At 54.8% G+C, this 284,404-nt stretch overlaps 2 protein-coding genes across 3 annotated transcripts; one reads left to right on the top strand and one right to left on the bottom strand.

Moving 5' to 3' along the window:
• The first annotated feature begins 147,138 nt into the window (after window positions 1-147,138).
• Window positions 147,139-257,940, top strand: LOC123374974 (semaphorin-3F-like). 2 transcript variants are annotated; one of them, XM_045025434.1, is made up of 19 exons: window positions 147,139-147,527; window positions 157,434-157,585; window positions 224,847-225,007; window positions 228,686-228,748; window positions 230,582-230,701; window positions 233,717-233,806; window positions 240,831-240,924; window positions 243,400-243,519; window positions 248,496-248,635; window positions 249,256-249,370; window positions 250,130-250,199; window positions 250,483-250,627; window positions 251,615-251,837; window positions 253,672-253,760; window positions 254,838-254,879; window positions 255,396-255,553; window positions 255,913-255,980; window positions 257,004-257,137; window positions 257,380-257,940. In XM_045025434.1, the coding sequence occupies exons 2-19, from the start codon at window positions 157,474-157,476 to the stop codon at window positions 257,836-257,838; spliced, it is 2,403 nt and encodes an 800-aa protein (XP_044881369.1). In that variant the 5' UTR covers window positions 147,139-147,527; window positions 157,434-157,473; the 3' UTR covers window positions 257,839-257,940. The 2 variants fall into 2 exon arrangements, with proteins under 2 accessions (XP_044881369.1, XP_044881370.1); XM_045025435.1 differs by lacking the exon at window positions 233,717-233,806.
• An 8,671-nt stretch (window positions 257,941-266,611) lies between these two features.
• Window positions 266,612-270,495, bottom strand: LOC123374087 (semaphorin-3F-like). Its single transcript, XM_045023548.1, has 4 exons — window positions 270,434-270,495; window positions 269,273-269,417; window positions 267,735-267,957; window positions 266,612-266,709 (listed from the first exon to the last, which is right to left on the bottom strand). The coding sequence occupies exons 1-4, from the start codon at window positions 270,493-270,495 to the stop codon at window positions 266,612-266,614; spliced, it is 528 nt and encodes a 175-aa protein (XP_044879483.1).
• Between the last annotated feature and the right edge of the window lie 13,909 nt (window positions 270,496-284,404).

Raw genomic sequence — 284,404 nt, 5'->3', positions numbered from 1 at the left:
TACACAGTGTAAAACTCAGCTGAGAGCGGGAGGAATCCATGCACGCTCTGTTCGACACCCACTCTGTCTGCGCTGTACACACACACAAACCCGCTGCCAGGCACCTACTGTGCGGTAGCCACCCATACACCCCTCCTCTGTGGCCCCCAGCCAAATGCAGCCCATCTGAAATGGGCCAGATTCAGCTCTGAGACGCTGGCACAAGCCCATTGATGTCGGTAGAGCTGCTCTAGATTTGCACTGAGCAGAATCAGGCTCAGTGGGTGAGTGTCATTCCTGCCCGGGGCCAAATTCAGGAGTGACGTGAGCTGATCAGATATCAGGCATAAGTGGCAACATTGTGGCTTGGTGTTTGACAGGCGTGCAAAGCGAGTGTAACTGACGTGCCCAAGGATTGGCGGGGTGGAGGGCTGACAGTGCGGCTACTGACTGGGTACTGAACTGGCACACAAGGCCTGGGTTATTGGCCTGGCTGTGCCACTGACCGTGGCCAAGTCACCTTCCTGTGCCTCAATTTCCCCATCTGTGAAGTGCTTTGAGAGCCTCAGAGGGGAAGTGCGAGATAAGAGCTAAAGTATTTTTATTAGCCAGAGAGGGGTAAGACAAAATGTCCTGATTTCACTCACATCAGCACCATCCCCACCACTTTGGGGGCCAAAGCCTACTATGGTGTAAGCAGGCATGGCTTCAGTGGGCTCCAGAAGGTGTTGCCCCACTTGACTTGGTCCCCACAGAATCCCAGAGAGTGAAAGTTACTCTGTTCAGCCCCTTCTTGTTCTACACGATGCACCTGCTGCGTAACTTACCTCATTAGAATCAGAGCCGCCAGACTGGTGCCCGCCCCCATTCACATCGGTGTCAGTCTGGAACAGCCGTCTGCCTCTGCTGCCTGCTAAAGACGTGCCCCAGCCCCGCTCAGAGCATTCGCCACCCTGGCCGGCATCAGGCAGCTGGCCTGGTCCCGTACGAGCCCCGCCAGCACAGGCTGTCCCGGGGTGCCCAGAGTCATTGGGCTGCCTTGGCAGTGCCCTGTCCCCAGCCAGAACCAGCCACTTGTGGGCTGCACCAGCCAGCTACAGACCCCTGGGCAGAATGGAGGTGTGTGTGGGAGGGAGCCCCCTGCAGGTCCCTGCATGATACTAGCAGAGGTTATGGTCATCTTGACCTGAATCTAGCCCCATTTCACTCACACACACACACACACACACACACACACACAGCTGTGCCATCACACCCAGCAGGGGGCAGCACCCCTCCCCCCCACACTTTCACAGGGCTCTGCCATCACACCCAGTGGGGGCAGTGCTACACACACACACACACGTTTGTGCCATCACACCCAGCAGGGGCAGCACCCCCCCACACACATATACAGGGCTGTGCCATCACACCCAGCAGGGGGAGTGCTAATCACACACACATACACAGCTGTGCCATCACACCCAGCAGGGGGCAGTGCTACACATACAGCAAGGGGCAGTGCCCCACACACACACACAAACACAGGGTTGTGCCATCACACCCAGCGAGGTGCAGCACTACACACACACACACACACACACAGGGCTGTGCCACCACACCCAGCAGGGGGCAGCGCCACACACACACACACACCCAGCAGGGGGCAGCACTACACACATGCTCTGGCTGAACAGGTGAATGCCATTTGTCAGGCAGTGACTGGCAGCTGCGGGCTATACTGGTGGATGCGCTTGCTGTTTCCCTCAGGGTCCCTCCGTGCTGGGCCAAAGCCTCCCTCCAGTTTCATTCTTTTAGGTACAGCTCATGTTGCAAGAAATGGACAGTCGCATCTGAATAAACAAAACCCCTCGGAGCTGGACTCCAACCCGGCCAGCTCCAGGGCCGAGCTCTGATCCGCCCCGACCGCTTGGAAAACAAGGACTCATTATTTGCTTCTATAATCTGTTCTGAAGGGGCTTTTGTTCCTCAGCCCCCTGGAAATGATCCTCGATACCCAACCCGGGCTTGGACAGGTGCTCCTGACACAGACGCTGGGCCGCAGGTTTATGTTTCCAGCTGTTTTCCTGGCAGCCCTGCAAGGCTGCCTCGGTCCAGAGCTGTGAGAGCAGGCCGCTGTGTGATGGTGGCACTGAGACATCCAAGGCTAGTTGGAGCCCTCATGGGAGCTCTCAGGCTGGCAGGGTGACAGCTTGCCCCATCATCAGTGGCCATGAGAGTCAGTGATGGTGGCACCTGGAAGTTGCTCAAGTCCCAAGCTGACCACTGCTCTAGTGGTGGTGGAGGCGTGTGATGGCAGTTCCCTACGGGTGTCCAGCTCTCAGGCTGGTGTTGAGACCTTTGAGAGGGCAGCATCCAGGCTGCATTCCCCTGCAAGGTGCTGGAGGTGCCCGGAGCCAGACTTTCAGAGGAAGCAGGAAACGGGGAAAACCCAGTGAACTGAACGACACTCGGTACATCTGCATCGCCAGTGTGTCCTCACATCTCAGTGTCCCACGGGAGAAGAGAGAAGATGCAGAGGTAGCTGGACTGGCGAGGACACAGGGAGTTAGACACAAAGCCGGGATGAGCCAAACCAGCTGGATGAGTCTAGGCCGTGGGCTGGGTGCATCTCTAGGTCCCCACCAAACCATCATGCATGTTCAATGAGCAAAGGCTGCACTGGGACACGTGACCCCAGGGCTGTGGGATCTCCATCACTGGAGGGTTCTAAGAACAGATTGGACAATCACCTGTCGGGATCGGGCTGGATAATTCTTGGGCCTGCATCAGTGCAGGGGACTGGACTAGATACTTATTGACATACCTTCCAGTCCTGCATTTCTTTGATTCTTCAAAGTGGCTTCTCATCCTGGCTGCCCCATGTCTGCAGGCCCAGCTGGAGAGCCTGAGAGATCTTTTCTTGTGTGATGCTCATTAGAGTCACAGCTGCAGCCCAAACCTCCTATGTGCTCCAGCCAACCAACATCCTTCCCCCTGGTTTCTGAGCCCCGTTATGGAGACGCTGCTCGTGTGTCTGCGATGAAGGGTGAGCAGAGCTGTGCACATCAAGCAGGGATTTCAGCTCTTTGCTGTGCAGAACATGGTGCAGCCTACGCCCCACCCCTGCCCACACACTTACTGCACTTGCTCATTGGGGACAGGGTGAATTTTCTGAGTATTTGCCAGTGAATCTGTTCATTAGTTTGAGTTCAAATTAATCAGCGTCGGCGTCAGTCTTTGTCTCCGGTAAGCTTAACGGCAGAAAAACAGACTCATCAAACTGCCCGTCCAGTGAATTGAAATCTGGGGCACCGGTTTTCATTGAAGAAACTGGGTTGTAATTATGCTAAGTCACTGACAACTGTAACCAGCTGGTCCCCATTTCACCCAACTCTTGACTGTGTTCAACACCAACTCCCTCTTCTATTCTAAACAGGCATCTTTGGTCCCCACCTCCACCTTACACTCCCCCACCAGGTCCTCTGCCCTTTGGGCCGTTCTGCCTGTGGGGTCATCTCCTCCTCCGTGTCTGCCTTGGCTCTGTAGAATGTGAACTCCTCAGGGCAGGGGGCATGTTGGGGCCCAGTTCTCAGGGTGCTGTCCACAAATCTTCCTGCTCCAGGGTACCCTGAGTCGCTGTCTGCATGGAAAGCTGTTCCCTGAGCCCCTGTGCAGTAGGCATCCCGCAGAGGTTGCCAGGTGTGCTGAGAGCCCAGATGGGTTCTGGAGAAGGCGGAAGATCAAGCAAAGCAGAAGGTGGGTGGGATCTTGTTGCAACTTATTCCAAACCAAACAGGTTTTCAGCCCCAGTCTTCGTTTTGCCGAACACCGATGCCCAACTCTGCAGCCTCCCAGCAGCATGCAACACTTCCTGGGAGCGTGTGGACGGGATCAGGTGCAGCAGGCGCTGTTACCATTTCATTAGGGACTGAGAAAGCAAAGCTTCCCCGTGGGAGCCGTTGTCCAACACAGCCAGTTCTCAAAGCAAGGCTCTGGCAGTGTTCCGAGTGCAGGAGGGTGTGCAGTCAGGGCCGATGTCTCTCCCCTCTCTGTGCTCCCCCATCGTGCGGGCTGAGGACTGTATGGGACGGAGATTTATTCTTCTGGGCAGACAGCGGGGAGCTGGGGGTGATTCCTGGTCCCAACTGCGTTGGTTAACTAGCACGGAGCGCGGTGCGTGTCTGAGGGCGCCCTGTGTGGTGCGCAGGCTTGTTAAGGTGATTTCTCAGAGGAAATGTTGTCAATTGCTTTGCCCTGAACTGATTCAAACTGCCCCAGCTCCTCTGATGGGGACTTAGCATCAATCACTGATAAGAACAGATGGAACAAGCTGTTCTAAACAGAACTGGAGGCTCTTGTTAACTTGCTTTGATGACAGTTTTGCTTGTCTTAATTAGCCTCTTGTATTTTTTTTCTCTATACTGTATATACACACACACACATTTCCCTTCCCTATTAACACACATGCGTGCACTCACACACACACACACACACACACACACACCAGATTGGACCATTTTATGGCATTATGGCAAGCTGGCATTGTCCCCTACTAGCTTCCATCTTGTGCCACATAACCTAACTTTCATTGAAAACAAAATGTGTTTTTTTCTCACTGTTATGGCTGCAAAGGAAAGCATCAAAATGTGACCTGAATGTAACTGACACAGTTACAGCTGTCTGAGTCTGCCGAGGGCCTGAAATAATAGCTCAGAGAGTTGTGAAATGTCCCTATTCAGTCCAATGGGTTGTTGATTCTGAAACCTAACAAAGGAGATCCCAATGAACACTGGTAACTATGTCCATGCTGACCAAAGCATGTCAGAAAGGAGAGGGGTGAGTGTATTGTGAAGGGTTGCACAACTTGCTGGGAGTAGCGTCTCATTTTGGAATCTGGTTTGTTGCACAAGTGGGCACAGCTCATGTCGTTTTGGGTTTGGGGCAGAGCTTGATTGCAGGCCAGAACTTGGGTGAGTAGCAGCATCATCCCAGACTGACATCAGCATGCTTACACTGATGTGCACACGCACAAATCCCCTCTCACACTCACACCCTACAGATGCATGCTGGGTCTCACATCCAAACCTATGCTTACATTGTCTCTGCAATTCCCAGTTTGGGCTAGGACTGGAAACACCAAAATACCAGTGGGTCTGGCCCCACTAAATCCAACCAGGTGCCAGAGACCTCGCTAAAAATGTCACCCGATTCCCAGCCTGGGATCTGGCCCAAAGAGGTTTAGTTACATTCACATGCAGCGGGATGGACCTGCTTAGGGACTCTCCATGTCTTGGTGTCTCCCTGATATGACTCTGAAATGAAACTGGGAGGTGGGGAAAGCAGCCAAGTCCCTCACTTCAAACACTGCTAGATCTTTCAAGCATTGCAGCTGGTCCCGAGTGGCAGGAAGGTGACATGAAAATGAGACACAGGCTGGCCGGGGTTGAAAGGAAATGCCACAGCTCAAGCCATCAAACCCCACCTGCTCTGCCCTTTAAGCTGGGTCAGGTGTCCACTAGCTGGAGGTGGCAGCCACAAACCCAAGCCGGTGCCAGCAGCAGGGAATCCTGTCACCCCATTCATAATGGGTCACTCAGGGATTGGCAGAAGGAATGGGTGTCTCTTACCCCAGAGGAGCTGGCATGGCTGATCATGATGGGGACAGACAGCTGATGGCAGCGCTGATTGCTCTTTGTCCATCCAGCCTCCACGCAGTGTGTAACCGCAGCATACACATGAGCCCAGAGTAAGGCCGCCTGTGGGACACAAGGCTCTCAGGGGGACTGGTGTAACGGTGGCCACCAAGGCCACTAAAGAGTTAACGCACCACCCAGGGGCCTTCGACAGAGTCAGAAGCTAGTAGAGTGGATACAGAGATGAGGCACTGACTCTTGGGACCAGGCACAACTCAGAGCAGCCCTGAGGTTGCCTTAAATTGTACCAGAGGCTGAACTGCCCACCAGCTGGCCACAGTATCAGGACTTCAGTTGGCCCAGTTGAGGAGGATGATACTTCAGGAACAGGAAGAATCAATTCCTGGTCCACATGTGAACAGCTGCATAGCAGAAGTAATGCCCACCCACTGTATGACCTCATCAACACCCCGGCTTTGGGTATCCAAGTGAATGTGTCCCAGTGCCTGGAGAGAGGATAACAGACTTACTACTGCCATCTGAAGGAGTTCTGCTGTAGCCATAAAGGAGCAGTGCACTGGCCCTTGGGATTTGGACAGCAGTTGTGGCTGTCGGGTGCAGCTCGGGGAGGATTTGTCATACGGCCTGAGCTGGTAGTGCTCGCCTGAGCACAGTGCGGCCAAAGACAATGCCAGCCTATTAAAGGGACCTTCCACACTCCACCAGCCTCTCTGCTAACAGTCCCGGAGCTTTTCCAGCCCCATCACTATGAACAGCTGACATGTACATGCCCAACTCCTGACAGAAGCTGGATCTTGGCAGTGGATGGAAATTCCTCCACAGGCTGCCCGAGGATTAGCCCAGTGAAAGGAGCTGTCCTGTAAAGCTGTCACTTGGAAGGTTACTGTTGATTTAGGGCCACTAAGTCTTGAACCCTTGACCTTGGCTAAGCCCATCAATAACAGCTCGAGAGTAGCCTCTCGACACTGCAGGGGAGAGCTGAAGGCCTGGCGGCTAAAGCGCATGTGCAGAATAGCAGGTAGCAAGGGTTGAGTTCTGTTCCTGGCTCTCCCTCCTGAGTGTGAGTGGGTCACGTCACCCCGTGCCTCAGTTTCCCTTTCTAAAAAATGGCTCTATAGTCACCTCCTTCGACGAGTCACTGCTTTTGGCTCCAGAGAAGGAAGTGGCTGGTTGGGGATAACATGCACATACACCTCGGGGTCACCCTGATGGTCTCTGGTGTCTGGGTAGCTCAGCGACTGCAGGGTCCAGAATGCAGGGAGGAGAGAGCCCCACCCCTGCGATGCCCCCAAACGACTGCTTTCCAGGGGGTTTCTTGGCTCCCAAGTGCAGCCTGTAAGGGAGATTTGGAGCCAGACTCAATTCTCTCCCCGCCTAGGGAGCTATGGAGAAAAAAGTCTTGATAGCAAATAGAGAACCCTGAAGTATCTCTAAGCCAGCTCTCCGCACACACACACACAAGCATACACACACGTGCAAACACATGCACATGCACCCTCTGACTCAGCTGCATGTGTTCTTGTAGGTTCCTGACACTGTGTAATCATCACTGTGCTGCACAGGCTCCTACACCTGCTTCCTTCCCCATCAAAGCCCTGGAGAAGGGGCTCTGCGGGGATCAGAAGTGACCCAAGACAAGGGAGAACAGCACCTGGGCGGGCTAGCCTGACCTTACCTTACCCCAGCTACACAAGGACATAATCCCTGCCCCCCACATACCCAATCCAGCCAGAGCTACCCCATCTCCTGCCCTCTATATCCCGCATACTCAGCCCAGCCAGAGCTACACCATTCCCTGCCGCCTATATCCAGCCCAGCCAGAGCTACCCCATCCCCTGCCCCCCATCCCCAGTCTAGCCAAAGCTACCCCATCCCCTGCCCCCCATCCCCAGTCTAGCCAAAGCTACCCCATCCCCTGCCCTCCATACCCCCCATACCCAGCCAGAGCTACCCCATCCCCTGCCCCCCTTATCCCCTCATACACAGCCCAGCCAGAGCTACCCCATCCCCTGCCTCCCATCCCCATCCCAGCCAGAGCTACCCCATCCCCTGCCCTCCATACCCCTCATACCCAGCCAGAGCTACCCATCCCCTGCCCCCCATATCCCCCTATATCCAGCCCAGCCAGAGCTACCCCATCCCCTGCCCCCATATACACAGCTCAGCCAGAGCTACTCCATTACATGCCCCCATACCCCCCGTATCCAACCCAGACAGAGCTACCCCATTCCTTGCCCCCCAAATCACCCCATATCCAGCCCAACCAGAGCTATCCCATCCCCTGCCCTCCATACCCAGCCCTTCCAGAGCTACCCTTACATCCCCTGCCCACACACCCACTCCTCCACACGCAGAACTCTCACCAGGTTTTCCCAGCCATCTCCCCCCACCACACGTCTGCCCCCATCTCTCTACCCCAACACACTAACAGACACATGTCCCCGTCATGTACCCCAGGGCACCCCATTGTCTACTCGCACTCGCTCCCATGCATATAGGCACCCACAAGAGTCACTGCACCCCACCCCCTAGGTACCTCTCTATGCTGCCTTTTCACACCATCCCACACTTGCTGCCCCCCAGCGTCCTGGCCAGGTAGGAAAGCAGGGCTTTGCCTAGGCGATGGCATCATCAAAGGGCTGCCCATTCAGGCCTACAACAGAGTCCTGCAGCATGGTGACAAACACGACTCAGCCTAGCCTCCTACAGAGTTCAGCCAAGGGATCTGGCCATACTGGGCAGCCATGCCCTAGGGGAGGAGAGAGGGAAAGGAGCAAGGTGACAGCTTGCCACTATGCCTCCTCTCCATTGACCAACTGATCCCATCTGCCCAGCTCCCCCACACATCCCCATGGACAAGACCCCGTCTGCCCAGCTCCCCCTGCACCTTCATGAACCAGACCTGTCAGCCCAGCTCCCTCCCACATCCCCATGGACCAGACCCATCTGCCCAGCTCCCCTCTATATCCCCATGGACTATACCCATCTGACCAGCTCCCCCTGCATCTCTATGGAGCAGACCCATCTACTTAGCTCCCCCCCGCGAATCCCCATGGACCAGACCCCAGCTGCCAAGCTCTGCCTGACCCCCCCTCCCCGTATCCCCACAGACCAGACCTATCTGCCCAACTTCCTCCTACATCCCAATGGTGTAGACCCGCCTGCCCAGTACCCCCTCTCCCAAGCATCCCCATTGACCAGACCTGTCTGCCCAGCCTCGCCCCCCGCCCACATACCCATGGACAGACCAGATCTGTATGCCCAGTTCCCCCTGCATCCCCGTGGACCAGACCTGTTTGCCCAGCTCCCTCCCCTCCCCCTCATCCCCATGGACCAGACCCATGTGGCCAACGCCCTCTGCATCCCCACGGACCAGACCCGTCTGCCAAACCCCCTCTGCATTGCCATGGATTAGACCCATCTCTCCCTTTATCCTCATACAAACCCATGATCTATCAATCTATCTAATCTAACTATCTATCTCTCCCCATACACCCCATCTATCTATCTATCTATCACCACCATACACCACATCTATCTAATCTCTCTAATCTATCCATCCATCCATCCATTTACAGGGCAGTATCTATCCATCCACATTATGACAGCACCATCTCTGTCTTAACCAGCCAGCCAGCCATGACCAGTATCTACAGTGCTGTTTCGACCTTGCCAGGGACTCCATAGACCAGTATCTAAGTGAGCATGAAGGCACCTGGGATGTTTTGAAAGGGTCAGGATCTGAGGCCCTTACTCACAGTGTGAGCACTCCCTCACCTGAGTAGCCCCACTAGAACCTATGGCACTACTTGTGGGAGTAACTGCTCCCATTGTAAAGGATTTACTTTATTGCCAGCTCCCAAGGAAAGGAGGGAAAGCCCGAAGAGTTCCCACTGACTGCGGACGTCACATGATCTCCCTCCCTCCTCCCATCCCTCACTTTCTCCCCCGCCATGAGGGACATACTGATATGTTCCTTGTGTCAGCGCAGCTCCCAGGTTGCCATATCCCCTCACCCTGTGTCTGAGCTGGTATAATCCACATGCGGAGGAGACAGAAGGAGAGTTAAACTAATTGGGGGGGGTGGGGGGGATTTAATTTACACTCCCAGGCACTCTCTGGTTAATTGCTTCCATTGCAGGATTTCTCTCGCCCTTGGCCAGAGTTACACTAAGCAGCGCTACCCAGCAGACAGGGCCGGTGCAACCATTTAGGTGACCTAGGCGGTCGCCAAGGGCACTAGGATTTGGGGGGCGCCATTTTCTTCGGCAGTGACCATAGCAGCCGGATCTTCAGCCGCCCCGGTCGCAGCCGGCATTTGGGCGGAGGGAGCTAGGGCAGGGGGGCGCGGGGAGGGCCGCCTGCAGCAAGTGTGGGCGGGGGCGGCACGCAGGAGAACTTCCCGCCCCAGCTCACCCCTGCCCCGCCTCCTCCCTGAGCACGCCGTGGCTGCTTCACTTCTCCCACCTCCCAGGCTTGTGGCGCCTAAGCTGATTGGCACCGCAATCCTGGGAGGCAGGAGAAGTGAAGCAGCCACGGCGTGCTCAGGGAGGAGGCGGAGCAGGGATGAGCTGGGGCGGGGGGAGAGGTGCCTCAGGGCGGAGGGTGGGGGGTGGGGAGCTGCTGCGGGGGGGGGCGCCTCAGGGCGGAGGGGGGGAGCTGCCGTGGGGGGGGAAAGGCGCCTCAGGGTGGGGGCTCGGGGACGGGAGAGGGCGCAAGGTGGAAGTTTCGCCTGGGGTGCGAAACATCCTTGCACCGGCCCTGCCAGCAGACCCTGGCCTGGGACACCGATATAACTGAATGTCATCAGTAAACATTGCCACTTCCCTTGTCCCCCGGAGCCCCCGTCCCAGGTCATTCCTAATGCTGCTGAACAACAGCAGATCTAGTTCTGAACCCTGGGGCATCTCTTTGCACACTGGAAATTTAGTCCTACTGTTTGTTTCCTGCCTCCTCACTGGTTTATAATCCATGGTAGGCTCTGATTTCTTTCCTCATGGCAACCAGGTTTCCTTAACAGCCTCTTGGGAGAGCCCTGGACAAGTCTAAATCCATCCAGCCATTGGCTCTCTGCTCCTTGCTGCATTGTTAATGATCACGCCTTTCTGCTGGATTGGCAAGTCCTGAGTCACCATAGGAGAGCTGGGCTGGCTTGTCCCTCAGCCTGGCCACTTACAGGCATCCATGTGCAATCAGCACCTAAATACCTTTGGGGCCTAGGCACTTTTGAAAATCCCACTAGGCAGCTCTCTGCTTCATTAGGTGCCTAAATCCCTTTAGCACTCCAGGTCTGGTCCTGTAGCTTGAGCTAGCAAGACTCGTGATTTTCACTCCAGAGGTCCCAGGTTCAGTTCCTACAGCTGGCCTGTCTGGGGACATCACCTGAATTACTCCAGTGCTGCCTTGTCTCACCACATCCACAAGGTCCTGAGACTCACCTAGAAAGCCTCTGTGATCCTCCACCACGCCTCAGACCCCTGCTCTCAGTATGTGACTCTTCCTCCCACTCTCCCTTATGTGCCTTCTACCACCCTGTCCTCTCTGCCTGCGACAGTCTCTCTGGGCTCATCCCGCAGCCTCTCAAGAGGAAAGATGGGCTGGTGGTCACCTGGGGCCAACTCCCTGCTCTGGCACGGATTCCTGGAATGAGCCACATATGCTAGCTGTGCCCCATCTCCACAGTGGGGCTAACACCGAGTCACAGATTTAGGTGCCAGGAGGGATCATTCAGCTCACTTTGTCTGACTTCATGCATGGCCCAGGCCAGAAGATTTCACCCCCCACTTCCTGCCCCCAGCCAATATCTTGTGGTCGAGCTAGAGCTGCTCCTTTAGAAGGCATCCAACCTTGTTTTAAATGTCAAGTGCTGGAGAATCTACCCCATCCCTAGGAAGCTAGTCACTGCTTGATGACCCTCCCTGTTAAAACCCTGTGCTTCTAGCTGAATAAATCTACCATCAGCTTTCAGCAATCTGATCTTGTTATACCTTCGTCTGCTAGACTGAGGAGCCCTCGGCTTTGTCTTGTCTATTTCAGTTGCAAATGCCTCAGGAAAAGGGCTGTCTCCTGCTATGTGTTGTGCAGCGTTTGACACAGTGGGACTCTGATCTCAGCTGGGGTTAGGGACTGAGCTGTTGCACATGATAATGACCATCTTTCAAATCCATGCTCCTAGCAATCCCACTCATAAACAAACCCCACACCCTCCTTCTTCTGAACTGTTGCTCCTTTAGACTGTCCATTTTCTAGGGCAAAGACAACACCTCTATGTGTGCATTATGCCCTGCACTCATTTCCACAGTGATCACTATCTGTTCCACAAATACTCTGCCCCCCTCCCACAATGACTGCCATCAAAATCCATCACGTGGGATGGTGAATTCTCTCGATCCTAGTACTGTGGTGATTAAGAATATCAATGAATATTGAATAACCCCCTGCGTCTCTGCTCTGTAATTCTTAGGATTACCTGTAGCAGTTTTTTAATGGGGCGTGCTGGCATTGCTCCGGCTCCCTAGAGCAGCATCTGTCTCACATGATATATTGCATGTTTGTATTAGCAGCACAGCTGCCTCATCCTCGAGTGCCTTCCCCAACTCTCAGGTGAACGCTGTCTGCTTCGGGTGATTCACGGCAATTTAATTTCTCGAACAGCGCCGGTCGGTGCCTTTAGCTTTCTGACAACGTGCGTAACCCCAGGCTAGGTATTTCGCCAGCCACTTCTGTGGGGGAACCTGATGCAAATAAATCACTGGGTTCCTTTGCTATCTCCTAGGCCCCTCTGCCTGCTTCCTTTATGCTCAGCCAAGATTGCAGACCCACTGGGATTGCTTAATAATTGTCTGGATACCTTTGGCTATTAGTTCTTCACATTTCCTCTTAAACCCCCACTGAGCCACCCACCGTTCTAGTCAATTCTACTCACCCTACCTGGGCTGCCTTGCTATTTTTGCTGGAAGGGTCAATATTCGGCTTGCACCTTGCCACTTCAACCCACCTGCAGCGAATCTGCGCTGGTATTAATGCAGGTATTAATGCCTGTGGGTGTCAAAGGCTCCCAGATCAGAAGGGGTGGCTTCAATGGCTGCAGGGGGATGGGGAATTAATCTTTGTCCTTACACCTTGGATCTGGTCTTTGCCTTTTGTTCTGGATTCTCCATGCCGCCTATGATGCCAGTCTCCTGTTGACTCTTTGGGGCCTCGCGTGGGGGACAGAGCGCCAGCAGGGACCCGTGATTCCTGTCAGGGGTTCTGCAGTACACAGGAGAAGCTTTGTTGCTCTGGATCATGGAGCCTGCTCCTCCACTGCACCTGGCCAGCACCACAGGCCAATGAGGAGGGAGAAGGGCGGTGGCCCTGCCCCTTTTGGGTGTTTAGTGCCTGGGTGTGCAATGATTGAGTGCTTCCTGGGCTCAGGGGCTGCCATTCTTCCTCCATGGGGCACACAGAGTGGGGACAATCTAGCCCATCAGGTGCTGTGCAGCGCCATCTCTAGCTGCAGCATAGTCACTTCACTGATTGTCCTGAGCTGCCAGTGTGGGCCTCTGTGCCCCTGCGATGGCAGTGCGAGAGGATCATGCTGCAGGCCTGGAACCCTAACAACTGGCTGGGTGTGCAGGACCCTGGCCACAGGCCGGGTATGCAGAAACCTGTCCATGATCAGAGTATCCAGCTCACCAGGTGTAACCTGGGGAAAGACTTTTGCTTTTTAGAGAAACAGTGGTGAGATGGTCATTTCAGCGCAAGGCCTGCCATAGTGGGACCCTCCCTCCCTGCTCCCCACATCACGCATGGGGGCAGGAATCTGATCCTTACCCATACTCATAGCAGACCTCAGCCCTGCTCTGCTCCCTGCATCTGCTCAGCTGTGCTGACTGGCATGCCAGGGAGATGGAGCCCAGCCAGCCCCTCTTGCTGGGGTGGGGGGAGTAGTGGGCACGCAGTCGTGCTCTCCCCTATGTGCCCAGGCCGATGGCCTCACCCCCCTTATGTCCCTGCATGGGCACATGGACCTGGCAGCGAAGGAAGGAGTTGAGCAGTAAACAGGGAGGAATGATACCAGTTTGGAGCAGATTGGGAAGGAAGGCAAGCTTCAGCCATGACCCTAACCCTAGCCTTGCTGCGGAGCCAGAACAACAGTGCCCCATGGGTGCTTCTTCAGGTCTCTCTGCAATTCAGGAACACTGCTTATGGCCAGGGTCCAGCCGGCAGCAGGTGCCTGGTCCATGGCATGCTGTAGGCTTGCTCTGAAGTACCCAGTCTGGCTATGGCCCCCGTGGGCCATACGCCAGCTAGGGATAACTGCAGGGGTGAGCTGGAGCCGGTTCGCACCGGTTCGCATGAACCTGTTGTTAAATTTAGAAGCGGTTTTAGAACCGCTTGTTAACTAGCTTCCCTGCGAGGGAAGCTTTGATGGGCTCTGCCTGGGAAGCCTGTAATTCCTCCTCCCGGCCACCGGGGGGCGCTGCGCTGTGCTGCGAGAGCCATGTGAGCTGCCTCCTGGCCCTGTTGCTGCTCCTGCTCTTTGGACCTCTGGCCCTGGGGCTCCTGCTGCTGCCTGGTGAGTCCCCGGCTGCGTCCTGCTGCTCCCAGCCGCTCCCCCCGTGTGAGTATCTGCGCCCCTCCCCCGCCTTCCCTGCCCGCAGCCAGCCCCTGCCCCCAGCCACAGCCACCCCCCTGCCCGCAGCCAGCCGCAGCCACCCCCTGCCCACAGCCAGCCCCCTGCCCGCAGCCGCCCCCAGCCAGCCCCTGCCCCCCCTGCCCGCAGCCGCCCTCTGCCCCACCCCCTGCCCACAGCCACCCGCAGCCAGCCCCTGCCCCAGCCGCCCTCTGCCCGCAGCCACCCCCTGCCTGCAGCCCCTGCCACAGCCACCCCCTGCCTGCAGCCCCTGCCACAGCCACCCCCTGCCCACAGCCACCCCCTGCCCACAGCCACCCGCAGCCCGCCCGTCTGCATCACCTGCCCACAGCCAGCCCGTGTCACTCCCTGCCTCCAGCTAGCCCTGCCCCACGCCCCTATCTGCAGCCAGCCCCACATCCACTGGTGCCCTGCAGTTCCCAGGGCAGTAACCCTGCACACCTGCTTTAATGAGGTGGGGGCAGGGAGCAGCTGGGACCCACACATGTGCACACCCTAGAGTGACCAGACAGCAAGTGTGAAAAATCGGGACGGGGGTGAGGGGTAATAGGAACCTATATAAGAAAAAGACCCAAAAATTGAGACTGTCCCTGATCACCACCCACACATGTGAAACGGAGCTCATTTCTAGTTCAGCCCCATCTTTTTAAAAAAAAACTTTAGGTAGGGTTAAAATACATCTGTATTTTCCTGGACATGTCAGGCTTTTCGGTTCTTAATCACCTCCTGGGAAAATATGGACGTATGGTAACCCTATTGGTACAAAAAATACATGCTGTCGCACATCCCTTAAATCAGAACTTTTTATAGGGAACACGTTGTTAAATCAGAACTTTTTATAGGGAACCCGTTGTTAAGATTTTGGCAGCTCATCACTGGATAACTGGAGCAAAGCAGCTGGTAGCCATACCCCCTCTGACTCCTTACGAGGTCCCCTTACTAAAACTCAGTGGGGGTGTTTTGGTTTGCTAGCTCCCCGTACCATAAGAAAGGGGAAGGGTCGATGGGAAATAAGGACCCTGAGACTGACAGTCCAGTAGTTTCCCCAGGAATTGAAATTAGGGGGGAGTGTTCAAATTTACACGGGGGGTGTCAGGGCCGATGAGATATATAAAAGAGATATGAATAAAGTAAATGTTTTGTTAGGATAATGCAAATTTAACATGAGGATAATGCAAGTTACACCAAAACACATAACAGGTCTAGATTTCTAAAAAAATATAATTTTTTAAAAAACATTTAATTTAAATTGACTTTTGAAAAGTAAGCCATCATGGGATAAGAGGGAAGTCCTCTCATGGATCAGTAACTGGTTAAAATATGGGAAACAAAGGGTAGGAATAAATTATCAGTTTTCAGAATGGAGAGAGAAAAATAGTGGTATCCCAGAGGGGTCGGTACTGGGACTATTACTGTTCAATATACTCATAAATGATCTGGAAAAATGGGTACACAGTGAGGTGGCAAAATTTTCAGATGATACAAAACTATTCAAGTTAAGTCCCAGAAAGACTGCGAAGAGTTACAAAGGGATCTCACAAAACTGGGTGACTGGGCAACAAAATGGCAGATGAAATTCAATGTTGACAAATGCAAAGTGATGCACATTGGAAAACAATCTCAACTATACATACAAAATGAAGGAGTCTGAATTAGCTGTTAACACTCAAGAAAGAGTCGTTGTGGATAGTTCTCTGAAAACATCCACTCAATGTGCAGCGGCAGTCAAAAAAGCAAACAGAAGGTCGGGAATCATTAAGAAAGGGATAGATAATAAGACAGAAAATATCATATTGCCTCTATATAAATCCATGGTATGTATAAACCTTGAATACTGTGTGCAGATCTGGTCACCCCATCCCAAAAGAGATATACTGGAAATGGAAAAGGTACAGAGATGGGCAACTAAAATGTTTAGGGGTATGAAACAGGAGGAGAAATTAAAATGACTGGGAATTTTCAGCTTAGAAAAGAGATGACTAAGGGGGGGATACGATAGAGGTCTATAAAATCTTGACTGGTGTGAAGAAAGTGAATAAGGAAATATTATTTAATCCTTCACATAACACAAGAACTAGGGGTCACCCAATGAAATTAATAGGCAGCAGGTTTTAAAAAAAACAAAAGGAAGTACTTCTTCACACAACATAAAGTCAACCTGTGGAACTCTTTGCCGGGGGATGCTGTGAAGACCAAAACTATAACAGGATTAAAAAAAGAACTAGATAAATTCCTGGAGAATAGGTCCATCAGTGGCTATTAGCCAGGATGGAGAGGGATGCAACACCATGCTCTGAGTGTCCCTAGCCTGTTTGCCAGAAGCTGGGAATGGGCAACAGGGGATGGATCATTTGATGATTCCCTGTTCTGTTCATTCCCTCTGAAGCACCTGGCCTTGACCACTGTCAGAAGACAGGATAATGGGCTATATGGACCATTGGTCTGACCCAGTATGACCATTCTTATGTAAAAATTAATTATAATAATAAAAATGTTTAGTACAGAAACTCCCCAACATAATGACCTCTCAAGATAGCAACAATGTGAGGTAACAACCTTGGCAAATACTGCATTTTAAAAATCTTGGCCTACTAGGAAACATATTTATATAAGTTTCCATTCCCAGTCACAAATCTAGCATTCTGGAGCAAAGTCACTAAAATATAGTCCAATAAACAAATGTTTATTTAACGTGCCCCTCACTTTTCCCTTCATCGCACCCCACTCACCTGTCTTGTCCTTGGTCAGTGGAGACTCAGAGTTCAGAGGTGCTTTCACGTGAGTACACCTCCCAGGTTGGGGGCAAGAAGGCACCTTGCTCGTTCCTCCAGATGCTCACTGTTCGCTCTGGCCATGGCTGTTTGTTGTGCCACCGTTCATTCCACCACTCTGTTGCCAATGGTCCTGCGCAGTCACCTTCTGCTGCCACCTGCCACTGTGATCTCTCTGAGTTGGTCTCGAGGTTCCACCAGCTCTCAGTGATTTCAGCTGAGCTCTCAGCTCGCTGCTAGTGCAGACTGGGCTGTCCCTTACACAAAAACACTCTACTCAGAGGAACACTGTCCCCACAGCAGGACTAAGCACTTAGACCTGATTATCTGTGATTTCAGCTGCAGTGGTCACTTAACAGAACAAAAGACTATCTATGGAGCTTAATCATCTCTGTCTTAAACAGTGGAGAGGGACAGGTCCCCACCCTCTCTCTTGATGCCCTCAATCAGCACAGGCTAAGTACAGTTCTACTGACCTTTACTCATACAATAAGAACAACATTTCATTTCCCACCCCCACCCCCCGCATTCAAGTGATTTGTAACCCAACCCCAGCCAAAATCTATCACTTGGGCAACACAGCTCTGATTGCTGGATACCTAGGTAGATTAGGTGTGAATGGAAATACAATCTGGTCCTGAAGCCTTTCCCCCCAGCCCCCAGCTCATCACTAGCTGTCAGGGAGAGCTCATTTAGACTTTGCTTACAAATCATCATTTGAAATTGTTAGGTTGGCCAACATCACCGAAATGAATGCACTGACATTGTCATAAAAAACAACAGCTGTATAAGGAAGCTAGTCTATGTTCATACTTTTGAAATCTATTATACTTTTTCAGATACATGTATTTTATCATACACTGTATATGCTTTTAAAGTGTGTATTGTTTCAATTTCAATTCAAATTTCCAAACAGTCACTAAATTGGCATATTTCAGAGTAGCAGCCGTATTAGTCTGTATCCGCAAAAAGAACAGGAGTACTTGTAGCACCTTAGAGACTAACAAATTTATTTGAGCATAAGCTTTCGTGGGCTACAGCCCACTTCATCGGATGCATAGACTGTGAGGAGATATATATACATACAGAGAACATGAAAAGGTGGGAGTTGCCCAACCAACTCTAAGAGGCTAATTAATTAGGATGAGCTATTGTCAGCAGGAGAAAAAAAACTGTTGTAGTGATAATCAAGATGACCCATTTAAGACAGTTTGACAAGAAGGTGTGAGAATACTTAACATGGGGAAATAGATTCAATGTGTGTAATGGCTCAGCCATTCCCAGTCTCTATTTAAGCCTAAATTGATTGTATCTAGTTTGCATATTAATTCAAGTTCAGCAGTTTCTCATTGGAGTCTGTTTTTGAAGCTTTTCTGTTGCAAAATTGCCACCTTTAAATCTGTTACTGAATGGCCAGAGAGGTTGAAGTGTTCTCCTACTGGTTTTTTAATGTTATAATTCTTGATGTCTGATTTGTGTCCATTTATTCTTTTGCTTAGAGACTGTCGGGTTTGGCCAATGTACATGGCAGAGGGGCATTGCTGGTTCATGATGGCATATATCACATTGGTGAACGAGCCCCTGATGGTGTGGCTGATGTGATTAGGTCCTATTATGGTGTCCCCTGAATAGATGTGGACAGAGGGCTTTGTTGCAAGGATAGGTTCCTGGGTTAGTGTTTTTGTTCTGTGGTGTGTGGTTGCTGGTGAGTATTTGCTTCAGGTTGGGGGGGGGCTGTCTCCCAAGATCTGTGGGGAGATCATCCTTCAGGATAGGTTGTAGATCTTTGATGATGCGCTGGAGAGGTTTTAGTTGGGGGCTGAAGGTGACGGCTAGTGGCGTTCTGTTATTTTCTATGTTGGGCCTGTCCTGTAATAGGTGGCTTCTGGGTACTCTTCTGGCTCTGTCAATCTGTTTTTTCACTTCAGCAGGTGGGTATTGTAGTTTTTAAAATGCTTGATAGAGATCTTGTAGGTGTTTGTCTCTGTCTGAGGGTTTGGTGCAAATGGCGTTGTACCTTAGAGCTTGGCTGAAGACAGTGGATCATGTGGTGTGTCCTGGATGGAAGCTGGAGGCATGTAGGTGAGTATAGCGGTCAGTAGGTTTCCGGTATAGGATGATGTTTATGTGACCATCGCTTATTAGCACAGTAGTGTCAAGGAAATGGACTGCTTGTGTTGATTGGTCTAAGCTGAGGTTGATGGTGGGATGGAAATTGTTGAAATCATGGTGGAATTCCTCAAGGGCTTCTTTTCCATGGGTCTGGATGATGAAGATGTCATCAGTGTAGAGGCATTAGGAGGCGAGAGCTAAGGAAGTGTTGTTCTAAGTCAGCCATAAAAATGTTGGCATACTATGGGGCCATGCGGGTACGCATAGCAGTGCCGCTGACTTGAAGGTATATATTGTCCCCAAATGTGAAATGGTTGTGGGTGAGGACAAAGTCGCAAAGTTCAGCCACCACGTTTGGCATGTAACTAGTTCACAAAACTGGGGGTGGGTGGGTGGGGGGAAATTCAGGGGGGCATAGGGAAATCACTGGACAGTCCCCAGGAACAATGGGGAGAAGCCAATGCTCAGGTCAGCCTGATTGACAGGGTGGGCAGGCTAATCAGGGAGTCAGGAGGCCAGCATCGCTCCTTTGGAGTGAATGGGCCGGCTCCCCCACGGGTGTAAATCAGCATGGCTCCATTGGAGTCAATGGTCTGGTTCCCCAGCGGCTGTAAATCAGCATGGCTCCATTGGAGTCAATGGGCCAGCTCCCCAGCGGGTGTAAATCAACATGGCTCCATTGGAGTCAATGGAACCTGTGACGGGTTCAGTCACAGAGACTCCCTTGGGACTCTGACCTGATGTGCTGGAACTACCTCTGAGCCTGTTTTCTTTGATAGCTTGGTAGTCCAGAACTCTGTCTTGTTGAGCCAGACCCACTAGCGTGCTGAAACACAGACCCAGTGTCTGAACCACGCCCCCAAAGCTGCAGACTTAACTGAAAACAGCTCAGCAAGTGCTCCTGTCTCCAGCACCCAGACACCCAGCTCCCAAGGGATCAAAACCCCCAATAAATCCATTTTACTCTGTATAAAGCTTATACAGGGTAAACTCATGAATTGGCTGTCCTCTATAACACTGATAGAGAGATATGGACAGCTGTTTGCTCCCCCAGGTATTAATCACTTACTCTGGGTTAATTAAGAAACAAAAGTGATTTTATTATGTATAAAAAGTAGGATTTAAGTGGTTTTAAGTAATAACAGACAGAACAAAGTAAGTTACCAAGCAAAATAAAACAAAACACGCAAGTCTAAACCTAATACATTAAGAAACTGAATACAGGTAAATCTCACCCTCAGAGATGTTCCAATAAGCTTCTTATACAGACTAGACTCCTTCCTAGTCTGGGCCCAATCCTTTCCCTGGTACAGTTCTTGTTAGTTCCAGCTCAGGTGGTAAGTAGGGGATTTCCCTTGACTGGCAACCCTCTTTGTTCTGTTCCACCCGCTTTTATAGCTTTGGCCCAAGGCAGAAATCCTTTGTCTCTCTGGGTTCCTGTCCCTCCTTCTACACCCAGTTTAAAATGGATGCCAGTATCATGGTCACATAGAATACCAGGGTTGGAAGGGACCTCAGGAGGTTATCTAGTCCAACCCACTGCTCAAAGAGGACCAATCCCCAGACATATTTTTACTCTAGATCCCTAAATGGCTCCCTCAAGGATTGAGCTCACAACCCTAGATTTAGCAGGCCAATGCTCAAACCACTGAGCTATCCCTCTCCTTGTCTCCATTCTTCCAGGGCTGGTCAGCACTGTACCCGGGAAGGTTTGCAAGTAAACAGAGCCATTTACAGGTGATTGATTCTGAAGCACCCTTAATGGCTTCCACTTAACATGTTTACATCAGAAATACAAGTTTATATCTTATTCTCCTACCTCCAGACATAGAAATAATACATGCAAACAAATGGGATAAACACATTCAATAGATCATAAGCTTTGTAATTATACCTTACAAGAGACCTTTTGCATAGTCCAGTTACATTATATTCACACTCATAAGCATATTTCCATAAACATATGGAGTGCAACATCACAGGCCGGCTCCCCAGTGGGTGTAAATCAGCATGGCTCCAATGGAGCCAATGGGCCAGCTCCCTAGCTGGTGTAAATCACTATGGCTCCATTGGAGTCAATGGGCTGTCTCCCCAGCTGAGTAACTCCATTGGCTTCCACAGGAATTGACTGCATGACTCCATGGAGCTGCGCAGATTCATCCCAGTCATGATCTGGTCCTGTAGGCTCCCCACCAGGATGAGTACAGGGCCTGGGGACATTATATTTGCACACCCACTGGCCCCTCCCAGATCAGCCTGGCTGTCGGGGGGCTGAATCCCATGGGACTCAATAGCCAATAAGCAATTCCGACACCACTGCTTTCCCAGGAAGTTCTCCAGGCCCACCAGTGAGTCTCTGCTCACGCTGGGTGCAGTCTGGCCTCTGGCTCCGGTGGGAGATTTGGCAAGCTGGGGTAGATGCAGGCAGATTACCTGGCAGGGCAGGTGGGACCTTGTCACTGAGGGAGCTCGCAGAAAATCCAGCGTGAGTCCCCTGACTGCTGCTGAGAAGGCGCGTGCCACGTTGTCTCCCAGACATGGAACTTCTGCTCGGAGGATTCACTAGCAGGCAGCATGGAAGGGAGAAAAGTGCTACACATCAGGTCAATGTTCCCAGATCTCATGATTTTATCCTGAGTCTGGTGATATTTGGTGTTTTTCTTAAAGCTCTAGCTCCTGCAGTCAGGGGACTATGGGGAAATCTCAGATTCCACTGTGGGGAGGGGGAGAGGAGGAAATACGTTTTTATCCCCTGTGGTTGCTGAGAAAGGCCTGAAGCCAGGGCAATGGAGAAGAACTCTACCTGGTTTAGTTTTACATTGCATGGTTTTTAAGCCAGCCAGGGGGATCCTGTCCTTCACGTGAGCCAGAATTGCCTGAGTCAGACAGAGTGGGACTGAGCTAAGGAGAAAGCAGGGGCCCAAGCTGAGATGGGGAGCAGAACTGTGCCAGATCCAGAGGGGCCAGAAAAGCAGCCCAGGAAGCAGGTCAGTGCTGGGAGCAGAGTCACAGAAGCAGCCCAGTCTTGGGAGCAGAGCTGCAGCAACCAGAGCCAGAGGGGCCAGAGAAACAGCCCAGAGAGCTTTGCGAACAGGGGCTGCTAACAGGGAGTTTTGCAAGGGAGTTCTCCAGATGAAGGAGGAGCAAATACAGCACCCTTGGGGTAAGTGGCTATCTGTAGTGTGTGTGTTTGGGGGTTACTTGCTGTGTGCTGAGCTTGTGTTTGTCTGTTTGGTTGTTTGAAGGACCGTGTGCTGTGGCTGGCAGTTGGAAACTGTAAGCTTCAAAGTAAGGTTTGAAAGCTAGAAGCCTCTGTTAATTGGCTGAGCCTTAGTCAGTGGGCAGGGCTATCAAGAAGGCCAGGGGTTTATAAAGCAGTGCACAAGCGACCAGGGGCTGCTAACAGGGAGTTTGGAAGGGGAGTGGGAAGTGGGCCAGGTTCACTTGCTGTTCTTTAAAACCTGTAAACTAAACTACATTCAAAACTTCTTGATTTAAACAAAACCCTTTCATTAACTAGGTAGCTGCAGGACACAATGCAGGCAGAAGCCCAGCAGCAGAGTCGGGGCTATCCAGTTTATTGTGCCAAGTGCAGCATGTAAGATTACCTGCCCTGTGGGCAGGTGGCATATGCAGGGGCGGCTCTAGGCACCAGCAAAGCAAGCCTGTGCTTGGGGTGGCCCATTTGCAGGGATCCAGCATGGGAGCTGAGAACCAACAGGGGGCCCTAGGAACTGTAGTTCCTTGGTTAGCTCCCTGCCTATAGAGCCAGCCCTGGATCAGGGAAAGAACTACATTTCCCAGAATTTCCTTGGCCACTGCCAACAGGAAAGGAAGGGGGAGGAAGTGAGGTAGCTGAGACCTCATGCTGCAGCTTGCTGTGAATGGAGAGCTGCACTGTGAAGGGTAGGGATACCATATTTTAACATTCAAAAAATAGGACACTCCACGGGGAGGGGGGGTAGCCCCACCCTGCCACCATCCACTCCCTCCGACTGCCCCCCACAGAAACCTCAACCCATCCAAACCGCCCCCGCTCCCTGTCCCTTGATCACCCCCTCCCGGGACCCCTGCCCCTACTGCCCCCCAGGAGCCCACCCCCTGTCGGAGCCTCCCTTCTCCTTATCCCCAACTGTCCCCTCCTGAGATTCCCACCCCCCCAACTTCCCCCCTAGGACCCCACCCCCTATCTGTCCCCTGACAAACCCCTGGGACTCCCATGCCTATCCAACTGCTGCCTGTCCCCTGACTGCCCCCCTGAGCCCCCGCCCCATCCAACCTCCCCTGCTCCCTGTCCCTTGACTGCCCCCCCGGAACTCCCTACCCCTTCTCCAATCCCCCAGCCCCCTTACCGTGCCACTCAGACCAGCGTGTCTGGCTCCACGCAGCGCCAGACACGCTGCTGCATACATGCTGCTGTGCTCCCCCACCCCGCACCTGCCTTCCATATTTGAACACCTCAAAATTCAGGTGTGCTCAAGCTCAGTTTGGGCAGCTGTTACTTCATTTCTCCCAAATCAAATATACTGATCCACTGTAACTTGCTGTAGAAAAAGGATAAAATTGAGCAAGAACTGCTTCCCAGTGGTTATTAGGACTGGAATTGCTATTTTCAACAGCCATTGCCTTTTTTTTGTTTGTTTGTTTAAAAGGAAGACAGTGATATTGCATTGGCAAATTCCCCATAGAAAGAAAGAGTGGAACAAAAGAATAATAAAGGCACCTCAACTTTTCCTCATTTATGGAGGACAGTCTTATAATATGCATCTAGATATCCTCCAATCACACAAGCTGAAAATTGTTCCACTTTACTGCAGTTCTGTAACCATATGGGAACCAATCCTGTCTGTGTTCTGTGCATATCTAAATTTCCTGCTGAATGACCTGCCCTGGGAGCGAGTTACCAGTGACCCAGGGCTGCGGCGGAAGGAGGGTGCAGGTGGGGGCAGGGAGAGCCCAGGGCTGGGGCAGCAGGAGGTGTGTGTGGGGGGGCAATGGTGGGGGGGGAGGAGAGCCCAGGGCTGGGGCAGCAGGGGGTGCGGCGAGGAGCCCGGGGCTGGGACGGGGAGCAGCTAAACATTTTTTTGCTTGGGGCGGCAAAAAACCTAGAGCCGGCCCTGGGCGTATGTGTGCATTCGGTACAAGGAGCTCCTGGCCCTCAGAGAGCGTGTACGGGCTTTGGAGGCCAGGGTAGTGGAACTGGAGGTGCTAAGGGAGGCAGAGAGTTATGTTGATGAGGCTCTCTGGGACACTGTAAAATTGTCCCACCTCCGGTCAGACAGCTCCTATGCTGTTGAGGAGGATGAAAGGCCCACGGAAGCAGAGCAGTCAATGGGAGCAGAGGGAAACCTTCCCGTAGTTGGGACCCTCCTTCCAGATGGTGTTAGGGTATCCTCTCGCACTGAGGTTACCTCTCTGGGGGAGGGAACTCCAGTCACTAGGAAAAGGCAGGTGTCAGTAATGGGAGAGTTGGTGATTAGAAACACAGATAGCTGGGTTTGTGATGACCGGGAGAACCGTATGGTCACTTGCCTGCCTGGTGCGAAGATTGCGGATCTCTCAAGGCATCTGAATAGACTTATGTGTAGTGCTGGGGAGGAGCCAGTGGTCGTGGTACATGTAGGTACCAATGACATAGGGAAGGGTAGGAGAGACGTCCTGGAGGCCAAATTTAGGCTGCTAGGGAAGAGACTGAACTCCAGGACCTCTATGGTAGCATTCTCAGAAATGATCCCAGTGCCACGTGCAGGGCCAGGTAGGCAGGCAGAGCTTCAGAGTCTCAATGCGTGGATGAGACGATGGTGTAGAGAGGAGGGGTTTAGATTCATTAGGAACTGGGAAACTTTTGGGATGTGGGGAGTCTATACAGGAGAGATGGGCTCCACCTAAACCAAAGTGGAACCAGACTGCTAGCACTTAACATTAAAAAGGTTGTAGAGCAGTTTTTAAACAAGGAGATGGGGGAAAGCCGACTGCTGCAGAGGAGCATGTGGATCGGACACAGACTTCTCTTAGGGGAGAGTCTAATGATAGAGAATCTCTAGGTTATAGTCAGGAGCAGAGGATGGAAGAAGATAATGTAAGGGCCAGATCAGACAAGAAACATTCACATAAAGAATCAGACACATCAGAAAAGAGCAGACAAATAAACAGGGACAAGTTTTTAAAGTGCTTGTACACAAATGCTAGAAGTCTAAATAATAAGATGAGTGAACTAGAGGGCCTCGTGATAAAGGAGGATATTGATATCATAGGCATCACAGAAACCTGGTGGACTGAGGACAATCAATGGGACACAATCATTCTGGGGTACAAAATATATCAGAAGGACAGAACAGGTGGGGAGTGGCACTATATGTGAAAGAAAATGTAGAATCAAATGAAGTAAAATCTTAAGCGAATCCACATGTTCCATAGCATCTCTATGGATAGTAATTTGATGCTCTTATAAGAATATAACATTAGGGAACTATTATCAAACACATGACCAGGACAGTGATAGTGACTGTAGTGAGGCGGCCTGGCTCCCAGCCCGCACCTGAGAGGGACGAGCCAGAACAGCCACCTCAGTGGGCAGAGCCACCGCCACCCGTCCCTCCCCCCCCCCCCGAAGTCAAGGGGCGGGACAGGAAGTATAAAGGCCCGGGCCCAGCGCTCAGTTGCTGCCCGGCCGCCGGAGACGACAGATGCTACTGACCGAGCTTCTGTTAGACTGAGCCTTCCCCGAGCCCGGTACCCTGAGGAGGACTGGCCGAGCCTTCCCCGAGCCCGGTATCCCGAGGAGCTGCCTGAGCATCCCCTCGCTCCGTGTCCTGCGGAGCAGCCTGACCAATCCAGCGCTCAGCACCCCGAGGAGCCCATGGTGTGGGACCCGGCGGAGGACGCTAGAGATGAGCAGGTACCAATGGAGGGGGAGATTGGAAGTAGCCCGGGGGTAGCCGACCCCAGTCTGGCTACAGCAGACTTCGAGCCAATGTTGGTGCGTTGCGGTCAGGACCCCACCAACACAGCAGCAGACTAACTGCCGCTGTTAGGGCCCCGGGCTGGGACACAGTGGAGTGGGTGGGCCTGTGTCCCCCCTGCCATCCCACTCACGGGTGGCAGTCTCCCCCTTTCACCCATGATCAGGCATAGAAGCCTGGACTTACTGTTGTTTGCTCAGCTCCTGCTTGAGGACCTGAGCCCCTAGACTGCTGTGTGTCTGCTCAGCTCCTGCTTGAGGACCTGAGCCCTAAAGTACTGACTTTGTTTGCTCAGCCCCTGCCTGAGGACCTGAGCCTCTGAACTATTGCTTGTTGCCCCGCCCTGACCTAGGACTTGGGCTTTACTGACTTTGTTTGCTCCGCCCCTGCCTGAGGGTCTGAGCCCTTGAACTGCTGTGTGTTTGATCAGCTCCTGCCTGAGGACCTGAACCCTAAAAGTACTGACTTTGTTTGCTCAGCCCCTGCCTGAGGGTCTGAGCCTCTGAACTACTGCTTGTTGCCCCACCCTGGCCTAGGACTTGGCTTAAGAGACTGTTTGGTTGCTCGGCCCCTGCCTGGGGTCTGAGCCTACAAACTACTGTTTGTTGCCCCGCCCTGACCTAGGGCTGGGCCTTAACTACTGTTGGTTTTGCTCAGCCCTGCCTGAGGGCCTGAGCCCGGGTACTACTATTTACTGTCCCGCCCTGACCTAACTTGCCTCTGGAGACTGAACTGCTTACTAGCCTCGCGTAGTGAGGCGGCCTGGCTCCCAGCCACACCTGGAGTGATGATGAAATGCTAAGGGAGATTAGAGAGGCTATCAAAATTAAGAACTCAGTAATAGTGGGGGATTTCAATAATCCCCATATTGACTGGGAACATGTCACCTCAGGAAGAAATGCAGAGACAAAATTTCTCGATACTTTAAATGACTGCTTCTTGGAGCAGCTGGTACGGGAACCCACAAGGGGAGAAGCAACTCTCAATTTAGTCCTGAGTGGAGTGCAGGAGCTGGTCCAAGAGGTAACTATAACAGAACCACATGGAAATAGTGACCATAATATAATAACATTTAACATCCCTGTGGTGGGAAGAACATCTCAACAGCCCAACACTGTGGCATTTAATTTCAAAAAGGGGAATTATGCAAAAATAAGGGGGTTAGTTAAACAGAAATTAAAATGTACAATGACTAAAGTGAAATCCCTGCAAGCTGCATGGGCGCTTTTTAAAGACACCGTAATAGAGGCCCAACTTAAATGTATACCCCAAATTAAGAAACACAGCAAAAGAACTAAAAAAGAGCCACCGTGGCTTAACAGCCATGTAAAAGAAGCAGTGAGAGATAAAAAAGCATCTTTTAAAAAGTGGAAGTCAAATCCTAGTGAGGTAAATAGAAAGGAGCATAAACACTGCCAAATTAAGTGTAAAAATGTAATAAGAAAAGCCAAAGAGGAGTTTGAAGAATGGCTAGCCAAAAACTCAAAAGGTAATAACAAAATGTTTTTTAAGTACATCAGAAGCAGGAAGCCTGCTAAACAACCAGTGGGGCCCCTGGATGATCGAGATACAAAAGGAGCGCTTAAAGATGATAAAGTCATTGCGGAGAAACTAAATGGATTCTTTGCTTCAGTCTTCACGGCTGAGGATGTTAGGAAGATTCCCAAACCTGAGCCAACTTTTGTAGGTGACAGATCTGAGGAACTGTCACAGATTAAAGTGTCACTACAGGAGGTTTTGGAATTAACTGATAAACTTAACGTTAACAAGTCACCGGGACCAGATGGCATTCACCCAAGCATTCTGAAAGAACTCAAATGTGAAGTGGCGGAACTATTAACTATGGTTTGTAACCTGTCCTTTAAATTGGCTTCTGTACCCAATGACTGGAAGATAGCTAATGTAACGCCAATATTTAAAAAGGGCTCTAGAGGTGATCCCGGAAATTACAGACCGGTAAGTCTAACGTCAGTACCAGGCAAATTAGTTGAAACAATAGTAAAGAATAAAATTGTCAGACACATAGAAAAACATAAATTGTTGGGCAAAAGTCAACATGGTTTCTGTAAAGGGAAATCGTGTATTATTAATCTTTCTTTGAAGGGGTCAACAAACGTGGACAAGGGGGATCCAGTGGACATAGTGTACTTAGATTTCCAGAAAGCCTTTGACAAGGTCCCTCACCAAAGGCTCTTACGTAAATTAAGCTGTCATGGGATAAAAGGGAAGGTCCTTTCATGGATTGAGAACTGGTTAAAAGACAGGGAACAAAGGGTAGGAATTAATGGTAAATTCTCAGAATGGAGAGGAGTAACTAGTGGTGTTCCTCAAGGGTCAGTCCTAGGACCAATCCTATTCAACTTATTCATAAATGATCTGGAGAAAGGGGTAAAAAGTGAGGCGGCAAAGTTTGCAGATGATACTAAACTGCTCAAGATAGTTAAGTCAAAAGCAGACTGTGAAGAACTTCAAAAAGATCTCACAAAACTAAGTGATTGGGCAGCAAAATGGCAAATGAAATTTAATGTGGATAAATGTAAAGTAATGCACATTGGAAAAAATAACCCCAACTATACATACAATATGATGGGGGCTAATTTAGCTACAGCAAATCAGGAAAAAGATCTTGGAGTCATCGTGGATAGTTCTCTGAAGACGTCCATGCAGTGTGCAGAGGCAGTCAAAAAAGCAAACAGGATGTTAGGAATCATTAAAAAGGGGATAGAGAATAAGACTGAGAATATATTATTGCCCTTATATAAATCGATGGTACGCCCACATCTTGAATACTGTGTACAGATGTGGTCTCCTCATCTCAAAAAAGATATACTGGCACTAGAAAAGGTTCAGAAAAGGGCAACTAAAATGATTAGGGGTTTGGAATGGGTCCCATATGAGGAGAGATTAAAGAGGCTAGGACTTTTCAGCTTGGAAAAGAGGAGACTAAGGGGGGATATGATATAGGTATATAAAATCATGAGTGATGTTGAGAAAGTAAATAAGGAAAAGTTATTTACTTATTCCCATAATCCAAGAACTAGGGGTCACCAAATGAAATTAATGGGCAGCAGGTTTAAAACAAATAAAAGGAAGTTCTTCTTCACACAGCACACAGTCAACTTGTGGAACTCCTTGCCTGAGGAGGTTGTGAAGGCTAGGACTATAACAGCGTTTAAAAGAGGACTGGATAAATTCGTAGAGGTTAAGTTCATTAATGGCTATTAGCCAGGATGGGTAAGGAATGGTGTCCCTAGCCTCTGTTTGTCAGAGGGTGGAGATGGATGACAGGAGAGCGATCACTTGATCATTGCCTGTTAGATTCACTCCCTCTGGGGCACCTGGCATTGGCCTCTGTCGGGAGATAGGATACTGGGCTGGATGGACCTTTGGTCTGACCCAGTACGGCCATTCTTATGAGGCAGAGCGGCAGCAGCTGTGCTGAGGCCAGTGTTGGAGCTGGTGCTGAGACAGAGTAGAGCTGGAGCTGGGGCTGGAGCAGTCCGGAGCCAGGTGTGGTGAGCAGCTGGTGAGAGGGACCCTGAGCAGCGGGCCCAGCACAGGGCGATACCCCCAGCCAAGACGTCTTGCAGGCCAGACTTGGAGGGGGATTGTAACCCTGACAGGGATGGGGTGATTCTGGGAAGAAGGGTCCTGCCACCTAGAGCCTGAGAGCGTGTGGCCACTGCCAGAGTAAGTGTCCGACCCACAGCATCCCTGCAGCACAGCCAAGGCCTGAGAAGGAGGCCTGAGACTTGGAACAGACTGAACTTCCCTTACATTCCAGAGATGCTGTTTGTGATGTCCCCGTGCCACAGAGCAGGCTGATGTGTTTTCCTTCAACCGTTCCTATTTTTTCCTTATTTTTTAAAATCGATTGCTGTTTAATGACTTGTATTTGCTTTGAACCGTATGTAATGATCAGTGGGTCAGGGAAGCATCGAGTGCAGAGAGAGCACCCCGGAGTGGGAATGCCCTAGCCCCTGCTCTAAGTGACCACAACAAGGTTGGGGGTGAAGCACCCCAGGATCCTGGGTCCAGCCTTGTTGGAGTTACAAGGACTCTGCCACACAGGAGAGTGGAAGGGGAGCCATTGAGATCAGGCAGGCCTCTGGGTAAAGGAAGTGGGAGCAAGTACTCAGATCCTTTTGCTAGCCCACTTCACTGGAATAGTGTATAAGCCAGGAAAGTTTCCTATAATAGCGGGACCATTCCCCGCTTACACCTGGCAAATCGCCCCAGATCACCTGTGTCCCACTTTGGACCTATATTAACCTTCAGCGCAGCAGCTTCTCCCTCAGCTTCCCCTCCCCCCGCCCCAGCTGATCAGAAAGTTTTAGCTGACAAAGGGTGGGGGGAAGAGAGAAACAAAGCAAAAATCCTTCTTTTGGTGTGTTTTGGAAATGGAAATTCCCCAGCAGAGGAGGGGGAAGAGAGGGGGGTTTTCAAAGCATCTTCTCTGCCCTGGAAGCAATTCAGAGAACAAAAACTGCAGGTTAGGCTTTGAAGTTCAGAAGAAGGCTGTTAAGAATTTTTGTCAAGGGCAAAGGGAGGGGGAGTACTGTTTTAGAGGTTGAGATGCAAGGAAATGCGCAGGGTGGTGGTGGGGAGGTGTTACTAAGGATTGCTAAAGGACAAGCTGATCTCAAGTGCTGATACACCCTGAAATAAATCCCATCTCTGGACATAAAATGGCAGAAATGCCACCCAGGGTCTTCACGCGAAACCCTCCGGGCCTAATTTCCTCAAGCCAACACCAGCGTAATGTGGGGTCTGACCCTCTTCCTGCCCAGCGCATAGCTCCAGCCTTGCTCCACTGGTGGTTCTGGCACTGGGAGTCTGTGATGCTGTCCAGGAGTAGTGGAGAGGAGAACCAGAGCTGGAGCGAGAAGCTGGAGTCCTCAGAATTGTGAGCTGGAATTTCACCCCATGGAGCTCAGGGAACGGGGAGGAGAAGGTTATTCTATGGGACATGCAGGTCCGGACTGAGGTTTGTTTTCTTGCTAGCACGTGGTACAGGACCAGTGGAGGTGGTGAAACCCCCATGGGTAAGATTGCTAGGAAGGTGTTAAATAACAATATCCCAAGGATCAGTTTTGAAACAGGATGAAGAAATCAGGCGGCCTGACCATGCGTTAATTTCCCAGTGCACCACATCGAAGCCACTGGAGCAAGTTAGATTGGGACATTTTGGCAAGATTCTCCGCTCTGCCCCAGTATCTTCTGGTCGCAGCATGGGGGCAGACCAAGGAGCTGTCTTATCCTGCGGCCAACTCTAGGGCATGCTTTAGAGTAACCTACAACCAATGGTGAGCTCCAGCCGGTTCGCAGCGGTTCGCGCGAACCGGTTGTTAAATTTAGAAGCCTTTTTAGAACCGGTTGTTCCAGGACAGCTGATTCTAAAAAGCTTTTAAATTTAACAAAGGCTCGGGCAGCTGTCTGCCCGGCCCCGGCCCCAGCCCCAGCTCACCTTCCCCTCTCCCCTGAACGCTCCGCCCTCCTCCTCCCCTTTCCCTGCTTCCCGCGAATCAAATGTTCGCGGGAAGCCTGAAAAAAGGAGCAGGCAGGTAAGCCGGGCGTGTGGGGGAGGGGGCGGGACGGCTCCTCCTGGCCCTGGCCGAGCGCCCCAGCCCGGTCCCAGCCAAGCACCCCCGGCTCGGGCTGGTCCCGCCTGCGTGGCTCGGACCCGGCCCAGCTCGGGCACCGCGGCTGCGGCTGCGGCTCCGGTCCTGGTGCCGGGCCGGGGAGTCGGGCCCCGCGGCTGCGGCTCCGGTCCCGGTGTCAGCCCGGCCCGGGGAGTCGGGCCCCGCGGCTGCGGCTCCGGTCCCGGTGCCGGCCCGGGGAGTCGGGCCCCGCGGCTGCGGCTCCGGTCCCGGTGCCGGCCTGGGGAGTCGGGCCCCGCGGCTGCGGCTCCAGTCCCGGTGCCGGCCCGGGGAGTTGGGCCCCGCGGCTCTGGCGCCGGTCCCGGTGCCGGCCGGGCCCGGGGAGTCGGGCCCCGCGGCTGCAGCTCCGGTGCCGGTCCTGGTCTCAGCCGGGCCTGCGGAGTTGGGCCCCGCGGCTGCGGCTGCGGCTCCGGCGCCGGTCCCGACCCCGGCAGGGGTAAGAGGCCAGGGCCGGGACTGGGGCGGGGGAGGAGGGGTTGGATCGGGCAGAGGTTCTGGGGGGGCAGACAGGGGATGGGGAAGGGGGGGTTGGGTAGGCGCCGCGTGGGAGTTCCTGGGGTCTGTTGGGATGGTGGTGGATGGAGTCGGGGCAGTCAGGGGACAGGGAGCGGGGCAAGTTTGGCAGGGGGTGGGGTCCTGGGGGGGAGTTAGGGTTGGGGGTCTTGGGAAGGAGTGGTCAGGGGACAAGGAGCAGGGCAGGGGGGGTTATGGGTTGTGGTTTCTGAGGGGGGGCAGGACGTGGGTGGGGGGTGTACCGGGTCTTCGGTGGTGGGTCCTTCAGCCGCCGGAGCCGTGCCGCCAAAGACCCAGTAGGGAACCGGTTCCTAAGATTTTGGCAGCTCATCACTGCCTACAACCTGCTCCGAATTACCCAAACTGGCTATGTGATGGCCACATCCTCTCCCACTCCGATCCCTGACACGTCCCTAAACACAGGTAGAAGGTGTAGCAGGCAGCTCTTGGTCCATTGCCCTTTGGTGGGCGCTAGCCAGAGGTTACAGCAGGGCATGAAGCATCTGCTGGTGGTTTGCATTGCCAGCGAGTCTGGGTGGCAAAAGTGTGAGAGCAGCTACTATATTAAAAGTGACTCCTAGCAAAACCCTTCTAGAGGGCTGTAAAATCCCAGCCTGGTATGGCAAACAACGGCAAGGGGAGATAAGCCGTCTCTGTCACAGTTAATGGCGTGGAGTCCCTGCAGCCCATGCAGGTGTCACTTCAAGATACCAAGACACAGTTTCTCTTCCTCCCGCCAGTCTGGTAATGGATGAGCTGAGCAGAGATGGGGGGTGATGAAAGAACAGCTCCAAGGCTCTCTGCAATAACACAGCTCAGGTATGGAGTGATTCCAGCAGGCCCACGGGAGTCCCAGCAGGAAACTCTGCTTAGAAGAAGAAGGAGAAAAAAGTAAATCATATCATCATATTTAACCTGTTTAATGAGCCGCTCTGGGAAGAAAATCCTTTAGCCATCCCCTGAAAACACACAGCGAAAGCCAGCGAGCTTGTGATGAAATATAGTCCCGGTTGGAGAGGCCTGAGCATGGGATTTCTGAGTTTTAGAAATTTAGAGTTTTCCAGTTTTGCATCTAAAAATTTAAAAAAATCAAATGCTTCCTCCTCAGACACTAGTTGACAGAGTTGTTTGTAATCAGTGTTTACTTTGACAATAATTTCATTACTCTTCATAACAGTCATTAAGAAAGGAAATTTCTGTCTAATTCACACTCTCTCTCTCTCTCTGCCTCTCATTTTCCTGGATCCCTGTACAGCAAGGAAATCGTCCTTGGGACACGGAGATGGACACACCAAGGAGAATGCATTGCTTGGTCTGGCTCCTTGCCGTCCCTTCTCCCTGCCTCCCCCCGCTCCTGACCCACTCACACTGTGACCTGGTTTAGGATTACCTGAGGCGGATGGCCTAAAGTTACACTAATGGATGTGAATTCGGTGACACTTGTCCCTTTGCCGGGAGCTGCCTCCTCTCGTTACCGCTGGCGCTGGCCATGGTTGCCACGGCGACCCACCTCCGTTGGGAGTGGGAGTGTAATTTAGGCAGATTTTTGTAGGTTAAGATGGGAAAGCTGAGATGGAGCCGGAGGGAACCTGTGCAGAGGAGAGTCGGGGAGAGGGATGGAGAGGGAGGGTCTGATTCAGATCTCGCCTGCCCCAGTATAAATCAGGAGTAACTCACTGAAGTCAATGGGTTTCACCGATCAGAATCGGGCCCAGGGAGTTTAAACTCTGCATTGATTTGGGGGAGATCAAGGTAATTTCCTCAGGTTCCTTTGCCCCACCCCCTGGCTTCCCCAGTCTGAGAGAGCAAGGGCTCTGGTCCCAGTCCCCTTGGAAGTGAATCAAACCTCACTGTCATGCCAGAAGTGCCACAATTCATCTCCAAATGCCACACACCTGACCAGCGCTGTGGGGCCTCTGGCCCCTCCATCCTTACTGGCCCACTAGCGCCTCGCAGCTCTCTGTGTAGCAGCCACGGCTTATTAATGACCTGTTTCCATGTCTGAGACACTTTCTGACACGTGGCCAAGTGCCTGATTAGTTCTTGGGGCCACTGAGCAGCTCGCGGTTGGTTCATGAGTGTTCGCTAACAAATCCAAGAGCCCCTTGCTCAGGGGACCGCGTCAGACCTTGAATCATAGGTGGAAAAGCATGGATTCTGGAATTTGCCCATTGCCATGGGGAAAGCACTGCTCTCTACAACAACAGCACCATATCGGCACACGGGGTCAAAGGGCCGGGCAGAACCCCTGACTTCAGAACAAAGAGCCGGGGAGGCTGTTTGCACCATCCCAGGTACAGACAGGTAGCACAGCTGTGCGGCAAGCCTCACAAATGAAAGAGCTGCCATGTGCACCTGCTGGGGGCCTTGTTCCCCAGTCAGTCTTGAAACTGATTCAGCTCCTCCTCCTCGGAGCCTGCCTCAAGGGTCTTTCCCCAAAATAAACACAGGTGCACAAGGAACAAAATACAGAGAAAACCAAAATGGCTTCCTTGCACCTAATCTCTTGGAGAAACCACTCCAGGTCACTCCTTGTTCCCTGAAAAGGAATCTCTCTATATACCTGTGACGCTCTGTACCTCGGGGGAACACCCAGTACCCCATGTTCATCCTTGTAAAAGGATTGTATGGTATCCAATGCAAAGTTTGTCATGTTGAGTGTCTTTGGAAGGCTCATGATGCACTGAGCATTGTTGTTACAGTAATGTTATAGGTTATAATTTCATGTATATAGTTATGAGGCTGAAAATGTGTCTTCATGGCTTAAAATAAGCCCAGAAAAAAACTCTCCAAGAGCAGAGAGGCGGTTCACATCTCATCAGGGCAGGTATGGGATAAACCCAGCCCAGTCTCACAGGAACAAAGGGCGCTGGCCTAGACAGCAACAAAAGGATCTGTTGGACTCTCGAGTTAGTCACCCCCCTTCCTTTGGTCAGTTTGGGACTGCGATGAGGTAATGCTCACCTGACTCCGAAGTGAGGGGGGCAAAGCCAAGAGCAAAGAAAGGACATGATAAAAGGGAGAGACATTTGCCATGCTCTGCCTCTCTCTTCCACCTACATCTACAGACACCACACCAAGTGACTGAAGTGCTGATCAAAGGGGAGAGCCTGGCTGAAGTGCAACCAGCCAGCCTGTGGTGAGAAGCATCTAAGTTTGTAAGGGCATTGAAAGTGTTAAGATCAGTTTAGAATGTGTTTTGCTTTTATTTCATTGACCAAATCTGACTTGATATGCTTTGACTTATAATCACTTAAAATCTATTTGTTTATTCTACCTGAAGCAGTGTGTTTGGTTTGAAGTGTGTCAGAGACTCCCCTCGGGATAACAAGCCTGGTACATATCAATTTCTTTGGTAAATTGACAAACTCATATAAGCTTGCAGGGTCCGTCACGCACAACTGGACATTGCAAGACAGAGGTTCCTAGGATTGTGCCTGGGACCGGAGATATTGGCTAGTGTCATTCGGTTGTACAATCCAAGGAGCAGCTTACATGCCAGAGGCTGTGCATGAACAGCCCAGGAGTGGGGTTTCTCACAGAGCAGGATAAAGCCGGCTCCCAGAGTCAAGGATTGGAGTGACCTAGCAGATCACTGGTCCAGATAACACCAGAGGGGGAACATCCTCTTTATTTCCCAGCAGGCCTTGCCAGAACACTGAACTACAGACTTGTCTGCCTGGGGGATACTGCTCCCAGCCTGGCCCCATGAGAAAGAAGTGGGCTGAAATGGCAAAAAGCCAGCTCTACCCTCACCGCTGAGGGGCGATCTATTCCATTCTACTCTTGGGACTCTGCAGTGGGGCCTTTCCAAACCTGATACCGGTTCCTTTCTGCCAGTCCCTGCCTTGGCTGTCAAACAGCTATTGTTCCTGGAATGGGGTATTTCTCCTCGTAACCCTTCAACCCTTGAAAAACCTTGTTGAATGAATTTTAAGTATTTTTGGGGTCCATTGTATTAAATGCCAAGTTTGTGCATTATTGTGGGAGGATTGTATGTTGCATCTCTAGGGGGGCAGATGGGATGTCCCTGGATAATCAAAAGAATCTATTGAACAATACACCCGAGAAGAATGGACTTTTGAGACAATATGTGTGAAGTGGATTTCCTGGGAAATAACTAAGGAGAAGTGAATGGAAATTCCCCACCTCCGGTTTTGCAAAAAACCCTGCCTTTTGAAGCTATGCCCTGAGGAGAGGGTCTTTGTGTGCTGATTACCTGTTCTCAGAGACTGGAGATAAAAGGTCAAAGCTGTATAAAGACACCAGTGAACTGTTCAGCTGGTTGTTCTGGTTCTGAATCTGTGACTGTGACCTTGTAACCATGGGGAAAACCCAGTTGTGGGTTTTGAAGGACTGACACCTAACAGAGTCCGAGATTGCAGTTGGGATGACCTCTGGTAAGCCTTTTGGCATGCATATAGGTTCTTTATTGTTTTTAATATATTTTCGCTGCAATGCTTTCACCTTAAGAACAAATGTGCTTGCTTACAAAGAACTGTGTGGTAACTTCTAACCACTTGCAATTACAGCTGTTCACAGCCTTCAGAGAGAAAGCAAAGTGCAGACAGTGGCCTGGTTAGGTAGTCTGGCTTGCTGGGGATATCACAATGTAGACAGGGAATTGTGCAGCCTGGAAAAACTCCGGTCAAGAGGGTGGAAGACATGGGTCTCTACCCAAGAGAGGTGATGGCTGAGGAGCCATAGTGGGTGCTCTTGGTGGATCACTAGGGGGAAATACAGCTGCAGTTGCCCTCAACTGTGACACATCCCATTACAGTCTCGGTGACCAATGATGAATAGGAAGACACTGTACATTAGAAGAAGACCACACCTACTCATGCCCTTAAAGTCCAGGAGCTACAAATCTAGAAAGATGATCTCCCTCTCAATCACATAGTTTTTAAGTGTAACTCTAGTGACTTCAATGGAGCTACTCCTGATTTACACCAGTGTAAAACGAGAACAGATTCAGGTGTCATGTCCTCTCCATCTACTTCAAATAAACTCCTGGATTCTGAGCATCCTCCACAGGTTTGTTCCGTGAGCTGATGTTCATCACTTATGAGAGACTGGAGACCCAGTGATGGTAATTAAGTGCTATAAAGAAAGCCACCAGGATTACAGTTGGAGACATTAGCCTATAGAGAGCCTAGGTTGTCCCATGCGGGTCAGAAGAGGGATGTCTTGCTATGCTGGTGTGATTAGAATGTGACTGTGATAATGAGTTACTTATGTATGTATGATCATTGCACTGCATCAGCTCCTTTGGGATATACAAACCATATAGAATTCTTCCTGCTGTGGGAATGAATGCTGGTTAATACCACGTTGGAAGTTGCTCAGATACTGCAGTGATACATGAGGTGCAACAACCTGGAGAGAACAGAATTAAATAGAAAATACAAGAGGCTAAATAAGGTCCATCTAATTAGCTTATCAAAAAGAAAGTTAAGAAGTGACTCTATCAGACTCGATAATTACCTACACAGGGAGTAAGTAGCTGATAGGAGAGGCCTCTTTAATCGAGCTGACACAGGCATAATGAGATCCAGTGACTGGAAATTGAGGCTAGACAGATTCAAACTGGGAATAAGATGCATATATTTAATTCTCTGTCATGTGGGAGTCATTGCATTGAGACTGGATGTCTTTCTAAAAGAGATGCTGTAGCTCCACTGCAAGTTGTTGGTCTAGATCAGGTGTCAGTGAGTGACGTCTACAGCTTGTGCTATGTAGGAGGTCAGACTAGATCATCATAATGGTGCCTCCTGGTGCTTAGAATCTAAGGACACTGCAAAAAAAAAAACCCTGCGGCAGTGAGTCTCAGAGCCTGGGCCCACTCTACATGGCTAAAAATAACCGTGTAGACATTCTCACTCAGGCTGGAGCCTAGGCTCTCCAAACCCAGCGAGAAGGAAGGATCTCAGAGTCCAGGTTCCAGTCTGAGTGGGAATGTCTACACTGCTAGTTTTAGTCCCATAGCACAAGTCCCACAAGCCCAAGTCAGTTGACCTGGACTCTGAGATTCACTGCCGTGAGATTTTTTTGCAGTGTAGATGTACCCTATGGGTCTGTAATACAGGGGGGTTTTGAGATGACCAAAGCAATTTCATCTTTTGGGCTTTAGAAATGTGATTGTGTTTCACACTGGAATAAAACCAAAACCTTCTGAACATTTTTGATAACATGGACTTGGGTAAAAATGTCCATTTTCAGATCAAAACCAGGCCAGTTTGGAAGAGGTACGTGGGTGGGTGTGGCACAGGATACAGGTTCAAGTCCGTGTGTTGGGGTGTTCACCCCTCACCAGCCTGGAAGGGGTTAATTAGGTGGAGACGGGGCCAATTAACCAGATAGGCTCACTGAGTGGAATTAGGTAGTTTAAGTAATCCCCTGAATGGTGATGATGCCCCAGCTGAGAAGGAACCAGCGGGCTAGGATAAAGCCAGGAAGCTGACAACAGAAAGGGGCTACAGGGAAGCAGTCTGCAGTCACACCCTGGGAGCAGGGATGTATGTTTGAGGTGATGGAGTTCAGTAGTCTGCAGTTACTCCCTGAGAGGAGGGAGTTTGAGTTGGTACACCAGAGATGTGGGGAGCCAGAAGCTGTAGGAAGGAGAAACAGGGTCTTGAGAGAGAGCACCACAGTTGCCAGGTATAGGGTCCTTGAACTAGATCCTGGAGTACTGGGCAGGCCCGGGTTCCCCTTCTGGTCCCTGGGGAAGTGGCACCATCAGGGCAGTGCATGAAAAGACTTCTTGAGACCATTGGTATGGACAGACTTTGATACCCTAGAAGGGGAAACCACTTAGGCCTGGTCTACACTTCGAGTTTATCTTGAATTTAGCAGCGTTAAACCAAATTAACCCTGCACCCATACATGCAATGAAGCCCTTTACTTTGATATAAAGGGCTCTTAATATTGATATCTGTACTCCTCCCCGACGAGGGGAGTAGCGCTGAAATCGGTATTGCCATTTCGAATTAGGGTTAGTGTGGCCGCAATTTGATGGTATTGGCCTCCAGGAGCCAGGGCTGGCTCCAGGCTTTTTGCTGCCCCAAGTGGCGGAGGAAAAAAAAAAGTCGCAATCGGCGGTACTTCAGCGGCAGCTCCACTGCGCCACTTTCTTCTTCAGCGGCAGGTCCTTCCCTCTGAGAGGGTCCGAAGGACCCGCCACTTAATTGCCGCTGAAGAGCCCGATGTGCCGTCCCTTCCCCTTGGTCGCCCCAAGCACCTGCTTGCTGAGCTGGTGCCTGGAGCCGGCCCTGCCGGGAGCTATCCCACAGTGCACCATTGTGACCGCTCTGGACAGCAATCTGAACTCGGATGCACTGGCCAGGTAGACAGGAAAAGCCCCGCGAACTTTTGAATTTCATTTCCTGTTTGCCCAGCGTGGAGAGCACAGGTGACCACCCAGAGCTCATCAGCACAGGTAACCATGCAGTCCGAGAATTTAAAAAGAGCACCAGCATGAACTATGGGAGGTACTGGATCTGATCGCTATATGGGGTGAGGATTCCGTGCTAGCAGAACTACGTTCCAAAAGACGAAATGCCAAAACATTTGAAAAAATCTCCAAGGGCATGATGGAGAGAGGCCACAATAGGGACTCACTACAGTGCCGCGTGAAAGTTAAGGAGCTCAGACAAGCCTACCAGAAAACCAAAGAAGCAAACAGAAGGTCCAGGGCAGAGCCACAGAAATGCCGCTTCTACGCTGAGCTGCATGCAATTCTAGGGGGGGCCGCCACCACTACTCCACCCCTGACTGTGGATTCCGAGGAGGGGGTAATCTCAGCCATGCCTGAGGATTCTGCAGAGGGGGAAGATGAGGAGGAGGAGGACGATGAGCGTGCGGAGAGCACACAGCACTCCGTTCTCCCCAACAGCCAGGATCTTTTTCTCAGCCTGACTGAAGTACCCTCCCAACCCTCCCAAGGCATTATCCCAGACCATGAGGCCATGGAAGAGACATCTGGTGAGTGTACCTTTGTAAATATAAAACATGGTTTAAAAGCAAGCATTTTTTAATGATTAATTTGCCCTGAGGACTCGGGATGCATTCGCGGCCAGTACAGCTACTGGAAAAGTCTGTTAACATGTCTGGGGATGGAGCGGAAATCCTCCAGGGACATCTCCATGAAGCTCTCCTGGAGGTACTCCAAAAGCCTTTGCAGAAGGTTTCTGGGCAGTGCAGCCTTATTCCGTCCTCCATGGTAGGACACTTGACCACACCATGCTAGTAGCAAGTAATCTGGTATCATTGAATGACAAAGCCTGGCAGTGTATGGTCCTGGTGTTTGCTGGCATTCAAGCAACAGCCGTTCTTTATCTCATTGTGTTATCCTCAGGAGAGTGATATCGTTCATGGTAACCTGGTTGAAATACAGGAATTTAATTAAGGGGACAGAGGTGGCTGTTCCTACTGGGCTGTTTGCCTGTGGCTGAAAAGAAATCCTTCCCTGCAGTTAGCCAAGCGGTTGGGGGGGCATTGACGCTGAGCTTTTTGTGTTTGACTAGCAAGGATCTTCCCTGATACCAGCCATACGGTGGGAGGGGGGTAAAGCGATCATCCCAGAGAATTGGATGGGGGGTGGGGGTTAGTTTGGTTTCTGCTGCTGCACACGAACAGGAGAGCTGCAGCACTCAACGGGCTTTGCTTGGTATGTGGGAAAGGAGGGCGCTGGTTTTATGAAGGCTGCAGAAGCCAAAAGACAATGGCTTACCATGGCCACATGCAAGCCGAATTCTGTTGCCCGGACCTGCGTCTGTGATCTCTAACACCAAAGCAGCAGGCACTCAATATTAAGATGCAAAATGCGACCTTGTACTGAAATCACATGGTGCTATGTAATGTGAATAGTGTTTTTCACCGTGAAAGAGTATAAGCATTGTTCTGTAAAATGTATCTTTTTAAATACTTCTCTCCCTTTTTTTCCCTCCCTCCTGCAGCTGCAAATTTTTCAAGCCTTCCTCCTCCGTCCCGAAGGCTATCTCAGATAAGGGTGGTGGAAAAACAGGACGTGAAACTAAATGTTCTCTGAAATCATGGAATCGACCCGCAATGAAAGAGCTCATCTGAATGAGTGGAAGGACGCGGTATCAATGTACAGGAAAGATGTCAGTGAACGTGAGGACAGGAGGGACGAACGTGAAGAGAGGACGGACGCTCGAGATCAGAGGTGTCGGCAGGAAGATCAGAGGTGGCGGGATGCAACGCTGGGGCTGCGGGATGCAATGCTGGGGCTGCTGCATGATCAAACTGACATGCTCCAGCATTTAGTGGAGCTTCAGAAACGGCAGCAGGATCACATAGTGCTGCTGCAGCCCCTGTATAACCGCCCTCCCACCTCCCCAAGTTCCATAGCCTCCTCACCCAGAAGTGTAAGAACGCGGGGAGGCTCCGTGCACCCCCTCACTCCACACCAGTGGACAGCCCAAGCAAAAGGCTGTCATTATTTTGAACTTCTGAAGTGGCCTTTTCCTTCCCTCCTATCCTCCTCCCAAACCCCACCCAGGCTACCTTGTCAGTTCTCTCCCTCTTTTTATAATCAGTTAATAAAGACTACATGATTTTTAAACAATAGTGACTTTATTTCCTTAGAAAGCAAGCTGTAATCGAAGGGGGAGGGTGGGTTGCTTTCAGGGAATGAGTCAATCAAGGGGGCGGGTTTTCATCAAGGAGAAACAAACAGAACTTTCACACCATAGCCTGGCCAGTCATGAAACTGGTTTTCAAAGCTTCTCTGATGTGCAGCACTTCCTGATATGCTCTTCTAATTGCCCTGGTGTCTGGCTGCACGTAATGAGCGGCCAGGTGATTTGCCTCAGCCTCCCGCACCGCCATAAAGGTCTCCCCCGTACTCTCACAGAGATTGTGGAGCACACAGCAAGCAGCAATAACAATGGGGATATTGGTTTGGCTGAGGTCTGAGCAAGTCAGTAACGTGCGCCAGCGTCCCTTTAAACGTCCAAATGCACATTCTACCACCATTCTGCACTTGTTCAGCCTGTAGTTGAACAGCTCCTGACTACTGTCCAGGCTGCCTGTGTATGGCTTCATGAGCCATGGCATTAAGGGGTAGGCTGGGTCCCCAAGGATAACTATAGGCATTTCAACATCCCCAACTGTTGTTTTCTGGTCTGGGAAGTAAATCCCTTGCTGCAACCGTTTAAACAGATTAGTGTTCCTAGAGCGTCATGAACCCTTTCCGGCCATCCCGCATTGATGTTGGTGAAACATCCCTTGTGATCCACCAGTGCTTGCAGCACCATTGAAAAGTACCCCTTGCGGTTTATGTACTGGCTGCCCTGGTGCTCCGGTGCCAAGATAGGGATATGGGTTCCATCTATCGCCACACCACAGTTAGGGAATCCCATTGCAGCAAAGCCATCCACTATGGCCTGCACATTTCCCAGAGTCACTACCTTTGATAGCAGCAGCTCAGTGATTGCTTTGGCTACTTGCATCACAGCAGCCCCCACAGTAGATTTGCCCACTCGGAATTGATTCCTGACTGACCGGTAGCTGTCTGGCATTGCAAGCTTCCACAGGGCTATTGCCACTTGCTTCTCAACTGTGAGGGCTGCTCTCATCTTGGTATTCTGGCGCTTCAGGGCAGGGGAAAGCAAGTCACAAAGTTCCATGAAAGTGCCCTTACACATGCAAAAGTTTCACAGCCACTGGGAATCGTCCCACACCTGCAACATTATGCGGTCCCACCAGTCTGTGCTTGTTTCCCGGGCCCAAAATCGTCACTCCATGGCTAGAACCTGCCCCATTAACAGCATGATCTCCAAAGCGCTGGGGCCCGCGGTTTGAGAGAATTCTGTGTCCATGTCCTCATCACTCTCGTCGCCGTGCTGCCGTAGCCGCCTCCTCCTCGCCTGGTTTTTCAGGTCCTGGTTCAGCATAGACTGCACGAGAATGTGCGAGGTGTTTACAATGTTCATGACTGCTGTCTTGAGCTGAGCGGGCTCCATGCTTGCTGTGGTATGGCGTCTGCACAGTTCACCCAGGAAAAAAGGTGCAAAACGGTTGTCTGCCGTTGCTTTCATGGAGGGAGGGGTGAGGCTGTACCCAGAACCACCTGCGACAATGTTTTTTTGCCCCATCAGGCACTGGGATCTCAACCCAGAATTCCAATGGGCAGGGGAGAAGCGGGAACTATGGGATAGCTACCCACAATGTAACGCTCCGGAAGTCAACGCTAGCCTCAGTACATGGACGCACACCGGCGAATTAATGTGCTTAGTGTGGCCGCGTGCACTCAACTTTATACAATCTGTTTCCAAAAATCGGTTTCTGTAAAATCGGAATAATCCTGTAGTATAGACATACCGCAAGTGACCTGGTCAGAGGGCCAAGTCACGGAGAGGAAGCTGGAGCAAGAGAGGGGCTGCATAGTGAGAGAGAGAGAGAGAGAGATGGAGTGCAACTGTTGGAAGGGGTGTTGGCCTGGTTGAGCTAATCCTCAGAACAAACACTAGGAGGCACTGCCAAGTGGTAATTAAGACACCAGTGACAATTGGTGGAGGACACAGGCATTCAGCCACCCCTGACACAAAGGGACCATGGGAGACTAGAGATAAGTTGATCCTGACACAAGGGGGAGTGAAGAGACTAAAGTAGTGAACAAGGCAGGGGACAATGGAGCCACTGCATGTGGAAGCCTTTTTTGCTGAAAGCAAGTGTACTTTCCTAAGCTGGACCTCAGAGCTGCTGCTCCCATCTAAGGGGGCTGAGAACCAACTAAAGGGGATCCCGGCACAGATTATACAGGTCTTAGAGATGCAATGGAGACAGTGGGAAATGCAGTTATACCTGAAGAGTTATTGGGCAACAGTGGCTGAGTCAGCACTCTGGTCACTGCAGCTCTAATTAATTACTCCAGAGCAGACCTCATTAAGAAGAGCTGTGCCTAACTGATGGGCTGAGGAGAACTAAGAGACTAATTAGGCCAGTAGGCAGATGATACAAAAGGCACAGGAAGGAAGGAGGCAGATAAGAGCAATCGATCTCTCTCTGCTTGCCTCAGGCTCCCTAGACTGCCGGCATGATGCTATATGGAGTATATGGGTGGTGGGAACTAACACTGTAAATAAACTGCACTGGGTGTTTTACCAGCAACAGGGTCTACGAGCTGTTTGTGGACTTGAGTAGAGGCAGGAGCGAGCAGGCCCTGCCACACTCCAGAACAGTTTTTCCATCCTAGATAACCCTGAATCAGGGAGAGTCAGGACTTGAACCTAGGTCTCCTACTTCCTTTCCCAATGTCCTACTCACCAGGCTATAGCACATGACAAGCTCCCACTTCTGGAGCAAAAAAAACCCCAATTAGTCAAAATTGCTATATCTCTATGAAATATTTTGGCTTCAAAAATGTTCTGACCAGATCTAATCGAAACCCTGTTTGGCCGTTTGTTCACTGACAAAATACATCTACATATCTGCGGCTACATATATAGGGGCTACTCATTTAGACCTTTACTTTGGGGACAGAAATGTCCCAGATCTGGAGGCCTACTGGCAATTCCATAAAGTGGAAGTATTGATGGACTTTCCTTGGACTATCTCTTTCTCCAGCTACAGCCCTTCAGAGCCAGCACTGTACCCTATCTACTGCTGCATCTTCTGCAACACTGACCAGGACATGTCAGCAGACACTGAGGATACTGATCTATGATGAGAGGCAAGGTGGGTGAGGTAATGGCTTGTATTGGACCAACTTCTGTTGGGGAGAGAGAGAGAGACACTTTCAAGCTGCACAGAGCTCTTCTTCGGGTCTGAAGATTACAAAAGATCATCTCTCTCCCCAACAGAAACTGGTCCAATGGAAGATATTACCTCACTCACCTTGGGTCTGTAATGATCTGGTGTCATTTAATCCTGCTCTCCTCCACCCTGGCTACTTAGCAGAAGGTCACATTGTCACAGAAAAGCCTTCACCTGATTTCAAAATAAGCGTTTAGCTAACGTTTGCAGCTATGACTATTTGGTTTCATGGGGCCATGATATCATCTAGAGGGACCTCCTGTTTTGAGCCTTGTGTTTGACTAAAGCATCTCTTCCAGATCTGAAGACACTAAGCGATGGAGAATCCACCAATGCTCTTGGTAATTTGTTCCAGTGGTTAATCACCTTCACCATTAAAAGTTTGTGCCAAATTTCTCATTTGAATTTGTTGGGCTTCAGCTTCCAGCCATTGGTTCTTGTTCTGCTGTTCTCTGGTAGATCACAGAGCCCTTCAGTACTCAGTAGTTTCTCCCCATGAAGGTGGTTGAATGCTGTAATCAAGTCACCTCTGAATCTTCTTTTGACAAGCTAAACAGATTGAGCTCTGTCAGTCTCTCACTGTGAGGTATTTTCTCCAACCTCAAACCATTTTGCCATAGGCACCAACTCCGTGGGTGCTCCAGGGTTGGAGCACACATGGAAAAAAAATAGTGGGTGCTCAGCCGCTGGCGGGCCCCGACAATCAGCTCCTCCCCCTCCCTCCCAGCTCTTCCCACCCGCTGCGATTAGCTATGTAGAGGCATGCAGGAGGAACTGCGGGGGAGGGAGAGGAGCAAGGGCAGAGTGCGCTCGTGGGAGGGGGTGGAATAAGGCAAAGCGGGGCAGGGTGAGGCGGGCGCAGGAAGAAGCGGGGTGGGGGCAGGGCCTGGAGTGGAGTGGGGGTCAAGCCCCCACCACCACCCGAGCAACTTATAAAAATGGCGCTTCTGCATTTTGTGGCTCTTTTCTGCACCATGTCTCATTTTTCAATTTCCTTTTTAAAATGTGGGCACCTGAACTGGACGCAGTATCCAGGGTCTATTTCACCACTGCCGTATATAGAGGTAAAATCACCTCCGAGGGCCACTTACTACTTCCCTGTTTATACATCCAAGACTCCTGGTAGCCCTCCTTGCCACAGCATCACATGGGAGTGAGTGTTGAGCTGGAGGTTCTGTTTGGAGAGTTTTTGGTTTCATGGGGGAGGTGATTGGTGACAAAAAAACAGTCAGGCACTGGAAAATGTGGAGAGGGAAAATGAATCTGACCACATGGGGCTATAAGCAGGACACTGGCTTATCAGAGGTGGATGAGAATTAATGTATAGTTTCCTTTCCCCCTCTTTTGTATAAGGCTGACATAGTATTGCCAATGCCAAGCGTTCAAAAATCATGAGTTAGACCCCAGAAAATCATGGGATCAGCTTCATCCTCATTATATAATTGTTAGTCATCATTATAACGTTTCATGTTTTCCTCTGCAACTTCCGGGACTGTTGAAGCAGGGTGAGCTCAAGCCTGGCACAATTTTGGAGGAAAGAAGAAAAAGAAAGAAACAGGAGAGAGAACAGGTGGCAGCACGCCCCAGGAGCAGGCCAAACAAGCAGTGGTGGCATGGAACCAATCTGGAGGGAGGGTGCCCTGAACTGGGAGAGAGAGAGAGAAGACAGAAGTGAGCAAGGCAGCAACTGGCACCAGAAAAGCCAGGAGGCAGTGCGTGGGGAGCCAGTGGATAGAGCCACAGTGGCCAAGTCACACTATCTTCAGGGCTCCAGGAATACAGCAGATGGGGAGGAAGCCCAGTTGAGGACAGGAATGCCAGCGATAGTAGGACAAGATGGGGAAGGTAACAGCTTGGATTGGACCAATTTACCTCACCCAGCTTGTCTCTCTCATATCCTGGGACCAACCCGGCTGCAACAACACTGCCTATAGTGATAGTAGGGATAGCCACAAAAATAACCAGTCTCTAAGTAATCGAAGAAATTAGTAGAAAAGCATTGTTAGAAAACTGAGAAAGGTACAACGTGAAGGAAATAAGCTGTCACAAGAGAAACAGACTTAAGAAATAAGGAGGAAGGGAAGTAGCCAAAGTAAGAAAATAGTAAGGACTCTAACACGAGATGTCCACGCAGCCTCTCAAGGTAGGCAAGGTGAGGTAACAGGAATAGAGGAATCGTCACAGAGCAAAGGGAGTGTACACCAGAAAAGAACTGAGGGATCGTTGTTCAGTCAGGAAGCCAACACAGTGCATCAAGGCATACTGTCTAGGGCTGTCAAGCAATTACAAAAATTAATTGCAATTAAACGTGCGATTAAAAAAATTAATCACGATTAATCGTGAGGTTAATCACACTGTTAAATAATAATGGAATACCTTTTATTTAAATATTTTTGCATGTGTTCTAAATTTTCAAATATATTGATTAAATTACAACACAGAATACAAAGTGTACAGTGCTCACTTTATATTTATTTTGATTACAAGTATTTGCACTGTAAAAAAACAAAATAAATAGTATTTTTCAATTCACCTAATGAAAATACTGTAGTGCAATCTCTTTATCATGAAAGTTGAACTTAAAAATGTAGAATTATGTACAAAAAACTGCATTCAAAAATAAAACCGTATAAAATTGTAGAACCTGCAAGTCCACTCAGTCCTACTTCTTGTTCAGACAATTGCTCAGACAAACAGGCTTGTTTACATTTGCAGGAGACAATGCTGCCCACTTTTTGTTTACAATGTGATCTGAAAGTGAAAACAGGCTTTTGCATGGCACTGTTGTAGCTGGTGTTGCAAGATATTTATGTGCCAGATGCGCTAAAGATTTGTATGTCCCTTCATGCTTCAAGCACCATTCCAGGGGACATGCGTGCATGCTGATGACGGGTTCTGCTCGATAACAATCCAAAGCAGTGTAGACTGATGCATGTTTATTTTAATTATCTGAGTCAGATGCCACTAGCAGAAGGTTGATTTTCTTTTTTTGGTGGTTCGGATTCTGTATTTTCCACATTAGAGTGTTGCTCTTTTAAAACTTCTGAAAGCATTCTCCACACCTTGTCCCTCTCAGATTTTGGAAGGCACGTCAGATTCTTAAACCTTGGGTTGAGTGCTGTAGCTATCTTTAGAAATCTCACATTGGTACCTTCTTTGCATTTTGTGAAATCTGCAGTGAAAGTGTTCTTAAAATGAACAACATGCTGGGTCATCATCCGAGACTGCTATAACAAGAAATATATGGCAGAATGCGGATAAAACAGCAGGGGACATACAATTCTTCCCCAAGGAGTTCAGTCACAAATTTAATTAATGCATTATTTTTTTAATGAGTGTCATCAGCATGGAAGCATGTCCTCTGGAATGGTGACCGAAGCATGAAGGGGCATACGAATGTTTAGCATATCTGACATGTAAATACCTTACAATGCCAGCTACAAAAGTGCCATGGAAATGCCTGTTCTCACTTTCTGGTGACATTGTAAATAAGAAGTGGGCAGCATTATCTCTTGTAAATGTAAACAAACTTGTTTGTCTTAGCAATTGGCTGAACGAGAAGTAGAACTGAGTGGACTTATAGGCTCTGAAGTTTTACATTGTTTTGTTTTTGAGTGCAGTTATGTAACAAAAAAAATCTACATTTGTAAGTTGCACTCTCACAACAAAGAGATTGCACTACAGTACTTGAATGAGGTGAATTGAAAAATACTATTTCTTTTGTTAATCACAGTGGTGACGAGCCACTGAGGACCGTAGCCAGCGAACAAGCATCCACTGAAATGCCACCGATAAGCAGCAACGTCAAGAGGCATCGCCGCCGAAATGCTGCTTAAAATCAGCAGCATTTCGGTGGCGACGCCTCTTGGTGACACCGCTTTTCGGTGGCATTTCAGTGGATGCTTGTCCACCGGCCAGTACGCGGGCAAACATAGATGCCCCAGCGGGGCCATGGCGCCCACGGGGACCACTGGTTTATCATTTTTAGTGCAAATATTAGTAATAAAAATATATATACACTTTGATTTCAGTTACAACACAGACTACAATATATATGAAAATGTAGAAAAACATCCAAAATATTTAATAAATTTCAATTGATATTCTATTAACAGTGTGATTAAAACTGCGATTAATCACAATTAATTTTTTTCAGTTAATCGCATGAGTTAACTGTGATTAATTGACAGCTCTAATACTGTCTTTATTTAAGTTGGAACTCAAAAGAGTAAACAAAGATTGCATAACAGCCGTGAACAAGAGATAACTTCACATCCTAAGAACTTGTCTTCCAAACTCTGGGCTTCCAGAGGCTGAAAACTGAGAAACTGGAAAGGGAAGATAACAATGGGTTTCATGTTCTAGTGCATTACATTTCTAATTCCAATTCTCTTATTTCCAACACGTAAAGTGTTACCTATAAAGTGAGTTTAATTAAGATAATAGTAGTTAATATACAGGAGATAACAGTAATAGTTTACAGCGTAAGCCTAAGTAGTAGTTCCTGCTAAAACAACTCTGCTTTACTTGTGATTATTCCCCACCTAATTGATTTCTCCTTTACTCCAGCTAATTGAGATAAAACATAATCTGGCCTCTAGATTGCCTCTGCCTCTCCTTATTGCTCTGGTTCAGAACACCCCTCCAGCAGGCTCCTTACACTGCCACGCCTGTAAATCACTCCGCACTTTTGAGCACGTATATTCAAACAAAAGTAGGTTTATTTAACAAAGAACAGAGTCAACTGGAAACAAGAGACAGTGGCAGAAACAAACGGTTACCACACAAAGCAAAATCATAACACGTGAAACTTGGTCTGCACTTACAAATAGTTACTTTTCCTAGCTAATATGGTAGGTGTTCCCCCTGTCTATTGCTTCACAGGAATCAGGATCCAATTTTTCATGGGAACTCCTCGCTACTTAAGATGTCTTCTCAGTGAAAGGATTCAGAGGATCTGTCCCACTTCTCATGGGCGCCAGGTTTGTATAATTTTTGGTGGTGCTGAGAATGGGTCCAAGCAGAGATGTCCTGTCCATAAGATGGACTGGGGCAACCACCCCGGGGCCTTTGCTTTGGGGGGCCCCACGGTTCAGGGGAACATGGGGTCCAGGGCGGCCTGGGGGGCTAGCAGGGGGCCTGGTGCTGGCAGCACTGCTGACTTGGGGGAGGGGGTGAAAGCTGGAAAGAGGCAGGGTTGGGGCTTGGGGGAAGGGGTGGAATGGGAGCAGAGAGGGGGTGGAGCAGGGGTGGGAAGAGGTGGGGCAGGGTGGGGACTTGGGGGAAGGGGTGGAGTGGGGGTGGGGCAGGGGTGGGCTGGGGCTGGGTTGCTTGCTACTGCTGGCACCAGGCCACCCTGGACCCCGCATCCCCCTGAAGCGCAGGGCCCTCCAAATCACGGGGCCTGGGGCGGTTGCCTATGGACAGGACAGCTCTGAAAATATAAGCCCAGACATTGGTGGAGCCAGGCCCACCATCCTTAATATTGATGGAGCACAGGCACCACGGGCCCATATAACTCGCCACCTATGCCACCTCTGTGTTATACAGAAAAAGGCTTTTTTCTTTATTCATGGGCAGAGCGAGTCTCTTTCTCTTGTAATGTTCCATTTTTTACCTCCTTTGGTTTCAGTTATTTGCAGTTGTCTCTGATGGTTTTCCAGTGAAAGCCTTGCATTGAGCAAGGTTAAACAACCAAGCCTGGCATTGCATCAATGGCTAAACAAGGTGGGGTAACAACTCCCTCTTCCCTGAACGGACCATACTGAGACATATTATCCCTTGGTGACTAATTTTTCCTCCAAGTCACACAGCATGCTTTCAATATACATATATTATTATTCCTTAAATATTACTGATACTTACGTCTCACAATGATTATAAATTTCAACAAATTATGAGCTTTCTAGACACCTGTGATAAGTGAAGGGGGGGATAGCTCCCTTTTATGGACACCCACCCAGCCAGTTAGCTATAAAATCCCTCTTCATGACTTGCTTTACCTGTAAAGGGTTAACAAAGCCCCCCAGGTAAAGGAAAGGGAGTGGGCACCTGACCAAAAGAGCCAATGGGAGGGCTAGAACTTTTTAAAATTGGGAAAAAACTTTCCCTTTGTCTGTCTGTTGTTTTCCAGAGAGAGGAGACACAGAGCAGTAATGCTGTAAGAAGCTTTAAACCAGATATGAAAAATCATCAAATCATACCTCGAAACCAGTTATCTGAAACCCCAGATATGTAAGTAGATCAGGGAATGTCTAGGAAGATGCAATTAGGTTTATCTCTTTTATTTCTTTATGGCTTGTGGTGTCCTCTGTGCTAACTTCAAGTGCTTTTGTTTTGCTTGTAACCTTTAAGTGGATCTCAAGAAAACCATTCTTGATGCTTAATTATTATATTTGCTCTTTTTAAAATCTAGTAATAGCCTACATTCCAGATGTATTTTCTTTCTTTTTGTTTTTTTAATAAAATTTACCCTTTTTTAAGAACAGGATTGGGTTTTTGTGTCCAAAGAGGTTTGTTGCTTTCTTTCTCAGCTCTTCCCCAGAGTGGGGAGGGGTGAAAGGGCTTGAGGTACTCCACAGGGAGGAATTCCCAAGTGTGCCTTCCTGGGTTCAAAGGGGTTTTTTGCATTTGAGTGATGGCAGCATCTACCCATCCAAGGCAGAGAGAAGCTGTAACCTTGGAAGTTTAATACCAGCCTGGAGTAGCCAGTATTTTAGAATCCTTCCGGGCTCCCACCTTCTGCACTCAAAGTGCCAGAGTGGAGAATCAGCCTTGACAGCACCTTACTTGTTACTCTTGATGGATAAATATCCTGCAAGATACGTGTTTGGTGCAGTGAATTTGTCAGGTTTGCACACAGGGAACCCTTTGCCCAAGAGCCTTGGAGTCACACAAGCAGTTCCTTTGAGCCTCCTCAGTGCACAAGTTACTCTGACTGAGACTCAGTGAGACACCCTTTGATTCAGAGGGCCAAATTCAGGAGTGATGTGGTGCAAATTAGCCTCCTGTAAACTCACTCAAACTCCCTTACTCCTCAGGAAATGAGGCTAAGAAAATCCAAGTACAAAGGAGTGAACAGGGCTATTCTCCATTGTCCTAAGGTTGCTCTGGTCACACAAGAGGAACTTAAAAGCAAGAAATCTATCCCCTGAAGGGGCAGGGAGGAAGGGACTTGGCCAGCATGCAGTGTTCTTGGGCTAGTCTCAGATTCCTACAGTCCCTTGGGTGTTATGAGCAGCCCCAACATAAATTCAAGCAGCTCAGTGACTGCTGTAATTTCCAGAGGAGGGCAGGGCAGGCCCGGACAGGCTCAGAAGGTGGAAGGAGCAAAGATGGGTTAAGGCCAATGTTGTCCCACTCTCAACTCATGCATCAAGTGTAGGAAACAGTGTGACACAGAATCAGGCCACGGATGCCTGAATTCCACCACCTTAGGTGACCTGTTGTTGGGGAGGGTTTTACAGGGCCCCTCAGTGCCTGCTGCACAGCAGTTGGCAGACTATCAGTGCTACAAGCAGAGTGCTTTCACCACAGCTGCACCAGCTTGTGGTTTCTGGCTCTGGAGGCCCCTGGTTCAAGCCCAGCTGCATTGGCCAAGCTGGTGACAATCACACTTACAAACTAGCTCCAGAAAAGAGGGAACAGCTCCTCAGATGGTGTCTGGGAGTGGAGGGAGCTGTGCTGATTTACATGGGCTGAGGATCACACCCTGACACTCCAGGTCAGTGCAGTTTACACACTGAGAGGGGTGGAATTTACTTTAGATTCACTTAACCCACCAGTTTTCACAATGGAAAGTGGTAAATAGCAGGACCCCCCAGGGATCTGTACTGGGCCCAGAGCTGTTCAACAGATTCATCAGTGATCTGGAAAAGGGGTAAACAACGAGGTGGCAAAGTCTGCAGATGACACTGAATTACTCAAGATAGTTAAATCCAACACTGACTGCAAAGAGTTTCTAAAGGATCTCACAAAACTGGGTGACAGGGCAACAAAATGGCAGACAAATTTCATTGTTGAAAAGTAAAGCACATTGGAAAACATAATCCCAACTACACACACAAAATGATAGGGTCTAAATTAGCTGTTCCCACTCAAGAAAGAGATCTTGGAGTCATTGTGGATAGTTCTCTGAAAACATCTGGTCAATGTGCAGCGGCAGTCAAAAAAGCTAACCAGAATGTTGGGAATCCTTAGGAAAGGGACAGATAATAAGACAGTAAATATCATAATGCCACTATATAAATCCATGGTATACCCACAATTTGAATGAGTGCAGTTGAGGTTTCCCCATCTCAAAAAAATACATATTAGAATTAGAGAAGGGTATCAAAAATTATTAGAGGTATGGGACAGATTCCATATGAGGAGAGATTAAAAAAACTGGGACTGTCGTTCTTAGAAAAGAGATGATTAAGGAGGGATATGACAGAGGTCTATAAGATCATGAATGTTGTGGAGAAAGTGAACAAGGAAGTATTATTTACCCCTTCACATAAAGCACACAAACCAGGGGTCACCCAATGAAATTAATATGCAGCAAGTTTAAAATAAACGAAAGGAAGGACTTCTTCACACAATGCACAGTCTGCCCATGGAACTTGTTGCCAGGGGATATTGTGAAGACCAGAACTATAATGGGGTTCAGAAAAGAATTAGATAAGTTCCCGGAGGACAGGTCCATCAATGATCAATAGCCAAGTTGGGCAGGGACACAACCCCATGCTCTGGGCGTCCCTAGCCTCTGACAGCCAGTACCTAGGACTGGTTGACAATGGATCACTCCATAACTTCTCTCTGAAGCACCTGGCATTGGCCACTGTCAGAAGACAGGATATTGGGCTAGATGGACCTTTGGTCTGACCCAGTACGGCCGTTCTTATGTTCTATGAACTTGGCCAGTTGTCTGTAATCACAGCCCTCCATACTACCAGTGATGATCTATGTCTGAGCCATCCTTCTTAATCATTGCTGAAGGTGTCTTTCCATGGCTCCCTCTAAGGTCAACAAAGTAGCGCCAAGGGTCTGGCCAGCCTCTTTCTTCTTTCAGATGGCCTTATTGTCAGCCTCAGGCAGGCTGGGGTAGTAGGTAGAGCAAAGCAGGCAAGACCAGCAGGCTCCCAAAGTTTGACACATGGGGGGAGGGATAGCTCAGTGGTTTGAGCATTGGTCTGCTAAACCCAGGGTTGTGAGTTCAATCCTTGAGGGGGCCATTTGGGGATTGGTCCTGCTTTGAGCAGGGGGTTGAACTAGATGAACTCTTGAGGTCCCTTCCGACCCTAATAATCTATGATTCTATGAATCCTGCCACAGCCTCTTGTGCATTGTGGGTGATATCAGGTACCATAAACTGCTTGAGCTCCTCACACCAGCTCAGATGTGTAAAAGCAGGTCTTGGAAACCAGCTGTTGTATCCAAGGTGGCTTCCCATGGCAGATGTGTCTTTTGCACAGTGAGCCACTGATTTGAATGGAAAGGCATTTCAGAGGAGTGTTTATGAGGCTCTGAAGATTTCCATCAGTGCAGGGCTGAGCAGGATGCATGTGTGAGGGCTCTACAGAAGCGTCTGATCTTTGGGATCCCTCCCTGTGTGTCTTTAAATGACATAATAAGGAACAGTTGGCAGGTCTAAAGGCCTGGCTCAGCCTGTGTCCACTGAGATGCACCAACGGTAAGTCTGCATCAGGGGCCAGGCCCAGGTCAGGTGACTCATAGAATCGTAGGCCTAGAAGGGACCTCAAGAGGCCATCTAGTCCAGTCCCCTGCACTCATGGCAGCACTGAGTACTATCTAGACCATCCTTGACAGGTGTTTGTAAGCTTGTAAACAGATTATAACCTCGCCAGGTCATTAACTTCAGACCTGCCAGGATTTGGATTCGTTGCTACTCCTTGTGTGTGTATTGGCAGGGGAAAGAACTCCAGCCAGTCTGTCAAGTTGCCTCTGACAGGACAGAGAGGGAAAGAGAGCAGGAGTGGAGGCCGGTAATCCCAGATCTGGTTTTCATTATCATGACTACTGCATGGTTACCATGGCAACACGCAAGGACGTTATCTTTCATTACCATGCAACACGTCTCTGTGCGTGTGTCCAGGAAGCGGGGGGCCAGAGGAGCTCGGAGATACAAATCCAAATTTCAGGTGGGACTGGGGGGAGAGTTTCCTCCCCCCTCAGTTTGGATTAGTTTCCAGCTTGATGGAAAACACAGATTCTCAGTCAGTTTTGTTAGGGAGAGATTGTATTTTTATCCCTTAAAAAGCAAACCTAATTCCAAGTCGACAATTGTGTGATCGCAGTCCAGAAACCAGAGCTGGATGTTGGAAAAGCAGAACTGTGGTGAGGGTCCTGAGAGATACACCTTCCCCCCACCATTCACCGCAGCAACCCACCTCTGAAATTACAACCAACTCCCGCTGTCCCCTCTCAGAAAGGCCTTAAACAGCAACAAAATTAGAAAAGGTGACACAGAGTGGGACTTGTTTGAGAGGAAAGCATTCTAGTTAGCAGAGCCTGGCTCTGATTTTCATCCAGCTGAGACTGCCGTGGAAGCCTGTGGAACTCAAAAATAGAAAAGGCATTAAATTGGTGCAAGGACCTTCTTCTGGGTAGGTGTTTGTATGGTGCCTAGCACAATGGGGCCCTGATCGCAGCTTGGGGCCCTTAGGTGCTAGCAAAATACTAATAACAGGGATCCTATAGGAAAAAGGGTATGTGAGTGGGTAATTAAAGACTGTACCATAAATCTGCTTGGAAGGATTTGTTATCAATAAATGTCAATCTCACTGTACATGCACAAACTGACAAACAGTTAATAATCAAAATTTACAGATAGGCGAAATAAGTAAAATGCTGCTTGAGAAATTATTAGAGTTTGATTTACGAATATCTGCCTTGTATATTTTGCTATGTGATGTTGAATCACCCTTCCCCCAGTAATTTTGCATAACTGTGAACATGTAAATTGATAAAAATCTAAAGAAATGCTTAAAAATGAACTGATATTATCTGCCAGAATTATACAATAATAAAACCGAATTCTGCCAGGACAAATCATAATGCACATGCTCAATAAAGGTTGCATGGACAGTCTTAATTCTGGCATTTCCTAATATCTGAGTGCTTGACTTTAGGACATTAATTGTACTTTATTTTGTACTTTAAATGTACTTTATTCAGTATATAATATTAGGCCAGTTAGTTCATCTCCTCCCTCTGCCAGCGCAGGAATGTTCCCTGCAAGATAGTCTCCAGTGCTTTTTTCCATCTCAGTGTGATCAACTTCATTTTCTTCCCTTGGGATATGCTTCCCCAAACAAATAGATCTCACTGTTAGGACACTTTGGCAGAAATAAAACAGAAAGGTGGAGATGGTGAGCTTTACTGGTAAAGATGTGACTGTGGAGGCCTGGGGGAATTTATAGAGAGGCTGTCAAAGATGAAAGGCCTAAAAGTAGATTTAGGATGGTGCATGTGTGGTAACCACATAGATGGATTGAACCAGAGACCTCTAGAGCAGAAGGCCCCAGGGCCAGCTCTAGGTTTTTTGCTGCCCCAAGCAAACAAAATTTTGGCTCCCCCCCCACCCCAGCCCTGGGCTCTCACCCCCCCACACACCAGTGCCCTCCCCCACCTGCACCCCCTGCCGCCCCAGCCCTGGGCTTCCCCCCACCAGTGCTGACTCTGCCTGCTCCCCCCTCGCCTCCAGTCGGTCCAGCGCTGGCCGAGTTGGGGTAAGCAGCGGGGCTCCCGGGTCCCTCCAACCCAGGGTCCCTCCAGCCAGGGCTCCCACCTCCAGAACCAGCCGGGACCCGGGAGGGCAGAGCCAGGGGACCGCCCTGGCAGGGGGCTGAGGAGCCGGGGCAGGGTAGCCCCAGAGGGAACGGAGCCCCGGAGAGCGGGATGCGGGCCCTGCACGGCAGTGCCCCACCCTCTATGGCCCTGCTGCTTCTGGCCACGCTGCCGCAGTCCCTGGGCAGCTCGGGTTGCTTCGCTCAGCCCCGGCTGCGGTGTTGGGGGGCAGCTGCCCTGTGGCACCTGCAGGTGGCTCCATGTGCCCCGCTGGGTGGCCAGCAGCCTGAATGTACCGCGCTTGGAGCCTGCCCGGCCCAGCCACAAGGTGCGGGCGCTGCTCCCCCAAGGCGCGAACTGCAGCGGCCCCAGGGCCAGGGGCGGCTCTAGGTATTTTGCTGCCCCAAGCACGGCAGGCAGGCTGCCTTCGGCGGCTTGTCTGCGGGAGGTTCCTGGTCCCGCGGATTCAGCGGACCTCCTGCAGGCATGCCGCTGAAGCCGCGGGACCAGCAGACCCTCCGCAGGCATGCTGCCGAAGGCAACCTGCCTGCCGCCCTCGCGATGACCGGCAGAGCGCCCCCCTTGGCTTGCCGCCCCAGACACGCGCTTGGCGTGCTGGTGCCTGGAGCTGCTCCTGCCCAGGGCGCCCCTGCACACAACACGCTGCTGGTGCCGCCAGGGCCAGCTCTAGGCTTTTGCCTCCCGAAGCAAAAAAAAAAAAAAAAAAGATGGGCAGAATGCCGCCCCTGAAAATGTGCTGCCCCAAGCACGTGCTTGGTTTGCTGGTGCCTAGAGCCAGCCCTGGAAGGCCCCAAACTTTTTGCCAGAATGACCCCATTTTAATTAATTAGTTCCTCTCAGGACCTCAGACAGCCTGGAGCATGCCATTTCATAGCGCAAAATGGCTTCCTCGGCACAGCACGACCTCATATCTACGGTACGTGCAAAGTCATGCTGTGCGTAGGATGCCATTTTGTAGAGAAAATGGCATCCTCTGTGCATCGAGACCTTGCACACACCAAACATGCAAGGTCATGATGGAGCAAAATGGCATCCTCCACACACTGGGGATCACCACAACCCCATTTATCTGCTGGTGGCGCAACCCCATTTGGAGACGCGACCCATGGTTAGAATTCAAAGCATGAGCTGCTATAGTTTGAGCTGAATTCCTAAGACCCTTTAATTGCTGCTGTAGAAGACTCCTACACTCTGCAGACTGAGCACACATTCGATTGTAATGCATACTCCCTAGTGAGTTGTTATATGTGCAGTTGTGAAATTGCAATGCCTTTGTTTTGTGTGCTGCCCCTTTAAATTGCTAATAACTCTGCCTGCATGCAGAGGAGCAGCCATGTTGCTCTCAGAGTTGCTGTAACCTGTTACATAAGAATTGCACAGTCTGTGCTCTCTCTCTGAGACTTTAGTTTGGTTCTTTCTTTCGGCTGCTTTTCATCACTGAAAACAGGTGACTGCTCTTTGTGTGGGAAAAAACAGCAGCTCCTGGAGAGGCTCACCATCTGGCTTATCTTCTGGGGAGTAGCTTGCAAGGTTTGGAGCCAATTTCAAGTGTTCAAAAATCCCAAGTCAGATCCCCCCCCCCAAAATCATAAGATTTTAAAGATACCAAATATAGCCTTCTTTTGATTTCTCTTCTGGTTTCAGAGACATTAGTGGCAATGTTTTCAAACTTTTCTCTGCAGCCCTGAGGGCCAGAAACTTACCTTAAAAAAAAATAGAAGCCAAAATTTCTGACAATAACATGATTCTAGAAGTTGGATCCTTTAGGAAAACCTCTGAAGTTTTGAGACTCATGAGAGTTAGCTACATGGAACTGGATTCCCACCAAAGGCTAGTCCCCGCTCCCTCGTGAGAGTAGAATGGGGGATGACACAGCCTGAAACCCAGCCCTCGAGGGCCTGATCCTTGTATTACACACACAGATGGACATGGGTGTGACAGTAGAACAAATGCAGCCACTGGTGAGAGTGAGTTATATGTAACCCTCTGTGCCTGATCCACAGAGGCCAGGAGTCTATTACAGCTCCCAGCTAAAGAGCCTGGCTCTTAGCTCAAGCTATAAATACGTGTGCTTTTAGCTCTGAGCCCCCTGGGTATTGTACCTGTTCCTTTCCACTCTGCTTTGGAGCTCATTATCTTTTCCTGTGTCTCTTTCAGTCTATTTTCCCTTCAGTATCATTATTCTATACTGTGTAATCATTGTTTGCCTGCACGGGTTCAAATCCTGACAGCTAAGAGCTGGTTAATTCCCATCTCATTCTAAGAAACACCCACAGAGTCCAATTCTTCCAAACATGGCAGCTGCATGAGGCAGCAACCTTGCAGGCTCTTGTATCATGAAGAAGGGAGGCTGAGAGCTTCTGTCTTCCACACATCTGTCCTCCACAAAAACAAAGAAACAGTCGCTGAAATGGAATGATGAAAAATTTAATACTGAGCACAGGAAATACTTTATCAAACAATATAACATTAGACTGTGGAACTTATGGCCACAGGAAGACATGGAGGCTAAGAATTTAGCAAGATTTGAAGTGAAGGACTGGATGTTTCTATGGCTCACAAGAATATCCAGAGTTAGAATAGCCAGTGCTAATGAGTTTTGTCAAAGGAAAATTCATGCTTTGGGGTTTAAACCAATCACTAATTTGATGAGACTTAATGTAGGGGGCAGATAATCCCATCTCTGTTACTGTGGGATTCTGACACCGTCCTCTGCAGTTCCTGGTGCCAGCACTGTCAGAGACATGATATGGGCTGAGTGGACATTGGTCCTGAACCAGGCTAGCAAGTCTTATGTTCTTAACCCTCCCTGCTGCAGACTGTGTGAGTGTGTATGTACATAGAATCATAGAAGGCCTTAGCTACACTTGCGCGTTATAGCGCAATAAAGCCACCAAGAGCGCTCACTCCCCATCCACACTGGCAAGGCACATAGAGCACTGTGACTCCGCGGCTGGAGCGCTCCTGGTACTCCACCTCCCCGAGAGGAATAACGCTTGTTGCGCTCTCGCTGGAGCGCCGCAACACCAGTGCAGACACCTAATGTGCTCTGATTGGCTCTGATTGGCCTCTGGAAATGTCCCACAATGCCTGTTCTAGCCACTTTGGTCATCACTTTTGAACTCTGCTGCCCTGTCCTCAGGTGACCAAGTGTCAGACCCACCCTTTAAATTCCCTGGGAATTTTGAAAATCCCCTTCCTGTTTGCTCAGCCAGGTGTGGAGTGCTCTCAGCGCATCTTTCCAGGTGGCCATGCCTCCACGCCCCAGGCATGGGGGCACCAGCAATATTCAGAGCCTAGGGGCTGGGCTCCACGAATATTTAGGGCCAGAGCGGGAGACCTGGCCCCACCTGTGCCCCCCCCCCAATGCCTTCCCCGAGTGTCCCCGGGCCCCGACTTGCTGCCCCCACCCCCTGCTCATCTTTCCCGGGCTCCAGAGCAGAGAGGCACTGACACACTATCTCTTCAGGACAGTTCCATGTTGCCTTCCTGAAGCAACTGCTGCTGCAGGGTCCTAGTGCCCCTCATCTCACTGCCAGGGCAGACTGACTCTGAGCCTGCCCTTCCCCCTCAAACCCTTCCCTTTTCCAGCAGGACCCTCCAGCAGCACAGCCGCCCCCCCCACCCCGGCCCACAGTCACTGATTCTGCCCCATGCTGGGCAAGGAGGCAGCCCCCTCCCTCAGCCCCAGTGAGGCTACAGTCAGGGGCAACAGCAGGGGAGGAGGCACACACAACACCCCCTGGCACCCACCACGGGGGAGGTGGGGGAGATTCCTGGACCTGAGAGGGGCCCTAGAAGCACATGCAGTGACAGTGGTGGGGGTGAGTGTGCTGCTGGGGGGGCAGGAAAGGGCGGCTCCTCCCCCAGAGCTTGCTGCTGCCGGCAGGGAAAGGGCTGGGGGGAGTCCTTCTCTCTGGCCCCTGTTCCGGAGAAGCCTGCCTGCACCCCAAACTCATCCCCAGCCCTGCCCCTCCCCAGAGCCCACACCCCAGCCAAAGCTTTCACCTCCCCTCCACACCCTCAACCATCTGTCCAAGCCCTGAGCCCCTCCAGCACCCCAAACACCTTATCCCCAGTCCCAGCCAGAGCCCTCAACCCCTACACCCCTACTCTTGCCCTGAGCCCCTTCCACACTCCAAACCCCTCATCTGTAGCCACACCCCACAGCCCTCACCCCTGCACCCCATCCCTCTGCACCCCTCCCTCACCCAAACTCCCTCCCAGAGCCTTGGGCAGGTGGGGGGCAGAGTTGCAGGGGACGGAGTTTGGGCACCACCAAAATTTCTACAAACCTGCCACCCCTGGTATGGAGCATCAGTGTTTGGGGGGAGGAAGCTGTGCAGTCCCAACTGCACTCCAGCTGTAGGAATTACAATACCTTTGGGCACATATCAAGGGTCATGATGGACAGGGGCCATGACCAGAATGCGGTGCAGTGTCGTGTTAAAGTAAAGGAGCTGCGGAATGCCTACTGCAAAGCCCGCGAGGCAAACGGCCGCTCCGGTGCTGCCCCCGTGACCTGCAAATTCTACAAAGAGCTGGACGCAATACTTGGGGGCGATCCGACCTCCACTGCAACGACCACCATGGACACTTCTGAGCCCAGCACAGCAAGGGGTGGGGGAGAGGAAGAGGAGGAGGAGGAAAGTGCGAGCGATGGTGCTGAGGTGGGGGGAGACACCCCAGAATCTCTAGATGCAGCCAGGAGCTCTTCTCGAGCCAGGAAAACAGCAGCCAGTCGCGGCATCCGGTGCTTGGGGAAGGACAAACAACAGAGGAGGTTCCTGGTAAGCGGATTTCTTTTCGGGAAGGAAGTTTTTAGGTATGGGCTCTTTGGGCAAGGAGGGGGGACCATTGCTGCACACAGACAAGCTGCGTATGGGCCGGGGCAGAAGCCGCATTGTAGGAGAAGACCCTCCTTTGCTTCCCTGGTCACCCTCAGGAGTGAGATATCTTCCAGGACAAACTCCTGTGGAGAATGTTGGGACAGTGTTCAGTGTAGGTGCCCCCTGCAGCTGTTGGCTCTCCCCCAGGCACAGAAACCCAGAGGACAGTACAGCCATGAAACAATCAGTCCCCATGGATTCTGTGCTTACTCACCATTTCTGGGGCTTCCGTGGGTTATGTACGCTCACTTTGGGACAGGCAAAGTATGTTTTTTGTGATTGCCCTCCTTAAGTGCAGGGGAATCATTGCTCTGTCTGGTGTGTACAGTGCTGCCTCTGTTAAGTGTTGCATTTTGCCTGTATAGGTGCAACCTTGAGATCTCAGCCGTTATTCTTATCACTGGCCGACAGACTGAGAAGACTCAGGAAGAGGCCGTGTAAAAGCAAAGAAGACATGCTACATGAAGTCATGTAGCAGTCCGTAAACGAGAATCGAAAGGCACAGAAGTGGAGGGGAAGCGAAAGGAGGATCCGCCAGGAAAACGCGACGCACTGGCGGAAAATCACGTTACAGCTGATTAGCATAATGGAGCACCAAGGGGACTGTATCCAGGCGCTCGTCGCCATGCAGGCGGAACACTACCATGCTCGCCCCCCCTGCAGCCCTTATCCCAAAACTCTTCCCCTGGTGCCCCCCATGTCCCCTCCAACCCACTTTCTCCAACATCCAGGTTCTTACCGCCCCTGAGCTGCCTCCACACCCGTAGCTTCACCACCCACCCACGAAAACTACGACCCTTACCCACTGCACTCAACCCCCCTCAACATGCCTTATAGCCATCCTGAAGTGCAGCAGTCAGTGCACAGCACTCCAGACAGGATTTGAGAGTATGAAATCAGGACATACTCAAGCCTATGGGTGAACCGGTCCCCACCCCACCCCCTTGCCCTTTTGGTATTTCTGTGTTACTTTGTTTTGTTTTTTTCTTCAATAAATGAATTTTCTTTTCAATAAATGGAGTTTATTACTTTGAAAGCATACTTTATTAGTGCACAAAGCAAATATACCTTAGCCCAAGAAAGCAACAAGCACTACAAGTCAGTGTACCAAACACAGCCACTGCACTTAACTCCCGTACAGAGCACCAGACATTACTGGTGGCTTTCAGCCTCAAATTGCTCCCTCAAGGCATCCCTAATCCTTGCAGCCGCATGCTGGAACCCTCTAATAGCCCTGCTCTCTGGCTGTGCAAATTCAGCCTCCAGGTGTTGAACCTCTGAGGCCCATGCCTGAGTGAAGCTTTCACCCTTCCCTTCATAAATATTATGCAGGGTACATCACGCAGATATAACCGCAGGGATGCTGTCTTCGGTCAAGTCCAGCTTCCCATAAAGAGAGCGCCAGCGGCCCTTGAAACAGCCAAAAGCACACTCCACAGTCATTCGGCATGAGCTCAGTCTGTAGTTGAACAGTTCCCCTGTGTATGGGAGGGTTTCATGAGCCACGGCATTAAAAGGTAAGCGGGGTCTCCAAGGATCACAATGGGCATTTCAACTTCCCCTATGATGATCCTCTGGTCTGGGAAAAAAGTCCCAGGTTGCAGCTTCTTGAACAGGCCAGTGTTCCAAAAGATGCGTGTGTCATGCACCCTTCTGGGCCAGCCTGCGTTAATGTCAATGAAACACAGTGATCCACAAGCGCCTGGAGAACCATAGAGAAATACCCCTTTTGGTTAACATACTTGGAGGCTAGGTGGGCTGGTACCAGAATAGGAATATGCGTCCCATCTATCGCCCCCTCTGCAGTTAGGGAAACCCATTTGTTCAAAGCCAGCCAAAATGTCATGCACGTTACCCGGAGTCACGGTTCTTCTGAGCAGGATGTGATTAATGGCCCTGAAAACTTGCATCAACACAATTCCAACCGTTGACTTTCCCACTCCAAACTGGTTGGCAACCAATTGGTAGCTGTCTGGAGTTGCCAGCTTCCAGACTGCAATAGACACCCACTTCTCCACCAGCAGGGAAGCTCTCAATCTCATGTCCTTGCGACGCAGGGTCGGGGCTAGCTCAGCACACAGTCCCATGAAACTGGCTTTTCTCATCCGAAAGTTCTGCAGCCACTGCTCGTCATCCCAGACTTGCAGGACGATGTGATCCCACCACTCAGTGCTTGTTTCCTGAGCCCAAAAGTGGCGTTCCACGGTGGAGAGCATGTCCGTGAATGAGACAAGCAGTACCATGTTGTATGTGTTACGCGACTCAATATCATCATCGGACTCCTCACTGTCACTTTGGATCTTAAGCAGTAAGTCAATTGCCAAATGAGACATGTTGGCGAGACTCATCAGCATGTTCTGCAGCAGTTCGGGCTCCATTCCCGCAGACCGAAAGGGAAGACAAAGCGCCCTCTGCACAGAAACCATTGAAAGATGGCGCCAAATGTGGACGAAAACACAGGGATTGCTGGGATGCAAAGTGATGCATCACGGGGCGTTGGGACAGGATCCAGAATGACCTGCATCCCCTGCCCCCTTCCCACAAGCCACAGCTCCAGAATGGGAAGAGGTGCTCTGTGGGATAGCTGCCCATAATGCACCGCTCCAAATGCCGCTTCAAGTGCTGCGAATGTGGCTGTCAGTGTGGACAGACTGGAGCGCTTTCCCTGGTGCGCTCTCCAAAGGCTGGTTTAACCCAAAGCACTCTACATCTGCAAGTGTAGCCATGGCCCCAAAGGTTAGGGTTGGAAGAGACCTCAGGAGGTCATCTAGTCCAACCCCCTGCTCAAAGTAGGACCAACACCAACTAAATCATCCCAGCCAGGGCTTTGTCAAGTCCAGCCTTAAAAGCCTCTAAGGAAGAAGATTCCACCACCTCCCTAGTGCTTCCAGTGCTTCACCACCCTCCTAGAGAAATAGTGTTTCCTAATATCCAACCTAGACCTCCCGCACTGCAACTTGAGACCATTGCTCCTTGTTCTGTCATCTGCCACCACTGAGAACAGCCTAGCTCCATCCTCTTTGGAACCCTCCTTCAGGGGCTATCAAATCCCCTCTCACCCTTCTCTTCTGCAGACTAAGCAAGTCCAGTTCCCTCAGCATCTCCTCGTAAGTCATGTGCCCCAGCCCCCTCACCATTTTCATTGCCCTCCACTGGACTCTCCAATTTGTCCACATCCTTTCTGTAGTGGGGGGCCCAAAACTGGATGCAATACTCCAGATGTGGCCTCACCAGTGCCGAATAGAGGGGAATAATCACTTCCCTCGATCTGCTGGAAATGCTCCTACTAATGCAGCCCAATATGCTGTTAGCCTTCTTGGCAACAAGGGCACACTGCTGACTCATATCCAGCTTCTCATCCACTGTAATCCCCAGGTCCTTTTCTGCAGAACTGCTGCTGAGCCAGTCAGTCCCCAATCTGTAGCAGTGCATGGGATTCTTCCATCCTAAGTGCAGGTCTCTGCACTTGTCCTTGTTGAACCTCATCAGATTTCTTTTGGCCCAATCCTCCAATTTGTCTAGGTCACTCTGGACCCTATCCCTACCCTCCATCGTATCTACCACTCCCCCTAGCTTAGTGTCATCTGCGAACTTGCTGAGGGTGCAATCCATCCCATCATCCAGATCATTAATAATGATTTTAAACAAAACTGGCCCCAGGACCGACCCCTGGAGCACTCCACTTGATACCACGTGGATGAGGGAGAATGGCCACGTGGTTAAGTGGAAGCCATGTGGTTAATCTGTTTGGGGCAGCGACTGTCCTTTAGTACTCTGTCTGTAACAGCGCCTAGCACAGAGGGAACTGGTCCATGACTGGGGCACTATGGTAAAACAAGTAATAAATAGTAATACGTCCTATCTCTGTACAGCTCTGCTCCAACACTCAGCCCAGTCAGAGGGTGGCTCTTGCTGAAGTTTTCCCGGTACGTGTGAATGCAGGTGCTCTTGTGAGACCCCAGCTGGGCGCATGCACATACTGGTTTGTATGGGTCTCTTACTCAATATAATTGTGGCTGAGAGGTCACAACACTGGATTTGAAATCTCTAAGCATTTCCCTGACTCCAAGCTGTCTAATTCTTCCACTTCCTTTTCGTCCAAGATGTCACGTGTGCTCACCTCTGCAAAACAGACACAAGTGGCCCCTGCCATGCAGCACCAGAGGGGTTTGGCTGGGAACTTGTAGACATGCGTGACCAAACCCTTCCTCCTGCAGCCATCAGGGGATGTGGGTTCAGCTCTGTTGCAGACTTCCTGTGCAACCTTGATAATGGTTAGGCACTGGCGTGCTGAAACCACTGCCCAACATGCTCACTGCTCCCAGTAGTCTCTTGTCCTATACTTAGCTTGTCAGATCTCTGAGGCGGGAGCCATCGCTTGGTTCTGTGTTTGTACAGCACCCAGCGCAGTGGGATCCTGGCCACGACTGGGGCTTTTGGGCACTATCATAATATAAATACTTAATAATCGTCATCATAAATAACAGCCTGAAACTCTCCTCTCCTCCTCTAAATAGGGTTAGCGCCGGGCAATCTCACTGAGCATTGTGCGGAGAAGATCACTGATGCGTATGAGGCGGTAGGACACTGGTGACGGCAGCAATAGGAGCTATATGGGGAACAGTCGTGTCACAGAGGCCTGCCAGCTTTGGCTCAGGCCAGCCACGTGCCTGGAAAAGGCAGCACACACTTCAATCTGCCCTGCTGCTGATCTTCGTGGGGAGAGGAGAGTGTTATCTGGAGGGAACTTTGTTTTTCAAGTGCAGATTTGTTCCCAAGAGGGCATTCAAGGGAAGCAGATGGAGCTAGCGGGTAGGGCATGGAAACTGGCCGTGAGTTTTAGACCCCATTTGATTGCCAGGTAGTGTTGGGCAAGTTGCTTCACTTGCGTGCACCTAATTTATAATTGTGGGAAGCAATCCTTACTGGTCTTGGTGACACCACCTCAAGGGCTATGCCCAGTGGGAGCCTGGTCTACAAGGGGGTGCTAATGCCATACAAACTAACAACTATGGAGCCGCTCCGAGGGCCCTTTGCCCAGGGGTTCATTTCAGCCCCAGATTAATTAATTCAAAACTGCCTAGGGGCCTGATTCTCCTCTTGCTTAAACTGGTGTAAGTCAGGAGTAGACCCACTGGTGTCAATGAGGTTATCCCGGTGCTAGGCAGGGGGTGAGTCACGAGCCCTGTGTGTGTGTGGTGTCCTGCTGTAGGTAGGGCCTCAGGCGCATGGATCTGATGTCTCCAGGTCAGGCCGGCCAGTGACCTTTTATTCTTAATTTGCCTCCACATGGACACAGGACACCCTATTTCCCACACACAGCTCATCCAGAGTGAAATTCACTTTGCGCAGCAGGCTCTCAGCCTAGCACTTCGGTGGTGTTTGGGCTCTGTGCTGGCTCTTTGCACTGAGGTGAATTTCAGCCCAACTCTGCAACTGGCGTCGTCCCATCCTGTGATTGCATGCACACAATTTGCATTACACACCTCTGCAACTGATTCCTCCTGGCACAGCTTCTGCAGGCCTGCTCACAGCCCTGGCATTTATTTCTGGGGTGTTTAGTACCACATCCTTCCCTGCCCCTCCTTTTACCTACAGCTTATTGGTTCTTTTCATTTTCCATGCCCTGCATTCTTCTTAGCAACCACTTTATAAATGACACTTACCCCACCTACTTCTTATTGGATGTTATGGATGAGCCAGTAACTCCTGCAGCTCTTTAGCCGTATCTTGCGTTAGTTAATATCAAGCCTGGATCTATCATCGCTGCTTCCAGATGAGGTTATCAACCCTCCACCCCTAAACAATCCCCTCCATTATCAGTGACTCAGCTCTTCAGATGCACAGGTTTTACTTTCAAGCAATGTTCCATGCGGATCTGCTCTCTGTGGGGCTGGGCGCAAATGAGGAGTTGATATCCTTCGGATGTTATCGTCTTTCCCGGTGTTTTTCAGATTCCTGTACAAACACACCCATCTCGTCTCTTTCAGCCTCCTCTGCAGAGGTGATTTCATGGCTTCTTCCCCCACCACAGTCAGGAAGAGGATGAAGGCTTATGCTTCCGTGGCTTTTCTTTGACTCTGCGGCCATTAAATCGATCAGGACTTCCTCCAGTGCAAAGCAACATTTTCCCATGGGATTCATCTTCAAAGGGGTTCACGCCTCCCCACATTTTGTTCCATGTTTAATCCCAGCCTGAAACCAGAGGCAGCCAAGTTGGGCTACTTACAGTCATAAAGTTGAAGCCCAGAAGATATCACCAGATCATCTAGTCTGACCTTCTCTAGCCAACTGGCCATGAAACACTGCCCCCCCATCCCCACCCCACACTTGGTTATGCAGCGATTGAGTTGCACAGCAAATAAAGTAGCACTGTTGCTGCTGGACGGGCTTCTGTACAAACACAATAAAGCCTTATTTTTGGATACTGGGTCCACCTAGGCCAGTCCAGCACCAGACACTTCAGAGGAAGGGGCAAGAAACCTTGCAGTGGGTACTTATGGCATATCCTGGCCCCAGGAAAAGTTCCTTCCTAGTTCCCCGTTAGTTACAGGTTGATTTATGCTTTGAAGCTGGAGAGTTTATATCCAGCCTAAAACTCGTTGAACATCCCCCTTACTTTTGACTTGTGAGACAGGCAGTGTGGTCTAGTGGATGGAACCATCCCTGTAACTTGGGAGACCTGGATTCTAGTCCCAGCTCTACTGCTAGCTTTTTGATTGACCATGAGCAAGTCATGTTGCCTCAGATTCCGCATTGGTGAAATGGGGACGTTAACCTCCTTGGTGAAGCACTCTGAGAAGTGCTAGATAAGAGCTAGGGATTATTATTCTGTATTTCTTCAGCATGCCCATCTCCTTGTGAAGGGAACAGCCTCAGCCACAGTTTAATACAAACAATGCCCGCTGCTCTCCATGATCCCAAGGAAGTCCCTGCACACTCTGCAAACATCTGGATCCGGTCTGTAGCTGAATGCAAACGCTAAATGCCTGGACAAGAGTATCTCAAACCTTGAAACATGCAAGAGATGAGCAACATATAGTGAGGTGGGCAAACGGGTTCTTGGAGATTGCAATGGGGTTGGAGTTTGTTTTAATAGGGTAAAAATTTTCATCATGTGCTCTTGAAAATCCCACGCAACAGGCTCAAGGACAAAGTACCTGGACCAGCACCTGTAACAGGCTGATTAAACTCTTCTATGGCCCAGGCACTAGTGGGGACAGACACCGACACTCTTCTAGCGCAGGCTACACAAACTAGTCTAATGAGTTGCTGCTGATGCCAACACAAGCTTATTACTGTTTAATATTTATAGTACTGCAAAGTCACAGGGTGGGATGCTGATGTGAAAGCAACACAGTCAGCACCCAAAGACCATGCAGACTATGCCAGGTGTGCGTACAAATGCAGTAGAGGAGACAAAGGCAGTGGCAGGCAGGACAAGGGTGAAGACAAGTGAAATTAACCAGCACAAGAGTTAGGCATTGCTGATGTGCCACTTACACACTTAGCTAAGCGGTGCCTAGGTCTCGGGCTGTCTCTGCACGGGGAGATTTTGCCTCAAATTCAGAAAACCCAGCAAGAGCCACAGGGCAGCCCAGTGGTTTGGGTACTGGCCTGGAATGCAGGAGGTCCCTGCTCCACCAACAACTCCATGCGTGAATGGGGGCCAGTTACTTAGCCGGTCTGTGTACGTCTACACAGCCAAACAGAAAAAGGCTCCTAGCAGCAAGTCTGGCTAGCTCCGGTTTATGCTGCAGGGTTAAAAGCAAATGCTTGGGCTGGAGACCAGACTCTGAAACCCAGGGAGGGGCTCAGTGCTGGGACTCCGGCCCAAGTGGCTACTCTGCCTAGCCCTGCAAGCCAGTTGACCCACACGGTGAGATTTGCCATCCTGGGGGTATTTTTGCTGCATATCTATACCCCTGTGCCTCAGCCCATTAGGGAATAGGAGGCAGTGAAACACTTTAGCAGGGGGGAGGTACCTGTTCCAGGGAGCTGCATGTCTCTAGTCTGCACTAGTGGTGGGGAAACTTATTACAAGGGACTGAATATTTGTTTGCTCATAAGGGAATTAACAGGTTAAAGGTTGCAGGGGTGGCTTTGCCCTGAGCAAGGGGCGCCATGCTGCCCCAGGCGGAGCAGAGAGGTAATACCCTGTACTCACTCTACTCTGGCATGGTCTGCTCCCCCCAGAGCAGCAATGTTGGCTCATGCATTGGGATGGGGTGGATCCGCCCATAGGTGCATGGGGGGCGAGGGGTGTGATGGCCCCATGCAGGCTGTGTCCTTCTGCGTGGCTAGTCACAGTATTGGTAGCTGGCCTAAGGGGTGGCCTTTTGCCCCTCACTCCCACTGCATGGCAGCACAAGGCCAGGAGCACCCAGGACACTCTACTCATTTCCAGACTTAGTATTAGTGACTGACGTCATGCCAGCCTCTGCTGTTAAATCACCACAGAGAGGCTGGCGCACACTGACTGTGGGAACATTGCTTATGCAGCGCGGGGATTAGCATAATGTGGATTTTACCATTGTTCCATAAAGCCAGCTACTCAAGAGAGCAGCGAGGGACCTGCCCGGGGCCACACCAGCGACACGGTGTAGCGATCCTGGCAGGCCGGAGCAGTCACATGCCTCATAAAACACCGCAGCTTATGCTGCTAGAAGGGCGGCTCTGCTCTGCAAAGTTGCTGCTCGGCCACGGTCCCTTTTCTGTGTCCTGCAGGTCAGAATCAGAGCTACTGACGGTCTGGACTCAGAGGAGGTTTTGTACCTGGGTTAGCTCCCCACTGCTACAGCACAGCAAGCTGCAGTCTGTCCTGCCAGCGCCTTGGATTGCTTACTCCATTCCAGTACATCGCACCTGGGAAAACCCACCAGCAATGGAGGATCACAGAGGGAAGACCCCCGAGGAAGCAGAGCGCTTGCAGATACTTATGTGTTTTTCATCTCTTTGCCCACTAAATGCCTAGGTCTGACAGGTCCCCAGACTGTACCGAGCAATTAGTGCACTTCTCACACAGCTAAAACCTTTCATGTTCCACCCCCCTGTGAGATGTGCTGGCTGTAATGGCCGCAATTGCTCTGCTGGGGTGTCTGACTTCTTGGGTGATGCAGCTGAGTGCAGTGAACAGGAAAGGAGGGGAGCTGTGGCAGTGGCATTCAGCGGGAGGAGCCCTCCGCTTCACCTGGGTGCTGTCGAGCCTGCAAAGTGCTGCTTGGGCTGCCTCAGCCAGAGGCTGTCTTTAGTTCAGCCACTGGAACTGCTGCTTAACAAACAGCTGGGCACGTGTGGGAGTTCTCTGGGCTGTGTTACACAGGAGGACGGACTAGATCAAGGGTCTCAAACAAGCAGCCCATGTGGCCCAAGGAGCTATTTCCTGCAGCCCCCCATAGGTGCCGACTCCCAACCCCGCCCAACCTCCCCCCGCCCCCAACGCGCCACGTTCCCACTCCTCCGCCTACCTCCCAGTGCTTCCCACCACCAAACAGCTGTTTGGTGGCACTTAGGACTTTCCAGGAGGGAGGGGGGAGGCAGGGACGCGGCACACTCAGGAGAGAAGGCAGAGAAGAGGCGGGGCTGGGGCAGGGATTTGGAGAAGGGCTTGGATTAGGGGAAGGGAGGGGCAGAGTTGGGGTGGGGACTTTGAGGAAGGGGTTGGAATGGGGGCATGAAAGAGGTGGGAAGAGGTGGGGCAGGGGCAGGGCCTCATGGAAGGGGTGGAGTGGGGCCGGGGGCAGGGCTTTAACCAAAGTAATTCTAAAAGTAAATGCATGTTTTGTCCTTTGAGTGAGGTGCATTACTGAGGGCTGGTCCACACTAGCTCTTTAAATCGAATTTAGCAGCGTTAAATCGAATTAAGCGTGCACCCGTCCACACCAGGAAGCCATTTAATTTGACATAGAGGGCTCCTTAGTTCGACTTCGGTACTCCACCTCGACAAGGGGAGTAGCGCTAAATTCGACATGGCTATGTCGAATTAGGCTAGGTGTGGATGCTAATCGATCTTAGTAGCTCCGGGAGCTATCCCACAGTGCAACACTCTGTTGACGCTCTGGACGCCAGTCGGAGCTTGAATGCTCTGACCAGCCACACAGGAAATGCCCCGGGAAAATTTGAATTCCTTTTCCTGTCTGGACAGTTTGAATCCCATTTCCTGGTTGCTCATCGGGGCGAGCTCAGCAGCACCGGCAACGATGCAGAGCTCTCCAGTAGAGGAGTCCAGGCAATCTCAGACTAGAAAGAGGTCCCCAGCATGGACTGACCGGGAAGTCTCAGATCTGATTGCTGTGTGGGGCGATGTGTCTGTGCTTTCGGAGCTGTGCTCCAGCAAACGGAATGCAAAGACCTTCGAGAAGGTCTCCAAAGCCATGAGAGACAGAGGATACAGCCGGGATACAACGCAGTGCCGCGTGAAAGTCAAGGAGCTGAGACAAGGCTACCAGAAACTCAGAGCGGCAAACGGACGCTCCGGAGCCCAGCCCCAGACATGCCGCTTCTACGAGGCACTGCATGCCATTCTCGGTGGGTCTGCCACCACTGCCCCACCAGTGTGCGTGGACTCTGAGGATGGGATAGTGTCGACGGACTGTTCCTCGGAGATGTTCGCGGACGGGGAAGATGAGGAGGACGAGGCAGTCGACGGCGCTTTCCCCGACAGCCAGGATCTCTTCCTCACCCTCACTGAGATCCCCTACCAACCCTCCCCAGCCGTTACCACGGACCCTGAATCGGGAGAAGGATCAGTCCGTAAGTGCTTTAAACAAGTTAACATTTATTTATTAAAAGCAGCTAAGACCAACGAGTTAACATTTTTTTAGTAACTAAACAGGGAGAGACATTAGGAGAACAGAAGCTCTACATACAGGGGGATGGAACTTTTATCTTCATAAGAGATCTCCAGGAAACTCTCCTGGAGGTAATCTGAAAGTCTATGCAGGAGGTTCCTTGGCAGAGCTAGCTTATCGTGTGCCCCGAGGTAGCACACTTTGCTGTGCCATGCTATAAGCTGGAACTCCGGGACCATTGCCCTCACGAGCATGGCAGAGTAGGCTCCTGGGTTGTGGTGGCTTTCTTCAAGCATGCGCGCTCTCTCTGCCCGTGAGACTCTCCTCAGGGTGATCTCTCTTGCACACTCCTGCATGAAATTAGAGTAATTGGGGTACTATTAGTAATGGGAGCACTTAACTGTTCCTTTGCATAACAAGAAGCCTCACTTAACAGCCACGTGCTGCAGTCTACAGAGTGGCAGCATACAGGGATCTTTCCCAGTGAACAGCCGCGAGGGGGTGCAACAGGGGCCGAGTTTATGCTTTCAGGATTGCCTGCATCAAGAGGACAGAGCTGTACATTCACTTCTATGAATCCAAAAGTGTTTGGCTTACCATGCCTTGCTGCTACACGAATTTTTCTTTCCTGCAAAGGTTCTCTGATCTGCAGCCCAATACCCCAGGCAATGAAAGCGCATTCAGAGAACTCGAACTTTCCATTAGTGAGTGCGCATGAGACAGGTGCTGTGCATACTCTTGTTCACAGACACTGAGTAGACTATGTTTCTTTGTTTAAAAAATGTATCATTGTAAGAAATTCACTACCTTTTTGACATCACACAAGTGCAACTGTATCACGACCTGATCCACCATGCCCCTCACAGATGATGGCGCAAACTAGAAGGCGTAAGAAAAAGACAAGGGACGAGATGTTTGCTGAACTTATGGGCTGCTCCAGAGCCGAGGCGGACCAGCAGAGCCAGTGGAGGGAGAACCTCACTCAGCAGCACCGCTCACTCTGCGAACGGGAGGACAGGTGGCGTCAGGAGGACCAGCAGGCGACTCAAATGCTGCTTGGACTAATGAGGGAGCAAACGGACACGCTCAGGCGCCTTGTCGATGTTCTGCAGGACTGCAGGCAGGAAGACAGAGCCCCCCTGCACTGTATCTGCAACCGCCCACCCCCGCCTCAAACTCCAATCCCCCCCTCATCAAAAATAACAAGAAGGAGGGTCACCAGGGGCCGTGAAAACTGTCACTGCACCACAGGACAGTGTTAAATTACCCAAAAGCTATCAGTCACTACATTTTGAAAAGTCCTTCCCTTACTGTGTTGTTGATTATTAAAAGTAGTTTTCTGTTACTTACTTTTTCCGTCATGGTTTTTTACACAACGCTGTATTAGATGTCTTGGGTGGGTCGTTGGGTGGTTGAGGGGGTAGTGTAATGGATAGGACAGTCACCTTTAGCAGGGTACAGAGACGGGGGCTGGATCAGCAGCATGTCACACACACAGTGCAGTCAGTAGGCGGTTAGCTGGTATGGGAGGTGGTTTGCAGGTTTTCTGTCGTTGGGGGTGGTACGTGCATTTGTAGCGGGGGAGGGGGGTTACAGATGTCATGCAACGGTCCCTGTAATGGACCGCAGAGCCACGCAGCAGAGGAATCTGTATCCGTCCTCCCCCGCAACAAGGCCACATAGCCCCCGCACACAGAGTCCAAAAAAGGAGGGATGGCAGGATCCGTTGAAACAACCAGTCCGGCACTGCTGACCGGTCTGGGAGCGGGAGCATGTCAAACCTCGACTTTAGAGGCGGTCTTTACATGACCACACACCCTACCCAGCACAGTGTGCGTCCCACTTTCAACCCTTTAACGCAAAGTCATCAATAAAGACACCGTTGTAAAGCTACAGTGGAGCACATACTTTAATTTTTAAATGTGTGTTAGAAGTTGGGGAAGCGGGGTGGACGGGGTATGTAACTGCAGAGGCTAGTCAACAGTAACTTGGTAAAGAAACAGGGGCAGGTTCAGCTTCTCTGTGAAGAAACTGAACAGTCACAGTTCACGCTGCTCGCTGCTCGCTGGTACTTGAAGACTTCCTTGTCGCTGTGCAAGGTGCCTGCATAGGGTGTGACGAGCCAGGGCATTAGCGGGTAGGCTGGGTCCCCTAAGATCAGTATGGGCATCTGCACATCCCAAGCGTTATTTTGTGGTCCGGGAAGAAACTACCTTCCTGCAGGCGTCTAAGCAGACCAGAGTTCCTGAAAACACGCGTGTCATGAACTTTGCCTGGCCACCCGACGTTGATGTTGGTAAAACGTCCCCCATGGTCCACCACTGCTCGCAGCACCATTGAAAATTAGCCAAATTTCTCAGCAGCTGACTGCGGAAGAGGTGGACGATAAGTTGCGAGGAGCTGACAGTGGCCACAACTGCAGCAGGATCCGTGCTCGCAGTGCTGTGGCGCCCGCGCTGTCACTGAGAAGAAAAGTGCACAAACAGATTGCCAGCTGGCGCTTTCAGGGAGGGATGCTGGGCGTGATTGACGGTTCAATGATGACAGTTACCCAAAACCACCCTCCACACAATTCCCCCCCCCCCCCAGCATGCATTGGTGGGAAATCCCAGCATTCCAATGGGTGGCGGGGAGTGCGGGAACTGTGGGATAGCTTCCCACAGTGCACCGCTTCAAAAGTCGACGCTTTGCCCGTTACTGTGGACTCACACAGTCGAATTAGTGTATTTATTGTGGATACACAACTTCGACTTCATTAGGTCGATTCCAGAAATTCGAATTAAGATGAATCGAAATAGTCTTGTAGTGTAGACGTAGACTGAGTGTTGATATTTTACCCCTAAGAAATGACTTCGGTGTCGAAAAAATAACACTCATGGAAGAAAAGAGTTTTCCAAGACAAATGGGAGAATTTATATTTTTTCACAGAAGTAAAAGACAAAATTCAATGACTTATTTGTCAACAAACGCTTGCTGTTCCCAAGGAGTATAACGTGCGTTGGCACTACAACACAATGCACCGTGAAAAATATGATGCATTCACCAGAAAAATCAGAGAGGAAAAAGTTCGGCAAATTAAAGCAGCATTTGCCAAGCAAAGAAATTTATTTTTGGAGATTAACAAGTCTAGCGAAGATTTGGTAAGAGCAAGTTTTGTGATAAGCTAAATGATAGCTAAATCATCGTGACCTTTTATAGAAGGCTTATTCGTAAAATAATGTCTTGTGAAGGCCAGTGAAACTTTATGTCCTGATAGGAAGAAAGTTTTTGAAGGCATAAGCTTGTCTGCCAATACAGTTGCCTGCAGGATAACGGATTTAGCAGATAATGTGCAAAAACCAATTGATTCAAATGGCAAAAGACTTTGAAGCATTTTCAATTGCTCTTGATGAGAGTACAGATGTATCAGATACTGCACAGTGTGCAGTGTTCATTAGAGGTGTGGATTGTAATTTGAATATAACTGAAGAATTGCCACTGAAGGGTACCACAACGGGATGTGACATATTTCAAGGACTGGAAGAGTGCATTGAAAAAGCTGTGCTGCCATGGAACAAACTCGTATCTTTGGCTATGGACAGTGTGCCATCAATGTGCTCTGAAAACATCGGTGTGGTTGGATTACTGAAGACCAAACTGAACAGCCTCAATATACCGGGAATTAGCTTCACCAGTATACATTGCATTTTGCACCAAGAAGCCCTGTGTAGTAAAAGTCTACAGATGAAGGAAGTTATGAATGTAGTTATTAAAACCGTTAATTTTATACGTGCATGAGGGCTGAATCACAGACAGTTCACTTATTTTCTAGCAAGTATGGACAACGAATATGGGGAACTTCTGTATCACACTCAAATTAGATGGCTGAGTTGTGGAAATGTTTTTAAGCATATTTTTGCTCTTAGAGAGGAGATTGATTCCTTCATGAAAATGAAAAACAAGGAGGCTCCACACCTTGCTCATTCCACTTTTATCTGCAACCTTGCTTTTCTAACAGATGTAACTGATCACCTGAATGCACTGAACTTGAAGCTTTAGGGTAGAAAACAGGTGATAACACAGATGTATGACAGTGTTAAGCTTCCATTCAAAGTCAAGCTTAATTTGTGGGGGAAACAGCTGACTGCTGGCAATTTGGTCAATTTCTGAACTCTGAATTCCTTAGGAAAAGTTGAACCCAAATCCTTGAAAGAATATGCAAAGATCATTTCTAACTTACACAAACAGTTTGATGTGCAGTTTAAAGATTTCAAGGCACTTGAACCATATTTTCAACTTTTTTCCACACCATTTGCTGTGGAAATTGACAATGTTGCAGAAGAAATGCAGATGGAGTTAGTGGAGCTTCAGTGGGATGCCATTTTGAAGCAGAAGTATACAGATGTTGGAATTCCAGAACTCTACCAGTTTCTTTCACAGGAAAGATTTCCCATGTTATTCTCTGCTTCCTCAAGGGTAATGGCAATATTTGGAAGTACATATATATGTGAACAGTTTTTCTCTTCCATGAAGATTAACTGTGTTAAGATCAAGGCTCACTGATGAACATTTACAAGCAACATTGATATTGGTTTCATCTCAGGATATCAAACCTAATATTGATGCTCTGGTTGATGCAAAACGCTGCCATCTGATGAAATGGGTTCTAGCCCACGAAAGCTTATGCCCAAATAAATTTGTTAGTCTCTAAGGACTCCACAAGGACTCCTTGTTGTTTTTGCTGCCAGCTAAATTACCAAAAAGGAAATGATGGTCAAAAATTAGCACTGACTTTTCACATTATAGTTTTTAAAAAGTTAATACATTGACTTTTAATATCATACTATATTACTCTTCATTTTTTTCATTTTTGACTATAAGTTTGTATCGTTGTATGAAAAGGTTTCAGTGATGCAGTCCTCAGGCAAATGTACTAGTCCTCATGTGGCCCTCATAGTGATTTGAGTTTGAGATCCCTGGACTAGATGGTCCCCGTGGTCCCTGCTGGCCTCAGAATCTCTGAGACTGTGGTCAGCATCTCAGTGCAGGACTACAGAGGGTGCCAACCAGGGGTGAAAGTAACTTAAAGGACTTAACAGTACTCCGGAGTCCTGAGGAGGAGTGGGGCCTCAACCGGAAGAGGTAGGGCCTTTAAATCCCCGGGCCTTTTAAATCAGGATGTAAAGGGCTTGAGGCTCTGGCTGAAGCTGGGAGCCCCGGGCCCTTTAAATCACCCCTGGAGCTACCAGCTGCAGAGGCAGCTGGGAGCCCTGTGGTTTGGGGGTGATTTAAAGGGCCCGGGGGCTCCAGCTGCTGCTACTACAGTGGAGCCCTAGGCACTTTAAATCACCGCCAGAGCCCCGGGGGCTCCCGGCTACCACCGCTACCCCAGGACCCCAGGATCTGGTGGAGCTTTAAAGGGCTGGGGGCTCCATAGATTCATAGATTCATAGACTCTAGGACTGGAAGGGACCTCGAGAGGTCATCGAGTCCAGTCCCCTGCCCTCCCGCGGCAGCCGGGAGCCCCTGGCCCTTTAAGTCACTGCCAGAGCCCTGCTGCCACTACCCCAGGGATTCTCAGACTTTTGTACTGGTGACCCCTGTAGCGCCCCTCTCCACCTGATTACCTCCTTTAATGGCAATCCGCTTACAGGTTCTGATGGACAGGTCTGGGTTCTTTTGGATCCCGCCACCCACTCAGTAGGGTGAATCTTTTTTCTTTTTTGTTATGAAATTAGTTGGCGGTGCCTCCACCCCCCTCGCTCCTTCCTGCCAGGGTCACCAGGGCAGCTTGGGCGGAAAATTCTAACTACAGAGGAATCCCCACTTACTTGCCAGATAGTTGGAGACTTCCAAGAAATAACACAACACTTAAAAATATATTCAACACAACAATTATATTAAACAGGCAACAAATACAACATAACAGGGGAAACACCATTTTTAGGATCACCGGTGCCCACACTTAAAATACCCGTGTCTGGAGTAACAAATGTAAAATTAGTGTCCTGTTGGTACGCTTACTTTGCTGGGGCCCTTGATGACCTATACAATTCTCTGCAGAGGTGTAGCAGTGTGGCTGACTGGGTTCAGTATAGCCAAAAGACCCACAAGTGGGAGGAGGTGGTGAATCCCTCCACAGGTGTAATAAGCGGTAGATTATAAAATCCTCAAACCCTCACTCCCTGGCTTGAGGACACAGTTCAGGGAGTAGAGGGTCCCCAAAACAAATTCCCTGACTAACTAACTAAAGACAAGGCACTCACGAACTCCACAAATGATCTTCAGGGTTGAGGATGACGCTGGACGATTCCAGGGGCTGCTGTCCGCTGGCAGGGATTCTCCTCAGGCAGGAATCAGCCCTGGACTAGCAGCGCTGACCATGTGGGGACTGGTCTCACCAGGGGAGCTGGAGGCGAACCCAGCCTGGCTGGGGAAATTTCTCAGCAAATGTAACAATTGGGAATCATCAGTGGGGGAGGAAAACCCAGCTGGGGGATCTGGTGTCAGGTCCCTAGAGGCCAGTTCTCAGGGGGAACCCTGCTTGCAGGCCTGGGACTCACCAGCTCCCCACACAGCCAGTTTGGCCTTTTTTCTGGCTCGCCCCAGCCTCTCCTCAAAATGGCTTCTCCCTCTCCTCAACTCCCTGGGAGGGGCATCTCACTCCCTATTGGTTGCTGGGCAGACTCTGAGTTTGCCTTGGCTCCTCCTCCCTGAGCTGCCAGCAGACAGAGCTCCAGGAAAAGACGGTTACTCACCATAGTAACTGTTGTTCTTCGAGATGTGTTGCTCCTATCCATTCCAGTTAGGTGAGTGCGCCGCGCGTGCACGGCTCTCCGGAACATTTTTACCCTAGCAACTCCGGCGGGCCGGCTGGGCACCCCCTGGAGTGGCGCCGCCATGGCGCTGGATATATACCCCAGCCGGCCCGTCCGCTCCTCAGTTCCTTCTTGCCGGCTACTCCGACAGTGGGGAAGGAGGGCGGGTCTGGAATGGATAGGAGCAACACATCTCGAAGAACAACAGTTACTACGGTGAGTAACCATCTTTTCTTCTTCGAGTGATTGCTCCTATGCATTCCAGTTAGGTGATTCCCAAGCCTTACCTAGGCGGTGGGGTCGGAGTGAGACGTGGCAGAGTGTAAGACTGCTGAGCCGAAGGCTGCATCGTCTCGAGATTGTTGCACCAACGTGTAGTGGGAAGCGAAGGTGTGGACAGAAGACCAGGTGGCCGCTCTACAGATGTCCTGGATGGGGACATGGGCCAGGAAGGTGGCCGACGAGACTTGCGCTCTCGTCGAGTGAGCGGTGAGGCGGCATGGTGGCACGCGAGCAAGCTCGTAGCATGTCCGGATACATGCCGTCACCCAGGAGGAAATCCTTTGAGAGGAGACCGGCTCGCCTTTCATGCGATCGGCAACCGCTACGAACAGCTGGGTCGAACGCCGGAAGGGCTTCGTCCGCTCGATATAAAAAGCGAGAGCCCTGGGGACGTCCAGGGTATGAAGCTTTTGCTCCCGAGGGGAGGCGTGCGGCTTCGGGAAGAAGACCGGAAGGAAGATCTCCTGGTTGAGGTGGAAAGCCGACACCACCTTAGGGAGGAAGGCCGGGTGTGGTCGAAGCTGCACCTTGTCTGCATGGAAGACAGTATACGGTGGACCAACCGTGAGGGCACGGAGCTCGGACACCCGTCTTGCCGATGTAATTGCGACTAGGAAGGCTGTCTTCCAGGAGAGGTAGAGCAGAGAGCACGTGGCCAGAGGCTCGAAGGGCGGTCCCATAAGCTTGGCCAGCACGAGATTTAAATCCCAGGTCGGGGTAGAACGCCGCACCGGCGGGTACAAGCGGTCCAGGCCTTTAAGGAAGCGGGAAACCATCTGGTTCGAGAAGATGGTCCGACCTCCCATGGGTGGACGAAAGGCGGACACTGCTGCCAGGTGCACCTTCAAGGAGGAGACCGCAAGACCTTGCTCCTTAAGGTACCAGAGGTAGTCCAGGATGGTAGGGACAGGGACTACGAAGGGATTGAGGCCTCGTTGATCACACCAGAGCGCGAAACGCTTCCATTTCGCAAGGTAGGTGGAGCGAGTGGAAGGCTTTCTGCTCTCTAGCAGGACTTGCTGCACTGCCGCCGAACAGTCCCTCTCTGCGTGGGTCAGCCACGCAGGTACCAAGCTGTAAGATGGAGGGACTGTAGGTCCGGGTGGCGGAGTCTGCCGAAGTCCTGCGTGATGAGGTCCGGCCATAATGGAAGGGGAATGGGATCCCAAACGGAGAGCTCGAGCAGCAGGGTGTACCAATGCTGCCTCGGCCAGGCCGGAGCGACGAGTATGATGTGGGCCCTGTCCCTCCGAAGCTTCAGTAGCACACGGTGTATGAGAGGGAACGGAGGGAAGGCGTAGAGGAGGTGATCCGTCCATGAGTAAAGGAATGCATCCGACAGGGAGCCCGGAGAGCGACCCTGGTAGGAGCAGAACTGGTGGCACTTCCTGTTCCCCTTGGAGGCGAATAGGTCTACCTGGGGAAATCCCCACCTTTGGAAAATCGTGTGTACCACATCTGGACGAAGGGACCACTCGTGGGCGAGGAACGACCTGCTGAGATGGTCGGCCAGCATGTTCTGCACTCCTGGAAGAAATGACACTTCCAGGTGAATGGAGTGGGTCACGCAGAAGTCCCACAGGAGCATCGCTTCCGTGCAGAGGAGGGAGGAGCGGGCTCCGCCCTGCTTGTTCACGTAGAACATTGCCGTCGTGTTGTCCGTGAAGACTGCCACGCAGCGGCCTTGCAGACGGGCGCGGAAGGTGTGACACACCAGGCGGATCGCTCGCAGCTCCCGAACATTGATGTGGAGAACGGGCTCTTGGGGTGACCAGAGACCCTGGGTGTGAAGGTCACCCAGGTGAGCCCCCCATCCCAACGCTGAGGCATCCGTGGTCAGGGTGACGGATGGGCGAGGAGGGCGGAACGGGACTCCTGCACACACGACCTCTGGGTTCAGCCACCAGCTGAGCGAAGCGAGTGTCGGTTTTGTGACGGTGACTACCATGTCTATCGAGTCGCGGTGCGGGCGGTATACCGATGCCAGCCAAGATTGAAAAGGGCAAAGGCGGAGCCTCGCGTACGCGGTGACGAACGTATAGGACGCCATGTGGCCCAGGAGGCGCAGGCAGGACCGAACCGTTGTCGTGGGAAAGGTGAGAAGGTCCTGGATGATGGAGACCATCGTCTGGTGTCGAGAGCGAGGGAGGCAGGCCCTGGCCAAACTGGAGTCGAGGACCGCTCCGATGAACTCCACCCGCTGCGATGGAGCTAGAGTGGACTTCTCGGCATTGATGAGAAGGCCGAGGAACCGAAACAGGGATAGTATCTCTGACATCTGGTCCTTTACCAGCTGTCGGGATGTCCCGCGAACCAGCCAGTCGTCGAGATACGGGTATACGTGTATGCGACGACGGTGGAGGGCTGCGGCAACCACTGCCATGCACTTGGTAAAGACCCTCGGCGCGGTGGACAGGCCGAATGGCAGCACTGCACACTGGTAGTGTGCGTTGTTGACTACGAACCGCAGGTAGCGTCGATGGGGAGGGTAAATCGCGATATGGAAGTACGCGTCCTTCATATCGAGGGCGGCAAACCAGTCTCCCGGATCCAGGGAGGGAATGATGGTCCCCAGGGTGACCATGCGAAACTTGAGCTTGAGCAGGTACGCGTTGAGCTCCCGGAGGTCCAATATGGGTCGGAGACCTCCTTTCGCCTTGGGGATGAGAAAATATCGGGAATAGAATCCCCTACCCCGCATGTCCTCCTCTATGGCACCTCCTCTATGGCACCCAAGCTCAACAGAGTCTCGACCTCTTGTAGGAGGAATTGCCCGTGAGAGGGGTCCCTGAAGAGGGACGAGGAAGGCGGGTGGGAAGGAGGGGGCGAAACAAATTGAAGGCGGTAACCAGACTGGATTGTACGAAGCATCCAGCTGTCCGTTGTTATTTGGGACCACGCCGGAAGAAAGTGGGAAAGGCGGTTGTAAAATAAACGGGAAGGATCCGGTACAGAGACTGATGGGCCGTCCTCGGGCGTCCCATCAAAAGGCCTGTTTGGGCCCTTGAGGGGCCTTGGAAGGCGCCTGGGTCTGGTTGCGCCTGTTGCCCGACGGTCTACGGCGATTCAGGCCAGGTCTCCGGCTATTATAGGATCGCGACCTGGGCTGATTAAAGGGCCAGTAGGGTTGCTGCTGGAATGACCTTCGCTGGGTAGCCGGTGTGTGCATACCCAGAGTGCGAATGGCAATTCGACCGTCCTTTAGGGTCTGAATTCTGGAAGCTGTCTTTTCCGAAAACAGACCCTGAGTGTCGAAGGGGAGGTCCTGTAAAGTATACTGCACCTCCGGTGGCAGGGTGGAGGACTGCAGCCAGGAGATGCGCCTCATGGTCACTCCTGAGGCCAAGGTTCTGGCACCCGAGTCCACCGAGTCCAGAGCTGCCTGGATGGAGGACCTGGAGGATTTCTTGCCCTCTTCCAGGAGGGCTGAGAATTCCTGGCGTGAGGCTGACGGTATCAGCTCCGAGAATTTAGCCAGGGACACCATGATGTCGAAGGTGTATCGGGCGAGGCGGGCCATCTGGTTGGTGATCCGGAGCTGGAGACCCCCTGCTGAGTAGACCTTTCGGCCCAACAGATCCATGCGCCTAGCTTCCTTCGATTTCGGCGCTGGAGCTGGCTGGCCATGTCTCTCCCTGTCGTTGACTGACTGGACCATGAGCGAGTCTGGTGCAGGATGGGTATACAAGTACTCGTACCCCGTGGGGGGAACAGAGTACTTCCTTTCTACCCCGCGGGCGGTGGGAGGGACGGACGCCGGTGACTGCCAGATGGTAGTGGCGTTCTTTTGAATGGTGCGTATGAATGGTAAGGCCACACACACTGGGGCCTCAGTCCCAATTACATTAGTCACCGGGTCCTCATCCTCCACGACCTCCGCCACGGGGAGGTCGATAGCCTTTGCCACCCGGCGAAGAAGGTCTTGGTGGGCCCGCAAGTCAATAGGCGGAGGGTCCGCCGTAGATGCTCCTGCCACCGCCTCATCTGGCGAGGATGACAAGGATCGACCTTGGACCACAACCTCCGAAGGTAGTTCCTCCATGGGGTGAGCAGCTGTCTCGGAGCGCGGATGCTCTGCAGGACCAGGAGGTGACTGGGCTTCACCTGGTGGTGATGGGGGCGGCCTGCTTACTGTGGCCTCCGGCACCCTGCGTTCGGAGGCTGGGGTCCGCAGGGGGCCAGGGAGCCCGTGAGCTTCGTACTGGGCCCAGGGGACCCAAAAGCCCCACTGCTGCGCACCGTGGACTTGTCCCTGCGGGGCAGTTTGAAGATGGCTATAGCTGTCTGCCCGCGAAGCGACCGAAGAGTGACGAGACGGCCACGGAGGAGCGGAGGCACTCACGGACTGCGCCGTCGATAATGGCAATCCGTCCCCGTACGGTGCCGAGGATCGGTGCCGGTCGTCGCGGTGCCGAGACGGAGAGCGGGACCATCGACTGCCGCGGTGCCGGGAGCTCGACCGGTGCCGGGAGCTCGACCGGGATCTCGACCGCCGGTGCCGGGAACGGCTTTGGGAGTCACGGTGCCGGGAACGGTGCCAGGAATCGGACCTCCTGCGGTGCCGACGGGCTGGCGACCGGGAGCGTCTCCGGGAGTGCGACTGGTACCGCGATGTTGAGCGGTACCGGGACTGCGACCGGCGCCGAGAGGGCGAACGGTACCGCGATGGTGAGCGGTGCCGAGACCTGGAGCGGCGTGACGGTGACCGTCTTCGGGACCGGGATCAAGACCGAGACCTGGAGCGCCGTCTATCCCGTCCATCAGGGGAAGGAGGCCGTATCATAGCCGGCTTACCCACTGACTTAACAGCCCGCACCGGCGGTGCCGGGGGCCGGAGGCTCGGTGCCTCTGTGAGCTCGATGAGCTCTCCCGCCGTCGAGAACGTCTCGAGCGTGGACGGGAGCTGTAGCTCGACCGCGCTTGGCACCGGGGAGCATGCTGGTACCGGACTCAACGGCCCTTGCGGCGCCGGAGTCAACGGTACCGTGCACGGTTTGTGCACCACCACAGCCGGTACCGGAGGCGTCGGTGACGGCTGGGCTAAAGGTCCCGGAGGATGTGGTTTCGAGGTCGTCTTCACTGGCTTACGTTTCCTCATTGGGGAGAGGGAACGGTGCCGGGTCGCCGGTGCCGGTTGCAGAGGTCGAGGAGCCTCAGTACCGGAGCGGCTCGGGGCCGCCGGTGCGCTGCGCGCCGATGACGACTTCGGCGCCGCCGGGGTCGGTGCGGGAGGCTGGAGCGTTGCCTCCATAAGGAGCTGCTTTAAACGACTGTCCCGCTCCTTTCTTGTTCTAGGCTTAAAGACCGTGCAGATAGGGCACTTATCTGGACGGTGGGTTTCCCCGAGGCAGCGCAGGCAGGAGTCGTGCGGGTCCCCGACAGGCATGTGCCGCTGGCAACTCGCACAGGGCTTAAACCCCGGTGCCTTGGGCATGAGCCCGCACCGGTTGCGGAAGAAGAGGGGTAAACCCCCCTTATTCCCTTATCTTATACTATAACTAACTAAACTTATTTAACTAAACTAACAACTAAGTAAACTAAACAACTATTTACACTCAAGAGTAGAGAAACGCTAGGGCTGTGGAGATAAAAGAGCACTCCACTGTTCCAACTGGCCGTCATGGGCGGTAAGAAGGAACTGAGGAGCGGACGGGCCGGCTGGGGTATATATCCAGCGCCATGGCGGTGCCACTCCAGGGGGCGCCCAGCCGGCCCGCCGGAGTTGCTAGGGTAAAAATGTTCCGGAGAGCCGTGCACGCGCGGCGCGCACACCTAACTGGAATGCATAGGAGCAATCAGTCGAAGAAGAATCTATGTAATCTCCTTGGGGGTTACACCCCTTTCACACAGGAAGCCTCTGAGTGTGACCCCCCTTATAAATTAAAAACAGTTTTTTATATATTTAACACCATTATAAATGCTGGAGGTAAAGTGGGGTTTGGGGTGGAGTCTGACAGCTCACGACCCCCCATGTAATAACCTCGCAACCCCCTGAGGGGTCCCGACCCCCAGTTTGAGAACCCCTGCGCTACCCCAAGGCTCCAGCAGCGGGACTCGGGTGGCGATTTAAAGGGCCCAGGAGGGTAGAGGCAGTGGGAGCCCCGGGCCCTTTAAATCACCACTCAAGCCCCACTGCCGGAGCCTTGGGGTAGCAGTGGCAGTGGGGGGTTCCAGCGGTGATTTAATGGGCCAGGGGCTCCCAGCTGCTGCTACCGCAGTGGAGCCCTGGGCCCTTTAAATTGCCGATGGAGCCCCAGGAGTCCTGGCTGCCGCCGCAACCCCCAGGGCTCCAGCAGCAGGGCTTGGGGGGCAATTTAAAGGACCTGGGGCTCCTGCTGCCACTACCCACCCCGGGCCCTTTAAATTGCTGGCTGGGGAAGCCAGTCCACCCAGGTATGGCGCACCGGCTCTTGCCGGTACACCATACTGGGGCATACCGGCTCACTTGCACCTCTGATGCCAACACTGCAGATCTGGCCACTTAGTTCTGCCCCGCAGCCTTCTCTGCTAGGCCAGGCCTGAGATCTCCATGCCCAGCTCTGCCAATGAGTCTCCGGCCTAGCCCACAGAGCCCACCTGTGACTCCAGACCTCTGGGCCCCCTCCCCTCAGCCGGACAGCTAACTGCTGACCCAGAGTCCCCCTGTTACTCCAATCTTAGGCTCCTTCACTGTCAAGACACCTCTGCCAAAACCTGCAGCCCCCACTGTTTCAGTCCTTGGCTCACACACATAGCTCTGTCAGTGCCCCTCAAGCCCAACCTGCAGCCCCCTGCTATCTTAGTCCTGTTTCCCTCGCCCGCCATAAACAGCTCTGCCAGTACCTCTCAATCCCAACCTGCAGGCCTCTGCTATCTTAGTCCTGGCTCCCCGCCCCCAAGTGGGATCTAGTTACCCCCTTCTCCCTTTAGCTGGGATCCAGCTAGCCCTCCCCTCCCATCCACTATGGGAAAGGCAGGACGGTTGCACCCCTCCAGCTGAGAACCCCTGCACTACTGATTCCAATGTCCCATTGTATTTTAGTTCCCTCCACCTCCCCATTCCAAGTTCCCATCCATGATCCCTCACCCATGGGGCTTTGCACTCCCCACAGTCCTACTCACTGTCCCTGCAAGCTGGGGGTACCTGGTGTGCATGTCACTCTGGGATACACTGATTGCTGGAGCTGTAAGAGCAGAAGAATCTCCATTCCCCATGCAGCAATCTCATGGTTCTTTGGGAAAATGCCAGATGAAAGAGCGTCCTCTCTGCTGGAGTGAGGCAAGGGGCTGGGTCATTAAGAGCTCATTTGGTCACTTTCATGCTCTCTCTGCAGTTCCTCCCCCATGGGAGTCACCAAGAATAGGCTATTTGCTCCTGACAGGGGGGCACAAAAAGATGTGGTGGGTTCTCCAGGACCAGCCCGGCCCTGAGGATGGCAGGCAGTATGAGAGGGCACCTAGAATTCGTTAAAAACTCTTTCCAAAGCCAATCACTGTAGGGCAGTAACTGTCCCCATGAATGGTCCCACCACTATCACAGCAGATTCTGACTGACCCCTCCTGGGTGGGAAATTTTCCAAGAAAGGCATCTAAAGGGCTACTGAGAGTCACCTGGGAGGCTGTGTGGTTTTTCTCCTGCTCTGGAGCCCATTCCACTCCTGTGCTGCACCTTTCCAGCCTCAGAACTGTGCACCCCCAGCTCCATCTTCTCATGCTCTCAGAGTGGGGGGCCCTTTACAACGGGCTTTGTATGCCAGGGGTCAGGGTGAAGGTTGGGCAGACTGCTTTTAGTTCCGCAACCTGAAAAAAACCTGGAGTTCCCATGTCCAACCTGCACTCCCTGTTGCTCTGCCTCTTCCCAGCCTACTCTGGATACAGAGACGCAGAAGCTGCACTCCATTTAAGGAGGCCAAAGCTTCTACTCTCCTGTCTTGGGAAGAACCCATCATACAGGGAAGCCATGGCTTGGCCTTCTCTTGGTCAGGAAGTCCTTTTGGCCATGGTTGGATCTCCATCTTGTGTAGTCAGCTGGAGAGCTAGAGGTAGAGGCCATGTTTGGATGACCCTTCACAGTCTGGCCCCACAGCGACGCCCACAGAGATGGGGAAGGTTCTGTGCACTCTGCCATGATAATTCTTGTGATGAGCTGGTGGAGCTGTATCGCCATCTGTGGTCCACCAGCACTGATGAGATACCAAAGCCCCCCACTGGCCCACCTTGTCCTTGCAGGACGCACTGCGTTATTGGTGACTTGTGAGAGGTGAAGCAGCTGGGCAGGACACAGGAGCATCACAGGAGGCTGAAGGTCTAACTGGCGACTCTATTTGGAGTCCAAGTGGACATATTCACACCTGCTCATACAGGCCAAGAAAGCTGTTTCTGGTGTCTTCCATTGTAAGGCTGAAGAGTTGCTTTGGGCTGGGCTGTCTGCAGCCTGAGATAGCCCCCTCCACCCACAGAGCCACTTTTCAGTCTGGCCCTCCAGTGGAGTGACTGTATCAATGCGGGATGGGGTTCTCTCTTGCCATGCTTCAAGTGGGTGACTAGTGGTCTCAAACCCACTCCTGGGGCAGTTGGCTAGTGACCTCCTGGCTGGCGAAGGTCACCGGCAAGGTCCTGGTTCCATGCCCAAGATATGGTGGACGCCTTCTGAGCAGGCAGGATGTGATGTGATGTGAGGAAGGTCAGTGATGTCCTAAAGAAAGCCTCTTGTTACCATCTTGTCTAGCTTCCCAACAGTCCTTTACCTGCCTGTCGGGAAGGTCACTGAGAAGATAGTGAATGGGCTGCTCCAAGCAAAAATGGACTTTTTAAGCATGTCAGAAGGAGGAAGCCTGCTAGGTCTGCTGGGCAAGCAGGAGTGATCCATGAGGAGGACATCGCAGGACATCTATGCTTCAGTCTTCACCACAGCTACTAACAAAACATGATGCCATCTACTACTCAACTCATCTGCACTACCTGAGGATGAGAGGGTCACCAGCATTGTGCTACTAAGGTGTTTCTAGGAGTTACGGACCAGTTAAACCTCACTCCAGTAGTGGGTAAATGAGTTGAAATGATAATTCAAGCAGCAGAGATAGAGGAGCAGGAGGCAGAGCCAACCCAGCACAGTTTCTATTGGGAAAAATAAAGTTTCTCCAACTTGCTAGAAAACTGAGAGTTAACTGAGTAGTGGCCAAAGGAAAAGCATCTGATATGATTTATGTGGACTTATTGCATGCTGCGACCTTGCAATCTGAGCTGTATGCCAGTACAAACATCACATTGTGTAACCACCACCAGCCCAGGCATTAAAGAACTGGGAAGTCCATAGTGAAGTAATGACAAAGGCGCTACATATAGCAAGTAAAATCTTCGCCCAACCCCACCCGCCCTCTGTGTGTCCCTCCATTATAAGCAGACGGATTTGGGTCGGGGTGGTTGTATTTGTGCAGCCTGATCTGTCACACAAGCAGTGTTTGTGTAGGGACAAGAGCCCTGGTCCCGTGAGCCCTTATGCACACGCTCACTGGACTCCCGTGTGTCATCCACTGACTCCAATGGGCTGAACTCATGGGTGTGTCAGCCAGCCTGACACATGAGTGTTTGCAGATCAGGGCCTAGAGGAGAAATGACGAGGAAGGGGCAGGCAGGACAGTGCCTGTATCAGTCAGAGCGAAATGAACATTTCTGTCCCCAGGCACCATCCCAGCTACATCTGCGTTGAGTCAGCAGCCTGGCTCCCCAGGATCTGCACCCCAACACTCTGGAAAGGTGTCATTCCCCCCACCTTCAGGGGACTCAATCCAGGTTCGGGCCTCTGCAGAGCACAGGAAAGACAAGGATGAGAACAGTCAGGCTTCCCTCAACCCTCCATGAGGCCAAGAGCAGGTCCAGGGGGAAGGGGATTCCCCACAGATCCTGCCTCTAGGGCTGGACAAGGGGGAATAGGCCCACATGTTCATAGCAGAGAATCCCTCCACCAGGAACTGTCTTTGAGGGAGATTGTCAAAGATTGGGAACCCCCGATGTTCCTGTTCCTGTCAGTCATTCCCCGTGTCGGCCTCCAGGGTTATTGCTCATTGCATCAGCTTAGAGGAAAGACATTTCCTGAGGCTTATTTTTGTAATTGTCTTTAGAAGAGTGGACAATGGACTCACCTGTAACTAGAGCTAGGAGAATGATGCCTTTTCTTGTTCACTGGCAGTTCTGAAGAACCAAACCAAACAAATGTTTGGGAGGATTTTCAGCAGGCTGAAAAAAATTGTTTCTAGTTTGAGCTTTTTAAGATTTTTGGCATTTTTAAATAAAATTAAAGAAAAACCTGAGACAAAAAGTCATTCCAATCAGAAATTCTGAAAAAGAGAGAATGTTTCCTTTTTATTTGCTTCATTCCCACCCACCCCCTGCCCAAGATGAACAATTTGGTGAAACTGACCCCAATTCACGAAGCATTTTGCTATCACCAAATCTGAATTGTTTGCCAAAAAAAGGTTTGGATGAAAAATGTCACCACCCAGCTGTATTGGTAACCAACCAACCACCTTGTGCCCCTTTCTGCTGCTTCTATACCCCCACTTTCAAGCTCCTGTCCCTGTTCTCTCTCTGCCTTCCCCAGCTCCAGCTCCAGCCCCAGCCCCAGCCTCCCTGCCCACACTCCTGGCTTCTACCTGTCCTCTCCCGGTCCAAGGTCCTGCCCACATCCCTGTCTCAACACCTCTTCCCCCTACAGTTCTAGCATTGCCTAGGTCTGAAGTCCACCCACCCACACTCAGCATCACCACTGCTGGCAGGATAGAGCACATAAACTAGGTTAAGTTAAGGCTAGCCCAGCCACACTGGTCCCAAAGTTTACAAACCGTTCATTACATTGCAATTTTTTTAAACAGATTGGGCTTAGTCACCTGATCATGTTTTACACATTACAAATGGTTCAATTTTTCTGATTTTTGAAAATGAAAAAAATTCAGTGGAAAGTTTTAAAACAGAAAAAAAAGTCTGTCCCCCCTTCCACCCCTCCGCCTTCACCCCTTTTTGTTTTTAATTAAGCGAATGTTGTGGGCTTGTACCTATGGACTTGCTGGTTATCCACCAGTGAACTGTGGCCCGCCAAGCCAGCAGCAATGTGGGGGCAGCCAGACACAGTCACAGCCCTGGGCAGTTGTGCTTTGAGTACCCACATGTAACCGTTGGCTGATGGGGTTTGCCATGTGGGGAACCGAACCCCAGCATGACACCGGACCCTATCTGCTGGGGAAGGACAGTGTCATGCCCTGGATAGACTCTGAATATGGTGCATCCAGCCAGCAGAACATCCCCCGAAGTCCAGCCTAGGGAACCCTCTGCCAGGCCCCATCGCTGGCGTCAGGTCCCAGGGCGGCCTTCAGCCAAACGCAGTGCAGCCCACCATGGCCACACAGATTATGGGGAGCAGCCAGTGGCGGCAGTGTTCCCCAAGGACCAGCGCCTTCCAGGGGTCAGGCCCGGCACTGGCCCCAGGAGCCCTGTGGAGAGAAGGCTGGAAACGGAGGGGAAAGCTGGAGCACAGACAGGTTGATTTCCAAACCCACCTTCCTCCCCTTGAGCGGCCACCAGCCGGGGGCACAGTGCTGGCCCTGCTGCCCCCAGCATGCCCTTCCCCCACGTCTCCTCTTCTCCCATCACCAGGCACTGAGCAGCCTCTGCCCTGCACCAAGGCAGGCTGGGGAAAGGTCACTGCCAAGGGGCCCTGTCTGACCTGACAATGGAACCCCCTGCTGGAGCCACCCTCTGGGGAACCATTGCACAGCTGAGACCCCAGCCTCCTACGAGTCAGACAGAGCCGGGTGGGGGGTCCCCATGGACAGGGCAGGGTGCAGGTGATGCTGGAAAACGGGAGGACCTGGAAATTGGGGACAAAGTGCGGGCAGAGACTGGGGGAGGGGCAAGGACTGTGTGAAAACAGAAGGGGAACTTCTTGGAGGGGGGGGGGGAATCTGAGGAGGACAGAGAGGGGCTGAGCAGGCCCAGGAATGGAGGGGACCTGGCAGCCTCATCTTGCTTGGGATGGCAGAGGGAGAGCAGGGCATCTGGCCCTGCCCCAGGAGGCAGCTGTGGGAGAGGGGTGTCCAGGCCTGTGCAAACCACTCCCCCACCCCCCATAGCTGCTTTAGGGAATTGTCCCCTGGGGATTCCCAAGGCAGCTGCTGTGCCTCCCCGCCCCAGTGTCTGGCCTGAACCAGCCCAGTCAGTCTGGCAGCACCTGGGGGGAGCAGCTGCTCTGAAACGCCTACAGGGCATGGCACCGTCAACCTTCGGGGGGTGGATCTGACCAAGACTTGCTGGACAAACTTGGGGGGAAGTTAGAGATCTCTGTCTGAATTGGGGGGCAAATCACAGTAGGGAGTGATATCCTAAAACAGCAGCTCACGGGGCTCAGGGTAGCAACCGCTGGGGTTGGCCAAGATGCTGGGAGTCACATGCAGGGAGCGAGCAGTGCCTTGTATGAGAGGCCAGGGGAAGCTGGGCTGGGCAGTTCAGGGGAAGGTTAGGGCAGGGAATAGGCAGCTCCATGGAGCTCACATGGAGACTCTGGAGCTCACTGGACCAGCTGCTGAACTCTGTGAGGCAAGCAGGAGCCAGAGTAGAAGGCCTGTGAGAAACCTATTGGCCAAAATCAGCCATCGTATTTGGTTCCTGAGAGGAAACTCGGGGTCTGTTCCCAATTGATCAGCAAATCCTAGCAATGCAGGGCTGGAAGAGGTCACCTCGTGCAGCCCCCTGTGCTGAGGTAGGACCAAGTCAACCTAGATCAGCCCTGAGAGATGTTTGTCCAACCTGCTCTTAAAAACCCTCCACTGGTGGGGATTCCACAACCTCCCTTGGACTCCTGTTCTGGAGCTGGACCACCCTGAGATTTAGAAAGTGTTTCCTACAATTCAACCTCTGACCCCCAGAGGGGTCACAGTAACCCATTCAAGCAGCCCGTGTCCCAGGGTAAAGGGAAAGGAGAGAGTAGCAGGGGCACTGAGCTCATTAACAGGACATGTTACCAATTAACCTTCTAATCTGCAATAGGTCCTTCTCCTGGTCAAACCATAATGTTCTTGCTGACTTGTCCATCACTGGGGTTAGCCATCTGTTGGCTTCAGTGCCTCTAGGGCTGAGGAAGTCACAGAGTAAGGAGTTCATATTCCAGCACACTGCAGGAAAAGTCTCTCATCAGATATAAATCCTCCAGGCCCGATCTCACCCTCTTGTCACTCAGAGGGATGGAATAAGACATTGTAAGCCCTGTGCTTTGCTTTCCTGGGACCAGTGATTCATCATCATCAGGCTCAACAAGGGTTTGTTTTGCTCAGTGGGTTCATTAAAACAGTGGCTGGTTTTTTTTCTCCCCCAGGCAGGCAGCAAATGTGGCCATGCATACATTTGAGCTGCTCAGCATTTTTCCAAATACAAATTTCTCAGTAGAAAAACAAAAGAAACCTTTTTAGAGGAAAAGTTATTTTTCAAAAAGCTTTGTTTTTTCCCCCCACAAAAAAGTTAACACCCCCTCCCCAAATTCCAGTTTTCCCCTCCCCCATTTTCAGTGGCAAAATGGAATAAAAAGGCAGTGTGACAATGCCACTTACCCTCTTATCATCAGGAAGGGCCACCTGGCATTGGCCACTATCAGAAGACAGGATACTGGGCCCAGCTTCTGGCAAACAGAGGCTAGGGACACCATCCCTGCCCATCCTGGCTAAAAGCCAATGATGGACCTATCCTCCATGAATGTATCTAGCTCTTTTTTGAACCTTGTATAACGATGCTGCCTTTGGTGGGACACTTCTGAGAGTATCAATTCAGGACAAATTGCTTAGAGCAGGGCAGTCACAGCCCAAGGCTGGGGTTCCTTTGCACACCAAGGCAAACCAAACCAGCCAAACAGAGAAGACTTCCACTGGCTATCCAAAAGTCATACAAGCAATTCCCTTAGACCAGGGGCGGGCAAACTTTTTGGCCTGAGGGCCGCATCGGTTTTCGTAAATTGTATGGAGGGCCGGTTAGGGGAGGGGTCGTGGCCCAGCCCCCACCTCCTATCTGCACACACACCCCGGACTCCTCCCCCATCCAACCCCCATCCCCCATTCCCTGACAGCTCCTCTGGGACCCCTGCCCCATCCACCACCACCACCCCCCACTCCCTGTCCCCTGACCACCCCTGGACCTCCGCCACCCCATCCAACCCCTCCTCTAATTCCTGACGGCCTCCCCGGGACGATGGCCCCATCCAACCCCTCTCCTTCTTGACTGCTCCCCCAGGATCCCTGCCCCCATTCAACCCCCTGTTCCTCCCCCAACCACTATCCACACCCCCATCCGCTGCCCACCACCCTGAACTCCTCTGCCCCCTATCCAACCCCTTCTGCTCCCTGTCCCCTTACTGCACTGCCTGGAGCACTGGTGGCTGGCGGTGCTACAGCCGCGCCACCCGGCTGGAGCCAGGCCACGCTGTTGCCACCGCACAGCACAGAGCACCGGGTCAGGCCCAGCTCTGCAGCTGCCCTGCCCCAGGAGCTCACAGCCCCACTGCCCAGAGCATTGCGCCGCTGGCAGCGCAAGCGAGCTGAGGCTGCGGGTGAGGGGGAAGAGCGGGGGAGAGGCTGGGGGCGAGCCACCGGCACCGGAAACGGGGGAGAACCAGGGAGCCATGCCCGCCCCCGCATACCCGGTCCCTGCCTGTCCCCGCCTGCCCGCCCGGCCCCGCATACCTGGTCCCGGCTCGCCTGTCGCCCGCCCGCCCGGCTCCGCCTCGCCGCCCGCCCGCCCGGACCCGCATACCTGGTCCCGGCTCGCCTGCCGCCCGCCCGCCCGGCTACGCCTCGCCGCCCGCCCGTCCGCCGGCTCCGCTTCACCGCCTGCCCGCCCCCACATACCCAGTCCCTGCCTGTCCCCGCCCGCTCGCCCGTCCCCGCATACCTGGTCCCTGCCCCACCTACCTGGTCCCGGCTTCTCCTGCCGCCCGCCCGTCCGCCCGCCCCCGCATACCCGGTCCCTGCCTGTCCCCGCCCGCCCGCCCGCCGTCGAGATAACAGGGTTTAACTGTATTTTCAGAATTTGCTGCGGGCCAATAAAAACTGACCCGCGGGCCGCAGTTGGCCCGCGGGCCGTAGTTTGGACACCCCTGCCTTAGACACTCCAGTTTCCCAGTATCACCACCAGTGCCACTCGTTATGGGGCCAAATGGTTATGAAAACCAATACCCGAGTAAAAGAAAAAGGACCAAGGATCCCAAAGGACCAAGCCCCAGACCCAGGTCAATATACAAGTCAGATCTTACCCACAAATCATGATGTTGCCAATCCTTCAGAATCTAAAATCTAAAGGTTTATACATAAAAGGAAAAAGATATATATGAGAGCTAGAACTGGTTAAATGGAATCAATTACATACAGTAATGGCAAAGTTCTTGGTTCAGGTTTGTAGCAGTGATAGAATAAACTGCAGGTTCAAATCAAGTCTCTGTAGTACATCCACAGCTTGGATGGGTCATTCAGGCCTTTGTTCAGAGCTTCAGTTAGTAACAAAGTCCCTCCAGAGGTCAGAAGCAGGATGGAAAACAAAATGGATGGGTTTCCAGGACCTTTTATATTCTCTGCCCTGTGGAAGATCACAGAAGCAAGATAGAGTTTGGAGTCACGTGGGCAAGTCACATGTCCATGCATGACTCAGTTCTTTACGAGCCGAGGCCATTGTTTACATGTTAGTTTGAACGTTCCCAGGAAAGCTCAGATATGGATTGGTGTTTCCCAAAGACTTTGTCAATTAAGTGTTTCGTGACTGGGCACTTACTGAGAACAGTCCTTTCTCAAGAAGCTGACCAAATGCTTCACTGAGGCTACAACGGGTAGTGATCAATGGCTCCATGTCTCATTGGCAGCCATTATCAAGCGGAGTGCCCCATGGGTCGGTCCTGGGGCCAGTTTTGTTTAATATCTTCATTAATGATCTGGAGGATGGTGTGGATTCCACCCTCAGCAAGTTTTCAGATGACACTAAACTGGAAGGGGTGGTAGATATGCTGGAGGGTAGGGATAGGATACAGAGGGACCTAGACAAATTAAAGGACTGGGCCAAAAGAAATTTGATGAGGTTCAACAAGGACAAGTGCAGAGTCCAGCACTTAGGACGGAAGAATCCCATGCATTGCTACAGACTAGAGACCGACTGGCTAGGCATCAGTTCTGCAGAAAAGGACCCAGAGGTTACAGTGGATGAGAAGCTGGAAATGAGTCAACAGTGTGCCCTTGTTGCCAAGAAGGCTAATGGCATTTTGGGCTGTATAAGTAGGGGCATTGCCAGCAGATCGAGGGACGTGATCATTCCCCTCTGTTTGGCATTGGTGAGGCCACAACTGGAGTACTATCTCCTGTTTTGGGCCCCACACTACAAGAAGGATGTGGAAAAATTGGAAAGAGTCCAGCGGAGGGCAACAAAAAATATTAGGGGGCTGGAGCACATGACTTATGAGGAGAGGCTGAGGAACTGGGATTATTTAGTCTGCAGAAGAGAAGAATGAGCGGGGATTTGATAGCTGCTTTCAACTACCTGAAAGAGGGTTCCAAAGAGGACAGATCTAGACTGTTTTCAGTGGTACCAGATGATAGAACAAGGAGTAACGGTCTCAAGTTGCAGTGGGAAAGGTTTAGGTTGAATATTAGGAAAAAAATTTTCACTAGGAGCGTGGTGAAGCACTGGAATAGATTACCTAGGGAGGTGGTGGAATCTCCTTCCTTAGAGGTATTTAAGATCAGGCTTGACAAAGCCCTGGCTGGGATGATTTAGTTGGGGATTAGGTCCTGCTTTGAGCAGGGGGTTGGACTGGATGACCTCCTGAGGTCCCTTCCAACCCTGATATTCTATGATCCTACGATACTTAGAATCAAAACACATTGAGATACAAGTACATAGCCAATATTCCTAACTTCAACTACAAAAATGATACACACATACAGACAGCGTAATCATAATCAGCAAATCATAACCTTTCCTTAGACACCTTACACAACCTTTGTACAATATTTGCTGCACATATATAACAATAGTTGCAACAATGATCTATATGGTCACAGTTTATGTCAATAACGTCACAACCTATTATAATCTTGGCCTTCACAACATCCTCTGGCAAGGAGTTCCATAGGTTGACTGTGCATTGTGTGGAAAAAATACTTCCTTGTGTTTGTTTTAAACCTTCTGCCTATTAATTTCATTTGGTGATCCCTAGTTCTTGTGTTATGAGAAGGAGTAAATAACACTTCCTTATTTACTTTCTCCACACCAGTCATGATTTTATAGACCTCAATCATATCCCCCCTTAGTCGTCTCTTTTCCAAGCTGTAAAGTCCCAGTCATATTAATTTTGCCTCATATGGCAGCCGTTCCATATCCCTAATCATTGTTGTTGCCCTTTTCTGAACCTTTTCCAATTCCAATATATCTTTTTTTGAGATGGGGCGACCACATCTGCACCCAGTATTCAAGATATGGGCATACCATGGATTTATATAGAGACAATATGATATTTTCTGTCTTATTACCTATCTCTTTTTTAATGATTCCCAACATTCTGTTTGTGTTTTTGACTGCCGCTGCACATTGAGTTTTCAGAGAACTATCCAGGATGACTCCAAGATCTCTTTCTTGAGTGTTAACAGCTAATTTAGACTCCATCATTTTATATGTATAGTTGGGATTATATTGAATTAAACCCCAGACAGTGCCTGCTGCTCCACAAAGGAGTTCAAGGATCCAAGAGATGCCACCCTCAGTAACTCTGCCCAGATATGTGAGATGATGAGGGAACTGAAGCAGGCCCCACAGTCTCAGCAAACATCCCTGTTGTGACACCTCCTCCTGGACTGAGGGATGAGTGTCTAGGCCAGTTCCAGAAGGAAGGTGAATGGAAAGTCCCATGACATTGTGGGGATATGGAAGAGGTGTGCATAAATGAGTGGGTGTGAGAAGACGACCTGCCAGAACCTCAGCAGGAGGTTCTGGAGGAGCCAGAAGAGGTTCTGCAGCCTGGTGCACTCTAGGCAGGCATGCTGATGGGGAAACTGAGGCATGGAGAGATTAAGTGACTTGCACAAGGTCACCCCGCAGGCCAGTGGCATAGCTAGGAATAGTCCCATTCCAGAGGTCTTTCCAGTAGGCCTCCTGGTTGCTATGTGATTCCTCAGTGCTCCTGAACATTTTGTTCTAGTGGGACAGGGATAATGCTTGTGCTGTGACTTGTTTGCAATGTGTAGCTGCTAACCGAGCAGGTGAAGGAAATCTCACCCATTGTCTGTGTTCCCAAACTTTGACAGTTTTATTACATGTGGGTTACAGTAACTTTAAGTATGCGAGAGAAGACAAGTGTGTCTCCCTCCTTCTTCCCCCCACCCTGCCATTCCCCACAACATGTAGTCCCCCACCAACACTTCCAGCTCCTTCTGCCCTTCCCACCCCACTAAGCCATTAGTTGCTTTACAAAAGCCAGTAACAGGTAAGAAGCTGCTCCTTGCTATCTGTTGCCCTGTGCAGCTGCATGCACATGTCACAGGCAGCCACCTATTGCAGGGCCTTGTGCTACCTAGGTTACGCAGCCTGAGCTGCACTCTGAGCTGGGCCCCTCATTCCCACTGTCTTCCACAGCTGGGACTCCTGCCCCTGCTTCACTGAGGATTCCCCTGCCATGCCCCAGGTCTATTCAGTCCACCCCCTCCTCCAAACCAGGCCCCTCCCACACACACTGTGAAATTCCTCACCCCACACAGGGGGACATGTATCTAAACTATATAACATAACTATAAAATTCTGGATTTCAGATATTTAAATCTACATCATTTTCAGTCCCCGCACCCCAAATCCCAGCTCACATGGAGGGGCTGAGAGAGGGGCTCAGACCCCAGCAGAGGGGTGGGACTCCTTCAGATTCCAGCTCACACATGGAAGGGGAGATGCTGGGCTGAAAGCCCCACCCCAAGCCCCCAACTTCCTCTGCTACCCCTCAGTTTCTCTAACCCTCCTGTCTGCTCCCCTCATCCCCCTAATCCCTCCCCTTGCACTTATTGGACCCCCCAACCCTTCTTCCCATCCCCATTTATCTCCCTCGCTGCAGACCCAAGCCCCATTCTCCCCTCTCATCCCAGGGAGCAGTCACATGTATAATTTATTTTCTTTTCAAAAATAGTTTCTGGACCTTCTGACGTCCCTGGTGTCAGAACTGGTGTCAGCTGTCAGAGCAATAGGATGGGTGTTACTATCCCATGCCTTGTTAGTCACACTGTCAGAGATTTTCCTCAGACAACCCCATTCCCCCATTAATTTCACTCCCATGCAAAACAAGCCTACTGCCTCCCTGGTGGCATTATACCCAGCAGCTGTTTTCCAGGCATGGGCCCATCCCGCCTTGATTGTTGCTCAGCCCTGCTCAACAGATTTAACTCTTCTAACCAATCCTAGGGCATCTGGTTTTCCTCTCCTCCCTTGGCCTTTCCCTTGTTCTCACTCTTTGCCCAGCATCAGATCCATCAGCCCACAACAGGGGAGAAGTTTAAATGTTAGACTTGCAGTAACACCCTGTGGCTTTCCCGTCTCTTCATGCAGGAGACGGCTGATGGGATGACAGCGCACAGCCGCCAAGGCAAACAGAGCGGAGGCCAAGAAAGCAAAAGCTGGCAAGCCCGTGAGCCAGCCATCCATCTGTGCATCCGTTGGCCAATCTATGCCGTGGCATCTTCAGGTGACAGAACAGGTTCCTTTATGGGATGGGGGGGGGATCTAGGGTTTGGCAAAAGTAGAGGTTTCCAGGGGATAATCTACTTCTGCGGAATCGGGGGAGCTTGACAGCATCTCATCTTGGGTAGACATCCCAGGGTTGGTATATCTCCCAAGCAAGCCTCTCCCACTCTCGCTTTCTGTTTCTAGCACTGCTGGAGGGAAGTTTGGAGCACAGAACAACCTGCCTGATTTCAGAGCAGGGAGGAGGCAAGTCAGAGCCATGGAGAGCCAGCAGGGACAATGGGATCAACTATGGGGTTCCCAGACATGAACTGGCACCTCAGCAACCCATTCCTCAAGCTGGGATCTCCCAGGGTTCCTGCTTCCCAAGCACAGGTGCTAGAACTAGGGGTGCTGGGGTTTCTGCCTGGCTTGAAGTGGTTTCCATCATTCACAGGGTTTACAGTTTGGTCTAATGGTTCTCAGCACCCCCACTATACAAATTGTTCCAGCACCCCTGTTCCCAAGCAGTCGTTGTGCTGGGTCTTCCTCCCTAGGAGGTGCTGGGGCATGCCAGGGGGCATGATGGGGCCAGTGCTGGGATGCGCCAGAGTTATAAGATGCTGAAAAGTATTCCACTTCCTCCCCCATCCTTCACCTCCTCCTCCCCCTCATTCTCTGCAACAGCCCCAGAACCCCTAGAAAGGCTCCATCAGGAGAAGACCATCGGGATGGTCCAGACAGAGATGGCAAAACTCTGTGTCTTGTGTGGGTGAACCTAGGTGATGGCCAGGCTGGGTGGGGATGGGGAGTATACCTGAGACATCCAGGACTATGTGGGTGGCGGGTAAGGTAGCAGCGGGATGGCCATGGCTCTGGGATGGATCCAGATGGAACAACATCAACCCCTAAACCTGCCCCTGAAACTCAGGTACCAATTCCTCCAGCTGGAGCAGGATGCTACCTGAGCCCTTCCGGGGCAGGCCACGCAGGGGAGGAGGACACTTGTTGGGGCCTGCTGCCATGAACACTGGGTGCCGGGTGATGATGTGCTGCATCTGTTTTGCTGTTCGTCTGGGGACCCAGATCCCCTGGCATTGGGCCTGTTGGGCAGCTCTGTTTGGGCTCCAGGAAGCTGTGATTAATGGTGTTTTTTCCCTATGTTTTTTGGCCCAGCTGCTATTAGAAAGTTGGCTGGAGCCACCTCCCGCTTCCTACAATAATAACCCCCCATTAAGAAAGCATTTGTCACCGCATCAAAGGAGTCAAACAGCCCAGATGCATCTGCATGAGGGGGTGCTGTCAGCTTTGCAAGGAGCCAGACACTAGTCAGCTGGAACTTAAAGGGGCAGGCACTCTTGCAGGGCATGGGCTAACAAACCAAGGTAGAAAAAAGTATCCCGTTAAGGACCTCATGCCAGTGACACGTGAAGCTTGGAGCTGGTGCTGGGCTGCTCCTGGTCACTGCCCCCTCTTTAGATGAGAGAAATCTGCTCTGTTTCCCTTTTCACCCCATTTCTCTATCATGTGTGTTTTTCTTTCACTATGAATAATGGCTTGGTTTATACTTGTTCTTGGATTAAATATTAAACTGATAAGACTTTTCAAGAGTTCGCCAGCGCTGAAAACAATCCAGAGGGTTGTTTGTTTTGTTTTTGTATCCCAACGCAGCTGGGCCAAGAGCCCATGAATAGCTCAAACGAGTCTCCACTCGAACTAAATATTGACACAAGGCATCATCAGTCGCATTCTTCATAGCCAGCCAGGAGAGAGATGGTGTCAGGGCTGAATCTCCACTCTGCCACTTCAAGTGCAGAAGGTGGAGACCCGCAAGGATTTTAAAAATTAATACTGGCCACTCCAGGCTTGTATTAAACTCCCAAAGTTACAGCTTTTCTCTGATCTTGGCTTGGTAAATGCTGCCACCACCCAAATGCAAAAACCAACCAAACAAACAAAAACAAAACAAAAAAAACCCTTTGAACCCAGGAAGGAGCACTTGGGAATTCCTCCCTGTGGGGTACCTTCAAGCCTTTCACCCTCCTCTTGGGAAGAGCTGAGAAAGGAAACAAAGGAAACTAGCTGTTGCCACCAGCTAATCAAACAACATTCACAAACCTCTTAGGACACCAAAAAATCCAATCCAGTTCTTTAAAAAGGTAAATTTTATGAGAAACAAAAAGGAAGAAAATACATCTGGAACTTAGGCGTTTGCTAGATTTTAAAAGCGCAATTCCAAAAATCAAGTACCAAGAATAGCTTTCTTGGGGTCCAGCTTAAAAGTTACAAGCAAACAGAAGCACCTGGGGTTTAGCACAGAGGAGATCCACAAGCCAAAATAAAGAAATAAACCTGATCATGTCTAATTAAACATTCCTTGTCCAATGATTTCTTCTAGGTATGGAAGATGAATTTTCATACCTGGTTTAAGCCTTACACAGCATTCCTGCTTATAGCATTGCTGCTCCCTGTCTCCTTCTCTAGAGAACAACGAATAAAAGGGACTTTTTTTTTCATTTTAAAAAGTTCTAGCCTTCTCATTGGCTCTTTTGGTCAGATGCCAACTCCTTTTCTTTTACTTGTGGGCTTTTTAATCCTTTACAGGTAAAGCAAGCAGAGAACAGACACCAAGAGTGATTTTACAGCCAACGGCTGGCTGGATGTCCATCAAAGGGAGCTACTCTCCCCCGGGCTCCCCTTCATTTATCACAGATGGAGTTACATTCTTCGGACACTCCATCATGGATGTTCTGCGCTCCACCACCCTAACTTTCCTTCTGGATTGGCCAAGACAGCCCAAAATCCCAAGGTGAGCCAATGAAAAAGCCATTTCCCTGGGGGGAAATTCTCCGGTGTTTTGCTTTTTTTCTTTTGGCGAGGTGGAAACAAAATGTTGAAATATTGGCCTGGAGATGCCTGACTGAGTCCGCCGCTCCCCTTTCCCCACCCCACAACCACTGGGTGTAGAGCGCTTCTCCGCCCCACCACGGGAAACTCCAGCAAGAGGGAGCGAGATGTTTGTGTAAGCAGAGTCAAGATGAGCTCTATCCTGACTTCTGGTGGTGAATTGTGGCAAGTTGTGGAAAAGAACTTCAGGGGCTGATCTTGTTTGCAATACACACCCACCCCACCTAGCATGAGCCCACAGCAGCCCAAATGGTCACTTTGGCTGATGTGGGATCCCCAGTTTGTCTGTTATTGGGGCAGGAAGAATAAAGTGTTGTTACCCTGATTATGTGAATCAAGGACAATGAAACTGTTTTATGACAGAGGGACTCGCCATCAACTAAGTAGCACTCGCTAGACAAGGAACATGGGTTCCAAAACCCAGTGAATAGAGAGAGGCTGGGGATAGGTATTTGTATTTGAGGGGACAGGCCCTTTTTGAGGGCCTGAAATGCCAATTGCTCCACCTTCTCTCTCTACTGTAGAATATCAGAACTAATTTTAATTTCACTAGGAATCTAGTTACAGGCTGCCGAGCTGAATTCACTTTGGGCCAATGGTGCACCAGCACTGAGGCTCCCCTACAACAAGCTGAAATCACTGACTGCTGTGGGGGGGCCTGAAGATATGTTGCTGAGCAGCTGGCGGAGCAGAGCAGTTTGCGGGATGACTGGAGCGGCTCATGGGATGGGTGGTGAAGCGGAGCGGCTGGTGGAGTGGCTCGCGGAGAAGGCTGCAGCAGAACCCCATGGAGAGACAGGGCAGTTGGACTTGGACCACATAAGGTGCCCCTTAACACCGCTGCGTTCCCCTCCCCCCCCCCCCCCGGGGCTGGGAGGTAAAACTCTGCAGATAAACTTTTGAACTCTGGGATGTACTGACCAGGGACAGAGACTTTTGGGTTGTTGGACTTTTGGGTGCTTTTTGGGTTGCTGGACTTAAGACCCTGAGGGGAAAAGGATACTGCCAAACTTACTTGGGCGGGGGGGTCTTTTGCTCATGGTTTGTGCTATGAATCCTGTTTGTGGTGTTTCCCTAATAAAATGCCGCATTTTTTCCCTCCTTTATTAAAAGGATTTTGCTACACTCAGACTCTGTGCTTGCAAGAGGGGAAGTATTGCCTCTTAGAGGCACCCAGGGGGTGGTATGTAATTGTCCCAGGTCACTGAGTGGGGGCTTGAGCTAGTTTTGCATTGTGTTATTGAAACAGAACCCCTGGATACTGAACCCAGCCCTTGTTGCTGCCAACTCAAATGGGCAGAAGGGTTACATTTGCAATTAGCCACCTCTTCTCCTGATGGCTGTTTCCCTGCCCTCCTGCTATGCCACTTTCCACGAATGGCTAGCGCGTGGCTCTGAAGTTCAGGTTCCTGGATGGAGAGAGGAGGTGATGCAGAGGGGTAGCCCTGTCAACACTCCGGAGAAGGAGAAGGTCGCCAATGCTTGGGATTGCACCATTCCACACTTGGTAGTAGAAATTTCCGCTCAAACCTCCAGGAGAAGAACCTCCATAGCAACTGTATCCCACTGATTGGTGTGTGTCATGTGTCCTGTGCTGTGCCTGGGAGTCTCTTACAGCCCCACCTAAGGAGCCTTGACTCTACCTGTAACAGGTCAGGCTGTTAGCTCTGGCGGTCCCTGATTCAGTGCCTCATGCAGAGGCCAAAATGGCAGCTATTATGCAGCCACACCAGGCAGGAGAGATCCCTCAGCAGAGGGAAAACCACCCCTGCCCTTAACGAGTGGGAGGAACCAAATGCGAATAATATAAACACTTGGAACCAGTGGCCATGAGCTCCTTGCCAGTAGCATAGCAAGGAGCCGGAGCATTGCATGCAGCAGTACAACAGTGTTAGGGGTCGGTACAACCAGCCTGGGGAAATTAATGAATTTAGGATCAAGGGACAATGGGAGGAAGTGATAAAACTCGGCTGGAGGTCCGTGGGAGATGCTCTCCAGATGGAGCTCCTCCAACTAAGGCTACTTCAAGCAATGAGAGCTGGCCAGGGAGACTCGCAAGGAGAGAGCTGCTGCTAGGCAAAAAGGGCAGCAGGGAGAGAGGAGGCCACCACTAGCCAGAAGCCTCAATGGGAAATGAGGACTGAAGAGCAGGCTGAGCTGATGTAGAGTCACAGGGAATGAGAAGAGCTTTTATGAGCCCCCCAGGGGAGAAAGGAGCCCTGTTAATGAACATGGTGTGGGGGTGGTAGCTGGGAGGGGCTAGGAACCTGGGCACTGCCAGAGTGGATCCGAGCTGAACCCCAGCTAACCTAGTGCCCTGTCTCTGGCAGTGCCCAGTACCAGAGGCTACGGGGATGGGGTCAGAGTCCTGCAGTATCAGATGTGTGTTAATCTGCCCGGGTCTCTCATGGGCAGAGGGCTGCTTAATGCCTGAAGCTGGAGGTTTAACAGCCTTGCCGGAAACGGTACAATCATTACTACAAGACTTCTGGGTATTTTTGTTCTTCCATACAAATGACTGCTCCCTCGCTGAAGCTTGCTAAGAAGGGATACGGAGGTGGCAGGGAGAGTTGGGTGAATAGTGGATTTTTTGATTTATTGGCAATTCCAAAAAATCGGGGGGGGGGGGAAATCATTTCAGATTGAACCCAAACCAAAATTTGTGAAAATTTGCAGAGAATCTGTTGCCTGATCAAATGATGGTGCATTAATTATATCGATCAATTAGAAATCCTAATTAACACTCTGTCCCACCTCATAACCAGACCCAGAAACATTAGTGTTATAACAAGGACCACAGCATGTACAAGAGAGACAAGCACACTTAGGAAAGGACTTCTGGCCTTTGAATGGTTTTATTAGGACAGTTAGCAAAACCACAACCACTCCAACCCAGCGAAGTAGATAAAAATAATACAAAAGGGTCCAGAGGTCCAGCATCTGAGTGCTTGTCTACTCACACCACCTCCCAGAGACATCTAGAACTGATGAGCCCCCCAGTAGGTGGATCTCTGGCATGCCAAGAATATCCCAACGGCATAAGGTGTGGTTAGCTCTCTGACAGGAGCACGTGGCAGGCGTGAATATTCCTAAAGCTGTCTTGCTTCCTCTATCCATATCTAAACTCCCTCACCCTAATACTTTTGGGGTGCTCTCTTCCAATAAGTTAATACATCATTTACCACAAGCTCATTATCTTATATGCCAATTAGTGACCACAGCATGCTTGCAGTTGAACATCTACAAATGTTCATATCCTAGAATATCCCAAACTAGCATAAACTGGAATTCTGGCCAATTGGCACTCAGGTACACTTGGTTATTACAGCCATCTGTTTTGTGATATCTTATGCCCCAGGATTACCCCTGGTTAGCTGCTTCTGCTGAGACTTCTGGGCGTTATGCTTCAGCCTGGCTAGACTACTGCCTGACACCTGTCAGCTTCTTGCTCTAACATATATCTTATGCCTTGCCGAGCAAACACCTACAAGCTATAGGCTGCAGATTGAAAAGTCAATGACAGTTTGTTTTGGATGGAAAGTTTCATTCAAACTGAAATGTTTGTTTCAATCTGGAGCGTTCAGTTTTGGGTTTGTTTTTAATAAAACTGCAGGAACTGTCAAAACAAAGAGTTGGTTCAAACTGGAAACTTGAAACACACTGGTTTTTTTGGAGGACTTATTTTGTAATAGGTTTATTTCCCCACACTGAAACAATTTGGTGAATTCACACCATGCTTTGGGCTCAACAAATGATGCAGGTTTTTTTGCCGGCAAGTTTTGGATGAAAGATTTCCCTAGCTCTGGTCAGAATTGGATAAGGAAGTGGGGAGTGGGCTGGAGAGCTCAGCCGTGTCAGAACAATGTTTGAGAAGAAAAGGGCTTTTCCTGCAACTCCCCTCATCACTGACAAATCACCGTCTTGCCTCTCCCTCTTTCCCCTCTCTGAGTCACTTGTTACCCTCCGTCCCCTACCCATTCACCCCTCTGAACTGTCTCCCCTGCCCCAAAATCTGAGCCCCCATCTCCTCCTTTATTCTCCCCCCTGTGCCCTGCCTTCTCTCCAATCTCTGCAGCAATTTGTTCTCAATTTCCATCTCTTCCCATGTCCCCAGCATCACACACACCCTGCCCTTTCCCTGGGGACCCTCCACCCGGCTCTGTCTGACTCATAGGAGGCTGGGGTCTCAGCTGTGCAATGGTTCCCCAGAGGGCGGCTCCAGCAGGGGGTTCCATTGTCAGGTCAGATAGGGCCCCTTGGCCGTGACCTTTCTTCAGCTCCCCTTGGTGCAAGGCAGAGGCTGCTCAGTGTCTGGTGATGGGAGAGGAGGTGATGTGGGGGAAGGGCAGGTTGGGGGCAGCAGGGCCAGCACTGCGCCCCTGGCCGGCGGCTGCTCAGGGAGAGGAAGGTGGGTTTGGAAATTGACCTGTCCGTGCTCCAGCCACAGGCCCCTTTCCCCTCCGTTCTGACTACTCTCCTCAGGGCTCCCTGAGCCAATGCTGGGCCTCACATCTGGAAGACGCTGGTCCTTGGGTGACACTGCCACCACTGGCTGCTCCTGCTTGTCTGTGTGGCCATGAAGGGCTCCGCTGCGTTCGGCTGAAGGCCGCCCTGGGACCCGACGCCAGCGATGGGGCCAGGCAGAGGGTTCCCTAAGCAGGCTGGACTGGAGGGGACATCCCGCCCGCTGGATCCCCCGGGGCCACTTTCCATACGGGGCCTGGCACCCTCCTTCCCCCCCATGGAGGGGCAGGTGTCACACTGGGGTTCAGTTTCCCACACAGCAAACCCCATCGGCCAATGGTTACATGTAGGTACTGTGACAAAGTTCCTCCTCTACCTTGGTGGGTCCTGCGCTTATTGGCAGATTTGCTCACCTCAGTGATCTTCCTCACAGTCTGGGTCAACTTCTCCTGTGTCTGATCAGGAGTTGGGAGGAACCCAGGCCCACCCTCTACTCCGGGTTCTAGCCCAGGGCCCTGTAGATTGCAGCTGTCTATAGTGCCTCCTGTAACAGCTGCATGACAGCTACAACTCCCTGGGCTATTTCCCCATGGCCTCCTCCAAACACCTTCTTTATCCTCACCATAGGACCTACCTCCTGGTGTCTGATAATGCTTGTACTCCTTAGTCCTCCAGCAGCACCCGCTCTCACTCTCAGCTCCTTGTGCCTCTTGCTCCCAGCTCCTCACATGCACTTCCTCTCCTCTGGCTCTTCCTCGCCTGACTGGAGTGAGCTGCTTTTTAAACCCAGGTGCCCTGATTAGCCTGCCTTGATTGGCTGCAGGTGTTCTAATCAGCCTGTCTGCCTTAATTGGTTCTAGCAGGTTCCTGATTACTCTAGTGCAGCCCCTGCTCTGGTCACTCAGGGAACAGAAACCTCTTTCTCCAGTGGCCAGAAGACCTCCCTTTGACTCCTCTGCTGTAGAGGCTAGGAGGGAGAGGGCTGCTGCTGCTGCTGTTGTTCCTGCTGGGCCCTTGCTGCTGCTGCTGCTCCCCTGGCTGGGCTAGACACCACCACCCACCCCCTTTCTCTGCTGTCTGCTTGCTGGCTGGCTAGTAGATTTCCCCCCCACCACCCAGTTGCTGCTGTTGCTCCACCCACAGCCCCTTGGGGGGGGGGCTGCTGGCCCGCTCCCCGGAGGAGGGGAGTGAGGGACCCCAGCTCCAGTCCTTGTTGCTGAGGAAGCCACCACCACCATCTTCTGAGCGGGGTCCCTCCTGCCTAGCCACCAGACCACCACCTGGAGCTGCTGGAGCTGCTGTGTTAGCTGCTGGGGAGCTGCTGGAGCCCCGAGAAGGAGAGTGCTGCCTGCTGCTGCTGCTGCTGGAGGACCTCGTAGAAACTCTGAAGGCCACCGTGGAGGGGGCACCTAAGGACTGAGTATTTTTCGGACTGTGCTCTTGTGGTGGGGGCTTGGACTGTGTCTGTTGGGACACTGGGGGTGTGGCGTGGAGCCTGCCCCCGGTCCATCTGTGTCCCCCTTTGCCCCCACCACCGTCGTTGCCCCCTCCACCACCCCCGCTGGCGTTTTTTCCATCTGCCTCATTCTCCTGCCTCTGGGACTGAGCTGCTCACCTGGCTTGCCATGCCCACCTCCACCATTTGGGCCTGCAGCAGCAGCCAGCTGCATTGACTTTTTGCACAAGTGCCCGTGGGCGCACCCCCCACCCCCACCCCCTTGGCCTGGCCCCCTCTCCTTTGCCGCATTTGTCTGCCCCACCCATTTCCTCTGTGGCCCTGACTGTCCTGCCCCAGCCCTGCAGCTAGCCCCGTGGTCCCACTGCCCTGTTCCTAGTTTGATTTTCCCCCCTGGCCCTGTGATCCCCCAGCCCTGATTGGCCCCTCCCCTCGTGCGCCCATGCCCCCTCCCATGCGCTTGTGCCCTTCCCCCATTTGAGTTTGCCCTTGTTCACTGCACCCCCCCCTATGTTATTAGCCCCCCTGATCCCCTAGTGCAACTAGAGGAGCCGGAATTCCCCTCTGGGTCGGTGGCCTGCCACCCTCCCGCCCCTGGGTCCTTGCTTGCTCCCCACGCCCCTTTAGCCTTCCCTTTCTGGCACCCTCCTCCCCTGCCTGCAGCCTAGCGGGGAGGGGTGGTCGCCTCCTTTCCCTCCCCTCCCCTCGCTGTTTGTCCCCCTTCCCGCTCTCGTTATGGCGGGGGACGCGGCGGGGGAGACCCCTCGCGATGCTCCCACCGCCCCTCCTCCCGAATCCCCCGTGTCCAATCCCCAAGCCTCTACCTCGACCGCCGCTGCCGGTTTACCTGCCACTGCCCCCGCTGGGGCACCGGCAACGGCGTGTATCGGGGAGACGTCCGCTGCTGCCACGTCCTTCGCCCCTTCCGATTCGGAGGGAGCCCCCCCAGCCGGTCGGAAAGGTCGGGGTGGGAAGAAGGGTAAGGGCCCAGCTATAAAGACCAGGCCCTCCATGGCGGGGACTACCCCCGCTGCCGTGGTCCCGCTACCGGCCACGGCATCCCTCCCCGCTGTTCCCTCTACCAGCTCCACAGGTGTCCCTCCCCCGGCCCCCAGGGCATATGCCCAGGTGGCGGCGGCCCCCCCGCCTGCCGCTACTCCTCCGCCTGCCGCTTCCACTACCATCTTTAGCGGCCGGGGCCCCTTCCCCACCTTGACTAGGAAGCACGGCGTCCGTTGCCTCCTGGTGCCCGCCTCGCCCCACGTCGAAACCTATGTGAGGGCGTTGGCGAGGGTAGTGGGGCCCACGGCCATTGTGGCGGCCTCCAAAATGTACGGGAAGGTGGTCTTCTTCCTGGCGTCGGAGGCCGCCGCCCAGGAAGCGGTAGAGACGGGTCTGGCGGTGGGGGGCGTGTTTGTGCCCCTGGAGCCCTTGGAAGACCTGGGGGTCCGCTTGGTCCTGACCTCCGTCCCTCCCTTCCTGCCCAATGTCGCCCTGCTGCCCGCCCTTTCTGCCCTGGGGCGCCCTATTTCTGTCATCAGCCCTCTCCCGTTGGGCTGCAAGGACCCCGCCCTCCGTCACGTCCTCTCGTTCCGCCGGCAGGTGCAGCTTCAACTGCCGCCGGCGGCACGTGACGGAGAGGCGCTCGAGGGGTCCTTTGTGGTCCCCTACCAGGGAGCCCGCTACCGGGTGCATTATTCAACGGGGGAGGCCCGGTGCTACCTCTGCCGGGCGATGGGGCACGTCCGGAGGGACTGCCCCTTGGCCCGGCACGGAGGAGCGTCCGGGACCCCCGAGCCCCGGTATGGCGCCGGCCCCGTCACCGCCAGTGCCCCTAGCTGCCCAGCACCTGAAGCTGCCCCTCCTCCTTCTCAGTCCACCGCTGTGGAGGAGGGTGCGGCGGAGATAACGCCGGGCGTGGGAGAGGGCCCGCCCCAGGGAGACTCCTCCCTCGTTCCTGTTGCCCCTCCGTTGCCTCCCCGAGTCCCTAAGCCGCTGCCCTTGCCCCCAGACCTGACCCCTGTTAGCCAGCCCCCGGATGATGCCATGGAGGGCTGGTCCTTAGTGCAGGGGAAGCGGGGCAAGCGGAAGGCTCCCGTCCCATTACATCTTTCGGATTCGGAGGCCCCCCGGAAGAGCAGGAAGGGGGTCTCTGATGACGAACCTTCCGCTTTGCCCCCTGACGACGCCCGTTTTGTGGTGCTGGCTGGGCACGACGTGGCAGCACCGGACGGTGACGCTGCCCCTCCTCCGGGGTCCTTTCCCGAGAACGCCCCCAAGGGAGCCCCTCTTGCCCGCTTGCCATCCGCACCCCCTGCGAGCGCTGAGGTGGGCGTCGCTTCGGGTGCTGGCAGGGAGGGCCCCGGGGTGGCGGACGGCGATCTCCCCTCCATCTACGAGGAGATCGAGGCCCTGGGTCTGACCCCGGTTACGCAGGGGGAGGACGACCCTTTACTAGCGGGCCTCGATCTGAGTGACCTCACCTCGGTCCCCCTGTCCCCGGTTTCCCCTCCCCTGACTGCCGCTTCTGCTCCTGCCTCTGAGGGTCCCCTGGGATCCTCCATCATCCCGGCTGCGGGTGGCACCCCGCTGACGGCCGCCGAGCCCATCGAGGCGACGGCCGATGCCCCGCTGCCCGGACCCGATTCCCAGGGGGTGTCCCTCTTGGGTGTGGGCCAACCGACCCCTTGCCCTACTCTTGTCCCCTCCACCTCCCGTGATGCCATTGCCGCCCCTCGGGATACTCCCCAGGGTGCGGCCTTAGTTGTTTTTCCCTGCTCTGACCCATCAGGGGCTGCTGCTCTCCTTCCGCCGCCCCCTGTTGAACTGGGGAGCGGGGCGGGCCGCGTGGCGTCGGCCCATCGGACGCCACGTCGAGGGTCTGCCCCCTGCCTGCCCGCCTTGGTGGGCCACGGGGCTGTGATGGGGGCCCCGCTGGGGGACGGTCATCGATCCGTTACCCCGCCCCCCCATGCGCTGAGGGAGGAGCTGCGGGCGTTCCTTGAGGACGTCCGTGGCTCCCGTAACAAAGTCCAACTCGCGCTCCAGCGGTGGGGGGATTTCCATCTAATCCTCCGGGCCGCAAAGGCCCTCATAGGGGAGGGTAAGGGGACCGGGAAGCAGGCCGCCGCAACCTACCGGCGGGTCTGCCTCTTCCGTGACTCTCTCCTCACCCACGGGTTTGGTCACGGATTGCTGCGCGGCCCGACGGAGGCCGTGGGCGTGTCTGCCAGCGAGGATCCCCCCCAGCACTCCTCATGGCGACGATCATCTTTGCCACTTTGAACGCCCGGGGCTGTAGGATGGGTCTCCGCAGGAGCCAGGTGCTCTCCTTCCTTCGGGTCGGGGGGTACTCTGTGGTTTTCCTGCAGGAGACCCATACGGATCCGGCCGCTGAAGCTAGCTGGCGGCTGGAGTGGGGGGACAGGGTCTACTTTAGCCACCTCTCGGTTCGCTCGGCGGGAGTGGCGACCCTGTTCTCCCCCGACCTACGGCCCGAGGTGCTGGGGGTCGCCGAGGCTGTGCCGGGCCGCCTGCTGCACCTCCGGGTCCGCATGGAGGGGCTTGTGGTTAATCTCGTCAACGTCTATGCCCCGACATCGGGCCCAGAGAGGTTGCGTTTTTATCGGCAGGCGTCCGCCTTCCTCGGCTCCCTGGATCCTCGTGAGTGCCTGGTCCTGGGCGGGGACTTTAACACCACCCTCGAGGAACGGGACCGCTCGGGGACCGAGCAGTGCCCGGCCGCAGCGGACGTCCTCCGGGAGATCGTCGAACGCCACTCCCTGGTGGACGTCTGGCGCGACCACCACCCGGACGACGTCTCGACTTTCACCTTCGTCCGGGTGGAGGCCCATCGGTCGCGCCACTCCCGGCTGGACCGCATTTATCTGTCACGTTTCCACCTTTCACGAGCCCACTCCTCCAGCGTTCGGCCGGCCCCCTTTTCTGATCACCACCTTGCCACCGTGACGGCCTCTCTCTGCGCGGAGAGGCCGGGGCCGGCCTACTGGCATTTTAATAATAGTTTGCTGGAGGACGTGGGCTTCGTGGCGTCCTTCCGGGAGTTCTGGCTGGCCTGGCGAGGGCAGAGATGCGCCTTTCCCTCGGCGCGGCGATGGTGGGACCTGGGGAAGGTGCGCGCCCGGCTCTTCTGCCGCGACTACACCCGGGGCGCCAGCCGACGGAGAGATGCGGCGATAGAGCAGTTGGAACGGGAGGTTTTGAAGCTGGAGAGGCGTCTGGCCGCCAGCCCCGAGGATCCATCCCTCTGCGGAGCGTGCCGGGAGAAGCGGGAGGAGCTCCGGGCCCTCGAGGATCATCGAGCCCGGGGTGCCTTTGTTCGATCCCGCATCCGCCTCCTTCGGGAGATGGATCGCGGCTCCCGCTTCTTCTACGCCCTGGAGAAAAGGAGGGGGGCCCAAAAGCACGTCACCTGCCTCCTGGCGGAGGACGGCACCCCCCTCACGGATCCGGCGGAGATCTGCGGGAGGGCCAGGGCCTTCTACGCGGCTCTTTTCTCCCCGGATCCGACCGATCCTAATGCTTGCAAAGTGCTCTGGGACGGACTCCCGACGGTCAGCGCGGGCGACCGGGACCGGCTAGAGCTGCCTCTCACTCTGGCCGAGTTCTCGGAAGCCCTCCGTCGCATGCCCACCAATAAATCTCCGGGCATGGACGGGCTGACCGTGGAGTTCTACCGCGTGTTCTGGGACGTCCTCGGCCCAGACCTAGTCACCGTCTGGGCCGAGTCTTTGCGGAGCGGGCTCCTCCCTCTTTCATGCAGGCGAGCCGTGCTCGCCTTATTGCCGAAGAGGGGGGACCTCCGCGATTTACGGAATTGGCGTCCCATCTCGCTCCTCAGCACGGACTATAAAATCGTTGCGAAGGCCATTTCGATTCGGCTAGGGTCCGTGCTGGCGGACGTGGTCCACCCGGACCAGACCTACACCGTCCCGGGCCGCACGATCTTTGATAACTTGTATCTGGTCCGGGACCTTCTGGAATTAGGGTGTAGGGATGGTCTGTCGTTCGCCCTCCTGTCCCTGGATCAGGAGAAGGCGTTCGACAGGGTGGATCACGGGTATCTCCTGGGCACTCTGCAAGCGTTAGGCTTCGGACCCCAGTTTGTGGGTTTTCTCCAGGTGCTGTACGCTTCCGCGGAGTGTCTGGTCAGGCTCAACTGGACCCTGACCGAGCCGGTCAGCTTCGGGCGAGGAGTACGGCAGGGGTGTCCCCTCTCGGGTCAGCTGTACGCTCTGGCGATCGAGCCCTTCCTCTGTCTCCTCCGTCGGAGGTTGACGGGGTTGGTGCTCCGGGAGCCGGAGCTGCGGCTGGTCCTGTCGGCGTACGACGACGATGTGCTCCTCGTGGTCCAGGACCCGGGCGACTTGGCGCGGGTGGAGGCTTGCCAGGCCATTTATTCGGCGGCCTCCTCCGCCCGGGTCAACTGGGTCAAGAGCTCTGGCCTGGTGGTAGGGGACGGGTGGCAGGCGAGCTCCCTCCCACCCGCGCTTCAGGCCATCCGGTGGAGCGCGGGTCCGCTGCTCTATCTCGGCGTTTACCTTTCTGCCACGCATCCGTCTCCGCCGGAGAACTGGCATGGTTTAGAGGGCGGGGTGAGGGCGCGGCTCCGGAAATGGACAGGACTACTCCGGTGCCTCTCTCTCCGGGGGAGGGCGCTGGTGCTGAATCAATTAGTCCTGTCCATGCTCTGGTACCGGCTCAACACCCTGGTCCCGGCCCCGGATTTCCTGGCCAACCTCCGGACGGCGGTTCTGGAGTTCTTCTGGCCAGGAACGCACTGGGTCTCTGCAGGGGTCCTCCACCTGCCCCTGGAGGAGGGGGGGCAGGGCCTGAAGTGCCTGCGCACTCAGGTCCACGTCTTCCGCCTCCAGGCCCTGCAGAGGCTCCTGTACGGTGTGGGTAGTCCGTCGTGGAGCGTATTGGCACACACCTTCCTCCGCCGCTTCCGAGGGCTCCGATACGACCGGCAGCTCTTTTCTCTCCATCCGAGAGGTCTTCCGCGAGACCTCTCTGGGCTGCCGGTCTTCTACCAAGACCTCCTCCGGACCTGGAAGCTCTTTTCAACGACCAGGTCCGTGGCGGCCACCGTGGGGGTCGATCTCCTCGCGGAGCCCCTGCTACACAACCCCCAGCTCCGTGTGCAGGTGGCGGAGTCCCCCGCGGTGCGCCAGAGGCTGGTCTTGGCAGGAGTCACCAGGGTCGGAGACCTCCTGGACTACGACCGGGGAGACTGGCTGGATCCCCTGACGCTCGCTCAGCGCATGGGGCTCTCCAGCCCTCGTACCCCCCGGCGCGTACTTCAGGAGGTGAAGGCCGCTTTACTGCCCGCTGCTCGGGTTTACCTCGACCGGGTCCTGCGAGAGGGCACGCCCCGCCCACCTTCCACCCCGGGCCCTGTGGATCTTTTTATCGGACCCCTGCCCCGTGGCCCCAATCACCCCCCTCGCCCTTTCACTGCGAGCCGGCTGCCCGATCTGCAGCCGGTTTTGTTCCAGACCGCGCCAAGAAAACATCTGTACACGCTCGTGCTCCACACGCTTCACTACCTCACCCTCGCGTCCCGCCCCGATACAAAATGGCGGGACCTCCTGCCACCTCTCGAGGGTGAGGAGCCCCGGTGGGCCAGCCTGTATTCTGCCCTAGTCCCGAGGCCCGCCGGGGATGTCAGTTGGCGGCTCCTTCACGGGGCCGTGAGCACGGGCGTGTACTTGGCGCGGTTTACCCCCGTCCCCAACACCTGCCCCTTTTGCGGCGTGAAGGAGACCCTGGCGCATGTTTATTTAGAGTGTGCCAGGTTGCAGCCCCTGTTCCGGCTCCTCTTGGATCTCCTATTGCGTTTTTGGTTGCACTTTTCCCCTCACCTGTTTGTCTATGCACTCCCTATCCGTGGCCCCACGAAGTCGCGGGATCTCCTTGTCAACCTCCTCTTAGTCCTGGCCAAACTGGCCATCTATAAAACCAGGGAGAGGAGGTTGGCCGATGGGATTTCCTGCGACTGTGGGGCCTATTTCCGCTCCTCCGTCCGTTCACGCATCCGGGCGGAGTTCCTCTGGGCGGCATCCACTGGCTCCCTTGACGCCTTCGAGGAGCAGTGGGCGTTGTCCGGGGTTCTCTGCTCGGTGTCCCCATCTGGTTCCCTTCGTTTAGCCCTATGACCTCACTCCCGCTCCTGTTTTTTTCATTAGTTGTCCCACGTACTTAGTTAGTGTCCCGGACCTGTGGATCCTCTCCTTAGGCTGGGGGGAGGTCCTTTAGCAGTGGGCGGGCTTCGCCCGCCCACTTCCTGGATACTAATAGGACCACCCAGTTGCTGCTGTTGCTCCACCCACAGCCCCTTGGGGGGGGGGCTGCTGGCCCGCTCCCCGGAGGAGGGGAGTGAGGGACCCCAGCTCCAGTCCTTGTTGCTGAGGAAGCCACCACCACCATCTTCTGAGCGGGGTCCCTCCTGCCTAGCCACCAGACCACCACCTGGAGCTGCTGGAGCTGCTGTGTTAGCTGCTGGGGAGCTGCTGGAGCCCCGAGGAGAAGGAGAGTGCTGCCTGCTGCTGCTGCTGCTGGAGGACCTCGTAGAAACTCTGAAGGCCACCGTGGAGGGGGCACCTAAGGACTGAGTATTTTTCGGACTGTGCTCTTGTGGTGGGGGCTTGGACTGTGTCTGTTGGGACACTGGGGGTGTGGCGTGGAGCCTGCCCCCGGTCCATCTGTGTCCCCCTTTGCCCCCACCACCGTCGTTGCCCCCTCCACCACCCCCGCTGGCGTTTTTTCCATCTGCCTCATTCTCCTGCCTCTGGGACTGAGCTGCTCACCTGGCTTGCCATGCCCACCTCCACCATTTGGGCCTGCAGCAGCAGCCAGCTGCATTGACTTTTTGCACAAGTGCCCGTGGGCGCACCCCCCACCCCCACCCCCTTGGCCTGGCCCCCTCTCCTTTGCCGCATTTGTCTGCCCCACCCATTTCCTCTGTGGCCCTGACTGTCCTGCCCCAGCCCTGCAGCTAGCCCCGTGGTCCCACTGCCCTGTTCCTAGTTTGATTTTCCCCCCTGGCCCTGTGATCCCCCAGCCCTGATTGGCCCCTCCCCTCGTGCGCCCATGCCCCCTCCCATGCGCTTGTGCCCTTCCCCCATTTGAGTTTGCCCTTGTTCACTGCACCCCCCCCTATGTTATTAGCCCCCCTGATCCCCTAGTGCAACTAGAGGAGCCGGAATTCCCCTCTGGGTCGGTGGCCTGCCACCCTCCCACCCCTGGGTCCTTGCTTGCTCCCCACGCCCCTTTAGCCTTCCCTTTCTGGCACCCTCCTCCCCTGCCTGCAGCCTAGCGGGGAGGGGTGGTCGCCTCCTTTCCCTCCCCTCCCCTCGCTGTTTGTCCCCCTTCCCGCTCTCGTTATGGCGGGGGACGCGGCGGGGGAGACCCCTCGCGATGCTCCCACCGCCCCTCCTCCCGAATCCCCCGTGTCCAATCCCCAAGCCTCTACCTCGACCGCCGCTGCCGGTTTACCTGCCACTGCCCCCGCTGGGGCATCGGCAACGGCGTGTATCGGGGAGACGTCCGCTGCTGCCACGTCCTTCGCCCCTTCCGATTCGGAGGGAGCCCCCCCAGCCGGTCGGAAAGGTCGGGGTGGGAAGAAGGGTAAGGGCCCAGCTATAAAGACCAGGCCCTCCATGGCGGGGACTACCCCCGCTGCCGTGGTCCCGCTACCGGCCACGGCATCCCTCCCCGCTGTTCCCTCTACCAGCTCCACAGGTGTCCCTCCCCCGGCCCCCAGGGCATATGCCCAGGTGGCGGCGGCCCCCCCGCCTGCCGCTACTCCTCCGCCTGCCGCTTCCACTACCATCTTTAGCGGCCGGGGCCCCTTCCCCACCTTGACTAGGAAGCACGGCGTCCGTTGCCTCCTGGTGCCCGCCTCGCCCCACGTCGAAACCTATGTGAGGGCGTTGGCGAGGGTAGTGGGGCCCACGGCCATTGTGGCGGCCTCCAAAATGTACGGGAAGGTGGTCTTCTTCCTGGCGTCGGAGGCCGCCGCCCAGGAAGCGGTAGAGACGGGTCTGGCGGTGGGGGGCGTGTTTGTGCCCCTGGAGCCCTTGGAAGACCTGGGGGTCCGCTTGGTCCTGACCTCCGTCCCTCCCTTCCTGCCCAATGTCGCCCTGCTGCCCGCCCTTTCTGCCCTGGGGCGCCCTATTTCTGTCATCAGCCCTCTCCCGTTGGGCTGCAAGGACCCCGCCCTCCGTCACGTCCTCTCGTTCCGCCGGCAGGTGCAGCTTCAACTGCCGCCGGCGGCACGTGACGGAGAGGCGCTCGAGGGGTCCTTTGTGGTCCCCTACCAGGGAGCCCGCTACCGGGTGCATTATTCAACGGGGGAGGCCCGGTGCTACCTCTGCCGGGCGATGGGGCACGTCCGGAGGGACTGCCCCTTGGCCCGGCACGGAGGAGCGTCCGGGACCCCCGAGCCCCGGTATGGCGCCGGCCCCGTCACCGCCAGTGCCCCTAGCTGCCCAGCACCTGAAGCTGCCCCTCCTCCTTCTCAGTCCACCGCTGTGGAGGAGGGTGCGGCGGAGATAACGCCGGGCGTGGGAGAGGGCCCGCCCCAGGGAGACTCCTCCCTCGTTCCTGTTGCCCCTCCGTTGCCTCCCCGAGTCCCTAAGCCGCTGCCCTTGCCCCCAGACCTGACCCCTGTTAGCCAGCCCCTGGATGATGCCATGGAGGGCTGGTCCTTAGTGCAGGGGAAGCGGGGCAAGCGGAAGGCTCCGGTCCCATTACATCTTTCGGATTCGGAGGCCCCCCGGAAGAGCAGGAAGGGGGTCTTTGATGACGAGCCTTCCGCCTTGCCCCCCGACGACGCCCGTTTTGTGGTGCCGGCTGGGCGCGACGTGGCAGCACCGGACGGTGACGCTGCCCCTACTCCAGGGTCCCTTCCTGAGGAAGCCCCCGAGGGAGCCCCCCTTGCCCGCTTGCCATCCGCAGCCTCCGCGAGGACTGAGGTGGGCGTCGCTTCGGGTGTTGGCGGGGAGGCCCCCGGGGTGGCGGACGGCGATCTCCCCTCCATCTACGAGGAGATCGAGGCCCTGGGTCTGACCCCGGTTACGCAGGGGGAGGACGACCCTTTACTAGCGGGCCTCGATCTGAGTGACCTCACCTCGGTCCCCCTGTCCCCGGTTTCCCCTCCCCTGACTGCCGCTTCTGCTCCTGCCTCTGAGGGTCCCCTGGGATCCTCCATCATCCCGGCTGCGGGTGGCACCCCGCTGACGGCCGCCGAGCCCATCGAGGCGACGGCCGATGCCCCGCTGCCCGGACCCGATTCCCAGGGGGTGTCCCTCTTGGGTGTGGGCCAACCGACCCCTTGCCCTACTCTTGTGCCCTCCACCTCCCGTGATGCCATTGCCACCCCTCGGGATACTCCCCAGGGTGCGGCCTTAGTTGTTTTTCCCTGCTCTGACCCATCAGGGGCTGCTGCTCTCCTTCCGCCGCCCCCTGTTGAACTGGGGAGCGGGGCGGGCCGCGTGGCGTCGGCCCATCGGACGCCACGTCGAGGGTCTGCCCCCTGCCTGCCCGCCTTGGTGGGCCACGGGGCTGTGATGGGGGCCCCGCTGGGGGACGGTTCTCGATCCGTTACCCTGCCCCCCCATGCGCTGAGGGAGGAGCTGCGGGCGTTCCTTGAGGACGTCCGTGGCTCCCGTAACAAAGTCCATCTTGCGCTCCAGCGGTGGGGGGATTTCCATCTAATCCTCCGGGCCGCAAAGGCCCTCATAGGGGAGGGTAAGGGGACCGGGAAGCAGGCCGCCGCGGCCTACCGGCGGGTCTGCTTCTTCCGTGACTCTCTCCTCACCCACGGGTTTGGTCACAGATTGCTGCGCGGCCCGACAGAGGCCGTGGGCGTGTCTGCCGGCGAGGATCCCCCGCAACACTCCTCATGGCGACGATCATCTTTGCCACTTTGAACGCCCGGGGCTGTAGGATGGGTCTCCGCAGGAGCCAGGTGCTCTCCTTCCTTCGGGACGGAGGGTACTCTGTGGTTTTCCTGCAGGAGACCCATACGGATCCGGCCGCTGAAGCTAGCTGGCGGCTGGAGTGGGGGGACAGGGTCTACTTTAGCCACCTCTCGGTTCGCTCGGCGGGAGTGGCGACCCTGTTCTCCCCCGACCTACGGCCCGAGGTGCTGGGGGTCGCCGAGGCTGTGCCGGGCCGCCTGCTGCACCTCCGGGTCCGCATGGAGGGGCTTGTGGTTAATCTCGTCAACGTCTATGCCCCGACATCGGGCCCGGAGAGGTTGCGTTTTTATCGGCAGGCGTCCGCCTTCCTCGGCTCCCTGGATCCTCGTGAGTGCCTGGTCCTGGGCGGGGACTTTAACACCACCCTCGAGGAACGGGACCGCTCGGGGACCGAGCAGTGCCCGGCCGCAGCGGACGTCCTCCGGGAGATCGTCGATCGCCACTCCCTGGTGGACGTCTGGCGCGACCACCACCCGGACGACGTCTCGACTTTCACCTTCGTCCGGGTGGAGGCCCATCGGTCGCGCCACTCCCGGCTGGACCGCATTTATCTGTCACGTTTCCACCTTTCACGAGCCCACTCCTCCAGCGTTCGGCCGGCCCCCTTTTCTGATCACCACCTTGCCACCGTAACGGCCTCTCTCTGCGCGGAGAGGCCGGGGCCGGCCTACTGGCATTTTAATAATAGTTTGCTGGAGGACGTGGGCTTCGTGGCGTCCTTCCGGGAGTTCTGGCTGGCCTGGCGAGGGCAGAGACGCGCCTTTCCCTCGGCGCGGCGATGGTGGGACCTGGGGAAGGTGCGCGCCCGGCTCTTCTGCCGCGACTACACCCGGGGCGCCAGCCGACGGAGGGATGCGGCGATAGAGCAGTTGGAACGGGAGGTTTTGAAGCTGGAGAGGCGTCTGGCCACCAGCCCCGAGGATCCATCCCTCTGCGGAGCGTGCCGGGAGAAGCGGGAGGAGCTCCGGGCCCTCGAGGATCATCGAGCCCGGGGTGCCTTTGTTCGATCCCGCATCCGCCTCCTTCGGGAGATGGATCGCGGCTCCCGCTTCTTCTACGCCCTGGAGAAAAGGAGGGGGGCCCGAAAGCACGTCACCTGCCTCCTGGCGGAGGACGGCACCCCCCTCACGGATCCGGCGGAGATCTGCGGGAGGGCCAGGGCCTTCTACGCGGCTCTTTTCTCCCCGGATCCGACCGATCCTAACGCTTGCAAAGTGCTCTGGGACGGACTCCCGACGGTCAGCGTGGGCGACCGGGACCGGCTAGAGCTGCCTCTCACTCTGGCTGAGTTCTCGGAAGCCCTCCGTCGCATGCCCACCAATAAATCTCCGGGCATGGACGGGCTGACCGTGGAGTTCTACCGCGTGTTCTGGGACGTCCTCGGCCCAGACCTAGTCACCGTCTGGGCCGAGTCTTTGCGGAGCGGGCTCCTCCCTCTTTCGTGCAGGCGAGCCGTGCTCGCCTTATTGCCGAAGAGGGGGGACCTCCGCGATTTACGGAATTGGCGTCCCATCTCGCTCCTCAGCACGGACTATAAAATCGTTGCAAAGGCCATTTCGATTCGGCTAGGGTCCGTGCTGGCGGACGTGGTCCACCCGGACCAGACCTACACCGTCCCGGGCCGCACGATCTTTGATAACTTGTATCTGGTCCGGGACCTTTTGGAATTAGGGTGTAGGGATGGTCTGTCGTTCGCCCTCCTGTCCCTGGATCAGGAGAAGGCGTTCGACAGGGTGGATCACGGGTATCTCCTGGGCACTCTGCAAGCGTTAGGCTTCGGACCCCAGTTTGTGGGTTTTCTCCAGGTGCTGTACACTTCCGCGGAGTGTCTGGTCAGGCTCAACTAGACCCTGACCGAGCCGGTCAGCTTCGGGCGAGGAGTACGGCAGGGGTGTCCCCTCTCGGGTCAGCTGTACGCTCTGGCGATCGAGCCCTTCCTCTGTCTCCTCCGTCGGAGGTTGACGGGGTTGGTGCTCCGGGAGCCGGAGCTGCGGCTGGTCCTGTCGGCGTACGCCGACGATGTGCTCCTCGTGGTCCAGGACCCGGGCGACTTGGCGCGGGTGGAGGCTTGCCAGGCCATTTATTCGACGGCCTCCTCCGCCCGGGTCAACTGGGTCAAGAGCTCTGGCCTGGTGGTAGGGGACGGGTGGCAGGCGAGCTCCCTCCCACCCGCGCTTCAGGCCATCCGGTGGAGCGCGGGTCCGCTGCTCTATCTCGGCGTTTACCTTTCTGCCACGCATCCGTCTCTGCCGGAGAATTGGCATGGTTTAGAGGGCGGGGTGAGGGCGCGGCTCCGGAAATGGACAGGACTACTCCGGTGCCTCTCTCTCCGGGGAAGGGCGCTGGTGCTGAATCAATTAGTCCTGTCCATGCTCTGGTACCGGCTCAACACCCTGGTCCCGGCCCCGGATTTCCTGGCCAACCTCCGGACGGCGGTTCTGGAGTTCTTCTGGCCAGGACTGCACTGGGTCCCTGCAGGGGTGCTCCACCTGCCCCTGGAGGAGGGGGGGCAGGGCCTGAAGTGCCTGCGCACTCAGGTCCACGTCTTCCGCCTCCAGGCCCTGCAGAGGCTCCTGTATGGTGTGGGTAGTCCGGCGTGGAGCGTATTGGCGCATACCTTCCTCCGCCGCTTCCGAGGGCTCCGATACAACCGGGAGCTCTTTTATCTCCATCCGAGAGGTCTTCCACGAGACCTCTCTGGGCTGCCGGTCTTCTACCAAGACCTCCTCCAGACCTGGAAGCTCTTTTCAACGACCAGGTCCGTGGCGGCCACCGTGGGGGTTGATCTCCTCGCGGAGCCCCTGCTACATAACCCCCAGCTCCGTATGCAGGTGGCGGAGTCCCCCGCGGTGCGCCAGAGGCTGGTCTTGGCAGGAGTCACCAGGGTCGGAGACCTCCTGGACTACGACCGGGGAGACTGGCTGGATCCCCTGACGCTCGCTCAGCGCATGGGGCTCTCCAGCCCTCGTACCCCCCGGCGCGTACTTCAGGAAGTGAAGGCTACTTTACTGCCCGCTGCTCGGGCCTACCTCGACCGGGTCCTGCGAGAGGGCACGCCCCGCCCACCTTCCACCCCGGGCCCTGTGGATCTTTTTATCGGACCCCTGCCCTGTAGACCCAATCACCCCCCTCGCCCTTTCACTGCGAGCCGGCTGCCCGATCTGCAGCCGGTTCTGTTCCAGACCGCGCCAAGAAAACATCTGTACACGCTCGTGCTCCACACGCTTCACTACCTCGCCCTCGCGTCCTGCCCCGATACAAAATGGCGGGACCTCCTGCCACCTCTCGAGGGTGAGGGGCCCCGGTGGGCCAGCCTATATTCTGCCCTAGTCCCGAGGCCCGCCGGGGATGTCAGTTGGCGGCTCCTTCATGGGGCCGTGAGCACGGGCGTGTACTTGGCACGGTTTACCCCTGTCCCCGACACCTGCCCCTTCTGCGGCGTGAAGGAGACCCTGGCGCATGTTTATTTAGAGTGCGCCAGGTTGCAGCCCCTGTTCCGGCTCCTCTTGGCTCTCCTCTTACGTTTTTGGTTGCACTTTTCCCCTCACCTGTTTATCTATGCACTCCCCATCCGTGGCCCCACGAAGTCGCGGGATCTCCTTGTCAACCTCCTCTTGGCCCTGGCCAAACTGGCCATCTACAAAACCAGGGAGGGGAGGTTGGCCGATGGGATTTCCTGCGACTGTGGGGCCTATTTCCGTTCCTCTGTCCGTTCACGCATCCGGGCAGAGTTCCTCTGGGCGGCGTCCACTGGCTCCCTTGACGCTTCGAGGAGCAGTGGGCGTTGTCTGGGGTTCTCTGCTCGGTGTCCCCATCTGGTTCCCTTTGTTTAGCCCTATGACCTCACTCCCGCTCCTGTTTTTTTTCATTGGTTGTCCCACGTAATTAGTTAGTATCCCAGACCTGTGGATCCTCCCCTTAGGCTGGGGGGAGGTCCTTTAGCAGTGGGCAGGCGTTCCTGGATACTAATAGGACCAGACTCCTGTATCCCACTGGTTTGGGTCTGTCACAGTACCTTGCTGCTGGCTGGGCGGCCCGGCTAGGAGGACACACTTCCCTGGTGGGTCACAAAAGCAAGTCCATCACCACAACCCCAGAACACTCACTTCTTTTTTAAACTCAGACAGGTGTGAAAGGGGTAGGGAGGGACATTTTCCACTGAATTACTGGAATTGGGAAGTTTTTTCATTTTCAAAACTTGTGAAAATCTACCTGTTTTCTTGTGAAACACATGCTCCCTGGCTTGAGGCCGACTGCTCCTTTTTTTCCTTTTCTTTTAGTCATAAAGGAGCCATTTTAAAACTTCAGACACCTTCTCATGTGCTCCCGCAGTGCAGCTCAGTGCTCGGGGACAACAGCCGTGCTAACTGGTCATTTACGCAGCTTTCTGGGATCTCTCCTGCCAGCAGTGGTGAATGCAGCGGGAGGGAGCTCAGCACCAGACTGGGGCCATGATCTGGATGGGGGCAGCAAGTGCTCAGCACCGGGCTGGAGCCATGGCCTGGATGGGGGCAGCAAGCGCTCAGCACCAGACTGGGGCCAAGGTGCAGCCCCGGAGGCCTGGCTGGAGCCACTGGTGGATCAGAAAGGGGCTCCATGGGGGTGCTGGAGTATGCTGTTCCCCCTGTGCCGGGGAAGGGGTGGGGAACCTGCTGCCACGGGGCACACAGGATCCCCCAGGCCCAGGGGAAACTGCTCCAGATTGCATTACTATGAGTGACAGCCCTGGAAGTGCTGCCCTGTGGCTTTCCTGGAGCTCTGCTCTGGGCTCCTCCTACCCAGGCAGGGCTCGGCCCCACCGGGTGTCTGGGTGTCTTGCCTGTTAGGCCCAGGAGCCCAGTTAGGAGGCAGTGATTAGTTACAGGGACTGGACCCTGCTCCTTCTTAAAGGGCCAGTGTCACTGATGCAGCCAAGGAGTAGGGACTGGGGGAGAATGGGCAAGAGCCGGAGGTTGGGAAGGGACCGGACAGGAGGAGCAACGCAGGGGCTGGGCGGGAGCTGGGGGCTCATAACAGGTGAGGGGACAGGCCAGAGCTGTGGCGAGAGGGAGGGAGGAGAAGAGGACAGGAGAGGCTGTGGGGGCAGGGACAGACAGTCTGTGACCACTAGAGAATGCTGCCCTCCAGAGCCTGTCTTGTCTCTAACCCCACAAAATGAGCCAGCATCCCACCCTGCATCGCCCCTCAGGGACCAGGACATATGGACACCGGGGAGATGCACAGACACATCAGCAGGTCCTGGGTTGTAACAGGTTCCAATAGAGGCTAGGAGGGGGAAGATGAAGAAGGTGAGAAATTGGGGACAAAGCAGAGGGGAGACGCTGGGACAGAGGAGAAGGGATGAGGGAGTCCATCAGGAACAGCAAATCTCCCCTGCAGTTTGAAAGTCCCGTTCCCTGGCAGCTGTGGGAAGGTTTCCCCAGCTCTCAGCAAGGCCAGGCGAGCCGTGACCTTGTCGCTGTGTCTGTGCAGAGCAGAGGACACAACACTGTTAAACAACCTTCAGGGCCGGGGGTGGGGCAGGGCAGAAGGGATTGGGTTCGGTTAATAATCAGAGATTAATTCTGAAGGTTGAACAAAATTCTGCTGACGACCCACTGATGCCCTCAATCCCAGCCCACAGCCCCCTGCTATCCCAGCTCTGGCATCCCTCCTGTCCCGCTGCCTATGCCCCTCAGTGCTGCCCTCTACCCCGCTGGCATTTCAGGCCTGGCATCTCACCTTTCAGAGATGGATAAAGGCCCAGTTACAAGCCGTTGTCTAGACAGGGTAAACACAACCGAAGGCTTGCAGGCAAAGGGCAGGCAGGCAGCAAGCAGCGGCCAGGGGATAAAAAGCAGGAACGTTCCCAGCCCAGCGGGACACCAAAGGAAATTCCTGCAAACCAGCGGGGAGCCCAAATCTTCTTACGCTGCTGCTCCTAGGAGGCTCTAGCAGCCGCCTCCAGCACAGCCATTGAGCTGACGCATTCCTAGCAGAACCCCGGAAGCCCAGCCAGATGTGATGCCCTCTTCTGAATGTTGAGTCAGCACCTCATGCTGCATGGGCAGGGGTGGATCGGTTTCCTGCCACACCAAGCCATGGGGCTACGCGCAGGTGGAGGGGCTGGGTGTGCCCATCCCTGGACTGCCCGCTAGGCGTGAGTGGGACACACATGATTCCGAGGCCTCTGCCCTGGGTGAATCCCCCATCCTGAGAGGACTTAGGAACCTCAAGGAGAATAAAGCATGAAGGTAGCAGCCCCTATACTGGGTCTGACCACTAGAGGGGGATAGAGAACTGCACCAGTTTGGCCCATGTGATAGATTAGATTATTAGGGTTAGAAGAGACCTCAAGAGATCATCTAGTCCAACCCCCTGCTCAAAGCAGGGCCAATCCCCAAATGGCCCCCTCAAGGATTGAACTCACAACCCTGGGTTTAGCAGGCCAATGCTCAAACCACTGAGCTATCCCTCCCCCCAATCAGTGATCAGTTCCTCACTCCTCCAGGGAGTCTCCCATGCACAACAGCACAGATGGGGACTGAATTTCCTTAGTTTCTCCCTTCACTTTCAAAGCAAACCAGTCAGGCCTTTGGTTTTCCATACCCAGATCCCTCCCTCTAAATTCCCCTCACAGGTCACCTTGGATGGAATGTGGCCTGAGCGGGATAAGCCCATTAGCTGAAGGTTTCTGTGATGAGCATCGACAGCAAGATAATTAACACTGGGAGCATAGTGAAATAGCACATTAAGTTAGGCTCCTGCATTAGCCCCCCGTGGAGATGAATGGGGGTGGGGAATTTCACAGTCTCTGCATTGCTTGCTCTCAGCCTGCTTGTTCCGCAGCACCGTGCAGTGCTGGGACTGCATTATGGGGGTTACTGCCGGAACCAGAAATGTTTAGGGTGACCAGATGTCCCAATTTTATAGGGACAGTCCTGATTTTTGGGTCTTTTTCTTATATAGGCTCCTATTACCGCCCACCCCTGTCCTGCTTTTTCACATTTGCTGTCTGGTCATCCTAGAAATGTTCTACCCCTGGAGCTCGGGCAGTGGGGAGAGCCAGAGGGGTAATTCATAGTGACTGGATTTCTACTGCCCCAGCTTGCTATCCACCTGGCTGGGCGGGCAGCGAGCTGCCCCCAGACTCCTCAATGCTCTCCCCACCAGCATGTGCCCGAAAGGAAAAGGGAGGGCTGGAGGGCTGCCAGCATGGAGACTGGACCAGAAATGCACACAAGGGCTTGGCTGAGATGAACTCCAGAGCCAGCCACTCCAGTTATGTCTCCATGTAGGGGCGTATGAAGTCCTCGTGCCAGTTCCAGTAGCCACAGAGCAGCTAGCGGTAGTGGGAACCCCAGCAGAGCCTGGCCCCTGGAGATTTGCACTCACAGCTCATTTGAGGCAAGGCCTTTCTGGGCAGCAGGGTCCAAATCCAAGGATCTGTCAAAGCTGAGTGGTGTGAGTGCTGCCTAGGAAAGGCTGAAGGAGGGGCTGCAGGTCAGGAGTGAGGGGCATCAGCAGAGCTGTGTGCAAGGGGAGCCCAGGGCTGGGATAGCAGGAGCTGTGGGTCGGGAGTGAGGGGCACCAGCAGAACTGCGAGGGGAGCCCAGGGCTGGGATAGCAGGGGGCTGTGGGGCAGGAGTGAGGAGCATCAGCAGAGCTGTGTGTGAGGGAAGCCCAGGGCTGGGATAGCAGGGGCTGTGGGTCGGGAGTGAGGGGCACCAGCAGAGCTGCGAGGGGAGCCCAGGGCTGGGATAGCAGGGGGCTGCGGGTCAGGAGTGAGGGGCAGCAGTAGAACTGGGTCAAGAAATATACCCTATCTTATCTCCTGGCTTTCCGGGCACTAAATCCACATGAATAACTCCTCACCCCAAGCCCATCTCTGCGTGAGATCAACCATGCTGCTGCTCCGTGGCTCAGGAAGGGTTAATCCTGTGCTGCCGGGGCAGTCCCTAATTCCCAGAGATGGTGCAGTGACCTTGCCATCACCTCTGCGCTGACTGTGCCTAGCGCTCCTGGCGGGGCAGGGGAGCGTGGCTGAGCGCTGGGAGTGTCCAGGGAGGAGAAGCGGGGGGAGACTTTCCAACTCCTACCAGAGCAGGTCAAGAGTGTGACCCTGAGTACAGCCCCACGGCGGCACGCCAGCCCTGAGTTACAGCACTGCTGGTCTTGCAGAGGACGAGCACATCAGGCGAATGTCCCCATGGTTTGCTGGCACCTGGAGGAAGGGCCAGCTCCATGCTCCTTGGCACTGGTCTCCCCCTGGGCACTGTGTCCGGTCGCCCCATGGCTGTGACCTCTGCACCCGCTCCAGGCCCTGTCTGCACGACAGCCCAGAACTGGATTTGGAGCCAGAAACACAGACGGCCCCAAGCCTGGCTCTGGCCCGTTGGGCCATTAGTGACTGTGGCAGCTAACAGGGCTTTGACCCGGCCAGAGGCCAGGCTGGGATGTGGGGGGAGAGGGACCTGGGGGGGTCAGGGATTGACCTGGGACTCAGGAGACTTAGGTTCAATTCCTAGCTCTGCCGCTGAACCCCACCCCGGCCCTGTGATCGTGAGCAAGTCATTGCATTGCCCTGTTCCCCAGCTGGAAAACAGAGCCAGCCTGTCCCTGCCTCACCGGGATGGATGAGGACTAACGTGGGGGTCAGAAGCCATGGTGAGGGGCCCAGATGGCACCTGAAAGCAGGTCATTGCACTGTAGACAGAACCTCCTAACCGTGTCTGCACAGTCAGTCTGCCTTGCTCCCATCTCCTTGGTCACTCAGGGGCATCTCACAGCGTAGGACTCCATCTGCCACTCCCCATTCATGCCCTCTGGGTGCTCTAGTCCCTACCTCAGGAGAACTGCCAGACCATACCATTGCCCTCCTACTCTACTGGACCCACAACCCACCTGCTGCAGGTTTGAGCTGGGGGAAGATCTGCTACGTGGACACAGCTCTGCCATACCAGGGCTGGGTGAGAGCATCCCAACCCAGCACAAAGCCACGGCTGATGCTGCATGAAAGGGAGGAGTGGTCACGTCATACCACGCCAATAAACTACCCCCAGCAGAAACCCCGCCCAGCAGGGAGAAGGCTGATCCTGACAAGAGGCCCAGTGGTACCCCTCTTCATGCCCACGTGTGGGCACAAGCCACACGCATTGCCAGCGCAACCCATTAGGCGACCTAGGAGGTGCTAACATTTGGGGGGCGGCGACCGCGGCGGCCGGATCTTTGGCCATCCTAGTCGTCAGTGGTATTTCGGGGGCGGGACCTTCTGCCGCCTCTGTTGAGGGTGGCATTTTGGAGGCGGGACCTTCCACCAACTCTGTCGGGGGCGGCATTTCGGGGGCGGCACCTTCCGCCGCCTAAGGTAGCAAAAAAGTTGGCAGCGCTCCTGGCCACACGACCACAATGGAAAACAACGTGGCACAGATAGACCACGCCACATGAGCGAGGGATACTTTGTCACCACAACGCGAGTTGGAATAAAAGAAAACAAAACAAAATTCTGCCAAACCAAGTATTCTTAGGGCTAGTTTCCATTTTGGTAAACATTTTTGGCCAAAACCCAGCAACAAAAACACAACTTCTGGGCAAAAACTTTCACCTTGGGGATTTTTGAAAAACAAACTCTGCCCCCAAAGTAAATGTTTATATAGAGCTATTGAATAAAAATGGTTTTCAAAACCAGATCTTCTTTTTGTTAAAAAAAAATGGAAAAATCCTCAGGGAAAATTTCGAAAAGGAAAGAAGATTTAAAAATAAATGTATATGGAGAAATAATCGGCATTTTTCAACTGGCCCCTGCCGTCAGGACTATGAGGGGGTAATAGCATAGAAGGGTGGACTCAGGGTGGGTGCACCCCCTTGTGTCTGGGTATGGCATAGCAGATCTCTGCTCTATAGTGCCCCTGCTGATGATCACTCCTGTCCCTCAGTGCTCTGCCTCATCTGTAGGGCCCTACCAAATTCACGGCCAGGAAAAACTCATCACGGACCATGAAAGCTGGTCTTTTGTGTGTTTTTACCCTATACTATACAGATTTCCTGGGAAAGCCCAGCATTTCTCAAACTGGGGAGTCGCAGGGGGAGTTGCAAGGTTATTGTAGAAGGGTCACAGTATTGCCACCCTTCTGTGCTGCCTTCAGAGCTGGGTGACCAGAGAGCAGCGGCTATTGGCCGAGCCCAGCTCTGAAGGCAGAGCCCCACAAGCAGTAGTGCAGAAGTAAGAGTGGTAATACCATATCATGCCACCCTTACTCGTGCACTGCTCCTTTCAGGGGCAGCTGGAGAGTGATGGCTAATGACTGAGGGCCCAGCTGTACAGGCAGCAATGCAGAAGTAAGGGTGGCAATACCATACCATGCCATCCTTACTTCTGCGCTGCTGCTGGTGGTGGCTCTGCCTTCAGAGCTGGGCTCCCGGCTAGCCGCCGCCGCTCTCCAGCTGCCCAGCTCTGAAGGCAGCGCTGCCACCAGAAGTCATGCAGAAGTAAGGGTAGCAGTACTGTAGGGGGGCTACAATAACCTTGCGACATCCCACAACTTCTTTTCAGGTCAGGACCCCTACAATTACACCACCATCAAATTTCAGATTTAAATAGCTGAAATCATGAAATTTATTATTTTTAAATTCCTATGATTGTGAAATTGACCAAAATGTACCGTGAATTTGGTAGGGCCCTATTCATCTGACAGCTCAGCCCTCTGGCTGAGTGACGTTTTGGTCCCACCCTTTCCAGGGTACCAGAAAGGCCAACAAATAACAGTCCAATGTCCTTACATCAGGTCTATGGCCCTACTGCATCCCCCCTTTGCTCAGGGCTTCCTGGTGTCCTTATCCCGTCCCGTCCCTTTCTTTCCCCAGTGGCTAGCAGGGAAACCCAGTTGCAGCAGCTCTGTGAATAGTTCCCTCAGTAAAGGCCTGGAGCCCGTGCCTGCCACTGTCCAACCCATGGGGCAGGAAACAAGTAGGGCAGGTGACGGCTGGGCTGGGGGAGGGGCCCTGGCACTCACAGCTCTGCAGACCTGTGGGGCGAAGGCAGCATTCCTGCTGGGCGTGCTGGCCTCTGAGGCTGGGGAGGAGCAGCGGGGAATGGGTGTTTTGGAAAGCAGGAAGGTTCCTCCGGGAGCTGCCGAGACGTTCGCCTGGAGGGATGGGGGTGCCCCCTGTTCCTGTCTCCCGGCCATGCTCCCCAGGACTCCCTCACGGGCACACTGTTCACCGGGTGTCCTTCGGACCCAGATTCCCAAGGGGATTTTGGCGCTTGACTCCACCACTGAGGCTTTTCGAAAGCCACCACTTTTCGAAACTGCTGCTGAGCTGCCCACTGACCCCAGAGGCACCTGACTCCCTGAGGCCCCTGTGTTGCTGCCATTGGCCCAGAGCCCTCACTCAAACCAGAGCCCTGAAGCAGGATTCCCAGGCTAGGTGGGGGCGGGGGGGTGTCTCTCTCAGCGCCCGATCCTGTCGTCGTGCTGTGGGCACTCTCAGGACCGGCTGCCTGTCCAACCCCGCGGGGAGCATGGGGGCGTGGGTAGGTGGGAGGGGGCAGCACGGCCTGCAGATAGCCATGAGCACGGGCAGCGCAGAGTGAGCATGAGAGCTACCAGCATGAGCCAGAGACAGTTGGTTCTGGCTGCTAGGCCTGGCCTACACTAGCGGCCTGGCCTGGCTTAGGGTCTGACTCCAGGGGGGTCATGGCTGAGGGGCCAAGCGGAGGGAGCAGCTAGACTCTGGCTCGTCAGCCAGGGCAGCCCCTCTCCTCTGCCCCCCATTTCACTCCGGGCTAGTGCGGGTCTCTCCCTGATCAGCTTCCCGGCTTCTAGGCTCCCTGGCTGAGTCCTGGCTCTGCCTGTGTCTGGCACAGGGAACCCAGGCGCCTCACTGAGGCTGAGGATTCTCCTGGGCTGCCAGCCCGCTGAGTGAGGCATTGCACTGCTGAGCCATGGAACCTGTAATGTAGACAGGGATCAGGCCTCATGTCCTCTGCCCCTGCTCCACTCCCCAGCCCTGTCCTCACACTGGCCCTGTGACTGGAGCAGCCTGTGGGGGATGCCTCGAGTTCTCCCCAGAGCTCTCAGCCTGTAGGGTGAGACCAGGGCAGAACAGCATAGAGCTGGCTAGTGAAGGCAGGCTTTGGGCCTCTGAACAGCTGGTCCAGAAGCACCGGGGCTGAGCTATTTGCCTGGGAAGGGCCCAAGCGCTTTGGGCCCAATTCTCCAAGATCAGCCTACCCCCACTGCCTATTGAAGGCCAGCCCTCTGCACACCCCAGATCCCAGGTGTCCACACACACTGGCTCTTCATGACAACATTGGCCTGAGTGATTTGCCCACAGCCACAAGGCACAGGGGGCCAAGTCATAGCCACTGCCTGGCCCCCAGCCCCTGGCTTCTACCCCGTGCTTCCCCCATCCAGCCCAGGGCTGCAGGACTCACCAGTTCCCCTTTCACCAGGGTGTTCTGCTGGTCCTTGGCTACCACAGTAACTCTCCAGCCCCCAGCACAGCCCGCCTGGCAGGGAAGGGGCAGGGCAGGGCAAGCCTACCCTCCTTCAGCTAGGGGACCTTGTGACATAACAGAGCAGCCTGGCTGCGGCTCTCATGCTTGCTGGCACCGGGGTCAGTGCAGGCCTTGGGGAGAGGGTGCTGCGGGTGCTCCCAGTGCCCCTTTCTCTTGGCTGAGTGGATCTCGCTCACAGGGGAGACCCAGTGCACTGCCCCAGCCTGGGCAACAAATTCACAACCCTGAGGAGCCATCCCAGAGCTCCCCCTGCAGGCAGGGGCATGCACTAGCTGCACTGTCCTGCAGCCTAGCGCAGCCATCTCCCCATGGCAAGCCAGGTTCTGCCCTCCCTCCCCACACCGCTGCCAGTTCACGTTCAGGTGACACATGCCCCCAACCCCCATGCTCCTAGCCAGCGGCTGTGAGGGGGTGGGGCAGGGAATGGCTCACTGCTCCGCTGGTGGGGAGCGGGGGGCCTTGTGAGTTAGTTCTGCCTCCCCTCCCCAATGCACTGCAACTGACCTGACAATTAACGGGGCTGTTATCCAGGAATGCCCAGAAACAGGGAACTACTTAATGATTAAATTAGATTGACCCTCTCTGAATCTTACCTGCCTTTGCAGGACTCTCAGTGGGCCAGAGACAGAGCAGCAGAGTTTAAAGCTGATCTGGTAGATTTAAGCCTGGTCTAAGCTATGAAATCCAAGGGCCTCTGCAATCATGCCAGCTGACTGAGTGACTGGGATTTGCTTATTATTAGTCAGAACTCCCTTGCGCTAGGCGCTGTATGGACACAGAGCTCTGCCCCAATGAGCTCACATCTGCCACTGAGACAGAAGACAACCAGGAGCCCAGCAAACAGACAGGGCGCCCCACACTGCCATGACAACCAGTGTGATGAGGGCCTGCCACAGCTCACCAGCTGCCTAACCACTACCGAGTTCTTTGCAGCCCACGTGGCAGAGGCGCATTGTCAGGGGAGTCGGGAAGAGGACAATGAGGCAGCTGTTGGTAGGATGACCAGACAGCAAGTGTAAAAAATTGGGACGGGGGTGGGAGGTAATAGGTGCCTATATAAGAAAAAGCCCCCAAAATCGGGACTGTCCCTATAAAATCAGGACATCTGGTCACCCTAGCTGTTGGGGGGTTCACTGGGGGGGCGGTGTGGAAGAATACATGAAGGGGCTGGTGGGGATGAAGAATGGGAATGTCATCGGAGTGGAGCTGCCATTTGATCCCACAAGATGGTCCCATCTGGTCTTGGGATCTAGGAATCTCAGTAGCTTATACCTTGTCCCACAAACAGCCATCTGCAGCCACCACTGCACTGGGAATGAGAGGAAGGAGGCAGAAAGGGAGAGGTAGATATGCACGAGGTTAGGAGAGGAAGTGTAGCCTTATGGTTACAGCATTAACCTAGGACTCAGCAAATCCAACTTTGATTCCTGGCTCTGCCACAGACAGCTTGGGTGGCCATGGCCCACTCCCTGTGCCTCAGCTCTCCCTGTGATGGGGGAGAATGATCCTTCTTTTCTCCCATCCTCTGGCTGCGGAAATCCTCATCTCTTTGGGGAAGGGACTGCCTCTCGCCAATCCTGCCCTGATCTTGATTGGCACAACAGTTATAATCCCACATAGGTTCTTATACCATGACTATCACTGTGGCCTCTGGGCACCAAAGGGAAGATAGATAGATAGATATTACTGTGGTAATTTGAGGCTGGATCCAACATTAGCCGAGGGTGAGTCACTCCAACAGCCCAGTCTCTTTCAAGCACCGTTCTTCCAAAACCCAATGTGTAATAATCCTCGCAATCGGCGCATACGTTTCGCAAATTGACGCATTCTAAAACTATGTATAGATCTCAGGAGCCAGCAAAGAGGTCGTCACTTCCTCTCCAGCTGTAATAATACCGCAGCGGAAGACAGGGAGGGGGAGCGGCCTGCAAAGGTATTTTCTGTGCAATCCCTTTGAATTGCACGAGAGAGAGATCGGAAGAGGCCAGGCAGAGGAGCTGGTTAATGATTTTTGGCTCTGGAGGGTAGGAGCTAAATGCTGGTTGATTTCACTTTAACCTTGAATAGCGGCAGGCAACTGATCAAGTCTGGTTCCATTCTGGAGGCAGGCTGGGGCAGAGACATCCCAACCAGTTCACACCAAGAGATTCATGAAGTCCCGCTTCTCCTTCTAAACACAGCCCCAGACTAGGATATTCTCTACCAGATAGATGCAGCTGCCCACTTCCAGAGGGAAAGTCCTCACCCGAGACACCCTACCTGTTCCCAAAAGGGTGCTGCAAAGTATGGCCAATGAAGCATTTGAGGTTGGGAGCATGGCACCAGATTTTATCCCAGTGCTGGCTCGCCTGGACCAAAACCTCCTCTGCCCCTCATGCATTTCCTAGCATGATCATGGAAGATCCTTCAGGAGAAAGCTCCAGAAATGGCTTCACTCTTCCCGGGGAAAATCCCAGCAGCCCAGGTAAAACCTTCCTGATGGGATGGCACAGGCTCCTGCCAGGAGGCAGAGCACATTGCTTGCATGCATCAGAGCTCTCAGCGGTAGCCTGGCCAGAGGCCTTTGGTGCTACAGTTCTGGGAGGCTGGAGCAGGGGGAGTGGAGAGGCTCTAATGCATATGGGCCAGCCCAAGGGGAAGGAGCTCAGGGGAATTCCTGGATCTACCTGGAGCAGATTCAGGGTGCAGGCCCAGGGTGAAAGTCTGAGCTAGGCTCCTGTGGAATAAACTCCAGGGACCACCCCAGGAGAAGTGCCTGAACTGGGTTTCCATGCTCCTAGGGAATGGACTCCAGCCCGGCTGGCCTGAGAGCTGGAGCAGGATACAGTCCACACCCAGCTTGTCAGGAGTGCCCTGCTGGGGGGCGATGGTAGGGCAAGGGAAGGGCAGGGGTGCTTGGGTGATGGTTGTGGCTAACAGGAAAATTCAGGCTGGACGGGTGCCAGGGGCTGTCAGCTGCAGGGAGGGCAGGTGTGGCTCTGAGATCAGCTGTAGATAAGAGTGTTCACGTCATGGGATGTGGTAGCTACCTAGTCCCAGGGGACCTGGCCTTGACAGGATGTGCTGGAAAACACGCCCAGCAGAACCAAGAGCATCCCAGCAGCTCCGGGCTGTGGCAGTGTGCACATCTACACAGCAAAAACAGCCCCATGGTACCAAGCATCAGAGTCTGGGGCAGTTGGCCCAGCCTGGGGCTGCAGGGCTAGAAATAGCAGTGGAGACGTTGATGCTCGGGCTGGAGCCTGGGCTCCAAAACCCAGCGAGTGAGCCAGTCCCGAGACTTGCTGCTGCAGTGGGGATTTGCAGCGCAGCCGTGCCCAGCGACAACTCCTCACTTCAGACAGCGGCTCCAGCACATCTAGCAAGAGTCACTGGCCAGCACGCCCCCTTCAATGGCCCTTTGACAGGCATAGCGAGTCTGACTCACCAGTGCACAGTCCCTGTGTGACTGCTCTGCCTGTGCACTGGCTGGTGGAGCCAACTCCTGGGGAATTCAGCTGGCCTGGAGGAAGGTCAGGAGCCAGGGCCTGAGCAGAGCCAGGCTTGGGGCAACCTAAGGCGCACTGTTGGGCTGGAGGAGGTTTCCTGGTTGATTTTGCCCCCTGAATGGTTGGGAGAGTCAGCAGCCTGGTTCTTTAGTTCAGCAGCTGCTCAAACCATTTGCCCAGGGCTGCGATATCTTCTGCTCCTGCCTTATTCCAGCCCTGCTCTCAGCTTGCTCCCAGCCCTGCTCTTGCCTCACCTAACTTCAGGTAACTCAGCTCTGACTCCTGACTTCAGCTCTGACCCTCTGCTCTGGCATCTCACCTCTGCACCGGCTCTGACCCTGGCTACCAACTCCTTCTCTAACCACTAGGCTTGGCTGCACACAGGCTGGTCCCTGACAAGGCAGTCCCTGTGTAGCATAGAGCCAGCGCAACAGCTTGATAGCAGTACTCATAGTGTAGGGAGTTGTGGCTGGGAGCAAAGGGGCCCAATGGGAGAACTGCTGTACTCTGGTTATTCATGGCTAGCGTGGCGGCCGCTTGGTCCCACAGAGAGCCAGTGCAGATTACAGCCACCCTGAAGCTGCTCTATGTTGCGCTGGAGCTGAAGAGTACCAGAGAAGGTGGAGCACAGTCCCCGTTCCCCCCCCCCCGCCCCTCCCACGCTTTGCACCAAATGTTGCTTCGCTGCACCCCAAAACTGATCCCCAGTGCTCTAAGCACCACCGCTTTGAGCATCCCCCTGTCCCCATCCACACTGAGGGTCAGGCCTTAGGAACCATAGCTGAGGCCTAGGAAAAATAAGGCCTAGTGGAACAATCATCTGAGGAGGGAGATAAGAGAAGTTTCCATCAGAGACCTCAGGGGTGTTATAAAGAGAGCAGGGACCAGTTAATCTCATTAGTGAATTAGGACAGGAAACAGTGGGTTTAAGATGCAGCAGGGGAAATGTAGGTTAAATAGGAGGATGATTTATAGTGATCCACACTCGGGAACAAACCATTCCAGTCGGATACCACCAAACCCTAGGTTAGCCGTGCGGCCGGAGCCTGAAGAGCAATCTGGCTAATAAAACCTGCCAGACAATTTGCCTTATCTCAGGCCGAACGATTAAACAATGTTAGGGGTTCAGTGGGATGCCATTAATTCTGCAACCCACTCTAACGCACTAGAGCAGTCTAAGAGCTGGGGACTGTAAGCTCTTTAGCTGCTGCAGGGAGATACAGTGGTTTAAAGTTTAAGTCAGTTTAATGCCCTGTTGCAGTTCAAGAGTTTAAGCCATTCGGGATTTAAGGTGGTTTAAGGCGGCTCGTGACTTAACATGGTTTAAAAGCTTATGGAGCAAAGCCATTTTAAGGAATTATGATCCATTAAGCCTTCCATGATCGATCGATTTGTAAAGATCCATTCAACAAAGCAGTGGATGGGGAGTCCTGAGGTCGGGGTTTGAGTCTTGGCTCTGCCACCGATTTTCTGGCTAGCCCTGTGCAAGTCACTTTAACCACAGTGTGCCTTAGTCTCCCCATCCGGACAGTGGCACTCGCCTATCACATTAGAGCAGCAGCATGGGATTGTGGATGATAGAATCATCTGAAATCACTGAAGGGAAGCGGGACAGAAGTGACTCAGGAGGGCATCATGGACTTCAAAGTAGGATCACTTAATCTTAAATACACATACAATACATACACATACAGTAAGTCAGGTTGACTTACAAAGAGTTGAAATAGAAAAATTCAGGCAAGATCTGTTCAGACCCTTCCTCCTTCTAAAGGCCAGCTCCCCAAGACTAGAGCGCTCCCGCCTGTATCTCAGGCCAAGCTTGAGATCACAAAGGTGTGACATATACTAACTTCCTCTCCGCATTGACTTTATAGTCCTTTGGCTCCTCCCAAATTGATTTCAGACAATCGGAACTTTGCTGGAGGGAAGGGGTGTGTGACGCTCTGTACCTCAGGGGGACACCCTACATCCCCATGTTCATTATAAAATGATTGTGTGGTATCCAATGCAAAAGTTTGTCATGTTGGGTGTCTTCGGAAGGCTTATGATGCACTGAACATGGCTGTTATAGTGATGTTATAGTAATTGTTACAGTAATTTTATAGTAAGGTCATAGGTTATAATTTCATGTATATATTTATGAGGCTGAAAATGTATCCTCATGGCTCAGAACAAGCCCATGCAAAAACTTTACAAGAGCAGAGAGGCGGTTCACACCTCGTCAGGGCATGGATGGGACAAACCCAGACCAGCCTCACAGAAACAAAGGACACTGGTTTAGGCAGAAACAAAATAATCTGTTAGATCCTCGAGGGAGTCATCCCCTTCCTTTGGTCAGTTTGGGACTGCGATGAGGTAATGCTCACCTGACTCTGAAGAGAGGTGGGGCAAAGGCAAGAGGAAAGAAAGGACATGATAAAAGGGAGACATTTTGCCATGCTTCCTCTCTCATCCACCTACATCTACAGACACCACCACCACCAAGCGACTGAAGTGCTGATCAAAGGGGAGAGCCTGGCTGAAGAGCAACCAGTCAGCCTGCGGTGAGAAGCATCTAAGTTTTTAAGGACATTGAAAATGTTAAGATCAGCTTAGAATGTGTTTTGCTTTAATTTTATTTGACCAAATCTGACTTGTTATGCTTTGACTTATAATCACTTAAAATCTATCTTTATACTTAATAAATTTGTTTATTTTACCTGAAGCAATGCGTTTGGGTTTGCCATGTGTCAGAGGCTCCCCTCAGGATAACAAGCCTGGTACATATCAATTTCTTTGTTAAATTGACTAACTCATGCCAGAGGCTGTGTGTGAAAAGCCCAGGAGTGGTGGTTCTCACCAGGGCTGCCCAGAGGATTCAGGGGGCCTGGGGCAAAGCAATTTCGGGGGCCCCTTCCATAAAAAAAAAGTTGCAATACCATAGAATACTATATTCTTGTGGGGGCCCCTGTGGGGCCCGGGGCCTAGGGCAAATTGCCCCTCTTGCCCACCCCCTCTGGGCAGCCCTGGTTCTCACAGCAGAGCAGGGTAAGGCCGGCTCCCAGAGTCATGGATTGGGGTGACCTAGCAGATCACTGGTCCAGATAACACCAGAGGGGAACATCACAGGGGGGTTTCAGAAGTTCCCCTCCACATTTTTTAAAATGTCATTTTGTGCATAGATTGTAAATCTCCTTGAGACAAAGCTATTCGCCTGTAAGAAGGAGTACGCTACACTGGGTCGGCAGAACTCCGACAGTCCTTTGTAACCATAGCCTGAAAGCCAGAGTCCTGCACCACCACTGTCCGGTCTGTGGAGTTTACAAACTCCGCAGTTCGTATGTGCAGGCTTTATAAATGCTGCAACAGCTACTGAGAGAGCAACAAACTCAGCGTTCCTAAATGCAAATATTCATAACTCTCGAGTTATTGAGCCAGCCATCTGAAACCAATAAGAATCCTGTGCATTAACTTGCTGTTGAGAGCACATGAATAAAACAACATTTGGAATTTCGATATCAGGCTCTGCTGGGGGGGTATGACGTTCCTCTAAGGTTTGGTGTTTAGACAAGGTTTTGGGGGCTTTGCTTCAAAAAAGAAACATCTCTGAAAAGTCTTGTATCTCAGGAAGCCCCTACATTTCACACAGTTTATTTTTACTCATAATTAAAAGATTTTGGGGGGGGGAGCAGGGGCGGCTCCAGGCACCAGTGCTCCAAGTGCGTGCCTGGGGCGGCAAGCCACTGGGGGCGCTCTGCCGGTTGCCGCTAGGGCAGCAGGCAGGGTGCCTTCGGAGGCTTGCCTGCAGAGGGTCCGCTGGTCCCGCGGCTTCGGCGGACCTCCTGCAGGCACGGGACCAGCGGACCCTCCGTGCTTGGGGCGGCAAAATGTCTAGAGCCGCCCCTGTTTGGGGGGTGGGGTTAATTACACAAATTGGCCAACAATTAGAGGCCTGGAGAAAACTTCCTTTTGAAGAGATTGAGACTGATTATCTTTAAGGAGCAATGAGTAAGAAGGGACATGATAGAGGTATACAGAATAATGCCCAGCCCAGTGAAGATAGTCTGGATCGACTCTTCATACTGTCTCCTCACACAAGAACAAGAGGACCTTCCGTGAAAATGAAATTTCAACTGATAAAAGGAAAGGGCTTTTTCATGCAACACAGTTAACCTGTGGGACTCCCAGCTACAAGGTGTCATTGAAGTCTAGAGCTTAGCAGGACTCAAAAGAGGACTGGAAACACTAAAGCTTCCAGAGTTACAACAGTAAGGATTTAACACAAAACAAAATGTGACTTTTAGATGGGCTTTCCATGCCTCCATTCGTCAGGGCCTAAGCCAATGAGGAGGGCTGAGCCATTAGGGAAGGACAAGTCATTGTGGAAGAACAGCCCAGTGATTGCAGGCTAGTCTGAGACTCAGAACACAAGCATTCAAGTCCCTGCCACAGACTTCCTTGCAAGTCACTCAGTCTCCATGCCTCAATTTCCCCATCAATACAACTGAGATAATAGCCCTGCCCTACCTCATGGAGGTGTGAGGATAAATACAGTAAAGATTCTGAGAGGCTCAGCTGCTCTGGTTCTGGGGGCCATGTAAGCACCAGACACAGAGAGAACCTCTGACTAATGGGGGATAGGAGGAAAATTTCTCTGGGGTCAGGTTTCTCCGTAGCTGCCTCCTGCAGCGTTTCTTGCATCTGGCATTGGCTATGGTCAGAGACAGAACGCCAAATGGGATGGATTTCAGGTCTGATCCAGTCTACCAATTCCTATGTTCTTAATAACCAGTCTCCTGAATGGAGCTATGACCACTGAGTGCATCTTCTCTACCATCCCCTGGACCTCACTGGGCCAGGGACTGCCTCTGTCCTGTGTTTGTAAGGCACTTGGCATCCCGGGGTCCTGCTCAGCTACTAGGGCTCCTAGGAGCTGCCAGGGACCAGAGCAAAGGCGGTCTGGCCTAGTGGTATTGGCTGGAGCTGGGATTAAGAGGGAAAAGTCAGGGTCAGAGCCAGGCCAAGGTTGGAGACTGGAGATCAGAACTAGTCCCAAGCTGGGTTGGACCAGAAAACAAGGTGGAGCCTGGAGTTCGCAGCAGCCCAGGACAATTTCCTGGCCCATCCGCCAGAGTTAAATAGTGAGGATTGGCCAATCAGAGGGCTGCAGGGTGCTGTTCCCTTCTGGCGGTACTTCCTGTGGTGCCTAATCTCCACAGCACTGCTTCAAGGTGGTTCTGCCTGGCCTCCCAATGGTGATGTGGCGACACCAGCTGTCCCAGTCTCCGCAGACCCACTTCTAGCCCTGTGGCTCCTCACAGCAACACAGCTATTTCATGTCTATGGCATGGGCGCTGACTTTTAGTTTTCCCAAGGGGGTGCTCCAGCCCTGCTCCTCCCCAAGGCTCCATTCCCATTCCTCCTCTTCCCCCAATGCTCTGCCTTCATTCTGACCCCTCCCCCGAGGCCCTGCCCTCACTCTGCCTCTTCCCACTCCGCCCCCTCCCCGATACCCCCACCCTCTGCTTGCTGCTCTCCGCCCTCCCCCAAGCCGACAAACAGCTGTGACTGGTGGGTGCTGGAGCACCCATGGAGTCGGCGCCTATGGTCCATGCAGCCACAGGGCAGCATTCTAAGGCAATACCGTCCCAGAGGGGACATAAAAGTTACCAGTCCTCCCAGAATCACACCAGAAGCTGATTCAATATGAAGACCTAGAACACTGGGCGAAGGCTGACTTTTAGGGATGGCAAGATATATCATTTCCCTCCGCTGCTGTTATCACGTAATCTTCTCCGAGCCATGCACATTCTGATCCTTCACTTTCGTTTAATCAGCCAGACTGCAGACACACATAGCTCGGCTTCTCTGGTTATAATCCTCACCTCTGTGCCGCACTGCCTATGAAACATGGGCCACAATTTCTACAAGGGCTAATTGATATTCTCTCCAGCTCTTCCTTTTCTTTAGGAAAGTCACCTGCTGGGGACGTCCTGATGTGAGGGGGAAAGGTAAACAGGAGAGACGACTGGCTTTCTTTAGCTCATTGATCATTTCATATTCCTCGCTCATATCTCCTCCTAGGCCTGGCCTCTTTCATCTCTCCTTCTGCAGAATGTTTTCATATCACCAATCGTCTCTCTCGCCCTATTACATATTTCTGCAGTCTCTTATTTCGGGACGAAGTGAACATACTAACGAAGGGGAAGACGTAGTGCTGATTTTGTGCATCGAGGTTATGGTATTTTCCAGATTGTCCTCTCTGTACAGCTCAATTTGATCTGGTCCATGACTGAAGAGGACCGCTCTATGGAAAAAACAGCTGGTGTAGAAGCAGCCTGGTGATTCAGTAGGTGGCACTCTTCTCCGTGAAGACGTACCCTCTGCACTCTGCGAGAGGGCACGGGCTATTTTACAGACAAAATGTAAGCCTAATACTCTGCCCCCATCATGGTCATTAGATTCAGTGGCCACATAATTAGTCCCAGTGTCCCACTCCAATTCCAATGCAGGTAATTCCATTCTTCTGCAACCTAACGTTCCTCTTGGAGTTTCAACTGGAGATGTTATTCTTCACCTAATGATGCAGCAATTGGCAGAGTGGTGGGGATGTTCTACCTCAGAGGTGGCTGTGTTTTAGCTGGTGGATGGCTCAAGTGCTCTTAGATCCTCCAGGATGAAGGATTCTGTCTTGTGGAGCTGGCTGGAAAATGGGAAGTATTTGCTGGAGGAAATTCAAATAAGTGAAAAAAGTGTTGTGTTTCCACTTTCTTTTGTAGAGACTTTCCAGGTGTGTGGGGTTTTTTTTTGTTATATATTTATATATCTATATCTATCTATCTATAGATATAGATATCCAATAAAATAAAGGGTTGAAGCGAACCTGGAAGATTTAGAAAGAAAAAAATTGTCTGTAAAACCCCCTCATTTTGGCAAAAGAGACCCCCTTTTCACTGAAAAAATTCAGCCCACTGTAATAAAGTGATCCTGCAAAATTCCATGGCTACCCATATGCTCCATGAACGTAACAGGGTGAGTACAGAACTGCTGGACTTTTCCCTTTCATTGGCCTCTCCTCATTCCACTGACCTGGGCCAGTTACTCCCTCTGCATATGAACGATTGAGGTTGCAACTAGGATCCCTGGTCCCAAACCAGGATCCAATAGTGCCAGGTGCTGTACAAAGAGAACAAAAAGCCAGCAACCTATGTTCTGGCTTTCCTTCATTGACATTGGTTTGGTGCTTTGACTCGCATCACATACTCACCTCTGCTTCCCATTTGTCCTATGAGCCTAAATTCCCCTTCCACAGGGACTAAGTGACTGCTGATGGTCTGTGACCCCGAGATGAGGTCCCCCAACCACAAGCTCTGCTGTGGCCTGAAGTTCCATGGGACCATGTTGGTATCAACCCATTCATAGGGCACTCATTTGCAATAGCCCCTTTGGTGCAGAGAGGCCATCTCTGGTGCACTGAGCACCTGCAGCTCCAGCTGACGACCCAGGGAGCCACAGATCAGAGCAGCATTGTTTAAAAATGTGTTTCCCAGGAGAGGGGGCGTTAGCTTCCTTCCTTCTTGTTTCATTTCCCGTTGTGCTGGAACCAAACCTCCCTATTGCCCAGACGCTGCTCATAGTGGGTTCAGACTGAGCAGTGCATCCAGCCAGCTGGAGCCTATTCCCTGGATACAACCAGCACTTCACACACACTGCCCCCCTGCTGGCATCCAGGGGAAGAGAGGATCTGTGACTGTGGTGAGCCAGATTATGAAATGAGTCTGGGTGATGTTAAATTGTAATGACTAGCAGCATCTCCCAGCCCCTTGAGGTGCTACCCCAGCAGAGATTCCTTTCCTTAGACTCACACCCACTTACCAATACATATGGACTGGGAGGGAGTAGTATAACACAGCCCAGGGTTTGGAGACAACCACTATGCACCTAACCCCCATGCCAACAACGCTCTGAACCTACTGGCTTGTTCTCCAGAACCTCAGCTTTCCTGTAGAATAACAAGTCTTGGTTTTAGTTGTTCTGGATGCAAAGAAAACATTAAAAATGAGACCTGGGAGTACTTGTTGCAGCGAGGGTCTGCAGAGCCCGGAACAGCTGCTTGGAGAGGTGTGAACTGCCCAGTTAGCGAGTACTGACCACCAGGGCTGATCATTTCAGTGCCCCATGGCTCACAGCAGAGAGGAGAGGGCAGGTCCCAGATCTGTGCCCTCCGAGAGACATCGCATTTGCATGCAGGTGGTGTACGGAAGATACCGTTTTCCTCCCGGAGCCCAGATTTTAAATATCTGCACGATCTACTGTGCACGGCGTCTTATTGGGGCATCCCACAAGGGCAGAGCTCACTGTGCAGCTGGAGCTCGGAAGAGTCCCACGGCCTTTCAACCCTGGGTAGGTCTAATCATGTCTGAGCTTCAGCACCTCTGTGGTAATTAACCAGCTCTACAGCTCACCTTCATATTGCAGGTGCCTGGTAGCAACTCACCAGTGAGGGATGCATCTGAGACTGGGCTCCAAATCCCTATTTTTCCTCTAGACGTAGGCAGCCGCTGGGTGGGAAATGTCATCCAGAGTTAGTTTTCATGCCTTTGAATATCCTCCATCATTTTTGCTTGGGTTTTCTTCATACATTTTTAATAGGAGGGGTTTGAATTTGGGCTCGGGGTGAAATTTTTCCTTAGCAGCCCTACTTTTTATTGCTGACCAATCTCTCTTTTAAAACTTCACCTGTCTGCACAAAACGTAGCGGGAAGGCCAAGCCCAGCGAGATCTGATGCAAGACAGAGCGGTTTGTTAAAAGAAAATTTTAGCTGTTGAGTCATTTTCAGCCACTGTTCATGTTCTAACTGGAAGTCCATGTTCTGTGCACACAAACCTGGCTGATAGAAAACCAGGCACATAGAAAAATCTTCTCCACGAGGTGGTACAATTACCGGTCAGGTTTTGTTAGGCAACATCCATGAGTCATGTGCAGTTGCCGATACACAAGGACTCGTGCATGGCTGCTGGCAGACAAAGTGTTCTCTTTCAGCCACTGCACGTCTAACCCCACAAGTCCACCCTCAGAGTCATGAAACATTGAGAAAAAGCCTGTAGAATTAATAGAGAACAATCTCTGTTGTAAAGTAGTCAGGATTAACACACACACAGAGCACAAATCCACAAAAGTAAGGCAATGAAAAGTGAATCCACTTAACAGTACATCTGCCTCCACTCACAAACACCCATTGCCACAGCTACTGGCTGCACCACTCATCACAACCTTAATTCTGCCCTGCCTCATCACAACCTTAACTCTGCCCTGCTAGAGACACCAGCCTTCCATTGCCTCCTTGACTACCCTTCTGCACCCACTCCTTTACTCAGCCTTCTCCCACTACAGCAGCAATCCAGGGGGATAACTTGCCAGCTCAGGAAGGGTCAATGTCACATCAGAGTCTGTGTCAGGGCCTTGCCTCACACGACACAATTTATGGGTTAAACCAAATGCTTAGGCAAACTGCCAAAATAAAGCAGCTCCTCTTCCCCACCTGGCTACAGTTTCTGGAGGCTTTTCTCTCCACTCTCTCAGCCCTTTGCCCTGACCCCCCAGGGACACCTGCAGGAATTTTTCTACTCCTTGCACTTCCCAACTCCCCAGGCCATATGCCAGTTGTCAGCTAAGAGCTGGATCCTTTCCCCTGATACAGGGTCCTACCTGCTGTCTGCAGGCCATCTGAGAGGCTGATACGTGAACTGGGTTCTTTCCCGGGATCCAGGCACTCCCTGCAGCTCTCCAGCTCAGCTGAGTTCATGATGGTTCTTCTGAGGACCTGGGGAATCATCCAGCTCTCATCTGCTCCCTGGCTTCACCGGGAGGCAGCCTGCTAGTCACAGGTGGGGGCCAAGCTGGACTCCCATAAAGGGCCAGCCCAGTCTGTGGCCACAACCAATGATTGCACCAAACACCAACCACAGCTAGTGAATTGGGCCCAGGGCCAGAGGGTGGAGTTAAGGATGAGGTGCATCTGGTCTGTAGCACAGCCGTGTGCCTGAGGATGGAGGAGATGAGGGTACGTACTGTGTGGTCACTTGCCCATTCATTTTCTTGCTTTATAAGCTTCATTATCCCAAGGCCAGAACAGGCTGTTGACCCCCTGGCCTGATCTCCTGCATGACACAGGCCAGGGAATTCCACCCTCTTACTCTGTGCGGAGCTCAGTGACTTGCCTTTGTCCAAAGCATCTTGCAAAAAGGCAGCAGCTCTAGCTTTATATATCACTTGGATGGTGTAAGGAAGGGCTCTTCGCTTGGTTACCATGGGGGGATTGAACCACAGACCTCTAGGGGTGAATCACTAAAGCTAAAGGGGCACATCCCCTAGCCGACAGCTATACTATCCTCTGTGGGTCCAGCACACTAACACACGCTGAGCCCTGGGCCATGCGTTGATTTGCGTCGGAAATGTACCTTCGCTTATTTGCTTTAGTTCTTTCCTGGGGAAATAAGGGCCCAGAGTTGCCCTACCCCCCAGGACAGCCATTGCCAGTGATTTGGACATTTCCTTCACGACAGTGGTACCTCGCTCCCTGGATCGTCTCATGAATGAGCCACATGTTTGCAGCACAGATGCACAGGCCGGGAGGGAGCAGGGAAAAGATACACCATCCTTGCTTAGCCCCAGACCTGAGCCTGGCTTTGGGATCATATGGGATAACTCCGAGAGGAATGACTGTGACAACCCAAGCCCCCAGCTCTCCTCATTAATCACAGGAATCTCCTGTGTCTTGTCCTGACTGCAGGTTGCTCAGTCTTACTGTGCAGAAAACAATCCTGGGTGTTTGCAGAACACCTTTCGCCCCAAATAATCCCCTTAGATGCTCTGGTGGCCACACAAATCACCCCACCCACCACTGACATGCAGCCACCTCTGGGGAGGAAGAGATCAACAGCCATAGTTTGACACTTCATCTGAAAGACATGGTTTCCAGTAGCACAGAGTCTGCCAAGAAATGTGGATCAGCATCGGGCTTGCTCAGAGGAAAGAGCACCACCTGCTGAATTTTGAGGCAGGGCAGGGCTCCGGAAATTTGCTGGAGATCTCTAGCACCTATTCCACTGATGCCTTGAAGCCTTGCCACTCCAAACAACTTCCCCAGCTCCGCACTCGGGGTTCACCCTGCATCTCCTGGGAAGCTTGCCTTCTGGCTGGTGTGGGCAATGGCTCCGAATCTCCTCCCCCAAAGGGTTAACCCATCTTGTCTTGGGGAGCTGATGCAAGGAAGGAGGGGGGTGGGGGGCTGAGATAATGACAGGAACTCGCTTGGTGCTGCTGTCAGTTATGCCTGAGTTTTTCTTTGTTGTAGGATATTTGGCTGGCTGGATTCTGCAATATCACAAAGGCCCCTTCCTCCCCTCCCTCTCTCCCTCTGTCACTCACACTCCTCTTCCTCCTCTCTCTCTCCCCCACCCACCCCAGGGAGCCAGGAGGCTCCAGTGCAATAGGCTGCAGAACTAAGCCAGACAAAGGACTAGCTTTATTTATTTAGATTTGCTAGGTGACATTCCCCCCCACCCTTTCTGGGCACTCCCCCTAGAAAACAGGCATCAAAGAATCGGGGGGGAAGTGAGGAAAGATACCAAAGGTTTGGAAAGGGCTGTTCTAAGGTCTGCACCAGCCAAGCCAGGCCCTAAGACTGGAGCAGGGGAGCGGGACCGGGCTGGGGGGTGGAGGAGTGAGGCTGGAGGTGAGCTGGGCAGGCTGGGGGGTGCATGTAAACTGATCCGGGGGTGGGGAGGAGACCAAACCAATCCCCTTCCAAGCATTCCTCTGCAATGCTCCCTCTGCCAAGCCCTCCTGAGGCTCTGGCACCAGCGGCTTCAGCGGGGAGGGGCGGTACAGGTGGAAAGGGGTGGGGGAGGGAGAGAAGCCAATCAATCCAGCCCCCCATCCCGGGCGGGGGAGGGCGGGGCTATGCAAATCGAAGGCAGCAGAAGCCAATGGACTGCGGCGGGGCCGCGGACTCAGTGCGAGTTGTGGAGCCAGGCGGGCCGGGGAGCGCACGGGGTTGGAGTCTGCCATCGCTGCGCGCAGTTCTGCTCGCCTCGCCAGCAGCCAGCGCTCCGCGCACGGAGCTGCCAGGGGAAGGCAGCGCAGCTCGGCTCGGCTCGGGGAGCCTATTGCCCTGGGGGCAGAGCCGGCGCGCCCCTGATCGCCGGCACCCTGCAGCGGGGGGCCCACGGGAATGGCGCGGGGACTGTGCCACAGGGCACCCTGCTGAGATGCGCTTGGGCTGGCGCTAGGGTCCCGCTCCCCTCCGAGCTGGGGCTGCCCCTGGATCGGCGCCGGCTCCACGCCCGCAGCTCGCCGCGGCTGGGAGCCCCGCGCGTCCTCGCTGCCCCGTCGGGCCCCGGAGCCGTCCGAAGAGGTACGTATCCGCCGCGAAGCAGGGTGCGAGCTCCACAACTCCGCCAAGGCTTTGCGGAACATCGTCCCCTGTTGCGAGGCGAGGGCCCGGGGAGGCCCATGGGGCTGCACCTCCGGAGGTTCGCCAGGGATCGCGCCCCGGCAGGGACCTCCCGTCCCGAGATGGGGCTGAGGGGCGGGAAGGCAGAGATCCAGGCGAGCGCTGCTCCCAACAAACTTCGGGCTGGTTTGAACTCCCCCGAGCAGCGCAAGTCTTCGGGTCGGATCGTATTGTCCCGCGCCCGGGGGCAGAGGAGGGGAAAGGGGTCCTGAGTTCCTAGGGGCTAGCAGGGCTCGGGGAAGCTCCAGCAGTCGAAAAAGCCGTGGGGGCAGATAGACCTGCCGAGTGCACCGGCGCCCCGGGGCAGCTCAGCGGCTCTGGCCCTCCGGGCGTGCAGCTGGCGAGCGGGAGCTGCCCTTGGCCGGGGAGGGAGTCGGGTGGGACGACAGTTCCGCGTGGGAAAAGGAAACGGATGGCGTGCCAGGGCTGGCCTGTTTCCCCGCAGCGCCCTGACGGGGCAGGGCTCTGGGAAGCCACCCGCAGCCCCTGCAGCTCAGGAAAGTCCGTCTCCCTTTCCGAAGTCTCCCGCTGGTGCCAGGAAGGGGCTACCTCCAAACCCCAGTCTGGCTTGCACCTTTGGGGGGTTTGTTCCCCTGTCCTCTTCTCAGGCCCAGGCCGGTTTGCCCAGCCCCTTTGACCTGCCCCAGGGTTCTGCTCTCAGCTGCTTCAGGGCCTTTGCTTTGGGTCTGGGGTGATCCAACGCAGAGGTGGGCAAAACCCCTGGGTCTGAGCGATCTCGCTGCTCTTTCAGCTTTATTGGCTCTTGAGTTCCCTGAATTTGTCATCCATTCTCCCTTCTCTCCTTCCCCTGCTCCCTCCTCTTCCCCTTGTTTGAATTCTTCTCCCAAGTTCTGGGCCTAGGGACAGCGGTATGTTCCCCTCTCTGCCCTGCCTCTGGTGGGACAGTAGGGAAGGGTTAGCCAGTCCCCCACCTCCATCATCTTCCTACAGTCTAGGTTGTCAGACGGGGAGGAGAGGAGCTCTTCAAGGTTCTGCTGCCAGCCTCACTCCCACATTGGCCTGTTTGTTTTCGCTTTGGCTTTCATTTGCCCAATGAAAACACAACTGCTGTATAATTAGTGGGAGACATTCCCGTGCCCGGGGAGCTGCGGCCACCCTGGTTAATTGCATCAATTTGTTAGACAGGACAAAACCCCCAACCCCTTGTTCTCCTTTGCTGTGGCTCAGATCTCTCAGGCCCCAGTGCAGCCGGAGATTTCCCTGCTCCTGCCAACAGCTGGCATGGGTTGTTGGGCTGGGGCCCTTGGGCCAGAGCATCGGGTGGCTGTGTGGACACTGTGGAGCCAGGCCCTGGGATGCGGGACAACTCTTGTTTGGGTTATTAACAGCTGTTGGCATTTATTTCAGCATCCCCCAATTCCTGCCCCTTCCTTTCTTTGTGCAGCAGCCTCAGTTAAAACTGTTTTGCCTTCTTCCATGCAGGGCCCTCTCTCCTCATCCATCTCTGGATGGCCTGTGGCCTGGTTGTCCCTGAGTTGTGGGGCTCGTAGAGAATGGATGTGGGGTAGGGAGGCTCCCAAATCCATGGGAGAGGTGGATCTGCCCGGGAAGGAGCATGGAGTGAGGGAAGAGCCAGAGGGCTGAAAGATGGAAAGAAGGGACCCAGAGGGGAAAGAGGGACCTGCTAATGGGGCAGGCCCTTAGCAATTTGATCCCACAGGAGCCAGCGTGCCCAGACCCAGAGTGCCGGGAGACTGTTAATGAGCTGAGGGGTGGGGAGGGCAGCTCGGCTGTGTCCTGCTGGAGGGCCGAGGGGTTGGCTGCGGTGACAGCTCATGTCTGGGTGGGCAGAACAGGGGATGGTGTATTGGGGGAAAAAGCAGTGCTGCACCCTGGGGTGTGCTGGGTGCCCCAAGATGGCTGGTTTGGGAACGTGGCAGGGGTAACCCTGGAGATGGGCAGAATGCTTCTGGGGTCCAGGCTTGGGGACCTGCCTGGCTCATTGCCGTGTCTGCTCATCGTTGGGTCCTGGCTCATCCTGGCAGTTTTCAACACCAGCTTCCCTGCCCCCTTCACTCTGCCTTCTCCCTCTGCAATGGGGGGGGTGTGTCTCTGTCCTCCCCACCAGGCTGGGAGGGAGGCCGATCTTCCCTTGGGGGAATAGTCAGGAGTCACATGGCAGCCCCAGCTTCTGCCAGTGCCACCCTGCAGGGCACGGAGTGCTGTGAACTCCCTGGGAGCGTGGCTGTGGTGGAGAGTGGCAGAGGGTGGGTCAGCGGGGCACAGATCAGAGTGCTAGTGGGGAGCCGCCAACACTCCCCTCATCGTTCAGGCTCAGGGTGCTTCCTCTTCAGAAATACAGCCCCGCCCCCCCCCCCCGCTGCCAGCCCATGCTGTTAGGATGCTGGGGGGCATCAGCAGAGGGGGCTGCATGCAGCTTGCCTGCCCAGTTCCTCTCTACCTGGAGCAAAGAGTCCCGGGACAGCAGATGTCTCAGGTATAAGGGCACAGCATCAAACCTAGGACAGGTGCCTTAGTCTGAGGCTACCCAGGTGACCCCACTGACCCACCTAACCTATGATGCCCACCTGGTCTGGTCTCCTAAATGCCCCCAGGCTGTCAGCCCTTGGAAATGATCTAACACAGTTGCAGCCCTTCTTTTACCTGACTGGTCCAAGCGCCATGCACATGGGGCTAGAATGGTGCTCTCCTGAGGGGGGGGGTACTAAGAGGAAGTCCTGTTTTCCCCCAACCTTCTCCCAGCCCTGATGCACTGTCAGACTCCAAGGCTGCCCACTCCCAGCACAGGTCAGGCAGCTGAAAAGAGAAGAATATCCCATATCCCCACCCTAAGGACCAGAGAGACCCCTCCTGGGAGAGGACGGGGCGTGAGGAGGGCAACGGAGGGTTAAATGTAGCTGCGGAGGAGTTACGTAGGGGGAAGTTATCTGTCCAGTCTGAGGGGCTGCAGCGTTTTGCTGATGTCATCGTGTGCGTGCCTTAGTCACGGAGTTCTTAAGAAGTCCCTTTTGACTCCTGAGCCTGCGGCTTTCTTTTTCTCCCAGAACACTTCCTGCTCTCTGAGCCCCTTTCTTGGACACACGCACACCGAGAGCCAGGCACGGCACAGGCCAGCCACTCCCACCCCCTCCGAATGGGCATTTCAGCAGCAGAGCTGAGGAGATCTTTCCCTTTCTGCCCAATTGCCTCGGCTCCCAAACGTTTCGGCTAATCTTTATTTGATTTATTTTGGGGACAGGGAAAATAGCTGTGCTGTTTATAATGAAATAAAAATAACCTAGAATGCCCAGCCTCAGAGTTTGGCCTTGCCTGCCCGCACCAGGAGTAGAGGGTGGCTGGTTCTTGTTGAAAAAAATCTGTCCAGAGCAGTTGAGTTTCCACATCTGAGTGTGAGCGACATTGGAGAGAAGAATCGCAGCGCTAAGATGCACTTGGAGATCGGTCTATTCCCTCTGCTCTCTCCGCATTTGTTTTCCTCCCAGCTTTAGACCCGGTTTTCCTTTCTCATTCCTTTTACCGATCCCTCTTTCTTTCCTCCTCCTCCTCCCTTCTTTCCTTTCTCGTCTTTCTCCTCCTTTTCTCCTCTTCCCCCTTTTCCTTTGTTTGCCATCTCACTCCCCCTCTGACGCGCACACAGCTCCATCCAAATGCAATAGCAGGATCTGCCAGAACTATTTCCCAAAGCCGGCAGGGGGGTTTATTTAACTGCAGCCGACTGTAGCTTTTATATCTCAGGGTAATTTGGTTTTTAGACGTCCCGGCTCCAAAACACATGGCATTGTGCTAAGTGCAGAATCTCAGCCGGGAGACGCTGACATGGAAATCAGCGAGAGTTCAATAGACTCCAGAGAGAGAGAGAGCTGTGTGTGCCTGAGAGGGGAAATAGATCGATAAGACAAATATTTACGGACTCCAAAGGCAATAGCAATACAGTAGTGACTGGGGGAAGCTGTGATTCCTGTGATGGTGGGGCATTGCCCACAGTTGAAAGAAGCTCTGTATTCCCAGGGGCTCAGCCTAACATCCTTCCAGCCATTCGTCTGACTAATTTGAGGGATTTTCCTATCAAATCCCCAAAGTTAGTTTCCACCATTAGCAGCAAAGAATCCTGTGGCACCTTATAGACTGACGTTTTGCAGCATGAGCTTTCGTGGGTGAATACCCACTTCTTCGGATGCAAGTAGCGGAAATGTCCAGGGGCAGGTTTATATATGCAAGCAAGAAGCAAGCTAGAGATAACGAGGTTAGTTCAATCAGGGAGGATGAGGCCCTGTTCTAGCAGTTGAGTGAAAACCAAGAGAGGAGAAACTGGTTCTGTAGTTGGCAAGCCATTCACAGTCTTTGTTTAATCCTGAGCTGATGGTGTCAAATTTGCAGATGAACTGGAGCTCAGCAGTTTCTCTTTGAAGTCTGGTCCTGAAGTTTTTTTGCTGCAGGATGGCCGCCACCTTAAGATCTGCTATTGTGTGGCCAGGGAGGTTGAAGTGTTCTCCTACAGGTTTTTGTATATTGCCATTCCTAATATCTGATTTGTGTCCATTTATCCTTTTCCTTAGAGACTGTCCAGTTTGGCCGATGTACATAGCAGAGGGGCATTGCTGGCATATGATGGCATATATAACATTGGTGGACGTGCAGGTGAATGAACCGGTGATGGTGTGGCTGATCTGGTTAGGTCCTGTGATGGTGTCGCTGGTGTAGATATGTGGGCAGAGTTGGCATCGAGGTTTGTTGCATGGATTGGTTCCTGAGTTAGAGTTACTATGGTGCGGTGTGCAGTTACTGGTGAGAATATGCTTCAGGTTGGCAGGTTGTCTGTGGGCGAGGACTGGCCTGCCACCCAAGGCCTGTGAAAGTGTGGGATCATTGTCCAGGATGGGTTGTAGATCCCTGATGATGCGCTGTTGGGGTTTTAGCTGGGGACTGTATGTGATGGCCAGTGGAGTCCTGTTGGTTTCTTTCTTGGGTTTGTCTTGCAGTAGGAGGCTTCTGGGTACATGTCTGGCTCTGTTGATCTGTTTCCTTATTTCCTCGTGCGGGTACTGTAGTTTTGAGAATGCTTGGTGGAGATTTTGTAGGTGTTGGTCTCTGTCTGTGGGGTTAGAGCAGATGCGGTTGTACCTCAGTGCTTGGCTGTAGACAATGGATCTTGTGGTGTGCCCGGGATGGAAGCTGGAGGCATGAAGATAGGCATAGCGGCGACAAGCTCCACCAAGCATTCTCAAAACTACAGTACCCGCACGAGGTGAAGGGTGAACTGGCACCCTAGTCCCCAGCTAAAACCCCTCCAGCGCATCATCAGGGATCTACAACCCATCCTGGACAATGATCCCACACCATCACCGGTTCATTCACCTGCACGTCCACCAATGTTATATATGCCATCATATGCCAGCAATGCCCCTCTGCTATGTACATCGGCCAAACTGGACAGTCTCTAAGGAAAAGGATAAATGGACACAAATCAGATATTAGGAATGGCAATATACAAAAACCTGTAGGAGAACACTTCAACCTCCCTGGCCACACAATAGCAGATCTTAAGGTGGTGGCCATCCTGCAGCAAAAAAACTTCAGGACCAGACTTCAAAGAGAAACTGCTGAGCTCCAGTTCATCTGCAAATTTGACACCATCAGCTCAGGATTAAACAAAGACTGTGAATGGCTTGCCAACTACAGAACCAGTTTCTCCTCTCTTGGTTTTCACTCAACTGCTAGAACAGGGCCTCATCCTCCCTGATTGAACTAACCTCGATATCTCTAGCTTGCTTCTTGCTTGCATATATAAACCTGCCCCTGGACATTTCCACTACTTGCATCCGAAGAAGTGGGTATTCACCCACGAAAGCTCATGCTGCAAAACGTCAGTTAGTCTATAAGGTGCCACAGGATTCTTTGCTGCTTCTACAGAACCAGACTAACACGGCTACCCCTCTGATACTTTCCACCATTAGACAGTCTCCTCCAGTCAGCTCCCTGCAGTTTGCTCCTTGGGCACAGGGGGCAGCACTGAAGGCCTGTCTGGCCACTGCTGCCCCAGGAGCACTATTAGGGCATGTTCCGTCCCTCGCAGCCAGCTCACCTGTCATCTCCCTGCCCTGCTGCCCCCAGCACCTGTCCTAGACATCAGGGCCTCAGACGAATAGTGCAATGTCCACATCCTGGGGCTTGAACTGGGCTCTCCAGAGTGCAACGTGGGACCTGCTGCAGAGCCAGAGCTCCTGGGCAGGGCTGTACCAGCCTCTGGACTGGCAGAGACGGGGACCTGTGGCTGCCCAGTGGGGGATGAGCACCAGCTCATGTGATCCTGTGGCCCAAGAGGGTTTCGTGCAGGCACATATAATGATTTTTGGTACTCCGCCTCCCCCACGCACACTTGCTGGCCTCATCCACCTGGCTCAGCTGGGCTGATTGACCAACAAATACTCCAGTGGAAACAAGGTCCTTGGGTAAATGTCTGAGACCCCCATCTCTCCACCTTTACCTCCATCAACGGTGCTTTGCCACCATCAATTTCCCCATGCGACATGTGGCCCATTTGTGGTGGGAGGGAGATGGCGGGATCTGTCCCTGAGCCAGGAAGAATTAAAAACCTGGTGCCTGAAGAGCACAGAGCTGTGAAACGAACCCGCTTCCCCTCCCCCATGGCAAAGCAGATATCCCCAGACACCGGCAGTGTCGCCACCTCCTGTGCATTTACAGCAAATGTACCAGAATTTGGGATCCGTAAAGCTGCAGTGCTTGGATTCATGTGAGCATTTGAGAGCCTCCCTCTTAGATTGGGAAGAAGGAAGTTTCAGGCCCTGCTGGTTGTGGAGAAAAGTTGGATAACGTGACCTGAGGATGACCGTAACAGCTCAGAAATCAGAAGGCAAAGGGGAAGAACTTCGGTTTCTTATTCTTAAATCTCATGATTTTTAGGCCAATCTTCTGATTGATTGGGGCCCGACACCTGATTGAGCACTGAGTCTTGGCCAGACTGCAGTGAGGAGCCTGCCAAGTGATCAGTTAGTTCCTCTTATCCCCAAGCTAGTTCTCTCCTGCCCACTGTGGATGCTCCAGCTGGAGGATTTGGGGGCAGACCAGCACGCTTGCTCTCAGGGCAGCTCCGATCCAACCCAACTCATTCGGTGCCAACGGGCTGTTCCTTTTTGTTGTTGTTTATCCCAAATGAGACCAGATCCACCCTGCTTGTCCAGGACACCTTGCCGAGCACCCCTCTCACCGACTGGCTCCATTCAGCAGGGATCCATTCACAAGACATTGGATGCAGCTGGTCCTTGAAGGGGCAGTGGGTCTCGGCCCAGCTGTGCCACTGTGCCTCCCCATGGGCGAGAGGGAGATAAAGATGGTCATGTGACCCAGTCAGGCCCCCTGGACTAGATGGGGGATTGAGCTGGCTACTGGGGGAGATGGATAGTAAGAGGGGAGAATGGGAGGAAGGCCTGGGGGCAGCTGCTGAGGAAGGGGCAGGAGGCAGCCCAAAGAAGCCTGGGGGGCTGAAGGGAGAGATGGAGGGGAGCCTGGCAAGACTTTGTGTTTGGTTTTAGACTCACACCCTGGAAAAGGTGGGCTTAGCTGAAGGCCTGAGTCACTGAGGGGAAACGGAGGCAGGGATATTTCAGGAACACCCCACCACCACCGCCATGAGGGGGTGCTCTGGAGGCAGCGACCCTATTAGAGAGCCCCCACACCTCCTTCCAGCTGCTTGCCAAAGCAGTGAGGCCTAGTGGGTAGGGAAGTAGCATAGGACTTGGGAGACCTGGGTTCAAATCCCTGCACTGCAACAGACTCTGTCTGTGACCATGAGTGAGTCACCTGGTCTCTCTGTGCCTTGGTTCCCCACCTGCCCAATGGGGATAACAGCTCAGCCCCCTAGGGGTGTGTGAGGAGAAATACACTACAGATTGTGAGCGGTCCAGTCACTACAGTGTTGGGGGGCCCAGCTAGATAGTGATCTTAAACCACTTTGCAAAGAGAGGGTCAGTCCCTTTATCCCCACTACGCAGAAGGGAAAACTGAGGCAAAGCATGACACACGCACACAAGGTGCATGGCAGAGCCAGGACTAGAGTTCTGACTGCCCAGCCTGTGCCCTGCTCACTGGACTGCGCCGCCTCCTTTCTAGCAGGTTGCCATGTTCAGAGGCCGTGCACGAGGATTGGGGTACGCCCCACGTTCATAGGGAGTCTGGTGCAGGTCAAGCTAGAAGGGCAAGACTGAGCACAGGCTGTGAGCAGTGCCAGAGAGGAGATCTCTGGTAGCAGGTGTCTCTCTTTGAGCAAAGATATCAAAGACCCAGCACTAGTAGGTGACGTTCGACCGATTCCAAGAGGCAGTAAGTGGCTTTGCTGATAGGGTAATTAGCCAGTGGACCGAGGGGTTTGCGGGGAGTCTCCGTCACCTGGAATCCAGATCAGGCGTCTTGCTTGCTGGCTCGGCTCAGCACAGGACTAACAGGGGAGGAGCCCTGGCCGGTCACTAGGGTCCTGTCTGGATTTAAAATCCCGTCACTGCCACGTTAAGATAGGTCAGCTTCAGTTTCCCCCAAGACTCCTGGGAGCCACATCCCATGGGAGCCTGGTGGTTCCTGCAGGGCCCCTGGCTCTCCCCTTCATGGTGTTGCCATATCCCCGCGGCACCCAGCCAACCTGGCACATATGGACCTTTTTTTTTTTTTTTCCCCAAAGTGCCTTTTGTCTCTTTTTGTTCTGTAAATAATGAAGTCCAGATTTCCCCTCCGCTCCCTGGTTTGCACGGTTCTTTGCTTGGTGGGGGATGTGAAGGGGAGGGAACAATCAGGATCCGGGCCAGCAGCTGCCAGCTGGTGGGCTGGCCAGGTCCCTCGGTGACTGCCATGGGATCGGGCCAGGAGGGGGCTGTTCACTCCTGAACCAGCCGCTCGGATTACTGCCCCTCAGTCAAACCCCATTTGCTTTGGCAAAAGAGGCCAGCCTGTGAGCTGGTTAATTACAGCGGTGCTGCCCCAGGGGATGCTGGCTTGCTTGGCGGAGTCCGCTGTCCTGCAGAGTCCCTTCCTGAAAAGCGCCTGGTGATGGGGCGAGCCTTTGGGCCTGCCCCATCGCCTGCCTCCCCTTAGCCCCACGTTCAATGAGTGGCTGGTGGGGGTGGGATGGGCTGGTCGGAGCAGAGCTGGGTTTGATGGGTCACTTTTATAAGTGGGGACCTGGCAAAATCACGGGAAAGATGCAAAAGAGCCAACTGCCCGGGCTCCTCTATATGGGCCAGACGGCAAGAGATGTGGAAAGGAATGTCAGAGTGTCCGGCCTGGTCTACTCAAACCCTCGTGGGGGGCTGCCCCACCTCCCCAGAATCTGTCTCCCCAGCTTCTAGCTCCCCCCTCCCCCCGCTAGGGAAAGGGAAGCTGGGCTGAGGTTAACCCCTCATTCACCAGATAGCGCCCCCTTTGTCTAACAGGTCAGCCCAGATCAGTGTTCCCTGGGAACTGGGCAAGGGCTGGGGAATTACTCCAGCGGTGGCCCTAAGACTTGGGGCCCCATCTCCCCACTGCAGGGTCTGAGGAACAGTCAGTGGGGCTTGTGCCAACCGTCAGACCTCTGGGGTTTATGGACTCCTAGACTGGCTCATTCCCTGTACCCCCAAGTTCTCATCCATCTTCTGATGCAGGGGGGACTATGTGGGAAGGAGCCTGGGAGGTATGTATGAGCTGAGTGTGGCCCTGGCAGTAGTCTGGGGATGGTGCTCCCCATAGGAGAGGCGGATGGGGTGAGAACCACATCCCCGCAGTGGGTGGGCTACTCCGTTCTCAGCCCCCCAAGTAACACTGCTTTCTCCTGCCTGCTAGGCTTCCCAAGGACTGTACCTGGACTTAGACCCACCCCACCATGCCCCTCCTTGGCGTCGTCCTCTGGGTCACCCTGCTGACGCTGGGCTGGCGGGTGGCCCACACCAAGGACTACGTCTTTGCCACACCGAGGGTGCAGCTCTCCTTCAAAGGTAAGACGCTGTCTCCTTCCTTCTTGAACCTGAAGCTGGGGGTCCCGTGTCTTGTGCTTTGGGGTCACTGCAGCAGCTGTGTCCAGAATCCATTCCAGGGGCATGGGAATCCAGGTCTGGTTCTTCCTCTCCCAGGGGCTGCACCAGAGTCTGTTCCAGGGGCTCAGCAATCCAGGTCTTGTCCTTCCATTATTTAACCTCGGGACCATTAGAATCATAGAAGATCAGGGTTGGAAGGGACCTCAGGAGGTCATCTAGTCCAACCCCCCGCTCAAAGCAGGACCAATCTCTGGACAGATTTATGCCCCAGATGCCTAAATGGCCCCCTCAAGGATTGAACTCACAACCCTGGGTTTAGCAGGCCGATGCTCAAACCACTGAGCTATCCCTCCCCCCTCTCGGGACCATTAGCACATCCATCAATCGCCTGTGTATCCACCCCCTTCCTGACCCAACATGTACCCTCGGGGCACAGGAAAATCCTGGCCAGTATCATGGTACCTTGCTGGAATGGATTCTGGTCAGTTCCTCTGGTGCCCATGAGATCCGCTTGGTCCTCTGGGTGGTGCCACAAGGCATCTCCAGCTGGGCGGGGGAATTGCATTGCAGCACAGGGAACTTCCCCACCATTCCTCAAGTTGAGCGCTGTGGCTGGCGGACCAGACAGTGGGTGGCAATGTGGCGATCCCCGGCTGGTCCTGGCACCTAGGACCTGGCGATGCCCCGCGAACAGGCTCCCTCGGAAGGCGGGAGGGGTGACGTGATTCTTCTGGCTAGTCTCCCCTCTGCCCATGTGGTGGCACAGGGCTGTTGGACTCCCCCGTGCCAGATGGCTAGAGTTTGGAGCACGTGGCTAGTGGCATCTGTGGGGCCTCAGCTGAGATTGTCCTAGGGAAGGGGGCACAGGCCCAGTTTGCAGTTGATGTGATTGAAGGGTGAACTAGCAGGACATGGCAGCTGCTGTTTCAACACAGGGTGCACAGTGAGTGCTTCTGCTCCCCTGTCCTTCCTTCTCGTCCCTGCAACACCAGGGCCGCCCAGAGGATTCAGGGGGCCTGGGGCAAAACGGGGGAGCTGTGGCACTTGTACTCACCCAGCGGGGGTCCGGGCCTTTGGCGGCAGGGGGTCCTTCAGTCACGCCGTGTCTTTGGCAGCACTAGAGGCCGCCGCCACCGCCGAAATGCTGCCGAAGACCCGGAACGACTGAAAGGCCCCCTGCCGCCGAAATGCCGCCAAAGACCTGGACCACCGCCAGTCCAGGGCTCGTGGGGCCCATGGCCCGGGGCGGATTGCCCCATTTGCTCTTCCCCTCCTCCCCCCAGGTGTCCCTGTGCAACACAGAATGGCCCGGGCCTTGGGGGAGCCGGCGGGGCAGGTTTTTCTGTAAACCCCAGCCGGGGCGAATGCAGAAAGCACGTGTGAAGGATTGGAGCTGGCAAAGGAGGGGACAGGTGCAGAGCCCCAGAGCAGGGCTCGCTGTTGCAAATTAAGCCACCGGCTGGTGTTGGTGCCTGTATAGGCTGGGGCACTCCCCCCCTCCCCCACCCCGTCTGTTTGGGGGATCTGCTCACTGGCTCTGCGCTTGCTCAGATACCTGGACCCTGTCCAGATGTACATGGCCTCTTGCGCTTGCCCCAGGGGTGCTGGACCCCACACCAGGTCGCCTGCTGCTGGGGTGGGGGTTGAGCTGGAAAGAAGAGGGGTGTGAGGGGGTGGCAAGTTTCAGAAGGTCCAGGGTTTGTACAAGCAAGTTGTGGTCATCATGGGTGCCTCTGACCAGTCACTGGATGAACACTGCATGGGCACCTGTGTCCTGGGTGTCTCTGCCACTTGCCAGCTGGGGAGACTCCGCAGGTGGCAAAGTTGCCTAGCGGGCAAGGCACTGCACTAGGACTCATTGAGACCTGGCTTCTGTTCCCACCTCTGCAACCTTTGCTGAGTCACTGCCTGCTCTGTGCCTCAGTTTACCCTCTTGCTCCTCAGCTCTTGAGACCATGAGCTCTTCAGGACAGAGTGTCTCTCGCTATGTTAAACAGGGCCTGGCACAATGGGGCCCCGACATGGGTTGGTGCTGCTAGGTGCTACCATAGACAATAGGATGCAGCCCAGGGAGAGTCTCTCCCCTGGAGGGGTTTGCCCTTTGGGCCCCTCCCGTCCTGCTGCTGGTGCTGGAAGCCATGTGGGACTCAGCTGGGCCTGAGCAGAGCAGGCAGGTGCTATGTGGACAAGGAGCAGGTGGATGGCCGGGGCGGGAGTCCTAGAGGATTGTGGGAAGGCTTTGAGGGTTTGCAGCCCTCAGCAGTTGTGCCATGGCAGTAGCCTGCATCCACACTAGAGGGAGCAGGAGGGGCAGTTGCTGTACCCCAGCCATGCCAGCACAATCCTGGGATTGCTGCCACTCCGCCCGCATGGGGTTTGTGTGTGTGGACGGGGTGGAGTTCATGGGAACACTCGAGGGATAACTCAGCGTTCAGTTGCTGGTGGAGGCCAGCCCGCAGCCCCATTGCAAATGAGATGCCGTAATGATGCCTGCTGGCTCAGCTGGGCCCTTCGCCACTCGGTACCACTGGGCGGGTGTGCAAATCTGTGCAAATACCTGTGATCTGTACAGCTGTGGCTCCTCATTGCCCCCACTCTGTGCTGTTAGGGCCCAGAGCTTTGTTTCCTGCCCTGGGCCCTTGGCTGAGGAAGCAGGACACTGCATGCCCCCGTTTGTGATACTGCTGTTGTGCTAGCACGGTGCAGACAGGGTGAGATCCGCCCCTCGCCAGGCCTGGGTGGCACCTGTGTCCCTGTTTTGCTGATTTTGGTGGCTGACAGGGTGTGTGCCGGCCCTCGGTGAATTTCATTTCACGCTGTATGTACCTGATCCCGTGTGGCCCTACTCACTCCAGCGGTGTTCCTGCTGGCATACGCTGGAGTGCCCGAGTGCGGAGCCCGGCCCTTTATTTCTCAGGAAAACTTGAACTGAAACATTAATTCAGATGGTCTCAGGGTGGCGCGCTGTCAGATGGGCTGGAAAGCGGGTCAACCACCATCCCAGACCAGCCCCGTGTTGTCTGAGAGATGGGTGGCCATGGTGATGGGCTCAGCCCGGCCTCGAATAACATCTTTGCTAATGGACTGGGAGTGACCCACACGCCGATCAAGGCGAGCTGGGAGGAAGCGAGGAGAATGAAACCACACAAAGGCGCCCGGCAGGGTTAGGCGCACGGGCTGCAAACAGAAGCTGATTTCAAGGGAAGCATGGTGGTGGGGCTGCTCGGGGAGCTGAGAAAGGAGCCGAGTCCTGGGACAGATCTAGCTGGCAAAATGAAAAGTTCAGCTCCACAGACTCTTTGCGACAGGCCACTACTCTCTGCAGGGCATAAACTGAGGGGGAGGAATTATTTCACACAGTACTTGTGGGTATAACTAGGATGACGCTCAGGGTGCTGGGCTGGGGATGTTCCAGCCCTAGGGACTTTGGAGACCTGCCTCGGGGGCGTGTTTTGTGCACAGGCTGGGAAGTGGACTTGGCTACTAAGGTTTTTGCAGGCCCGTGGTTCTGTGATACACTGCAACAGGGCTGCATCGCGATGTGCGGTGTTCCCAGCTGTTCTGGACTCCAGTATGGAGAGAGAGGCAAGCTAGAGCAAAATTCAGGCTTTAGTCCTTGCTCCACCTACAGTGTCTGCTCCCGACAAGCCCTACGTAATCACCCAACAGTGCCCCCTATTGGGAAGCTGGTTATCATAACACCCAGGTGTATGTGCTGAGCAAAGGATGTTGAGCAGTGTTGCAGGATTGAGAAATGGGGGGTGGAGGGAATTGCAGCCACCTGATCTCTTTGGAGACTAGATCAGGCGTTCGTTGCACGGGGCTGCCAGAATGTAACCGCAAAACACGTTTCCAACAGCATGTGCGTTGATGCAATGCCCATGCCAGGGCATGCCGGGGGCGGCAGCTCTAACACGGTCCGGACAAGCATTGTTAAGCATGGTGTGCGGCGGGATTGTCCACACGCAGTCACTTCCACGGGAGCTGGGCGTTGCTTGTACGTCTCTGGTTTAACTCCTTTAACTCGCGCTGCCCTCGCCACTGTCCATGACAACTGGATCGGGCAGTTGTCAGGTGGGATTCCCAAAAGCATTTGTGACTTAGGAGCCCAAATCCTGTTGCCTGAGGGATTTAGGAGCACGGGTCCTATTGACTTTCACTTTCCTCTGGAAATCCCAGTTTGGGACTCAGGGTGATGTTTCCAATTTTCACTCCTCTACCTGCCTCTGCTGCCGCCTTCGGGTGGTACCCACTGGGGATCTGTGTGGCTGCACTGATTGACAGCTGTGTGCCTGCCTCTGCAGCCATCGGAGAGCTGTTAACAAGGGGCACTGAGGGAATTGCTGCTTCCTTTTATCCCTTCCCCCCACTCCAAAAGCCACCCACCCTAGGTGCAGATGGGCACGGATGTGCTGGGCAAGGAGGGTGCAGTTTACATGTCGTTGAACTGGAGTAATTATTGGAGCAACTTTTTGCCTTACTCCAAATGAACAGGTCACCACCCCAGCCCCCTGTCCATGAGGGGGTCTCTTTGCCCTGCTGCTGCGCTCTTTCAGTGTCTCCAGTCAATGAGAATTAACCTCTCGCCTTCCTTAAGAGCCAGCTGGGATGCTGGAGTTGTAAACTGAGCTGGCTTTAATCGGCTTTTACGAGTCGATAATTTCTCTGTGTGTCTCTCTGCACCGAGGCAGCGGGGCGAGTCAGGGAAGGCGGCTGCAGGGAGACCTACTAAGCAACGCAGGCCCTCGTAGCCAGCTCTGTGCATGAAAACAACTCCAAGGCTGGGGGAAAGGTGAGGGATTCACTGGGCCGGCTCTCTCCTCCCCCTTGGCCCAAATCCCACCGCGGATTAGCCGGCAGGAACAGGCCCTACCTCCACAGGCAGGAAAGGAAAGCAAGCGAGCAAAGATAAGCCCTGGCGGGGGCATCGGTACAGATGGTGCAGGCCCAGCAGGCACTGAAATAGGAGCCAGGACTGCGCCTCTGCGAGCTGTCAGGGCTAATGGCGTGCCGGCTTTGCAGGACAGGGATCCAGCCCTGCTTTTATGTCATCAATGGAATGAGTTTGGCGGTTTCAGCCATGGGCCCATTAGGAGGAGCTGGGCATGCCATGAAAGCTGTCGTCCAATATCGCACAAGTTGTTGGGTTTTGTTCAAGAGAAAATTATTGGAATTGGGGCAGCACTGCAAGTCAGGAGTGAGGGGCACCGGCAGAGCTGTGGCAGGAGCCCAGGACTGGGATAGTGGGGGGCTGCAGGTTAGCAGTGAGGGGCACCGGCAGAGCTCTGTATGTGGGGAGCCCAGGGCTGGGATAGTGGGGGAGTCTTAAAAGTTCAGGAAGATGCCCAGAGCTGGGGGTGGGGGATGCAGGTCTGCAATTGGGGGGTGGCTGCAGGTGGGAACCGAAGGTCGAAGGGGTGTCCAGGTGTGGCAGGGTGTTTAGCAGGACTGCAGGTGCTAGGAATGCCAGGAGCCCCAGACAGCTGGACTGGCCAAGCCCCACGGGGGTCCTGGATCTGGCCACTAACTCTGTGCCCAGCCAGCCAGGTCCATCCCTTGTGCTGCCCTGTCTGGCAGGGCAGAGCACAAGGCCAGAGGGTGTCCAGCTGGGAGAGCAGTGGAGGGTGGGTGGGAGCTATGCTGCGATGGCAGGGGGCTAGTGGATCAGGTTTGGGAGGCTTGGTCACCCCCCAGTGACCTGCAGGAAGAGGCTTGCCTGGGGCAGGGTGGAGCAGGGGCCGCGGCAGCACCCGGTGGCTCCGAGAAAAGCATTTTGCCCCCAGGGCAGATAAGGGGAGGTCAGGAGGTGAGGTGAGGATGGTCACCCGCTGGGTCTCTCCCATGGGGCCTGCAGTCTGATTCCATGTTTAATGTCCCCAGGCCTGGCTCCCCGCCCAGCTGCAGGTCACAGTGGCAGCCGGGTACCCTGCTGGGGTCTGCCTGTGGAAGGAGGCTGATGGAGGCCCAGGGCCGTGCCAGGCAGCCCAGGGCAGCTGGCACCTGATTTTCATCCCTAGATTCCACGTCTGGAATCTGACCCCCTGTCTATCCCAGGGCAGGGATCTTTTTGAAAGCCATCCAGTCTTGCTTTAAAAATGGGCAGGGATGGAGAATCTGCCCCATCCATGGGTAAATGGTTCCAATGGTTAATTACTCTCACTGTGGAAATTTTACCCCGATTTCCAGTGTGAATTTGTTGAGCTTCAACTTGCCAACATTGGGTCGTGTTAGACCTCCCTCTGCTAGCCTTAACAGCCCATTGCTAAATATTTATTCTCCACATAGATACTTATAGACTATGATCAGGTCACCCTTAACCTTCTCTTTGTTACGCTAAATAGATTGAGCTCCTGCAGTCTCTCACTGTCAGCAGGGCTGGCTCTAACTTTTTTGCCACCCCAAACAAAAAAGAAGAGCGCCGCGCCGCCGTACCCCCCCTAGAGCACCGCACCGCTGAACCCCCCACCAGCGCTGCGCCGCCCAAAGCCCCGCCCCCACTCAGAGCGCTACGCCGCGCCCCCGTCCCCCCTCCAAGCGTCGCGCCAAGCCCCCGCCCCTCCCTCCGAGCGCCGCGCTGCCCCAAGCCCCCGCCCCCCCTCCAAGTGCTGCGCCAGCCCCATCCCCCCCAGCACTGCACCATGCCTCCGCCCCCTGAGTGCCATGCTGCCCGAAGCTCCGCCCCTCTGAGCGCCGCGCTTCCCGAAGCCCCGCCCTCGAGCGCTGCACCGCCGAAACAAAAAAAAACCCCTCCAGCGCTGCCCTGATGAACCAAAAAAAAAATCCTGAGTGCCGCCCTGCCCCAAGGTGCCGTCCCAAGCACGTGCTTGGTCGGCTGGTGCCTGGAGCCGGCCCTGACTGTCAGGCAGGTTTTCTAATCCTTTCATCATCCTCGCGTCTCTTCTCTGGATACACTCCTATTTATCAACATCCTTCTTGAACTGTGGGCACCAGAACTGGACGCTGGATTCCAGCAGCAGTTGCAACAGTGCCAAATACAGAGGTAAAATCACCTCTCTGTCCTACTAGAGATTCCCTTGTTTATACACTCCAGGATCACATTAGCTTTTTTGACCACAGCACCACACTGGGAGCTCACGTTCAGCTGATTATCCACCACAACCTTCAAACATCTTTCAGAGTTGCTGCATCCCAGGGCAGAGCCCCCAGCCTGTAGGTACAGCCTGCATTCTTTGTTCCTCGAGGTTTACATTTCCATTCAGTTTGTTTGGAGAATCTCCTGTGACCGGACAATTATCATCTATGTCCTCTTAGGCCTGGTCTACACTACACGTTTAAACCAAATTTAACCCTGCACCTGTCCACACAACAAGACCCTTTATATCGCTATAAAGGGCTCTTTAAACCGATTTCTGTATTCCTCCCTGACGAGAGGAGTAGCGCTGAAATCGGTTTTGCCATGTCGGATTAGGGTTAGTGTGGCCGCAAATCGACGGTATTGGCCTCCGGGTGGTATCCCACAGTGCACCATTGTGACCGCTCTGGAAGGCAATCTGAACTTGGTTGCACTTGCCAGGTAGACAGGAAAAGCCCCGCGAACCTTTGAATTTCATTTCCTGTTTGCCCAGCGTGGAGCTCTGATCAGCACGGGTGGCGATGCAGTCCCAAATCCAAAAAGAGCTCCAGCATGGACCGTACGGGAGATACTGGATCTGATCGCTGTATGGGGAGACAAATCTGTTCTATCAGAGCTCCGTTACAGAAGACGAAATGACAAAGCATTTGAAAAAATCTCCAGGCTATGATAGACAGAGGCTACAGCACAGTGCTGTGTGACAAGTGTAACGGAAAGCCAAAGAATCAAATGGACGCTCATGGAGGGAGGGAGGGAGGGGGTACTGAGGACTCCAGCTATCCCACAGTCCCCGCAGTCTCCGAAAAGCATTTGCATTCTTGGCTGAGCTCCCAATCCAGGGAAAAAAGGTGCAAAATGATTGTCTGCCGTTGCTTTCACAGAGGAAGGATTGAGTGACGACATTTACCTAGAATCACCCGCGACACTGTTTTTGCATTGGGATCTCAACCCAGAATTCAAATGGGTGGGAGACTGTGGGAACTATGGGATAGCTACGGGATAGCTACCCACAGTGCAACGCTCCGGAAATCGACGCTAGCCTCGGTACATGGACGCACACCGCCGAATTAATGTGCTTAGTGTGGCCGCGTGCACTCGACTTTATACAATCTGTTTTATAAAACCGGTTTATGGAAAATCGGAATAATCCTGTAGTGTAGACATACCCTTAGTCCAGCCAGTTAATCTGGAGCAGCCTCCTTTTGCCTTTCGTATTACCTGGCATTACAGGGCCAAGATCCCGTCTCACGTGTGCCCCTGGTGTAAACCAGGAGTGAAAGCTCTTGAAATCCAGGGACCCATGCAGGTGTATGCAAGGTTCAGGCTCATGGAGGCATAATCTCCTTTACTCCGGTGTTGATCCAGAGCAGCTCTCTGATGGTGTTATGTGCATGCAGGAGGTGGGACTGCCTGGAGAGAGTATGTGGATCAGCATGCTCTTGGGTCTGGATGGATGGATGCTCTCCTCTGCAGGAGGCAGACGGAGAGCCAGGAAGCTCTGGGTCTGAGCCCACCCCTTTGGTGAGTGGAGACTCACAGGAGAGATTCCCCAGGCTTGTGACATGCACAAAGGCAGGGCCGTCCCTACCCATATGCAAAGTACGCAGCTGCCTAGGGCACCAGGAAATTTGGGGCACCAAATTCCCTGGTGCCCTGAGCAGCTACGTGCTGCTCTAGCCCCTGCTCTGGCTCTTCCCCAGGGCCCCTGCCCCTGCTCCACCCTTGCCCCTGCCCCTGCTCTGCCCTTGCCCCGCCCCCGCTCCGCCCCTTCCCCAATGCCCCTGCCCTGCCTCTTCCCACCCCTGCTCTGCCCCAGCCTCACCCCCGCTCCACCCCTTCCCCAAAACCCCCGCCCTGCTCTGCCCCAGCCCTGCCCCCACTCCCTTGAGGACTGCAGCAGGGCTGGGCCTGCACTCACCGGCGGCAGGAAGTGCAGCAACCTGGCCCCAGCCCACATTGCCAGTGAGTACTGGAGGGCTGTTCCCCCTTACCCCCCAAGCCAGCTCTCCCCACCCCAGAGGCCTGTCTCCCCCCCCCCCCCAACGGTGGGGCTGCGTAGGGCCCCAGAATTGCTAGGGACGGTCCTGCACAAAGGGACCGGTGACGGGGGTTGCGAGTCTGCCGAAGCAACAGCTCTCGAGCTGCCCGTGCACCGAATGGCTGGCGCAGTGCCAGATGCCCAGAGGGAGGCACCAGCCCTGCTGTGCCACAACAGGCGAGGGGTAGCCGAGGGTCTGGACCCAAGCGAGGGTTTGGCTGAAACCCCAGTGATGGAAACTGCTGCCTTGGCTCTAGCTGCCTTGGCTCCCCACTGAGCTCTCTCATTGGACATGTGCGCATCCTCCACTGGCGAGCCTGTCTCAAGCGCTGTGTGAGTCTGGTGGGGCCCAGCTGGGGAGCTCTCGCTCTAGCTGCAGCAAGTCCTGCTCTAACTCGGGAGGGTGTCAGTCAGGCCCCAGTGTCGGGCAAGGGGCGGCTGTCACCCCTACACTGAGACGTACCGAGCCACGCTCTAGAGTCAAGGTGGAGTTTTGCTTTCCACGACTGCTCAGTTTTGCTCCTAAATTCCCCAAGGAAATTCTCAGCTGGGCATTTTTGGCTTGTAGCCAGTGGGCTTTGTTCACAGCAAACTTGGGGTGATCCATGCGAGCCCCTTTAGAGATGTGGGACATAGGAGAACAGGTGACATGACCTGAATTGAACTTGGCTCTGAGCTGCCTGACTTTGCACTGCTAGGATCTTCTCCTTTGCAATGTTCTTGCCAGGATTTCACCTCTGATGGGGACTTTCAACCTGATCTCCAGCTTGACAATGGTTTTTGCTGGGCCACTGTAGTGCCTGGGCTGGAGTGTGCTCTTTAGGCTGGCTTCACCCCTTTGCTTCAGAACAGTTAGTTACTCCCAGTGTACGTGAGATCAGAACCAGCCCCATAGCACCCATTGGGATCCTTAACCTCCCAAGCCTTCCCATCAGCGCTGGGCTGCCCTTGAGGGGGGCCTCCGTCTCAGCTTGGGCCTGCTTTGAGGCAGCACAGGCGGTGGCGTGGGCTAGCTGCCCAAAGTCCTGCCTAGGCTCTCCGACGGGGCTGTGCCGGGTGGCTGGCCCATGCTGTCTGTGCCGCTGCTAAAGCGCTGGCTCCAAGCAAAGCTCCGGCTGCAGCATAGATGGCCTGCATGTGTGGATGTAGCCCTGGTCGGGGGAATGAGCAGCGATGGAAAACAGCCCCGTTCCAGAATTTTGCTGTTCAGGAGGAAAAGGGCCGGGCCACAGGGAGGGTCTGTGCCTCATGCTGTGCTAACGGGAAGGCTAGGCTCTGATGGGGACCCCCACAGGCAAGGCTGATTTCCCAGCCTCCTCTGCATCGGGCAAAACCAGAGCGGATGTTTTAATTAGCTTGTCACCCAGACTCCATTTCCCAGCCTGCCACTGTCTCTTCTCTCCCACCACCATACGCAGGAGGCTGGCTTAGGGCCCCAGGGGCATTTGCAGGCCGCTCTGTGCCCTCTCCTCGCTCCTTTAAACTGGGGTTTTCCCAGCAGTTATGGGGAATTAGGAGGTGACTTCCACTGACTTTTGTTCCCTTAGGCCCCTGGGGAATCCCAGCCTGAGATCTGTGCATCTCACCTGTTGACTGATCTTAGCAGCAGCCCCCAGCGCTCCTGTCGGATAAAAGGAAACACTTGTTTTTACACAGCATGCCGTTAGCCCTTGGAACTCCTTGCCACATGAAGTGGTTGAGGCCATGCTTGAAAGGGGGCCTGGCCATTGATATAGAATCATAGAATATTAGGGTTGGAAGAGACCTCAGGAGGTCGTCTAGTCCAACCCCCTGCTCAAAGCAGGACCAACTCCAATATGGATCACATGACTGTCCCCAGTTAGAATAGTTACTGCTGACCAGTTCTGGCAGGGGTGTTGAACCTCCAGCTGCGGGACTAAAGCTGATCACTCGCTGCTAAAGACCTCATGGGGGGCAGGTTATCCCACATCTGCTACTTCTGACACCTTCTTTGGCAGCATCTGGTACTTCTGCAGCCAGAGTCAGGGGCTGGGCTGGAGGGAGCTCGGTTCTGCTCCAGCCTGGCAGTGCCCGTGTTCCAATGAGGGCATGGGGCTCCATGGCTCCTGCAGCTGGAATCCGGGTGAATTCTTTGGCCTGGATTATGCAGACTAGCCATCAGCATGGCTCCATCTGGCCTTAGGATCCAGGAATCTCTCTCCTTTCTGAACCTCCCTCTTGCCTGTACTGCACTTGCTCCCCAGCCGGCCAGCGGCCAAGCTCACAGTGGCTGCATTGCAAGTGGCTCCAGAGGAATTCTGCCCATCCGCGCTGCATGGCCTCGTGGGAGGCACGGTGGCCAGCAGGGAGCTGGACCCAGCAATAGCTAAGCCACAGAGATAAGTGCTGGTGAGAATCAATTGTCTTCTTAGTGGAAACCAGCCGCAACACTAAGTGGGAATCTGTTTACTTCCCAGTGAGAGAGACAAGGTGGGGGAGGTGATAGCTTTCACTGGGCCAAGTTCTGAGCCACACAGAGCTCTGCCTCTGGTCCGGGACAGGGCCTCGGAGCACCGCAGCTAAATGCCAGGTGGGACCAATTGGGAAGCATAAGGAGTTAACACATGTTGCAAGGAAGTGGACAGTCACAGCACACAAGAGGGATAGGGGGTACGTCATAGTGAGGCAGAGAACCAGTGTTGCCACTGAGGCCTGGTCTGTGATAAAAAGCGAAGACGACCCCTCCTGGTAGCACATGGTGCATCAGTGCCACTGAGTCCAGAATTTCAGTGTCTCACCAAGGGAGGAACAGGAGCCCCTCTTTGGAAGGGACTGGGCTGGTTTCCTGAAGGTGCAGGGCTGAGAGGCCAGGGCTGGAGCGATGGCTTTGGGAGAAGTGTTCGCCCGCAGCTCAGAGAGCGGTTTTGTCATTTTTCGCTGAGAGCTCATTTGGCAGCATGGGGATTAGCTGCTTTCAGCCTCATTTGGCTGCTGGTGGGGCATTGGGTGCCATGGACGGGGTCCATCGCCTGTTGTGATAGGTGTGGGTAACATTTCCAGGGTCAGTTGTGCCCCCCTCCAGCGCAGTGGTTATACTGAGCCCCAGTGGTGTGGCAGTGCCACCAGGGCAGGGCAACGATGGGCAGTGGGCGTGGGACCATTGTCCTCGAGGCCTGCAGTTCTGGTGTGGCCCCGCAGCTGGTAGAGGGCTGGCTTTGGTTGAAGGAGAGTGTCGTGGTGGGCTTAGCTTGGCTCCTCATGCAGAGGGGTCTCTGCCCCCATCCCTCCTCCCTCACTGGCAGGATTGCCTGGCCAGGGAAACCATGTTCCTCTTGTGTCCGTCACACTGTGGCAGCCTGCCTGGCCTGGGGTGTTTGTGCCACTGTTCTGGGGTTAGCTGGAGACTCCTGGCCCCAGGCCTGTGTACGTGGCACCCTGGACCATGAGGAGAACGAAGGTGATAAACGTCTCCATGGATTGCAAGGCCCGAAGGGACCTTTGTGACCCTCTGGGAGCTGCATGAGTAGCCACGGGGCAGGACGCGATGTCTTGGCTGTGCCGAGGGGCAGAAGCTGCAGATCTGACCAGGAGCTTTTTGAAGGTGAACAGTGCAGCTTGCTGGGCTCCCTGGGCAGGTCCTGCCCTGATTTATCACCTGTCTCGATCTGGCACTCATCGGAGCACCTTGAGGTCCTTGGCGGGTGTATCCTACCACATCCCACTGAGGCCAGGTGGGGCTCTGTCTGGGCCCATTGGACAGCTGGGGACTGAGACACCCAGAGACTTGCCCCAGTCCTGCAGGCTGTCTGTAGCAGAGCCAGGAGCTGAACCTAGGGGTCTGTGACAGACCCAGACCAGTAGGGTACAGGAGTCTGGTAGAAGGCAAATATACTGGTCACTGGATGAGTAGTTTTCTGTTCCCTGAGTGACCAGAGCAGGGGCTGCACTAGAGTAATCAGGAACCTGCTAGAACCAATTAAGGCAGACAGGCTGATTAGAACACCTGCAGCCAATCAAGGCTAATCAGGGCACCTGGGTTTAAAAAGGAGCTCACTCCCGTCAGGCGAGGAGGAGCCAGAGGAGAGGAAGTGCGTGTGAGGAGCTGGGAGCAAGAGGCACAAGGAGCTGAGAGTGAGAGCGGGTGCTGCTGGAGGACTAAGGAGTACAAGTGTTATCAGGCACCAGGAGGAAGGTCCTGTGGTGAGGATAAAGAAGGTGTTTGGAGGAGGCCATGGGGAAGTAGCCCAGGGAGTTGTAGCTATCATGCAGCTGTTACAGGAGGCACTATAGACAGCTGCAATCCACAGGGCCCTGGGCTGGAACCCGGAGTAGAGGGCGGGCCCGGGTTCGCCCCAAACCTCCCAACTCCTGACCAGACACAGGAGGAGTTGATCCAGACTGTGGGGAAGATCACTGAGGTGAGCAAATCTGCCAATAAGTGCAGGACCCACCAAGGTAGAGGAGGAACTTTGTCACAACTGGTGTCAGGAGTGGGATTTGGTGTGCACAGCGTGGCAGAAGAAGGAGGGTGATTAAAAAAAAAAAAAGTAGAGGTTTTCTTTTTTTTCACCACAATGGATGACTTAGTACGGGCATTGATACAAGCTACAGCGGCCCAGCAGGAGGCTACCCGTGTCCAGGCAGCTGCCCAACAGGAGGCAGTGCGGCTGCAGCAAGAGACTATTTGCCTGCTGATGGACCAGGCTTCTCAAGACCAGGCTATGTTGTGGGAACTGGTAAACCAGGTAAAGACGCTTACAGAGCTGAACCGCGGCCATGATGGGACGCAGATCATATGGGCCAGCCATTGGCTACAGAAAATGATGCGGGAGGATGATGTAGAGGCATACCTTCTGGCCTTTGAGAGGACAGCCCTGCGGGAGGCCTGGCCTCAAGATCAGTGGTCTGGCATCCTTGCCCCATTCCTGTGTGGGGAGGCCCAGAAGGCCTACTATGATCTGGCTGAAGAGGCTGCAGCAGACTACCCCCAGCTGAAAGCAGAGATCCTGGCCAGATCTGGGGTAACGACCGTAGTGCGGGCCCAGCGGTCTAACGAGTGGAGGTACCAGGAAAACAAAACCCCCGGTCCCAATTGTATGACCTCATCCATCTCGCATGAAAGCGGTTGCTAACGGAGTCCCGGAGTCCGGAGGAGATACTAGAGCAGGGGTGGACAAACTTTTTGGGGCGAGGGCCACATCTGGGTGAGGAAATTGTATGCAGGGCCGGGGCAGGGCGGGTGGAGTGCGGGATGTGGAGGAAGGGGCTCAGGACAAGGGATTGGGGCAGAGAAGGGGTGCAGAGTGTAAGAGGGGGCTCAGGGAAGGGGGTTGGGGTACAGGAGGGGTACGGAGTGCAGGATGGGGCTCAGGGCAGGGAGTTGGGTGCAGGAGGGGTGCGAGGTACAGGCAGAGGGCTTAGGGCAGGAAGTTGGGGGGCGGGGGGCAGGAGGGGTTTGAGCTCCAGCCCGGTGCCGCTTACCTAAAGTGGCTCTGGGGTGGCAGTGGCGCACACCAGGGCCAGGGCAGGCTCCCTGCATGCCTGCCGTGTCCCCACGCCACTCCAGGAAGTGCTGCGGCCCCTGGGTGGGGGGGGGGGCAGAGGGCTCTGCGTGCGCACATGGAGCCCTTTGCCTCCCGGCCCGGGGGCTGCTTCTGAGAGCAGCGCCGGGCCCGCAGCACCACCAGGGGTAATCCCGCGGGCCGGATCCAAAGCCCTGAAGGGCCAGATCCGGCCCGCAGGCCATAGTTTGCCCATCCCTGTACTAGAGGTTCTGGTCATCGACCGATACATGAGGGGGCTACCGCCAGACCTTCGTGCCTGGGTAAGCCAGAACGAACCCTCCACCTATGATGAGGTTGTTGCACTGGTAGAGAGGCGAAGGACGGCGAGGGAGCTGACCCGACCAGTTAAGGAAGAGGCACCCCGGGTTAAACTAGCAGCACCAAGCCCTAGAGCCCGGGTGACTGGGCCACCAGGAGGGCCCAGGTGGAAAAAGAATCATAGAATCTGAGGGTTGGAAGGGACCTCAGGAGGTCATCTAGTCCAACCCCCTGCTCAAAGCAGGACCAAACCCCACTAAATCATCCCAGCCAGGGCTTTGTCAAGCCTGACCTTAAAAACCTCTAAGGAAGGAGATTCCACTACCTCCCTAGGTAACCCATTCCAGTTCTTCACCACCCTACTAGTGAAAAAGTTTTTCCTAATATCCAACCTAAACCTCCCCCTCTGCAACTTGAGACCATTACTCCTTGTTCTGTCATCTTCTACCACTGAGAACAGTCTAGATCCATCCTCTTTGGAACCCCCTTTCAGGTAGTTGAAAGCAGCTATCAAATCCCCCCTCATTCTTCTCTTCTGCAGACTAAACAATCCCAGTTCCCTCAGCCTCTCCTCATAAGTCATGTGCTCCAGCCCCCTAATCATTTTTGTTGCCCTCCGCTGGACTCTCTCCAATTTATCCACATCCTTCTTGTAGTGTGGGGCCCAAAACTGGACACAGTACTCCAAATGAGGCCTCACCAGTGCTGAGTAGAGGGGAATGATCACATCCCTCGATCTGCTGGAAATGCCCCTACTTATACAACCCAAAATGCCATTAGCCTTCTTGGCAACAAGGGCACACTGTTGACTCATATTCAGCTTTTCGTCCACCGTAACCCCTAGGTCCTTTTCTGCAGAACTGCTGCCCAGCCATTCGGTCCCTAGTCTGTAGCAGTGCATGGGATTCTTCCGTCCTAAGTGCAGGACTCTGCACTTGTCCTTGTTGAACCTCATCATATTTCTTTTGGCCCAATCCTCTAATTTGTCTAGGTCCCTCTGTATCCTAGCCCTACCCTCCAGCGTATCAACCACTCCTCCCAGTTTAGTGTCATCTGCAAACTTGCTAAGGGTGCAGTCCACACCATCCTCCAGATCGTTAATGAAGATATTGAATAAAACCGGCCCCAGCACCGACCCTTGGGGCACTCCACTTGATACCGGCTGCCAACTAGACATGGAACCATTGATCACTACCCGTTGAGCCCGACCATCTAGCCAGTTTTCTATCCAAGAGAGGGGCTGAAGGCCCACCAGAGGCCACAAAGAGTCGGAGCACAGAGGGAGAAGAGGATCATGATGTTAGACTGCCCAAACCAAGAGACCGGGGAATGCCTAGGGCCCCATACAGATGTTATGTCTCCGGGGAGTGGGGATATATAGCTGCACAGTGTCCCAATGCTGAGGAGCCGATGAAGTGTAACCTGGGGAACTGGGCAGACCCATGCTCCCTAATCCATCTTGTGGGGGTCTGACTAACCCCACATATGTACACCAGACCAGTGAAACTAATTGGGGTAGAGACCATGGCACTGGTTGATTCGGGGAGTGCTATCATGCTTGTCTCAGGGAAGCTTGTCAAGTGTAGTCAGCTGCTGTGGGCTAAGCGTACAGGGATAACATGCGTCCATGGGACAGTTGGTTATTACCCCACCATCCCAGTAAAACTCGAGATTCAGGGGAACACTACTGAGGTAGCAGCAGGTGTAGTCCCTAAACTCCGCTCATAGGGAGGGACTTCCCAGGGTTTGGAAACTTACTCCCAGTAGGAGGATTGGAGGAAAAGGGGAACCCTGAAGTTAGTGAGGCATCCACAGTAGACTGTCAACCCCCAGTCTTCTCTGAAATATCCCCAGATTTATTTTCCATTCCCAGACAGGGTAGAAAGTCGAAAAGGGAAAGGAGGGCAGCTAAGGCCTTGGGACCCCGAATACTGACTCAAAGCCAGAGGGTCGCTCTCGTAGGTAGGCGAACCCGAGCAGCTGAAAAGGAGGCCACCCAGGAGGGAGAAGCACCCGAGTCTGACCCCCACCCTAACGCTTCTGAACCAGTAGAGGCAACAGAGACTGGGCCCCTAGATCTTGGGCAGATTAGCCCCGGGAGAGGAAATTTTGGACGAGACCAGGCTGAAGACCCAAGGTACAACAATATTAGGAAGGAGGTGACTGAAATAGATGGGGTCCCCGTGGAAGGGAAAACCCAGGGACCAGGACCCTACTTCATAATGAAGAAGAATCTCTTATACCGGGTTGCACCAATACAGGGGCAGAAGGTACAGCAGATCCTAGTACCTCAAAAACACCAGAATGCTGTATTAAGTCTTGCTCATAGTCATCTTTTTGGGGGACATTTGGGGGTAGAGAAGACCCTGGCACGAGTCCTATGACGGTTCTTTTGGCCTGGAGTACATGAAGAAGCGTGGAGGTACTGTGCGTCCTGCCCGGAGTGTCAGCTTCACAGTCCCCGTCCCCACCTGAGGGCACCTTTAGTACCCCTTCCCATCATAGAAGTCCCCTTTGAGCGAATAGCCATGGACCTAGTGGGACCCCTGGAGAAGACGGCTCGGGGCCACCAATATATACTGGTTTTGGACTATGCTACTCGCTACCCAGAAGCCGTCCCCCTGCGGAACACAGCCTCTAAAACGATAGCCAAAGAGCTGGTGGGGATCTTTGCCCGAGTGGGGCTACCAAAGGAGATATTAACAGACCAAGGAACCCCGTTTATGTCAAAGCTAATGAAGGACCTCTGTACACTGCTCCATATACATACCCTGAGAACTTCAGTCTACCATCCGCAGACCGATGGGTTGGTAGAAAGGTTTAACCGAACCCTCAAGGCTATGATACAGAAAGTGGTAAGTTGGGACGGGAAGGATTGGGACACCCTACTACCCTATCTTATGTTCGCTATCCGGGAGGTACCTCAGGCCTCAACTGGGTTTCCCCCCTTCGAGTTATTATACGGGCGTCACCCCCGTGGCATACTAGATATCGCCAGAGATTTGGGAAGAGGAACCCAATGAGGGGAGAAATATAATAGAACATGTATTACAGATGCGAGACCGGATAGCCCGGGTCACCCCTATTGTACGGGAACATTTGGAAAAGGCACAGGAGGCCCAGAGAACCCATTACAATCACCAGGCAAAAGTCCGGCAGTTTCAACCAGGGGATCGGGTGATGGTGTTGGTACCCATGGCAGAAAGCAAGCTTCTGGCCCCATGGCAGGGACCCTATGAGGTGGTTGAACCCGTAGGGAAAGTAACCTACAAGGTGCGGCAGCCAGGATGCTGAAAACAAGAACAGATTTATCACATCAATCTTCTGAAACCCTGGCATGCACAAGAGGTGTGCATAACTGTCCAAAAAGACCTAACCCAGGAAAACAAGCCTTCCAAACAGGTGAGAGTGTCTCCCGATTTAACACCAGACCAGAAGAATAAGGTGTCTGAGATGATCTTCCAGAACCAAGATGTGTTCTCGACAAAACCGGGTCGAACAACCGAGACATATCACCACATCGTCACGAACCCTGGGGCCAGAATAACAATGAGGCCCTATTGGGTGCCAGCGGCCAAAAGGGAGGAAATAAAAGCAGAAGTAATAAAAAAAATGCTGGCGTTGGGGATCATCGAAGAATCCCACAGTCAGTGGTCCGGCCCAATTGTGCTGGTGCCCAAACCTGATGGCACCACAAGGTTTTGCAACGACTTCCGGCGACTAAACGAAGTATCCCAGTTTGACGCATCCCCCATACCTCGCATAGATGAGCTAGTGGATCGTCTGGGTAATGCCCGGTATTTGACTACTCTAGACTTGACAAAGGGGTACTGGCAGATTCCCCTTGCGGAAGATGCAAAGGAAAAGACTGCGTTCTCTACACCAGAGGGTCTTTTTCAATATACTGTCCTCCCTTTTGGACTACATGGGGCCCCAGCTACTTTCCAGCGCCTCATGGACAGGCTATTACGCCCGCATACCAGTTATGCTGCTGCCTACTTGGACGATGTGGTCATTCATACCCCAGACTGGGAAACCCACCTAGAGAACGTGGAGGCAGTCCTTGATACCTTCAGGCGAGCTGGCCTTACAGCAAACCCTGCCAAGTGCGCTGTAGGGTTTATGGAGGCCAAATATCTTGGCTACATTGTGGGAAAAGGTCTGGTAAAACCCCAAGTGAACAAGTTGGAGGCCATCCAAAATTGGCCCCGACCACATTGCAAGAAACAAGTCCGGGCATTCCTAGGTATAATGGGGTATTACCGACGATTTATCCCCCACTTTTCCATGAGGGAAGCCCCCTGACAGACCTAGTGAAAGCCTGTGGACCTGATCTGGTGAGATGGTCTGACGCAGCAGAGGAAGCATTCACAGACCTACGGACTGCCCTCTGCAGTAACCCCGTACTGATAGCCCCTGATTTCACCAAGGAATTTATCCTGCAGACAGATGCATCGGACGTAGGTTTGGGGGCCGTTCTATCACAGATGATCGGGGAGGAGGAACACCCAATTCTCTACCTCAGTAGGAAACTCCTTCCGAGGGAACAAAAATATGCAGTGGTGGAGAGAGAGTGCCTCGCTGTAAAATGGGCCATGGAAGCATTGTGCTACTACTTGCTCGGGCACAGATTTGTCCTTGTGACCGACCATGCCCCTCTTCAATGGATGCAGCGGAACAAGGAGAACACAAGGGTGACCAGGTGGTTCTTATCCCTCCAACCTTTCCAGTTCCGTGTGCAACACAGAGCAGGAAGCCATCACAGCAATGCTGATGGCTTGTCACGGGTGCACTGTCTGGCTTCCCAAGCTGCCCAACCGCTTGGTGTTGAGCAGAGGGGAGGGATATGTGACAGATCCAAACCAGTAGGGTACAGGAGTCTGGCAGAGGGCAAATATACTGGTCACTGGATGAGTAGTTTCCTGTTCCCTGAGTGACCAGAGCAGGGGCTGCACTAGAGTAATCAGGAACCTGCTAGAACCAATTAAGGCAGACAGGCTGATTAGAACACCTGCAGCCAATCAAGGCAGGCTAATCAGGGCACCTGGGTTTAAAAAGGAGCTCACTCCAGTCAGGCGAGGAGGAGGAGAGGAAATGCGTGTGAGGAGCTGGGAGCAAGAGGCATAAGGAGCTGAGAGTGAGAGGATGTGCTGCTGGAGGACTAAGGAGTACAAGTGTTATCAGGCACCAGGAGGAAGGTCCTGTGGTGAGGTTAAAGAAGGTGTTTGGAGGAGGCCATGGGGAAGTAGCCCAGGGAGTTGTAGCTGTCATGCAGCTGTTACAAGAGGCACTATAGACAGCTGCAATCCACAGGGCCCTGGCTGGAACCCGGAGTAGAGGGTGGGCCCGGGTTCCCCCCAAACCTCTCAACTCCTGACCAGACACAGGAGGAGTTGATCCAGATTGTGAGGAAGATCACTGAGGTAAGTAAATCTGCCAATAAGCGCAGGACCCACCAAGGTAAAGGAGGAACTTTGTCACAGGTCTCAGAACACAAACTCAACCTTATCTCATCATTTCCGGAGCCAGCGTCTGTCTCCTCTTCTCTGCTCCTGCCTTCCCCTTTGGGCTGCCTTTGGCAGCTTGTCTGTGGTGCCTTGCTATGGGGCGCTGCCAGCTCACCCAGTGTCCCAGCTGCTCACCGGGGACCCCTAGGACCCAAGTGGGGACAGTGGTAACATGGTGTCCAGCCCTTCTGGGTTCTTCGGACTCGTCCCTTCCTGTTTAGCCCTGACTAGGGACCTTTCCCCTGTCCCCCTTTCCACAGTTTCCAGCCCAGCCGCCTGTTGCGAAGGACAGTCGGTATTCTCAGTAAAGTCTTCGGGAGCAAAGCATTTTGGCTCAGTGCTCTTGACCATGGTGCCCAGGGAAGGAAGAGCCATGAGATTTCTGGTATGTGGCTACTTGGGTCTAATCTTAATGCCTGCTCCAAGCACAGCTGACCCGAGCCTGCCCCAAGAGTGCTGGGTTGTTTTCTGACCCAACCCCAACACTTGCAAGTGGGTCCTGGTGGATTGCCAGGCACTATTCCTCGCCGCCCTATGGATGGCTGCTCCCTGCTCCCAGAGCACGGGGCTTGGCAGAGACAAAGTGGAGCCATTGCTGCCCCTGGGCAGCGTGTTATATCCAATGGCCTGCGTGTCTTGTTCTCCTCCATGTCCAGGCTGGCTCCCTGTCAGTGGCTGGCTAATAGCCGTCCCTCTGGCATTGGGGCTTCTGCGGGAAACCCAGGCACAGCCAGGGACAATGCCCCTGCATAGCTGCCTGAGGGACTGGGTACGCCCTGGCATGCTCTGTCTTAGCACCTAGCTCCGCGGGGCAGGGGGTGCTTCCAGCAGCGAGCCTGGCGCTGGCTTCCCGCGGAGATGGGGAACAGCCAGCTCTGTGCGCAGGCGGCGTGGTGTAGCGGGCAGGACACTGCGCTGGCAGTCAGGTGCCCTGGGGTGAGAACTCACAGCCCAGCGGGAAGGGAGCTGAGGTGGTTTGAAGCCACCTTTTGCACCCTCCCGATCCTGGGCTTACAAGGATGGAGAAGAGCCTGTAGTCACTTAGCCAGGCCTTCGGGCTGCCCACAGCCCCGCCCCTGCAACACTCCTCCAGCCATGCTCCCAGGGCCAGGGCTTGGAAGGGTGTCCTCCAAAGGCCACCCTGTGGCTGTCTCTGCACTGCCTGCATTAGGGGAATCCCCACTTGGCTGGACCCTGGGCTCCTGGCTCTGGCTCCTTATGCCGCTGGCTCTGGCACTTTGACCGGACATAAAGGAGCCAGAGCAGGGTGAGGATCCCACCCTGGGGTTCTGTTCTCAGCTCTGCCACTGGCCATGTCAATTCCCCTGCCTGTGCCTCAGTTTCCACTCCCAGCACTTGTCTGTGTGGTCGATTTTGTTTGGAAGCTCTTCAGTGCTGGAGCGGCTCTCGCTGTGTGACTGTGCAGCACCAAGTGCGTTGGGGCTGTGATCTCCGTGAACCACCTGCCTGCTTTACACACAACACGCTGACCTAGCGATTAGCAGAATGGAGCTGCATCAAGGAGCGGGGAATTTGGAACTGTGCATGGAAGGAGCTGTGGAGCTGCATTGCTAGGAATTGCCTCAGGACTGCATAGTCAAATAAACATGGCAGAGCCTGGGAAATCTCAGGGGGTGGGGATCGCTGGCCAAGGTCTGGAGAGAGACCGGAGAATCAAGGCCTGCTGACTTAGAGTATCCAGTCACACCTCCGCCGCTGCAGGGTGTTGGAGAACAGCAGCCCATGCACCCAGAGCACAGTGAGCCGTGGCCTGCTCTCAGCCACAGCCACGACCCTCCTGCAATCCAAGGAACCACAAGGTCTGCTTCAGTGTTTTTAAACGCCTGTACCATTACGGGGGTTGGACAACTGGCACCTGTACCATGGAGGATGGACTCCAGGACCGGCTAGTAATTGTAACTGGTTTTATGCTCTGTGTGCATAAGAATGCAGCTCCAGCAGGTCCTTACTGAGGGGCTGCATCCAGGACTAGTCTCCATCCCATGTGACTCCTCAACACTCACAAGGGATTTCCCGTGGCCATGTCCATTTCTGGGCTGGGAACAGGGCCGGCTCCAGGTACCAGCTTATCAAGCAGGTGCTTGGGGCGGCCACTCTGGAGCGGGGCGGCACTTTCAGATATTCGGCAGCAATTTGGCGGAGGGTCCCTCACTCCCGCTCAGAGCGAAGGACCTCCCTCTGAATTGCCGCAGATCACAATCGCGCCTTTTTTTTTTTTTTTGGCTGCTTGGGGCGGCAAAACCCCTGGAGCCAATCCTGCTGGGAACAAAGAACTGTCAGCCTGCAGGGACATTTGCCTGAGAACAGGTTGCTGTGGGAAAGCCCTGCACAGCTTATTAGGGCTCTTTTCTGAACACGTCTGTAAGACGTAGTAGAAAATGACCTTATCTTAAAATCAGAGGTGAATTCGAGCGCTGGAGTAAGGACCAACAGCCCTGGAAACTAAGACCTGTCCCCAGAACACGTCCAGCAGAGGCTGTTCCAACCAATGGGTCCCCTAATCTTAACCTTGAGGGACCCCTGCTAGAGTTCAGGGGGTGACTCTCCAAGAGAGTGTCCTGCCACCTGCCCCAGGGGTTGGGCTGGGCGTGCGTCCTGCTCGCCTGGCCCGTAATGAGCCCAGCCAGCCACTCCCCACTGACCTGGCTTGGACCGAAATTGGTGATCTGGAGCTGAAAGACTCTGTAATCTTGTTGCCAGTCTGCTAAATGCCTGACTAAAGTGAAGATATAGCAAGTCCCCTCTCCTCCCTTTATCTACTAAGCCTGTTATTCTATCAACCAAATAAATGAAGTTAGTTTGGCTTGGTTTGTTTCTGAGTAACTCCTGCTGCTTACCACTCATGGCTTGCATTGCTCTATGAGCTTGCTTCCAAAGGGACAACTTTGGTCACTACCTCAGCCCTTCCTAAAGCAGTGATCTTCCTTTGGGGGTTCTTGTGTCTCCCCCTTATCTTCCCCTCACTGTTCTCTTTAACTCTTCATTCCTTTGAGTTGGCTGTGCCCAGGAGTTCTCCAAAACTATCCCTGATGCTTTCCTTTTGGCATCCTCTACAATAGTTTCATGTCCCAGGGTGGAAGCTGGCTTGAAAGTGTTCAGGTTTGCTCTGCAGGCAGTGTAGCTGTAGCCGTGTCAGTCCCAGGATATTAGAGGCAGGTTAGCCAAGTATTCTCGTCAGTGTTTACTAATGGGGGCCATTGGAACTCTCTGCTCCCAGAAATGCCTGTTGTGAACGCCGTTCATCGCACCAACCTGCTTCTCTTTAAATCCGCTGCCTCTTTGCAAGGGCTGGCTACATGTCATGGCAAAAGTCTGAATTTTAGCTTAAAAAAGAATCCTGGCACACAACAGCTGATATTACTAAGTTTGTTTTCCGTTGGAACTAGCTGTCACGCACAGTATAAAAGCACCGCACCACAATCCTCATGCTGCTGACTAGATCTACAAATCTTCTAAAGCGTTTGCTGGTGTGTCTTGTTTGGATAAAGGATGTTCTACATTCTGAAATTATATGCTTGAAAAACCAGAGTTTCTCTTCCAAACCCCACTAGGTTGGACGTGGACAGAGCCAGATGTGTAAACCAGTTTGTGGAGTGTTGCTCAGTCACATGCTGACTGGGGTGATAAACTGATTTTTTTTTTAAGTGGGTTTTATCCCCAAATGATGACTTACTTACTCATAGCCCTTCACCAGGGCCTGATCCTGATACCCTTTCTCCAGTGACCTTGCTCCATCAATAAGACTTCTCACAGATTAATCAAAGTATGGAAATGTACCACAATCTTTTCCTAGTAAGTTTATGGGTTGTTTCTTTGGACTTTTAGGCACATTGCACGGCTGTCACATGCATGTGTTTCCGCTCCCTAATTGACCAGGGGAACAGTTTTAAAGGGAGGAATAGGCCATAGCATGCTTTGGGGTGAATTAGCCTTTGGGCCCAACGTTGTGCAGCTTGCTGGAGGGGTAGCTGGATTCACCAAGGCCAGGGGGTGTGCATAAATCCTGGGGAGACTAACAAGTAAACCCGGCTTCCAAAGTTAGCCCTTTCATTCACTACAGTAACGTCCCCATTGTTGTACTGTTTGGGCAGTGTTTCTTCTAGAGCCCATCAATGGATACAGTCTGAAGGGGTGTCTAGGGTTGAGCAGTGGTTCCTCCGGGTGCACGTGTTTCTCCATCTCTTGCACTCTTTAAATCAAGCGTGGGTGTTTCCAAAAGCTCCATGCCAGCTCGGCCACCCGTTATGGGGCTCGACACAGGAATCTCTAGGGGTGGAAGGTCAGACCTGATGATCCCAGTGGGCCCTTCTGGGCGTGGAACCTGTGGGTGGAATCCGGCCCCGGATGAAGGCGATGGGAGTTTTGCCACGGAGGCCAGGATTTTGACCCATATAGCAATGAAAAATGAATATTCGTGGGAGCAGCCTTTCAAAACCAAACCGAACTGGGCAGTGAAGTAGCTTGTAAATGTTTAAGCAGAGAGGATCTGTTCAAATAAGTAACCACAAGGCGGCCTGCGGCCAAAGTCCATTAGTGCTACTTCAGCAACGCTGGCTGGAGGCATGGTCTGAGCGGCTGACTCCTAGCTAGTTTGTTCAGTGTGACCATGAGGGCAGGTGCTCAGCACCTTGGTTAGTCCTGGCGATGTGAGTCTAGGTGCCATTGGCGCATGCATTGCAGCTGTTAACTTGTGGAATGCCCTGCTGTAGGATAACTGTTGAGGGAAATAGCCTGGGAGAGGGGAGGATTTGAGATTTATATGCATTAGCAGCTGCAGTGCCTGACGCTGTCAGGAGCAGGAGCATGGGTCTCTTCCAGGCCTGCGGGTCTGTGTCCTGCTGAGGGGATCTGCTGAGGGGAAGTTGCGCTATCCCACCCCTGGAAACGCCACTTGAGGCCTCACCCTCATCAGAGTGGGCTGCTCCCTTACCACCCCGTGTTCCCCTTGCCTCTTGAGTGCTTCCCCAACACACCGGCTGCTCTGCCCTGCCGGCAGGAGTGTTCTTGGGCACTGTAGCTAGAGGCCAGCTGGAGTCTAGGGCTGGGCCTGGCGCTGAAATGCCCCCACCAGCCCCAGCCCCATGGGTGAGAAGTTGTGGGCTGCATGGCCACAGTGGGGAAAATTCCTCCTGCTGCCACAGCTGTTTCTCTGGTTACACCAGCGCTGGGGGAGCAGAATTTGGCCCTTGAGCGGTTGAGGTGCCCGAACACCTGGTGGCCCGGAGGTGCCAACCCCCCGGTCAGTGGAGCACAGGGTTAATTAACAAGTGGCCCAGGTCTCACCTCCCAGGATCCCAGCCAAATCCCAGAGCAGGACCAGTTTTCTCCAGTCACGAGGTTGGAGAGAGGATGCTGCCGCTGTCTGAGCGCCTGGCCCCTTCCCTGCGAGTCTCGCCCCCCCACACCCCCTGTGAAAACTCGCCCGGGTTCCCAAAGTGCTTCCCAAGCAGCAAGCTCCAGAAGCCCTATGCGGGAGCAGAGCGCCCCGTGAGTGCTGCCCCCCGGCTCTGTTATTCCTCATGCCCCGGCTCCTATTTTCCTCTGGACAGGCCAGGACCAGGGGCTCCCTTGCTAAGCCGCTGGCCTGGTCTCTTTCCCTCCTTGGTCAGGCTTTCCTCTCCCCTCCTCTTTTGCTCTCCGTGCCTGTCTTCCTTCCTTCCTTTCCCGCCAGGGATCTGAGTGCCTCCCTTGCTTGGACAGTGGACAGCTACCCTTCCTCTCCAGCCACAGGATGAATGGCTTCTCGGCTTGTTGTTGGGGTGGGGGTCAGACTGGCACCTCGCAGCTGTATCTAACCCCTTCCAAGATGACTGTGGGCTGCTCCCAAGGCCTCTGCCTCCTGCCCCCATGAGGCTGGTGGGGCCCTGGCCCCAGTCTCACTGCTTCTGGGATGTCACAGTCATGCACAGTCACATGGTCTTCCAGGTGCTATAGGCCAGTCCCATGAGAGGCTTTACAGTTGAGGCCTCCTCCAGTATGCGGTAGGAAGGGGAGTGTCACAGGACCTGCTTTTGGGGCCCTGTAGTTTCATTCTGGGCAGTCGAGAGCGCCCCCTCCTGGTAGCTCCACTCTTCCCCCTCCCTGTCCCTCTCCAGCCCTGATTTCCCCCTGGGGGCACTGTGCGAGTTTTGAGGCAAGTGTTAGGTGATCACGCAGGGCAGAGCAGCCCTCTGGGAGGCGGGAGCGGCTTGCAATCAAAGCAGGCGAACACCAGTAGTACAAATGCTCAGCAGAGCATCAAAGAAGCCAGTTGTTTCATCTCCAAGGCATCGTTGGCGTTCCTCAGTTCCCTCCCACCTGTGAAGTGGTTAAATAGGAAAAACGCTTGGCTCAGGGCCACAGCGCCGCTCGCATTACATGTAATTAGCTTAATTACATCATAAATAACCCATCAAGGGGGAGCAACGCTCAAACAAATCAGCAGTGCCATGGGTTAGAATGCAGCCCACGCCGCTTTCTGATCAGTCCAATGACAACAAACCATTTCAGCACACAAGGGGACGATCCCATGGCAGCAGCCTCCACCTCGCCAGCAGCCCAGACGGCAAACTCCCAGGGCCACCATCCAGCCTGGGGAGCTTCGATGTCAAAGAGAACTGGCACCCCAAAGGGATTTAGGTGCCTAAAGCGACTGCTAGGCACCTGTGAAGTGCCTAAAATTTCAGAAGTGCCTAAGCAGGGTAGGTGCCTAACTCCAAGTGGAGTCAGTGAGAGTTAGGCACTTTTTGGAAATCCTACAGGCTGTGTATCTGTGTCTTTAGGCCCCTAAATATCTTTGTCAGTCTGGCCCTGGGCCAGTGGGAGGCTGGAGGCCTGGGCTCTGTTCCTGAGCTGCTGGGTGTTATGCCTCGGTTTCCCCAGATGTACAATAGCGAAGACTCTTGTTACTCTCTTGTAAAGTGCTGTGTGCCCAAGGGGTGGAAAGCTCCATATGAGGGTAAAGCCCAGACCCACAATGTAATTATCAATGTTCCTAACTTCCATTGGGTCTAACTCTTTATTATGAGACATGCCTGTAGCTCAGCGACGTGACCCCCTTTAAAAGCAGTGCGATGACAATTTTCTGAACTGTGCCGCAAAGGCGTGGCCGGGTGCTGCTAGACCGCTGGGCTCCCCCAGCCGCCACGCACACACAGGGCAGCTGAAAGCGGCTCAAGGGCAGCATGGAGAGGGCTGCGTGGGTTTGTTGGGGGCCCTGCCCCTCCCACGAGCTGAGGCCAGTGCCCCTGGGGTAAAGCAAACACAGCATGAGTGCGATCAGAGGCTTAGACAAACTGGCCGTCCTCAAGCAGTTGGGAACCATTTGGAGCTATGTAAAGAAACCCAGCCGCACACCCCCAGCGTCGCCGGCCCAAACAATCCCCAGCTCCAGGGCCGGGCCCCCCGACGTGGCGCGCTGTAAAAGGGAGTATGGGTGGGATTGTTGTTCTCCTCCTGCGGGTGCTGGCACCTTTCCAGCTTTGCAATGCAGCCCCAGGAGCTAGACATGGTGGTGGTTAAATGCAAGCTGTGGGTCTGTCATCACCTGCCTCCTGGAGCTGAGGCTTGAGTAGAGCGAGGTGCAGGGTCCAGTTGCGATTGGTGACAGCCCCGTGTGCCCATTGCCGAGCTAGCCCTGCTGCTGATCTGATGCTCTGGCTCATGGCAAAGCATAGAGTCAGCAGGAAAAGGTGATGGGGTTCTGAAGCAGGGCAGGGGGCGTTCCTGGAAAGGCCGCGGCTGGGCGCATTCCAGGGTGCCCCTCCCCCTTGATGCCTTGGTTCAGCACTGCAGAGTCAGCATGGGGCAGGCTGGCTGTCAGCTACCCAGTCAGCTCTGAAAGCCCCATGCCCTCTGGTGACAGGGAGGGGGTGGGGGGAATGTACCTTTTATCCCAAGGGCCCACAGAGGGCGGTGTGTTTGCTGAGAGGGGCTGGATGTTCAACCATGTGTGAATTCTCTCTGCACCTGTGTTTGTGCCCCCCTGAGCCCTGAACCCCACGTCCTAGGAGAACCCCACACTGGCTGCCTTTTGATCACCACAGCAAGGCTCTGCCTCCCATGGATCGGCCTTCCTGTGGCTGCTGGCCCTGTCCAGCGAGAGCCAGGGGAGACAGGATGGGCACATGGCTAAGCCACAAGGCCTGGGTTCTGATGCTACCCTGCCTCCGTTATGTCCCTGGGCCTCAGTTTCCCCATCTGTTGAATGCTGACTGCACAGCGGGGAGCCTGCATCCTGTGAAGCTCCAGGTGGCTGAGGGATGATGCCTGTAAATAATTAGGCCCAGGGATGGCTGCACAGCCATGTTAGCCCCAGGTTACAGTCTGGTGTCCGGATGTATTTAATGGCTGAGCCCAGTGTTTCCCAGCTGTGGGGGCTGGACTGGAGCAGGGCAGGGGAAGGTTGCTGCATGGCAGAGCTGGCTGCTGTGGACATGGCTCTCCCTGCAGCACCAAGGAGGTGTTAGCACAGGGCCTGTTTTGCAGTGTTATGGATCATGGGTCAGAGAGCATGTGACCCCCACTGTGCTGAGAGTAGTGGGGCTGTGGCTGGGCACAGGTGGCAAGCCTGGTTCCAGCAGTGGTGCTATGCCTGCAGCAGCTGGGACCCTGTGTCTCTGATGCCCTCTAGGGATGAGCAGGCCATTCCCTCTCTCAGGGGCTCACTGCAGGTTCTTGCCATTGTCCCCCTCTGTGCAAAGGGGCAGTGGGTTCAGAGTGCACTTCTCCCTCCCCTTCCCTCTGAGCTCCAAAACTGGAGGGGGTATCATTGCTGTGAAGGAGCCCTGGGGGCTTGAACCAGGCCTCAAAATCCACCGTAGGAGCCTTGTCTCTGAGCGTGGGCATGGAGGGGGAGTTAGCGTGTGTCTGGCTACAGCTTCTACCCCATACCCAGGCCCTCCCTGGGATTGTGGGCAGCTGGCAGGACAGTATGTGATTCAGTTCACGTCTAGGGGCGCTGCAATACCAGTGTCACATCCCGTAGGGGTGCTATTCAGTGGGGCATGGGTGACAGCTTGTATCTCGGCTGATACTCTAAGGAATTGAACCAGGGACCCCCAGGGCTAAGAGCCTGAGCTGCTACCATTTGAGCTACAGAGCCAGCTCCTCTCCATCGCCCAGGGTTGTAACACTCCTAACCTCTGTGGCTCAGGCTCCGAGGGGGCCCATCCTGCCAGGGCCAGCGGGGCACACACATGCTCCGCACCCTGCCATTGTGCGGCTGGGTACAGATCGGAGCCCATGCCGTGTGTCCACACGCAGGCTGGGAGCCGGAGGCTCTTCTGAGAAGCCAGCTGGGGCCAGGGGAATGAACGGCTGCATGGGAACAGGGAGCTGACACTGTCAGCAGGAACTGGGCTTTGCAGCTCGGGCCTTCAGCTGTCCCGTTCCTGCTTTCAAACCCTCCTCAGCTTAGCTGGGCACCCTCCCCGCCCATCTCCCAGGCTGCTGGAGAGCCAGCCGGGTTCATTAGAAAGCACCCACTCAGCTGAAATCTCAGCTTGGTCCCTGTGTTCACGTTCCCGAACTGTGCCTCTGAGCGATTAGGGGGCAGATCCCGTCTCTGAGGGGAGGAGGTGGGGCAGGCATGGAGGAGACCCTCATTCCAAGCAGGATTTCAACCCCCTTTCAGTGACCTCTAAGTGCTGGGTATTCTCTGCTGGTGCCCGCCTGCTCCCCATGCCCTCCCTTCTCCAGGGGTGTTTTCTGTGGGAGCCATGTGCCGTGCCTCCAGCTGTCCACGACCTCTGAGTGAGAGCCGGGGGTCTGGGGAGGATTAAGACATGGAGCTCCCTGCCCTTGGGGCCAGTTCCACCCACGCCCAGCTCCCACTATGAGCACCGAGCTCTGCCCCGGGCTACGAACTGGAGCTGAGTCAAACCTGCCGTGCAGGAAATGAGCCTGTGCAATTCCCAGTGCAGGTGCAGACGAGCTCGCCTGAGCAAGACAGCCCTAGGTTAGTGCTAACGCTGGGGCCAGGACCTCCCTGCTGAGGACATAACCTCCTTGCCAAGCTGCAGCCAAGATTTCCCAGGCTACGGCTTCCCCTCTAAGGACACGACTACCAATGAACGCCCTGCACTCTAGGAATCTGGCCCAATGCAGACCCAAGGCCTGATTCTTAGTTATACCTCAGCCACTCTACACCGCTCTCGATGTAAATGACACTGCCTGAGTGGTGTAACTGAGGCTCACACAGCATCCTGGCCCAGACCCTGCACCACCCTGCTCGGGATGTTCTGCCATCAACCTTTGCAGAGGCAGGATCAGCCCTTTCTGTGAGCGCTTTCCCATTCTGTCTGTGCAGGCTTGTGCTCGTTCCTGCTTTCCCCTTCTCTTTCCTCTCCTCCCCTCTGGCTGGTTCTTTTCCCATCCCTCGCTCCTTGCCTGCCTCCTAGCTCTCTTCTTCATTCCTTTGTCTCTTTCCCCCACCCCATCTCCTCTCACCTCCACACATTGCTCTGCTCCCTTCTCTTGGAAGCAGATTGCTCTCTGCCTTTTCCAGCTGTGGCTTCCCCTTTCTCACTCTGCCTTCCTTGTGCATGTGCACACAGGGCCTGTGAATGTGTGTGCGCACATATGCATGTGTCTGCGTACGTGTGTGTGAGTCCTGCTGAGAGATGCATTCAGGGTGTGAATGATCCTTGCGTACCAGCAGTTATGGTGTGCGCCTTATAGCTAGGGAAATACGGTATTGGCTACTCTGTTGGCATTTAAATTAAATTCAATCACCCAGATTAAAATAAAGCAAAGCCCCTCCCGAAAGGCAGCACCGTCCCTGCAGCCGGGAACACTGGGAAGTGGTTATTGAATATAAACATGCCGTGTAATTTACATGTTAATTATGTTGAATGCACTACAAGGCCGTAATTAGAAACTAATTGGGTGAGAGCGCATGTAATTGGTTTTGCGGGCGCAGTGGATGCGTTAATGGCGCACCTGGGGAAAGAGCCGCCTCATACCCCAACCGGAATTAACCGTTGATGCCCGTTGTGCCAGCTCCCAGCAGGGGCCTTGTGTAGGCACCAAAGGAGATGGGCAGCCAGCGGAAAAGCCTCATGGGGGAGTAGGAGCCAGTAGAACTGCCCCGGGCAGTCAGTGATTCTGGGTTCCCTGGGTGCATGGTTCTTTGTCCCCAAACCAATCCTGGTCTCTGCCATCGTATCTGCAAACAGACCTTGCAAACACATTCCAGCCTGTGGAGTGTTTGCCTGCTGGGTCAGTGGAACTTCTCTTTTCCTGTTTAGTGATTGGTCACTATTATCCCGATTCTGGATTAGATGCTTGAAAGTTTGAAAACGGGAGAGTATCCAGTGGTGCCCTTCCAGTGTGAATTTCTGGGATCCCTCACATTCACGAAACCTTCGGAGTCAGTAGGCAGGCTGGTGGCTAACCCAGCACTGGAATACGCAAGATCAAGGAACCAAACAGCCCATGGCTAATGGTGGAGCAAAGCCACCTTGGCTATCCATGAAACTACATGCCAGTTGCTTTCTTGCACATCTGGCCTGCCTCAGGGACAGGTTCTTCTCTCTCCACCTGGACGGGGCTTTTGTATGTAATTAGAGAGCCAGATCCTCAGTGGCTTTACACCAACGGCAGATCTGGCCTCCAGTGTGAGTAAGATGCTTGGGAGGTATTTTTTAAAAAGTGGGGGAGGATAGAAAAGGATAGAAAATAACACAAAACATGCTATTGATAGGGCCAGAAGATTGAGGCTCAAGGACTTGGAGCAGTTGTGAGTGGGCCGTGCAAATGGCTCTCCAGGAAATGCCTGTTTTCAGGTGGAAAATGACCATTTGCGCATAGGCGTCCACTTTCTGACCATCCTATCCACCATGGCATCATCTCAAACATGGCTGGAAAGGGGGCGGGGTCCAGTCTGGGCGAGCTGCCTGAAGGAAGGAAACTGGCATGATTGGAATGCCCCAGAGAACGACAGTGGAGATGGCTGTGGGTATGAAGAAGGCTTAGACAGGACTGGACTGAGGGCGGAGTGAAAACTGATTGGCAAGTTCTTTCTTTGCTGCCCCCAGTGGGTGAAATGACCAGGCTGGAAATGTAGAACAAGTCCAGGGGAATTCTGCTTGATGGAGCATCTCATCAGTCGGCACAATTCACTGCCAGGAGGGCGCATTGAGTCCAGGGGGCTGGGAGATTGGTTCTTTAAAGGTCTGGACAATTTCACGATCACCAGCGTCATTTGTAGCTGTTCAAGAGATGATGCCGCGGGTAGGAAAATGGTCTCCTGCATTCCCCCACTGCCCATGTTTAGTGTGGCACATAGGGCGAGCTGCCTCCTGGGCAGGGTGAGGTGGGTACCAGGTATTGGCTCCTACCAGGCTCTGGATTGGCTAGACCAGGGGTCTGATCTAGTGTACGAGGCAGAATACTGGACAAAGGGTCTGCTGCAGGGGAAGGACACAGGCTTGGATGGGTCTGGTGGAACTGGAGGCTGGATCATGGATTAGATGGGACAATGGTCTGATCCAGTCGGGGACTTCCGTGTCCACATGCCACAGGATGTTAGTTTGGTGGGATGAGAGAGAATGGATCTTGTCCCAAGGAGGAAGAAGTTGCTGAGGCTGTAAAGGCATGATCTGTGGCTGCAACAAAGCCAGGCTGGAATGCCCTTCACAGTGCAGCCAAAGAAGCAAAGCAGCGTGGCCAATCCCAAGAGTTCAAAATCCCTGAGCCAGCCCCCTCCCCCACCCCAAAATCCTGAGATTGACTTTAAAATCAAGAGATTTAAAAAAAAAACACAAAAAACAATTTTGGGTTCTTCTCGTTTCTTGCTGGTTTCTGAGAATTAGGGGCTCATGTTTTCATGCTGCAATCAGAAGGGCTAGAAACTTCCTGGGTTTTTTTTCCCCTGAAAGTGGTAATTCCCCCATAATGTTGGGACTCCAGGAGCTGGAGCCTTCTCAGCCCCAGATATTGCTAGAGGGGAAAGAAAATCCCAACACTGCTTGACATTTGGGATGTCCTATTGTTTGAGTGGGGGAAGTGGGTCTCTAATGGCAAGCCCCCCAACATGGAGGCCCCCTAAATCAGAGGCCACTCTTGCAAGTTGGGGTGACACCGTTCGCTGCTTGATCCTAGGGACTCAGGGAGGGTGTGTGCCCAGCAGTCATACGGCGCGCATTGTCCCCCGTGCGCTCTTCCCGTCCACAAGGAGCCTGGCCCAGGACTCCACGCCGTTGGCTAATTGGCTAGCCGGGCAGAAAACGTTTGGGAGTTCCGGGATTTTCCTCTGGTCGCAGCCAATTAAAAGGGGATTAGGCTGCTGGCCAGCCATGGAAATGGGCTGCTTTGTTGGTCTCCCTTGGTGCAAGGCAGAGCTCTGGGATGCAAGAGAAGATCTGTTGTCAGGAAAGCGACTCCACTAATTAGCTGTTTTCTTTGGCACGCCTGTGTTTCGTTTGGTTACATGGGTGCTGGGGAGACCCCAGCAGCGCTGCCTCCGTCCCATGGCCAGAGCTGCAGCATTTCCCAAGCTCCGGGAGCGGAACCGCACCAGGGACGCCGACTTTCCCAGGCTGGGAAAATGCCGTCTCTGCCCGGGAGCACGTCCGGATGGACAGGACAATGGCTCAGCAAATTCTGCTCTCAGCCTTGCCCTGGGGCAAGGGAGTCACGCTGGATTTATCTCCCCGTTGAATTTGGCCCACAATGTCTCAAAATCGTTGTATGATCTTAAAATCCAAGGTCCAGCTCTTCAGCTGGTGTAAATTGGCACGGCTCCATTGGCTACAGTAGGGTGACACTGATTTACCCCAGTGGGGGGCCTGGCCCCACTGACTCCACTTAGGGTGACCAGATGTCCCGATTTTATTGGGACAGTCCCAATTTTTGGGTCTTTTTCTTATATAGGCTCCTATTACCCCCGGCCCCCATCCCAATTTTTCACAGTTGCTGTCTGGTCGCCCTAACTCCAATGGGGCGCTGGTGATTTACCCCAGTGGGGGAGCTGGCCCTACCACGGGATGTTGGGTTGAGGAGCTGGGGGTGGGTGCTTTGTGAGGCTGGAGAAGGGCAGGATTAAGATGGGATGGCAGGAATCTGGCTCTGTGACACAGGCAAAGGGCTGACAGGCTCAGTGCCTGGGGGCTCCTCTGTGCTCAGCTGGGCATTCAGTGCCTGGGCCTCCCTGGGGGCCTGGGCCTGGCCACTGTGCATATGGGAAATGGCATGTGCTGAAAACTAAACATGGGGCATTCCATAGCAAGGGGTGAGGGAGGCCTCCTCCGCCAGAACAGCCTGCCCCCTGAGCCCAGACACACCCCAGGGGCCCAATATACCCCCCACAGCCTGCCCCCTGAGCCCAGACACACCCCAGGGGCCCACTATACCCCCCACAGCCTGCCCCCTGAGCCCAGACACACCCCAGGGGCCCACTATACCCCCCACAGCCTGCCCCCTGAGCCCAGACACACCCCAGGGGCCCACTATACCCCCCACAGCCTTCCCCCTGAGCCCAGATATGCCGCCAGGGCCTCCCATACACCCTAGCCTACCCCCCTGAGCCCAGACACACTGCGGGGGGGGGGGGGCATGTCCCCTTGGGACTCTCACAGCCTGCCCCCCAATCTCAGACACACATGGGGCCCCACATGTCCCCTCAGGAGTCACACAGCCTGTCCCCCAGAGCCCAGACACCCCCTAGGACTCCCCCACACCCCCCACGACTCATATAGCTTTCCCCCCAGAGCCCAGACCTATCCTGGGGACTCTCCACATATCCCCCAGGACACTCCCAGCCTGCCCCCCCAAGCCCAGATATGCCTTGGGGATCACACACCTATTATCTGCACTGCTTCCTCAGTGCACCCCAGACAGGCACCCCTGTGACCCGCACACACAGCCTGATAGGTCAGATCCCAGACCCCAGCATGTGTTCCCAGGGCCCCCCAGCCACTCACGCCATAGACCAGACCCACACTCCAAGCATCCGCCCAGCTTCGTAGCCCTGTGGTGAGTCTGTTCAGCAGGTCGGTGGGCATGGGGTCTCCCTGCCTGTCAGACAGCATTTCAAGGCAATGATTTAGTGAGGCACCAGGCAGCAGAGCCCCCCACCCTCCTACACACACACACACCTTGAAGAGGCAGAGTCCTGACTTGGACACCAGGGTTCTTCCCAGCTCCCTCGCAGAATTGCCACAGGATCTGGGTTGGGTTATATCCCACCCCCACCCCCCCTTCACTCCCTACTCATCCGCCCCATGCTGAGTTTGCCTTCCAGGGCTGAGTGCCTGGGCAGCTCATCAGAGAAGTATCTCTTGCCTGCTCCCCTCAGGCTCAGCACTCCAACCAGAGCTCTGAGCCAGGCCTGGCCGCGCTATTGGGATCCACAACAGCCCCCAGGACTGCAGAGTAGAATCACCCTGCCCGGTCACCAGTGCCACACCCCCTGCGCTCCCAGCACCTTGCCACAAACCCAGCCCTGGACTGGGACTTGAACCTCCAACCTTCCCGGTGAGCCCCAGGCTGGTGTGCTTGGCAAAACACTGCCTTGCGAGTAGGGGCACCGCTGGAAGGAGGCCCAGCCCCTGGTGTGAGCCCACTCTCAAGGAGCCCATTAGATTCCCAGAGTCCACGGCTGGAAGGATATGACCATCTAGCCTGACCTGGCTCACCAGGCCAGAGAACGTCCCCACAATCATTCCTGGAGCAGATCTGTTAGCCAGCCAGTCTGGATTTAAACATTGCCAGTGATGGTGAACCCACCCTGCCCCTTGGTAAATGGTCCCAGTGGTTAGTTACCCTCCCTGCTAAAAATATACACCTCATTCCCAGTATGAATGTGTCTAGCTTCAACTTCCAGCCATGGATCGTGTTAGACCTTCCTCCGCTCAATTAAATATCTGTTCCCCATGTAGACTTATAAACTGGGCTCAAGTCCCCCCTACACCTTCTCTTTGTTAACCTAAATAGAGCGAGCTCCTTGAATCTACCACTATAAGGCAGGTTTTCTAATCCTTTAATCATCATTGTGGCTCTTCTCTGAACCCTCTCCAATTCATCACCATCCTTCTTGAACTGGGAGCACCAGAACTGGACCCAGGGTTCCAGCAGCGGTTACCCCAGGGCGAAAATAGAAGTAAAACCACCTCCCTGCTCCTACTGGAGAGTCCCCTGTTTATGCATCTGAGTGTGGCAATGGAACCTCCTGTTTAGCCGATTAGCCCCCACCCCACTCCAAATCTTTTTCAGACTCTGTGAAGGAGGGGATCTGGTCTGTCCCCTGGTGGGAGCCGGCCAGGCATGTCTTGACCTGAGTGCATTTAAAATCTGTGACGAGCTACTGAGATCTCTGCTGTGGGTGACCCAGGCCCTGAGCCCCCCTCCCCATAGGGCTAGCTGAAAGGCAGGGATTAAGCAGCAAGGGGCCTGCCCACCTTAGTTACGCTTGTCAGCAGTTCCTGAGGATTTAGGGTTGTGGGGGTCAGAGGTCAGTGCGTGGGTGCAGCTGCCTGTCCATCACCTTTACAGAGCTCAGATGAGCAATTGCTGAGCTGTCACCGGGCGTCAGGCGAGCAGACAGGGGAGTGATGAGTGTCCATCAGGACCATGGACCCCTTTGTGGGCGCCTTAACTGAGTGGGTGTGTCTGCCCACTGCTGAGCACTCAGCCGTGGGGCTGTTTTGTCTCGGCAGCCGATGTTTTACTGGAGGGATGGGAGGGTGAATGGAGAGCTTAGCTTCTGAATGGGCTGAGCAGCAGGGGCCGGAGCCCCACGGAGCCCTTTGTACCCAGCCTGTCCCATTCTGTTTGCGGGGTGTGACGATGCGGTTCTGGCGGGACTCAACTGAGAGTGCTGATTTAGGACAAATCGCTTAAAACAGGGCAGTTACAGCCCAGGGCTGGGGTTTTTCCACCTCTAATGCAAACCAAACCAGCCAGACAAAGAGGACTTTGGTTTCACTCCACTGGTTAACCACAAGTCACACAAGCAATTCCCTTAGACACTCCAGTTTCCCAGTATTACCACCAGTGCCACTCGTCCTGGGGATGAATGGTTATGAAAACCAACACCCCAATAAAAGAAAAAGGTTCTCTCGATCCCAAAGAATCAAGCCCCAGACGCAGGTCAATATACAAATCAGATCTTACCCACAAATCATGCTGTTGCCAGAATTTAAAATCTAAAGGTTTATTCATAAAAGGAAAAAGATATAGATGAGAACTAGAATTGGTTAAATGGAATTAATTACATACAGTAATGGCAAAGTTCTTGGTTCAGGCTTGTAGCAGTGATAGAATAACTGCAGGTTCAAATCAAGTCTCTGGAGTACATCCCCCGCTGGGATGGGTCATTCAGTCCTTTGTTCAGAGCTTCAGTTTGTAGCAAAGTCCCTCCAGAGGTAAGAAGCAGGATTAAAGACCAGATGGAGATGAGGCATCAGCCTTTTATAGTTTTTTCCAGGTGTAAGAACCTCTTTGTCCTTACTGTGGAAAATTACAGCAAAATGGAGTCTGGAGTCACATGGGCAAGTTCCTGCATACTTTGCTGAGTTACAAGGCGTATCTGCCTTCTCTCAGTGGGTCAGTTGTATAGCTGATGGTCCTTAATGGGCCATCAAGGAGGCTAGGTAGAGCTAACACCAACTTGTCTGGGATGTTTCCCAGAAGCATAGCATAAGTCTGAAGTATAGACAGTATAGAGCCAATATTCATAACTTTAACTAAAAAATGACATGCATACAGACAGCATAATCATAACCAGCAACCTATAACCTGGTCTTAGACAACTTATCTGACCCCCTTTACATAAGATTTGGTGCAACTACAGGACCTTGATTGCAGCCATGTTCTATATGGTCCCAGATTATATCAATAACGTCACACAGGGATACACTGAACAGAACCCAGGAAAGACCTTAGAGACAAACCTCAGATTCACAGCAGGGCCCAGGGAGAGCAGGTGGCTAGATCGGATGATTCCCAGCACGGACCTTCTGTGGGAGAGTCCAGCACAGACCCCAACAGGGATGGTGTGCCCATGGCCCTGGGGTGCATTCGAGATCCATAGGAGACGGGAGGCTGCTTCCCCTCTGGGGCAGGGTAAACCAGGAGAGTTTGCTGGTTGTGGGACCAGGGGGAGCCCAGCCTCATAGAACAGCTTAGAGAGATGGGTGGAGAGATGTAGTCTGTCTGTCTGTCTCTCTATCCACATACACCCTATCTATCTATCTATCTATCTATCTATCTATCTATCTATCTATCTATCTATCTATTTCCACACACACCCATCAACCCCCCACACCCATCTAGCGCCCCCCCAGCTCCCTCCCCCGCATCAAGCCATTTGCAATCCCAGCCCGAGGGAGAAGGGCACAGGTGGGCAGTAAGGTGGTTTGCTGGCACCTCCTCTGGTTGACCAGGTGAATCACATGGTGGCTACAGTAGTGAGCAGAAGTTAACCCCTCCTGTGCCAGGCCCCAATGTGGCACACCTAGGCTGGGTACCTTTGGGCAAAGGACTGTCCCATCCTTGCCAGTGATAGGCCGCACAGGCTCCTATGAGCGAAGGTGAGATCCGGGGTTCCCAAGGGAGGAGGAGGAGAAAGGGCTGCTGTGGTAGGTGGGCACCGGCCTTCCACGAGCAGAGCTGGCACCATCCGGCTAGTCACACACCAGCAGCATGGTCCCAGGGCAGTTGTCGTGTCCGGAGTGGGATCCTAGGCGGGGGGAGGGATAGCTCAGTCGTTTGAGCAGGTTAAACCCAGGGTTGTGAGTTCAGTCCTTGAGGGGGCCATTTAGGGAACTGGAGTAAAAATGTGTCTGGGGATTGGTCCTGCTTTGAGCAGTGGGTTGGACTAGATGACCTCCTGAGGTCCCTTCCAACCCTGATATTCTATGATTCTATGATCCCGTGTGATCAGCTGGCTCTGGACGATGCCAGCACTGGGCATATGCAAGGCAGGTAATGCCCACCGAGGCACATTCCCGGGGAGTCCCATTTGACCCTGAGGCCTCAGCACTGGCACTAAAGAGTAAATGGGTCATGGCGAAAACAGTGACCCCTTGACTCACCAGCAGAGACCGCTGCATGGCCCTTGCAGCACTGGGGCCAGCACAGGGGGTTGGGAGATGCTGATTGGCTAGAAGGTGTTGATGGCTGGACAATGCTGATTGGCTGCAGGGCTCTCATGGCTAAAGAACACTGGTTGGCTGGTCCAGAAGCACTGATCAGTGGGAACATGCTGAGCGGTCAGAGTGTGTCGACCAGCCAGAAGCCCCCAGTTCTTTCTCCTAGCGTGCAAGCAAGTTGTAACTCTTGGGAAGACATTCTGCTGTGTGGTTAGTTTGGGATTATGCCAGGTTTTGTGTAGAGGCATCTTTGGCAGAAGAGTTTGCTCCGAATAGGCAATTCTTGAGGCCAGGAATTTGGGTTGGGCTGATATCCCTGAGACAGCATTGCACTGGCTGCTGTTCGACTACTGCTGTTCCACACCTGGTGTATCTGTGTAAACAAAACCTCTTACATTTAGTATTCACGCAGACTAATCATTAACTTCTCTTCCACTGGGAAGACAACCTGCAGGGCCCTGCTCAGCAGGGGGGCAACAGAACAGGATGTCAGCTGGTGTCAGGAGAAGGGACAACACTCGTATGATCAGATCATCAATTTACAGTAGACGTACCTGTGAGTTGTAGTAGGCGGCTGGCTCTGGGGACACCTCCAGTGGAGATGGTAGGTGATTGATGGACTCCTTGAAAAGCATCAAGCTGTGGCTACCTTCCCTGTTTAAGTCCCCTGCCTTGCTTGAAGGGCTCTGCTTGCTCAGTGTTTCTTTTTATCCTGTGGTTGATGGTTGGTGGATTGATGGTTTTTAATGATGTCGTAAGCTTTTTCATTGATCCTATTCTGTAGCAATTTAAGGAGTCTTCTAAAAGTCTATAAAAGCAGACAAGTATCTCCCACTGCCTGGTTTGTTTGTCTCTTGTTTGTTAATGAACATCTGTGTGGTCAGAGATGTGTGTAGTGGTTTGCTTGTCTTGTTGGAATCCAATTTGTCTTCCCCATATAATGGTGTTACCTATCGGGAGTTATGTTTGTCTTTAATTGAGGATGCTGTAGAACAGTTTGCTGACGTTAACACAGATGCCTCTGCCGATGTTTGGGGTGAAAACATCTCAGTTTGGGTGGATTGGGGTAATGCAGCCACCTGGCAACATCTCTAGGAAGTCGCAAAATTGATGAGTTGGTGAAACAACTTTAACAAGGCTTCTTGCTGTGTTTCAGCACCTCACTTGAACTATTGTCTGGGCCATAAAACTCCCCAGAGCAGGATTTCTGGTGGTAGTTTTGGCATTTTCAGGTGTAACCGGCTCTTCCACGATGCCATTTTGTTCTCTAGTACGTCATTGGGGTTGGATTGACTAGATCACGGACCCGTTCTCTCCAGGTTTCACCGGTCTGGGATCAGATGCCTTTTTCTGGGTTTAGCTTTTTCTCAGATTGACTGGCAGAAGAAGTTGCACCTTTGGTATGTGCTAACTTTCCCTTCCCAGGCTCTGATCTGATTCCTGTTGATCTGGGGCGCCGCAGGGAGCACAGGATAAGTCAGCCTCAAGTGACTCTCAGAGATTTCAGCTGGAGAGCTCCTGCATTTTTCCCCATGATTTTTGGCTGTTTGGCTGTTTGTATAAACCAGGGGGTTCTCAAACTGGGGGTTGGGACCCCTCCGGGGGTCACAAGATTATTACATGGGGGGGGTCGCGAACTGTCAGCCTCCACCCCAAACCCTGCTTTGCATCCAGCATTTATAATTGTGTTAAATATATTAAAAAGTTTTTTGAATTTATAAGGTGGGTTGCACTCAGAGGTTTGCTATGTGAAAGGGGTCACCAGTACAGAAGTTTGAGAATTACTGGATACACCATTTCCCTTCTTTCTTTGCCAGTCACAGGGCTTGTTCTCTGGCTGTGCGGTTGGGGGCTGCTTTGCTCTGTGCAGGTCTATCCACAATACCTCTGTGATCTTGGCCAAGTCCTTTCACCTCTCCATTTCCACTCCCCGCATTTGTTTATTTTGATTGTAAACTCATTGGGGTGGGAGCTCTGTTACCATGTGTCTGTGTAGCTCAGGCCCGCTGATGGGGAGCGGAGGGGGGCAGCAAAGGGAGCAATTGCCCAGGGGCTGCTGCCGTGGTAGCAGCAGCAGTGGTCAGGAGCCCTGGGCCTTTTTAAATTGCCTGGGCAGGCCGCAGGGCTCCTAGGCGCGCATGGGGTGGTGCCGGCGGTGGCCAAGGCAGTCGGGCGGGCACGTGGAATCCCTGGAAGAGCTGTCAGCAGCTCTCTAGGCACCAGCCAGTGCAGGCGCAGCACCACCCAAATGTCTGGCAGACCGAATCTGTGCGGGCACAGCGTGTGCGTTCGTGCACCAGCTGCCGCACGTGGTCCAGCTCCGCACCCATGTGGCAATGCCACGCCGGGCCAGCAGCAGCGTGGGGCCCGGCTCCAGCCCGCCCTGCACGATGTGCAGCGGCAGTGGCTCCCCGCCCCAGCAACCCACCCATTGACTGTTCTGCCCTGGGGCCCGGAATTGCTGTTGGTGAGCCTAAATGTATTTATTTATGTAGTGGCCAGGCTGGTATCACTAACCAGCTTGCGTTAGGGCTTATTCAGCAGTCTAGCAATTTCCTCTTTTGATGACGGTCATTTTCACAGTACCTTGGTAATTTTCTTTAGAGTCCTGACCCCAAACGTGTTCTTTGGACAGAGGTTTTGTGGGGCCTGCTCCCCACTTGAAAGTTATTTCAGACTATGTTTTTCCACTTGAATTAATTAGCTATAACTGTTCAGAAATGGTGCCTGCATGCTGTACTATTATGCTGCTTCCATTCTGAAGCGCTGCTTTCACATCAGGGTGCGCATTTTCCTAATAAGCCCCCAGCATTCTGGGCAGATTTCCCATGGTGCAACGGTCTACTGTCTCCTGGGATTTTTCTGGCGGTGCATTGTGGGATGCCGCTGGCATACGCGGGTGGTGATGGGCTGTTGTATCCAGTGGCATCTGTCTCACTGTCAGTAGGGCTTGGTGCTCCACAGCACATTTTTTCCAGGGAGATGTAAAGTGAGGCGCTCATTGGAGGATGGGCTGGATGCAGTGCGAGCAGGTTGGCCCTGGGCTCCATGCAGCTGCTGCAGCCCATCCAACCTGAGAAGGAACCCGGTATCCCTGGAGCAGCTGCTCGTTCCTTCTCTCCATGTTGCTCCCCACAAACGTATTCTCAGCCTGGGGCTAGTCAATGTTTTTATCAGTGATCTAGAAGACAATATAAAATCATCGCAGGTGAATCAAACATTGATGGAGCAGTAAATAATGACGGGGGTGACAGGTCAGCTAGACAGAGCAATCCAGGTCGCTTGGTCAGGTGGACTCAGTCGAACAACAGGGCTTTGAGTGTGTCAAATGCAAGCTCATGCATCTAGGACCAAATAATGCAGGTTGCACTGACAAGATGGGGGACTGTGCTCTGGAACACAGTGACACTGCAAAGGACTTAGAGGGCATGCTCAGGAAACAGTTGAACACGAGCTCCCAGCAGGATGCTGTAGCTCAGAGGCAAACACAGTCCTTGGCTGTATAAGCCACAGAACATCAAGCAGAAGTCGGGAGGTGGTGTTACCTCTGTACATGGCATTAGTGGGTACTGTGTCCAGGTCTGGGCCCATGCTTGAAAAAGGATGTTGAAGAATTGGGAAGGGGTCAGAGAAGAGCCACGAGAATGATTGGAGGGCTGGGAAACCTGCCTAAGAGTGAGACACTTAAAGAGCTCAAGCTGGGTAGTTTATCCAAGAGGTGACTTGAGCTTGGGCTACAAAAACCTACATGATATTAGATGGCACCGTAATCTAGTAGGCAAAGGCCTAACAGGATCCAACGTCTGGCAGCTGAAGCTAGACAACTTCAGATTAGAAATAAGGCACCCATTTATACCAGTGAGGGCAATTATCCCTGGGAATGCCCGAGCCAGAGGCATGGTGGGTTCTCCCTCTGAGTCTTTAAATCAAGCCTGGGGGTCTTTTTAAAAACCATGTTCTAGTCATTAGGAGCTGGAGGAAGGGATCCCTGAGTGAGGGATGTTGACATACCTACTGCAGGGGCCGCACTGCTCATGTGGCGAGCCCTGGCCCTACATGGTGGGACTGCGCTGGCTCCATTGGCACAGGCTGGTGCAGGGCGAGCCCCTTGGGGCAGCAAGCCAGATGCAAGGTGGCTCGGATCAGAGTGGAAATATAGACCAAGGGGCCAGGCATGCAATCAGATGCAGAATACATGGCCAGTGCTTTTACTGATTTATCCAAGGGGGTGCAGCGCCCCACACCCCTCCAACCTCTCTCTCCCTTGGCTCCATTGCCATCCCCCTGGCAGGACACTGTTCCAGCCCCACAGATGCTGGTTCCAGGGTGAGCGTTTTGGCTCAGCCAGCTGCTCCAGGGAAACGGAGGCATGCCCCGTGTTAGCAGAAGACACTAAACTAGTAAAACTCCCATGCAACATTACCAGGTTAATACTCCCTACTCCATCCCATCTTTTCCCCCTTTGAGAGTGAACTGAGCGGGGTCAGTCTAACCAGTGACCTGGGGAAGTTCAGGCCCCCATCTCCGGGACAATTCATCAGCTATCATGTTGGCACTCCCCTTCCCATGGACCACCTCCATATCATAATCCTGGAGGAGCAGGCTCCACCTCAGGAGCTTGGCATTGGCTCCTTTCATCTGGTGTAGCCAGGTTGGGAGAGTGGTGAGTGTACACAGTGAAGTGTCGCCCAAATAGTTATGGCTGTAGTTTCTTAAGGGCCCATACCATAGCCGGGCATTCCTTCTCTATGGCCGCATAGTTTGGCTCCTGAGATGATAACTTCTTGCTCGAGTACACGATGGGATGTCTCTTCCCCTTTTCATCATCCTGCATGAACACCACATCCAGCCCTGTGTCTGAGGTGTCGGTGAACACCATAAAGGGCTTTTCAAAGTCTTGGTTTACCAGAACTGGACCACTGACCAGAGCCTTCTTCAGCGCACAGAGAGCCCTCTGGTACTGATCGGTCCAAACCACCTTGTCTGGCTTTCCCTTCTTGCATATCTCATTGATGGGGGCAGCTATGGAGCTAAAGGGTGGCACAAACCTTCGATAATTCCTCGCCATCCCAATAAAGGCCTGGATCTGCTTTTTGGTTGGGGAGTGGGCCAGTCTCTGATCGTCTCCACCTTGGTTGGTTCTGGCTTTAGGCAGCTGCTCCCCACCCGGTGGCCAAGGTAAGATACTTCGGCCATCCTCACCTTGCACTTTTCAGCTTTTATGGTCAGCCCAGCCTCCAAGAGGTGGTCCAGCACTTGTTTAACCTGGGACACATGGTCCTCCCAGGTCTGGCTAAAGATACAAATGTCATCAATGTACACCACGGCAAAACTCTCCACCCCCTTCAGTAGCTGATCCACCAGGTGCTGGAAGGTAGCAGGCGCCCCCTTCAGGCCAAAAGGCAGGGCCAGGAACTCATAGAGCCCCAAAGGGGTGATAAAGACAGATTTCAGCCTTGCATCTGCATCCAGCGGCCCTTGCCAGTAGCCCTTTGTAAGATCCATGGTAGAAAGGTAGCGAGCTCCTCCCAGCTTGTCTAGGAGCTCATCAGGCCTGGGCCTGGAGTAGGCATCAGACATGGTGATGGCATTACGCTTCCGATAGTCCACACAGAACCAGATCAACATGTCCTTTTTGCGAACCAAAACCACAGGAGAGGCCCAAGGGCTGGAAGATGGCTGGATCACCCCCCAAAGCCGGCGTGTCACTGACCTCTCTTTCCAGGTCCTGAGCAGTTTTCCCTGTGACTCAGAAGGGGGAGCATCTTATAGGAGGATGAGATCCTGTCTCCACCTGGTGGACAGTCAGATTAGTGAGTCCAGGCTGGTTGGAAAACAGCTGTCAGTACAAATGCAGCACCCCTCTGATCTCAGCTTGCTGTGTAGGTGTTAGCTGATCAGAGAGGGGAATTGTTTTCAGGGAGGAGCCAGCTCCTGTCTCAGAGAATAGATCTACTAAAGGGTCATCTCCCTGCTCCTCCCAGTGCCTACACGTGGCCAACACCACATTCCCCCTGTCATAATATAGCTTCATCGTATTAACATGGTACACCCGGTGGCAGTGTGCCCGGTTAGAAAGTTCCACCACATAGTTTACCTCATTTAGTTGCTTGACAACATTGAAAGGGCCTTCCCAAGTGGCTTATAGTTTGTTTTTTCTCACATGGATGAGAACCATCACCTGGTCCCCGGTGGTGTAGGCGCGGGCCCACGCTGTGCAGACATACCAGACCTTCTGCTTCCTCTGGGCTCTGACCAGATTCTTCTTGGCCAAGCCCAGGAGCTCAGTAAGTCTTTCTCAGAAGGTCAAGACATACTCCACCACTAATTCTCCATCGGGAGTGTCCTTCCCCTCCCATTTGTCTCTCATTAGGTCCAGGGGCCTCCTTATCCTTCTTCCGTATAACAGTTCAAAAGGTGAAAACGCGGTAGATTCCTGGGGCACTTCCCTGTATGCGAACAGCAGGTGAGGTAAATACTTGTCCCAGTCCTGTGGGTGCTGGTTCATAAAGGTTTTCAGCATCATCTTTAGAGTTCCATTGAACCTGTCCACCGGCCTGGGGGTGATATGCTGAGGCCCAGATGTGCTGGACCCCACTTTTCTCCCACAAGCACCGGAGCAGGGCTGACATGAAGTTGGATCCCTGGTCTGTCAAGACTTCCTTGGGGAACCCCACTTGGCAGAAAATGATCAGCAGCGCATCTGCCACTGTGTCTGCTTCGAGAGAAGACAAGACCACTGTCTCAGGGTAACGGGTAGTGAAATCTACCGCCACCAGAATGTATTTCTTCCCCAACCAGGCCCCACTATGTCCACAGCCACCTTCTGAAAAGGCTCCTCTGTGCTGGGCAAAGGTCTCAAAGCCGCTTTCCCCTTGTCCCGGGCCTTTCTCATCCTCTGATAGGGGTCACAGGATCAGCAATAATGTTGGACAGTATTAAAGACTCCAGGCCAGTAAAAGTTCTGCCTGGTACACCGGATTCTCTGGTGTCCTGAGAAAGGGATGTCATGGGCCAGGTACAGTAGCTTGTGGCGATACTTCTGAGGGGCCACCAGCTGTCTTCGGATCCCCCATGACTCCACTTCCTCTCGGGGAGCCCATTCTTGGTACAGGAATCCCTTCTCCCACAGGAACCTCTCCTGGCAGCCTTTCCCCATGGTCTGTGCTGCACTGAGGCCAGACAGGTCCCTTAGCTTCTGCAAGGAGGGATCTTTCTGCAATTTGGTCTGGAACTCAGCAGTTGGGGAAAGGATGGGGGCCTGCTCCGTGTCGCCGGCTGGGTCTGAAGCCACAGCCCCTCTGAGCCTTGTCCCTGGGCACTCCCTCCCCACCAGCGTAGAGTCCTACACCTCCGGTTGAGGTATCCTCTCCGATGTCAGGGTGTAGTGCCCCTCACCGTCTCTGGCTATGGGTCATGACTAGGGCATTCTGGGGGTTGCTTGGCCAATCCTCTAGGTCATCCCCTCCTCAACACCTCAGTGGGCAAATGATGGTGCACCCCCACATCCTTGGGGCCCTCCTTGGCCCCCCATTTCAGATGTACGCTCACCACGGGCACCTTGAATGGGATCCTGCTCATGCTTGTCAGGGTCAGGTAGGTATTGGGCACCACCAAATCTGGAGCCACCACCTCAAGCAGGGCCAGCGTCACCTCAGCGCCCATGTCCCAGTATCCATTGACCTTCCTCCCATCCACCTCCAGGGGAACAATGCTCTCATTCTGCAGGGACAGCCCTGTGCCTACCCTGTAAATGGAGAACCTAGAGTCCGGACCATCAAGTCTCCCAGAGGAGCTGGTCTGGGAGACTCCTCCCTCTTGAGCAGTTGGTAAGCTGCCAGCCTGGGAAGCCTGCCCCTCCTCCGTCTGGGTCCCTACACAGTTAACCCTGTGAGGGTTCAATTTGCTCAGTCTGTCCTTGAGCTTGGGGCACTGGGTCCATATGTGGCCTCTCTGCCCACAATAATAACAGTTGACAATCCATTGGTCCCCTCGAGCTGGTCGGTTGGTTCTGGTGCCAGTTGTTCCCCTAGAGAGGGGGTTCCCCACATTCCCCCTTTGGGGGTTCCCAGGTTAACTCTCTCTCTGCACCGTGGTGGGCTTATTTCTTTTGGGACTCTTCCGTTCTACCACCTGACTGGCTGTCCACAAACTCGTTGGCCAGCTGCCCTGTGCTCTGCAGGTCCTCTGGCTTTTTGTCCACCAAGCATATCCTCAGGTCAGATGGGCAATGTTCATACAGGTGCTCCAGTACAACCAGTTTAACCATGTCCTCCTTAGTCTGGACCCCATCTGACCACTTGTGGACATATCCCTCCATTTGGAGGATCAGTTCCAGATATGTGTCCTCAGGGGTTTTAAGCTGACTCCAGAACTTTTTCCGGTACGCCTTGGGAGTCATCCCAAACTCGCATAAGAGGGCCTTTTTGAACAGTTCATAGTCTCCTGCCTCCACCCCTTCCATTCGGCTGTACATCCCTACAGCTTTGGGGTCCAGTAAGGGGGTGAGAAACCGGAGCCTGTCTGCAGGGTCAACTCTGCGCAGCTCGCAGGTCTTCTCAAAGGCCATCAGGAATTCATCTATGTCCTCCCCTTCCTTCAACTGGGCCAGGATGCGCTTATCAAAGTTCCATGTAGTCCTGGGTCCCCCTTCACTCACCGCAGCAGGGGGCTCTCTGCTCCTAAACTTTGCCAACTCCAGTTCATGCTGCCGCTGTTTCTCCCAATCCTCCAGCTCCTTCTTTCCCATTCCAGCCACCTCAGCTCCAGCGGGGAGCTTGGCCATGAGGATCCCCTGCTGGCCACGGGGGTCACGGTGTCCCTGGGGTTCACCTGGCTGCTTCTAGCCCTTCCCCAAGCCATAGGTAGGAGGGCCCTCAGAGTGCCCTCGGTAGCAGTCTGACCAGTCCTAGTCGGGACAGACACTGGTGCCCATGCTGCATCTGCCGGGCTGCTTCCCTCAGGGACAGCGATCAGCTCCTCCAAGCAATCCTTCTCCTCCAGCTGGGCAACCACCTGTGCTTTGGTGGCCTTCCCTCTGCGAAGCCCCCTCTCCTTGCACAGCTTTACAAGGTCCCTCTTAAGGAGATGGTTATACATCTCCCTGCTGTTCCCAAGTTGTTGTGGACTCGCAGGCCTGTGTGCTCTCAGCTCCCCACTGTTTCCAGGAGGAACTTCTACTGTGCCAGCCCTTCTCCAGGTCACCACCTCTCTCCCAGGGTCAAGCTGCAGATTCCTCCACCCCTGAAATCGCTCACAGCAGTCCCCAGGGGGACCCCGTTACTGCAACAGTCCTTCTCACTGGTCCCATACTCCCAGGAGTTAAGTGTAGCTCCTCCGCCTCCTGAAACTGCTCCTCTCTGAGCCTTCAGCATGCTTGGTTCTTATTAATCCCCCTTCGTTTTACTGCTCCCCAGTCACTTACTGCAGGAAGTGCCATCCACAGGGTGCAGTACATCCCACCACTGCCAGCAGTTGTCAAGGAGTGTGGGGGAGTCAGGGCCCTGCACCCACCACTTCCTGCAATTCACCGTGACTCTCAGCCAGCCAATAAAACAGAAGGTTTATTAGATAACAGGAACAGAGTCTAAAGCAGAGCTTGTAGGTACAGAAAACAGAACCCCTCAGTCAGGTCCCTTTTGGGAGGTGGGAAGCCCAGATCCAGGTTCTGGGCCTCCGCATGCACACACGCGTTCGCACACACACACACACACACACGTACATTTCCCCGGCCAGCTGAACCAACCGAAACCCCTTTCTGCTGCCTCACCCAGCCACTCCTCGGCCCCTTCTCTAGCCTTTGTCCAGTTTCCCGGGCAGAAGGCGTCACCTGACCCCAATCTCCTCCTGGGCTTAGTTTATGAAGGGCAGCCACCATTGTTTAAGTCAAGGGTCTCAAACTCAATTTGCCTTAGGGCCAGTGCCAGTCCTCAAATCCTCCCTGTGGGCCAATAATGTCACTGTAGATGGTGTTCAGAAAATAAAATGTTTATATTGTATTTTTTATTTTGAATTTCTTAGAAATAATAAAGCTGTCATTACAACTTTATACAATTCTTCGCCTGCCAGAGAGTTTTTAGTGTTTGCCAGACACCTGGCAACGCTTCAGTTCTGTCAATTTGTTGATGTTTGTCCTCCATGACTGAGCAGTTGAAACCTTCAGGATTTCAGCAAGGTGTGCATCAGATAGTCATGTTCAGTATTTTGACTTGTTTGTATTCATTGTGGAAAAAAGTGATGCTGTCTCCATGGCTGACTCTGCCGGGCATCTAATGATGATATCTCTGTCCCTCTCTCCCAGTCAATGGGAGCTATGGGGGATAGAGCCTACAGCAGACATTGCCGGCAGTGTCTGCCTGTGTCTCTACTCCTGTCTCTCCTCTGCGGGCCGCAGTGGGGAGTTTCTCAGGCCGCAGATGGTCCGCGAGCTGGGAGTTTGAGACCTCTGGTTTAAGTGCTGGCCATCAAGTATCATCCCTCAGTGAAGTCACTCCCTTATTTCCCACCACCATCTAGTATTGGTGCAGTACCTCAGGGAAATGGAGGCACGCTCCATGTTAACAGAAGACAGTAAACTAGTAAAACTCCCATGCAAAATTACCAAGTTAATACTCCCTACTCTGTCACATACCCTTCCCCCAATCTACCCCAGCCTGCCTGACCCCTGGTACGTCCCTCCCCGATCTACCCCAGCCTGGCTGACCTCACACACCCCTGTACACCCCTCCCCCCGATCTACCTCAGCCTGCCTGTCCTCAGACCCCGCTATCCGCTCACCACAGCCCCTCCCATCCTCACCCCACCTGTCCCTGCCCACACAGCCGTTCGCCCACTTGTTCTTTTCTCAAATCCCAGCCTCCCTGGCCCTCTCCCTCCTCGCAGGGGGTAACTGCACCCTGTTCCCCTCCCCCCCAGGAGTTGCTGAGTCGCCCCTCGCTGACTCATGACCCATGGCTCCGAATGCAGACTGTGATGCCGGGGATGGAGCTGTCACACGGACGGGCCGTGCATCGAAAGGCACCCCTGGTCAAGCAGCAGCGTCTGGCTGTGGAACTGCAGGAGAGCATGCGGCCTACCAGGAATAGGGTTCTGGCATGTCCTGCATCTGCAGGCAGGGCGAGAGGTGCCAGCGGGCAGAGCTGAGCAGTGGCAGCAGAGAACAGGCTGGCTCAGGGCTGGTTGGTCAGTCTAGGCTCTGGGGTGGCCATGGAGGTTGTGTCCTCACAGCACTGTGCCCTTATCCCCATTGCACCGAGGGAAATGGAGGCCCAGCGAGACTGAGGGTTTATCTGCGCTGCAATTGGGAGCTGTGACTGCAGCCCATCCAGGCCCGAGTGAGCTCGCATGACAACAGCAGCGAAGGCATGGCAGCACAGGCTAGCCTCCCTCACCCAGGGCCCTGGGCGCACACACCAGGGGCTCCCCGCCCGGCTTCAATGGCTTCACTGCTATTGTTTCTCAAGCAAGCTTTGATCTGGCTAGAGAAGGGCCAATCGAGTGTGTCTACCCGGGCTGCAGCCACACCTCCAGGGCCCATTGTAGGCAGACCTTCAGTCTCACAGGGCCTCAGTTTCCTTCTGAGTTCAAGGATGGGTGTTAGCCTGGACTAGCCCATGGCCCTTCAGGAGGCTGCATGCAGCTCCCCCAGCTTGCATGGAGGCTCCACTAGCTGTCTAGCCTCCCCCAAGCGTCGGAGGCATCTGCCTCATGCTGCGGCGTGGTACCCACGAACAGAGAGTAGATGCAGCCGAGCTGCTGACACCCATCGTCCTTCAAGCAGGGCAGTGGGTGGAGGAAAACAGAGGAGCCTGTGGGTCCATGGAAAGCCGTGGGGGTATTTGCACCATAGCACTGTGCAGCGGAACGGCCTTGTGATGCAGCGCCAGGGCATCTGCTGCTCCCTGCTAGGGACCCAGGCTGGACTCCCCCAGTACTGGGGTTTGCTGGCTGGTGTGGACGCAAGTCTGCAGGGCCAGGTTCAGCGCTCTGGAATTTACCCAGTGGCCAGCATCTCTTCTCTCTGAAAAGCAAAGCAGCATGAGAAGCTGTGGCAGAGTCCGTCCAGGTCCCCCCCACCGGCCGCTCTCCTGGCCAAGGCTGCAGGAAATGCTCTGCCGGCAGCATCCCCGTGTTCGCTCACCACAGGGCCAGGAGGCTAAATTTAGCTCTTGAGGAGAGACCTTGGTCAGGGTGGCCCCGGTTCCCTTTCCTGCTGCACCTGGGACAAGAAGGGATTTTGGCCTCGTCCATCCTGGAGCAGCCCTACCTCTGCTGGCCCAAGCCAGGGGACGCCTCTTGGCTGCCATCGTGTTCTGCAGGGATGTGATGGGCCCAGCCGAACCTACAGCATTTCCTCCGTTACAAGGCTCCGCCGCTACCCTGGGGCCAAGCCGAACACAGACGGGCATTTCAGTTCCCAGTGGAGAGAGCAGCCCAGTGTGTATTTGGGGTGCTGTGGCGCACAGTGGGCGGGACGTTCCACACACCGCTGCTTTGGCACCCAGAGTGGGTCTGTGTCCCGGGGCCATTCAGGGCCCCCCGAGTCAGGATAGGGAGCCTGGCACTGGGGGAGCCAGAGTCTGCGGGGGGAGGACTGAGCCTCCACTCTTACAGCCCTGGTGCCTCATGGCAGTCCACAGGTGGTGTCTGTGCTCACTTGAAACCAGCCCCAGGGCGCCCCTGCTGGAGAGGTACGGCCCAGCCTTCATTGGGCTGCTGGATGCCCATCTGCACAGGCGAGGATACAGAGGAGAAACATTCTCTGGCAGGGCTCCGCCTGAGCAGCAGATCAGAGCACCACTCAGGGCTGAGAGATCGCCAACAGGCAGGGCTGGCACACACACAGCTGGCCCCGCCCCACCAGCCCCACACACAGAGGGCACGCTGTGGATAGAGAGGATCACCCATGCTGGGGGTGAGGAGGGGCAGATGCAAACCCTGGTGTTCCTCACACTCCTGCCCCCCAAGGCGAAGTGCCAGGGAGCCAGGCCCAGGCCAAGGATATTAAAACGCCTCTGGTTGGAGTCCAGACTCCAGGCCTTGGGATAGTGAGGCCCTGTATTCTGGTGGCCCCTTCCTGCTGGATCCCCCTCTCCAGGCAGCGGAGAACAGCACCTTCCAGAGCCCGAGCGCAGCTGCCTTGGGCCCCCTGAATTTCCCTGCTCTCCCAGCAAGGCTCTCGAGCTCTAAAACAATGTCAACAAACCTGCCACCCGCAAACAATCCATCACCCCAGGGCTATAGCTTATTGAAAACAGATCCGAGGGCCATAAACAAACCCTGTCTTTGCTGTGCTTTTGTTTGCTGTCACAGGTTGGGTTTCCTTGGCCAGCTGTATTGAATAAATCCAACTTGAGTTCATCAATTATCCAGACACGCATCCGCGGGTCCCCTGGGGAGCACACTATCCCCACGAGCCGGCCTGCCGGAGGTCAGGAAAGGGGCTCGCCCGCCTGAGACCTTGGGGAAGCAAACAGAGCAGCCAACCGTCATGGCCAAAGGAGCCTGGTGAGCTCACATCCTGTGCCTGTGTTTCCTGCAGCGGAGGTGACCATGGCACGGCCCAGAAAGGAAACTGCCGATGACTTTGCCCGAATCAGAAAGGGAAGTGGCCGACTGCTCCCCTGACTCTTCCTACCCATTTTCCAGCTCCCGATGACTCACATGTCAACCAAGGAGGCAAAAATCTGCCACTCCCTGCTTTGGGAGGACTACGCTCCCTGGGCTCCCTGCACCGCTGAGAATCACGTCACCCACCCAATCCTGCCTGCCCTTTGCTGGAGGAAGAAGGGATGAGTCATTGGGAAGATGATGGACATGCTGCCAGCTGCTGTGGCAATGTCCAGGCTGGGCTGGGAGATGCCCAAGGAAACCCAGGAGCTGCAAGAAGTGATGTTGGCAGTTCAGTAGGGGGGGTGTTGCCCCCTGTCGCCCACTGGCATCAGGCCTGATGGCATCTTACAGATGAGCTGTTTGAGTTGGGGCAGGGGTCTGAGTGTGTGCAGCCCCCAGCCTCCTGGGGTGTGCCTGGTCTGTTAGGCACTCCAGGAATAGGCACAAGAAACCGCCTGGCACTTTAGTGCCACTGGCTTTCCTGGTAACCACACTCTGACTCCTGAAATTCCCCCCATGATTGCAGCTGTATTCGATCCTCTCCCTGCCTTTGTGTCCCAAAACAGGTTGCTGGGATACATGTGTACCCCTTTGGGTCCAAACCAGACCGGACTGTGCGCAGTCACACCCTCAGAACCTGCTCGGCACCCCCTCTGTATACCCCTCCTCCCCCCGTCTCCCTGGGCATCAGGTCCACCAGAGCACCAGGTGGGGGCTCCTTAAGCCCCTCCTGTGGCAGCGTTAGCTTCCGGCCCCACAGGCCTAGCTTTAAGGACAAGGAACTAGACAACGAGAGCTGGAGATTTCCTTCCCAGCCCCCACAAAGGCTGAGCTCAGCAGGGAGTGCCCAAAACAGGTTGCTGCTCCCACACAGCACAGCCAGAGAGCAAGGAGGGTAGAATTTGGGCCCCAGGGAGAGCTGGGCAGGCCCATTGGCGGAACAGGAGAGCTGCCTCAGCCTCCCGCACTGAGAGGGGCGTAATGGGGAGACCTCTACCCCTCTGAGTGGTGTGGCTCCTCAGGAACCACTGTCTGGAGGCCTCGGGGGAAGCCATTTCGAACCCTGGCACTTGAGCATGGACGGGGCTTCTGGGGGAGCGGAGGTGGAGCTGTCACTGCCGGCTCCCCCAGGCATCTCCTTCCCATTTCCTGCACCTGTCCTGCAAGGGGTGGGGGGGTGGTCACAGGAACTGGGGGAGTCTCTGGATTCAGAACCTCTTCCTGTCCTGGCAGCAGGAAGAGCAGGAGCAGGAGCAGGCCTGAGAAGGCGGTGAGGGGCTCTCCAGGGGATTGGTGGAGAGGCCAGCAGTAGCTGGAGCATCAGTGGGGAATTAGCACCGTGGGTGGTGATAAGGGGGTCAGGCTGGGGCCGGCCAAGCAGGTACATCCCTGAGCTGCTCCACACCCACCCCAACTGCCAGCCCCAGCCAGGATGCCACCAGCTGGACCTACACTAGCCCCAGCCAGCTGTGGTTGGCCCCTGACAGGACATTGGAGGGGTTGCAGCCCTGCAGCCCTTCCCCAGGCCAGTCGGTGGGAAGAGGTGCCCCAGGGAGCACAGCCTTTGTGGCTCTGTAGTTGGCACGAGTCTCGTGGGCAGCTGAGAGGAGGCTGCGCAGGCCGATGGCCCAGGGAGCAGGCGCTGTGTCCCCATGCTAGCTCTGAGAATCTTGCCTTGGGATCAACAGGCAGCAGGTTTCTATCCCAGTCCCGGGTGGGGGCAGCATGCCCGGGGCTGGCCCTGTGGGGCAGCGTGTGGCCAGTTGAGGGGCAGTGCTAACCCCAGGCTCCTGGTGAAGGCACCCCCAGTGGAAGGTCGCAGGCTGCATGTGGGGCGCTGTGAATGCAGACGGCATTGCAGGCTAGCCCAGGAAACCAGACCCCAGCCTGAGCATGAGCAGCGGCGTTGGTCAGACAAGCCTGTTAGCGAGGCATGCTGTGAGCTCTGAGCCCAACCCAGTCCCCAGCCTGGCACCCCTCTGCGGTGTGGGCCCAGTGATGCCGGGTCCGCAGGGGAGAGGCTAAGGAACCTGGGTGCAGTGAGGCTCACTGGCAGGTCAGCGCCTGTCCCAGGGCAGGGAGGGAGCAAGGGGGTCTGGGCCGGGACAATAGCTCTGGTGGCAGGTGGTTCCCTACGTGTGTGCAGGACTCTGACCATCCCGCTTGGCTGAGTGGGCCAGGGACTGGCAGAGGCAGTGGGTCAGGCTCATAGGCCCTATGGCTTGCATTGGCAGTGAATCACTGGACGCGTGAGTGCCTTGCAGTGATACACACACATACACACACACACAGCACAATTTGTCCTGTTCCTGTTTGGTTTTGTTGTTGAAAGCTCGGAAAGTTGCTCTCTGTCTAACGAACGTGATAACAAAATAATTGCAGCCAGCTCTGCTGTGTGGGGAGATCCCTAATCAGGGTCATGGAAAGGGAAGCAGAGAGGGAAGAAGAGCAGGAGCTCAGAGGTGTGGACAGGCCTCCACAAACTGCACTGGCAAGGGGCATTTTGCACCCCTCTGATGCTGGTGTGGGAAAATTTGCATGGGCGAGCGCTCACAGAAAAAGAGTCACAAATACTTGTGCATCTCCCCCGTCGGCCAGGAGCCGCAGATCCCATCCCATGAACCCACACAGACCCATCCCACCCACATGTGGATTATCCCCAGGAGCCTGCCATGGGTCTGCAAGCCCACTGGAAGGCTTGGTGCAGCCTCTGTCTCTGCCCACTGCTAACCCCAGATGTGGTCGCAGGTGGGACATCTCCACACATTCCTCACCCAGGTCTCCAGAGGTGCTCTTCTCGCTAGGACAAGCTGTGCCTCTCGTCTGCCAGCACAACGCCCGTCCTGCCTGCCTGTGCCCTGTTCACACACATCACCCAGCTGGAACGCCCGAGTTAATGAAAACCTGCCACAGCCTTTGCCCAGGCCATTGGCACAGTGATAGGGGTGGCCCCCATGCCTGTCCGTTACTTTCCTGATGGCTTTGCTAATTTAAAGGGACGGTGCCCCTCATTTGAACTGTCAGGCCCCCGCGCCTGGGGAGAGTATCGCCAGGGCTACCTCAGTGAGGCAGAACAGGCTAATTCACTCTAATTGGTTCTCGTCTAGAGCTAAGGAGTGGTTCCAGGGAAGGTGTCAAATGGACACTCGAGAATTTCCTTGTAGCTTCAATTATTGTTTATGTGCATGCTGGTCGCACCAGCCTGGTCTCAGTCTGGCACCCTGCTGTGCCTGGTGCTGGACAGACACAGAGCAGAGCAGTCCCTGCCCCGGGGCGGCAGGGTTAATCACCTCTTGGAAGAGGCACCTCTTGGAAGGTCCTTTTCTGTTTGACACACAAACACACACACTCTTTGTTCTTGCACACAAAAAAACACACACTTTTCCTACACACACACACACACACACACACACACACACACACACACACACACACACACACACACACACACACACACGGCTTCCCCTCAGCCCTTCCCCTGGCTGCCCTTTGCAGACCCGGTGGGGGTTTTGCCCTATGCCAGAAATGCTGTGGAAAGGGTTAATTGGTAAGTTGCGCCCTGTTGCCTGTACTGCCTGAGGATCAGCCCTGCCACTCACCATGGGAGGAATTCCCAACCTGGTTGGGGGGTGGGGGGCTGGGAGAGCGGAGCTGGCTGCACAGAGCACAACAGGCTGGACTCAGCAAAGCTGCTCGTTCTTCACCTTAGTACCCAGTCCCACAGTCAGACCTTCAAAGATATTCTGGTGCCTCGCTGCCCTAGGAATCAGCTCCTTTGTGGACCTGGCCTTAGTACGTTCAGTGGCCCCAGCAGGAGCTGGGTGGCAGCATGTGGCAGAGGGGCCAGGGCCATGCTGTAGAGGGGAAAAGCAGAATTCATTTCACAGCTGTGAGACAGACAGACCCTGTGGTTCCCTCTGGCTTTTCAGCTCCCAGATTGGGGGTCCGGGGCTCCCCATGGCCTAGCCTGGACTTTGCAGTCACAGAAGGGACAGTGCACTAGGACAGGGCAGAGGGCATGCCCGCTGGGAGCCAAGGACGGCGGTGAACGAATGATTGAGGCATCACTCACTTCCCCTAACCACTGTCATTTGGGAGCACACCAGAGAATTGTTTTGCTTCCTTTCCTGTGGCTGGAGGAAGAGCAAAATAGACACGTCCCTGGGCTGGTTCGACTTCCCACTTGCGTGTGTGTGTGCGCGTGCATGTGTGTGTGTGCGCGCACGCGTGTGTGCATGCATTTGCATGTGTGAGTGTTCACGTATGGGCATCTGTGTGCATGCACACACACACAGCTGGGGCACAGTGACCCTGCTCTCAAACACTATATCACAAGAGCAGGTTTCAGACACACCCTAGGGCAGAAGATCTCGAAACAGAGGGTGTCTGGTCTGTTATGCCCAGCTACGGAGCTGGGCCCCACACTCCATCTCGGGACGGCTAAGCCAAGAGTGTCTTTTATAGGCCGACCTTACTACAGTCTTGTACAGTCTGTGTTGTCTGGGCTGTGGAAGGGTGCGGGGTACTGGGGCTGGCAGAGAGGGGGAGATGGAGGCATGGTACCAGAAAATATGTTCCAACTCCTACATCACTAGTGCACTGTGCTTTTAAGAGACGTGGTAGTGGTGCATGCATGCACACACACACTGGGAACACACATGCAGACACACGCACAGGCTGGGAACACACACACACACAGGGTGGGAACTCACGCACACATGCACCTACACTGAGGCTGGGAACACGTACACACACTGAGGCTGGGAACATGCACACACACACACACAGGGTGGGAACGCACACACAGACACACGCACAGGCTGGGAACACGCACACACACAGGGTGGGAACACACGCACAGACACGCACACTGAGGCTGGGAACATACACACACACACAGGGTGGGAATGCACACACAGACGCGCACTGAGGCTGGGAACACGTACACACACACAGGGTGGGAACGCACACACAGGCACACCCACACTGAGGCTGGAAACATGCACACACCCAGAGGGTGGGAATGCACACAGACACACCCACATTGAGGCTGGAAACATGCACACACCCAGAGGGTGGGAATGCACACAGACACACCCACACTGAGGCTGGGAACATACACACACACAAAGGGTGGGAATGCACACACAGACACACCCACACTGAGGCTGGAAACATGTATGCGCACACACACACAGGGTGGAAACGCACACACAGGCACACGCTCTGAGGCTGGGAACACGCACATGTACATGCACGCACACACAGAGGATGGGAATACATGCACACACGCATGTGCACTGAGGCTGGGAACACACATGCACCCACACACTCACACACAGGCTGGGCAGGCAAGAGGCTGGCTGGAGATAGGGTGCGGGCAGAGTGGCCCCTGTCCTGGTCTCCAGGTCCAAGGGATGTTAGTTGTGCTGCAGGCTCTGCTCTGCCCTGCCCTGCCGCCTGGCCCCAGTGGGTCTCTGGATCCGCATGGGATGTCGCTGCCCAGGGCCCCCTTCCAAGCCTGTGCCATGAGCCTCATCTGCACCAAATTCTGGGGAGTGGCTCTGCCAGCGGGCACTGCCTGTGCTGTATGAATCCAGGGATGGGCACCACATGGAGGTGGCGCGGGGAAGTTGAGAGCCCGAGTGAGCCCCAGTCTGGTGCTGCCGTGCCAGGTTCTGGATATCCCAGGCACACCGTGGAGCTGTGAGCCCTGGGGCTGTGGAGGAGGGCACAGCTAGGACAATGTCGATTGTGGACAGGGCCGGGAGCAGGGGCGTGGCAGGAGCGTGCGAGGGGCAGCTGGGCCCCCGTTTGCCTGTAGAGTAGCAGCAGCTAGGGAGGATGTTGGAGCAGCAAGCGCCGCACAACATAAACAGAGCTGGCCGAGGCTGCCGGCCCCCCTTCCTGCGTCTCCTACTTGGGCGATCGCTCAGCCCAGCTGGGAACCAGATGTGGGAGCCACCCACCAGCTCCCATGCCAGATGTTTGTTTGGGAAGAGTGAGGACAAAGGCATCTGCTCCCAGCAAGGGACACACTGGGATGTTGCAGTGGGCAGGGTGCCAGCCCCCTGCCACGGCCCCCCCACACCCTTCCCCCAGGCAATGCCTGCTGTGGCAGTCGGGCAGGCAGCTCCCAGGTAGTGCACTAGGGCACCGGGGTGAGCGGGGGGGGGGCCCTCCAGAGATCTATGGTCATAGCATGGGGCCCCCAAGGCGCAGCTGGGCCTGGGGGCTGGGGCTGGGCCGGGAATAGAGATGGACTGGGGTCTGGTGGAGAGAGCATCCAATACAGATTTGTCGCTCTCCTCAGTTTCTGCTACCCACCCCAACTCCCTCAGCCCCCTACCCCTCCCAACTTCCCCCTGCCCCCTCGCTACTCCCCTCAGACCCACTGCTCTCTCCCTACTCCCCCCAGCCCCATCCCTACTCCCCCCTGCCCTCCCTTCCCCTTCCCAACTCCTTCTTGCCCCCCACTCCTCCCAACTCTCCCCAGCTCACCTACCCCCCCCACTTCCCCTTCGCAACTTCCCCCAGCTCCCCTGCCCCTTCACAACTCCCCTCTGTCCCCTCCCTATTCGCCCCAGCTTCCCAACTCTCCCACCCAACTTCTCCACCCCCTCCCAACTCCTCCTGCCCTCTTTGCCCCACCCCCCATTAGACGGGGCAGGGATCTATTCCTCCCATCCCCAGGGACTCATGCCCACTGACTGCACCCTCCAGCCCCCCCCTCGACCTTTGCCCTCCACCTCCCTGCCACCCCAGGCTCAGCCTGGATTTCCCGAAGGGGCTGGGGTGAATGACCTTAGGGCTGGTCCGGAGCCCGTTGCTTTCTGTGGAAAGGCCCCAATGGCTTTGGGTCCAGCTTGGAAGCAGCCCTGCAGGAGATCGAAGTGGACGAACCCTGGTGGCAGGGTGCCAGGAAAGGTGGGGCATTGAGGGAGCATGGATGAGTTGTCTAACACTCCCCCCAGTGGAAGTGTAGCTGAGATGCCCGTGGACACCCTGCCTGGATAGCCTGTGCCAGCTCATCTGCCCACAGACCACGCTTCCATTCACTCAGCCAGGGGACTGCACTGGAGACTGGTTCTCCTGGGGAGCCTTTGCCCGGTGTGGGTTGTCTGGCTGTGGGGAGGGGAGGGAAATGTAGCTTGTCATCAGCACCTGGCTTCCCCCGCAGGCTCTCCTAGGCGCTGTGGGGCTCTCACGAGCCCTGGAAGCAGGGGGGTCGCTGAAATCGCCGAGTGCTTTGCCATCATAATAACCCAGGACGGAGAGGCTGTGGACACGTGCTGGACCCCTGCCCGGTGGGGCCTGGAAAATAGCCCTACATCCCCTTTGTGCCCTTTCGCAGCACAGCCTGTGTAGCCATATAGGTATAGTCGGTGTATTCAACAACCACTTAGAGGATCTCCTGCCCTGCTCCCCACAGCGCCTCCTGCTGGGAGATGCTGGGACTGGAGTAGAGAAGAAGTCTGTCAAAAGAAAGTTTCCCTTTCTGGAGAGACTTTGGAGGCATCTCTTGCACATGGACATCCTTGGATGACCTTGATAAGACTTGTTATTTCAGCCGTACCTGACAGAGCTGGGATTGCAGCGATGCGGAGGAGAAATCCAAAGGGCACTGCTGGTCGCAGGCCTGCAAGTGTGCTGCTGGATTCAGTGTTTGCAGGGAAGAGGGGACCTGGCTGGGAGGCAGGGGATCGAATCAAAACTCTTGGGACTCCCTCCTCACTTGTGTGAGGCCAGTGCGGGGACCTGGGGGATTTCAGATTTCAGTGAGCGATGCAGAGAGCTGGCTGGGATGGGAGCCAAGCGGGTGCCTGGCAGTGCTGTACACCATCCCAGAACAGTCCCAGGAGCTGGGTTACTAAGACCTTGCAGAAGATGTACCCTGATCAGTGCATAAAGGGAACCGATGTCCAGACCCCATGCTATTTTGGGATGGGGCGAAGCTGGGTTTGTGGGGGGCTGTCAGGGCTGGGACATGGTAGAACCGAGCAGTGGGGGAGCAGAACGAAGCACAAGTGTCCCTGTGACACAGGTTGGGTGTCCAACACTGACTCTGCCCATCATGCTATGGGCACTGCTAGGGTATGGCTGTGAGGGACCTTGCATGTCTAAATCCTGGCTGGCACTGGAGGGACACTGCCAGAAAGAATTAGAGTAGCTGGGAGCTCCCTCCACAGCCAGCTCCTGCCCCCTACCCACAACGCCCCCTGCTGGGAGAGGCTGGGGCTGACATAGCTGGGAGCTCCCACACAGCCAGCACTCCTGCCTGCAGCACCCTGTGCTGAGAGAGGCTGGGGCTGGAGTAGCCAGGAGCTCCCCCCCAGCCAGCGTTCCTTCCCCCCTCCCCACAACGCCCCCTGCTGGGCGAGGCTGGGGCTGGAGAGAGGGAGCTCACGCCACTGGCGTCCTGGTTAGTGCTGATGGTGCACTGCTGGGAGGAATCCCTCATCTCCTGTGGAGCGTCGGGTGCCCTTGGTGAATGGAAGCGTACGCCTTGTATGGATGAGCCAGCTGCAGGCTGCCCACACCGCCCAGCTCCTGATGGGCATTCTGGGACATGCCCTGAGAGGTGGCATCAGCGTCCCTGGCCAACGATCCAGGTGGCATCCTTGCAGTGCCCCTCTAAGCACATCCCGCATGCAGGTCTTTCCTAGCCCGTTGATGTTGCTTTTGACCCATGGATGTAATCTGGCCTGGGACTCTGCTATTCCCTGCCGCCCCCTCCTGGGTGTGCCATGGCAGGAGGGGTGGGCTGGCTGGCTGGAAGGGAGAGAAGATAGGGAAGTCTGAGGGATGGATGGGAGTATAAATGGACCTGTGGCTGGCTGGCTGACTGGATGGATGGATGGATGGACAGATGGAGGAAGGGAGGAATGGATGGAGAGAGAGAGAGACAAACGGATGGATGGATGGACAGATGGAGGGTTGGACAGAGGGATGGATAATGTAACCAGACTGAGTCCCAGTGTAGTGCTAGTGACACTGTGTGCTTACAAAAACCTGGCTCTTGCCCAAAGCATCTGTAGCACTCCTGACTTCCATCTGTCTGCCTCATTTAGCACGTGAATATTCATGACCCTCATTATACTCTCAGTCGTTTCTCCCACACTCGGGCTAAAAATAACTTCCCAAGGGGGAATATTTCCTTCCTAGAATATAAAGCGCCCGCGCCCCTGGTTCACCGGCTCACAACATTGCATGTGGGGCTCATTAGATGCCAAGAGAAGCTCCCACAATGAGAGACAAACCTACCCCATGGGGACATTACAGACCTACCCAGGTCGGCTCTTTGTCCTTTCAGCCACTCTCTCTCTTCTTGTCCTTTTGGGCTTTCCTTCCCCTGGATGGGTTCCAGGTCCTTCCACACAGCTCAGCACAAGGTGGATCAAGAGAGTTCTTCAGTCTCGAGCCCATGATTTCAGTGTGCTGGTGCTGATCAGAGATAAAAGGGCATGAGGGTCATTGTTGCAGTCCTTGGGGGAATCCATCTCCAGAGAGCGAGGGAGGGAAAGAAAGAAAGAAAGAAAGACTAGCAAGCAGCATTCAGCCTAAATGGCCAAGGGATGGAGCCATCACTGGTGTCACTCCGTTGAGGGCAGGAGATCTCAGGTGTGCCCTGGCTTTGGGAAGAGCTCTCCACTTATGAGGCACCTGAGTAAGGGCCAGATTTCCCCACACATTCCACACCAGCAGCTCCTGCCAAGGCACCTCAGGGCAGGTTCTCAGGGTTCACCCAGCATGCTGAGCTCTCAGTCAGATCAGGTCCCTCGGTGTGGTTTGGACCCAGTCCTTCCAGGCCACTGCATTCCTGGCATTTGTCCCAAAAGGCCCCGCTCAGATGGGGAGAAGTACAGAGGTGTGCACCTGGGAAGCTTCTAAACTATGGCGAGGAAGTGAGGATGGCAGGATGGATGGCTTTGCCAGCTCAGGCATTGGAGCTATTAATGCCATGCAGCTTGTGGAATAGCTGTGCGGGGTTCTTCCCAGAGACCCCCCATCCTGAGTACAGTCAGCCAGCACCCAGTGAGGGGGTCTCCCAAGCACTGATCAGCTGGGGCGGTAGCATCACTGCTGTGTTTAGCATTACCCATCCTCAGCAGCCAGCCGGGTGGGACTGGCACTCATGCGTGGTGCTCAGCCCCTGGAGTGAGGAGTCTGGCTCAGTCCTGGCCAGTGCCCATTGGCACGGAGCCATGGTTGCTGCCCCGGCAGGCCCGGGGGTTGATCTTCTGGCTGATGTATGAGTATGCCTTGGCAAGATGCATGGGGTGCGGCCCACTCGGCGTTGAGTGGCTGGCAGGGCTCTCTGACGAGTGCCGTGACAGTCAGGAGGCAGGGGAGGGTGACTCCCCTGTTAACATCTGTGCTGGCTCCATCCGGGGCAGGGCAGCACATGGTGGTCATGGTGTCTGTGGGAGCTGGTGCCAGTAGGGCTTGGGGGTGACACATGGCTCCAGGGTGCAGGTGTCGTTAAGGATCCCGTCACACCGCGCCCCGTAGGGGGTTTAATGCCTCTGTGGCATGGGAGGGGGCGGGGGGCTCGGTGCTGCTCGTCCAGGGTGAGCAGAGGTGGCTGCGGTGGGATGAGGGTTTGCAGCCCTAGTGCCCACAGGGAGCGGGCAGGTGGGTGCTCTGGTGCCCAGGCAGTGGGGCTTGTTTCCCTTGCAGGGTGGTTGGGGCAGCTCCCGGCAGATAGCAGAGTCCTGCTGTGGCCGATGGTGCACCTGGGGCCGGCTGGGCCTGCCTGGCATAGGAGCCCAGCCAGAGGGGGCCTTGGGGCTGATCTGACGTGGAAAGTGGGCACAGATCTGCCTTTTGGGGGAATCCTGCACCAGTAGCCTGGGCAGAAGCTAGCTGATCCCCTGGCATCCAGCAAGGCAGGTGTTGGGCAACCCCCCCACACCCCCCCCCACACCTCCCAGTACAAGCAGCTTGGCTATTAGCGTGGCAAAAATAGCGGTGTCCTTGGCAGTGCTGGGGCATGGGGGAGGGGTTGTTCAGAGACAAACCAGGGGCTCCCAATATTCCTCCCTCCCCACTCCTGTACCCCGTGCGGGGGCACCTGCTGCAGACAGTGTCCTGAGCTGGGGTTCTTCAATGAGTTCTCTCTGTGCCACCCAGCTCTGTGCCACCCAGCCCTGCCTCCTGGATGGATGGATGGATGGATGGATGGATGTGTACAGGGATGGATGGATGAGTGTGTATGTGCAGGGAGGGATGGATGGATGTGTACAGGGATGGATGGATGGGTGGGTGGATATGTACAGGGAGGGACGGACGGACGGATGGATGGATGTGTACAGGGATGGATGGATGTGTACAGGGATGGATGGATGAGTGTGGGTATATACAGGGATGGGTGGATGGATGGATGGATGGATGGATGTGTACGGGGATGGATGGATGGGTGTGTATGTACAGGGAGGGATGGATGGATGGATGTGTACGGGGATGGATGGATGAGTGTGTATGTACAGGGAGGGACGGATGGATGGATGGATGAGTGTGTATGTGCAGGGATGGATGGATGGATGGATGTGTACAGGGATGGATGGATGAGTGTGTATGTACAGGGGTAGGTGGATGGATGATAATATTCCACATTGCCATGGGGCCGGCCAGAGTATTTGACTGCTTGACTTTCTGGTGCGAGGGGCCAGAGCCTTATTCTGAGCTCAGGGCCTCATTGTGCCGGGCACTGCACGTACACAAGTGAGAGAATTCCTGGCGAGAGAGTCCCTGCCCCCACAGGCTGCCAGTCTTAAATACCCACAGGCTGGGAAGCGGCACAGAGGGGGAAGGCAATTGCTGACGGTGCCTGGCACAGCTGGGCATAGACCCTGATGCTCAGTCCACTCTGCCTTACGACCCAGCTCTCCAGGAGGCACAGAATCCCCTTTCCCTGCAGCCTGCCTTCACTGACTGGCAGCTGTGGGCACAGATTCCTGACAAAGCTCAACGGGCACCTGTGCTGGGCCCTACGCCCAGCTGCTGCCAGCCTGTCATGCTGAGATCTCTAGTATGTCTGGACTCCCAAAGAGATTTGCAGGAAATGCCTCAGGGCCAGGTGCAAGGGCCTCGGCCGCCCACCCCCCACTGCACAACCTGGCTCCGCTCCCTGGGTGCCAGTCACTGCCAGGGAAAGGACACCCAGATGGGCCCTGCTGGAGATCTCACCCCTGCAGTCCACATTGCCCTCTGCATCCCCCAGGGCCATGGCTCTGCCTGCCCCTCTTCTAAGGGGCCAGGAGCTTGACTGGGCCCCATTCCTTGCTGGTCAGTGGGCAGGCCGCTGCTCGCTCTGGGATCAGTGGGTGTGAGCTGCCCTCACAACATCTGCAGGATCCAATGCCTTGGGGCAGGACGGGGCCCTCTGGCTTCCAGGGCCCCAGCCTGAGCAGGGCACTGCCCCGTCTGCCAAGGGGACCTTCCTGGGTGTGGGTTGCAGAAATGGCTGGCTGCCAGCGGGGATGGGGGAGTGATAAGTTGGCAGGTCACTGGCATTTAGCTGCCCACTGGCTGAGCCATGAATCTCTCAAGCCCAAGCAGCTCTGCCCATCCTGAGGCGCACAGCGCTAAGTGATGCCGCAGGGCAGTGAACAAGCACTGGCTATCTCAGGGGCTGTGCTGTGAGGGTTCCCCAGTGCCCTGCGCCGTGACAGCATGTGAAGGGGTTGTCCCACTGTGCCAGGCCATCTGTCAGGTCTCGTGTGATCCAGGCGTCCTTAGGGGAGCTTCTTTGGAAGGGCACCGTGGTCTCCATGGAAACCTCAGGGGCTAAAGGAAAAGGTGATGATGACTCAGTAGGGGGCGCTCTCCCCTGTGAGCTAGTGTGTGCCCCAGTGCAGCACTAGGGGGCACTGTGCCACAGGGAGTGGGGCGGGTGGCTCAGTAGGGGGTGCTCTCCGAGCCGGTTCTGGCCCCAATAACCCAGTGTGGTGCTAAAGGGCACTGTGCTGCAGGAAATGGGAGGGGGGGTGCGCTCCCCTCTGACTAGTGCTGACCCCAATGCCCCAGGGAGGCTGAAATTCCTGTATAATTTCATTGGGATACAGGATTGTTCTCTGCTTCCTGGGTAGTGTTGTGCGGGCTTGTAGACACGTCCCACCCTAGATGTGGTTGCCTTTCAGTGCTTGATGACACGACCTGGGTGTCTATAGGCATGAGTGAAAGGGCTGTGGGCTGGGATCTCTTGATGTGAAAGGTGCCGTCGGCGTGTCAAGTGTTAGCCTATAGGAGAACTAACAGATGTGGGGGAAGGGTGGGTGGAGGTGCAAAGAGGGATGGGGTGGGGCTGCTCAGATCTGTCCCATAGGACAGTGGCCAGCCTGAGTTTAAGGATGGTCAGTCTGCAGAGCATGTTAAACACAGGCCACATGGTGCCAAGGCCTGGATCATTGTAATCCCTTGCCAGCCCCATCCCTGCCCAGCCCAGGAGTACCCGGGCCTGGGTCATTGTAACCCCCTGCCAGCCCTCTCCTTGCCTGGCCTAAGGTGCCCGGGCCTGAGCAGAAGGGCTACTTTATGCCTGTGGTTGATCGGTGGAAGATCAGTCCAGGAGTGAGGAGGGAATGCTGGAGGGTCCTGGCCTGTGATTCAGGCACTCAGAGGCTGGGGGCCCTGGTGTGTGGGTTGGGCACTCAGAGGCTGGGGGCCCCTGGTGTGTGGGTTGGGCGCATAGAGGCTGGGGGTCCTGGTGTGTGGGTTGGGCACTCAGAGGCTGGGGGGCCCTGGTGTGTGGGTTGGGCACTCAGAGGCTGGGGGCCCTGGTGTGTGGGTTGGGCACTCAGAGGCTGGGGGGCCCTGATGTGTGGTTTGAGAGCTCAGAGCCTGGCAGGGCCCTGGCATGTGGGTCGGGCGCTCAGAGCCTAGCAGGGCAGACCCTGGGATGTGTGATGTAGTCCTATTGCACCCCAAAGCTGTGGGGGTTTGAACCTTGCGGCTGTTGAGGCTATGGTGGGCGTCACAGCCCTGTCTTGCGGGCTGACTAATTCTGAGGTGAGGGGTCATTGCTCTCTTGGATGCCGCTGCACCCAGAGTCCCGCCGGGAGGAGCCTGACCTCCCCATCTGTGTTTGCCTGCAGAGCTGAAGGCCACCAGCACCGCTCACTTCTTCAACTTCCTGCTCAACTCCACGGACTACCGCATCCTGCTGAAGGACGAGGACCACGACCGCATGTACGTGGGCAGCAAGGACTACATCCTCTCGCTGGACCTGCACGACATCAACCGGGAACCCCTCATTGTAAGGGCCCTTCCAACCTGCCCCCGCCTGGGGGGCCCGCAACGGATGAGGGGCTGGAGAAGTGGGGCAGGAGGGGGAAGAATGCTAGGCCCCTGGGCTGGAGTGAAATGAGTTGGTAGCCACCATCCATCCCCTGCTTTGCCTGGTTCCACCTCATATTGAGTCATTGCCAGGGGGAGACCAGGACCCAGGGACATGAGACCCTTGCTGGGGACTGTCCAGTTCTAGTGTGCACTTCCCCCAGGACCTTGGCAGGCTGCAAAGCCGAGAGCCAGTCGGGGCCCTTTGCTGACTGACTTAGGAAGCTCCAGCTATTTAATTGATCCCTGAGAAGGTTGATCCTCGGTGATGGGAGCCTGCGTGGGGAGGACAGATCCGATAGCTATGGTCTTGGACCTAGTGGACAAAGGCAGAACCCGCCCAATGGCTGGGAGCTGAGGCCAGAGAAACACATACTAGGAATAAGGTACAAATTTCTCTAGGTTGGGGTTCAAAGCTGGCCCATCCCAGTGATGACTGTCTCAATCCTACGGCCCTTCCCGTCTCTTTGGGGACAGAGAAATGGGCTCCTGTCTCAGTCAGGGTCTCCCTAAAGCCCCCTGACCCAGTGCTCTTTCTGATGTCTCAGCAGAGAGGCCGAGCATTAAGTGGAGACTTGCCTCATGGGCTGGCTCTGCAGGGAGCTCTCTGAAGATTCCCCATTGGTGCTAGCGAGAGTGGAAGCACTAGAGCAGACGGGGCTCCGATGCCTGTGCTCCTGCGCTGGCTAATCCTGCTCTGAGAGTAGCTGGGGCCACCCAGTAAAAACACCAGCCTCCATAGTCAGCCTGAGTACTCCAGTGCAGCTGCTTTCAGTGGCACGGTGTCAGCAGTTGGAGATGGGCAGGAAAACCTCTGAACTGATGAGGCCCTCGGGGCTGCTCTCACTGAGCTGCCAGCCAGGCGCCACTGACCAGCACCAGTGTCACCTCCAGCACACCCACGCACGACCATTAGGATTGCCAACTTTCTAATTGCACAAAACAGAACACCCTTGCCCCTGCCCCTGCCCCTTCCCCAAGGCCCCACCCTTGCTCCACCCCTTCTCTGAGGTCCTGCCCCCACTCACTCCAGCCCTCTCCTCCCCCCCCATCACTCACTCTCCCCCACCCTCACTCACTTTCAGTGGGCTGAGGCAGGGTACGAGAGGGGGCTTAGGGCTCGGGTAGAGGGTTGGGGTGCAGGAGGAGGTGTGGGGTGCAGGCTATGGGAGGGAGTTTGGGTGTGGGAGGAGGTTCTAACTGGGGCAGGGAGTTGGGGTGCAGGTGGAGGTATGAAGTCTGGGAGGGAGTTTGGGTGCGGGAAGGGGTTCTGACCAGGTGTAGTGGTTGGGGTGCGGGATGGGGATCACTCCGTCCAGGCGGCGCTTACCTCGGGTGGCTCCCGGTTGGCGGCGCAGCGGGGCTAAAGCTCCCTGCCTGCCCGCCCTGGCTGCGCGTGGCTCCTGGAACTGGCCGGTATGTCTGGACATTAGGCGGAGGCATGGCCAGGCAGCTCTGCGTGGTACATGCTGCCCGTGCCTGCAGGCACCGCCCCTACAGCTCCCATTGGCTGCGGTTCCAGGCCAATGGGAGCTGCAGACCTGGGGTTGGGGACAGGGGCAGAATGTGAAGCTTCCCTGATCGCTCCTGTGCCTAGGGGCCACAGGGACATGCCAACCACTGCTGGGAGACACGCAGAGCCAGGGTAGGCAGGGAGCCTGCCTTAGACCTGCTGCACCACTGACTGGAGTCGCCCGGGTCCCTTTTTGACTGGGCGTTCCTGTCGAAAACTGGATGCCTGGTAACCCTAATGGCCGTGTGGTGATGGAGCTGTTGGGGAGGGGAGGATGAGCTTGCCTAGACCCTGCCTCCTCTCTTCTCAGCTCTTAGTACTGCATGTGGGATGTCATGTGGCAAAGCCACCCCCAGAGCATTCCCAGGTCCCTCACAAGTGCCCTGCTGGCCCATCAGACTGGGCTCAGCTGGGCCCTCTCTGGAGGAGCTTTCCCCGGCCTGTGGCTCCTGAGGCCTGGCCAACAGGGAGGCATGGAGCAGGAGCAGCAGATTGTAGGTCCATGCCCGAGGTTGGGGAGGGGCTAAGGGGCAGGATATGCTGAGCGGGAAGGCTGCCAGCCCCTCTTGGGTCCTTTATCTACCTCTGGGCCACCTCCCCGATCTGGCGCCTGAGCTTCAGTGGAGGAGACCTGGAGCAGATTTACCATGAAACAAACCAACAACAGGGGGGTCCCCAAAATGCAGGACAAATATCTGACAACTTGCTCCTGAATCCCAGCCGGCGGTGCAGCAGGGCTCAGGCAGGCAGGCTGCCTTGCATGCCATGGCTGGTGGCCCCACACCACTCCCAGAAGCGGCCGGCTGCTGTGGGCCCCTGGCTGGGGGGAGACAGCTCCGTGCACTGCCCCCACCCCGGGCAGCACATGGAGACCCGCTGCTCCCCTCCCCACAAGGGGCACGCAGAGACATGCCAGCAGCAGCGCAGCAGGGCTAAAGCAGCTCCCTGCCCGCTCTGCCTCCCTACCTCCATGCTGCTTTGCTCCCGGAAGCAGATGGCATGTCCCTGCGGCCCCTGGAGGAGGAGGTGTTTCTGCGTGCTGCCGCCGCCCTGAGCACCAACTCCACAGCTCCCACTGGCCGCAGTTCCCGGCCAATGGGAACTGTGGGGGCAGTGCCTGCGGGCAGCGGCATCCAGAGACCCCCTGGCCCCCCACCACCTAGGAGCCACTGCCGGAGGGGTGTGTGCGCCGGTCACTTTGGGAGCCACGCCATCCAAGGTATGCGCCTGCCTCCGTCCCCCTCCTGCACCCAAACCCCCTGCCCCAGGCCAGAGCCCACACCCCGCACCCAAACTTCCTCCCAGAGCCCGCACTCCCTCCTGCCCCCCAACCCCCTGCCCCAATCAAGGTTCCTCACTTTATTTTCATGTACTTTCCATTATTTATAGAAGAAGGATGAATGAAAAACGCGAAGGGGGGAGATGAGAGAATGTTTTTTTTCTTGGCTGGGTCCCAAGGGGGATGGTGAAAATGAAGCTGCACACAGGGCCCAACTAACTCTTAAGTCCACCACTGGAGGAGACCCCTTCTCCGTGGGCCAGAAGTGGAGCCACCACTGGGGAGAAGGGAATTCACCTCCCCCGTCTGTCAGCCCAGGGCAGCTTCTCCCAGCCCCTGGAACACAGTGAGATGCAGGGTCCTGGTTTGATCCCCGTGTGCTGGCCCAGGGCTGCCCAGAGGAGGCGGCAAGTGAGGCAATTTGCCGCAGGCCCTGGGCCCCTCAGGGGCCCCGTGAGCCCTGGCCCAGTGGCGGTCCCAGTCTTCGGTGGCGGGGGACCCTTCAGTTCTGCTGAAGATGCAGAGCAACTGAAGGCCCCCCGCCGCCAAAATGTCGCCGAAGACCCAGACCACCGCCGGATGAGTACAAGCGCCGCAGCTCCCCAGCTTTGCCCCAGGCCCCCTGAATCCTCTGGGCAGCCCTGTGCTGGCCGAGCTGTTGGCTGTTCCCGCTGGGAAGCTGGTAGCAGACCCTGGCACGGAGCTCTCTGAGGGGCCCAGGACTCGGCTGCATGGGTTCAGCCTGATCGAAATTTAGACCCGGTGGAACACCCGAGGTGACGACCTGGCATCTGTTGTTTTGTCAGATTCACTGGCCTGCGTCCCAGAAGCGGATCGACGAGTGCGTCTTGTCGGGGAAAAACAACAACGTGAGTCCTTCTGGGGGCACGCATCCGGGGGCTGGGCAAAGACACCTGCGGGCATGGAGAGCTGGCCCGGGTACTCCTTCAGGGTTGGCTCTTTGAGATCCACACTCGTCGAGTCAGCTGACAGACTACAGGCTGTAATGGTGACAGAGAATCTCCACCTGGGTGCCCTGCATCCCAGCGTTATGATACTGGCACGTGGTTTAAGAGGCCGTTGGCTCACCAGGGGAATGTGTGTGTGACCTTTCCCTGGCACGTTGCTATGGTAACCAATCAACCATGGGGAGAGGATCCAGGTCGCCTGGGCCTGGTGATCATTCCATCATTCAACCTGCGGGAGGGTCTGAGTTCGGTCCTTGTTGTGCTGGGAGGCTGAGTGGCCATGGCAGGGCGCTGAGAACTGGGGACGTCCTCCCGTTCCAATGGATGTCTCAGGGCCCAAGCTGGAGAGGATGTGGATATGGGGGCAGAGGCACCCCCCAGAAATCTTGCCCATGGGACACACCTGTGGAGCCATTCCCCCTGCACTGCTGCTCCCAGCACCTCGCCTCCTGAGCCCATGCTAGGCTCAGCGCCAGTCTGCCAGCCTGGCCCGCCCAGGTACAGCATCAGTCCCCATCCCTGAGAGTGGAAATGGGGCGCCCGGGGGGAAGGCCTGGTGCAGGAGCCAGCCCCATGGCAGCGGCGATGAGCAGCACTGGCTGCCTCTGCCCATGCAGGTTTGGCCCTGTGGCCCCTCTGTCAAGAGCATAGGGCCAGGAGGGGTAGCGGGGCAGCCAGCACTGCTGCTCCCTGCATCCTACGTGCCGTGCGGTCACTGCTGCTTGGGGCACACCCAGGCTCAGGCCAGGCTCCTGCTGGTACCAGCCAGGCACCACCAGAAATCCTCAGCCCACGCGCCCCGCGGTTCCCGTCAGGCCATCGAACGAGTCTGCATGGCTCCAAGGAAGCGAGGGGTTGGCGGTCACTGAGCTGCTTCCACTGGAGCCAAGCCCCGCATGCCTGGCAGCCGCCTAACACCAAGTCCTTCCCTCCACTGGTCGCTAAGCTGCCGCCACTCCTGCCGCAGGGCTCCCCACCCCCCCACGACAAACGTGCCTGAGCCTCCACTCGGCCCCCAGCTTTCCAACGACTCCTTCCCCAGCTTCCCCTGCTGCACTCCCAGGCTTCCCTCCCCCAACACGGAGGAAACAGGAGCTGCGAACAGGATGCCTGGCCCTGACCCTGGGTCGTTAACTAAGGAGCTGAGCCCAGCAGGACACCCAGCCCTAATTGCTGTACTGCTGCATCTCACCCATTGGTAACGCAGCCTGACTGGCCCCGGAATGCAGCCCCAGTGAGAACAGCCCTGGAGCAGAAAGGGATGGTGCGCCCACTGGCCTGTGCCCCAGAGCAGAGGGGGTGGGGTGCCCGCTTGCCTGTGCCCTGGAGCAGGGCAGGGAGCATTGGCTTGGGGGGGAGCTTATGGCTACACCAGCCCTAGCCACTCCCAGTGGGACTCCATGTGGGGAGAAAGTTCCTTCACTGAGTCCCCAGGGTTGGATCAGCTCCAGGCCACACAGCAATGTTGGTCCTGACAGTACCTACTGACCCTCACCATCCCTGGGCTATTTGAATCCCTCTGCTCAGAGGAGCCCCAGGCTTGGCATCAGGCTACGCCACCCCTCTCGCACCAGGACACCCTCCTGGTTACACGCCAGTCCCCAGCAGTCCTGACATCTGAGGCCTGAGCATGCACCATGTGAGCAGGACTGGGGCGAGCATGGGGGTGCCGAGGATCCTGCGCATGCTGCCCCCGTCCCCCATAACCCCTCTCATTCTCCTCCTGCTTCGCAGGGCGAATGTGGCAACTTCATCCGCCTGATCCAGCCCTGGAACCGGACCCACCTGTACGTCTGCGGCACTGGCGCCTACAACCCCATCTGCACCTTTGTCAACAGGGGGCGCAAAGCACAGGTGAGGCGCCGGGGGGGCCACTGCTCAGCCACGCACGCTGAGCCAGAGGGGTGGCATCCTCTCAGCCCCAGGGAGCTGGCCTAGGCATGGCATGTCCTGCAGGGCTCCCTGGGCAGTGCAGTATTTACTCCAAGAGGCCGTCGCCCTGGCTCAGCCTGTGGCTTGCAGTCGCTCTCAGCCCAGTGGACCCTGCAAGAGGCCCATAAGAGGCCTGGCCAAGGTCTCTGGCACAAGGCCAGGCAGCTGCTCCTTGCAGTCTGGAACCTGGGGCCATTGTAGCCAGCTCAAAAGAGGGCACTCATGGAATACAGCAGCTGTCTGGCCATCTCTGAACTATGTGTGTGGGGTTCGCTTTACATGGATTTCCTTGCCAGGGGGAGTTTTGAGCTACTGATCCCCTTCGGACAGGATCCTTGGGCAGGGAAGGGCACCATCTTGAAAGCAGCCGGGGGGCCCTGCACTGTGCTGAGATGTGCCAAGCCCCTGGCTCTCGCTGAAGATCTGCCGGGAGCTTTGCACAGGTGGGAGCTTTGAGGTGGGAGAATTTCCGTTTTGGGCCTGGCTGCCTGCAGAGTCATTGGCGCTGCTCGGTGTCCTAGCTTGGGGTGCTGAGTGGTCCCACCCAGGGGCTGGAAAGTCTCTCTCCCCTTGGAGGCTGATGAGTTTTGGCGGCATGGGGCACATGGGGAATGCAGAAATTTTTGCATAGCAGATGCTCAGGTAGCTGTGGGGAGGGAGGGATAAATGAGAGAGAGGGTTTGGTACATTTCACTTTAGTTTACACTAGTGAATTCTTTGTATCTGTGTCTAAGACGGGCTCATGCCCCCAGAGTCAAGGGCGGGGACACATATTCAACAGTCAAAAATGAAGTAATTGGGTGCTGCTCCTCAGCTCGGCTCCACCGGAGCTCTGGTAGTGCTCAGCACTAGGTTATTCTATCATGTGCGTATGGTGAGGTGCGGAACGGGGAATCTCGGTTTTCGCGTCGCAGAGCTAATCCCATGCACGGGTCAGCGCCTCGGTCCCATTACTAAGCCCGCCTGTGTCTGCAAATGGTTTCATTAATACTGCTGCCCCTCTGCCGAGCAGCAGCAGAGCTCAGGGCCTGCGGGTCATCCTGCCAGTGGAGGAAAAAGCAGCGACACCAAGTGTGGGGAGAGTCGCAGTGTATCCACCAGGCCCGGAACTGAGGTGGGCCCAAACCATCCAGGAATCTCGCCCACGCACTCGATTCTTCAGCAGCAACTCACCCTCCGGACTTGCCTCTAGTTAGAGAGGATGGGGCAGCGAGCAAACTGCCCTGCTTCTTGCCACAGCTCCCCTCTACAGAACGTGCATCACAGCACCCAGCCACCCCAGCATTTCTTCCAGCTGGCCAACTTGTAAGTCTGGGGAACAGCGTCACACGGTGACACCCGCTGTGTCGTGGACTGTGCCTGGCTAACACCTGCCTTGTTCTGACTGTGTGATTTGGGTTCATCACTCACAGCTGAACGGGCATGCGTTTTTGCGCACTCTGCAAGAAATGGATGCACCCCTTCCTGGCTTTCTATTGGCTGTCATGTTAGGGTTTCTATTGGCTGCCTGCCTTAGAGGATGGGGGCTGGGACAGAGGGGCTCCCCCACATCCATATCATCCATTCCAATCCAGCTGTGATCCCTGACGAGCAGAGTCTGTGCTGTCCCCTCCTTAGGGCTGTTTAGGGGCTCATGTGGATCTCAGTGCGTTTCCCCTGGGGCTGCATCCCCTAATCGCCATGAGCATCAGGGGCCCTAATGGACCTCGGGCCCTTGCTGTCAGTCTCCTCCAAGAGGCCAAGGAAGGAGGGGATCACCCCCCAGCCTGGGGGGTGGAGGGAAATCTAATTCCACATGCTGTGGGAGTGGGTTTTTCTTTCTGAGAGGCTCCGCCCACCACCTCCCAGGTTTCAAATAGGCTGTGGCTGTTGCTGGACGGGGTGTGGCCTCTTGTTCGTCCTGGGGTCCAGGTGGGCTGGTACCTCCCAATAGCGCAGCACTACAGTCCGTTGGAGAGAATCCAGACAGTGAAGCTGTGCATAAAGTGACTAGAGAAGAAGGAGCTGGCCCCACGCAGCAGCTTTGTGGGATTGGGATAATCCTGGCTTTCCTCATCATCCTCATGCTTCAGGGCAAGAGCTGGGGTCAGCAAGGGATTTCCCAGCCATGCTACAGAACTGTGGGCTCCATACTAGTCCTAGCTGAGACAGGTGCCCTCCTCAGAGGTCAGATGTGCCAGGGTGGCACCTCCTGTATAGTGCCCATGGGCACCGCTGGGCAAGCCTGGATGAGTGTGGGATAAGGACTGGGAAGCCCTGAGGTTCCTTGAACCACAGGCCACGTCAGGGAATTTGCTGCTGTCCTGGCCTCTCGGCAGCCTGGGGTTCTCACTCTGGGTGTCACGAAGATGCGGCAGGCAGAGCAAAGGGCACAGTTATGCGTACTGTGTGGCAGGTCTGAGCCAGCCATGTGACATTTGGTCACACGCAGTCCCAGAGACGGGGCAGGACCCAGCTCTGAGGGAGCCAGGATTCCCTGAGGTTGAACTGAGGGTCTTGGTCCCTCCCCCTGTCCCTGGTGGGGAAGAGGGGGATTGTCACAAAGTTCCACATCTGCTGTCAGTGTCAGTACTGGGCAGCAGGAGGCCCATCCAGTTTGTGCCATACACACACACGTGCCACATATGCTGGCACACACCATGCCCGCACATGCCATCACAAGCATGCTATCACACTAGCACATGGTGGGCACAATCACATGAGGCCCGCACAATAGCCTGGGCACACTCACAATGCCCTGGGCTCAAGAGTGCTGACTCTGCCCACAGGGGCACTCTAGGAGCTGGGGCAGGCACGCTGGCTAGGGGCGGGGGGAGTTTCTTGCCCTTCCAGGTTGGCATAACTCCCTCCTGCTGCCCTAGTGCCCATCCCCACCCATCCCCCGGGTGGCCTCTGTCCCTGCCAGCTCTAACTCTCTGCACTGCTCCTTCTCCTCAGGCCTTTGCACTGACCCAAAGCGTCCAGCTGGGAGGACGGGGAAGCCGAGCCGCTGACTCCTCCCACAGCCTGACACCAGCAGAACGCAAGGTGGGACTCGCACTCAGACCCCCCCCCAAGGGCAGGAGCCGGCTCCCCTCCCAGGGCATTCCTGGGCTCCCTAACCTTCCTCCCCCATGGCATGCACCTAACTGCTAACCCCCGGCTGGGCAAGCCCCTTGCAATGGCTGAGCTGTCTGTGCCAGCACCCAGCACAGAGCAGCCAGTCCTCGCATCTCCTCTCAGACTAACACTTTGCTCCCCCAGGCCTTGCTCCAGACGCTGTGGGGAGGAGGGACACTGTCAGGGGCCCCGTGCCGGGAATGGAGCCACTGGCTCTAGATTCCCTTTAGAGCACCGGCCACTCGCAGGGGTGAGGGAACAGTGGATGTTGGGCCTGATTGTTGGTAGGACCTACCAAAACACATGCAGGCGCTCCCCAGCCTGGTTCTTTAAGCACAGCAGTGCCCACCACCCAGGCAGGAAAGCTGACAACGCTCCAGCTGGAGATGGATTGTGTTGTTTAATTGGGAACGGGCCAGATCGGGCGGGGGAATGGGATGTACGGCTCTGAGGCCCTGCTCCTGACAGTGTCTCTTCGACAAGATCATCTTCCCGCTTGGCTAGCAGCCGGGCTAGCTCACTGCATGGAGGCAGGGTTAGCCTGGGTTCGCATCGCTCCATAAGCAGCTCGGGGTGCTGGGAGGAATCAGGAGCTCATGGTCCCAGGGGGAAGTTCAGCTTCTTCCGAGCTTTGATTTTTCCTGAGCAATCCTCCTCCTGTGCCATGAGCACCACCCTCAAGGCTCCTGTTCGAGGGCATCTGCTCTGCCCTCCCGACTCCGGCTGCCCCCAAAGTCCATTCCAGGGGCTCAGGAATCCAGGTCCTGTCCTTCCCACCCATCCCCCCAGGCTGCCCCCAGAGCACATTCCAGGGGCTCAGGAATCCAGGCCAGTTCTCCCCTGTCCCTCCCAGGGGCTGCCCCCAGAGAGAACAGGGGGCGCTGCCAGGCCACGGGCACATCCCATGCCCCAGCACTTTCTTCATGGGGCAGTTTGCATCAGGGAGGTTATTCGCTGAGAGCCTAGAGACCGAAGCCCACCACAGCACTGATGGGCAGGGCCCGGCGAGATCCAGCAGTGCCCCTCACGCACACATGCTCCTCCTGGGCCCAGAGCACCTCAACTGCCCACGCTTGGCTGGCGTCTCTCAGCTGGGACTGAACCCCAACGGTTGTAGATGCCAGTCCCTGTGCAGGTTTCAGACCAGCCACTTCCCCCACCCTCCAGCGGGGTCCAAAGCATGGGGAGCATAGCAGCTGCCTGGGCGGGGGCAGGAGGCACCTTCTGCAACGCATCAAGGGGCCAAGACACTGACATGGGGACAGTTCCCTAAAGCAGCCATGGGGGCAGGGGGGCACACAGACCTGGGCACCTGCCTCCCACAGCTGCTTCCTGGGGTGGAGCCTGGTATCCTGCTCTCCCTCTGCCATCCCAGGGTAGGGTGGGGGTGGCAGCTCCCCAATTCCTGGGTCTTAGCCCCCCACTGTCCCCCCCCCCCCGAGTATCTCCTCCTCCAGCCCAGCTGCAGTCCAGCTCTCCTCCCTGGCTCCCATGTGGGAGCTGGCTCCTCTGCTGGGATTTGGGGCCTGGTGTGTGACTGCATGAGGCCCCCCATGGCATATGACTCTCCTCCAGCGCCTGCCTGCTGCAGCCCCAGTCCCATCAGAATCGCTGCACCCCGCCAGAGAGTTGTGTATCCCCATCAGAACAACAGCATGCTCCCCACTGGGCCAGGGGCAGCCTGGGCTGGGCTAAAGGCAGGAGCCCCCGTGACAGGCAGACAGCAGTTCCCAGGAGGTGCCCCCTCTGCGCCAGCCCTCTCAGGCCAGAAAGGAAGAGCTCCCTTTGACATCTTGCCACACGCCTGCTGCTGTGCCTGCGTCCCCATCATCAGAGAATGGAGGAAAAGCCACAGTGCCCTTTCCCTGGGCAGAGAGGCGGACGTCTCGTGGGCCCTCCTGGACTGGACCCCCCAGCAAGAGGATGAGGAGTTCTGAGACAGAGAGACAACGTCCTGAGGAAGAGACAGGAGCCTCTGGTCAAGCTCCATTCAGCACCGAACTGGGGCAGGGGGCCACTGAGCTGGCTGGATGCCATATCTGTGCCCACGAGCTCTTGGGCAGCACGGAGGTTTAATCTATGCCAGTTTGTAGCAGCCCCAGCACGCCCACAACTAAGCCAGGAGATCCCTCCCCAGTGGCCATGAGCAGAGACACTATCGTTGGGCTGGCCCCTGGATATCTCATGTTACCACATCCCCCACTAGCACCAGGCCAAACCCGCAAACCAGCGTTTGCCAATGGGCCTTAGGATTCCAAATGGCTCAATTCTCGTGAGATTTCAGAAGGCGGTGTTCTTAAAGTGCCAGTATCTGGAGTCAGACGTTTATGGGAGGAACTCAGCTTGCATCTTCTGGCAGTTTTCTGGCCCTCGCTAGTGTGCTTGGAAGCATGGATGCCAAAGGCTCCAAGCCCAGGAAGCTCTGAGTTTGAAGCTAGGATATTTGGTTTTTTTAACTGCTGGTTATTCATGAGTAGGTTTTACTGTTCGGGGGATGGTGCCCTTTATCACGCTCTTCATCACGCGGTCTCCTGCTTAAAAAGTTTAAGTCATCCAATCAGGGAGCAGAAAAAATACCATGTGGCTTAGGGGACCAATCACACACTTGAGAAACAGTGGCAATGAAGTTTTCCTGAAGCCATTGTCTGAAAGTGTCTGGCCCAAACGATTGGTCTCACCATTGCAAATAGGAACTCAATTGGGAAGATCAAAGTCTGCGTGAGAAGGAAAACGGGGTTAGATTTGCTGGATGAATTATCCATAATAAATGAGTTGCCCAGCGCTGGGTCAGTTTCCAGTAACCCTTAGTGCAGCTCACCTGCATCACTGAATTGCAGCTGCCGTTCATGCTAGGAGAAAGCGCCATAGTGCTGCATATGCAGATGGGGTGCCATGTGTTTGTACTCAGTGCGGGTGTGGCAATAGCTGTTGGATTGGGATGGTTGGATATACACCAGGGTGGAGGTTGTACGTACTCATAGACTCATAGACTTTAAGGTCAGAAGGGACCATTATGATCATCTAGTCTGACCTCCTGCACAATGCAGGCCACACAATCTCACCCATCCACTTCTATAACAACCCCCTAACCTATGTCTGAGTTATTGAAATCCTCAAATTGTGGTTTGAAGACCTCAAGCTGCAGAGAATCCTCCAGCAAGTGACCCGTGCCCCATGCTGCAGAGGAAGGCGAAAAACCTCCAGGGCCTCTGCCAATCTGCCCTGGAGGAAAATTCCTTCCCGACCCCAAATATGGCGATCAGTTAAACCCTGAGCATGTGGGCAAGACTCACCAGCCAGCACCCAGGAAAGAATACTCAGTTTTACCTCAGTCACACTGATGTGCATACTCCCAGTGAAGCTAGTTGTTTGCATTACCCATTGTCACCGCGCTAAATGCTCTTTTTCATCCCATCCATTCATCCCAACCTTAATGCCTCTGTATGGCTCTGTGTTATAACAGCACCTCCTGCCCTGACTCAGCCCATTCCACTGAAAGGAGCTGACATGAGCAAGTCCTCAGGTAAAAGAGGGGTCAAGGGAGGGAGATTAATTCTGTCTGATCCAATCCATCTTTAAGACAACTTCAGCACAGCTCATTTGTGTGACTCTCTGAGATGGGGATGAGCTCAGCAGTTAGCTATTTGAACCCTGTGTTTTTCACTTCCAGCCCTTCAAATCCGCCACTTCCAAAACAGTTACCATGCTCCGAAGCCCATAACCGACCCTTCTTTTCATCCCCTTGTTAGACAAATATTCGCGGAACATTCCAACAATCAACAGCATTTATGTTACCAACAGCTTATATGCAAGCAGAACATCTGGACTAGATACGGTTAAAATGTTCCAATGGAAAGTTTTTCCATTGAAAAGTAACATTTTTTCATAAATGCTCCTTTTTTCTTTTGGTCACACACCACCACCAGCATTATTTTTGGTTTTCAGCAAATATTTTTTTTTATCAGAAAGGTGATCAAAGTGTCGATCACAATTTTTGTTTCCCAAATTTCAGGCAATGAAAAATTGCAATGACCATTTGGATAAGGGTTTCAATTTAAAAAAAATCCAATTTGCAAAGAAAGAAAAAAATGGGTCAATTTCAAACCATTCAGAATGAAAACAACTTCAACGGTTTTCACTCCACTGGTTTTTCAACCAGTTTTAAGCAGGACTGGCTCTTGGATTTCAGACAAAAAAGCAGAAGACACCTTGTCAGGTTATAGGAATGGGTGCGTGACTTTTCCTCGAAACACCGACACTGGTACCCATGGCTCTCTACTCACAAGTGCAGGAGTGGCAAGAAAGCAGGCTGTCGTAGGGCAGTTGGGCTGGTATGACTTTTCATTCTTGGATGGTTTGTACCATGCTGCCATACAAAATATCACTAGCCAGGGATGAGACACCTTGGACTGCCCAGATACACGGGAACATGGGCATTGCCAGGCTGAATCAGAACCGAGGTCCATTCAGCCCAGTGTCCCATCTCTGACTGACGCCGGAACCAGGAGAAGTGTAAAAGCCCTGCAATGGGGTAGTCTTCTCCTCACGTAGGTCTCTAGTAGCCAGTGATTGGCTCATGCCCTATGTACAAGATTGAATATCCCTGCCAAAAGTTATTGTGGGCATAAGATGGCGATAGCATGCTGGGGGGGACAAACAAGGCAAGCCCATTGCTGGTGTAGGGCTAATGTGAGGTGCAATAGCAAATCACATGGTGGTGGGCTGGCTGCCATGGAGATGGCCTGGGAACTTGGAGAGAGTTCAAAGAGCCGCCATCCATTTGAAATCTAACCCGTTTCAATCATGAGTGCAAGGCCGCTCCGGGCCCCGCCCCTGCCAGTTCTGTGGTATTACACTCACACTTCCTTCTCTCTTTGTGATGCTTTTCTCTGTCGTCACTGTGGGGGGACATTTGGACTGCTGGAGAAGCTGGCTAACGCCTGGGCTGCATGGAGGATGTCACCCTGGTGTAGCGACCCCTGCTGTACACAAGGGAAACCACAGCTGGCCCAGAAGCAGCCAACCCAAGTGGCAAGCAGGGTTGGACTCAATCGGTGCAAATAGCTATTTAGCCCTGCATACACTGGTGCAGCTACAGTGGTGGCTGGCTGAACTCGGGGGAAATCACTAGTACAGACCAGACCTAATTAAATATGGGCCTCATTCAGCAAAGCACTTAAGCATATGCTTAAACTTTACGGTTAAAGGTTAATACTGCAGTCGACTCTCACAGTTTGATTGCGAGTCCGGCAGTCTCTGGAGTATTTGTTTAAACCTTTGGCTGGTGGCATCAAGAGATTGCAGGAGAGTCTCGGCTTTCATTCAAAATCAAAGGCAGTTTCTAGCCCTTCTGGTTACAGAGGAAAGCTTGAAAACATGACGTGTGTGTGCCCCACAAGCTTGGAAACTAGAAATCAAAGAAAAACAACCCCACAATTATTATTAGGGTTTTTTTCCAAATCTCATGATTTTTAAGCCAATCTCATGATTTTGGCAGGTCAGATTAAGGATTGTTCAGCATTTAAAGTTGGCAACACCTGAGTTAAACACATGCTTAAGTGCCTTGCTGAACAGAGATGGTTTGATGACTTGGGACCTGCTTTATGGGGAAACCAGGGACTATTTCCCAAGTAAGGTCAAATGTACAAAGTAAATAAATTGCCACACTGCCTGGAATGCCATCCTAAGGGGGAGTACTTCCTGGATTGCACTACTGGTGGGTGGAACTTCCTAGAATGAAATCACCCAGTACTGGTGATATGATGTAGTGTGAGGGTAGAACGTGTAGCCTGGTTTCACCATTTGATCTTCCAACACCCATTTACATAGAGACACTTGCCGTCCCCACTTCCTGAGCTTCCTAAACTCCATTGAGTAATTAGTAGACAATAATTGTGGTATCGCATGCAAAGGATGAAGGACTGTGGAGGCTTTAACTCATTGCTGCTTGTACTGGAAGGTCATTTCCTAAGCAGCCACTCAGGGGGGCCCTAGCTGGGGTTGCTTCTGTTTTTGTTCTAACCCAGGCTGCCATCAAAAGGCTTGTGGCTGACAACCAGCAGCATTCCTGCAAATCTGTCATTCTGTAGCTGTAATAACATGACAGGGGCACTGACTGTCTCTGCTCTGAAACGCTAAGGATGGCCAGGCCTAGTTGATATTTGGATGGGAGATTGCCCATTAAAAATGAATGATTAGGCCCTTAGCTTTGGGTCAGTGCCCCCGGCGTGGCTGAGGTGCCATTGCTGGGGGAGATGGCAGAGTTGTCAGCTTGTGGCTGTTACTACTGTAATAAACCTGCATGCAATGCTACTCTGCATGGAAAGCCAGGACAAAGGATGGGTGCCCCACCACCACAGATGCCCAGCCACTGACTCCAGCAAGATTAATGGTAGCAACAGAAGCTGTGATGGGGCGATCGCTGAGCAACCTTGGGCTTGTGCAAGGGGGCTTTGTCTAGGCCCACCTGGGAAGGGAACTGGGCACTCGCAGCAGCACTGGAGTAACAGCCTCACACCGCTCCACTGTACCAACATATTCAGCATCAGCTGGTGCTTCCAGGTTGCCTCTGGGATGCACCCCAGCTGGAGTTTGGTGCCAGAGCTGTGAAGCAATAACCATCCCATGACATAATTCCCCAGAGGAGAAGCAATAACCCCCGTGTTCCGCTCAGACTCCGCCTCGGCAATGGGTAATTCCATTCTGCCTCTAACTTTGCCTCCGCAATTCCAATGGACCCAGCATTCTCCGTCATTGCCTGCCATTCGGTATGTGCAGCATGACTGTGGGCTGCTAAATAGCTGCCATGCTCCTCCCCCAGAGGGAGCTGCATTTTACTGCTGGGTGAGGTGAGGCTTGTGAGCGCTGTGGAGTTATGAAAGCGCTTTGGGCTCTTCTGTCCTACAGAAATAGAAGGGCGGATGTAATGGGCTCCCTCCTCTCTCTGTTCCAGGATTATATCTTCTACCTGGAGCCGGAGAAGCTGGAATCAGGGAAAGGGAAGTGCTCCTATGACCCCAAGGTGGACAGCGTCTCAGCCTTGATAAGTGAGTCCTTCTCTCTTGCAACTGCAGCAGTGCAAGGTGGCCAAGGGGATGGGGGCTGCTCTGGCTGGGCTCTGTGGTGCTCCAGGGGGACACCCAGCTTGTTCTCGGCACTGATTCCAGAGCCATAGTGGGACCTAGACCAAGGAGGCGAAGGGGGTATGGTGGTGCCAGCCATTGCCAAGGCACAAGGCCAGGAAAGGGCCAGAGCAGCGAAGGGGAAATGCAGACGGGGCTGTTGCCTGGTCTCCATAGTGGGGAGATGTCTGCGGGGGTGACGGTGGAGTAGCCAAGGCCCAGGGGGCATCAGAGCCCAAAGATCTAAGCTTGGGTCCTCACCAGAACCACCTCAGCCAGGGCAAGAAGGTGCCTGAGCCCTCCACCAAGGGACCAGGCAACTGGGAAGGTGCCCAGGCATGTCAGAGCCCATTTGTGGCCTTTAATTCATCAGCTCCGGCCTGGAGCCAGGAGGGGCCTGGCTGGTTGGCTCACGGAGGATGCAGCCACTACAGATAATGTGTCAGTCCTGTTGGGCTGCTCTGTCTTCCGCATCGCCACCGATTGAACCCTCGGTCACCCTCTCCACTGGTGCCATGTGACCACTCTCGCTGCCCAGGGAACCCCCAGAAGAACTCGACAGCCACAGAATGCCTGCCCCCTGCTCTGAGCCAGCCCTGTTCTCAGCTGCCGGCGAGTCACGCCTTGTTCAGACACTGCTGCACTGCGTCTCACGCGGACTTGCCACTCCAGCAAGAAGCAGCCACTTACAGGTTATGGGGAGCTGAAGCCAGGGAGTGCAGGTTGGGGATGGAGCTTCAGAACTCCTGTCCAGGCTTTGCCTGGGACAAGCCAGGGAGCAGAGGCCTGGGGAGCCAGCTATTCTCTTCCGGGCCCCGGCACACATGGTTCCCCTTGTGTGGACCTGGAATGGTGCCCACCTGAAACAGATGCTGCTGGCCTGGCACAAGGCTCCGCTATGATGTTCTATTGCTCAAGGCTGGGGAAGTCTCTCCCCATGAGCTCCCATTTTGTGCCTCCCCTAGGCTGGCCCCCACCCCCTTGAACTAGCAAGCACCACAACTGCATGGGGGTGGCCCACAGACCCCTGCTCTCCCGCCCAGCCGCATCGGAGTGGAGCGGTGGGCCGGCCCCTGGGGAGGGACCTGCACCAATCTGGGTTGAGTGCCAGGGCTGGCTGCGTGCCAGGGAAATATTAGGTGGTTTGAGACTAATGTTAAAATGACGTGATGAGAAGCTGTTTAGGACTTCAGGGCATGTGGCTGCTGAGGGGCTGCTCCCCCCACCCCGGAGACGTTAACCTAGCGGTGTTCTGCAGCTCCACTGAAGGTGGCTGCCCCCAAGGAAGCCAGGCAGAGATCCGAGTCCAGGGCCCAGCAGCTGTGGGGCCAGCAAACCCAGACCTGGTGTGGGGGTGGGAAGGCAGCGGAGCACTTTGGCCCGATGTGAGGACTTGGAGGACTGTGGCATGGCAAGAGGCACCCGGATGCCATGGTGATGGGTGTGGGATGAACCTAGTAGAACAGAGTGGAAAATGGGGTGGGAGAGGCTCCGACAGCCACCGACAAATGATGGAAAAATCCCCAGGACATCTCTTTCCTCGACAAAGTCAGATCCAACCCTGGGGTAGGAATGGCCACGGTGAGTCAGCCCCGTGTGCTAGGAGCATCTCCACCCCAACTTCCTGTCCTATTTCTGTCTCCCCATTCACCTCCCATTTCCTGTTCCTCCCCCGCCCCCTCCCAACTGATCAGGCGCAGCCCCGGGCACTGCTGGCACCCTCCTGGAAGGTGCAAGGCCACAGTGCAGAGCATGGCAGCCCTGGTGTCCATGGTGCTTTGCCCCTGGGGTGGTGAGGGGCGGGGCTGGCTGGGATGGGGTTGCAAAGGGCAGGAGAGCGAGACAGAGCAGTGAAATAACACGGGGTGGTATCGCTGTCCTGCCATCCCCAGGCCTGTATAGGCAGCAGCTGTGCCGAGCTCCCCCAGGAGCATGGGCCAAAGCTCGCACTTACTGCTAATCCCCTTCCCCGGGCCTCGAGGGGCCTCGGCTGCCTCTGATCCTCTCCAGGCATGAGTGTTGCCTTACGCACCAGCCCCGGCACTGCTTCATTCACTGGGGAGCAGCTGCGAAGCAGGGGGCTGGCAACCGGGCCTGGGTCGGTGCCCCAACCACAGTGCCTACCGGGTACCACATCGGAGATGGAGACCTGTCTATGAGCTGACAAGGAGCTGGGGTCCCTCTCCCCAGAGGGAGACATCCTGTCAGGGAGAGGGCATCAGCCACCCATGCCAATCAGCAGCCCCTCCCCAAGCTTCCCCCTTTGGGCAGGGCTTGGGGGCAGGACAAAGGGTCTGCATGAGGAGGGGCTGGGGAGTCCTCAGACCCCCCCCAGTCCCCCTTCAGGAACTGCTCCCCTATACATCCCAGTCCCTGCTGACCTCTGCTTTCCACCTACAGATGAGGAGCTCTATGCTGGCGTCTACATTGACTTCATGGGCACGGACGCAGCCATCTTCCGCACCATGGGCAAGCAGACAGCCATGAGGACTGACCAGTACAACTCCCGCTGGCTGAATGGTTAGTCCGAGGGAGCCACTAGTGGGGACGGGCTGGCATCATGCATCTCTGGGACGTTGGATGCTGCCCAGGGCCTCGCAGTCTGTATAAAGCTCAGTGGCTGGGTGCCCTCTGGCCTGCCATTCCTGGGGCTTCTCTAGGGCTCAAGTAGCATGAGCACTGCATCCAGGGTGGGGCCCACATCCCACAAGCACCCAGGAGATCCCTACCCCCTGGCATGGAGTTGGTGGAGCACCCTAGCTACGGCTGCAGCGTTTCAGGAGAATCTCCATGGCTTAGCCCCGGTAGAAGGCAGTCGTGGCCTCATGCCAGCTTGGCAAGGCTGTGCCAGGTACATGGGGCAGCCTGGGGATGCAGTTTTCCCTTCGCCTGTGGTACGCCAAGCAGAGCTGGTGAAGTCACAGCTCTAGGGGCTATGGGCAGTAGTGGGTGAGGTGTGTTTTAACCAGGGTGATGTGAACGACAAACTTTCCTCGATTTCCCTTCACACCACCTCAGCTTTGTGCCTTCTCCCACGCTGCCTCTGTTCCGGGAGCTGCCACTCTCTTCCTTCAGAGCCTGGCACCCGGGCATTTCCACCTCTGCAAGCTGCTTCCAGGGCCCCTTGGAGCCTGAGGCCTGCACATCTGCCCTCTTCTGGTTCCTGTTAGCAGTTCTGCCTCTGTCAGCAGAGCCGGCGACACTGGGCTCCCGCTGCCAACCCGCTCATTGCTGGGGGCATTCGTAGGCAGCAATCCCCGCTCTGGGTGTGTTTCCAGCAGTCTTCTGCAAAGACCCATCAATGCACGCTCGGCCCACTCCATCTCCAGCGGGCACCGCAGAGACGCTGCCTGCCTGCCTCCTTGCCAGCTTCTCAGGCACTCCCACCATGGCAAAATGCTGTCAGGGCCCAAGCAGGAATGCCAGGCCTCCTGGCCCCAGTCACAACAGGTCTAGACATCCTGAGGGCCTCCCATGCAGAGACCTGCTGTGGAGCCGCAGCGATGCTGGCACCGGGGGCAATTCTGAGACTGGGCCCATCTGCTTCCCTCAGCAGTTTTGCAGAACATGGATGAGCGCAGCTTCTGGTCCACTGGGAGCAGAGAGAGGTTCCACCACTGCTCCCCTCTGTGCTGGCCAGAACCAGGCTCTAAGTCCTTGGGTGCCCTGCTCGAGAAGCTTGTAAGCACTGGAAATATCTGAGGAGTGAACTGGATAGCCACCATCTTGGCCTAGGGACCTCCAGAGCTCAAGCCAGGAGCTGCTATACCATGAGCTAGAGCCCAGACTGGGGCTGTGAGAGCCTCACCTCCTGTGTGGACCAGGCACAGAGAGGGGCCTGGGACCCAGGCTGACCAGGGGGTTATGGCAACCCAGGAGGAAAACAAATCGGAAGGTTGATATCATCCCAGGACACAGAGCAAAGCAATTGGCATCTGGCTGCATTCTCCCCTCAAAGGCATTGTCCTCATTGAGCAGGAGAACTTGGACACATGTCACACTGGGAAGTGCTACAGACAGGACATGGCCGTCTAAGACCAGTCATTGCCTAGGTCGGGTGTCACAGTTTCATCCCTAACAAAGAAGTGCCCTACTGAAGGGGGTTCTTACTGAAGGACCAGGCTAGTGCTGGAGCTGAGGAGGAACTCTGACCTGTTTTGCCAGGACAGCCCTTCCCTGGTGCAGCGATCTGAAAGGGTGAGACCTTCCCCAGGTGCATGTTCCAAGACACTTGCAGATGTGCACCCGGACTCACCAAAATTCAGGCCATTAACCCAGTAGCTGCCAAGCCTTCATGGCTCCATCCCTGGAAAGTGGGCAACCAGTGAGCAGCACTATGTACTCCGCCACCTTCAAACCTGGTAAAACCTAGAAGAAGTGGTGGCCATTTCATCAGGCAAGGACAAGAATTCCCTCCCAGCATGTGAGCTTCAACGAAAGGGTCTTACTAAAGGAACAAGGAGTCCCTTGAAGGCCCATGTGGTGTCTGGGGGATGTGCCTGCACAAACTCAAGTATTGCAGAGCCAAATCCTGGACTAGAAACAGCAAAGGACAGAGAGCAAATAAAACTCACAGATAGATAGATAGTGTAACAGTCCGGTGTGGGGGCTCGGCCCTCTCAGGTGTGGCTGGGAGCCAGGCCGCCTCACTACGCGAGGCTAGTAAGCAGTTCAGTCTCCAGAGTCCGAGCCCTAGGTCAGGGCGGGACCGTAAATAGTAGTACCCGGGCTCAGGCCCTCAGGCAGGGCTGAGCAAAAACCAACAGTAGTTAAGGCCCAGCCCTAGGTCAGGGCGGGGCAACAAACAGTAGTTTGATCAAACACACAGCAATTCAAGAGCTCAGACCCTCAGGCAGGGGCTGAGCAAACAACAGTAAGTCCAGGCTTCTATGCCTGATTGTGGGTGAAAGGGGGAGACTGCCACCCGTGAGTGGGGTGGCAGGGGGGACACAGGCCCACTCACTCCACTGTGTCCCAGCCCGGGGCCCTAACAGCGGCAGTTAATCTGCTGCTGTGTCAGTGGGGTCCTGACCACAACACACCAACATTGGCTCGAAGTCTGCTGTAGCCAGACTGGGGTTGGCTACCCCCGGGCTACTTCCAATCTCCCCCTCCATTGGTACCTGCTCATCTCTAGCGTCCTCCGCCGGGTCCCACACCATGGGCTCCTCGGGGTGCTGAGCGCTGGATCAGTCAGGCTGCTCCTCAGGACACAGAGCGAGGGGATGCTCAGGCAGCTCCTCGGGGTACCGGGCTCAAGGAAGGCTCGGCCAGTCCTCCTCAGGGTACCAGGCTCGGGGAAGGCTCGGCCAGTCCTCCTCAGGGTACCGGGCTCGGGGAAGGCTCGGCCAGCCCTCCTCAGGGTACCAGGCTCGGGGAAGGCTCGGTCAGTCCTCCTCAGGGTACCGGGCTCGGGGAAGGCTCGGCCAGCCCTCCTCAGGGTACCGGGCTCGGGGAAGGCTTGGTCTAACAAGAGCTCGGTCAGTAGCGTCTGTCCTCTCCGGTGGCCGGGCAGCAACTGAGCGCTGGGCCCGGGCCTTTATACTTCCTGTCCCGCCCCTTGACTTCCGGGGGGCGGGGACAGGTGGCGGTGGCTCCATCCACTGAGGCGGCTGTTCTGGCTCATCCCTCTCAGGTGCGGCTGGGAGCCAGGCGGCCTCACTACAGATAGATAGATAGATAGATAGATAGATAGATAGATAGATAGATAGATAGGTAGATAGATGGGTCTGGGTCTATGGATGGGTCTGTGTAGAAGGATAGATGATTCTGCATGGGAATAGGTGGATGGGTCTGGATGGGAATGGGGTGTCGGCCCCATCATCTGCAATAACCAATCCAGAACATCTCTCTCCTGCTCTCCCTCCCTTCCCCATGGCACCAGAGGGAGGTTCCTGGTGGGAGGTATGCCTGGCCTTCTCCCAGTAGCACCTGCACCTGTGGCAAAGCAGCAGTGACAGCTGAGTAAACTGAAGTTGGAGCGATCATATTATACCTCTGGGCACAGTAGCTGCAACTGAGAAGGCAGAGCTGTCACCGTGGGCTTGGAGGCATATTGATTGATGATGGACAGATATTCTAGCAGGAACAGCACTGGTCACTCCACTTCCAGCTGCCAGACAGTTTCCATTCTAACCTCCTGCTTCCAGTTGCTCAAAAATTGCTGGAACTTTGGGGCTGAAATTTCCCAGGCATGGGCTCCTTCGTGTGAATTGATATCCAAACGTTTGAGCAAAAAACTGTCAAGCCATTTTGGAGTCCAAGGAGAGTTGGGGGCCAAAGGGGGATACGCTTTTCTCATTATTAAGAAAAAAATCATCGGACTTTTGTATAGCACCTTGAGCACAGACACAAGCGGGGATAGGCCACTGATGTATGGTATGAGACATGCCAGTGAGAATGCATGGGCATCAGGCTGCATTATGGCCTTAGTGAAACACATGTGCCAGATGGTTAACCACGGTCGCCCTAACCACAGTCACTGCTCCCGTCGGAGTCAGTGGCAAAAGTCTCCCTGGCTTCCAAGGGATTGGTCACAGGATACATTGTCGCTGCAGTTAGCCTGGGGGCTTGGCAGCTAGGTCTGAGCAGCTGGGTTAGCCTCGTCTGGGTGTGAGCATCCCCACTGCAAGGCCCAAGCTGTGCTACTGTGTCTCCACTCACCCCTGTGCCTGCGGCACATCCCATGGTTCTTTGTGCTGAGGAATCATTCCTGGTCACTTGCAGAGAACTTGTCTGTCCTTTGGGGGGACTTGTGGGAAGGCCCTGGAGGCTTCATGCTGGGGGTGCATTCCTCCCAACGACAGGGAGCTCTCTAGCTAACTAGTTCCACTTTACGGGCTTTATTGCTAGCTAAAAACTTAGGATATTGCATTAAAAACTGTTAAGAAAAAACTAAGGTTGCCTAGCTGAGCATTCCAGAGCCACATAACCTTAACTGCCCTGTGTGTGGGTATTGCCATAGGGCCGGGGTCAGCAATCTTTCAGAAGTGGTGTGCCAAGTCTTCATTTATTCACTCTAATTTAAGGTTTCCCGTGCCAGTAATACATTTTAACATTTTTAGAAGGTCTCTTTCTACAAGTCTATAATATATAACTAAACTATTGTTGTATGTAAAGTAAATAAGGTTTTTAAAATGTTTTAGAAGCTTCATTTAAAATTAAATTAAAATGCAGAGCCCCCCGGGCCGTGGCCAGGACCCAGGCAGTGTGAGTGCCACTGAAAATCATCTCGCGTGCCGCCTTCGGCACACGTGCCATAGGTTGCCTACCCCTACCATAGGGTGTTTTTGCTGAGCATTCCAAAGTCACACAACCTAAACTCTGCCCTGTGTGCGGATATTGACAAAGGGTGTTTCTTTACAAATGTTCTTTTGCCAGCCGGGGGGGGCAGCGGGGCCATATACTAGCCTCTCAGTAGATTGCAGGGCAGGCTCCTGTCCCATTGGCACTGGGGCATGCAACTGGCCTCACAGTGCTGGCATGTCTGGTTGCAGACCCAGCGTTTGTTCACGCCCAGCTCATCCCAGACAGCGCCGAGAGGAACGACGACAAGCTTTACTTCTTCTTCCGGGAGAAATCAGCTGATGCCCCACAGAGCCCTGCTGTCTACTCCCGCATCGGGCGCATCTGCTTGGTATGTACCTGGCTCCCCGCGGCGCCCCCTGCTGGGAGTGGCTGGGAGCTCTCCCCACAGACAGAGCTCCTGCTCCATTCTCTACAGTGCCCCCAGCTGGGACTGGAATACCAGCAGTGTCCCCTACAGACGGAGCTCCTGAAAGGAGAAGCTAGGATTTGAATGGAGTAGCTGGGAGCTCCCCACACAGCCAGCGCTCCTGCCCCCTCCCCACAGTGCCCCCTGCTGGGAGAGGCTGGGGCTGGAGTACTGGGAAGCCCACCACAGCCAGCACCTGTTGTCCCACTCCCCACAGCACCCCCTGCTGGGGGAGGCTGGGCTGGAGTACCAGGAAGCCCCCCACAGCCAGCACCCCCTGTCCCGCTCCCCACAGCACCCCCTGCTGGGGGAGGCTGGGCTGGAGTACCAGGAAGCCCCCCACAGCCAGCACCCCCTGTCCCGCTCCCCACAGCACCCCCTGCTGGGGGAGACTGGGCTGGAGTAGCTGGGAATCCCCAACAGCCAGCGCTCTGCCCCTCCCCACAGCACCCCCTGCTGGGAAGCCCAAGCTAGCAGGACGAGCCTAGCTCACGTTCTGGTTGCCCGGGTGCCTGAGAATGGTATATCCCCCCCTGGTTTAGAATGACGACGGAGGTCACTGCTGCCTTGTCAATAAATGGAGCACGTTCCTGAAAGCCCGGCTCATCTGCTCCGTGCCCGGACCTGACGGGATCGAAACGCACTTCGATGAACTCCGTAAGGGCTGGTGGGCAGGGTGTACTGGGGCACTGCCATGGGGCGCACCGAGCAATGAGGTGTCTGGAAGGGGCAACGACTGACTACGAATCCCAGAGTTGGTAGCGGGCGGAACCTCTGTGCTGCCCGAGCTGTCACTGCAGGCTGCAGCGTCTCTGAGCAAGGGCACCGCTCACATCAGGGCAGCACCACATCTGGGTCCCCAGCACTTCCTGGGGAGCTCACAGGGGCCTTCCTGCCCAGCCAGGAGCGTCCCTGGAGGTGCCCAGCAAAGTCACTCTCGGCGGAGGCTGAGAGGCAGTGCAGCCCCTGATAGCTTGTCAGCGCCTGCTGTGGTATGTGATGGATGGGCTGCACCCGCGAGCAGGACGCGCTGTCCCATCGCCACCTGCTTCCCTGCACTTCGTTTGCCTAGATCAATTCCAGATGGTGCCCAGAGGCTCCCCTGATTCCTAAGGGGCACTCTCCCCAGCCTGCATCTTCCCCACTGGTGCACACCCTGCAGCCGAAGCATCCCCCATGCGGCTGCGCCCCCGGCATAGCCGGGTGTGCCCCCCCCCCAGCCAGCACTCCTGCCCTGCTCCCCACAGCGCCCCTTGATGGGAGAGGCTGGAATAGCCGGGAGACCCCCACAGCCAGCGCTCCTGCCCCGCTCCCCACAGTGCCCCCTGTTCTCTCTCCATCTGCCCTGTGTCCCCTGTTCTCTGCAGAGCTCTGGGGCGTCTCTCCAGCTGTTGATGCTTTCTCTTCTCCCCTCAGAGGATGTGTTCATCCAGCAGACCCAGGATGTGAAGAACCCCATCATCTACGCCGTGTTCGCTGCCTCTGGGTGAGCCCAACAGGAGGGGTTGGGGAGGGTCTTCATGGGAGTGGATGGGGGAGACACTGCATCAGGCCCTGGGAACGACATGCAGGGGCCCCCTGGGCACAGGCCCCTCACACGCGTTGGGGATGAGCGTTTCTGGATCCCACATGAGCAGAGGGCTCGAGGTGCTGTCCCAGTCCGACTGGGTGGGTCTCTGCCAGGCAGGTCAGGGCAGGGAATGGGTTCAGGGTGGGTCTGACAGAGGTGCCCCCTAGGGATAATGTGATGCTCCCCCCTCCACCCCCAGGTCTGTATTCAAAGGCTCCGCTGTGTGCGTGTACTCCATGGCCGACATCCGCATGGTCTTCAATGGGCCCTTCGCCCACAAGGAGGGACCCAACTACCAGTGGATGCCATACACAGGCAAAATGCCCTATCCACGCCCGGGCACCGTAAGTATGATTGGGGCCTCCTGCCAGAGCGCCCGGCAGGGCCGGCAGCAGGGGAGTGGGGGTCCTCTGGGGATGGCTGCAGTGATGGGCGCTGGAGGTGTGGGGCAGGGGGCACAATCAGAGAGTGCCCACCAGTGCGTGTGTCTGGGCAGGGACCTCCCCTGTGCAGAGACTCTGATGCTGCCCCCCAGGAGTCCTGGGATCTGCCCCACGATGGGGCTTACAGCGATTCCCCCTCTCCAAGCCAGGGACTGAGAGGGGCCATGGGAACTGCGCGAGGGCCAGTTTGGCCCTGTGGCTGCCTGGCCACCTGCTGCATGGAGAGAGGGCATCAGTGTGTGGGGCTTTCAGCTCAGCACCACCCCATGCTGGCCTAGTGCCAGGGCTCTGCCAGCCCCTGCACCAGGGGCACCCAGCCTGATCTGCCAGGGGAGAGGGTCCCCCTATACCACAACCCCAGGCCTCGGCAGAAGCAGGGGCAGCGCGGTGGGCAATGGAGGAGTCAGAGGCTCCCCGTGAATGGGGCACAAGTGAGATGATTGCCGTGGGTCGGGGTCTCATGGCACCTGATGCTGGCTGCAGGATGGGTGTGCCGATGCATTCAGGAAGGGAGAGGTGGGCAGAACAATGCCCAGGGGCATGAGCTGTCCTGGAAGCTGGGTGGGGTGGGGGCCATGCCCTGGGAGCACGGGGGGGGCATGCCATGAGGTGGGGTGTCCTGCAGGATGGGTGGGGTGGGGGCCATGCCCTGGAGGAATGGGGGGGCCGTGCCATGCGGTGGGGTAGGGGCTGTGCATCGGGAGGCGGGCCATGCTGTGGGGTGGAGGAACCATGCCTTAGGGGACAGGGCAGAGGTTGTGCCATGGAGTGGGGCGAGGGAAGCCAGGCCGCGGGTGGGAAGCGGGGGGAGGCCTGGCCGTGATTGGGAGGAGGGAGGTCGGGCCGTGGGGTGGGGCTGGTGTCTTACCCTCCCACTCTGTGTTTCAGTGCCCAGGAGGCACCTTCACCCCCTCCATGAAGTCGACCAAGGATTACCCAGACGAGGTGATCAACTTCATGCGCTCGCACCCGCTGATGTACCATGCCGTGTACCCCGTGCACCGCCAGCCACTGGTGGTGCGCAGCAACGTGCACTACAAGTTCACCACTGTGGCCGTGGACCAGGTGGATGCAGCCGACGGGCGCTATGAGGTGCTTTTCCTGGGCACAGGTACCCGCAGACGTGCGCTGGAGAAACACACAACATGGACCCACCTGGGCCATGCGGGAGGGCATGCTGCCCAGCACTGGGCACAGTAGGGAGCTTAGCCCGCTCTGGGCCGGCTCGCCAGGTCAGCGTTGCCAGGGCTGCGCTCCCCGCTCTCCCCATCAGACGTGCCTGGCGACCAGCTCGTTGACAGAGGAGCCTGGCAGAGAATTCCATCTGGAGTCCCCCCACCCAGGGGCTGCCCCAGAGCCTGTTCTGGGGGTGCAGCAATCGAGGCCAGGCTGTCTATTCAGGATGAATGGAGTGGGTGCCCTGTGGTGACTCCAGCCTGGCACAGAGCCGGGGAGGGTGTGGGGATCTGGAGGTGAGTGTCCAGCCCCTCCAGGCACCTGGCGTGGGGTCAGAATCAGTCCCCAGAGAACGTGGTGCCCTCAGCAGGGACTCAGCCACCAGAACTGGGCTGCACCAAGCGGGGCTGCAGGCGGGGCAGGGTCTGCGCTGGCTGTTGGTTCCCCACCCCTCATGGAGTGATTGTGCCAGGATGATGCCCTGGGCAGACCCCAGCCCACCCCGTGCTGGGCAGCCTGGCGCTTGCTGGGCCACGTGGGGTCTGGGCCATCTGAGGCTGCGGGGGCAGGGTCTGCCAGGCCCCCGGAAACCAGCCTGGGGCAGAGGGGCTTGTTTAACTGGGGGGCTCATTGTGGCAGAGTGGCTGGCGCTGCCTCGGCCCCTCTCAGGGAGCCAAGCCCCTGGCTGCCAGCCAGCCTGGGGAGCCCAGCCAGTGCCGCCACGCAGGTGGCAGGGAACGCTAATGACCCAGAAAGATCCCGTTAGCTAACGGATGTGCTGTCTCCTGGCCAGCTGTTCTCTCAGTCGCCCCTGCACACGACAGCCTGGCCAAATTCTCCCACCACCTGTCCCGCCCACCAGGGAATTTCCTCCCTGCCCCAATATCGGTGTAACGAATCGCCAGAACTCAGCTGTTCCTTCCCCCAAGGGCGTGGAGGGTCACCAGCGGGGCCTGCAGCAGGCCTGTGGGATGGTGAGGGGGGATTGGGCTGGTGCCTGGATGCAGACGACTGCGCCGGCAGCACTTGCTGGTAGTGAGGAGCTCCCCCACCTGTGCCCCTACACTGCTGAGGGTGGGATGCCCGGCAGGACGTGGGAGCCCTCACTGCCTGGGCAGCCCTGCCTGCCAGCCAGTTCTCTCCAGACCAGCCTCACTCTGCATTGCGCAGCTATGTTCTGTTTATCCGCTGCTGCACTCCTCCACAAAGGCAATTGGTTTGAGTGATGGGAGCTGGGCTGTCCCTCTCCGAGTCAGCAGCATGTGCCGCGGGTGAGGGGCCAGCCGGTGCCATGTGCACATGTTAGTTGGTGCAGCACGATCTGTGTACGGGGCCCATCTCTGGGTCTCACACCCAAGTCAGAGCAGACACCGGCAGCTTTGTGAGTTCCTCCTGCTGGTGCTGCCTGCAGGGACCCTGCCTCCCCCTGGCACTCCTCAGAGATCCCCAGCCAGGTGCAGCGGCTGCTGGAGAGATCCAAGCACTGCGGTTCTGCCAGTGTCCCTGAGATGGCACTGGGCAGCTCCAGGGCTGGTGGATTCCCCCTAGGGAAGATGAAGTTGTGGCTCTGGGGTTCAGTCCAGGCCCCGGAGCCCTGTGCTGGCTATGAGCCTCGTGCTGATCCAGCCTCAGCGTTTTTATAAAGCCGTGATGGCAGGTTGGCCTCTCACTTCCCACGCCAGCCCCATCGGCATGGCCCCACACCTCAGGCTGTGGCAGGGCAGAAGGGTCCATCCTGCGTGGCGCTGAGTGCCGGCTTTGCCTTGCAGATCGCGGCACAGTCCAAAAGGTGATTGTCCTCCCCAAGGACGACCTGGAAACCGAGGAGCTGATGCTGGAGGAGGTGGAAGTGTTCAAGGTAACGCCTCCTGGGCCCTGCACGCACTGCGCTCTCAGGCCTTGCTGTGTCCCCCTCCGTCCCCCGCCATGGCCTGGGACAGTTCTCCCTCCCTTGCCCCCCCCCCCCCCCCCGCCTGGAGGAACCTCCCTTCCTCCCGCTGCTGCAGGGGCAATGTGCAGCAGGCCGCCACTGCAGCTTCATCTGTGGCTTCCCGGCGGGCACCTGGGCCCTGATCCAGCACTTGGTGGTGTCAGTAGGGGGCATTACGGGGCCCACGGCTTCTGTGGGCTCTGACCTCCGGCACAGTCAATGGCAGGGGGTGAGTGCACCATTTGGCTGGCTCCTCAGGAAGGATAAGAGCCCTGCTACTGCAGCTTGCTGGGGGAGTGCTCCAGTAGATTATGTGCCAGCAGCCTGTTCCCAGCGCTAAGGGGTTGGAGCCCTGGCTCCCCGGGGCATATGTGGCTGCTCCAGGGAGGTGGTTTGATGCCAATGGATTTGTTTCTGACTGTCTCAGCCCTTTGCTCCCTGTGATCGAGAGCAGCTCCAAGGGGGCTGAGTGGCCCGGACTAACCACCATGTGTCACGGAGTGTGGGGGAGTCAAGGCCCTGCACCCCCAGCTTCCTGCGATTCACCATGACTCTCAGCCAGCCAGTAAAACAGAAGGTTTATTTGGATGACAGGAACACAGTCCAAAACAGGTCTTGCCGATACAGACAACAGGACTCCCTTTAGTTAGGTCCATCTGGGGGCCCCGGGGAGGCCACAGCCCTGTTGGTCAGGGCCCCCCTCATTATTTTTCAGCCAGCTCCAAACCTGAAAACTTCCTTCAGACTCTCACTCACCTCCCCCTGGCTCTTTCCCCAGCCTTTGTGTTCTTTGTCCAGTTTCCGGGGCAGAGGTGTTACCTGGCCTCCAACCCCCCTCCTGGGTTCTCATGTTACATGCTCAGGTATGCAACCTTCCCCAAGGCAGGCCGTCCCAGCAAAACTCCCCTGCAACCTTCCCAGGTTAATACTTCCCACTCAGCATTTAAATAACACATCAAGAACATTCCCACTTTGTCACACCTTGCTCCCATGCTCTCATTCCAGGTTCCAGCCCCCATCAAGACCATGACCATCTCCTCCAAGAGGGTAAGCTGGTAGTGTGCTGAGGTGGGGTCCTCCTGGGGGTCGCCCACCCGGCGCAGACGCCAGCCCAGCCTCGGCACTCCCGCCTGCTGAGGAGAGGCGGAGAGTCCATGTGTTCCTAGTCAGACAGGGACTCTCCGAGTGTCCCAGGGGCTTCCACCTTCAGATGGGCTCTGTCGCTAACTCGCAGGGGTGGGCGGGGGAAGGGCCACTCAGAGATCTGAGCTCCCAGCCCCGCTTGCAGGAGCATCGGGAGGCCGGCTTGGAGGGAGGTGTGCGGGGCGCCCCAGAAACCCGCTTGCTCTGCCTCAGCCAGCCCCGGGGACGGGGGGTCTGCTGGGAGGGGGGAGTTCCCGCCCATTTCCGGACAAGCGCTGCGCTCTCAGAGAAGCAGCCCCTCCTCGATCCCAGGATCCCAGGGGCGCCCAGGCCAAGGGAAGACAAGTGCATTTGGCACCTGAGACAGTACAGCGTCTGCAGCAAGGAGGCATCTCACCATGTCCTCTTTGCCCCCCACAGCAACAGCTGTACGTGGCCTCGGCCATAGGAGTGACCCACCTGGCCCTGCACCGCTGCGACGTGTATGGGGAGGCCTGTGCCGACTGCTGCCTGGCCAGGGACCCCTACTGCGCCTGGGACGGCAAGGCCTGCTCCCGATACTCAGCATCCTCCAAGAGGTACGGCCCAGCTGTGCTGTGGGGGCAGTTATACCGGGGGCTCAGCACAGGGCCAGGCAGTGCTAGAGGGAGGGGCTGTTATACAGGGGGATCCTGCACCCTACACGGGTTCTCGTACTCACTGGCTGGGTTTGCCAACAGGGCGCTGGCGCTGGGAGGCAGCATGTGGGGGCAGGGGACCCAATATCTTTGATGAGAGGCAGAATTGGGGCTCTGCCCCAATCCCCATTATACCTGGAGGGGGATGACTAAGCCGCGCATGATGCAGCCAATCTCCACCTACAGGGCTGCCCCAGGTGGTTGGTGGTGCCCTGAGACTGTGAGCAACTTTCCATCTGTGCCTTCTCCCCCTTCCACAGGCGGAGCAGGCGCCAGGATGTCCGGCATGGTAACCCCATCCGCCAGTGCCGGGGCTACAACTCCAACGGTGAGTAGGGCCAGCCGGCCACCCTGCCCCTCCTCCCACCTATGGCAGGTACGTCCGGGACACAGGGGATGGAGAAAAACGGGGTGGGGATGTGAAATATGTAGATTAGATGTCCCGATCAATAAATGAGTTGCAAGGTTGGATGGATGGATGGATGTGTATGTTCAAGGATGGATGGGTGTGTATGTACAGAGATGGATGGATTGATTGGTGGATATGCTGGGTGAATGGATGGAGGAATGGATAGAGGGATATGCTGGGTGGGTGGATGGAGGGATGGATGGATGTGCTGGGTGGGTGGATGTATGGATGTATGGATGGATATGCTTGGTGGGTGGATGGATAAGCTGGGTGGGTGGATAGAGGGATGGATGTGCTGGGTGGGTGGATGGATGGATGTGCTGGGTGGGTGGATGGATGGATGTGCTGGGTGGGTGGATAGAGGGATGGATGGATGTGCTGGGTGGGTGAGTGGGTAGATGGATGGAGGTGCTGGGTGAGTGGATGGATGGATGGATATGCTGGGTGGGTGGATGGATGGATGGATGGATGGATATGCTGGGTGGGTGGATAGAGGGATGGATGTGCTGGGTGGGTGGATGGATGGATGTGCTGGGTGGGTGGATAGAGGGATGGATGGATGTGCTGGATGGGTGGATGGATGTGTTGGGTGGGTGGATAGAGGGATGGATGGATATGCTGGGTGGGTGGATGGATGGATGGATGGATGTGCTGGGTGGGTGGATGGATGGATGTGCTGGGTGGGTGGATAGAGGGATGGATGTGCTGGGTGGGTGGATAGATGGATGTGCTGGGTGGGTGGATAGAGGGATGGAGTAGAGTGAGGGCTGAATGCATACACTGGACGGCTGGCGGTAGATAGAGTGCAGAGAACGCTGCAGTCCCCTTAGTGAGGGCAGGCTGCTGGAGGCAATGGCTCTCCCAACTCTGTGGGTAGGGTCGGGTTCGCACCATTGTGTTGATTCCATTGCCCGACTTCCCGTCTCCTCTGCCCCACTCCAGCCAACAAGAACACGGTGGAGGCCGTCCAGTACGGGGTAGAGGGCAGCACGGCCTTCCTGGAGTGCCAGCCCCGCTCCCCACAGGCCACCGTCAAGTGGCTGCTCCAGAAGGACAACAGTGACCGGCGGAAAGAGGTAGGAGGGCACAGAGCTAGGGGGTGCTTGGAGGGAAAGGCCCTGCAGCCCACTGCCTGCTGTCTGGGGCAGGGAGCCAGGCTGGCATAATGAGGTGCTGCAGGTTGGGACTGAGGCGGTGGGGGAGGCTTGCATGGGGCCTGTCTCTAATCTCCTCCCCCCCTCCTCTGATGACACCCCACCATGCCTGGCTGCGTCTCACCCGTTCTAACGCTCTGGCCCTTGGCCTCTCTCCCATCCAGCTGCGCATGGAGGGCCGGGTGCTGCGGACGGAGCAGGGGCTGCTCCTGCGCTCCCTGCAGCTCTCAGACAGCGGTCTCTACTCCTGCACGGCCACTGAGAACAACTTCAAGCACACAGTGGCCAAGGTGCAGCTGCATGTGCTGAGCAGCGAGACCGTGCACAGCGTGCTCTTCCAGTCAGAGGCGCCCGCCCTGCAGGCTGATGGCGACATCTCCTCCTCCGTGCTGGGCATGCGGGCTGGCCTCCCTGGTGCCCCCAGCCCCCACTACCAGGACCTGGTGCAGCTCCTCACCCAGCCTGAAATGGGACTCATCAACCAGTACTGCCAGGGCTACTGGCGGCATGCCGCCTCCAGCCACAAGGAGGCGCTGGCCAGCCTCAAAGCCAAGGAGCTGCAGGACGAGAAGAAGCCTCGAAACCGCCGGAATCACCAGCCAGACGTGGACCAGCTCACATGAAACCGCCGCCAGGGACTTTGTAATAACAGTGCTATATTTTTCCCCCCTTTTAATATTAAAAATATCTATAAATATATATATAAATATATATATACACACACACTCCCCCACTCCCTTTCAAGACAGTATTTATTTGTAGGTTGTACATAGTCCATGGGAGACGCGGTCCCACCCCATTGCCCCATGGCCGTCTGGGTAAGATAGCCAGGTTCCCAGAGGCACCCTGGCCTGCAGCTTGTCCTTTTCTCTTCCTAATTTCTATGGTACTGTAAAATAAAAGGCAGGCACCGAGCATGGGGGTGGGGCTAGGGTAAGATCCCCTCCCCCAGTCCCTCATCAAACCAGAAGCTCTTCATGCTAATGTAGAAATGGGCCAGCACAGGACTCTCTGCCCACTCTCTGGATGCCAAGCCAGAGTGCTGGCACCTGGAGGGGCCGTTTTCTGTCTCTAGCTGGGGGGGATGTCTCTGAGCTGGGGTGCCATTGGCGGAGCTGCCATGTTCCCTCTCCCCCTGGCATGGGACCTGTGGGGGAGCCTGAGTTTGGTCTGTTTCCCACCAGTGCCCTTGGCATTGATGTGTGCTGGGCCCGAGCGGGGAGGGATGGGAAGTCCATGCTGGGGGGTGGAACTTCTTGGCCACTGACAATATCCTTGCCCTGTTGGCACTGGACAAGGAGGGAACTGGCAGGGAGAGAGGGAAGTGGTCCCCTCAAGGGGACAGGGTTCCCAGGAACCCGGCACCCATTGTGCATGCATGCCCGATGGCCCATCACTCCTGGCGGTACTGTCCAGGCTGGGTGCCTCTCGAATGCCCAGGAAGGCACCATTGCTGGGCTAAACCCCATGGGGGGTCGAGGGCACAAGGCCAGGCTCTTCCACCTGCCACTGGCCACGCGTCACTCCTGCGAGGGGTATATCTGGGAATGATATCACAGGCTCAGCCTGGGCTGATTGGTGGCTGATGTGATGCCCTCCAGGGGGTGGAGCTGCAGTGGTCTAAAAAACTGACTCTGTGGCTAGATTAAGTCAGGGATTCAGGAAGCAAGAGGGGTGAGGATGTCAGCTGCAGCCGTGCTCCTGTGGTGCCAGCTGCACCCAGCAGGCATGCCCCTTCCTGGGCTCTGCTGCGGTGGCACCTTGGAGGGTACTAGGGAGACTGGGTATAGGGGCCAGGAATGGCTGGGGCAGACACTCCTTCCCCCCCCCCCCGAGGTGAGAAGAATTCTTTTTGGCATGTGGGGTGAAGCAAGGAAAGGACAGAGCGAGTAGGGGAATGGAGTGAGGTGAGTGGAGGAGCAGAGGCAAACAATGGGTACCTGGACGGCCAGGTCCCCACTACTGAGTGAACTTGGGCAAGTCACTCCCCTCTATGTGCCTCAGTTTCCCCATCTGATTACTTCTCATTATTTATTAAGCCATGGCCTCACTGCCAGTGGACCTGGCCGCATCAATGTCTCTGCTGTGTGGCTTCATGAGGGGGGAGAGTCAGTATTGAGTTGTAAGGCATTGTGGGTAGTGGAGTCCTGGGACACCCGGTCGCTGCCCTGGGCCATGTGTGGGAGCTGAGTAGTGGGTTTCCTGGCAGGTGCATTGTCCCAGTCATGTATGCGGGGGGAGGGGGGCAGAGAGATGAGAGGGTGAAAAAAAGGGGTCATTGGTAGGGGGCAGACTGGCTGAGAGCACTGCCTGCATTCAATCCCTAGGCCTAGTGGCCACAGCCACACTCACCCTGGCAGACCCCAGAGTGCTTTGCAAATTGGACCAACAGGGGCACTTCAGTCACTTCTGGGGATGGGGCGGGGCGGGGCGGGCGGGGGGGTGTTACAATAGTGCCTCTGCCCCACAGCTTAAGTCAAGACTCCGAAATTGCCCTGGGAGCTGGGGGGAGGGGGGAAATTGGCCTCCAGATGCTTGGGGCAGGCATTGGCTGCTGCTGCTGCTGCTGCCATAGGGGTTTTAAGGCCTGTGATCAAAGCACCTGCCTGAATTAATTGGTGGGGCGAGACAGAGCCTGGGGTTTACCCTGGCTCCCCTGCTCCCAGCCTGTGCTGCCTGGGCTTACCACTAGGGGCCAACCTCAGCCCTGGATTCAGCAGGGGGCCCCAGCTCATGCGCTCACAGAGCCGCTGGCATGTTGCCCACACCACCCCAATATTTCAGGCCAAGTCCGTGGCTGGTGCAAAGCAGTGCAGTATCACAGCCTGCCATGGGTGTTGGTGGGGCTTCGCCCCCTTCCAACCAGCTGAGGATCCAGCCCTGGCCCCTCCGGAGTCAGGTGCCCATCCGCCCACTAGTGTGGCATGGTCCCAGCACACACAGGCACTCCATGACTGCTAGCAGCTGCAACACTGCCCGCTGGGGAAATCCAGGCAGGCCGGAGCAGCGGGGCCAAGCAGGGCAGGCACTGCCCCCCAGACAGCACACAGGGAGGTTAGTCAGGCTCAGCGCAAGGAGGCTGGCCCAAGAGCTGGGGACACAAAGAGGACTGGGTGCCAATCTGGGAGAAGGCACCATTACCCACCAGGGTCACTGCCCCACCCAAGCCATGATTCATGGGCACAGCCACATCCAGCCCTGGCACTGCACACTGTTAAAGCCAGGTGCCTGGCAGGGGCAGATAGAAGCCAGGCCTCTTAAGCATCTGTAGTAAAAGCTAGACAATCCTATGGAAAACTACCCATGATTTCAGATGAGAGAAAAACATGTGACATGGTCATCCTGCAATTCCACCACAGTCAGAGTGCCTGGGCACCCCAGGGGCTGTGCCCATCTCTATTCACATGACAGGCATCTGAGAGTCATCCGTTGGTTTTCCTCTGAGATGATAATGCCGAGTTCCTTACCCACACACACCCTGATAGGGCTCCACTCTGCCCAAGCAGATGGGTGAGGGAGCAAAGCATCCTGGGGTCAGCTATGCAAATTCCAAAGCAGGAAGTCAGGCCCTGAGAGTCCCGCCCCTTTGCTCCCAGCTAGTTGCATCTCAAAAGGGGACACCATGGGGCATAGGGACAGGCAGGGAGAGCTCACCCTTGCCAAGCCAAACTAGTAAGGCAGGAATTGTGCCCTTTGCGTCCCAGTGCTCCTAATGCCTGGTGTTAATCACTTCGAAGCGGGCCGCTTCTGTGACTGAGTGACCCACGCTCACGTGGTGTGTACTGACAGGTACACGCCAGGGCCATGCCCATCCATTCCCCTCACCCCCACCCCCACCCTATGGGACAGCTGCCTGTGCCGATTCAGACCAAGCGCATCTGCTCTCTGGTGTAAATAGTTGTAAATGGCGAATGTAATGGAAGCGGAGCAGGCAGCAAGGCTGAGCTCCAAGGCACATCACACCTGTAATGTGAACTTCCTGTGGCTGGGAACAAACTAATAAACACTGGCTTTGTTTATGGAGACCCTGCCTCTTTCTTCGGCCTTCTCTCAGCCGTGTTCTGTCTAGAAGGGCCTTGAGCTAGTGGGAGTTCTCTAGTGATCAGAGCAACCCACTGTCCAGCTGTGCCAGTGCACATGTAACCCAACCGGTGCTCTGTGTTTTGAGTCCTCCTCTACTGGCTGCTCCCATAGGAGGATAAGAGTTTACTATTGCTACTAATGGATGGAGTTGCTCCTTTAGCTCACATACTAGCAACCTAGGCTTTTAGTGCTGACGGTCCAGGGTTTGATGTCCAGCAGGCAAGGCGATATATCGAACCCCGAACGCGCTCCCGTCAACTCCGGAACTCCACCGGAGCGAGTGGCGGTAGCGGAGTCGACGGGGGAGCCGCGGACGTCAATCCCGCACCGTGAGGACGGGTAAGTAATTCGAGCTAAGGTACTTCGACTTCAGCTACGCTATTCACGTAGCTGAAGTTGCGTACCTTAGATCGGCCCCCCCACCCCCTAGTGTAGACCAGGCCCTGGTCAGGCCGGCTTCTCTACGCCTTTCCCCCATTCCCTCTAATCAGCAGGGTCCTGGAGAAGATAAAGTCAAACAAGGCCCGGGTCCTCCTGATTGCCCCGGCGTGGCCAAGGCAGCATTGGTACGGGACCCTCATGGGCCCGGCGGTAGCTCAGCCGTAGCCGTTGCCACTCCGCCCGGACCTGCTCTCTCAGGACCAGGGCCGCCTCCTCCATCCCAACCTAGCGGCTCTTCACCTCACGGTGTGGCTGCTCAGTGGTTAGGTGGAGAGGAAAGGATGTGCTCAGAGCAAGTTCAGTGCGTCCTCCTCTAAAGTAGACGGCCCTCCACTCGCCGCGCTTATTTGGCCAAGTGCTCCCGGTTTTCTAGGTGGGCGGTGGACCAGGGTGTCTCCCCGGTGACCACGCTGATCCAACTTATCCTTGATTACCTCCTCCACCTGAGGGCCCAGGGCCTCGCGCCCTCATCAGTCAAGGTGCACCTGGCAGCCATATCGGCCTTCCATCCACCGGTGCAAGGGCACACGGTATTTTCCCATGCTATGACTGGCTGGTTCCTTAAGGGTTTGGACTGTCTTTTTCCTTATTCTAGACCCCTGGTCCCACAGTGGGACCTAAATCTGGTGTTGGCTCGTCTCACGGGCCCTCGTTTGAACCACTGGCCATGTTCTCCTGGTCTCACCTGTCATGGAAGGTGGCCTTCCTGGTTGCGATCACGTCGGCCAGGCGGGTCTCGGAGTACAGGGCTCTGACCTCTGAACCGCCGTACACCGTCTTTCATAAGGACAAGGTCCAGCTCCGCCCACACCCCATGTTTCTCCCGAAGGTGGTCTCCGCCTATCACATGGGTCAGGACATTTTTCTACCGGTCCTCTGCCCCAAGCCTAACGCGTCCAGTGAGGAGCGCCGTTGCCACACGCTCGATGTGTGGTGGGCTCTGGCTTTCTACCTCTAGCGGACTAAGCCATTCAGAAAGTCCTCGCAACTGTTTGTCGCCTCGGCTGAGCATGCAAGGGGCCAGCTGATTTCCACGCAGCGGCTTTCCAATTAGATCACTTCATGCATCCGGTCCTGTTATGAGCTGGTGGGTGTCCCTCCGCCACCCATTGTGAAGGCACACTCGACTTGGGTGCAAGCCTCGTCAGCTAACTTCGTGGCCCACGTCCCCATCCAGGACATTTGTAGGGCCGCCACGTGGTCTTCGGTTCACACGTTCATCTCACACTATGCGATCGTCTCCCAGACCAGGGAAGATGCTGGGTTCAGCAGGGCTGTCCTTCATCCTGGGAACTTGTGAACTCCTACCCACCTCCAACAGATATAGCTTGGAATCACCTACTGTGGAATACACATGAGCAATCACTGCAGCGGGGACCTCACAGCCCTGCCCCGGGGTGGGGACAAGGGCTGGGATGCAGGGCCCAGGTCGGCACTGGGCCAAGGTGCTGCAGGACAGCTGTGCATCTTGGGCAGGCATTGGTGTGGCTGCTGGAGGGAGCAGGCCCCGAACAGCCTGAACCCAGGGCTGGGGGAGTGGCCCAGAGAGTGGGCTGGGGGCATGGCCAAGCTGGGCAAACAGGACGTCCCCTCTTGTGGGGCTACAGCTAGAGGCCATGCTAGAGGGATGCTCTTCTGGGTGAAGTTAGGGTGACTCGGTCACTGCTGTATGGGAGACTCCCTGGCTCAGATTCTGGCCGGGGTTAATCATGGGGCCCTGGAAAGGGCCTGACTGTGAATCATACCGTTCTGAGTGTGTTATTCCCTGAGGCGTGGAGACTGGGACTGGGTAGGTGGGGAGACTGGGGCTTGGCCAGTGAGCCGGGGCGTGGAAGACACAGGACTGAGTCCAAGACAGGTTGGCAGGGTTGGAGCAGAAAGGGGTCACTTCAGAGAAATGGGCAGAAGGCTCTGGGCCCACTCCTCCACAGCCTGGCATGGACCATGTGATTCCTGGGTCTCCCCTTTCCTCTGCAGTCAGCAAATATCTGTGAAATCCGCTGGCAAAGTGGGTGTCTCATCCCCCCCTCTAGTGCTGGGCCACCTTGAGGATGACAACCTACTACTGCTTTCAGTAACTCGGTTAGCTTGCATGGCAGAGGTCCGTGCAGTGGATCTAAATGTCCCAACCCTGCTGATGACCTATGGGGGTGTCAATATGGTGCCAGAGGATGGAATTTCTGGTTTTTCAGGTGGCTTGTTTGTAGCCCTCGGAAATTACACCGAACACACAATGTTAAAAGAACATCGTTAAGGTTGCAAAGACAGGCACTTGAAATGCCAGACTTGAGACTGGCTGTGCACCCTCTGGTCAGCCTTCGTGTGCATCTGCATTACAGCAATGGATACAATTCAAATGCAATTGGTTATATGCTCACACACTATTTTTTCCACTGGAGCCCTGCCCCATGCAGCGCACGGGCTGGCCCTGCTCTGGGGGAGAACTGGGGTAATGTAGGACTTTGAAAGGTGAGCAGTGATTAAGACAGGGGGGGATTGCAAGGAGAGAAAGGAGGGGCTCATGGTTCAGGCTGTTGAATGCTGCCCTGGACAATTAGATTCTGTCCCTGCCTCTGCCCCTGAGTTCCTGTGTGATGCTGGGCAAGTCACTGAATCACTTAATTTCACAGGCATCACTGATTGTCTTGGCTAGATTTGCAGCCGTGCTGAGCCCTGGTGGGGGCAGCTGAAGGCAGGGGAAGCTGTGCTTTGAATGCACAGCCAAAGCACTGCAGAGTTCAGGGAGACCCGGCCCTCTGACAACCAGGAAATAGAGATCTCAGCTCAGTCCAACTCCAGCTTCTGGGAGCCAGGAGATGCAGCGTGAAGGTGCACGCCCACCGAGGGCCACCCGCTGCGTTGTGTTAATGCTTCTAGAATAGATGGGCCCAGAGAGCCCAAGGTGTTAACATGACCCAGTCACTGTCCAACACTAAACAGGGCTCGGGGATTGGAATACAGTAGTCCCATTGCAAACCCACTGGGAAATTCATGCCGAGGTTTGGAAGTGCCTTGGTCAGGGTTCACTAGAATCAAAACGAAAAGGAGCAGACCAGGCCCTAGAGCACTCGCCAAGCTGCTTTTGCAGCACGTGGAGCTTGGGCAGAGCCTCGCTTCGTCAAACAAGCTGGGGCAGGGGGAAGAAAAGGGGCGGGCTGGCATGCAGGTCTGCCCCATTCCGCCCAGCTGGGAGACAGGAATGCTCGTCACTTTCTCACTTTTGCCAAGCAAATGGGCACGGGAAGCAAATCAGTGAGAACAATTCACTGGGAAGGGCAGAGGTCCCGCTGCGGAGTGGCTCAGGGCCGTCGGAGCTCACCAGCCAGGTAAGCTGGGTCACAGTGCTCTGAACTGGTGCCAGGGCAGTGCAAAGCAACGGGAGGGACCTGATGAATTCAACCCACCATCTGTAATTGGCCTAGAGGAGGCTGACACAGGAAGGGGGGGCAGGGACAGCCCAGCCTCAATCCCAGCATCTCTGTGCTTTCAGGGCTGCCCCTGTGCCTCAGTTTCCCTGGCAGCACTGCCTCAGGGTGCACTTACGGGGAAGGTGCAGGGCGGGGACAATGGGGGGTGGGCAAGTCCACACAGATTCCACCCCCTCCCCCACTGTGGCTGGACCACCAAAGACACCAAAAGGGATGAATGGCAGAGACCAGGTCCAGGAGGCCGGGGTCTGGCATCCAAATCCCACTGGCCACAGATTTGTGTGGGTGGAAAACCCCCTCCCCCTAATTTCCCTCCATACTCCCCACACCTGGGTCCACATGCACCGCCTACACTGGGAACCTGTGTCAGGGCTGATCCCTGCAACTCCTGCCCCACAGCCTTCAGGGCCACCCCCCACAGTCATTCCTCCTGGGTCAGCTGCCCCCCACACACACCATGCCTGAGCAGAACTCCCTGCCAGCTCCTCCCTGGCCCTGAGCTGCTTGGGATCGTGCCTCACATGGCATGTGGCGAGCCCTGAGCACGGGAGGGAGGCCGCCCGGGCAGCCGCCATGGCCCCATTTCTGTTGCCCATTGGGCAGGTGTGACGCAGGCAACGCCAAGCAGGTCTGTGACCCCTCTGCAGGCTCACCAAAGGACAGGTGCTGTGGGTCTCTGCCAGACGCTGAGAGCATGCTCAGCAGTGTGATGAGAGCACGTGGTTTGCCTGGGGGCTGTGTTAAGAGAAGTGTAAAATGCAGAATCATGGGCCCCAAAACCGCTGGATGTGCCACGTCACCCGGGATCTCAGCTACAAGAGCAAGAGCAATCAGCATCTCTGGCCCCAGCCCAGCCCAGTGTTTACAGCCCGGAGCAGAGTCATGCAGGCCTGAGAGTCATGGAACCAGGGAAACCCCAAGAAAAGCCTCTGCATAAGGCCCCTTGGGGCTGAGCTGAAGTTAATAAAACACCCTGATTATGAAAAGAGACAAAAGGTCTGGGACTGTATAGGCAGCAGAATGAGCACAGATGGGCTCCATGGTAGACATGCCACTGCCAGTGTTTCATGAAAAGTGGATCCGAGCCCACTGGACTGGAAAAGCTGGAGCTAGAGTAGCTGGGAGTCCTGACACACACAGTCAGTGCTCCTGTCCCACTCCCTATAGCGCCCCCCAGTGGGAGAGACTGGGAATGGAAGAAGCATCCCGCAGCCATTATTTCTGCCCTGGGCTTTATAGTGCCCCCTGCTGGGAGAGGCTGGGGCTAGAGTAGCCGGGACCCCTCCACACACATACACACACACACCAGCCAGCACTCCTGCCCGCTCCCCACAGCACCCCCTGCTAGGAGAGGCTGGGACTGGAGTAGCCGGGAACTCCCTCCATAACCAGCACCCCCTCCTCCCCACAGTGCCCCCCTGCTGGGAGAGAACACAGCCAGGTTTCATTGCCTCTCGTAAAAGCACCTGGGCTTGCTCCTGCTATTGCTGATAGGCTCATAGGGCCCTACGAGGGTGTGCCAAACCTGGTTCCTGATGTCCCCTGCAAGAGGAGACCGATCTGGTGAGTCCAGCACTGGCCTGGGAGCTGGCAGATCTGGCAATTCGTTACACCGATGTTGGGGCAGGGAGGAAATTCCCTGGTGGGCGGGACAGGTGGTGGGAGAATTTGGCCAGGCTGTCGTGTGCAGGGGCGACTGAGAGAACAGCTGGCCAGGAGACAGCACATCCTTTAGCTAACAGGATCTTTCTGGGTCATTAGCGTTCCCTGCCACCTGCGTGGCGGCACTGGCTGGGCTCCCCAGGCTGGCTGGCAGCCAGGGGCTTGGCTCCCTGAGAGGGGCCGAGGCAGCGCCAGCCACTCTGCCACAATGAGCCCCCACAGTTAAACAAGCCCCTCTGCCCCAGGCTGGTTTCCGGGGGCCTGGCAGACCCTGCCCCCGCAGCCTCAGATGGCCCAGACCCCACGTGGCCCAGCAAGCGCCAGGCTGCCCAGCACGGGGTGGGCTGGGGTCTGCCCAGGGCATCATCCTGGCACAATCACTCCATGAGGGGTGGGGAACCAACAGCCAGCGCAGACCCTGCCCCGCCTGCAGCCCCGCTTGGTGCGGCCCAGTTCTGGTGGCTGAGTCCCTGCTGAGGGCACCACGTTCTCTGGGGACTGATTCTGACCCCACGCCAGGTGCCTGGAGGGGCTGGACACTCACCTCCAGATCCCCACACCCTCCCCGGCTCTGTGCCAGGCTGGAGTCACCACAGGGCACCCACTCCATTCATCCTGAATAGACAGCCTGGCCTCGATTGCTGCACCCCCAGAACAGGCTCTGGGGCAGCCCCTGGGTGGGGGGACTCCAGATGGAATTCTCTGCCAGGCTCCTCTGTCAACGAGCTGGTCGCCAGGCACGTCTGATGGGGAGAGCGGGGAGCGCAGCCCTGGCAACGCTGACCTGGCGAGCCGGCCCAGAGCGGGCTAAGCTCCCTACTGTGCCCAGTGCTGGGCAGCATGCCCTCCCGCATGGCCCAGGTGGGTCCATGTTGTGTGTTTCTCCAGCGCACGTCTGCGGGTACCTGTGCCCAGGAAAAGCACCTCATAGCGCCTGTCGGCTGCATCCACCTGGTCCACGGCCACAGTGGTGAACCTGTAGTGCATGTTGCTGCGCACCACCAGTGGCTGGCGGTGCACGGGGTACACGGCATGGTACATCAGCGGGTGCGAGCGCATGAAGTTGATCACCTCGTCTGGGTAATCCTTGGTCGACTTCATGGAGGGGGTGAAGGTGCCTCCTGGGCACTGAAACACAGAGTGGGAGGGTAAGACACCAGCCCCACCCCACGGCCCGACCTCCCTCCTCCCAATCATGGCCCGGCCTCCCCCCGCTTCCCACCCGCGGCCTGGCTTCCCCCCGCCCCCAAAGGCATGGGACCCTCTCCCCATCCTGCAACCCAGCTTACGCCCTCCCCACCCCAGGTCACCATCTTCCCCCTCCCTATCGGTGGCACGGCCTCCACCCTGTCCCCTGAGGCATGGCCCTCCCACCTTACTGCATGGCCTGCCTCCCAATGCACAGCCCCACCCCACCACATGGCATGGCCCCCCCACACGCCCCCAAGGCATGGCCTCCATCCCACCCATCCTGTAGGACAGCTTGTGCCCTAAGCAATGTGCCCACTCTCCCTTCCTGAAGGTGTCAATGCACCCATCCTGCAGCCAGCATCAGGTGCCACAAGACCCCGACCCACAGCCACCATCTCACATGTGCCCCCTTCACGGGAAGCCTCTGACTTCTCCATTCCCCACCGCACTGGCCTTGTGCCCTGCCTCTGCTGAGGCCGGGGGTTGTGGAATAGGGGGAGCCTCTCCCCTGGCAGAGCAGGCTTGGTGCCCCTGGTGCAGGGGCTGGCAGAGCCCTGGCATGAGGCCAGCATGGGGCGGTGCTGGGCTGAGAGCCCCACACACTGCTGCCCTCTCTCCACGCAGCAGGCGGCTGGACAGCCAAAGGGCCAAGTTACCCCTGGTCCTGCTGGGAAGAGGGGCTTGAGGGTGCCCACAGTGGGGGGGTCCTGGCAGGGGACCCCAGCCCACCCAGGGCTAGGCTGACAAAAGATTGGCTGATGGCCATTGCTTTGGGCTGCTCCCAAACCAGGCCAGGCTGTGCAGAGCCCAGGCAGCTGTCAAAGGCTCCAAGGGCCATGGCCAGGCCTGGAGCCTGCCAGCCCCACTCCCTTGCCTCTGAGTGCACAATCTCGTGGCCCTTCCCTCAGCCCCCTGCCCAGCCTCCCGGCCCTGGCAAGGTGCATCCCCTCATGGCCACAGCCTGTCTGCCACTCTCGGGGTCTCCTTGAGTCGTGTGCCAAGCCTGGCTTGGCCAGGGGGAGTTGCTCTAGGCCCCATCGTGGAGCAGGTTCCAGGACTCCTCAGGGGCAGCGTCAGAGTCTCTGCACAGGGGCGGTCCCTGCCCAGACACACGCACTGGTGGGCACTCTGTGACTGTGCCCCCTGCCCCACACCTCCAGCGCCCATCACTGCAGCCATCCCCAGAGGACCCCCCACTCCCCTGCTGCCAGCCCTGCTGGGCGCTCTGGCAGGAGGCCCCAATCATACTTACGGTGCCCGGGCATGGATAGGGCATTTTGCCTGTGTATGGCATCCACTGGTAGTTGGGTCCCTCCTTGTGGGCGAAGGGCCCATTGAAGACCATGCGGATGTCGGCCATGGAGTACACGCACACAGCGGAGCCTTTGAACACAGACCTGGGGGTGGAGGGGGGAGCATCACATTATCCCTAGGGGGCACCTCTGTCAGACCCACCCTGAACCCATTCCCTGCCCTGACCTGCCTGGCAGAGACCCACCCAGTCGGACTGGGACAGCACCTCGAGCCCTCTGCTCATGTGGGATCCAGAAACGCTCATCGCCAACACATGTGAGGGGGCCTGTGCCCAGGGGGCCAGGATCCCAGCCTGGCACGGGGCTCTCAGGGCTCCACTGTCCGTGAAGGTGATGGCACAGTGATGCCCAGATATGTCTGGGGAACGGCCCCACCCAGCTGCTTTGCCTGTGATCCTGGATCTCTGCAGAGGCAGATCCAGAGGGATCAAGGTCCTCAGCAGCTGCCCGGCCTGGCCTCTCCTGCTGGGACTGACTCAGTGACGCCAGCTGGCACACAGCAAGGCTGCCCGCGTGCTTAATGCACTGGCCTGGGCGCCAGGATGCCTGGGTTCCATGCCTGGCTCTGCCACAGGTCTGCGCTGTGACCCTGAGCCAGTCACTACCCGGTGCCTGAGTTTCCCCATCTGTGAAATAGTGTGTGCCTCCCTGCCGAGGGGTGGGTGTGATGCTTTCCAAGGCTCTGGGTTATAATGGGTGAACCCCCAGTCTGGCTGGGATCCCCTCCACTGCAGCAGCGCGAGACGCCCTCAGACACCCCTGCCCCCCTGCAGTGATCAGCTGGACAGGTGGGGCCGGCTTCGGCAGGAGGAAAGCGACCCCTTTGTGCCCACAAAGCCCCGGTGAGAGTGGGGCTAGATAGACAGCGCCAGCCCAAGCCTGTGCCAAGATAGGGCAGAGTCCAGCATCACCGAGCTCTGTGGGGTTTCTGAGGTGGGGGAGGGGAGCTGATAGAGGCACAGGCAGGAAAGCGGGAGTCTCAGGCCATGCAGCCCCTCCTGCCTGAGCTCAGACTGTGTGACGGGAGGCCAGGCCATCCGGCCCCGGAGCGGGGCACCAGGAGGATAGGGGAATGGGGCCCAACGGTGCACTTCTCTCACCTCGGGGGGGGCTGACCCCAAACCCTCTCTGCCAGCACTGGGATGGGTCTGATCCTAACCATCTCTGCCCTGTGCCAGGATGGGTGTGACCCAGAGCCCTCCCTGCCAGCCCCAGGACAGGCCTGACCCAGAACCCTCTCTGCCAGCATTGGGGCCGACCTGACCCAGAACCCTCTCTGCCCTGCGCCAGAACAGGCCTTATCCAGAACCCTCTCTGCCCACACCGGGAGAGGCCTGACCCAGAGCCCTCTCTGCCAGCACTGGGATGGGCCTGACCCAGAACCCCCTCCGCTGGTGCCGGGAGAGGCCTGACGCACAACCCTTTCTGCCCATCTGAGACAGGCAGGGGTCACTGGCTGTGGGGGAGCTCCCAGCTACTCTAGCCCCAGCCTCTCACAGCAGGAGACAATGTAAGGAGCCATGTACACACACGCTCCAGCACCCATGGTATGGAGCCTGCCCAGTGGGGTGCAATTTCCCCTAAGGGTGCAGAGTCCTGCACTACTGCACCTCACTGACTCTGGACCTGGGTAACACTGGGGGGAGTGAGGCATCTCAGTTTAACACCACCTCTGTAGGGAACTGCCCATTTCCCCCATAACTCTTGGATGAGGGGGAGACCCAGAGGAGCTAACGTGCCCAGGAGAGCGGGGTGTCGGGAGTGTGACATTGCATTCCATATTCCTTATGAAAATATGCTTATGATATGAATATGACATAACTAAGATATACTTTATGCCAGCTGGCTCATGTGAGATATTGGAAAGATTACAATTCACTGAATGTGATTATCCAATTTGCATGCCTATATCATTTCTGTATCTGAAGTTAGGAATATTGATTATGTATCTATATTTCAACTATGCTACTCTGTGAGACACCCACTGCTAACACTTCCGGTACAATAATGGAAAAGCTAGACAGGGCTGATGGCCCATCAGCAAGAACAATGGACTGTGAAAAGCTTAGCCTTCCTGTGGACACTCCATACTGCCAATGACTCATGGATGCTGTAACCCTACAGAGTCAGCTGATCTTGTCCCCAGATACTAAAACATTACCTGGGACTTCTTGTAACTTTCCACTGTGTGGGAAACAAAGGATTCTTACCATATGTAAATCCTATTTAAGGGTCGGGAGGAAGGCAAACAGGACTTCTCCTCTCCATGGCCTGGCTGCCCAAGAAGAAAGACTGCAAAAGGGAAGGCAAATGGGGAGTCCAGACTCAGACAGGGGTCCAGTCTGAAAAGGAATATAACTGGAACTCTGAACCACAGAAACTTCGCAAACTGCCTGCAACAATATCTATTTGTAACCAATTTCTTTAATGAAAGTAGCTTAGTTTGCGTGTTTGATTTCATGGGTTTAGTAATCTGCTTTGTTCTGTTTGTTATCCTGTTAACACTTAAAATTTGCCTTTTATAGTTAATAAAATTTGTTTTGTTTATTATTAAACCCAGTTTCTGTAACTCTAACTTGGGGGGCGAGAAGTGTGCACACCTCTCCACATTGAGGGAGGGGGCGACTTTCATAATATCTCTGGGTCTGCACTCCAAAGGCACCCCTGGACATCTGAGTGCTGAAGCAAATCCCTTAAACTGAGTCTTCCCAGAGCTGAGCTGCTGCTGGGTGTGGCTCTGCCTGTGTGTGTGTGTTAGAGGAGGCTTTAATAGCCTGGCTCAGCAAGCCAGGTTAAAGGGGGCCCAGGCTGGCAGAACAGGTAGACTCAGTCGTATCTCAGCACATCAGGTGGCTTCCCAAGTGGCATAACCCGCCACAGGGAGCACAAACACTTTGGTTATTTTCCCTTGGGAAATGCTATCACTGAGCCCCCACTGCCACCAGGTGTGGTTACGATGGGAGTGCAGATTGGCCAGCAGCTACTCCTCATTCCTGGACATGTTCCTGACTGAAGGGAGAAGGGCTGTGGGGAAATCCCCCAGGAGAGCCTCTGGCACCAGCCATGTCAATGGGCAGCAGGTGTGCAGGGGAGAACTGGGGTGCTGCTGTGCTCCATCCATCCCTGCCCAGCAGGAGGGCCCCGTGGGGTCACAGGCAGCCCAGCACAATCTCACACAGCCCAGATTGGGGGGGGGGGGCGCACACTTGGTCTCCAGCCAGCACTGGGGAAGGGAAATGCCAAGAGAGCAGAAAGCCACCATGGTGCGCTGAGCAAAGCTTGGCCAGACGCTAGAACTGAGCCCCGGTTTGCAGGGAGTTGATCCTAGCCCAGTTCACACAATGCAACCAGCCCCCATTTCCCTCCGCAGCCAGCCATACTCCTGCGTTACTCGGTCCTCACAGCCCACAGTGCAATACTGACTCTGGCTCTCCACGTGAGACGCTGAGCCCTCTCCAGTCCAGGGTATGGCACCGAATCATTCCATTAGCAGCTGTTTATAATTAACTGCATTCCCCGAGGGCCATTCATGGGACAAGGCAGCTCCCCGCCTAGTGCAAAGTGCCAGCGAAGGCTCACTAGTGCATCTCACTGGCTTTATATGGGACAGAACTGCACCTCCTGCATCCCATACTCACCCCAGCACCCCTCTGTCCTCCTGGGGGATGCCTACACTGCAATTAAAACCCCACGGCTGGCCCGTGCCAGCTGAGCTGGGCTAAGGGGCCATTGAACTGCAATGTAGACATCTGGGCTCAGGCGGAAACCAGGGCTCTAGGACCCTCTGAGGTAGGAGGATCCCAAAGCTTTAAAGTCTGCACTGCAATTAAACAGCCCCTTAGCCTGAGCCTGATGAGCCCAAATCAGCTGGTGTGGCCACACCCAACATGCCAGCTCGTGTGGCCACACCTATTGAGGTTTTAAGGGGCCCCTATAAGCTGAGTTAACAGACAGGCTCCTCCAGCTCAGGCTGTGCTTTACTCTAAAGGTCTTGGGGTTTAGTGACCCAGCACAGGGTATTGTATGCTGGCCCCACCTATGGGCGCACTGTCCAGCTCCACCAGGCATGCTGGTGACTACCCATGACTGAGACACCTGCCTCCAATAGATGCGCCACATCATGGGACTGGGTCTGCTGGGCACAGATTGAGATCAGCACAACCTCATACCCCCTGGCTGTGTGTGTGCTGGGAGCTCAAGGCACCTGGGGGAGGGCTACTGGGTGCTGTACTGGCAAACCACCACTGGGTAAATGTGGACAGCTCCACAGCATGGCTTTGCAGGGGTTGTGACAGGGGGTCTGGCGGGGACAGCTACATTTCCCTGGTGGGTTACAAGTAAGGGTCTTGGAAGAAGCCCGTTGTGACAAAGTGGGAATGTGCTTAATGTCTCATCTGAATACGGTTTGTGCCTCAGTTTCCCCTATGTTTTACTCAAGTATCTAGGAGGTAGGACAAGGGTGTATGATCATTGCAGAGATCCCTAGGGGCAGGTGTGACTGCTGACTGGCTGCCTGGGCCCAGAGAATGGCCAACACCCTGTAGCCTGGCACCTGATGGCCGGGGCCCTTCCTCTACAGGAGCCAGTCAGAGGAGATGGAGAACAAAGTGAAAGGTGGAGGCCAGGTGACCTGCTTGCCTGGGAAAGAGACAAAGGATGAAGGAGGGGCCACTGGGCATGACTGAGGCTGGGCTGCTAGAAGCCAGTCAGTCTCCTGGTTGGGACACGGGGGGAGATCCCAGAGCTCTCCCCCAAGATGGCCTTTGCTGTAACTTCCTGCTTACAAGCTCTGGTCTATGCTGTGTTCCTGTTGACTAACAAACCTTCTGTTTTACGCACTGGCTGAGAGTCACATCTGACTGCGGAGTTGGGGGGCATGTGCAGGCTGCTAGCACATATGAGTAACATAAGGGTCAAAAAAACATTGCAGGGATGTTGCAAATATTCCCCAAAATCAGGCATTACGATCCAGGAAACTCAGAGTTAAGGTTACTTGAGGCAAAAAGACTGATTTTCAAAATGAATGGGGATTGGGTGTTTGGATCCCTTTGAAAAGGACTCCAGAGCACTAGGTCCCAGGGCTCATGAGGGGAGAGGGGGGAACTGAGTAGAGGTGGGCAACATTTCTGGCCACATTTTTTTTTCAGCCAAAAACGCAGATGTGGCCAGACTGAAATATTTAGCAAATTCCTGGTGATTTTGACCATTTTTCCCTGGTGGAAAATTAAAAAAAAATCAAAATGTTTCAGTTTTCTGGTTTAGAAACCACGTTTCATTTCAAACCATCCTTTCGTTGTGTGAAAAAGAGAAACCAGGGTGTGTAACAAAGAGCCAGACCTTGTGTTGCGGTTGCTGGCTGCTGGAAGGAAACATTGTGCGTTTAACCATCACCTTTTCTTTTCTTTTTTTTTTCCCAATTTGTTAAAAATTTCAAAAAAATTCCCTTTGGGTTGGGCCTGGAATGACATGTGGGTACATGCAGGTGGCTGGAGGCTGTGACTCCTGGGCACACCAGGCCTGGGGGCTCTGTCTCGCATTAGCCTGGCTCCGTGGACACTGCCCGCCCACTGGGTGATGCTGGCCTGCCAGAGAAGGGGATTTGTAGTGACTTTGCTCCCTCTGGTGGTTGAATGTGGCATTGCCCAGCAGAGAACTGAGCTCCCAGCCGGGACAGCTGCTGCCCCCTAATATGCACCTGGTGGGGGGGGGGGTGCCCCGGCCTGGGGCAGGTACAAATCAAAGGGCTGTTTGTGCAGTTTCACGTGGCCATGAATCTTCCGGGCGGGGGGGTGCAGGAGGAGTGTCACAGGGCAACACTGGCCCTTTCAGAGGGAGTAGGGACCTAGCCCCTGTGACTTGCCAGCTCACCCAAGGAGGCACCTGGGCTTAGAGAGCTGGTGGGTGAGTCCTTAGCAGGCTGGGAAGAAGCCCTGCCTCATTACAGCGAGTCCCCAGGCACCCACCCACCGCTCCGGGGAGCCCAGCCTCCAATCTGCCTTTGGTTGCAAGTGACCTAAGTTCAGCAGTCCCCGCTGGGCACCCTGGCGTTCTGCTGACTAACCTAATTGCCTTCTATGACAAGATAACTGGCTCTGTGGATATGGGGAAAGCAGTAGACGTGATATATCTTGACTTTAGCAAAGCTTTTGGTACGGTTTCCCACAGTATTCTTGCCAGCAACTTTAAAAAGTATGGACTGGATGAATGGACTATAAGGAGGATAGAAACTGGCTAAATTGTCAGGCTCAACAGGTAGTGATTAACGGCTTGATGTCTAGTTGGCAGCCGATATCAAGTGGAGTGCCCCAGAGAACGGTCCTGGGGCCGGTTTAGTTCAACATCTTTATTAATGATCTGGATGATGGGATGGATTGCACCCTCAGCAAGGTCGCGGAGGACACTAAACTGCAGGGAGAGGTAGATACGCTGGAGGGTAGGGATAGGGTCCAGAGTGACCTAGACAAATTGGAGGCTTGGGCCAAAAAAAATCTGATGCAGTTCAATAAGGACAAGTGCAGTCCTGCATTTAGGAAGAAAGAATCCCTTGCACTGCTAGAGGCTGGGGACCGACTGGCTCAGCAGCAGTTCTGCAGAAAAGGGCCTGGGGATTACAGTGAATGAGAAACTGGATATGAGTCAACAGTGTGCCCTTGTTGCCAAGAAGGCTAACGGCATATTGGGCTGCATTAGTAGGAGCATTGCCAGCAGATCGAGGGAAGTGATTATTCCCCTCTATTCGGCACTGGTGAGGCCACATCTGGAGTATTGCATCCAGTTTTGAGCCTTCCCCTACAGAAAGGGTGTGGACAAATTGGAGAGAGTCCAGCAGAGGGCAACAAAAGTGATGAAGGCACTGGGGCACATGGCTTACGAGGAGAGGCTGAGGGAACTGGGCTTGTTTATCTGCTGAAGAGAAGAGTGAGGGGGGATTTGATAGCAGCCTTCAACTACCTGAAGGGGGGTTCCAAAGAGGATGGAGCTCAGTTGTTCTCTGTGGTGGCAGATGACAGAACAAGGAGCAATGGTCTCAAGTTGCAGTGTGGGAGGTCTAGGTTGGATATTAGGAAAAACCATTTCTGTAGGAGGGTGGTGAAGCACTGGAATGGGTTACCTAGGGAGGTAGTGGAATCTCCATCCTTAGAGGTTTTTAAGGCCCATCTCAACAAAGCCCTGGCTAGGATGATTTAGTTGGTGTTGGTCCTGCTTTGGGCAGGGGATTGGACTAGATGACCTCCTGAGGTCCCTTCCAACTCTATTCTTCTATGATGATGTGAAGCCCCTTTCTGAGAGAGCAGTTGCCGCAGACCAGGAGGCAGGTGAAGAGGCGGTAGCTAGAGGCCCAGGGCTGGGATGGCAGGGGGGGCTGTGGGTTCAGATTGAAGAGCATGGCAGGGATGGGGGTGCCCCTTGTACCCCCACTATTCCTTCCCCAGTTTCCTCCTCTGGGCCCCCCTTTAAAACATATTTCTCTGTGCTCCCTAGGAAAGGTTCTGTCTCTTGGCAAAACTCTGCCAGCTAACGACTGGGACAGTTTCCTTAATCACTGACAACACCTCTCCTACCCCTGCGCCTGAGGGCATGTTGCCTTCTGCTGGAAAGGAGCTAGTCTCAGCCCCTGCCATACTTGGAAGCACCCTGCTTCCCTGTGTTACAGAGTCACAGGAATCCTCACCCACCTCAATGGTTTCTGAGCTCCCCTGCCCCTTCTCTGGGACACATTTCTCTCTGCTCCCTAGAGCCGGGTTTGTCTCTGGTTCAGCTGCAACCTGCTGGCAGTTACCACCCTGGACAGTTTTCTCCCTGGCAGGCATTACACCCCCATCCCTTCCTGATGTGGTGTTGCCTCCAGCTGCAGTGCAGGAGTTGCTCTCAGCCATCTTCCCACCTGGAAGCATGTGACTTCCCCTGCTGTAGAAGAATAAGGGGACTCTCTCCCATTCTCTCAGCAGTTCCTGAGACCTTACCCTTTCCCTCGGTGGTCCCAGCATAAAACTCCCTCCTGCTGCAGGCAAATACTTTAACCTGAACTACATGGAAAAAATCATTACCAAGGAGCAGGTCAACTAGGAGGTGTTCCATTACCCCCACAGTCAGAACACTTTTCAAACCTTCCCAAACCACATGGATTTTAACTAGTGGTATGAGGAATCTGCTTTTGCCCATCCCCACAATCTCTGCCATTTGGCCAGGTAGCATACTGGCCTTTGGGACCCTGCTCTGCTTAACCAGAGAGATCTGGGCCCCTGTATCATAGAATATCAGGATTGGAAAGGACCTCAGGAGGTCATCTAGTCCAACTCCCTGCTTAAAGCAGGACCAATTCCCAACTAAATCATCCTAGCCAGGGCTTTGTCAAGCCTGACCTTAAAAACCTCTAAGGAAGGAGATTTCACCACCTCCCTAGGTAACCCATTCCAGTGCTTCACCACCGTCTAGTGAAATAGTGTTTCCTAATATCCAACCTAAAACCATTACTCCCTGTTCTGTTATCTGGTATCACTGAGAACAGTCTAGATCAGGGGTAGGCAACCTACGGCACAGATGCCGAAGGCGGCACGTGAGCTGATTTTCAGTGGCACTCACGCTGCCCGGGTCCTGGCCACCGGTCTGGGGGGCTCTGCATTTTAATTTAATTTTAAATGAAGCTTTGTAAGCATTTTTAAAACCTTACTTTATATACAACAATAGTTTCGTTGTATATTATAGACTTACAGAAAGAGACCTTCTAAAAACGTTAAAATGTATTACTGGCACGCGAAAGCTTAAATTAGAGTGAATAAATGAAGACTTGGCACACCACTTCTGAAAGGTTGCCGACCCCTGGTCTAGATCCATCCTCTTTGGAACCCCCTTTCAGGTAGTTGAAAGCAGCTATCAAATCCCCCCTCATCCTTCTCTTCTGCAGACTAAACAATCCCAGTTTCCTCAGTCTCTCCTCATAAGTCATGTGCTCCAACCTCCTAATCATTTTTGTTGCCCTCTGCTGGACTTTTTCCAATTTTTCCACATCCTTCTTGTAGTGTGGGGCCCAAAACTGAACACAGTACTCTAGATGAGGCCTCACCAATGCTGAATAGAGGGGAATGATCACGTCCCTCGATCTGCTGGCAATGCCCCTACTTATACAGCCCAAAATGCTATTAGCCTTCTTGGCAACAAGGGCACACTGTCAACTCATATCCAGCCTCTCACTCACTGTAACCCCTAGGCCCTTTTCTGCAGAACTGCTTCCTAGCCCTTCTGTCCCTACTCTGTAACAGTGAATGGGATTCTTCCATCCTAAGTGCAGGACTCTGCACTTGTCCTTGTTGAACCTCATCATGTTCCTTTGGCCCAACCTTCTAATTTGTCTAGGTCCCTCTGTATCCTATCCCTACCCTCCAGCGTATCTACCACTCCTCTCTGTTTAGAATCATAGAATGTCAGGGTTGGAAGGGATCTCAGGAGGTCATCTAGTCCAACCCTCTGCTCAAAGCAGGACCAATCCCCAGACAGATTTTTGCCCCAGATCCCTAAATGGCCCCCTCAAGGATTGAACTCACAACCCTGGGTTCAGCAGGCCAATGCTCAAACCACTGAGCTATCCCCCTCACCCTTAGTGTCATCTGCAAACTTGCTCAGAGTGCAGTCCACGCCATCCTCCAGATCATTAATGAAGATATTGAACAAAAACAGCCCCAGGACTGACCCTTGGGGCACTCCACTTGAAACTGGCTGCCAACTAGACATGGAGCCATTGATCACTACCCGTTGAGCCCGACGATCTAGCCCCTGCCCCAAGTACTACCTGACATCAATTTGGACAGTCTTAATATGCTCCATATCTGGTTCTGCAGAGGCTAACCTCACAGAACCAATATGATAGGTTTCAATTGCTTGGGGCGGGGGGGGGGGAGTTCTGTGTTGAGGACAGCAGAACTAACATGAGCTATTGGTTGCCTGCTTCCTCCTACCACAGGGCATTTATTCCTCGTAGCACCTTTTGGGATCTTCTGTTTTTATGGGAGATTTGGGATAGGAGTTACCCAAAAACATTCTTCTACTAGTAAGAGAATAAACATTCTCCCAACCCCCTCCTCTCTTCACAGGGGCAAAATGGGATCCTCCCTTCCCACCAGTTCTAAACCCCTCTTTCTGGGGCCTGCCCTCAATAGACGCTTGAGTCTATTTGAAGGCATCAGCTAAAAAAGCCATCTCATCCACAGTCTTTACATCTTTGTTCCATAGACACGGCTTTACAGCCTTACATATGCTTAAGAAATGCTCTTGAGCAACAAGATCAAGCATTCCTTCAAAACTAGCCACCTCTCTACCCCTTGCCCATTTTCCCCAAAAATCTTTCATTTTGTTTACATGGTCCCCATTACTCATCCCAATATCCCTTTTAAGATTCCAAAATTTAACTCTATGTTTCAGGGGTAATATGAAAACTTTGCAAAACAGTATCTTTACATTTACAATAGTTTAAAGCATCTTCAATAGACATTCCATTGAATACATTTCAAGCTTTACCAGTTAATTTCGCAGTCAGGGTAGGAACTCTTATCAGGGATTTCATGTATTACACACAGCCTTTCAAAGGTAGTCAGATATTCAGCAATATCATCGTCCTCACTGTATGCAGGACATAAGTGTTCCCATTAGTGGATTTTTGGAGTGATGGGAGTCGCTGAGGTCAGGGGTTCTGGTTCTGCTTCTCTAGCAGGTCCAGTTGGTGTTTTCGCTCTTTTTCTCTTTCTTCCATAGCCCTTGTGTGCAGTCTCCTTTTCTGAAACCTGCAGCCTAAAAAGCTCCAACTTCACAATTGTGTCACTGCTTTCACTCATTTTCCTGCTTTTCTGTTCCTACTTCCCTTTCCCAAAATAAGCAAACAGAAAATAACAAAACTGTGACCTCCTGACCGTTCTTAGCCACTGCACTTAAGACTCACTTAAAATCACAAATATCAGTGCTTAAAGTGTGAACCCCACTTGGAGTAACAAGCTGCACATAGACCCTGCTCGCTGTGCCACTGTGACGTTCCCCTCTGGTGTTATCCAGACTGGTGATCCACTAGGTCACTCCAATCCTTGACTCTGGGAGCCGGCCTTACCCCACTCTGCTGTGAGAACCCCAATTCCTGGGCTGTTCATGCACACTCTCTGGCATGTAAGCTGCTCCTTGGATTGTGCAACCAAATGACACTAGCCAATATCTCTGATCCCAGACACAACCCTAGGAACCAGTGCCGGCTCCAGGCACCAGCTAAAGAAGCAGGTGCTTGGGGCGGCCAATACCAAGGGTCTTCAGAGCAATTCGGCGGTGGGTCCCTCAGTCCGTCTTGGAGCGAAGGGCCTGCTGCCGAATTGCTGAAGAGTGGAGCAGTGCAGTCGCGCTGCCCTGGCCTGTTTTTTTGGGCCGCTTGGGGCGGCAGAAAACCTGGAGCCAGCCCTGCTAGGAACCTCCATCTTGCAGTGTCCAGTTATGCCCAATGGACCCTGCAAGCTTATATAAGTTCATCAATTTAACAAAGAAATTGATATGTACCAGGCTTGTTATCCCAAGGGGAGCCTCTGACACGCTGCAAACCAAACACACTGCTTCCGGTAGAACAAACAGATTTATTAACTACACAGATTGATTTATAATCACTTAAAATCAAAGCATAACGAATCAGATTTGGTCAATGAAATAAAAGCAAAACACATTCTAAGCTGATCTTAACACTTTCAATGCCCTTACAAACTTAGATGCTTCTCACCACAGGCTGGCTGGTTGCCCTTCAGCCAGGCTCTCCCCTTTGATCAGCGCTTCAGTCGCTTGTTGGTAATGTCTATAGATGGTGGTGGAAGAGAGAGGAGGAGCATGGCAAATGTCTCTTCCTTTTATCATGTTCTTTCTTCCCTCTTGGCTTTGCACACACACACCCCCTTCAGAGTCAGGTGAGCATTACCTCATTGTAGTCCCAAACTGACCAAGGGAAGCGGGGTGACTAAGAATCCAACAGGATCCTTTGTTACTGCTGAGGCCAGTGTCCTTTGTTCTTGTGAGGCTGGGCTGGGTTTGTCCCATACATGCCCTGATGAGGTGTGAATTGCCCCTCTGCTCTTGTGGAGTTTTTGCCTGGTTTTCTTTCAAGCCATGAGGACACATTTTCAGCCTCATAACTATATACACACGAAATTACAGCCTATAACATAACATTACTGTAACAACAATCAGTGCATCATGAGCCTTCCGAAGACACCCAAAATAAACTTTGCATTGGACACCACACAATCATTTTATAAGGATAAATATGGGGGTTCAGGGGGTTCCCATGAGGTACAGAATATCACAGCAGGTGTATTGGGCCGCTGATCACTGGGATGCAGCAGGGCTAGTGCAGCATATGGCCTGGGGGCGGAAGGATTGTGGGGAAGGTCTGGGGATGTGCAAGGCCTGGACAGGGCTGAATCCCGCGGGCTCGGGACTGATCCATTGAGCTCGATTTCACTGAGGTGTCTCCCTGCCCCCGGAACCCACAGGGTGGAGCTGGGGGCAGCTCCAGGCAGCTGAAAGCATCCTCCTGGTAAGCACAATGCAGTCCCCATATTCCAGGACCCCAGCATGAGCCCAGCATTTCACCCCAACTCTGTTACATATCAAGGGGAGTCCTCCAGACTCTGCCCTGCCTGTGTCTGCCCCACCCAACAGGACCCCTCTGCCAACTACATGTGCCTAATTTTACAGAGACCAGCACCACCATACGCTACAGCTCCTTTTCTTCTTCAAACCCCACCCCTAAACACCTCCAACCGACTGGGCCCTCAGCATGCGGCCTGCTCCACGCACTGCTGGCCGCTAGCTGTGTAATCCTGAGCTGTGCAGGCTGTCAACATGTAATGCTGGGAGCTCGCGCTTCCCCACTGCCTGAGGCTGCTTTTGTGTGCAGTTCCCGTCCAGACGGGGAGCACAAACCTTGGTATCCTGCTGGCCATCTCCTGTGAACTGACTTTCTGATGGTCCAGCTGAAACCTGTGTCTCAGAAGACGCTGGTGTCAATGCTGATCGCTGGCTTGCAGGCTGGGGACTGCTGCTGCTGTTGTGTATCCGATGTCAGCAGTTTCCGGTCAGCTCTTAGGCACCTTCAGGTACAGAAGTAATATTCTCCTGTGCATGTCTCAATAGGATAATGGCTGTCTGGACTCATCACTAGCACCCTTGATGCTCGCCAACCTGGTGTTGTTCCCATGGATATTGGATCACGGCAATGGAACACAGAGCAGTGTAGCTGTCAAGTCATAGCATCTTGTCTGTCTTTCCTGTAGTTGCTTTAATGTGGTGTGAGCCCTTTGGGTTGTAGCAGTGCGTGTGAGAATGGAAGAGTAGCTCGCAACATCCTCCCCATCACGTGCAGGGCAGTATTCCTGTTAGTGGTGCTTTTCTCAAGTCCAAAAGAGCCGAGGAAGAATCTTTGCCTGATGCAGCTGTTTTGCGAAACGTGGATTTCATCATCGGAACGGTCTACCCAGCATTCTGTTCCATTGCGGGTGTCCAGGGCTGGATGATGCTCCCCCAGATCTCACAAAGTTACCCACTTCTGTGCTTGCAAACAGAACTTGGTCACTCCCTAATTCTTCAGGATGACCTGGCATGCAAATACAGCTCTCAGTTACTAGTAACACAGCACGCTGACTTCTCTGGCTGACACAGAACTTCTAGACATTTGGAAAAGTAGCCATTTGGAGAAGACATGTCTGCCAAAGTCAAAACTGCCTGCAGCTGTCTCCTGCCATGGCAGATCGGGAATCTCAAGAGGTTATGATGATTCTTTTTGGTTACTTGGCCTATGTTCCTGACATCCTTCTACAAGTTGTCCTGCATGTTCAGTCGAATATCTGCCTACCTCTTGCTTCCGCTCTCAGAATGCCTTGATTTGACTCATGGGAATGGTTAAGCATTTCCTGTCTTAGGGCAGGTCTGCACTACAAATGTACACCAGGGCAGGTGTGCCACAGTAACACGTCTGGCGAAGATGCTGTAAGCCAACAGGAGAGAGCTTGTGTCCTGCTTGCATTATACGGGCTCCTTCAGTGTGTTTAACAACTGATTCCACCACCTCCCTAGGTAACCCATTCCAGTGCTTCACCATCCTCCTAGTGAAATAGTTTTTCCTAATATCCAACCTAGACATGCCGCACTGCAACTTGAGACCATTACTCCTTGTTCTGTCATCTGCCACCACTGAGAACAGCCGAGCTCCATCCTCTTTGAAACCCCCCTTCAGGTAGTTGAAGGCTGCTATCAAAACCCACTTGCATCTGAAGAAGTGGGTATTCACCCACGAAAGCTCATGCTGCAAAACGTCTGTTAGTCTATAAGGTGCCACAGGATTCTTTGCTGCTTCATCAAATCCCCCCTCACTCTTCTCTTCTGCAGACCAAACAAGTCCAGTTCCCTCAGCTTCTCCTTGTAAGTCAGGGGTCTCAAACATGCGGCCCGCGGAGCTCTTCCCTGCGGCCCGCGGAGCTCCCCAGGGCCGCCCAGAGGGGGGGGCAAAGGGGGCAATTTGCCCCGGGCCCCGGGCTCCGCAGGGGCCCCCAAGAGAAAAGCGGAGGCTCCCGCCTCCGCCCCTCTCCTGGAGCCTCGGCGCATAGAGCGCCGAGTCTCCGTCCGAGCGCCTGAGCCCCGCCCCGATCCGAGCCGCGTGGGGAGGGGGCGGGGCTGGGAGCTCTGGGCTGAGCGCTGCGCTCGGCGTGGAGCTCACAGCCCCGCCCCCTCACCACGCGGCTCTGAGCGGGACGGAGCTCAGGCCTCGCCGGAGACGCGCTCGGGTAAGGGGGGGGAAGCAGGAGCCGCCGGGGCCGGGCCGGGGCCTGGGTGGGAAGCGGGACCCGCCGGGGCCGGGGCCGGGCCGTGGGCGGGGGGGGAAGGGCAGCGAGACCCGCCGGGGCCGGGGCCGGGCCGGGGGGTGGGGGAGGGAAGCGAGACCCGCCGGGCCGGGCCGGGCCGGGGGGTGGGGGAGGGAAGCGAGACCCGCCGGGGCGGGGCCGGGCCGGGGGGTGGGGGAGGGAAGCGAGACCCGCCGGGGCCGGGCCGGGTCGGGGGGT

Source organism: Mauremys mutica, chromosome 7 (assembly GCF_020497125.1).
Source record: "Mauremys mutica isolate MM-2020 ecotype Southern chromosome 7, ASM2049712v1, whole genome shotgun sequence".
Lineage (NCBI taxonomy): Eukaryota > Metazoa > Chordata > Testudines > Geoemydidae > Mauremys > Mauremys mutica.
Note: the sequence above shows the minus strand (reverse complement) of the source record. Positions and strands in the feature narration are given on the sequence as shown.

What these genes read in the sequence shown, in the direction of transcription:
- LOC123374974 (XM_045025434.1), top strand. Translation starts at nt 157,474, where the DNA reads ATGCCCCTCCTTGGCGTCGTCCTCTGGGTCACCCTGCTGACGCTGGGC. An exon ending in TGTCGGGGAAAAACAACAAC is followed by an intron (nt 228,749 to 230,581) that starts GTGAGTCCTTCT and finishes CCTGCTTCGCAG; the next exon opens with GGCGAATGTGGCAACTTCAT. An exon ending in TACTCAGCATCCTCCAAGAG is followed by an intron (nt 255,554 to 255,912) that starts GTACGGCCCAGC and finishes CCCCTTCCACAG; the next exon opens with GCGGAGCAGGCGCCAGGATG.
- LOC123374087 (XM_045023548.1), bottom strand. Translation starts at nt 270,495, where the DNA reads ATGGTTAGGATCAGACCCATCCCAGTGCTGGCAGAGAGGGTTTGGGGT. An exon ending in TGGGGTCAGCCCCCCCCGAG is followed by an intron (nt 269,418 to 270,433) that starts GTGAGAGAAGTG and finishes CTCCACCCCCAG; the next exon opens with GTCTGTGTTCAAAGGCTCCG. An exon ending in GGTGCTTTTCCTGGGCACAG is followed by an intron (nt 266,710 to 267,734) that starts GTACCCGCAGAC and finishes CTCCTCTTGCAG; the next exon opens with GGGACATCAGGAACCAGGTT.